This window comes from Psammomys obesus, unplaced genomic scaffold (genome assembly GCF_907164565.1).
Source record: "Psammomys obesus unplaced genomic scaffold, mPsaObe1.curated_primary_1811, whole genome shotgun sequence".
In the NCBI taxonomy this organism is placed as follows: domain Eukaryota; kingdom Metazoa; phylum Chordata; class Mammalia; order Rodentia; family Muridae; genus Psammomys; species Psammomys obesus.
Genome location: NW_026596057.1, coordinates 31344515 through 31583411, shown reverse-complemented (window position 1 = coordinate 31583411; position 238897 = coordinate 31344515). Strand labels below are relative to the sequence as shown.

Genomic DNA, 238897 nt, shown 5'->3' with positions numbered 1-238897 from the left:
TAGATAGATAGATAGATAGATAGATAGATAGATAGATAGATAGATAGATAGATACCACAAAGAAGCAAGACTTGCAATTAGGCTTTTAAGCAAAGTTAAGTATGTCCCAGATTTGTATTCTTGTTTAGTGCTTGATTTGGGGGAGGTGGTGGTCATCCACCTTCCTCAGTATGAAAGCCGGGAGTAGGAGCAACGTGCCATTTACATGAAGTTTGTAGGTAAAGTGCACAGATCTGCAGTGCAGTGGCAAGGGCGTTTTGTTCTCTCACACTGTACACAATTTATGTGAGTCATGTTGTATACCTCTTGGTCCATTGTCTGGCCGTCCTGTCACGGTCTTCTCTGTTGGCCAACTACCGAGTGGCTACGACTGCAAGCAGAGGATGTGTGCGATTAGAATCCGTCTGGAAGGAAGATAAACCTTGGAAATGGTCACCGCACAACTCCAGTTGGATTTTGACTGCTGACATGGTAGATCCTGGTGTAGGAAGTAACCTTTTGTGGTTCGAATGGTCAATGTGATGAAATTTGATATCCAAAAAGAAAAACCCTTAATATGCAGAGCCACCAAACAGAAGTTCAAAAATCTTATTTGCTTTAGGCCCAGCACTGTAGTTAGGAGAATCAGGGGTTATTTAAGCTATATTTTTCTGAATTTTATAGTGCAAGCACTATTTATTTGTGGCATAAGTTCTTACTTTGCAGCCTGGCCTGGCACTTACTAGATAGCTCAGACTGGCCTCCAATCTCTCGGCAGTTGGCCTACCTAAGCCTGCTGATTGCTGGAACTGCAGATGTAGTCACAACACTCTGCTTATGTTTATTTTAATTGAACTTATAAATAAATAAAATACCTCAAAGAACACATTCTTCAGTGCAATTTATATTCTCGTAACATCTGCTTTCTTCTCCAGCCTTATGAGTACATCATACCAGTGGTTAATTCAAGAAATCTCTGTGGGTTATTTTGTTGCACCGACTCTTTTGTTTCTATTTATTAGGTAGAACTTATGTAATTGTGTGTCTGTGGACTCAGGTCTCTCATGAGGGCTTTGATTTCTTTAATTTGCATTTATTTTTAAGCCTGTCATCTTGATTTTTTTTTATTTTACTGAAAGGTCACACTTTTTTTATATTATTTCACATAAACACAAATGATCAACTTGAATGATTTACAATGATTTGAAAAAAGCTACAAGCTGAGAAAGAGGTTTCAGCCACTGACTGATACTCAGTTACATGTGCTCTGCTCTATAAGTCCCCACTGCAGTGGCTCACAGTATCACACATATAAGGAAGAATATTGGCATTTCCACTTAAGTTCCACCCCAACATGGTAGAGTAAATGTTATTGGATTTGCTCATTCACCTATGTCTCCCTACAGAAAACAGCTGTGAAATTGAAGCAAATGCACAGTACTTCACTTAAGTGAAGTGGGTAACAAGAACCTGAACGCTATAGCCCTGCAAAGAAGGACGCACAGATTGAAGCCATGTGTGAGCCAGTTTTGCAGGGGTGACTGCAGACTGAGGAACAGAGAGGTGAAGCACAGAGGGAGGCAGTGGTCCAGCCTGGCAAGGATGACTAGGTCAGCATTTAGTCTGGTATTAAATCTAGAAGTCATGAGGAAGCTATCAGAAAGGGAGTGATGGTGTGCATAGGAGGGTACCGAGATCTACACAGAATTTCCTCTACTATTTGTCTGAGAGGTGCTCTGCCTGCCACATGCAGAACTTCGCCTCCTCCCCCGCAAGACACACCTGCCCAGAACAGATGCAGATATCAGCTGTTTCTTAGAACAGGAAGACTTGGCATATATTGTTCATCCAAGGCCAAGGAAGGCATGCTGGCCACCCCGGGCACTCATCTGAGGCTTGAAACAGATGACATTATAAACATGAAGGCCACTGTCTGGAGTCAAGGCTGACCTCTAAAGCCAAGATCCAAAACAATATTCAGGAGTCTGAGCACAGCCCATTGCCCACCTTTAATGTCTTTCAATTACTTTTTATGTCTAATTGTATGTGGTTAGCCTTGGATACAATTACATATAAGCAATGCTAAATAGACTCACAAAATTAATGCACATATGTGCACCCACACCTATATGCACATATGTGTATACATATAACAATCATTAAAGTCAAGACCATGAATTTGGTAGTGGAGACATTGGAAGTTTCAGTAGAGGAGGAATGAGGGCAATATAGATACCGAGTTTCCAAACACACAAAATGTATAAATATGTGTGTATGCATACCCATTTTGAATATTCATCCATTACTTTTATTTTATCTGATAAATCATTATTCACAAAGCTCCATTATGTGCACATGGCACCAGGGAAGATACTAGCCTGGCTTTGAACATGTTGAAAATACCTTTCTGGCATTTGCATTCCTCTTATTCTTTTATTAACCCATGGGATTACGAAGCCCGTGGTGATCTTCCTAAGCCATTGTAAATATAGTAAATTGGAAAGCACTGACTCAAACCTCACGCAACAGGGAAACCATTGCTATATCTAATAAGGAAGCAGCTAACATGCCTAAGTGAGCAGATTAGGAGTTCTGGAGATACATATAGTTACAGCCTGAATTTCTTTTTTATTTTCATTTTTATTTTTATTAATTACGCTTTATTCACTTTGTATCCCACCTGTAGCTCCCTCCCTCCTCCTCTCCCAACCCTCCCCTCCCTCCTCCTTCCCCACCCATGCCCCTTCCCCTGTCCACTGACAGGGGAGGTCCTCCTCCCCTTCCTTCTGATTCTAGTCTATCAGGTCTCATCAGGAGTCAGCCTGAATTTCATAATTATTCTCCCAACTGCACAAAATCAACTTTTTCTTTCCACTCTAAAGTTATAAACTGAGAAACATCAACCAATGTTTTAATGCCGAGTAAACTTTATAGTCATGTAAGTGTGTTGGTGTTTGATACACTAAACTGATTCAGACCCTTTTGATCACAGAAGCATGTTTATTAAGCAAGTCCACCAAGGGCTTTTAAATAAACTGGTCAGCAGCCCACAGAGCTACTTGGCACATCCCTACAGCGTGTCACGTGCACACAGATGGCCAGCACATCTCTCTGAAAGTGTGTCGAGCATAGTGCACACATTGTAATATCACATTAACCTTCCCAGATATTTCCAAGGGAAATATTTTTACCATTTCACAGATGGAAACACCAAGATTAATTTCGTGTGAAGCAATACAAGTCAGGTTTCTCAGAAATGCACTAGCTCCCAGCAAAGCACCTGGGTAAATTCAGATTTCCTAAAGAGCTGGCTTTCATCCAGAGCATTCTTATTGGGGGTTGCACAAAGCTCTCTGTGTGCAGCCATCTATATGTTCCGGTAAAATGTATCAAATGGAGTTTTTATGTGAGATGAAACTTGAGAAAAGTCTAAAAAGTTTATTAATTTCCTATTTGGTTATAATGGTAAGAATTGGAAACAGACACAGTTTACAGTGGTGAGAGATACGTGACATTTTAAGAGAAGAATCTTACAGCTAACACTGCATAATAAGCCCCTATCAATCATAAATATGTGTTCATTTAAAATATCCTTTTATGTCCAGGGTAAATTTATCAAGGTTCTATTAATTGTTGTCTTTAACAAAATTTGTAAAATATGAGGTCTATAATGTGAATACATATAAAATCATAAAAGTCTAACTTTTACAAACATTCATTACATTATCTTTGGGCCATAAAGTTAAATTTAGAAATAAAAATAAAACCAAAACATTCTGTTTTAAGCCTAGTAAGATAAAATCAGTCTATGGCCATGTTTGAAATATTCTGTCTCTGGAGTACTCAGAGATCATGACTTCTTGGTGACAGTGAAATTACAAGTGTTTGATTATTCCTGTTGGTAATTCACTCAGCCCTTAGAACTAGTAGTTCTGGAGGAATCTGCAGAGGTTGATACCAGCAGGCGGGTAGAGGAGCACCCCTGTAATCTCAGCTTCCCAAAGGCAGACTCAGGAAGCTCACCAAAAGTTCAAGGTCAGCAGGTTGATGAGAACATGAAATTGGAATTGGCTAGGCATTTTAGGAGCACGTACCCAGAAAACACTGCTATTAGGAATGTCCCAGGTTTTCTGGACAGGCATGTTGGAAGGGAGCTCTCTTTTTCTTCTCTTCTTCCTGCCTCGAGGGATGTGAGAGGGTGGCACTGAAATTCTAGGCCAGATACTAATTTCTTCTGACAAATAGCTTTATGTTTGGACCTCTAGATTTTCATGCCACGTTATATCTATACCCTGATTTCGATCCATCCCTTCAATGGTTTTATGGTTACTTTCTATCAAGGGAAAGCTATTTTTCTGGCCTGGGCAGAGACCTAACATTATAAGCTACAGAGCTAATGCACCTGGGCCTATTAATCACCTAGTTAAGAGATCACCCTTCGGGAAGGTAGACATACCGAAAGCTTTGCTACAGAGATGGAAGGTATAGTTACTCCCTTAATGAGATCAGGCATTTTCCTTCCCAGTGAGTTCATTCTGGCTGTATGTAATGGAAGTGTTGGTTTCTTTAAAAATTCAGTTATATCTATCATGTAACCTGGTTTTGGTTTTGTTTTTTTGTTTTATTTTTAATTTTTTATATTAATGATAGTTTATTCACTTTGTATCCAGCTGTAGCCCCCTCCCTCATTACCTTCCAGTCCTATCCTCCCTCCATCATCTCCGCCCATGCCCCTCTCCAAGTCCACTGATAAAGGGAGGTCCTCCTCTCCTTCCATCTGACCCTAGCTTATCAGGTCTCATCAGGACTGACTGCATTGTCTTCTTCTGTGGGCTGGTAAGGCTGCTCCCCCCTCAGGGGGAGGTGATCAAAGAGCTAGCCACTGAATTCATGTCAGAGTCCCTGTTCCCTTTATTAGGAAACCCATTGGACACTGAGCTGCCATGGGCTACATCTGTGTAGAGGTTCTAGGTTATCTCCACGCATGGTCCTTGGTTGAAGTATCAGTCTCAGAAAAGGCCCCTGGGACCAGATTTTTTGTTCTGTTGCTTCTTGTGGAGATCCTGTCCCTACCAGGTCTTTTATCTCCTCTTTCTTTCATAAGATTCCCTGCACTCTCCCCAGAGTTTGGCTATGAGCCTCAGCATCTGCTTTGATACACTGCTGGGTAGAGTCTTTCAGAGGTCCTCTGTGGTAGGCTCCTGTCCTGTTTCCTATTTTCTCCATCTTCTGATGTCCATCCCATTTGCCTTTCTGATTGAGGATTGATCATCTTACCCTGGGTCCTCCTTTGTGCTTAGCTTCTTTAGGTGTACAGATTTCAGAATGTTTATCCTATATTATATGTCTAATATCTACTTATAAGTGAATATATACTGTGGGTGTCTTTCTGCTTCTCGGATAACTCACTCAGGGTGATCTTTTCTAGATCCAACCATTTGCCTGCAAATTTCATGATTTCCTTGTTTTTAATTGCTAAGTAGTATTCCATTGTGTAAATGTACCACAATTTCTGTATCCATTCCTCAGCTGAGGGGCATATGGATTGTTTCCAGGTTTTGGTTATTACAAATAAAGCTGCTACGAACATGGTTTAGCAAATGTCTTTGTTGTGTACTTGAGTATATTTTGGATATATGCCTAGGAGCGGTATAGCTGGATCTTGAGAAAGCACTACTCCTAATTGTTTGAGAAAGCGCCAGATTGTTTTTCAAAGTGTTTGTACCAGGTTACATTTCCACCAGCAATGGAGGAGGGTTCCCCTTTCTCCACATCCTCTCCACATTGTTTTGTCACTTGAATTTTTGATCTTAGCCATTCTGATGTGTGTAAGGTGAAATCTTGGGTCATTTTTATTTGAAGTTCCCTGATGACTAAATTTGTTGAACATTTCTTTAAGTGTTTCTCTGCCATTCGATTTTCCTCTACAGAGATCTCTCTTTAGCTCTGTACCCCATTTTTAAATTGGATTACTTCATTTCTTGCTTTTTAACTTCTTGAGTTCCTTATATTCTGGATATGTTTCATTAACAAATGCTCTTGTATTTAGGGCATAGCTGTTCAGAATTGTGATGTCCTTCTGGTGGATTCTTCCTTTGATGAGAATATAGTGCCTCTCCTCATCTTTTCTGATTAATTTTGGTTGAAAATCTATTTTATTAGATATTAGGATAGCTATCCCAGCTTGTTTTCTGGGTCCATTTGCTAGAAAAACATTTTCTCAGCCCTTTACTCTGAGGCAGTGTCTATCTTCATTGCAGAGGTGTGTTTCTTCGATACAGCAAAATGTTGCATCCTATTTCTGCAACCATTCTGTTACTCTGTGTCTTGGGGAGTTGGGTCCATTGATGTTGATAGATAATAGTGACCAATGAATGTTAGACATAGATATTTTATTGTGGAGTTGGTGATATTACTGTATTTCAATGCTTGCTTTCTTTTAAGTTTTTGGTGTGAAGTTATCTATATCCTGTGTTCTATTGGGTGTAGTTGTTTTCCTTGGATTGGAATTTTTCTTCTAGTATCTTCTGTAGGGCTGGGTTGCTGTGTAGATATTGTTTAAGTTTAGTTTTGTCATAGAATATTTTTTTCCTCGATTTATGTTGAGTGAAAGCTTAGCTGGGTATAGTAGTCTGGCTTGGCCTGTGTGGTCCCTTAGAGTCTGCATGACATCTGCCCAGGCCCTTCTGGCTTCCATAGTTTCTGATGAAAAGTCTGATGTGATTCTGATAGTTCTGCATTTATATGTTACTTGGCCCTTTTCCCTTGCTGCCTTTAATATTTTTCTTCTGTAGATTTTGTGTTTTGACTATTATGTGATGTGGGGAGTTTCTTTTCTGATCTAGTCTATTTGCTGTTCTGTAGGCCTTTTTTATGTTTATGAACATCTCTCTAAGTTGGGAAAAATTTCTTCTATGATTTTTTTTGAAAATATTTTCTGGATGTTGGAGCCTGGAATCTTCTTCTTCATCTATTCCTATTATTCTTAGATTTTTGTCTTTTCATGGAGCGCTTCATTTCTTAGATGTTTTGTGTTTGGAACTTTTCCGATTTTACTTTTTCTTTGAGAGATATATAATTTCTGCAAGTGTATCTTTAGCTCCTGAGATTCTTCCATCTCTTGTATTCTATTGGTGATGCTTACCTTTATGGTTCCTGCTTTTTCTCTAAGTTCTCCAGCTCCAGGTTTTTCTCAGTTTGTGATTTCTTTATTGATTCTAATTCTGTTTTCATGCCTTGCACCATTTCCTTCATCTGTTTGAATGTGGATTCCTGTCTTTCTATAATGGCTTTTATTTTTTTGTTCGTTTCCTCTCTATATGTCACTAATTGTGCCTCTACTTGTGCCTCTATTTGTTTGGCTGTATTTGCCAGTATTTCTTTGAGAGCTTTGTTTGTTTCCTCTTTATGTGTCTCTACTATCTGGATACACCTAGAATTGAAATCATTTTCCTGTGTTTTGATGAATTAGCATGTCCATTGAATTTTGTTTCTGGTGAAGCCATGATGTCCTGATTTTTGTTTGATGTGTTCTTATGCCCACCTCTAGCCATCTGCTTATCTGTAACCTTCACTCTTTGTTCCTGGAGTCTGTACTTCAGACTGGGTCCATCTTTCTCTGGTGTCTGGAGTATTCTTCAGAAAGATGACAGAGGTCCATGAGTTTGAGAGTGGATGTTGGTGTTTCAGCTGTAGCTAAGTGAGAAAGGTTACAGGAGCAGGTTCCCAAGTATGGGTGAGCAAGTGTGGGCATATGCCTGGAAGTGTGCTTGAAGGACAGGGTGCTAGAGCATGTAGATGCCCTGAACGTGGGGCTTAAGCACAGGAGTATAGTGGGTGCTGGCATTGTTTGTGGGTGCAATGCACATGTACAGGTGCCCTGAATGCCTCAGGGGCCTGTACTCTTCCTGGTATTCAGATCTGTCTGGCCTCCAGGAATTGTTTGCCCATTCTCCATTGGTAGACCCACAGAACAGGGGCTTCAATGTTGAGAACACTGTCCCAAGAATACCTATGTTGCCCACAGTGGGTGGGAGGGACCTAATGTCTGGCTGTTAGCATAGTGGGACCCTAGATCTGAGGTTCTTCAAGCACTCACTTTGAGGCGCACTTAGTTGCTAGCAGGCCTAATCAGAAAGCTCAGGGGTTCCCCCTCTTCTCTACCCTTAGATATGGCACTGCAGGGGCAAATGAGTGTGTGGGAGTTCCATCCGCTGAGTGGTGTCCACTGTTTGTCCACTGGGCAGGGAGACCCTTATTTGGAGTAGCCACTTTTGTTCTCTCAGTCAGGGAGCATGGAGGCTCCTGTTAGAGCTAGCTGCCACAGACCTGGGAGGCTGGTACAGTTGCTTGCTGGGAGGCCCTGTGAAGCCTGTACAGCCATCCGCAGAACTAGGAGGCCAGTACAGTGGCCCACTGGGAAGCCCATAGAGCAGCCCGCCACAGTGGAACTCTGAGGAGCCTCTGCTGTCTCAGTTACTGAGCAGGGAGGTCTGTGCTTGGAGCACTGAGCACTGAGGGCTGTCTCCACTGAGGAGGGAGGCTGATCAAGGGGAAGTACAGGGGGGTTGAATATTCTCTACTCTCAATCCCCGGAGACATTCAAGGGTGACCTGAATCAAAATAGTCTCAGCTCAGGGACTGTCGTCCCCTGTTGCCCAGGAAACCTCAATGTCGATATTCTGGCTTCTGCTACCCCTCCACTCACCAATTTTGGATATTTGGATCCTGTGCCCCTCAGATATGGCACGTTCTGGTCGCCATCTTGGACCTGTCCTGTTTTATTGCTATATATATATATCCCAAGTGTGAGATATAGAGCCACTTTTAGTTTATCCACTGTGAATAATTGTCTCGTGAGGAGTGTGGTCTTTGCCAGCTGGAGATAGTTTAATTCTGAGGACTCTGAAGAGCCAAGAGAGAGGAAGAAGCTTCTAGAAGAGGGTCAAAGGAGGAGGAAGGCTACTGCTGGTTTGTTTGCTGGTTTGCTGTGTTTGCTGTTTGCTTGTTAGCTGAACTGCTGGATATTGTGGCTATGAATATTGAATTTGCCCCAAGGAACTAAGTATAAAGGGATCTATGTTACCTATCCCTCCTCTTCTCCCTAGGGTAACGGGGTTGAAAGGGAGGTAGAGGCTTACAGTCCCTCAAATAATGCAGAGTTTAAAAAAAATAGCACTTACAGACGTGCTCAGCATGGAGCTACCATGTGGCTCTGTTTCATCAGTCTGGACTTTTCTGAGTCCTCACTGAGAAAGGCTCTACTTCCCCTCTCCCATCCCCTCCCCATTGGTGGCTTTCTTTCCAGCAGGCACTGGCCAGAGTCTAAGTATTTTTTTTTCCCACACTTAGGTCTTTTTCATTCTTTCTCAGAAGCTGCTTCCCCTCTACCATGTGTCCTAGCTCAAAAAAGCATAGCTTTCTGTCTTGTCCCTGTCTCTTTCCTCTGGAAAGCTGCTAAAATTTATAGCCTGCTGACTCTGGCAATTTTATTTTAAACTTTGATAAGATTGTGCCTAAAGTTCCTTCTGAATCTGTTCTTAAATTCTTGTATTTATGATAAGAACCCAAGAAGGGACCTGGTTTTTCTGAGTTATGTATGGGGTACCCTCAGCACAGTTCCTCCACAATTCAAGTAACACTGGTCTATGAAGACAGTTTCAGGTCACTCAGGCAACACAGTTGACCTTGTCTCAAGTACAAACAAACAAACAAACAAACAACAAACACAACCTTACATACTGAACCAGTGGCATTCAGCCAATGGACGAATCTGCTCTAGAGATACCTTGGCAACACCTGGAGCCATTTTTCAACAACACATTTGGAAAATAAACCTCATGATTAGGGATAAGAACAGTGCTAAATAGCCTGCTATACACAGGGCAACCCAAAAGTTATCAAGCTCCAAGTGTCAATACAAAAGAGGTGGAGAAACTGAATTAAACTGTCTTTATAGTAACCATTATTTTAAAATTCTTTCAGGTAAACTATTAACATGTATATCAGTCTGTTATATAATGCTTTAACAGAACATCCAGGCTTGGATAACCCACAAATGCAGGAATTTAAGCTCACTTAAAACTTCAACAAAGCCCAGTGCTTTTGCACTTTAAGGAGGTCTTTCCAAGTAAATCAAAATTGATGCATCTAATTTTCTAAAGAAAATACTGAGGAAAGGCGTAATGTCACAATCCCATCAGGAAATGTTGCTAAATTGATATTCTGTAAGTAATCCTAAGAACAAAACACTCCTTGGAAATTAGTACAACAGGTTCTAAAGAGCTGGTTCTGCAGTGAAGAAGAACTCTTCCTCCTTCTCCTCAGGTTCAGTTGGCTAACAATGTCCTATAACACAGGCTTCCAGGGAATCAAATGCCTTCTCCTCATCTCCAAGGGCAATCACATCCACTCACCATGAACTTACATTAAAACACACACGAAAATAAATCTCCTTTCTAAAGTTTGCATTATGTTTTGGCAAAGTCTGGTCTCAGCTCAGATGCCACTCTGAGTATATTTTTTGACACCGTGCTCAGTGCAAAGTCCTCCACAGTCAGCGTTTGTGGGTGAACGTGGGGTGTCATTGATGAGCATAGCTTCTTACATCTTCAGAGCAACAATAAGCTATTAGTCTCAGACCAAATATTGTGCACATCAAAACAAAGCCCATGAATGTAAAACGGTGGTGGAGCTTCTGAAAGCAGCCCTAAATGCACACTGAATGAATACTGATTTTGAGGCTGGGGATAATAATAATGGCAGGAGCAGAGACATGAAATCCATGTGAATTACATACAGCTCATGAATGCTGATGAGGCGAGAGCAAGATGCATTTGTGTGTTTGCTCAGCCTGAGTATGTATGTCTTCCTGTTCCTTGGAGAGGTTATTTCTTAAGGACTGAGCTAAATGGATAACTTGTATTCCGGTGATATATTTTTATTCACAGAAAGCTTAGATTCTTCAGTCACTCTGATGAATTACTGTTTCACTCTTTCTGTGTGAAGTGGGAATTATATTTTGGCTGTCTCCAGTTAATTCTAGGGTTAAAGGTACTAAATAAATGCTTAGTATTTACCGAGAGACTGAGCCTTGCAGCTTACATTCTGATTTCACTGGGGCTCAGCTAATGGCTTTTCCATCCTTTCTGGGTAACTAGCAGAAGTGTAGATCCTTGAGGACCACCCAAACTGGAACAAGCCGAAAGGTTCCAACCGCAGGAGTAAATGTGCTAGCTGTGCCTGAATCCTTCAGAGGGCTTGTGGCTCCTGCTGATTAATTGCCTTTCAGTTTAGAGCCTTTACGCTGAATGGTGAGGGTCTTAAATGCTCTCTTTCTCTAGTGATTGACAGAGCCTTTGTGGTTCTAAAACACCACGATTCCCTTTAAGTTGTGCTGTTTCTCTTTTTTACAGCACAATCTTTTATTCCTTCTAGTAGATAGCACCAGATGAATCATTTTCTGAGACATCTTCCCCATCAACTCAGAAACTACTGTGTTATCACAAATTCAGGCCCCAGATTTTCACAACAGGATCTACTGGTCAGAGTTACAAAAAAGGAATGTGCACAAGGCGCTGAAATACAATGGTTTTGAGTGTTCAAAGAGAGTTCGACAGGACGCATGTTCTATGCGCTCTAAGACTTTCTCTAACATGAGAACACTTTGAGAAGTCACCTAACACTGAAAATCAGAACTAGTGGAAACTTTGGTTACTAATTAAAATATATGCTCTTTTAAAACAACTCTGGCCATCTGAAAACTTCTCAGCTCTGCTGAATTTTACTGTGTTTGTGTTTATCAGACAGAGCTGAAAGAAAATATCTTGATTTTAAAAGTAAAAGTTTACAAAACTTTTCACTAACAAACACGGAGTATTTCTCACCAGTTGTTCTGAAAAAATGTAGTGCACAAGGTAACTGTATAAAGTTTTAAATAAGCTGTTTTCTTTAAATTATATCTTGCTTAAGAGTAAAAAGAAGAGAAAAAAGAGACAGAGAAGGAGAAATAAGGAAAAGTGAAGTGGGAAAAACAGCAGCAGCCATTCAAAAATATTCATCTACGACAGAGAAATCCAAGTGCTCTGCTTTTAATAGTCAACATCTGTCTTTAAAAACATATCAATCACATGATCACTAACAGCTGTTGCATTAGACTTTTAATCAGCCATGATTTTCAAAAGGGAAAAAGAATGCTGTTGGATCAGTTGATGGAAAGTTATCGCTTAGAATGCACAGCTTGGTACTGCCAACCAATTCAAAATTTAAAGAGACAAAACTCGACCAAGTGCCGAGTAAACACTATTCATGTGTAAAGTGCTGTGCTATGAAAGCTTAAATGGTCCCACATGTTTGGAAGCCTGATGAAAACAACACAGGTTGTGACATGTATTCAAAGTGATACATTTAGTGTGATACGGGGTATATTAAAAATATTTTTAAAACTCTATATTCATGAAGGCAGGAAACGTGAATACACCAAATGATTTGGTCACAATAAATACTGCAGTTTTGAGGCCTTATGCTAAGCATCTACAGCTCCCACTGAGGCCAATTTGAAAATAATGATCTAAGTGGAATCAGGGTATCAGTGATTTGCCATCTTACAGATAGTAGGGAAGAGGCCATTCTTGTTTTAATTAGCTGCAAGTATTCTTGGGAAACACTTGACGAGTCTGTGTCATTTACCTTTCCACACTGAAATGTAATGGTGACACACTAAAAATTCTTGTACCAAAGTACAGTATGTTGTTCCAAACCCAAGGAGAAAAATGTATTTTCCTCCAGTGCAAGACCTTTCTTAAGTCATCAACCATTTACAGAGACTTGGACACAGAGAAACCACCAGTGTCAACCAAGAGTAAAAGAAAATGCAATTTGCAGATAAAATAGCATTCATTACAATCCCAGAGGAGATAGCAGAGTGTTTCTGCCAATGTCGTATTACTTGAGACTATGTCAGTGATGACTTTTCAAATAAATTCTATTTGATTTCCCTTTGAAGATGTGTATTTAAGAAAAAATTCTGTCCTAAAAAACACAACAACTGATTTATTGAACACAAATAAGAGGCATAAAAGAATTATGACATGATATTGCATGGTTATTGTCTTTATTATCATAAGAAATTGTTTTCTGTAATGACTATAAATTCTATCTTACAAGATTTATGAGGGAAATTGTGAATGTGAACCATCATATCCTGCTCTGGAGTATCATAAGCATCTATGGAAGGCCTATGTGTCGGTATTTATATTTAAATATCCAGCATTCAAAGTTATACAACAAAATATGCAAAGGCATAACCTTTGCTTTCTAAGACTTCGATCAAAGAGCAGCCATTGAGCAGTACCTCCTGGGGCGCAAAGGGAAATTAGAAAAAGAAGATGTAGTTGTGTATTCCTTAATGACGTGCATGTCTCGTAAGGAATGCATTGTCAGGAGACTCTGTCACTGTGTGGAACCATGCAATATACTTACAAAAAGCCAAATGGGGTAAGCCAGCCACTCCAGGTGCTCTCTTGATGCAGCAGAGACACAGGGAACATGAGGTATAACAGAGAACACTTTTCAGTAAACTGTTGTTTTATATACCTCTCTCACACATATGTGTGTATTATAATGTATATAAACATACTCTAAGGTAATATGAACAAAATGCAGTAAATACAAAAATTATGTATCTTACAAACTAAGATGTGCAGTTTTGTTAGCTGTCAGCAGCATTGGTTTGTCTGCATTAGCGCTCCACTAACAGTTCTTGCTGTATCGCTATGGCTATGTCATCACAATCACCAGTCTTCACGCTGCACAGCCAATGCCATGCATTCTACTCATCATTGCTCAAAGCATTGTTATGAGGCACATGCTTATATTCACTTCTGACTTGGAGCAGTAGAAAATGAGTATCTGAAAAATGCCTACTGAAGAGATATTGTGCACTGAGCTCAGCAGTGTGTGGAAGGCATTCTAAATAAAGGAACTCATAAGCAGGAGTAACTTAGATGATGATGGACAGGCTCTGGGACTCTATCATAGCATTCATATCCCTAAAATGAGAGTTGAAACAAAACCTAAACTATAACTGAGTTTCAAAGACCTCATTGAATCTCATTCTCTCTGTGTTTGTCTTTGTCTCTCTCTCTCTTTTTGTAAGCATCATAATGTCATGACAACACGTCGTTTTCAACCTGTAGAGGGTCTACTGTTTACCTGGGGGTTTCTCGGAGACTGCAGTGTTGAGAAGGAAGTCAAAGTCTGGAACTCCAGCTTCACTCCTGATTTCAGACAGGTACCCACCTTCATTAATGCCCAAGACACACCGTAGAAAGAGCTGTTTTGTTCAAGAAGAAATATATAAGGAAAATATATATGAAAAAAAAAACAAAGGAATAAGTTTAGACATCATAGCATATACCATTTTAAAACAGAAAAGCCATACATATTTGAGTTGGTTAGCATTTCATGTATTGGGCAATGAAAGCCAAAGTATATCAACTAAAAAAGAAAACAAGTGACCAGAATTTAGAACTAAATATAAAGAAGACTACTTAGCATGTGGTAGCAAGTAAAAGAGCAAAACAGATTTGAGACAGTGGCAAACAACGGGTTTCTCAAAGAGTGATTTATATCACCTGAGAATACTAGGTTCCACTGCAGACTTTGCGAAGCAGCCAGTGGGCAATCAAGTAAGGGATAAGTGGGGCCAGGAGACGCTCCACACTGTGAGAAATCCCCCAGGCTATTTCAGTAGGTGTAAAGTTGTAAAGGCAGTGGGGTGAGGGGTGGAGCAGAATTGATGGTGATTCAAAAGAAGAACTGCATCAGTCACATTGGCTACTTCTCAGTTAATGTGAAAAAAAAAGTCCTAACACAAAGCAACCTGTGGTAGAAAGAGTATATTTGCCTTGCAGTTCTGGAGATGTGGTGTCTGCAACGGTGGGGGAGCAGAGCAACAGGCAGGTGTCACTTGGCAACAGGAGTAAGAAGCGGATCATACTTTCACGGACACCTGGGAGGCAGGGAGAACAGAAAGTGGGGTGAGGTTACAGACTCTCACAGCACAATCCCCAGCAGCAGTCCCTCCTGCCACTCTCCCCTTCCAGAAGCTCCGAACTTTCCAAGCGGTGCCACCAGCTGACAGCTAAAAGTTCGAATACGTGAGCCTTTGGGGGACATTTCAACCACCAGAGACATGCTGGGGGATCAAGAGACCATTCAGATTTAAATACAGTATACTTGGCATAATTATAAAGTCCCCAAGTAGGTTTTGAGAAATGTGACTCTATATATCAAAACCCAAGTTATAGTTGCTTTGTGGCCAAAGTAATGCATGTTTTCTTTAAGATACAAACTTTTGAGGTTAACATAGGCATATATATTTATTTGCATAAAGTTCCAGACAAGTGTTCTCTCTCATTAATTGTCAACAATCTCACCATTACACACAGCAGTTCAGTAGCCTCAGGATGAGCATGAGGAAGGGGAAAGAGGGATATACATAAACAGCCCCTAAGCTGTGAATGTCACTTGCACAAAAATTAAAGGGGAAAACCCAGTTATATAGTCAAACATATAGTACAGTTGTGAATTCAGGAAGAGGAGGAAGGAGGGTTAACAAGAAATTAGCCAGTCTTAGCTACCAATAAAGAAAACAAAATGAGAATCAGAACACGAAAACCAATTTTTTTTTTAAATCATGTTAGAGGACCAGATTGCCCACGTGATATATAGTTCTCTAATAGAAAGCACAAATAGCTGTGAGAGGTTTTGATAAGTTGACCAAGCAATGAGACATGTCTCAAAAGCATGAAAATTTGGTTCACAACACTTTTCAGGAACAAATACAAAAACGTTTGGGAAATAAAAATAAGGACAGTAATGTTCAATTTTTGCTATGTTTGGGCAGACTGTTTAGCTAGAGATCTATTATCATAGTCTGTTGATTCTAAAGCAAGTGCATTTATTCCTCAAAGATAACTTTATGCTAAAACAGGACTATTATAAAAGAAATAGTCATTTCTTGATTAGGTATTACATCTGAGCAGTCCCTTCTTAGAATTATTGATGTTTTGAGTTTCATGAGACACACTCAAAGTTTTTCTTACATCACCTTGATTTTCATTTTCTTTCTTTATTTCTCTTTTTCAAATCACAGTCCTGTCACATATGATAGTGGATAATAGGATAGCTGTAAGAGCAGGACTTAGCTTGAAGAAGTTTTCATCTGAAGGCATAAGTACAAATCAGCCCTATTCAAAGAAGAAGGTTGAGATGTCTAGAGCTGACCTGATAGTTGAAGACCACCATCCATACAGAGTTCTGGGTGGGCTTTTCATCGAGAGATCATTAAGCTTAGTGAACAGAATTAAAGAACGCGAGCCCATTCCTTTCTGTTGTCTTGTAAGCACTGTCTTCGTTTCAGCTTCACCTGGCTTTGTAGATTTACCCGCTTTGGTAATTGCTGGCTCATTGGTTTCCTGTTGGCATTCTCTCATCTCCCTCCTGCACCCTCAGCAGTCTTTGAAAGGCCTTTAAGAATCTCGAAAGCTGTCTGTGCATATTGGAAAGCAGCTGAGAAGGAGAAGAAAAACAGAGAGATGCAGGCTCAATTCGGGAAATACTCGGGAATGTTTTCTGCATAGCTTTCTACAGCACTCTAGATGTCCAAAGAAGTTCAAACTATTTGCTTGAAATAGTCACCATGTAAAAGCTTCTCTTTCATTTGGGACAAGATTGCATGTGCCAGAAGTGTGTTCCTAGGTACAGAAGAGATAAGAACGGCATGAAAAGTGTGTTCAGTGACTTCCAATTTACAGTCATTAATTCCCGTGAAGAACTATAAGAGCCCCCCCCCCCAGAGGAAGGAGCTGGATTTGACTGGAGAACCAGTGCTGACTTTCTGCAGAGATCCACCAGCAGCTGACTGTGGGTTGCAGGTTGCTATGGTTACATGGGGGGGGGGGCTGCTGAGGAGGGTGGGAATTGTGACAGCTGTTGCAGTGTCAGGAGCCCTTAACCCCTGTAAACTTTTGTGAAAATGGTTTCCTTTGTGATGAGCTTGAGATGTTACACTGCTTCCTAGCGTGTGGCCAGTGTATATCATGAGGTCAATAAAGTTTCTGAAGATCTTGCAGCCAGACCAATGTTTGCCTTCAATACATCACCCTGGCAACGAGGGGGAAGCAACAGCTCCTGCAGGGGCTGAGGGCATCCCGAGTGACCTTTTGTCTCGTTCAGAGAAAATTCTAAATGTGCTCCAAAATGCTGCTTCTTCCTCGATTCCTGTGCTCTTCCTTTCCCTGCACGACCTCAGAAGAACTCTACTGCACACCCTCACTAAGCTTCACGCCAAGTTGCAAACAGGAAGCAATTCTATCAAACTTGATGGGGCTGCCAATGCAGTCTGCTCACACCTATGCCTCTCAGTCTCAGGTCCACATCAATTCTTCCTGAAAGGCTAGGACAAGGCAAAACCCATTTCAAATGAAGTGCAGCCTGCCCAGGGATCTGAGTAGTCAAAAGATGAACAACAGAGGCAGAAAAAAATGCAAATAGACCATGACAGTGTCAGTAAAAACTGGTGGCAGGCATTCAGCAGATTTACTTGAACAGAGTAATTCAGCCATGCGCAAAGAGCCAATACACTGGAAATAAGTGATTATTAAAAATGTCAAAATGAACATTTTTTTAATCTTATAAAAGACCTTAAAATAAGAAACTGGTTATAGTTCAGGTTAGTAGCAGTTCAGAAAATGCTGGAATCTTTTATGTTAAAGTAAGTAAATTAAATTAAATAATTAAAACAACCCTAAACCAGCAGAAGCACAGTATCTTTAGGCACAGGAGCAAGTTTGGGGTTTATTAGTTTTTGTTGTGTTATGCTCACTATGTTGCTTCACCAGTACCTCACAAGAAAAAGGCCTTAATGGATACTGTGTATCCAGTGTAGTGACAGGCCAAAGACCTTGTATCTAATAAGCTTGTAATATCTACTGAGCAAATGGCCAGGTGAGTTTGTAATATCAAAAAGAGTGGCATGTTAGTTTGAGCCTGGGTATCTTCAGTAATAGTTAATAATGTAAATAAAAAAGAATTGTGGATCATGATTATTTCCTGAATGAATGTCTGGTATGAGAATGGATCTGGTGTGTGCATGCATATACGTGTGCATGTGTGTATATAGACTTTTTCCTAGAGAAAATAACGCAATGATTTAAGAGTTGAAGAGAAAAGTACAAAAGTGGGAGAAATAAGTTTTTGAAACATTCCTGTTGACAGTATTTTTATTTACATGTGTAAACTCAAATTGGAGTGTCCTCAGCCTTCAAGAGTCTTCGAGTGGGAGTGCTATGCGCGCACATGGAGAAGCGACATAGACACCGGGAAAACACCAGTGCCCATAAGACAGAAACAAGTCTTTAAACTCTCTCTCTCTCTCTCTCTCTCTTTACTCCCACCTTCCCCAGTAATCTCTGAACATTGAGTGGGGAGGGGTAGCATTACCTTTGGGACACAGCAGAGAAGGTGACTGTATGTACTTACAGTGGTTGTAAGGACACAGAGAGGGCAATAGGGCACTCAATCCCACCCAAAGCCATGGAGTCACTGCGATTGTTAGCTGCTGGAAGAGGGGAGACAGTTCTAAGAGTGTAGTCCCTGGAAAGCCACTCTCCGGTGGAAGATCAGACATCTAAGAACACTGGATCAGCACGGACTGGTCTTGAAGAATTAGAAAAGTTAGGGAGACCAGTTGGGGTGAGTAGTAAAAGAATCAGGGAAGAGTTGGGGAAACAGGATATTATGATCAAAAGATATTTTATGAAATTCTCAAAGAGTTAATAAATAAATATATTAACATGTTTATATTAATATTAATATTGAGATTTTCATTAATGCTTGATGAGTTTGGAGTAATATCTTGGAACATGCACGCTTCTTCCTAGTGTTACTCTTCATAGCTGTGTCCCACAACTTTCTTTTGCTATTTTTCTTTGTTTGGATGAGTAATGTCTCTGTGTTAAAAGAAGGACTTTGAACGAATTAAATTCCATAGAATTTATTTGAACAAAGAGCAGTTTGGGACTAGGGAGGTGTAGAGTTCCACTGGGCAATGCCAAGAGGAGCACCTACAGCATGGAGGAGAAAATACAGAAACAGCCTTGATGGGTTATGGCTCTGCATTTCCTCAGAAGAACATGTCACCTCTGTTGGCTATGTGAGAGTGGCCAGAAGTTGGCCACTGATGTTTGCCTAAGCTCTACCCTGTTATCGAGTTCAAAGTTTTTGTTTTTGTTTTGTGTTTTTTAATGTACAAATCAGGCCATCATCAACTTTTGTAATAGAAGCATCAGGGTATCACAGAACTCATTTTGTCTTCAGCAGACCATTCATGCAGTTTTATTTCTATATATATGAAGGTTTATTAGGTAGATTTTACATTTATTTTCAACTGATACAAATCATATTTATTGTACTATTGCATATAATTATGAGTGAGCTGTATTTTATGCATCCCATATTCTGCACTCCATTCCTCAGTTGTGACATGGAGAGTACCCCTCTCTCTGCGTCAGATAGTGTCTCTCACCCCCTCTTCTCGCTTCCCTGCTCTTCTCCTCTGGCCACTCTTACAGAGAGCAAAATTTTCCACTGTTGTTCCAAGCGATATGTTAGTAATGTTGTTATCCATCATGACAGCATTATCTATGTTGTTCTGTTCCTTTTTTATTTTGTTTTACTGAGTCTATTTCATGTATCAATCATGACATGTCCTTTTATGGCTTTTATTGAAACAATTTTATTAAGACATAAAAATGTATGTTGGTATCTAGATATTAACTTTACATTGTTTTTTTATGTTACAAGTATGCATTCCAAATTTATATTTTTTATTCTTAACAGTCTATCTTCCAATAAGCACAAATTTGTGCTTTTTTAAAATTACACGTTATTCATTTTGTATCCCCCCATAAGCCCCTCCCTCCTCCCCTCCCGATCCCACCCTCCCTCCCCTTTCTGCATGCATGCCACTCCCCAAGTCCACTGATAGGGGAGGTTCTCCTCTCCTTTCTGATCTTAGTCAATCAGTTCTCATCAAAAGTGGCTGCATTGTCCTCTACTGTGGCCTGGTAAGGCTGCTCCCCCCTCAGGGGGAGGTGATCAAAGAGCAGGCTAATCAGATATGTCAGAGGCAGTCCCTCTTCCCATTACTATGGAACCCACTTGGACACTGAACTGCCATGGGCTACATCTGTGCAGGGGTTCTAGGTTATCTCCATGAATAGTCCTTGTTTGGAGTATGAGTCTCTGGGAAGTTCCCTGTGTTCATATTTTCTTGTTCTGTTGCTCTCCTTGTGGAGTTCCTATCCTCTCCAGCTCTTACTATTTCCCACTTCTTATATAAAATTCTATTCACTCTGCCCGACAGTTGGCCATCAGGATCAGCATCTGCTTTGATAGTCTGCAGGGCAGAGGTTTTCAGAGGCCCTCTGTCGCAGGTTCCTAGTTTGTTTCCTGTTTTCTTCTTCTGGCTTTCAGAGGCCCTCTGTAGCAGGTTCTGAGGTTGTTTCCTGTTTTCTTCTTCTTCTGATGTCCATCCTCATTGCCTTTCAGGATGGGGATTGAGCGTTTTAGTTAGGGTCCTCTCTCTTGCTTAGTTTCTTTAGATGCACAGATTTTAGTGGGTTTGTCCTATGTTGTATGTCTATATGAGAGAGTATATACCGTGTGTGTCTTTTTGCTTCTGGGACAACTCACTCAGGATGATCTTTTCCAGGTCCCACCATTTACCTGCAAATTTCATGATTTCCTTATTTTTCATTGCTGAGTAATATTCCATTGTATAGATGTACCACAATTTCTGCATCCATTCTTCAGTTGAGGGGCATCTGGGCTGTTTCCAGCTTCTGGCTATTACAAATAAAGCTGCTACAAACATGGTTGAGCAAATGTCCTTTTTGTGTACTTGACAAAAAGGACTGTACTTGAGCCTCTTTTGGATATATGCCTAGGAGTGGTATGGCTGGATCTTGATGAAGTGCTATTCCTAGTTGTCTGAGAAAGTGCCAGATTGATTTCCAGAGTGGTTGTACCAGTTTACATTCCCACCAGCAGTGGAGAAGTGTTCCCCTTTCTACACAACCTCTCCAGCATGTGCTGTCACTTGAGTTTTTGATCTTGGCCATTCTCATGGGTGTAAGGTGAAATCTCAGGGTTGTTTTGATTTGCATTTCCCTAATGGCTAATGAGGTTGAGCATTTCTTTAAGTGTTTCTCTGCCATTCGATATTCCTCTATTGAGAATTCTCTGTTTAGCTCTGTTCCCACGGAAGGATCTCCCATGCTCATGGCTTGGCAGGATTAACATAGTAAAAATGGCCATCTTACCAAAAGCAATCTACAGATTCAATGCAATTACTAACAAAATTCTTTACAGACCTGGAAAGAAAAATTCTCAACTTCATATGGAATAACAAGAAACCCAGAATTGCTAAAACAATCCTCTACAATAAAAGATCTTCTGGAGGTATCTCCATCCCTGATCTCAAGCTGTACTATAGAGCAACAGTTTTAAAAACTGCATGGTACTGACATAGAAACAGTATGGTGGATCAATGGAACCGAACAGAGGACCCAGAAATAAACCTACACACTTATGGACACCTGATCTTTGACAAAGACGCCAAAACCATACAATGGAAAAAAGATAGCATCTTCAACAAATGGTGCTGGTCCAACTGGATGTGTACATGTAGAAAAATGAAAATAGATCCATACTTATCACCCTGCACAAAACTGAAGTCCAAGTGGATCAAAGACCTCAACATAAAACCAGACACATTAAATCAGCTAGAAAAAAAGTGGAGAATACCCTAGAACTCATTGGTACAGGAAAAAACTTCCTGAACAGAACACCAACAGCACAGGCTCTAAGAGCAACAATCAATAAATGGGACCTCATGAAATTGAAAAGCTTCTGTAAAGCAAAGGACACTGTCATCAAAACAAAGCGACTGCCTAGAGATTGGGAAAGAATCTTCACCAGCCCTTTATCTGACAGAGGACTCATATCCAGTATATATAAAGAACTAAAGAAGCTGAAAAGCAGCAAACCAAGTAATCTACTTAAAAAATGGGGAACAGAGCTAAATTTGTGCTTTTAAAATAATGGAATGGATAAAAATATGTACCTTGTTAACTGTGTTAAATGTACATTATTTTCAAATTTCTCTTCCACCTTAAAAGAAGAAAGTCTAGTTAGCAAACGCTTAAATTTGTTCTTTTGCATTTGTATCAAAATATGAAATCAATACTTTCCCCACGTCATTTACCAGCTGTTCTAGTAGCCTTTCCTATTGATCTCTATTGTAAGGTCTATTGAGATCACCTTACACGTGTCCTGCTCCTTCCTCCAGGTTTACTGATACGCTGTGTCAAGTTTGTCCTTTCCTTTTTGCCCTCTTACTCCTGATGCATCTGTTCACCTCCCATTTCTTTCTCCGAAATTATTTTCAGAATCTCTACCCATAGAAGTTAAACACTAGGAAGTGCTTAACTCTCGAATAAACTGTAGGTGAGTGTGAGATAAACGAGTAAGATTTCAGCTAAGAAAAAATTTAACTCCAAAAAGGGAAAGATCCAAAGAGGAGGTGAACAGGGACCCTGCAATGATTCTTGGAAGAGATAGCATCTTCACTGGAACTTAAAAGAACAAGAAGAAATTAGAGAGACAAACTTCAAGGTCAAAGTCTTCCAGGTAGGAGGAAGACTTTGCTGTTAGGAATTCTAAGAACATAAAACCATAAATGCTTCTTAGTATGTAAACAGTTCAGTGGGTGCATAAAGCACCCATGGCAAAAAGCTTTCTTCAGCAAAGCTACGAGGCTTTCATGACTTTCCCTTCTGAGCCACTGGACAGTGGATGAAGATGTCCACTGTATGTAGAAGACATCAACATCCAAATGTTTTATGTGCCGTAGATGAAAACAGTTGAGTGCAGGGACCATGAAATGGTACTGATTCAGGTCAGAAGTAATTAGAACTTGTTCTGGAACTAAGATAGCAAGACTCAAAAATCAAAGTTCTTCTAGAACCTTTGTGAAAGGAAGATGAACTAGTCCCAGTGCCCACGCCAATGAGGGAGGGAAGGAGACCAAAGAAGACATGGATGGTCAATCTCAGAACACCAAGGGCTTACAAACTTCATTTACCGAGATGATATTAAAGTACCAAGCAATGACGTAAGTATGAGTTTGAGCCTTCAGGGGTAGAGCTGATAAAAACCAAAAACAAAACATTTCGATTTGGGAGCCATGTGTTTAAAAGAAATGACTATGTTATGAGTGTCCATGTAATATAAAAGAGAGAGAGCACTGAGAGAAAGGAGTGATTGTAATTAAGACATAATAATAGATAACCTAGTCCATACAGGCACAGAGAAGATGGGGAGGAGTTGAAAATACTTAAGTTCAGACACTGTGGTGTAAAGGAAGCTGGGGAGAGATTTACTTCATTCCTAGAGGCCATCACAATTGGAATCACCACTGTCACTGTGAAATCACTGGCTTTTTCTATGTTCAAAGCCCTCAGAAGGATCAGTGCCAAGCCAAGACTGTGAGGAAATAGCAGGAGGTTCAGACTAGTGAGAGCCTAGCAAGTGGAGGGTCTGTACTTTCAGTGTCAGATACTGCAGAAATAAGGCATTAATGGTTTTGAAAAGCCAGCACTTATTATGAAACTTGTGAAAATTAGTCACAGCAAAGGTTTAGGGCTTATGCCATAGATTTCAAAGACCTAACAAGCAAGTAATGCTTGAAGAAACATAGACAGCTGATTGACAGTATCACTTACAGGGAAATGTCAATAATTTGGAGTTGACAAGGAGCATGCTATGAAAGAATGAGAAGCTGGATGTGACTGTGACAGCGGTGAACATGGAAAGGGAAAATGGTCTGTAGTGTTCTGAGAGATCACAAGAAGGGACACAGTAGACAAAGGAGCGCTGGCAGCTTTGAGCAGTAGATCTGCTGCTGTGGAAGAAAAACACAATTAGAAAGGACACACTTGAAGCCAGAATGAGGTGTGACACTCAGTGGGGTGGTTTTCCTGAGAATGTTCCCCGTAGTCTCCAGCATTTGAACACCTGGCCCCCAGTTGGTGGCAGTGTTGGGCAGGTTTAGGAGTGATGGCCTTGCTAGAGGGTATATGACATCAGAGGTGGCTTTGGAGGGTTAAGGCCTTGTTCTACTTGGAGTTTTCTCCCTCGCTGCTTCCTACGTGCAGTTCAAGATGTGAGCTCTCAGCTTTCTGCCACCAAACCTGGTGCTTGCTGCATGCCTCCCTGCCATATCAGACTCTTACCCCTTTAGAACCATTAACCCAACTACTTTCTCTCTCTTCTGTAACATTCCCTGATCATAGCATTTTATCATAACAACAGCAAGGTAAGTGATACTTGGGGGCAAAGGAGAGAAATAGACCCAAGAAAACAAGATACAGAGGGATGTGGAAATAAGAAAAGGCCTGCCATAGGCCTACAGTGACACAGAAAGAATCTTTTACTGAGAGTGATAAGAGGATGAGACCTGAGGATGCAAATGTATTTGCAATATATGATCCAGGCTCGTTCACTGTTCCCTTTTCTGCCACCCATGAGTGAGTGGATCTGATTCATTGTTGCTGTAATTGTCATGGTCTTGTTTAATTTCATTCATATACATATATATGAATATTCATATATATCATTCGTATGTGTATATGAAAGGAATAGTTGAGGGGCAGATTTTTACTTTCTGACTTAGTATTTTGAAAATATTTTAACAGTCAAAAATAGAAATCAAAGCCGCCTCTTTATTTATGTGAAATTATAGTGTACACTATCAAAAGACAAGTTTCCCCTTCACTCTAAAGGCAGACCTAAATATTGAGGAATAAAAAGAAATGACCTCACATGGAAGCTGAACTTTCTGGCTAGCAAATGCAACTCTATTTTTGGTAATATCTCATGTATTTATGTAAAATAGAGGAGCATTTTAGGCCAATTAGTGGCTTGAAAACCATATACTTTTTCCAGCAGCGTTGAATCTTGACAGACTTGAGACGGTAACACAGAGAAGCATTGGCAGTGGATCATGGGGTTGGCTTGACCCAAGGCAATGAAGTTTTAGCATAAATTAGTTTTTACTTGTTAAAAGAAAAAACAAATTCTGTTTGTGTTTGTAATACAGTTTGTTGGTTCTTTTAATTTGGGGGAAATTCTGGGGAATTCCAGCTCTCAAAGAAGAGAGAAGCCAAGCACAGCTTGAGCCAGGCCCAAGCTCACTGGTCCTGTGTAAATATCCACATATGTCCTCTTCAGTGTGCTTGCTCTGAGACAGCAGGGTGGACCTGTTATGCCTGGACTTCAGCTAAACCAAGAGTGCCAGGCTGAGGCGGGAAGTCCACAGAAGATTATTCAGATCCCCCAAAAGGGATCCCAGCTTCCTGTCCTGGCTTGTGCGCAGTGGCTATGAAAAGCAAGACTTAAACAGAAGGACTGCTGCTGCATCGGTAGGATTCGCAGACGGTCTTGTCCTTCCTGTTAGTTCTGCAGTTGTGGGAAGTGAAGACTGGACAAAATTTGGCTTTGTCAAAGCAGATTAGTGTAATGCCTGACAGACAGAATCCTCCAATCCAAGGCCCTTTGATCTGCGTTATAATCTGCAGCCTACTTTGGTTGCTGTGCTGAGAGAAGCCCCGGTGCATAGGATGAGGTTTGTTGTTGTTGTTCTTCAGCTCCAGTATTTAGAAAGCTGAAAAACACAAAGACAAAACTAAATGACAGAACCGCTCGTGGCCGAATCTGTCAGTTTCATAACTTCTGAGATCGTGTTGTGGTTCGCTCAACAGCATACACCAGTGCCTCAGTTACAGCAGAGTTCCGTGCTCCCAGGGAGACTCAGTGTGCCTGTTGTGCTTGCTTGCTTTGCCTTGCAGAAGGCATTTCCACATGCTTCTAAAATATCCAGGCCTGTGTGATACGAGGGCTTCCTTAAAAATATGTCAAGAATGTTCAAAATTTATTTATAACATTCACAAAATCTTTTAAAATGTATTTGTTTTCTTTTTATTTATGTATGTGTGTACTTGTGTCTCTGTGTGTGTGTGGTCTATCCTGGTACCTTCTGAAGCTAGAAGAGGGCATCAGAATTACAGCTAGCTGTAAGTAATCTGAATTGATTGCTGGGAACTGAACTTGGTTCCTCTGCAAGAGGATTACACTTAACCACTGAGCCAGCTTTCTAACCCAAACTCACACATTTTTATTGTAATTAATATTCATGAAAACATCTTGAAGCACTGTGGTAAAAAGGGCTAATCCTGCATTTCTATTTTTGTCTTCTACAATAATGGAATCCTTGATATTTGTAGGAACACCACTGGCCCAGCCTTTCTTATAACCAAATGTGGCCATGTTTTAAGTTCTGACCAATGCTGCATGAAGTGAGGTAAGGAGTGTGTGAGTGTGTGTGTATTAACATGTGCAACTTCTATGTTTGAACATGAAAAGAAGGAAAGCAGGGTCTCTTCTCCTACTTCTCTCACTTTCTGGAACATTGCTGGGAAAGAGAGAGACTGTTGTAGTTGATTCAGACACCAATGAATAAGAAATGCAAAAGATGAGGATTATCATTATCAATGTTAAGTGTCTGTGCGATGTGGGGCACATTATGTAACTGTTCCAAATTTCCTTCCACAGTTTAAAGGCAAGATCCTACAAGATCTCGTGACAGAGATGATAATAAATGTCGGAGGGGTTGTGTATGACTTTTTGATCACCAGTGACCTCCCTTTAACAACAAGCAGTGCCTGTTTTTCCAAACTGCTGACTACAAAAGAGCAGAAAACAGAGGCAGAGGCAGGACCGAGGAAGAGGCCTGTAGATGCAATAGCCAGGATCAGCAGGCTCATCTCCTTCATGAGGCCACCGTGGGGGATTCCTTGTGAATAAGACAGGAGTCTGTGGTCAGTGCTGGGACTCTTTGTCCTGAGTTAACAGTAACAGGAAGAGTGACTCAATATCCTGCCCCTAAGGATGGAGAAGCTGAGTCTGCTTTGAAACTTCCTCTCTCAAGTGCAGATTGGCCTGGGAACCAGACAGTGAGAACTAAGACCTTGTCATACACCGAGTTCAAAGGGACTAGCTCAGGCCAGGTGGATGGGAAAAGAGACAAATAGAGCAAGTAGGTTGGGTTCTGACGACAAGAATGCTCATTAGACTTGAAGTTAAGCTGACTGCATAGGTAAGCACCTAATCCTGGGTCCATAGCCCAGTACTGCACAGCTCTTATTGGTTCCAAAGTCTACCACAGGGGTATGAGCTACTCTGTGAAGACAACTAACAGTAGGACTCATTCATGGGATTCCTATTGTACTCCATCATGCTTTTTCATTCCTGCTATTAGTGATGCTGTTGTTGTTGTTGCTGTGTGTACATATTCTCATAGAAGTGCATTTATATATGTGTGTGCATGTGTTTGTGGAGGTCAGAAGAACACTTCAGGCATCATACTTCAGGCATCTTCCAACTTTTATTTGTAAGAGAATCTCTCACTGCCTTAGAGCTTTACTCAAAAGGTGAGGTTACTTGACCAGGTAGCTACAGGGACTCCCTCTTGCTGACTCCCATCTCACCATGGCTAGGATTATAACATCCATCCCTAAGATCCATAAACTGGTCTGAATGTTTGTGGGGCAATCTTTCTTCCTGGCCTCATGAGTCGATAATTTTTGTAATAGACTTTGTACGTTATCCCAGACAGGTTTTATTCCAGCCCTGACAAGTAATGACCCTCATGATTTCTAAGTTACATAAGAGAATTGAGGCTTAGAAGGTCTTAAATTAAGGGTAGGCTTGGTGGCTCTGACTTTTAATCCCTGTGTTTGGGAAACAAAGGCAGGTGAATTTTTGTGAGTTCTAGGCCAGCCACAGCTACATAGTGAGACCCGGTCTCAAAAAGAAAAACATAAATAAATAAATAAAAATTAGGCACAAACTCAGCAGCTGAGCTGCCTTTGGATTGAGCAGTGAATGGGAAAGTGTGAAGGGGCAAGTCTGCTCTCAGTGACTGGTGACACTATCTCAGTTTCAGGGTGGGAAAAATGAAGCTAAGGGCAGCTAAGGACTTTTTCTCAAGCCGTGCAACTGTGTCAACAAGACAAGTCTCAAAAAGTTAATTCCATAAGGTTGATTCATACCCCCTTCCCTGTGCCTCTAGTCTGCCTTGTAAAACCGGGGTATCCAGCTCTTTGGGAGCCTTAGCCTCAGGCAAGCTGGGGCAACCGCCCACCCACCTTTCAAAGGGCCTGCCTGTGCTGTAAGGACAGAGCCTTCTCCTGCACAGGAGGTGTTTGCTGCGTGATGCTTCTTCAGCACAGCAGCCACAGCAGTCCCATCCTTCCTTCTCCATCCCTCCCCGCCCATCTTCCCACCCTTCCAAGGTCTAGTGCCTGAGCTTGGGTCACTGGAGTTCTCCCTGATTTCTGCTTGCTAAGTTCCTCAGCCAAGGGAAAACCATTAAGTGTCAAATTGCATGAACAGAGCATCCAAGTCGGTGCCTGTTCCAGCGCCAACCGGCTCCTGCCAAAGGACCTTAAATAAACTTGGTGGAGGGGAGCTGCTGCGACGAGCCCTGTGTGGTGTGTTTAGTTTGTTAAACGAACACACAGAGTGAGGCTTCATCTGATTAGCCCGTGTGAGTCACAAGAGCAGACAAAACAGCAGGCTTCTCCCCCTTCTGGTTTTCTTTTCTTTTTTTTTTTTCTTTCTTGTGTGGGTTTCTGTTGGGTAACAAGCCAGTCGATGCAGTAGTTAGGATAAAAGAAAAATCCATGAGAAGATGGGAGTAACTCTTTATTTATTTATATTTCTAGTCAAAGGGGAGAGGTAAAGTCAGACAGTTGCCCTGAATCAATGGCTGTATCTCCGTAATATAGATAGAAAAGTCTCATACATATAAGAGAGAAAAAATCAATAAACCTTTAAAATTATGGTTACACATGTAAAGTGCCTTACCTCCATTCCTTTAAAAACCCTTATTTCCATGCAATTCTTTTTGAAGGGAGCCGAATAGTTGTGCCCACTTAGAAAAATAATAACCTACATATAATCACCTTACATATTCTTTTGCTTAATAAATTTTATGCCACCTGACTGATTTTTCCATTAGAAGGTGCATTAATATAAATTACTCTTAATGAGTGCTCAGAGCTGGAGGCAGAAGCTCCTGTGTCCTCCAGAGTCCCTGTCACGGGGAAGAGATGAGCAAAGTGCAGGCAAGTCCTACTTGCTGACACCTCAAATGGGGGGCGTTATGGCCAGAGCCGAGAAGGAAACAAATGGAATCACTATTGTGCTGGATTTATATTTCATATGAAAACAGTAGAGAGGTCAAGAGCCAGAGTGCAGCACAGTCACTCCAGTGCCATGAGCATAATTTTTGGAAAAAAGGAGTTCCAGGTGGTTTGCTGAGGCTGGGGATCCAGGAAGTTAGTGAAAGATCAGCTATTCCATAATGAAAGCAATGTCAAAGAAGGCAACCTGGAAGACAAGACTGGGGGCTGGACGTGAGCACAAGGACTGGGCTCTGGGTTGCACAGGTTTTGCTTTGTTTGGGTATTTTGGTCTTTCCTTTCTTTGCATCTTTGTTTGTTTCTTTCTTTCTCATTTGTTTATTGTTCTAATTTTCATCTTGTCAGGGTTGAGATGGAGGGATGGAGGGGAAAGTGTGAGTCAGGTGAGTAGGGAGAGGGGAGCTAGGAGAAGGTGGAGGAGGGAAAAGAATATGATCAAAGTATATGGGATAAAATTTTTATGTGAAAGTTTTTTTTTTTTCTTTAAGCAAGTTGGACTTCTGACAGAAAGATGCAGTGCGCAGAGCAGAGGTGGAGAACTGTGTGAGGGGAGCAAACTGTGAAGCTAATCAGCTGAGCTAAGGGACGCGAATGTACAGACTCAGAGACTGGAAGAGATCCAATGTCAGCGCCAGTGGCACCGAAGCCTCAAGGGAAACCTAAAGTCCTGAGGCAGTTTCCAGTGCGCAGGACAGGACCACTCTGAAACCCAGAAAAGGTGTTTGTGTGGAAATGTGCAAAAACCCACGGCCCCTTTTCTATCTAGTCCTGAAGCTGAGGAGAGAGAGAGAGGGAGAGAGAGAGAGAGGGAGAGAAGCTAATAATGAGAGAACCGATCAGACCTCAGAGACAAGTCCACCTCTCTGGGCACACCCCTCTGGTGGCCGTAAGATGGTAGAATGAGTCTTCCGCATACCATCTGGAGACAAGAGGTTCTGTGTGCAGCCAGTGTGCTTCTGCGATCTATAACTCAGGCCAAGGGCACACAGTAGTGAGTCTGCAGCCAATACAGGTCACAAGGACAGACTGATTGATCCTGTTCCAATGCCTGCAGACCACAAACACTTGACCAAAGAGATAGCCGAAACCGTGGCCAAGGAGTCACAGCCCTTTGTCAGCGTCCCTCAAACTTCACATGGTGAGCATGAAGTAAATAAAAATACCTCCAATGCGTTCTGGAATCAAGGGCAAACTGGAGACTTCGGTCTTGTCTGTGGTTCCCTATTTGCATTTCCAGCCTGAAGGATACTGTGGCTTTCGAATGCTGTGGCGTCTGTGGAAATCAAAGCCTACACACACCGAGGAGTCCATCTCCTCCTGCCGGGAAGCTTTGCCTCAAGGAATACTTTGAGATCTTACGGGATAATTACCCTTAGACACGGGGAGTCAGACCGAAAGAGAAATTCACACGAGCAAAAGCCAAGGTTAAGTAGAAACTCTAGCCAAGTGTTACATCCAGAAAATGAGCCTCACGCATATTAAAGGGAGGTTGCAAGGCACAGAGTAGCAAAACCAAGCAGTTTCCTAGTGCCCTCCTCTCGCACAGGGGCAAAGAAACAGACAGAGAACAAGCCAGCAGCGTCCAGACGCCAGCAGGGTCACAAAAGACCACGAGAGCAACGCAGATGAGCAGGCTGCCATCCCGTTATGCAGGCCAGAGTTTTAAATAAGCGAATGTGAGCATTTTCAGTGCGGTATGTTCTCTGAATGTTTCTGGAGCTGTCACCAATTAGTATTTTATCACCTCCTTTCCACTCAGTTTTGTTCTTTTGTACACTGTAGAGATGTGTGAGCTGGTAAAATCTAATTTTTGAATACTTCTGGAAGGATTTATTTGCCAGCATATTGAGGCACAACTTCTATTGGTCATCAGAACGACAGAGTTAAACTGGAGGCTCCAGAGAAGCAGTGAACAATTCTAAGACAGCATGGGACAGAAACCAGTTCTCCTCAGGAAACGTGGTTACAGGGACCTCCCAGGTGTCACACCATGTTCATGACACTTCTAGATACATTCACAGGTTTCCAAACACACTTTTCTAAACCCTGCAGCAGCCTTGGCTCTTACTTACCACTGAACTTAGCTCCAAGTGATTCTTCTGTTTCTGAAATCATCCAGAGAGGATCCTCCACAGTGTTCCACCAACCTATCGTCCCGCAGATACCTAAACATCCTCACAGGAAAAGCTTGATCAGGGCCTGAGCAAGAGATGTGCTACACACCCAGACTGCTGCTGACGTACTTACTCCTAAGCCTCCTAGATAGACAAGGTCTTTACAGCATTGTAAGATTTTCATCAAGGAAGACAACTTAATGTGGGAATGTGGGAATCACACACAGCCTCACACACACAGACGCATACACTGACACACACACATACTTACACATACTTGCACTCAAACACTCACATACACTCGTACACATTCACATACACACTTTTACGCACACACACATAAACTCCCTCATATGCACTCACACACACACTCAAACACTCACAACCACGCACACACATTCATATACACAGTTATACACAGTTACACACACACACACACACACACACACACACACACACACACTTTGGGGGGGGGGTGAGGCTAATACTATGTGATGTAATGGCAGATCTCTGTGAAGAAACTCTGGCCGTAAGTGTCACTCACTCTTCGGGTGCTAGCGTCAAAGAACAATCTAAGGAGCTGATTCCCATGAGATTTAAGTGGGAATGCCAGGCTGATGCTCTTTGGGAAGACCGTGCAGAGCGTGAGAGAAAGTGTTTACTCACACAGGAATAATATTAATTTATTTTAGAGTGCCTTTCCTGGCAGCAGTACCAGCGACACAGAATAGACTGTACAGCGATCCACAAAGGAGCACCCAGAAGCCCCACCCACCTGCAGAAGGAAGCCATTGTAAAGGTTTTAGCGCACCCTGGTGGTCATTTAGCTTTCTGCGCAGTGAGAAACAACAAATACCTTCGAAAAACAAAACTGTTTCATTACAAGATTATCTCTGAGAAGATATATCTATATCTATATCTATATCTATATCTATATAGATATAGATATAGATATAGATAGATATATATTGTTACTGTGAAATTTACTGTTCCCGGTCACTTCACATTAAGTTAGACGTATATAGCAGGCGGAATAATTGTTAATTCTAATTTATATAATTATTCAGCCCTCATTTAGCAGGAAACAACCTGTTTCAAAAGAAAAAGTTGTTCTAGGCTTAAAATCCAAACTTATTGGACTCATTGTGGGCTTGAAAAGCTATTTTGATAGAATTCACCTGAAAGTATTTTGAAATGATAATAACTTTATTTCGAATGAGACGTGTTTAAAAGTAAGTTTGTGTAACAAGAATCTCAAAGACGGATTTTAAAACTAAATAATCATAATATTTTCTTTTCTTTGCACATAACCCATTTACAGCTGTACAAAGTCTGAAATAGCTACATAATATGCTCACTTTATGTCTATTGTCATGAACAGGCTGATTTGTTATTTGTTGCGTTAAATGTTTTTGAGCTTCTTTAATTCCCGTAATTCTCACAATGTGTTAGAATAGCTTGCCCTGCCTCTACCTCACTTGATATTGGAATCAGCTGCCAGCTCAGTAATGAATTGCTTCCCAGAGAACATTCAGAGATTTATTTTTTCTGATATTTTAGTTTATAATTTAGGGAGGTCAGACTTGTTTAAGATATTTTAATCTTCTTCCAAGATTTCTTTTTTATTTCCTGAAGCAATTTGTGAAGCAAGTATATAAACAGAGTTTCCTTATTACATATATCATGCCTCCTCAGCCATAATCCTGGTGATCTTTACATGTCCTTTAATAGAAGATTGTCAGAGATAAAACGATACTTTCACTTCTAATTAATAAATTAGTGCTTCTTTTTGAGTTCCTAATTCTAATTCGGATACATATCATCAAGGAAAACTTTCACTTTATGTTTTTTAATTGGAATGGGATTAGAACTGTATTTTGTGATGGGCCATCTTAACATGAAAGGACATTTCACATTGAGCAAAATGGTTCTCTTTAATCCCACAGAGAAATTTTACTTTGCTTGTCATCTCGCAGGTCTCACATGTTTTGAAGCTTATTCCTAATGAAATGACTGATTGATGACAGTGGGCATTTCTCGTGGCAAGAGACCCCTTCCTGAAGCAGAGCAGTTAGACTGAGCCTTACACAGTGTTTTCAGGAGGAAAAGTTCAAAGTCAGCTCCAACATCTCACTGCACCAGTCAATGGTAGAATTTAGTCGAATAATATGTGTAACATTCTTTGAGATAAAAAATGGAATTCCTCTATCTAATACTTCCTCCACACTGTCCTTCAACTGTCACAGCAGCTGTACAAATCCCAAGGACCCAACACACATGTGGCATGGAAAATATTCTCTGATGGATCCACTCTGGAATGAAATCCTGTTGCTTAGAGGTGAATGAAGTAAGGAATTCAGAAATGGCAGAGCCGCAGAGAGGACTCTAGATTCTGTTTCAAGAGCTCTCTCATTTGGCATGTTAGCGCTGAAAGTCCTAATACAGCAATATCGATAATAAAGGGAAGAAGAGGATGATGGAGAAAGTCTGGATGTGATATTTTGTCATCATCATGATTGTTTGCATTAAGTTCAGTGTAAAGTCAATATTTTAAAGTTGACTGCAATATAAAAAAGAAATTTTACTATTTTAAAGACTCATTACTATTTTATTTGTAAAACAAATTCACATGGCTTAAATGATCATTCTTTAAAAATTAAAGAAGCATTTGTATTATAATTTATGTTTTAGAAAGTATTGTAATTCTCAGTTTTTCTTCTTTGTCAAATCTAAAAAAAATTCTTTTTAATGTTTTATTTCCTTTATTCCTTCCTTGCTTTTGTCTGTCCTTTCTTATATGAGCTTATTGGTGTGTGTGTGTGTGTGTGTGTGTGTGTGTGTGTGTGTGTGAGAGAGAGAGAGAGAGAGAGAGACAGACAGACAGACAGACAGACAGAGACAGAGACAGAAATACAGAGAAAGGGGTAAGAAAAATATGCTCATCCAATTGTGATAATGTATATGAACTTCTGCTCACAAATTTAAAATGTATTTGTTTTAAAATAGAGAATAAATTCATTCACAGGTTAACATCTGAAAGAATATGTTTTAAATGCACATATTCCTCTCCATGTCACCATTTCTTCCAGTCTTAGTGAAGATATATTCCCCAGATGAGTACCTATGTGTTTGCCACCAAGAGCTTTTATATCAAGGCTGTTCCACTCTGCATCTCTCTCGTGTGAGTGGATGAAGCCTTCGCTTCACACAAGGGCTTTTCAAAACTGTGAACTTGAGCTTTCTTTGACTGCTTTTCAGGTTGATTTAGACTGGGCTTTAATTTTCTTACTGGCTCTTTTCTATATTATTTTATATAAAAAGGTATTCATTTCAAGGAATAGTACTTACAGGGCTGGAGTACTGCCTAGGCGGTTAAAAGCACTTGTTGCTCTTACGCAAGTCCTAGTTCTCTCCTCAGCACCCAGATGGAGGCTCATAACCACTCACAATTCTAGTTTCTTGGATGCTGTACCCACTTCTGACCTCTGTAAGTACCAGGCGCACATGTGGTGCATGTATATATGTGGAAGCAAGGCAGTCATACACATACATTTTTTTTTTTAATTTTAAGTAAAAGTCTAAAATAAACATTAAAAACATAGGTGAAGAGTTTGTCCAGGTCAGTTGTTCTCAACCTTCCTAATGCTGTGACCCTTTAATACAGTTCCTCATGTTGTGGTGACCCCAACCATAAAATTACTTACGTTGCTACTTCATCACTGCATTTTTCTACTGTTATAAATTGTAATTTAAATATCTGAGATGCAGGACACCTGACACATTACACCAAGAGGGTTGTGACCCACAGGTTGAGAACTTCTGGTTGAGGTAAATGTGTCAAGGAGTAAAGTCAAATGAATGCCTTTTTCATCTTTTCTGCTGTTCCCCTCCACCTCTTTTCCCTTCCTCTCCCAACTACTAAGAAAAAGAGTGGGTGGAATTTGATGAAACAGGCAGTAGTAGAAGAAGGAGAACATTCTAGGGAAAGATTTGAAATTCTGGAACTTGGAAGTTCTTTCATCTACATGAAAATTAACTCTAAAACATTTGTAGAATTATAATAACTTCAGGAAATTTCAAATGCATGTGTCACACATTTCTAAAAAGACGCCCTGTATGTAAATATTCACAAAGTTATATTAAATAAAAGATGCCCTAAAAAAGTGCATTATCTGTAATATTTATAAATGTTTCTTTTTCTTTAACATTAAATAGAATTGATTTTATTTTTGAAATCTGTGTTCTTTAAATGACTACTTTGGATTAAAATACACTATAAAAATTGTAGAGGGAGATTTCAAGGGTTTTTACAACTAAATTTTCTGAGTTGTAATTGATTTGGCCGATTTTGGCTTTTTAAAAAGTTGTCTTTTGAACAAATATTGTGAACAAATATCTTGCCAACTTGTTGTTGAAGTGATATAATTTATTTCTCAGCGAGTCTCATCAAAGAGAACCTCGACATCCATGATTGATGTGAAGAGGAACCTGCCAAAACATGTTTTATGTACAAAATTAAGTTGTTTTTCTTAAGTCATAAGACGTAAACTGACTGTAGGTCTAGATGAGAATAATTAGGCCATTGCGGAAGATACCTGAGGAATCTATAACATGGCTCAAGCAAACACTTAATTGGACTTCTCATCTAGTCACAGGACACACTTACTGAGCACCTATTGTTCCCTATTTGTGAAAATCACCCAGACCTCACTTCCTGGTCTTGTCCTTAAAAAAAAAAAAAAAAAAAAAAAAAACTTTTATTAACTACACTTTATTCACTTTGTATCCCCCTATAAGCCCCCCTCCTCCCCTCCTAGTCTCACCTTCCCTCCCCCTTCTTCACGCATGCCCTTCCCCAAGTCCACTGATAAGGGAGGTCCCCCTCTCCTTCCTTCTGATCTTAGTCTATCAGATCTCATCAGGAGTGGCTGCATTAAGACAGACAAGACCTCACTGGAGATTTCAAGCTGATGCAAGAGAGCTTGGGGATGAAAGTCAAGAATCAGCATGTGAGACAAAAGCCCAATGAATAGTCAAGAGTTGGAAAACATATCAGAACTCACACAGTGGAGAAAGTCTTTGGTGTCTGTAAAGAGGATGACTCAAAAGATGATTTCAACATGATCTGAGTCTCTTGACACAGATAACAGCACACAACACTGCTACAGTTTAAGAGGAGGCATCACAGGCATGGAAAATAGTGGGTGATAAAATGGCAAAGTGAACTCTAACTCAAAGCAGACACCAGATGGTCATTACAGAAGCTCAGCTTTTTCTTTGTTGATTATGACAAAAATATCAAATGTTTTTAGCTTTCAATCTTTTGCATTTTAATTTTCCTATCTCTAATTAATGAATGCAGTAAAAACAAGTAACTAATTATAAATGAAATTTCCTTTGTAAAACATGTCAATGTCTATAATAATCCATTTCCTTTTTTTTTTTTTTTTACTTACTGTGTAGAGCAAAATCCCTGAATTGCAATCTACAGTGAGTCTTATAACACAAACGGATGAAACATCTGAATTACCAGGCATCCCTTCAAGCTCTTGGCCTAACCACACCATGAGGATACACTGCTTTCAGACTGAATTAGTCTGGGAACAGGTGGCCAGACTCTGGGCAGGGGTTTATCTTCTCACTTTAGGTTGCATGAAAAATCATTAAGGTTATGCAACATCTAATTTACTTTTTAGGAGGTTCTTCTTGTGTTGTGCAGGCTGGTGAAAAGCGCAAGGGTCCTCAGCCTCCCACATTTAGAGGACACAAGAATGAGTCACCACATCTGACTATAACCTTAAAAAAAAAACCCAAGGCTATGTTTTGTTCTTTGGTAGGATACCGGGTCCTTTGGATCTGATTTGCCTCCTTCATAAGAGAAATGTTATTCAATGCACCAGTAAGTGTGCCTTTACCAGAATACGTAGGTATATTATACATCCTACTTTTAATATTGAAAAGGAGAGAACATAAATGAACCATGGAGGCACATTTTGTTGATCTATTTAATTAATTAGTTTGTTCTTGCAAAAAAACAGTGTGAGGGTGTACAATGCAGTGGTATGTGTGTGGAGGTCAAAGGACAAACCGTGCTGATTCTAAGGGTTAAACTCGGGTCTTTAGGCTCAGTAACAAGTGCTGTTACCCACTAAGCCATTTCACAAGCCCACATGTGTGGTTTCACACTGAATGTACATTCAGCTTCTCTGGCCTTGTACATTCAGACACCTAGGTCCTCAAGACTCCCTGTGGCACTTCAGGTAGAGTGAATGAGACTCACTTAATATAGGCCTGGTTTGTGTTTTATTGTGCCTCTAATCATTGGTGTTCAATGTTGCTTAATAAGTAGCTAAGAGAGTACCCGTCTCGGAGTCCCAGATTTGCACAGCGGCTGCACCATCCTCCCAGGGCCCGAGTCTGCTAGACACCATACTAGCTCCGTGGGATCGTGATCACTGATGCTGCAGCAAGACCTCATAACCTGGCAGTGACAGCAGCATGGAGCTGGCAGAGCACATCAAAGAAGCAGGGCCAAACCAGAGAGCAGAGAGCCTGAATACCCTGATTTCTGCCAAGTGACCTGCCTGTACAGCTAGTCCTTAGCACATGTTGAGGACAAGGGATCTCTCTCAGCTTCCTGAAGAACTCTCCAGATGCCAGAGAGAGACAGTACCAGTCTGATCTGCAGAATCCAAAAACAAACAGGAAAGGTTTCAGATAAGCCAGTGGCCAGGGGTAGGAGAAAGAACACTTCCAACATAAATCAGGACATCATGACTTCACCAGCAAACCCCAAAATTTATGGATACTCCAATTCATCAGAAGCACAGGAAAATGACTTTAAAGCTATGCTTACCCAATTATTTGAGGCTCATAAGGAGGAAATAAACAAATCTTTCAAAGAGTTGGCCAGTCAATTGGAGGTAAAGAAAGAAGAAATAGACAAAATCCTTAAAAAAAGACTTGGGAAAGGGCATGCATGCAGAAAGGGGAGGGAGGGTGGATCGGGAAGGGAGAAGGGACGGGCTTATGGGGGGATATAAAATGAATAAAGTGTAACTAATAAAAAATTTAAAAAAAGTTAAAAAAAAAAAACCACAGGCAAACATAGCCAAACAAATAGAGGCACAAGTAGAGATAAAATTAGTGGCATATAAAAAGGAAATGAAGAAAGAAATAGAGACCATCGTAGAGAGACAGGAATCCAAATTCAAACAGATGAAAGAAATGGTGCAAGGCATGAAAACAGAATTAGAATCAATAAAGAAAACACAAACTGAGAAAACCCTTGAGCTGGAGAACTTGGAGAAAAGATCAGGAACCACAAAAGTAAGCATCACCAACAGAATACAAGAGATGGAAGAGAGAATATCTGGAGCTGAAGACACACTTGCAGAAATTGATACTTCTCTCAGAGAAAAAGTAAAATCAGAAAAGTTCCAATCACAAAATATCCAAGAAATCAAGGATGCTATGAAAAGACAAAATCTAAGAATAATAGGAATTGATGAAAGAAGACTCCAGGCTCCAAGGTCCAGAGAATATTTTCAAGAAAATTATAGAAGAAAGTTTCCCAAATTAAAGAAAGAGATGTCAATAAATATACAAGAGGCCTACAGAACACCAAATAGACTAGACCAGAAAAGAAACACATCACATCACATCATAGTCAAAACACTAAATCTACAGAACAAAGAAAAGATATTAAAAGCAGCAAGGGAAAAAGGCCAAGTAACTTATGAAGGTAGACCCATCAGAATCACACCGGACTTCTCATCAGAAACTATGAAAGCCAGAAGGGCCTGGGCAAGTATCATGGAGACTCTAAGAGATCACAAATGTCAACCCAGACTACTATACCTTGCAAAGCTTTCAATCAAAATAAATGGAGAAAACAAAATGTTCCATGACAAAACTAAATTTACTCAATATCTGCACAGCAAACCAACACTACAGAAGATACTAGAAGGAAAACTCCAATCCAACAAAAACAACTTCACCCAAGAAAACAGGGCATACAGATAATATCCCAACAAAAATGAAAAGAAAACAAGCAATGAAACAGGGTAAGATCACCGACTTCATTACAAAAGGAACTAACATGCATTAGTCACTATCATCTATCAATATCAATGGACTCAACTCGCCAATAAAAAGACACAGGCTAACAGAATGGTTGCAGAAACAGGATCCAACATTCTGTTGCATCCAAGAAACACACCTCTGCAACAAAGATAAACACTACCTCAGAGTAAAGGGCTGGAAAAACGTTTTTCAAGCAAAAGGTTCCAGAAAACAAGCTGGAGTAACCATACTAATATCTGATAAAATAAACTTTCATCCAAAGTTAATCAAAAAAGATAAGGAGGGCCTTTATATTCTCATCAAAGGAAAAATCCACCAAGAAGACATCACAATCTTCAATATCTATGCCCCAAATAAAAGAGCACCTACATTCATAAATGAAACATTATTAAAGCTTAAATCATACATTGATCCTAATACCTTAATAGTGGGAGACTTCAACACCCCACTCTCATCAAGGGACAGAACAACTAGACAGACACCAAACAGGGAAATAAAAGCACTCACAGAATCCCTAAATCAAATGGACCTAATAGATGTCTACAGCTCTTTTCACCCAAACTCAAATGAGTACACCTTCTTTTCAGCACCTCATGGAACCTTCTCCAAAACAGACCATATAGTGGGTCACAAAGCAAGCCTCAACAGATACAAAAGGATTGAAATAATCCCTTGTATACTATCTGACCACCATGGACTAAAGCTGGACATCAACAACGACAGAAACAACAAAAAGCCAACAAGCACATGGAAACTGAACAACTTACTACTCAATGACAGCTGGGTTAAGGAAGAAATAAAGAAAGAAATTAAAGACTTCCTAGAATTCAATGAAAATGAAGGCACAATATACCCAAATTTATGGGACACAATGAAAGCAGTGCTCAGAGGAAAATGTATAGCACTAAGTGCCTGCAAGAAGAAATTCATAACATCACATACAAACAACTTAATGGCCCAAATGAAAACCATAGAAAAAAAAGAAGCAGATACACCCAAGAGAAGCAGACGGCTGGAAATAAACTCAGGTCTGAAATCAATCAATTAGAAACAAATAAAACTATTCAAAGAATCAATGAAACAAAAAGCTGGTTCTTGGAGAAAATCAACAAGATAGACAAACCCTTAGCCAAACTAACTAAAAAGCAGAGAGAAACTATCCAAATCAGCAAAATCAGAAATGAAAATCGGGACATAACTACAGACACTGAGAAAATCCAAACAATTATTAGGTCATAGTACAAAAGCCTATATGCCACAAAATTTGAAAATCTAAATGAAATGGGTAATTTTCTTGACAGATTCCATCTACCAAAATTAAGTCAAGTTCAGGTAGAAAGACTGAATAGCCCTATATCTCCCAAGGAAATAGAAGCAGTCGTAAACAGTCTCCCCTCCAAAAAAAGCCCTGGGCCAGATGGCTTCAGCACATAATTCTACAAAACCTTCAAAGAAGTGCAAACACCAATTCTCCTCAAAATATTCCACAAAATCGAAACAGAAGAAACATTACCAAACTCATTCTATGAAGCCACAGTCACCTTGATACCTAAACCACACAAAGATCCAACAAAAAAAGAGAACTTCAGACTTATCTCTCTTATAAACATTGATGCAAAAATACTCAATAAAATACTTGCAAACCAAATCCAAGAACATATCAAAGATATCATCCACCATGACCAAGTAGGCTTTATCCCAGGCATGCAAGGGTGGTTCAACATACAGAAATCCATCAATGTGATCCACCACATAAACAAAATGAAGGAGAAAAACCACATGATCATCTCCTTAGATGCTGAAAAAGCATTTGACAAAGTCCAACACATATTCATGTTTAAAGTCTTGGAGAGATCAGGGATACAAGGCACATACCTAAAGATAGTAAAGTCACTATACAGCAAACCTATAGCCAACATTAAATTCAATGAAGAGAAATTTAAATCAATCCCACTGAAATCAGGGACAAGACAAGGCTGCCCACTCTCTCCATATCTCTTCAACTTAGTACTTGAAGTCCTAGCCAGAGCAATAAGACAACTAAAGGAGATCAAGGGGATACAAACTGGGAAGGAAGAGGTCAAAGTGTCACTATTTGCAGATGATATGATAGTATACATGAGCGACCTCAAAAATTCAACCAGAGAACTCCTTCAGCTGATAAACACCTTCAGCAAAGTGGCAGGATACAAAATCAACTCAAAAAAATCAGAAGCCCTCCTGTATACCAAAGACAAAAAGGCTGAGAAAGAAATTAGGGAAACAACACCCTTCACAATAGCCACTAATAATATAAAGTACCTTGGTGTGACTCTAACCAAGCAAGTGAAAGACTTGTTTGAGAAAAACTTCAAGTCTCTGAAGAAAGAAATCAAAGAAGATCTCAGAAGATGGAAAGATCTCCCATGCTCATGGATTGGTAGGATTAATATTGTGAAAATGGCCATCCTGCCAAAAGCAATCTACAGATTCAATGCAATTCCCATCAAAATACCAACTCAATTCTTTACAGACCTTGAAAAAAAGATTCTCAGCTTCATATGGAGAAACAAAAACCCAGAATCTTCAAAATGATCCTGTACAACAACAGATCATCTGGAGGTATCTTCATTCCCGATCTCAAGCTGTACTACAGGGCAACAGTAATAAAAACTGCATGGTATTGGCATAGAAACAGAAAGGAGGATCAATGGAACTGCATAGAAGACCCAGAAATAAACCCACACACCTATGAATACTCGATTTTTGACAAAGAAGCCAAATCCATTCAATGAAAAAAAGACAGCATCTTCAACAAATGGTGCTGGACCAACTGGATGTCTACATACAGAAAAATGAAAATAGATCCATATTTATCACCCTGTACAAAACTAAAGTCCAAGTGGATCAAAGACCTCAACATAAAGCCAGATACTCTAAAGCAGTTGGGAAAAAAAGTGGGGAACAGCCTAGAACTCATTGGCACAGGAGACAACTTCCTGAACAGAATACCAACAGCACAGGCTCAAAGAGCAACAATCAATAAATGGGACCTCATGAAATTGAAAAGCTTCTGTAAAGCAAAGGACACCATCATCAAAACAAAACGACTGCCTACAGATTGGGAAAGAATCTTCACTAACCCTTTATCTGACAGAGGGCTAATATCCAGTATATATAAAGAACTAAAGAAGCAGAAAAGCAACAAACCAAGTAAACCAATTAAAAAATGGGGAAAGAAGCTAAACAGAGAATTCTCGATAGAAGAACATCGAATGGCAGAGAAACACTTAAAGAAATGCTCAACCTCATTAGCCATTAGGGAAATGCAAATCAAAACAACCCTGAGATGTCACCTTACATCCATCAGAATGGCCAAGATCAAAAACTCAAGTGACAACACACGCTGGAGAGGGGAACCCTCCTCCATTGCTGGTGGGAATGTAAACTGGTACAACCACTTTGGAAGTCAATCTGGTGCTTTCTCAGACAATGAGGAGTAGTGCTACCTGAAGACCCAGCTATACCACTGCTAGGTATATACCCAAAATTTGCTTAAGTATGCAACAAGGACATTTGTTCAACCATGTATGTAGCAGCTTTATTTGTAATAGCCAGAACCTGGAAACAACCCAGATGTCCATCAACGGAGGAATGGATACAGAAATTGTGGTATTTTTACACAATGGAATACTACTCAGCAATCAAAAAGGAGGAAATCATGAAATTTGCAGGCAAATGGTGGGAATTAGAAAAGATCATTCTGAGTGAAGTATCCCAGAAGGAGAAAGACAAACATGGTATATACTCGCTTATATAGACCTACAAGATATGATAAACATAATGAAATCTACACACCTAAAGAAGATAATCAAGAAAGCAGACATGGGTGAAGATGATCAATCCTCCTTTAGAAAGACAAATAGGATGTGAATTGAAGGTATGACAGGAGTCTACTGCAAAAGGCATCTGAAAGACTCTACCTAGCAGTGTTTCAAAGCAGACACTAAGACTCATAACCAAACCCTCGGCAGAGTGCAGGGAATCATATGAAAGAAGGGGAGTTAGTATGATATGGAAAGTATAGGAGCTCTACAAGGACCAAATATATCCGGGCACAGGGGTCTTTTCTGAGACTGACACTCAACCAAGGACCATCTATGGATATAATCTAGAACTTCTGCTCGAATGTGGCCCGTGGTAGCTCAGTAAACAAGTAGTTTTCCAAAGTAAGGAGAACAAGGACTATGTCTAACAGGATCTCAAGGGTAGGCTCTTTGACCTCCCCACCCCCCAAGGGAGGAGCAGTCCTGTTAGGCCACAGAGGAGGACTTTGCAGCCAGCCCTGAAGATACCTGATAAAACAGGGTCAAATGAAGAGGGAGGAGGTCCTCCCCTATCAGTGGCAGGGAGGAGACCAGGGAGGGAGTGTGGGGTTGGGGAGGGAATGAGGGAGCGGGATACAGCTGGGACACAGTTAACAAAATGTAACTAATAAGAAAAATAAAATTAAAAAAAAATAAGTAGCTAAGAAACAGAAAATATGATATAAACCAATGACTCTCAACCTGTGGATCCTGACCCCTGTGGGAGTTCAATAGCCTTTCCCAGCGTTGCCCAAGACCATTCTAAAACACATATATTTACATCATAATTCATAACAGTAGCAAAATTAGTTATGAGGTAGCAACAAAAGTAATTTTATGGTTGGGGTTCACCACAACATGAGGAGTTCTATTAAAGTGTTGTTGTACTAGGAAGGTTAGAAACCACTGTTCTAAACACTAAAAATAATATCTGATGTCCAAATGATGGGATGACGGAATGGTGACATTTGTGATTAATATTTGCTTTATCCCACCACACTCCCTTTAATGATAGCACGTTTGTTAGCATGCATTATGGCAACAAAATTTCCCATGGATGTCTAGTGTGTTTGTTTTTGTACAATAACTTCAGTTTTAAGGATGAGTTCAGCTAAGCTTACTGTCCTATGTAGCTTTGGGGAGGACACATGTTACACAGTTTTGTTTGGATAAGTAAATGAATAAAAGCAGGAAGAGTAAATGAAGTTGTCATTCTCCTCATTGGCGAGGCATTGGTACTCTGAAGAAGAGCAGGTTCCAACAGCTGGCTCAGATGGTGGCCAGGCCATTGGCTGGGTGTACTGCAGCATCACGGAGTGAACTTGCCAAAGTCTGGGTTCCCTTCTGGGGAATAGAGACAAAAATCATACATGCAATGCAAAATCTGTGTGTAGAAAATAATGCAGGGAAAATAATGTTTATATCTGAAATATCAGTTATAAAAATAATTTATTTAACTTATAAGTAAATAAGTTAAATAAGTTATTTACTTATAAGTAAATAAGTTAAATAAATATAGGATATATATGCTCTTTGGATCAGAACAGCTTGGTTTTTTAAGTTTTTGTTTGTTTGTTTGTTTTGTGAATCCAAGAGTTAATAGCAATTAGAGAATGTTTTTAGAAAAGAGCTTATAAAGGGACAAATCTACTGTTCATGTAATCACTTTCATTTTTTAATAATTTTTATTTTTTTATATTAATCAAAGGTTATTTACTTTGTATGCCAGCTGTATTCCCCTCCCTTATTCCCTCCCAATCCCACATTCCCTCCCTCATCTCCCTGTCCCATTCAAAGTTTACTGATAGGGGAGTTCCTACTCCCCTTCCATCTGACCCTAGCTTATCAGATATCTTCAGGACTGGCTGCAATGTCCTCCTCTGTGGCCTAGCAAGGCTGCTCTTCCCTCTGGGGACAGGGGAGGTCAAAGAGCCAGCCATTGAGTTCATGTCAGAAATAGTCCCTGTTCCCACTTGGATACTGGGCTACCATGGGCTACATCTGAGCAGGGGTTCTAGGTTATATTCATATATGGTCCTTGGTTGGAGAAACAGTCTCCTAGAAGACACCTGTGCCCTGATATACTTGGTCCTTGTGGAGCTCCTGTCCTCTCCAGGTCATACTAACTCTCCCTTCTTTCATATGATTCCCTGCACTCTGCCCAAGGTTTGGTTATGAGTCTCAGCATCTGCTATGATACACTGCTAGGTAGAGTCTTTTAGAGTCCCTCTGTGATAGGCTCCTGTCTTGTTACTTGTTTTCTCCTACTTCCAATGTCCATCCCAATTGTCTTTCTAAGTGAGGATTGATCATCTTACCCACTGTTCTCTTTCTTGTTTATCTTCTTTAGGTGTACCGATTTTAGAATGTTTATCCTATCTTATAGGTCTAGTATCAACTTATAAGTGAGAATATACTGTGTGTGTCTTTCTGTTTCTGGGATACCTCACTCAGGATAATCTTTTCTAGATCCAACCATTTGCCTGTGAATTTCATGATTTCCTTGTTTTTAACTGCTGAGTAGTATTCCACAGTGTAATAGTACCACAGTTTCTGTATCCATTCCTCAACTGAGGGACATCTGAGTTGTTTCCAGGTTCTAGCTATTACGAATAAAGCTGCTAAAAACATGGTTTAGCAAATGTCCTTGTTGTATACTTGAGCACCTTTTGGATATATGCCTAGGGGTAGTACAGCTGGATCTTGAGGAAGCACTATTCCTAGTTGTCTGAGAAAGTGCCAGATTGATTTCCAAAGTGGTTGTAACAGTTTACATTCCCACCAGCAATGGAGGAGGGTTTCTATTTCTCCACAACCTCTCCAGTATGTGTTGTCACTTGAGTTTTTGATCTTAGCTATTCTGATGGGTGTAAAGTGAAATATCAAGGTTGTTTTGATTTATATATCTCTGATGGCTAAGGACATTGAGTATCTCTTTAAGTGTTTCTCTGCCATTCAATATTCCTCTACAGAGAATTCTCTGTTTAGCTCCGTACCCAATTTATTAATTGGATTGCTTGATTTATTGCCTTTTAACTTCTTTAGTTTTTGTGTATTCTGAATGTCAGCCCTCTTTCAGATATAAGATTGGTTAAGATTCTTTTCTAGTCTGTAGGCTGTTGTTTTGTTCTGAAGACATTGTCCTTTGCTTTACCAAAGCTTTTCAGTTTCATGAGGTCTCATTTATTGATTGTTGCTCTTGGAGCCTGTGCTGTTGGCGTTCTGTTCAGAAAGTTGTCTCCTGTGCCAATGAGTTCTAGGCTCTTCCCCACTTTTTCTTCTAACCGATTTAGAGCAACTGGTTTTATGCTGAGGTCTTTGATCCACTTGGACTTTAGTTTTGTGCAGGGTGATAAATATGGATCTATTTTCATTTTTCTGCATGTAGACATCCAGTTGGTCCAGCACTATTTGTTGAAGATGCTGTCTTTTTTCCATTGAATGGTTTTGGCTTCTTTGTCGAAAATCAAGTATTCATAGGGGTGTGGGTTTATTTCTGGGCCTTCTATTCGGTTCCATTGATCCTCCTTTCTGCTTCCATGCCAATACGATGATATTTTTACTACTATTGCTCTGTAGTACAGCTTGAGATTAGGGATGGAGATACCTCCAGATGACCTGTTGTTGTACACGATCTGTTTTTGTACAAATTCTGTTTGTTTTTTCTCCATATGAAGTTGAGAATTGTTCTTTCAAGGTCTGAATAGAATTATGTTGGTATTTTGATGGGAATTACATTGAATCTGTAGATTGATTTTCGTAGCATGGCCATTTTTACTGTATTAATTCTACTGATCCATGAGCATGGGAGATCTTTCCATCTTCTGATATCTTCTTCAATATCTTTCTTCAGAGACTTGAAGTTTTTTTTTTTTTTTTTCAAACAGGTCTTTCATCTGCTTGGTTAGAGTCACCCCAAGGTACTTTATGTTATTAGTGGCTATTGTGAAGGGTGTTGTTTCCCTGATTTCTTTCTCGGGCTTTTGTCTTGCATATACAAGAGAGTTTCTGAATTTTTGAATTAATTTTGTATCCAACCACTTTGCTAAAAGTGTTTATCACCTAAAGGAATTCTCTGTTTGAATTTTTGGGGTCACTCAGGTATACTATCATATCATCTGCGAATAGTGAAACTTTGACCTCTTCCTTTCTGATTTGTATCCCCTTGATCTCCTTTAATTGTCTATTGCTCTAGCTAAGACGTCCAGTACTATGTTGAATAGATATGGAGAGAGTGGGCAGCCTTGTCTTGTCCCTGATTTCAGTAGGATTGATTTATGTTTATCTCCATTGAGTTTGATGTTGGCTATAGGCTTGCTGTATATTGATTGACTTTACTATCTTTAGGTATGTGCCTTGTATTCCTGATCTCTCCAAGACTTTAAACATGAATATGTGTTGGACTTTGTAAAATGCTTTTTCAGCATCTAAGGAGATGATCATGTGGTTTTTCTCCTTCAGTTTGTTTATATGGTGGATTACATTGATGGATTTCCATATATTGAACCACCCTTTCATGCCAGGGGTGAAGCCTATTTGGTCATGTTGTATGATATCTTTTACGTGCTCTTGGATTTGGTTTTCAAGTATTTTATTGAGTATTTTTGCATCAATGTTCATATGAGAGATAGGTCTGAAGTTCTCTTTTTTGGTTAGGTCTTTGTGTGGTTTAGTTATCAAGGTGACTGTGGCTTAATAGAATGAGTTTGGTAATGTTTCTTCTGTTTCTATTTTGTGGAATAGTTTGAAGAAACTTGGAGTTAGCACTTCTTTGAAGGTCTAGTAGATTTCTGCACTGAAACCATCTGGCCCTGGACTTCTTTTGGAAGGGATACTGTTGATGACTGCTTCAATTTCCTTGGGGGATATAGGGCTATTCAGTCTTTCTACCTGTTCTTGACTTAATGTTGGTAGATGGAATCTATCAAGAAAATTATTCATTTCTTTTAGATTTTCAAATTTTGTGGCATATAGGCTTTTGTACTATGACCTAATAATTGTTTGGATTTCCTCAGTGTCTGTAGTTAGGTCCCCCTTTTCATTTCTGATTTTACTGATTTGGATAGTTTCTCTCTGCCTTTTAGTTAGTTTGGCAAAGGGTTTGTCTATCTTGTTGATTTTCTCCAAGAACCAGCCTTGGTTTCTTTGATTCTTTGAATAGTTTTATTTGTTTCTAATTGATTGATTTAAGCCTTGAGTTTGATTATTTCTAACAGTCTACTCCTCTTGGGTGTATCTGCTTATTTTTTTTCTAGGGCTTTCATTTGGGCCATTAAGTTGCTTGTATGAGATGTTACAAAATTCTTCTTAAAGGTACTTTGTGCTTTGAATTTTTCTCTGAGCACTGCTTTCATTGTGTCCCATAAATTTGGGTATGTTGTGCCTTCATTTTCATACAATTCTAGGAAGTCTTTACTTTCTTTCTTTGTTTGTTCCTTAACCCAGCTGCCATTGAATAGCAAGTTGTTCAGTTTCCATGTACATGTAGGCTTTTTGCTATTTCCATTGTTGTTGAGGTCCAACTTTATTCCATGGTAGTCAGATAGTATACAGAAGATTATTTCAATTTTCTTGTATTTGTTGAGGCTTGCTTTGTGACCAACTATATGGTCTATTTTGGAGAAGGTTCCATGAGGTGCTGAAAAGAAGGTATACTCTTTTGAGTTTGGATGAAAAGTTCTGTAGACATCTATTAGGACCATTTGAATTAGGGCCTCTGTAAGTGCCTTTATTTCCTTATTTGGTTTCTGTCTAGATGATCTGTCCCTTGGTGAGAGTGGAGTGTTGAAGTCTTCCACTGTTAAGGTGTTGGGATCAATGTGTTATTTAAGCTTTAATAATGTTTCATTTACTAATGTAGGTGCTCTTGTATTTGGGGCATAGATGGCCAGAATTATGTCCTCTTGGTCAATTTTTCCTTTGATGAGAATGTAGTGCCTCTCCTCATCTTTTTGATTAATTTTGGTTAAAAGTCTATTTTATTAGATATTAGGATAGCTACTGCAGCTTGTTTTCTGGGTCCATTTGCTTAAAAAATATTTTTCCAGCCCTTTACTCTGAGGCATGTTTATCTTTGTTTCAGAGGTGTGTTTCTTGGATGCAACAGAATGTTGGATCCTGTTTCTGCACCTATTCTGTTATTCTGTGTCTTTTATTGGAAAGTTAAGTCCATTAATGTTGATAGATAATAGTAACCAATGAACATTAGTTCCTTTTATTGTGGAGTTGGTGGCCTTACTGTGATTCATTGCTTGTTTATTTTTAATTTTTTTGGGAAATTATCTGTATCCCATGTTTTCTTGGGTGTAGTTGTTTTGTTGGATTGGAGTTTTCCTTCTAGTATTTTCTGTAGGACTGGGTTGCTGTGTAGACATTGCTTAAATTTAGTTTTGTCATGGAATACTTTGTTTTCTCCATCTATGTTGATTGAAAGTTTTGCAGGGTATTGTAGTCTGGGTTGGCATCTGTGGTCCCTTAAAGTCTGCATGACATCTGCCCAGGCCCTTCTGACTTTCATAGTTTTTAATGAAAAATCTGGTGTGATTCTGATACGTCAATCTTTATGTGTTTCTTGGCCTTTTTGCCTTGCAGCTTTTAACATATTTTCTTTGGTCTATAGATTTAGTGTTTTGACTATGATGTGGTGTGAGGAGTTTCTATTCTGGTCTAGTCTATTTGGTGTTCTGGCCTCTTGTATGTTTATGGACATCTCTTTCTTTAGATTGGGAAAATTTTCTTCTATTATTTTCTTGAAAATATTTTCTGGACCTTGGAGCCTGGAATCTTCTTCTTTGTCAATTCCTATTATTCTTAGATTTTGCCTTTCCATGGCACCCTTGATTTCTTGAATGTTTTTTTTTGTTTGGGACCTTTTGGGTTTCACTTTTTCTTTGAGAGGAATATCAATTTCTGTGAGTGTATCTTTAGCACCAGAGAGTCTCTCTTCCATCTCTTGTATTCTATTGGTGATGCTTTCCTTTGTAGTTCCTTCTCTTTTCTCTAAGTTCTCCAGCTCCAGGGTTTTCTCAGTTTGCGTTTTCTTTATTGATTCTAATTCTGTTTTGGTGCCTTGTACCAATTCCGTCATCTGTTTGGATGTGTATTCCTGTGTCTCTATGATGGACTGTATTTTTTTGTTTGTTTCCTCTCTATATGCCACTAATTGTGCCTTTGTTTGGCTAAATTTGCCTTTTTTTTCTTTGAGAGCTTTGTTCATTTCCTCTTTCTTTGCCTAGACTTGGGTGGCCAATTCTTTGAGAGATTTGTTCATTTCCTCTTTAACTATCTGTATTTGTATGGCTATTTCTTTGAGAGATTTGTTTGTTTCCTCTTTATGTGCCTCTAATACCTAGATGAGCATAGCTTTAAAGTCATTTTCCTGTGTTTCCGATGAATAGAAGTATCCAATAATTTTGGGGGTTTTTTGCTGGTGAAGCCATGATGTACTGATTTTTGTTTGATGTGTTCTTTTGCTGACCCCTGGCCATTTGCTTATCTATAAACTTCACCGTTTGTTCCTGAATTCTGCAGATCAGAATGGTACCATCTTTCTCTGGTGTCTGGAGAATTCTTCAGGAAGATTGGAAAGGTCCAGTGGTTTCAGCGTGTGTGTTGATGTTTCAGCTGTACCTGTGGGAGGAAAGTCGTCGGACGCAGAAGGACAAATGTGTGCATGCGTGTACATGGAAGTGTGCGCTAAGGGACAAGGTGCTAAAGAATGTAGAGGCCTTCAGTGTGAGGGAGGGGCACCTTGCAGGCACCGAAGGGGTTGCGGGCGCTAAAGGTATCGCAAGCGCAGGTGATGATCGCAGGCACAATATCCCTGAGTACATCAGTGACCTACAGGCTACTGGTATTTGTCTCTGACTGAGCTCCAGGATTTATTTGCCTAAACTCCACTGGTAGATTCGCAGAGCAGGGGCTTCAACGTTCCAAGAAACTCTCTGTTTCCCACAGTGGATGAGTGGGTGGGAGGGGTCTGATGTCTGGCTGCTAGCTTAGAAGCACCCTGGATCTCATGCTCTGTAGGCACTTGAGGGCACACTCACCCACTCAAAACCTAAAGCGCAGGGGTTCTCCTGTTCTCTACTGGCAGGTTCAGTCAACTGCAGCTGAGGAACTGGAGTGTCCAGGTACCTACTGGGAAGTCCTGGGGAACCCCAACAGTGGTCCACAGACCTAGGTGGCCCGGCGCCTGGTGTACCTGGGTGGTTTTGCAGGTCTGCTGGGCTTTGCTGGCTGTACAGCTGGCTATCTGTCACTGAGGGATTGGGCGGCCCATACAGTCACTGGCTGGGAAGCCCCGCAGAGTCGGTAAGGCTACTCGCAGACATGGGACCTGGGAAGGATTGTACAGAGGAACTGGGACTAGGCAGGCAGGTACTCAGTGGGTGGGTACAGCTGGCAGCTGAGGCTGAGGAGCTAGGAGCCCTGCCTCTGCTGTCTCGGTGGTCCCCAGGCAGTGAGTTCTGTGCTCAGCATCACTGTTGCTGTGGGTCGGCTCCCCTGAGGAGGAGGAAGGCCCAAACAAGGGAAGTGCCCCTCTCCATTCCCAGAGAAGTCTGCACCTGACCTGAATCTAAATGTTCTGTGCTCCTGTGATGTCCCCTCTCTTTCAGGAAGCAAAAACGTTCATTTTCTGGCTTCAGTTGCCCCTCCGCTCACTGATTTTGGAGTTTTAAATCCTCTGCCTCTCATAAAAGGTGCATGCTGGTCGCTGCCATCTTAGATCTCCCTGGTTTTGAAGTTTTCAATTTCACATATTTATTCATTTATTTTCAATTAGTGCTTTCATCTTAGGCTATTCCTCTGAAGATGATAAACATTTTTTTCTAAAGCTAAAAATTGGAGTTAACTGCACGTTTCTTTTAAGTGAAACAGGCATGTTGTTCTTTCAGGTAAGGGTTGTAAGGTGTGTATTTATAGCCACTTAAACCTGGGAATTACATAGCTTATATTTGAATGTTTCCCTCTGAAATAATGTCACCACTCAAGTTGTAAACTATGAACAAGAGAATGAAAGGTACAATCATGAGACTTGTCACTGATACTCTTGTCTATTGAAGTTGCCTGTTTCAAGGACTTCACAGCAGAAAATGACAGCTTGCTTATTTACAGTTATCATGTCAAAATGAGGCATTTTATAACAAATCTCTATGATAAATAAAAAAATTAAAATTAAGATGTATGCCAGTTAACTTTCAGACATAATAAAATTTTTAACATTATAGGAGAATTAGGGGAAATGAATAAGAAATTTCATCAATCATGTATTATCATCTCAACCATAAGCTTGAACATTTTTCTTGTGGTGTGTTTGGAGTGTGTGTGTGTGTGTGTATGTGTGTGTACATACAGAAACAATAGTGAACTCACTAATAAGGACACATGAGATGGCCAGAGGTTGGTGTCAGGGACAGCTTCTTCAGTTACTTCTCTACTTTACTTTGCTGAATTAGAGCCTCTCCGCCATTTTTGGCCAGACTGTCTGGCCCTCTGGTTTCTGGGAACCACATGTCTCTAGCCGGCAGCCCTGGGCATAGACCTGCATGCTGCCACCTACCCAGTAGGCTCTGTGTGTGTGTGTTTGAGATTTGACTTGGATCTTTAGCTTGTGAATAGGCACCTTACTGACTCAGCATCTACCCAACCCCAGAAGATTACGTTTTTGAAATAACCTTGCAAAGACGTTTTTTGCAACTGTTGGGATGATGACTCCCAACAGTTTAACTTTTGCAAGAAGATATGAAAATGCGTATCTCCTTTCTATAGCTACTAATGTGTCACCTTCAGACAAAATTATGAAGTGTTGAATTTTAAGGTGGCTAAATGAATCATTTACTTCCAATGAAGTCTGATGCCAGAAATAAACAGTGAGGCAAAATTCTCCTTCTGCCCAGCAAAAATATAACAAGACTCTCAGTACTGTAGCTCAGAAATGGACTAGGCCTTTTTAAAGTAGGAGGTCTTCACCTGTTGTTGTTTTCCTGGCAAGGTCTGAGAATTAGCTTCTGTAAAACCGTTTCCCTGTTCCCTAATGAATATAACCAATAGCAAAAACATAACTTTGAGGTTCACATACAAATTTCTTTCTTTCGCTAATAAAGCAAACCTTGGATTGCACACTCGTACACGAGCCTCCGTTCACTTGGTGCACAGTCTCACAGAACACCTGGCTGCTGAGCCTCTGTCTTCCTCTTCCTTAATCATGTCACCCCATTTGCAAAAGAACATTACCCCTAGCTTGCTTTTTATATCACTTACAAGTTACCATGGCCCTATTTTCTAAGTATTCATTTTGCATATTCAAAAGAATAACCTCAAGAGGGAAATACACAATTTAGCACAATATCCACATTTGGAGGATACTTCATGCAGCTGAATTCTCTGAAGAAACACTTTACTCATAAATAATTTTGAATAATTTTATACTTTATTAAAGTCCTAAATATATTTTCTAAGCAGAAGAGCTTCACATTTTTATGAGTTATCCATATTCTTGCTAGAAAGCTTAACACAGACACTATTCTTCATTTTTCTCAACAATGAACAAAATGGGAAAACTAATCTCAGATTGAAGAAATAATTGTTTCACTGTCGATTATGAAAGGGCAAAACACTTCATATAAGCAAGGAAGTAAAAACTGAAATTTTGTTATGATTATCAACCTTATGTCTTGGTAAGAGTAAAGTAAATATTTAAGAAATTTAAGATAAAGGCCCTTTCATGAAAGTCAAGAATGGTCTTAAACATAGGAAATACACATGTTCAACTTTATGTTTCTCGTGGATTCTGAATTCCATAAGATACATATATGAAGTCTCATGTGTAAATATTCAGTACAAATTAATTTTCATGTCCCTGCATTTATTCTAGTTTTTTTAACCATACATTGGACTTAATTAAGGATATTTATTTAGGTTCAGTCATAAGATGTATTAAGTATGATCAAGAGCATCCAGAAGCAATTTTCATTTTTTTGTGTAGACAACCACCCACTTGCAAAGTTCTGTTGCCCACAGAGGTACAAGAAGAGGCTCCCTTGGGATTTTTATATTTGATTAAATATGCATTAAGAGATAGTGATGAAATGACAGTATGTGGAGTCTAAATTCTCAAATGTTAATTTAGTTAAGTGTTCTGCAGCAGCTATACTCACTGATGGCACTCCTATGTACTTTTATGTATTTCCAGAAATAGCATACTAAACTACAAGAGCATAAGTAGAGCAAGGAGGACATCTTGAGGTCACTCCAGAAATGTACACATTGATATTTTTACAACTGAGTCTACACTCAGTCGGTGTTTTAAAAAAATGGAATCTTCAAACAATTTGACAGTTTACATATAAAATGAATAATTTCTTTAGAGGGTAAAACGGAAATATTTCTCAAAAGCATTTAGAATGGCTTGAAGGCATTCTCTTTCCAAACTTATGTGGCTGTCACTCACACAGTCACTCACAACTCACACACACACAGACACATTCACATACATAGTCACATATATTGACACATGCAGACACACTCTTTCACACACACACACAGTCACATACAGACACACATATCACACAGAGACAATCTCACACACATCTTGCTGAATGATATAGACACATTTTTAAAATAAGCATAAAACTGTACAAAATATTTTGACAAAATTTAAATATTTTCATACAGTGGCAAAAGGTGAATGCAGATTCTATAAACCACTGCACAGCCATTTTCTTTCATTATGTCTAGAAAAATAGAAACAACTAATTTGAAGTTTTGAGTTGTCCTGCTTAAGTCCTATGAACTCTGAGTTAGGGCTGGGCCTGCAGGACCATTGGCAGAATGTTCTGGCTCCTCAGTAGTACTGGCAAGCTCTGAAGCTCCACCATCTCTCTTGTCTTCCTGGGTTTTGTCCAGGGCACCAGCTGGATGGACACAGTTAGCATCCTGCTTGGCTACATCCACTTCATTATGGAATTCAATTTGGTCTTGGCTGTGCGTTGTCTTCACGTGTCCATTCTGGGTGGGAAAGATGCTGGCAATGACGTCATAGAGGAACTGGTATTGTTCCTGGTGAAAGAAAACAGCACAAACTTGCATGCAGAAAGTTCTAACGCCCAGAAAAGACATCCCAGAACTAACCATCTCCTGCTACAAGTCTAGAACAGGTTTGCTGACATATTCTCCTTAGGAGCTTTCTAACTGACTTACATTCCTTGGGATCAGAGTTAGGGTAGCTATGAGCAACACCAAACAGGTAACTCCCTGCCACCTATCATGTGACTACTGAGCCCAGACTTCTGCCAAAATGTCATTTTTGTGCCTCTGTTCCTAGCTAACGTGCACACATCATTTATGAATGTGAGCAGGAACCACCTCATTCAAGAAGCTTGCTCAAATCCCCATAAACTAAAGCGACGAGCCCCCATTCTTCTTACACTCTCTATGTCATTTTAATTATTTGTATATTTTATGCTTTTCTGTCTTTGAGTCTCTGTACAGCCAATGTATTCATTAGATCATTCAAATACTTTCTAAAATTCAGACATGTAAGTTCAATTCATGTGTACATAAAAGTTTCATGTGTTTCAATGAGAAATTATATTGAGAATAATTTCTTAATCACTGATGTTCAACTATGCTGCTGTTGCAGAAAGAGGATACACTGATTGCATAAATGTAATATATGCTGTTTTCTGCTGTCCACACTACTCTTTGCACTGCATGCCTCTAGATTTTGAACTAGGCTCAGGATTGGTTTGGTTGGAAGCCATATTGTATCAGTTCTGGGCCTGGACTTCAAGAGGTGGCACATCTCTTTCTACCCGTGCTTTTGATGCTCTGTCATTTTATAAGCTTGGATTAGCCTTTTGGAGAAGCCACATGGCCACTGGCTACTCATCCTGCTGCCAGAGGTGAGTGACAGCCACTTGCTAATTTACTGGCATCAGAGATTATTTTAGGCCAGCCATGCATAAGTAGATACATCAGCTGACAGCAGACAACATATGAAAAATGAGCCTCATCGGCTAAGCCTGGGGAGCTCAGTAGATCAATAGAATATCAATAGAAATATAATAATGTTATCAAAGTCACTAGATTTGGGGCTGGTCAGTTATACTGTAAGACTGGCTGATAAATGATTAAAGAAATGCCTGCGTAACCTGTCACACATCGATGACAAACTCTTTTAAAGTCTTATTTACATTGATCATGGAATGTTTAGAATGAAAAGCAAGAAAACAAGGAGGAGGAGAAAGGGAAGGAAGTGAGGAGAGGAGAGGAGAAAGGGAAGGAAGTGAGGAGAAGGTGAAGCACCTCAGGGAAACACAAACAACTGGAAAGTGCCATCCAGACACACTTACATAGGAGCCCACCATCCCTGGCCGTGCTTTGCGTAGAGATTTGACCACTTGAAACACGTCAATCACATCTTCTGTCTCCGCACTTTCCAAGAGATTTAACAAAGCACAAAACAACCCTGTCTGCTGGGACCCATCTCTGCCAAAAGAACAAGAGAATTTTTTTTTTTAAATTAGAAAATGAAATAAGTTAGATTTTGTAGGGGGGAGAGAGAGGGAAAGGGCTATTGACATAAACACAGAGAGATGGGATATGGTTTTGTATTTCCCATCTACTACAGTTATCTTGCTTGTGGGCATTAGAAGAAAAATTAGTTTCTGTGAATGAATTGGAGGACAGAATTTTCTAATATGTGACTGTGACTTGCAAAATAGATGCAGATTCAGCGTTAGAAATATGTTCTCTTTTGCTTAGTGTTTCATGTTTTTAAATGCATGTTTACTAACGTTCTGAGTTGTTAAGACTAATCTAACAAGGTCAGTTTGGTAGATGAGGAAACCTAGAGGTAGGTAACATCAGAGCAGGTTCAGAAACAGATAAAGCCCAAGTACTAGCCCCACGTTGCTCCCTGCTCTCCTGCTCTGCTTCTTCGACCACTTAACAGTGCTCTCCTTTCATGTCGGTAGGAAAACATCGCTTGACAGATTTAGTCACTAAAGCATGTGCAACTGAATAATTTAGAGACCACAGGAGAAAAGAATAAGGGTAAAAAGTGTAACACAGCTTCATTTTAAACCTCATGTAGTCAGCAGGTACTCTGCAGTAGAGTCATGTCATTGAGAAACATACAGTTACACCCTAAGCAACAAACTCAAGCCTAAATTTCTGTTCTTTGCTTTTTTTTTTAATGTAAATTTCACCTTTAAAAATGCAAATAGTCCTGGAAAAAACCTACCCAGGAGGGCTTGTTCCTGTATCTGTGGTGATAATAAAGAGGACTTTTACAACTTCTAAAAGCATTTCATCAGGTTTACAGTGCTCATTTTACATTTTTTTCCAACTTGTTATTTATTCTAATATTCTTTTTCTATAAAATTTTCATGTTATGCAGCTTTGCCAGTATGGCTTGAGGAGGTTCTGTAGGTTTCTGCAACAGGTGACACATTTCTGCACAGCAAAGACTAATAAAATTAAATAGCATTATTTGTGTGAGTGCTTTTGAAATGGGTTGAAAGCCAAGTTGTCAAGCAATGAAACTGCAGTTCATGCTACAAGTTAAGGGCAGTTGGGATGGCTCAGCAGATAGGGGTGCTTGCACTCAGTCCTGGTGACTTGAGGTGATCCTTGAATCCCACAGTTGACAAGAAGGACAAAGTCTGATCACTGTCCTCTGAATTCCTCATGCACGACACTGGCTGTTCACACACACAAATACGCACACACACAATTTCATAAACCTTTATAAATAAAAAGCTTAAAGTATGTCTACTGGAAGTGAAACATTCATCTCTCAGGTCCTGTAATGTCCAGTAGAGTGAATGCAATGCACATAAATCTATCCATAATGAAATTTACCAACCAATTCATTCATATATATATATATATATATATATATATATATATATATATATATATAGTTTTTTGTTTTTGTTTTTTTGTTTTTTGGTTTTTTTTTCACCCATTCATTTACCACATATAACATCCCAGGTCTAATGCTAGGCTATTCAGAGTCAAAGATGACACGAATTGATATTAAGTAACTACCAGCCTAAAATCATTGTTTTATAACTTTCATTGTTTGTATTATTATGGTAGTTGTGGTAGTTGTGGTTCATATGAATTACATAAGAGTAAGTTGCTTCGTGAGAATTTTCACTGGGTCACATGTTTTGCATAGCAGAATAAAATACTGAATTCAACAGAAATGAAGCAGCCTCCCAACTTTAGAGTGCATCCCGTCAGCCCCAACCTGCAGTGGACTAGGATTGGTGCATGCTTGTGGTACTTCATCCCTTCAGAGCAACTCCTGGGAAGCTTCTGTTTGAGGTTCTGAATCATAGACACCAGTTCTTTGGGCTCTGCAGGAAGTTCTCCACGCCATGTGGTATACTGGTACTGGTACACAGTTCTGGGCTCCTTCCTCTGCAATCAGAGGTAAAGGGAACATTAAATCACATAAAGTTTAATAAGCATTATCATAACTTTGATAGTTGCATTTCCTTCACAGTTGCTTTCACATAGCTTACAATTTTTATTCAAGATAAATATAAAGACAATGGTCTTGATTTAATTTATATTAACTGACATGAAATGGTTTATCTTTATTTGCTGTCAGATTAATCACATCATTAAAAAGACATTTTCAAAAACGTTTACCTACCTTGGAGTATCTCAGTTCAAACACACGGAGAGTGTAGGCTGAGGATTTGTTTGTGTCTTTCAGTACCACTTCCGTGTCTCCGTATGTCTGCTTTTCTTCTCCCCAGTATTGAGCATAGACTTCCTAGGTAAAAAAATAACACAACCTACCAGGTTATGCCCAGGTGTTGCATTTGTTCTTTAACATATTCAGAACCCCTTCTCTCTTTCCATGTCTTGCTTTTTATTCTAAAACTGACACACTTACAAAAATCTACAATCTACTTAATATACAGTGAAGATCCTTCCACTGCATGATGGCTGCTTGGGAATGACCAAGGTAATCCAGGAGTAGTTTTATCATCTCTCGATATCATCTTTGGGATTTGTTCCTCTTTTTAAACCCTGATTACCTAAACGTTTCAGAATCTACAGAAAGAGATGACACCATCCATGACTCTTACAATGACTTGGGCTCCACTATTTCTCCACTGGTCCTTGAGAACAGAATTTGTGTTGCATCAAGATTTCTCCCAGCATCTTGATGGCCTACTCTAAGAGAAGCTATAAGGAGGCAGCGTGTAAGTAAAAAGTCAGACTGGAGAGCAAGTGAACCACAGGTCTCTACAAACTGGCATCCTATAACTGCTGACAATGCACAGGGCCACCAACAGGAGAAAAGAGATAGAAGGAGAAAGGTAGAGATGGAAGTGGAGAGGGAGAGAGATGAAAAGCAGAGAAGGAGAAGAAAGAAAGAAGGGGACTGATCCAAGAGGATCTGTAGAAGAGAGAGGTAGGAAGAGAAAAGGGAGAGGAAGACAGAGACAGTAATGGACCGTGGGGCCTGTTTATGAGGATTTCACTAGATAAGCCTTACCATATGTCAGAGCTAAAATTCTATTAAATTTTAAATTTTAAATGATCTACCCCTGGGAACTTTTAATAGTATCTCAAGGCACTGAGGAAAATATCAAACATATGTCACAACGATTAAGTAAAAAGTAAAAGTACCTCTTAAGTTTACCTCCAATTACAGAAGTTTATGGCAATAATATCACATGGGAATGAAGAAGAATACAGCTGAAGATTTCAAACAGTTTTGGTTTTCTATAAGAATGGATGGAACCTCCCCCTGACGGGGGAGCAACCTTACCAGGCCACGGTAGAGGACAATGCAGCCACTTTTGATGAGAACTGATAGACTAAGATCAGAAAGGAGAGGAGAACCTCCCCTATCAGTGGACTTGGGGAGTGGCATGCATGCAGAAAGGGGAGGGAGGGTGGGATCGGGAGGGGAGGAAGGAAGGGCTTAAGGGGAGATACAAAATGAATAAAGTGTAATTAATAAAAAATTAAAAAAAAAAAGTGAAGAGACCTACCAAAAAAAAAAAATGAATGAATGGAGTTAGGAGGGACTGAGAGAATCATTTAGGTACAAGGGATATTTGCGTACTGAGAATGCCAGGTGGGGTGCCAAGGCTCTGTATATAAACACACTTGTTCAGAGTGGAAAGTGTATCCTAACATATCATATAGGAGGAAAGTGAAAAGGCATAATATTCCACCATGTACTTCTCCCACTTCTAAGCACCCAGGAATTGGGAGACTGTCAGAACCCAGATAGAAGGATAATAGGGTCAACCTGGCGAAGGCCCCAGGAGCAGTAACAGGGTGGACTGTGTCACAAAGGAGTAAAAAACCTGGAGAGTAGAGCAATAAACAAGAAATAGAAGACTGCAGAACAGCACTGCATGGTGGAGAGTTTTCTCACACAGTGTACTCCAAAGCACAAACCTGGTCTCCGTTTGTTAACTCTGTCAACATCACAATAACTTTGACTTTTCTCTGGAATACCATCTGCCAGAAGTCACCAACGGTCTCTTTGAGTGGACTCTGAGCAGCAATCATCATTTCTGGTTTCCAATAACTCTAAAAACCACAAAGGTGGAAATTTGTTAGTGCTGTCAAAGAGAGAACAAAAAACTCCTAAACATTTAGAAAAATGCTTGATTTGGTGTCATTGCCATTAATAGAGAAAGTTAAGATTCTCAAGTCCAAGAAAAATGCAGTGTCTATTCATAAAATATTTAATTCTCAGCTAATACTGCTAAATTACAGTTATAATATGCAATGCTACTTAGGAAAATTATTTTTTCTAAAAGTCTTTTTTTTTGTAGCAGTTGTTTTAATTGTGAAAAAGAATTAATATAAGCATTTAAAATATTCCTTATCATCCATTTACCTTAACTTGTGTCTAGATTTTCTCCTGACAGCATAATTAAGCTAAAATTCACTGACATGTGAAGGAAGATCTGGAGAAGAGGCGAATATCACTGAATACATAAGTCTTGACAGACATAATCTCAAAGGGTCAGACTCTGGTTTTGGAGTTGTGGGTACCTACCATCACAAAAGATGCATTGATGTATTTGCTGGTTTCTTCAGAGTCACTGTCGTCATCCGAAGACTCATCTGAGTCAGGCTCACTCTCTTTGCTCATCTCCAGTTCATGCTTAAGTGGCACTCTGTTAAAGTCATCTATGGACAAAGAAACAGTAGCAAGTCTTCCTAGAGAAGTACTCAGGGCTGAGGACTGAGCTAGCCTACAGAGAATTCTCTCAGAATTCTCGCATTCCAGGACCCAAACAAAAACTCAAATGTAAACGAATCAAATGTCCAACTGACAGACACATGGAAATAAAGAGGAAATTCAGAATTGAATGTGCTGACCTAACTACAATGAGAGTCTAGCTAAAATTCAGCACTTAATGATTAAAATCAGTTTTGAAAGTCTGGAAAATAAGAAAGTACCCAAAAGATTACAGTAATAAGAAACACAATTCACAAAAGTAGTGTCATTATGCTCCAACTGACTGTTCAATACTTGCTACACACAACTTTGTTGTTCATGGACTATGACTGTTCTTGTTAATATAGCTTAAAAATTCACAGCTTAGACTTTTGTTTTCAATGTTATACAATTAACGTTAAAGTGATTTCTATTAAGTACTTTCTTCAGATTAATTCTAATTTTTTTTTTTTTAGTGGTAAAGCCTTCATAGTTTTCTCAATATCTTATATTAGTAATAACTTGGCTGATGATGTATTTAGTACTCCATTACCACAAAATCCATATTTTAACAGAATTACCAAGTACTTCTGCAGAAATTAAGTAGGTCGGCCATGTACTGATTTGATTTATCTGGTTGTTTTGTTTATTAGCTTGGCTTATATTTTACCCATGCTAATTTTGGGATATACAGCTGGATGCAATCAAAGCATTACCAGGTGTGATCCCATCAATATGCTTAAATAGAATTAAAGCTTAAAAACATTGTTGTATTTTCAATGTGGCATATTTAGTGATTGACAATTTTTTGAACATTTTCAGCTTTTTTCAAGCTCGTAGCTACCAGTGATAAAAAGAACAAAGGTGTCTATCTTGTGTGCCTCATTCAAAAAGGCACACAGGATAGACATCAGAATTGGGAGAAGACAAAGAACAGGATAGGAGCCTTCCACAGAGGGCCTCTGAAAGACTCTACACAGCAGGGTATCAAAGCAGATGCTGAGACTCATAGCCAAACTTTGGGCTGAGTGCAGGGAATCTTATAAAAGAAGAGGGAAATAGAAAGACCTGGAGGGGACAGGACCTCCACAAGGAGAGCAATAGAACCAAAAAATCTGGGCCCAGAGCAGGGTGCAGAGACTGATGAATCAAGCAAGGACCATACATGGAGAGGACCTAGACCCCTTGCTCAGATGGGCAGCTCAGTCTCCATGGGGATTCCCTAGTAAAAGGAGCAGGGGCAGTGTCTGGCATGAACATGGTTGCCTTTGATCACCTCCTCTTCTCAAAGTGGCTTTACCAGGTCACCGAGGAAGAGGATCCAGACACTCCTGATGAGATCTGATAGGCTAGGGTCAGATAGTAGGGGAGGAGAACCTCCTCTATCAGTGGGCTAGGGAAGGGTTATGGGGGGGGGGAAGACGGCAGGAAGGTGGAACCAGGAGGAGATGAGGGAAGGAACTATAGCCAAGATACAAAGTGAATGAATTGTAAATAATAATAATAATAATTAAAAATTACATTCTGCTTAAAAACAGAGAGAACAAATGACTGTTAAAACCCCTGCTCTTTGATGCTTACCTTGATATATACTAAGGATAAGATAAGATTAGCAAGAAAGACTAAGCCTTTCTTTGCCTCATCTCAGAGGTTTCATCTTCTATAACCCATTTCATTTTTGTTTTCTCAAATGTGTCTGTGTAGGGGTGGGGTGCGGACACACTAAATACGGTCCATTTCCTACAGGTCGTTGAAATACTTGGGCTCTAAACAATATGCTAAAATTAAATTTTAGGTGGCCCACAAACTTCATATCAATTGTCAATCAGGTGTTCCTTCAAACTCCATGTCTTACATTAAATAAATCCAAAAATAGCTTAACTGTATCTGATAAATTACATACATGGAACAACATTAGAATTCCTGTTTTTCTTTTTGTTTTCTTCTTGGTTTCCAATGTGCTGTGTTCTCCAGCTCCTGTATGAAGGAAGTCTCTAAGAAAAAGAAACGCAAAACATTTTTAAAAATATAATATTTCCTTAATTATTGCAGACTGAGATATCACTTAAAGACAAGTACATCATCAATGCCAGTGAAATTTGTGTGACACCTCATGGGTGACAGGTTTCTTGTTTGTTTGTTTGTTTGTTTGTTTATAAGTTTTTTTTTATTTCCCCCACAACATAATATTTTTCTTATTCAGAAATTTCATCAGAGTTCAATTTGAGCAACCAGCAAGTTTACCGGGATTACTTGGCGAGTACAGGTAAAGGGATATTTACAATAGTATAGATGTCTCCAACCAGATCGATTGATGGCAAATTCTAGACCATCCTGGATAATGACCTCAAGAAATCTATATCTTGGAGCCCCCTTCAGTGAACCTTCCATTTCTTATATACTCTAACATTACCCATTTGTGCATTTGGCCCTGGCTCCCTGCTCTCGATTATTCTGCTAAGAAGTGTCAGCAGCCTCAAAAGCAGGGACCTCGCTGTTACTGCACTGCCGTGTACGGTGTCAACCTCACTGGGAAGCTGAGACTTGCGGTACTTGAAAGAAGCAGGGATGGAAGACCAGATAATTCTCCATATCCCACTAATGGAAGTTGGTCTGCCAGTTCCAGTTAGAATATTAGGTTCTTGCTTCTTGAGGACAGAGGTTGTTGGGTGGCTTCTGGCAACAATCTGTGTGGTGTTTTCCAAGGTAGCTCGTTTTCTATATTCCTTACAGTTTTCATTGCTGTGACCAGGTACCAATAAAAAGACCACTTACTGGTGAGAAAAATCAGGAGGGAATAAAGAAGGAAAGGTTTGCTTTGTGTCATGGTTTGATGGTTTAGTCCATTATGGAGGAGAAAGCATGGAGCAAAAGGTTGTTCTCAGACTTGATGCACAGACGCCAAGTCAGGCCATACTCCTCTCCTTGCAGTCTGTTCTCTAGAAAGAACTGATAGTCCCTGCTGTGAGAAGTAAGGCCAGGGCTGCAAGAATAGAAAAAGCAAGCCGAGTTCCTACCCCTTGCAACAAGGTCGTTTATGGTGTTAAACAATGCTTGCTTCCTTAGTATACAGACTAAGCCAGATTAAATAGCTATTTAACAGCCAGATTAAATATAATTTCTTCCCACATCCAAAAAACCTGTAAATGTAAGAAATGTCCTTTGCTTCTTATGAACAGAAAGGCCTGTCTTCACTTTAGGAAACTGCTGCATGTTAGATGTGGTGTCTATCTCTCCTATTGATGACCTTTTCTGGGTTTAAAGCAAAGCTCCCAAGTCCTATCATGCTGTGTCTAGTACAATATTATTTTCCTATGAATTGCTCTCCCACCTCAAGGCCCAATGAGTGCACTGCCCACCATGGTTTCAAGTATCTCTCTCCTAATAAAGCTCATTCTGCAGGGTAATTTTCCTTCGGCTCCTTTACCAGACCAATCTGCTGTAATTTATGATTGGGCTGTAATGCTGCTACACATTTTCTTACCAAATAGACCATGTTTCTGGCTTCTTCAATGCTCTTAGGTCTTCACTGCAACTCAGGTTTCCCATCACAGCCTCACACCCATTCACTCCAGAGCTCCATGAAGGGCATCTAGCTCTGCTACACATTGACTAGCCTCAGTGACATTTTGGAACCTTATTGTAAAATTCTGTAACCTCCACACTCTTGGACCTTTCATGTCTAAAAACACAGCTTCACATGGACAGCACCTGGTCCCTTTGCCAGCTAGAGATGAAGCCTGGAACTCTTGGATTACAGCTGCAGTGCCCCATCTGGAAAGAGCAGAAGTCTGTTCATGTCTCCACAAGAAAAGGTACTGCAGCACTGTGTTATTTCAGCAAATAGCTTTTTTCCAACCTTCTGATGTCCATGGTCTGTCCTCAGCAAAAAATTCATCCTGATCCTCTTCTCCCCACAATTTCTTTCCTTTCCTTTCCCTTTTACACCAGCTTGGTATGAGTTGATACCACCAAGAAGCTTAACCATTGTCAATCTGGCATTCCTGTGCCTCATAGTTTGAATAAGAATTACATATTCTCTTTGCTCTCATCCTCTATCTTTTACACTAGTTTCTTACTCATAAAACCCAATGAATTTCATTTTCTTTTTTTTTCCCTCACATTATTCATTTCATTATTCAGTGTCATCCACTCAGAGGCATCCAATCTTAAGATCACCTGATCTCATTATTTTTAGACTTGGCTAATAATGGGCTCTTTCCTACAAGATGATCATCTCCTTGGTTACACCAACAATGATGAAATAGTCTACACAGCCTTATTGCTTGATTCCTTTCTCACCTCCTGAGATTATTCTTTCTACTCCTCACCCAGCTGGACTCACTATTCCACCTTTATTCATTTTATTACAAATGTGACATGTGTAACTAATGACTTGAATCACCTATGTTACTAAAAATTACCCCTTTTCCTAGTCATTTATTCTAGAAGCTTTCTCCTAGAATTTTTTTTTTATCAAAGTCCCCTTGCCAGCTAGAGATGCAGCCTGGACCTCTTGGATCACAGCTTCTGTGTCCTATCTGGAAGAACAGTATCTTTTCAGAACAAATACTCTCTCTCTCTCTCCATCGTTATCTATGGGACTCCATCATATGCAATCATTCACTGCTATAAACATTCACTTTCAAATACCCCCATTCTTTCCAGAACAACATACTGTTCTTATGTCTTTCTTTCTTTCTTTCTTTCTTTCTTTCTTTCTTTCTTTCTTTCTTTCTTTCTTTCTTTCTTTCTCTTCCTTCCTTCCTTCCTTCCTTCCTTCCCTCTTTCCTTCCTTTCTTTCTTATTATCTATGTGAGTTCTTCTTATGTCATCAACCACTGCTATAAACATTCATTTGCAAAGATCTTCACGGGTTTATATACTCTCTACCCCAGAGAGCTCAATCAAAACCACGGAAGACTATTTTTCCAGTTCATGGCCATAAGCACCAGGTGATCATTCAATAATCTCTTGCCATCTTAGTATCTTTGAATTAACCATTTCCTACTCTTTCTTCCTCCTCAAGCATTGAGATTTGTTTTGCCTCCTCCCACTCCAGTTTCCTTCAGTTCTTCACTGATGATTTTACTTTATAATTCCTCTATAAATTAAGGGCAATTGGGGTTGAAGTAATGTAAGAACAATTACTTTGATCTGATTATCATGTATCATAAACATGTTTCAGAGCATCCCACTCTTCCCCCAAAATATGTACAATTATGTGTCTGTTAAACATTTAAAATATATCATTAGCAAAGGCAAGGCAGCCTTAAGAGAGCTGCTTGCACGTTCTGACATACCATCACCACATTCTCGGCCACTCAGCATCTCTAGCTTATTCTCTTTCTCTCTGCTTAGATAGAATGACAGCTGGCGAGTGCTGGATGACACTCTCTCAGACTCATTCCATGTCCACTCGCAAAACACTTTGACTCTTGTGCCTAAACATGTCCTTGGCACCAGCAAACCTCCAAACATGCTGCCTCAGTGGAAAAATAAGTCTCCTTTTCTTTTAATGAGTATGCATACAATGTTTACCTTAAACATACTAGCATTACCAAACAAGTATTCATGTGTGACTTGGTGTGCTATGGTAAGTTTATCAGCTCAAAGGGCAAGGAAATAGTGCTGAAGCTCCCTGATAGTCAGTCTTGTGCTGGGTCTGATAGTCACTCACAATAGGTCATGTCTTTGGAAGATAGTGGAAGCTGGGATCATTCCATGCTGCTTGCTAGCTGTCCTCCAAGCTCAAGTGGCCTGCATCTGATTTTTAAAAAGCACATTCCATTTATGAAACGGAAAGTCTCTATAATCTGAAAATTACCTATGGAAGGAAAATATTCACACCACTTTTGACAATGAGGTTGTTTGAGAATGGCTATGGAAACACACTCCAATCACAGCAAACTTTATTCCCAGTTGGCTTTCAGAATAATCACTCAGTAAAGAGGTGGAGACACAAATACTTATCCTCCATGTGCTGTCTACCAGTTCCAGCCAGCTCAGGTTCCTAATCAGTCATAAATCCTTCTAATTATTTCCTTTGAAACCAAAACCAGATGCAGTAGTTAAAGGTGAAATGTTATATTGCCTGTGGCAGACCATTCTGTGGCTATTGTGACTGTTTTGATGCTTTTCATATAAACTTAGTGAAGTAGGAGTGTTCGCTGTAGACTCATAATTCAGGATTTAAACAAACCTCTTACATAACTGCTGCATAAATGCAAGCATAGAAAAAGCTCTCAAAGTCGTAGCTTTCTTATCTGCATGCCACTGTTTTGTAGACAAGTAACTGGCAAGGACCTGAAAAAATGAGCCACATTCCTCAAAGTTATGCGTAACCATTGATGTTGCTGTGACAATTGCTACCTGGTATTCAGCCTCCAGAGGAGAGGGGTCACTGGGTGGATCTCTCTTCTTCATGTTCTGTAGACACAAGTGTAACTCAGACAAGTTCACTTCTGTTTCCCCAAACTGATTGTATTCCACTAAAGCCTGATGAATCAGGATGTACTGTGCCTGCAAAAACCAAAGAATAACACACATAATGAACACATACTCTACAACCCTATATGCTAGATTTAACTAAAATACACATACATACAAATTTTCATACTTTGGGAAGTTGTGTGATAAAAAAATGATATCTGTAGCATAAAAATATTCTGGAAATTGAGTCACAATTTTCTAGAATGTGAACAAATTGTATTTCAGACTATAATTCCCAGAAAATAAAAGTATTTTATCAAATAAAGTATCCATTTTATGTGGCTTTTATTTTATGCCTGGATATTTTAATTAAAGCATGGCCTGTTGCTTCCCTCAGTGATTAATATTGGAGTTAAAATTAGTATTTATTTAAAACCATAATAAACTTAAAGTATGTCAGAAAAACAAGTTAATATCCTATAGAACATATATTGTTCAGTTTTGTAGCATTTTTAGACAATGGAGAAAACTATTTAAAATATAGTATGCCAACCAACTTGAAAATTTCCAAATGTTTTTGTTATCTCATTTAAGTCTATTTAATTTTTCTTTTTAAGGAAGGTGCATATTTTTGAAAGCCTTTTAAAATTCTCATCTCTAGTTTGGCATCTCTTTTGATTCTGATGATTTTCTGGATATATTCTATAAAGCTGCTCTCATGTCTGTTTCTGTACACACACACACACACACACACACACACATATATATATATATACATTTCACTGATATTGATTCTCTGTGTTTTCCATCTCTATATCTGCCCACATAGAGAAAAACACACTAGTTTGTTCTCTTCAACACTGCAAGTAATTTGTTATGAATTTTCCATTCCCCATCATTAGGTATTTAGAGCATTTCCAATATTTTGTTATTCTAACTATGCTAAATCCAAGGAGCATTCCTGAAGCTGTTTCTGGTTATGGCTATTTGCACAGACAAACATGTACTCTTGCTACACAGACATTTTCTATGTTAACTATTGTTTCCAATTAGCAAATTACCTCAGTGCATTTGGTAATTGATGTCACAGTTGATGTCTAAGTGCTTCAACTTACATTTTCTTTTTACTCAGTTTTTATTGTTGTTATATGAGATAAATACTGACTTTGTCTCAGTAATATTTGCAAATTATGGATGCTTGATCTGAGGCATAGAAAGTTTAAAAAATATCCAACAATGTATAAAACGAGCAATTCAGGTCCTGTATTTGAACTTTTGAACTCTAGTCCAAAGAGCCAGGTTCTTGGGGTATGGTGTTTCCTGTCTGTTAGCCTAGCACTTGGGAGGCCGAGGCAGGAGTTCTGCTGCAAAGTCAAGGCCAGGTAGGTCACATACTGAGACCCTGTCTGGAAAAAACAAACAAAACAAAAGATACACTTAACCTCTATTCTATGCTACCTGCTCAACGTTATGAAAAGTCGCTAACACTGCTTTTTCTTTCTTTTTAGGCTCAGGCTTGCAAAGGACTTCAATGTTTGGGAAATATCTTTCCAAGTGTGTTTCAACACCCTTTCAGAGTGCTTCTGATGAAGATTAGCTTGTTTTAGCTCTCAGAAATTAAGACAACATCATCTTCTTCCACCATTTGAAGATGTACATAATATGTATTTCTTTTAAGCTCCTCCCTCACTACTGTCCCCAAACAACAGGAAGTATACTCATGGAAACCTAGACTGTACCTCTACTTGCACCATCAGACACCTCTGTCTCCTCAGCTTGACGACATAACCATAGACATCCACTTTGCCCTCTGCTTCAAGGCCTTCCAGCATAGCATCAATTCCAATGTAGGTGCCTGTGCGCCCAACACCAGCACTGAGGGAACAAACAGAAAAGTGAGGTGTGAGGTATACCAGATGGCTCAGTGGGTGAAGTAGCCTGCTGACAAAATTGTTGACCTGTACTTGATCTCTGAATTCCACTTAAAGGTAGAAGGAGAGAACTGAATCCATAAAGCTGCCCAAAGCTCTTTTCTGTCTTAGCACCACCATTACCACCACACACATGCACACAGATATTTTTTTAAAAGGAAGAAGTTTATCGGTAGAGCTATTTACATATTTACTTCCAGGTGTTTGCTATTTAATTCACAAATCACAACAATGGTTTATCCCCCCACAAATGTATGCAACTATAAACTGTCAACTTACAACGACAACTGTTTGAGAAATTGAATATAAGTTTATCTTAGCAGATTGTTGACAAAAAAAAAAATCACTAACCAATAAGGATGTCCTTAACTGCCCTGCAGAAGAGTTGTGCAGATGCACAGGTGTTCTTGCCCTGCAGTCCTTACCTGCAGTGCACCACAATGGGACCGCTGAAGAAGTTGCTAAAAGCATTAACCCTCCTTCGAAGTTTGAGGAGCAGATGGGGGTCTTCAGGAACCCCGTGGTCTGGCCAGCTGGTAAATTGAATATGAGTCACTTCTCTTCCAGTTGCTTTTTCTTTTTTCTACTCAAGAGATAATGCATTTTTGAGACATTATTTTAAAGCAAACTCGGTGAGATAAATATATAAAACAGAGGATGTGTTACAGTAGGCTCCTCATTTATCCCCAAACCTTTGCCTCAGACACTGTCTTCCTTGATTTTTCAGGACTGAGTTTCCTGTCCCATTACTAAATGTTCATGAGAAATCACACTAAGACTCATGTACTACCCAGTAAATCAGTGATGAGGAGATCAAGGAAGGGTAGGGATAGTGGCGACGCCTCAGACCTTCTGTGCTATGAAGTCAAAGTTAAAGGAAAAAAAATAAACAAACTAAAAATGAGACACTAAAAAGGGGACCTGAGAGTTGTAGATAGAGGTTTGGATACTGAGAAAATAGCATCTTCACAGCTTTTTAGAATTCATCTGTTGTTTTACCAGCAAGCAGGATTATTTCCTACATGGATAAAGTATGATTAATTATCTGATTTGCATTCTTTCCTATAAATTGTCACACAGAGAATTATTATCATCTTTCAAAAGGTAAATATAAAAATAATGTTTTGTTTATAAGTTTCCAATAGAAACATAAATTCATTAAGATAGATAATTCAGAATAATTTCAGTGAGCAGATAGGCATTGGCCTCTATACAGTTCTCATATATGCGCAATAGGTCCTTTGACAAGCATACATTTTTCTAATGGCCATAAATAGGATTGTTCAGCCCCCAAAACAGATCAGGGAATGATGTTGTCAGAACAAAGAAGGCTTGAGGAGAAATATCCAACAATCTGTTTTGTTTTTGTTTTTTTGTTTGTTTGTTTTATTTTCTTGCAGAAAATGTACCTGAGCTTTGTACTAATAAAATTCAGATCACCAATCCCCCAAAAGAGGAATAAAAGGAAAACTTAAATCAGATAAGATGTATGAGTTTAAATTGCTCCATTAAGATATACATGGTAAATCAAAGAGTCCACATATTTAAAGTGTGTTTGTTATAGCAAGAGTAGTGCAGCATCATTATCTAATGGTAAACATTTTTGTCACTGTAAAGTGAAAGCCTGAACCCATCTGACTCCCCATTCTGACATTCTCAGCCTAAGGCAACCACTAATCTAGTTTTCGCATTCATAGGCTTCTCTATCTCAAATTTTTCTGAAAGTGGAATTGCATAATAAGAGATGACCTCTGTTTCAAATCTTACCAAGGCCATGCTGACCTCTTTTTTTTGTTGAACTAATAAATAATAATCTCTCAGCTGTATAGCTATAACTTAGTACTTTTTAAATACTCATGCAATGTGCCATTTTCTGAAATATGCCTTTCATAATGCAGAGAGACTCCTGACAACCAGGGTTGTTTGTTTTTCCACTTAATAACCACATCACCGACTCAGTACATCCTGTGGAATTGCTTGTTACTACTTCAAAGGTCCAGAATAAAAGGTACTTGTGATTGGTGTAGACAAACAGTGCATCAATCAGTAATTTAAACTTTATCCCATCAGCTTTCAAGGTTGTCTTAACGTGGTTCTTTCTGCTAAAGATCATTAAAAATAATTTTTTCCAGATGTGTTTTAGTACCTCACATTTAACATTCCTTGGTTGCACTTTATAAAAAGCCATACAAATCTGAAAGTTCCATAACGAGATAAACTCACATGTGTAATGTTCAGCTTCTGAATGATGTAATCAGGACATCGTTTGTGTTCATTAATTGTTACAACAACATCTCTGAAGGCCCGAGTGTGTTCCTCCATGCATGGCCAGTATTCTGCACACTTGTTCTACAGTTAAAAAAAAAATTATTAATGACTCCAGTCTGTCCTAAAACAGTTTCTGCTTACTCCTAAAACATCAACAATCAAAAATGTGTTCAACTGATATTTCTCAAACACTTGCATATTCTTTTTCAATAATGTGCACCTCAAGCTGAAATGTGTCCTACTTCTCACTGATGTCTCTGGATGGGTTTCTCTTAACAAATCACAGAAGGATGAACTGCCCAGCCTTGGCCAACTATCACAAGAAGACTGCAAAAGTATTTAGCATAAGTGGCATGCTTGCAAGTGGTTACTCTCAGGCTTGGGAACCCACAGGCTTTTACTTTCCCAATATTAAATCACATAAGGTTCCACTGACTCCCCAACATCAAGTTTTGCTGTGACCATTTACAAATACTCTTCAAGTGGACACATCACAATGTATGGAACTTATAACAGTGCCAAATAAGAGCCTCAAAATCAATTCAATTGAATTATGTACACACACACATACACTGTATAAATTTAGGTTTTAAACATGTATGAAAATGTAAATAACATACCAACAATGTTAAAACAGAATTGTTTGTATGAATCGTGCCAGTTGTTACTCAGCATTTCTTTTCCCCAGCTCTGGCCTCCAGCCTTCTGAAGTCTTACCCTGTTTCCTTCTTCACAGCGTGTGACCATCACAATAACCGTGGCCTTTTGTTCCCAGATCATTCTCCAGAAGTCATCAACCGTTTCATCCCGGGGTCCTAGGAGTTAAGTACAAGTTATGAAATGCTTTCTCAAAAGCACTCTAAAAGAAGTTTCCAAGAGAAACTCCAAGATTTAAAACAAATTACCTTGTGCAGCAATATATTTCCTGGGTTCTTTGAAGCCCTGATCAAAACACACAAAAAGGACAGTCACTTACGGAACACTTGTTCATTAGTGTGAAAAACCGTGAATCAGAAGAAGTTGACGTAGCTGTCATGACTGTAAAGATGTCTGACCATTTTCAGGTCATTGCCACAAGGCCTTCAATGGTGCTAAACAGGTTAGGTACCATCTGCAAACAGTATTCATGACCTGCATGCATTTTTGCTATGCAGAATTCCAAACAGCTTTTATAATTAGACTCCATCTCACCTGAGATGGTGAAGCAATTAACAAGGCAAATCCAGACTTTCCTTGTTTATAAACTGTCTGCCCCACAGTACCTCCTGCTATTCAAACCTCTTTTTTTTTTTTTTCACCAGCCATGGAGTTCCTTTGCAGAGTTTTACTCAATTTTTGCAATAAATTCCTTTATGAACACACCTACATTTCCCCATATTTACTGTTGCTGGAACATACTGTGGATTCCCTAAAGTCCTTTTATGTCATTTCAGATATGAAAAATAAAAACATTCATTATCTGTAATGACTGCTTTCTCAGCAACATGGACTAAGATAAGGAAACAGTGCACATGCAGATAAAATATGCTAATTCCTTATAAAACTCTCTCAAACACCTTAAATTTACCTTAGCAGTGAGGAAAATTCTACAGGTAAAGGTAGCTTTGCCATTGATTGAAACTTTGCACATTAGCTATATGAATCCTTGTTAATGTAAGTCTTATGATGGCATCTGTCATATGAATGCATCTATTCACTGAGTACCTGCTGAGCAGCTACAGTATGTCAAGAACATATCTAGGAGCTGAGGCGACTTGCTTTCCAGGGGGTTGAGGCTCAGCTGGAGAAACATAATCATAACTTGTTCTTATAATTATCAAAAATATTTGAACAGAATACATAGAATATTTACTTCTAGGGTCCACCTAAATCCTTACAAAATCTCTGTCATTGCCATGTCTGCTCTCAATTACATAACTTTGAAAGACAAGACATTTGGAAAATAAACTGGTGGACTATTCTAAAGCAAAACTTGATCACCACTAATTGTTCTGGCCTGCAGAGATCACTTGCCAAAATTAGTTAAAATGGAGGTGAAAATTATTAGCAACTACTAAGTTATTTTGGGGCACCAAAATATGTGAATAATTATGTGAATAATTTGGCTCTGGAAAACCAAAAGATAGCTCAAAAAGTAACTTTGTTAATGATTAACATACAAAGGTTAAAGGTATATGTTTCATGAGTTATTCAATTAGAACATATTTCTAAATTAGTTTATGCTTTTGGATAGACTGTGTGTAGGAGACTGAATTCTTGTCTTCAAATTTTATATTTACCTGGAATGTGCCTTTAAATGAAAATGGTGTTTAGCGAGTCTGAGAGTTAACATGTCATAAGTACAATGACCAATGTCCACATATGTGAAAGAGGCTGCGTATAAAAAATACAGGGGTTAAAGGGAAGAAGGCCAAGAGCTGAAGGAAGAGACTAGGGAAAGGCAGCTATTAACCAGCAAAAGAGAAAATGGAAGCCTCTAAACTCCAGAAGGTAACAAAATAGGAATTTTCCAATGAGACCTCAAGAGAACAAGGCTATGCTGACATCTTGTTTTAAGATTTCTGGCTCCAGATTGCTTTTCAGAGTGGTTGTACAAGTTTACATTCCCATCAGCAGTGGAGGAGGGTTCCCTTTTCTCCACAACCTCTCCAGCATGTGTTGTTTCTTGAGTTTTTTATCTTAGCCAACTAGGAATAGTGCTTCCTCAAGATCCAGCTATACCACTCCTAGGCATATACCCAAAAGAGGCTCAAGTACACAATAAGGACATTTGCTCAAACATGTAGCAGCCTTATTTGTAATAGCCAGAAGCTGGAAACAGCCCAGATGCCCCTCAGTAGAGGAATGGATGCACAAATTGTGGTATATCTACACAATGGAATATTACTCAGCAATAAAAAAAAAAAAAACAAGGAAATCATGAAATTTGCAGGTAAATGGTGGGATCTGGAAAAGATCATCCTGAGTGAGCTATCCCAGAAGCAGAAAGATGCACATGGTATATACTCACTCATATAGACATATAATACTAAAATCTAATACTAAATATTAAACATACTAAATATATAAAAATACTAAACTTACTAAAATCTGTACACCTAAAGAAACTAATCAAGAGGGAGCACTCTTGCTAAAATGCTCAATTCCTATCCAGAAAGGCAAAGAGGCTGGACATCAGAAGAAGGAGAAAAAAGGGAACAAGTCAGGAGCCTGACGCAGAGGACCTCTGAAAGGCTCTGCCTTGTAGACTATCAATGCAGATGCTGAGACTTATGGGCAACTTTTGGGCAGAGTGCAGGGAATCTTATGAAAGAAGTGGGAAACAGTAAGATCTGGAGAAGACAGGAACTCCACAAGGAGAGCAACAGAACCAAAAATTCTGAGCATAGGGGTCTTTCCTGTGACTGATACTCCAACCAAGGACTATGCATGGAGATAACCTAAAACCCCTGCACAGATGTAGCCCATGGCAGTTCAATATCCAAGTGGGTTCTATTGTAAAAGGAACAGGGACTGTCTCTGACATGAACTGATTGGCCTGCTCTTTAATTAGCTCCCCCTGAGGGGGAAGCAGCATTACCAGGCCACAGAAGAAGACAATGCAGCCACTCCTGATGAGACCTAATTGAGTAGGATCAGAAGGAAGGAAAAGAAGACCTCCCCTATCAGTGGACTTGGGAAGGGGCATGCATGCAGAGGGTGGAGGAAGGAAGAGATTGGGATGGGAGGAGGGAGGGAACCACAGGGGGGATAGAAAGTGAATAAAGTGTAATTAATAAAGAATTTTAAAAAAAAGATTTCTAGCTCAAGAACTCACAAAATAGATTCATGTTATTTTCATAGCACTAGTTTGTGATATTTTATTATGCCAGATCTCAGAAACTAACACCGATAAATTAGATATAAATTATGATAAGGTGAGATTTGACTTTCTACTTCAATAAAATTTTACACATTCACGTAAGCACAACAAAAAAGAATCTCAATTTCAACTTCTCACCCTTTAGGAAAAGCTTGAGAATTATACATAAATCAGCATATACCATATCATAACATATGTTTTGTTATATATTTGATAATCATGTTAGGTTTTAATAGTACATTTCAAAAATTAATGGAAAAACACTTTCATATGTTATAGATGGATTATAAATTGGAGCAACTGTCATATGGAAATTTTAAAAATTATAATTACATAGATTCCTTAGACCTAAAATTCTTCTTTTAGAAATTTACTGTATAGATATAGTAAAACCCACAGTGTAATAATATGAATCAAGTTGGCACATTGCCTCTTTCTTTGTAGTAGTAGAAGTTTATAATTAATGTTAATTAATTATACCACGAATAACCATAAAACTAAAATGATGCAAAAATTCTCTGGCTATGGCACAATCTACAGCTTGTGATGTTTACTTTTTAAGCTTTGTGTATTTTGGATGTGTGTGTCTCCGTGTGTGCACAAGCACCATCTATGCGCAGGTGCCTATAGAGACCATAACAGGGTATCCGTTCCCCTGTAACTGGTGCTAAGAGTTGTTGTGAGCTGCCTGGTGTGGTGGTAGGAACCAAACCTAGGTCCTCTGTAAGAGCAGCCAGTTCTCTTAACTGCTGAGCCAGCTCTCCAGCATCCCTCACTCTGTAGCCGGGTGTTTAATTATGATTGGCAATGTAAGGAAATTTTTAAGATCACCTAGGCGACAAACTTCAGCATGTGTTTGTGGAGGCGCATCCAATAAGGTAGAAAGAGCCATCCTGATTGTAGGTGACACTTCATTCCCGTGTCAGAGGTCCTACCTTGAATGAAGAGGAGAACACCAGGAGTACTGGCATGACATCTAGCTCTCTCTCTCTGCACCCATACCAGGCCACAGAGGAAGACAATGCAGCCAGTCCTGATGAGACCTGATGTCAGATGGAAGGAAGGAAGACCTCCCTATCAGTAGACTGGGGGGAAGGAAGACCTCCCTATCAGTAGACTGGGGGAGGGGCATGGGAGGAGAAAATAGAGGCAGAATGGGATTGAGAGGGGCTGAGGGAGGGGGCTACAGCTGGGATAAAATGTGAATAAATTGTAACAATAAAAATTAATTAATTAATTGAAAAATAAAAATTATATATGCTAAATGTTTAAATGTCAGCAAGTTTTATCTAGGTATTTTCAGTTCAGGTAACTACAAGGGAGAGGTGAACAGCGTCAATGAAAGAAGCTACTGCAGTGCACTGTGTAAGAGAAGCGCAACAGTTTGGAGTCAGGCGGACTTGAACTGTATCTCGGTCTCAAGCTTTACTATTTTCATTAGTTTCATAATAACTAAAGAACCCAAGCCTCCCATCTCTAATGTCCATAGTGGGCATGGTGCGCTCAGCTGGAGCAAATGAGGGTTCTTATGAGAAATGCATACAGTAGTCCCTCAGTTTAACGTACCACACAGAGCAGGCTTCAGTTTTCACGGAGAAGAAAGCCGTATTTTACACTTAGAACCAGCAAGAATACACACATTTTGTAAATGTTAATGATTTTGTTGGTGATGTCAGTGATATTATGGGCTTAACTTAAATTTTTACAGAAACAGTGAAGGGACTAAATTAGAACAGGTAGATAGAAAGAAAATGAACGCTTCCAACAATCAAACAAAGCTGTAAGATAACTCAGCGTGTTTACTCACATCGATGTAGCTGGCGTTTATGTAAGTGGACCCGGCATCTCCATTTACTTCAGAGAGTTCAACACGGTTGTAGTCATCTGTAAAGAAATGAAAGCTTTCATGCTGAACTAAAGGCAGTCACACAGTGCCAATATACAGAAACTCGTTCTCAATATGCACTCACAGGGAAGGATGTCAACATAGCGGTTTTTATTCTGGTTATGGGGCTTTCGGGCATCTTTGATAGGAAACTTGCTGAATACCCGTGGGATGCTCTGGAAGATACAAATATTCTTTGAGTTACAAAAGGTTCTAAAAATAAGGAGGAAGAATGTCATGAGGGAAGGGGGGGGGAGAAGAAAGAAGAAAGAAAGAAACAAAAGAAGAAAAAGAAAGAAACGAATAATTTCTTTTATCAGTCACCATTGAGAGTAAATGAGGTAACTTATAAATACGTCCTTTATACTGACAAACACAGTGCATTATGAACACAAATACAAAATGAGCCAGATTTGTTTGTGACAGGTCTTCATAATCAGATACAATGTAGTAAAGCATTATTCTACAATGTTTACCAGCTTCATAATGTGAATGACCTGGTCAATCTTTATAAATCTGCCATCTATAAGTATTGCTGTAACGTATGCCTGGATTATATTGCTGTAGAAAAATTATCAAGGCAAATGATTATGCAAATATACATAACATGGAATCATCTTGATGACTATGTGGAATTTCTTATCTTATATCAAGGATGACACATACCTGAAATTCAGCCAGAAAAAGTCGACCCTCATCAGCAATCTTTCTTTTATATGTTTCCAACAAAATGTCAGCATGAATTGGCTCCACATCCATCAGTTGCTTTTCATCATCTGTAAACAAGTGAGAGTCAAGACCAGTGTTGTCTGTCTGTCCGTCAGATAGGCATGCCTTACTAGAGCCCACACCTCAGCTGTTTTCCTTCTCCCTATCTGTGTGGGAAACTTTATTCATATATAACTGTTTGCCTATATATTAATGACTTCTAAATCTTGTACTTTTTTGGCTTTGTACTATTCCCTCTACTGGAATGTGCTTCTCTTTAATGAAAAGTCCTTGAACAAATATTTTCATTGTTAGACATCATGTTTTTGCTTGATTACATGCATTTTATAGTAATCAACAGATTTCTATATGCCATGATTATTATTTTCTTTTCATTCCTCCTCCCCTTGTTCTCTCTTTTTCTCACTAACAGCTTCATATGTTCTAGACAATTTTCCACCCAGGAGCTCTATTGCAGCCTTCATTTTTGACTTTTGTTAAAATTGTACTTGTATGACGTACTTGGATGATAAAACAAAACGACTTATACTGTTCTACACACCATTCATCTTAATTTGGTTCCACTATACTGGATCTTAGCGTGAGCTACCAAGTGGGTGCTAGCAACTAACACATGTCCTCTTCAAGAGAAGCCAGTGCTCTTAACCTCTGAGCTGTCTCTCCAGCCCCACAAACCACAGTTTTAAAAGGCTAAGGAAATCTGTGCCATCACACATGCTACTGTTTCTCCTACTCTCTCTTCTCCTGTTTCTGATACTTGCTCTGGGTGTCATGGTCACGGTCCCCACTGTCAAATCAAGAAACAACTTGTTCATGAATGTGATATAGTTATCATGTTATTTACAAAACTTTGTTTTTCAAACACCGTTATGACTTTGGCTAGGTGCAGTAGTCCCCTTGGAGAGCAAGAGATGCCTAGACTTCATCCACACCAAATTGAGGGCTGTGTTTACAGTGGGCAAGTTCTAGAGTATTCCTTGTAGCAACTGGTACTAATTACAATATAAACCACCTGATGCTTTCAATCTGCCTTAACTCTGGAATATGTATTCTACCCACTGGCCAGGCGTGGTCACCCTTTGTTCCTCCTTCTGCCCTTAGCCTAACAGAACTATCCTTCTAAACATGTGATCTTTTTGACTTGATCTATTCATTGATAGGCACTAAATTCCATGTTCTCACCCAGGCAATGGGGAGACAACATGAAATAAAAAGGAGCCTTCCTGACTTCGCAAAGTCTGCACCTTATGGGAGGCTAATGACAAATACAAGAATCAGGTTGTGATACAGTCTCTAAAGGAGTCTAAAATTAAGGCTCTCCAAAGAACTGCTACACACACACTTGGTACCTCCTGTTTTCAGAAGGAAACCTTTCACATAGGACAGAAAAACGTTTTGAGATTCAGTGTCTTAAATAAGAGAAATTAAACTACTTTAAATATTGCAAGCACAGTTTAAATATCTTTAATGATTTTTTTAAAAAAAAATTGGGTCCTGGCTTTAAAAGCTAAGGAAATTATATAACAATTGGAAGAAGGTGTATCTTTTCATTATATAGTGTCATCACAGTGCCTCAATGGAAGGATGCACCATTGCACCCTGGCAAAATTTGAGACACTCCATCCCATCACCTCAGCACCATGGAATACCTTCTGTTCCTCCGTCTTCCTTCACCCCTAGCCAGTCTGTTGTTTCCTGGCAGTCTTAGCCAGGTAAATTCTTGCACTCTCCACAGACAATTTCCTATCTCTTACCCTTATACAGACCTATGCAAACTGCACAGCTATAAAATTAACCAAATTGTACTAACTCGTCGATTCACCTGGCTTCTTCTATTAGCTTCCCTACCCTGGAAGGGCAGAGGCCACAGCCTGTCACTCTGTCACTCTCAGTGCCTTGGGCAATATTTGTGACACACCACAAACTTCATATAAATGGTTACTATTCAAATAAATAAACTTATTTCATTGTGTATGTCGATGGACCTTGGTCCCAGGTTTAATTAAAAATGCATAGCCCTTATTTTAAAACAAGTGGACTCAGATTAAGGTTAATATTCATCAGTAAAAATTATTCATACTCACCCCTTTCGACAAGTTCCTGCTGTTCATCTAAATTGCTGTGAAAATTTAAAAGACAAACAAACATGAGTTTCTATAGATGAAATGAGCATGGAATTCAGTTGGCATTCAACTAAACTGAGCAAACATCATTTTATTAATGTACTAAAGTGAGGGAGAAATAGAGGTAAGGAGAACAGAAGAAGGGGTGGGGGGAAATGAGAAGAAGTGAAGTGAAGAGATGGAAAATGAAAGAGTAAAACAGGATCTTGGGGAAGAAAGCAAAGGAGCTTCCTGCAAATTTCAGAAGAGTTAAGTGGATCCTCCCATTCTTTTCATAAATATTTATCTTCTTAGGCAAAGAAATGAACATGCTTTCCAGAACTTCCTCCCTTTGCATTTGCTGTCCCAAGATTGATTTCATCCACTGAGGATTAAAAGAGAAGGCACACACTCTTTACACTGATTATTATTAAAACAAGGCTACAATATTATTAGCAAAGACAGAGAATAGACGTACGTACAGCAAACGACCAATTCCATGTTAAGTCTTTGACCCCATGTGCAGTTGGGAAGTGATGTTCATATTGTCTTTTCTAGTCTACTGCTTTGGACACCAGTTAGCAACATTATTACAACTATTGCCTCCTAATTTATCATTAATTGTCTCTCACCTGGATCTTTTCTTACGCAGCTCATAGATTTTATACAAAACAATAAGCAGGGCTATTGATGTCACAATAATCAGGAACACCAGGAATATAATCAGTGCTTTAGCATTATCTGGAAATAAAAAGTAAAACACGAGAGCTTATTATTTCAAATACTTTGCTAGGTAATACAAGTAGCCTTCATGAACAAGAATTTCAATATTTTTCATTTATTGTGAAGATTCAAAGGTAAAATTTTATAATAAGATGAAATACATTAAAAATCTTGATTTTTGCAATTTTGGGCTCTGTTATTTCAAAATTCCCAAGGCATTTATATTTAAAGAGACTAATTAGAATATAGATGAGTACTTCCATTTCTTTTCATTAAATAATGTACTTTTGTAGAAAACTATCATTTAGATTTAATTCCCTTTCAGAGACTCATTTTAAAGGGATCAATGAAGTAATGTAGTTATTACAGTTTTCAGAAGGAAACTCATAGTTTACCACTGAGTACAGAAGTGGGTAACCTCCTAAGGGATTCATAAAAGCTCTACCTCACAGAGATAAATCTCTTACATGTTCACTGGGGAATAAAACCAATTAACCAAGAGACAAAATTTATTTCACTTGACAGCAAGGATTAACACTTTCCCCAGCTTGAGTTTTCACTAAGAATCAATGTGAATCACACTCATAGGAAAAGCCAAGTTAAGCAGTGTTGGCAATATCTTTATCCCGGGTTACATGCTATCATTTTTGTGCACAGGATGGAAATGCAATAAACCTATGCAATGATATCAAGATTTGAGCCTCATAGCTACACTGTTGAGATTCTAACCTTAGTTCTGATTTCCTGGAAGGGAATTTGGTCAGAAAACTATTACATTTGCACCTTAATTTCTTAATTCCTAAATGAGGCTAGATTGTTTGATTCCAGTAAATGATAGAGAGAAAAGTAGCTTTTTGTGCTTTATTGTCAATAATAATGCCCTAGACACTTAAGGTATCTGAAGTGAAATCAGAACATAATCGACACACACAGCAGTAGCACAGATATATGTCAACCATCATGGCCAAGAAAACAGTCCCATTTAAAAGAGATCCCAAAAATATTTACACAAGTAAATACTCTTAAAATCTGTAATGAAGGTGATATTTGCTTAGTGAGAAAATGGTCAAATGTATTATTTTATTTTGTATGGTACTGTATTCTGATATATTTTTACTCAGAAATTTTCGAAACAATCAGGTACTTATTAAATACATATAAAAACAAACGAATCAGTCTATGGATGCTAAATAACACCATTTTGTTCAAACAAATGCATGCATACAGAGGTATTAAAAATGGGCTGGGGCGACTTACAAGATGTCGAGTGCTTTTGCTCAACTGACTCTCCCAAATACTCTCCATTGTAAAAAGAGACCTAAGTTTCAAGTTAAAAAAATAAGAGGAAAAAGAAAATATTTTAGTTCTCCACTATGAACATGTCTGCATGTTATAAAATGCACATTATTTCTCATAAAATGCTGCTTGTGTTCATTAAAAACTTCTGATTTAAAGCTGAAACTTTAATGTTATTTTACTGTATGTAGTAAAAAAATACAAAAAGGCTTATGTATTTTAGGAATGACATGAATAACAAATAGAAATGGAAGAACAAATAAAAATTTTCATGAAATGAAACCCATGATTAATAATTTTAAGGTGTAGTAAATAAGCAAAAAAAGCTATGTATTAATATGCTAGTATGCTCATTTTTATTTTTGATGTAAATCAGCTGTTTACAAGAGTTGAGTGTAGAATGCCCATATTTTTAAGGATAAAAAATTTAAGGATGAAAAGTTGCAGTGTAGAAAAAATTATCATAAACACCAAGGACTCATAAAATTTGATACAAATAAAAAAAATCAACTTGCTATAAAAAGAAACTGAGAGGGGTGCAGAAACAAGAACCCTGATACCACATTAACTGTGTAAAAAATAGATGTGGACAGTACCGTTGCAAGGTGATAACAAACATGCATAAAAGCCTTATTCTCAATATAGGTTAATATAGGATTTCCTAATATTCAGAAACAAAATTGTGTCAGTGACCTCTTATAAAGCAACACAGTTCACAATAATTAAATATCAAACTCCACAAAAATAGACATATTACGTTATAAAACATACTATCATAGGCTCTTGAGAAGTTATCAAAGTATAAATCATCAGTACTAACAATATACTTCAAGAATTCACTAAATTCTGTGTGCAGGCTTTTAGATATGACAGACTATGGAGGGACAGGACACAATTTTTCAAAACCATAGTAATAACGATCCTAATTCTTTTCATAAGAGAAGATACAGTGAGAAAACACATCAAAACAAATCACTAGAAATAAATTATTTTTAACAAAACAAGTACAAATGTCTTTAGTGAAGGTGGTGATGCTGAATAAAGATGAGGTGGTTATAGCCTCACAAGAGTGTGTCTTTTGTCTTAGGGACAAAAATGCTTGTGGAAAGAAGTTATGGTGACTGAAATGAAGATAACGAGAGAGCTGTTTATACAGTGTGAGAAGGAATAGCTAAGTGAAAATTTTCGCCTAATTTGAATCTTATGTTTATAATGTTCACCCATATATCCCAGAATAATTTATAATGTTTGAAGAGTGGAAGAAGAGAAAAGCTATGGAATAAAGTGGTCCACAAGATGAACTCTCAGTGTGTGGAGGAATGTATGAAACACAGTGCCGAGAGCTTTGTGGCCACTGGGGAAGCAGCACACAGAGGGAGGGAAGGCAGGATGGCTTAGTAACAGCACACTGTTGCTCCACAGGAAACACTGTTCAGGAAGAAATGGCACGCTCACTCAAAAAGATATCTGCAAGAGCCAAAAACTGTGAAAGATGATGTAAATGACTATCAAAGAATACCTCTGGGTCAAAGGGATTTCTAGGGCATACTAGAAATCTTTATACTATTGAAAAAGTTATTCAACATTAAAAAATAGTGAACTATTTCCAAAATGCAACAAAAGCTATGCATACCACACAGATGTCAAAGGCATCTCTGCCTATTTATTGAATAATATGTAGATTATTCAATGGAATTAATATAACATTAAGATATTTATTCAATAATACATTGAAAGAATAATGCATTGTGAAAAATAGAGATATTTTGCCTCTTGGAATACGAAGAATATTTTGCATTAGAGAAATCAACTAGTGTTGTTCATGATATGAGCAAGTTAGACTATGTAAACACCACTGTAGCACCATTTAAAACAGCACATTAAAAAAAAAAATCCAAACTACTTGTGTGACTATTCGTGGTTATCAACTTGACTAAATCTGGAATTAACTAAAACCAAGCTGATAGGTACACTTGTGAGGGATTTTTTTTCCTGTTTTTTTTTTCTTTTTTTAATTTTTATTTTTTTTATACTAATTACAGTTTATTCACTTTGTATCCCAATTGTAGCCCCTCCCTCGGGATTTTTTTTCCTTGATTGAATTATTTGAAGTGGAATATCATATATATTGTATGGATGCAATACCTGTCAATAAAAAAATCTGATGGCCTACAGCTTAGCCAGGAAATAGGAGGTGGTACATCTGGCAGGCAGAAAGGATTCTGGGATAGTGCCAGGCACAGAAGATTCACTCAGCAAGATGTGAGGAGGACTGCCGTATGGTACTTGAGCAGTGGTAAAATATCACATGGAAGAACATAGATTAGTATAAATGGGTTATTTTATGTTATGAGCTAGTCAGAGAAGAGCCTAGCTATAAAGCCTAGGTATTTGCAAAAATATTTTTCAGCTTGGGCCTGGGAGGAAAAAAATACCCTCCACAAAAGACTCACCTTAGATGCAGATTTTTGGAGGTGGTAAATTCCACCTAAAATCTGGGCCATACTTTTTTGTGGAAGCTTACAGAAAGAACACAGAAGAAAAAAGCATTTGCTTTTTTGCCTGCTTGCCCTCCCTCTTGCTGGCAAGTCATTCTGTCACTAACATTAGAGCTAGTTTCTTCAGGATTCTGGCTGAGTCCTGAAGGCCACCTGAGATGCCCAACCTCATGGACTGAACAACTGATGGATTCTTGGGCTTTCTGTTGGTAGACAGCCGTTTCTGGACTAGATGGACCCCACCCAGTAAGGCACCATAATAAATCCCATTTGGTTCCAGAGAACCATAACTAATACACTACTTTTCTTGTTAAAAATTATAATCCAAAAAGATGATATAAAAAAACACTTAGAGTGACAAAAAGCCAATGAAGTCAACTATCAGGATCATATTGTGATGGTTAATGTTGAGTGTTAAATTGACAGGATCTATAATTTCCTATGACAAAACTCAGGACATATCTGTGAAGGAGTTTCAAGACAGAGTTAATTGTGGTGTAGGACCCATCCTCCATACAGGTAGCACCACGCCATGCTAGACTAAATAATGGATAACATTTATTATTTATTAGTAGTTAATAAAGAGTCTAAGTAATAACGCGAAAGCAAGCTTAACTTTACTTTTGCCATCATCCTGCCATAATCCCTTTCCACCACAATGGACTGTAACTCTTCCAGCTGTGAGCAAAAATAAGTTCTTTCTTCGTTAAGTTAATTTGGCAGGTATTTCAACAACAAGACAAGTTGTATTTAGCAGCAAGACGAGTTGCTAATATAGAAATACTAACAGAAATATTAGTTATTTAGCTAATATGGAAAAACAGCAGTGAAAGAAATGGCTCAGCAGCTAAAACTGCTTGCTATGCAAGCCTGGTAACCTGAACTCAATTCCTTGAATTCATGGAAGAAGGAAAAAAAAATACTTCCTAGAGATTTCATCTAGCTTCCAAGTACATGCACTATAACACACATATACCTATTTTGCATACATATATGCCTTCGTAAGTAAAGTAAAAATTACAAAGAAAATTGCCTCCAAGAAATGGGACCATTGTGATACACCTGAGCACATGACTTTTATTCCTTTGGAACTGGTATGTGCAAAGAAGGTGGAAGAGCTTGTAGCTTCATTTTAGAGAAAGGCCTAGAGTGCTTGTAAGTAAAGCCTAATGTATTATTCTGGTAAGAATCTAAAGACCAGAATGTCAAGAGAATGGCAAACAGTGAAAGCTCAGCTCAAGGGGCCTCAGGGGTTGGAGAGAATCTAGGGCTGAAACGTATTAGCTGCCTGATACACATTGGTGAATAACCTTGCTAGATCCTGTTCGTGGCTGAGGAATTGAGTAGCAGCGAAAAGAAAGGAAATAGATTAATTTCTTTGGTGAAGGAAATCTCAAGGCAGCACAGAGTTCAGGCTACAGCATGGCTATGACTTACTGCTCTTACTCAGATCTACACTAAGAGAGAAGAGAAACACAAAAATGTTAAGTTTGGCAGAGAAAGTTTAAAGGTCAAGACAAGATGTACCATATAGGTGGAAGAATATGGCTTAGGGCTTCAAAGTCACATGCAAGTAGACTGATGATGGTTAACACTGATTGTCACCTTCAAAGATCTATAATCACCTAAGAAAAGTTCTAGGCATGCGTGTGAAGGAACAGGGTTAACAGCATAGGAAAAACCAACCCCAAATGCAACACCTGATTCAATGGTCTAGGGTCCTAGGTGGAATAGTAATGAGTGTGAGTGGGGCACTAACATCCATCTCTCTGTTTTCTGAATAGAGATGCAATGTATCCAGTCATATCAGGCTCCTGCCATGATGCTTTCTCTCAAACTAGAAGTCCAAACAAAATTTTTCTTCCTTAAGTGGACTTTATCATGTGTTGAGCAGAAATTATTAAAGACATTAAGAAAAGTTGCTATTTATTAATAAACATGTTTACCAAATGCTGTTTATATTAGAATTCAGTATAGTAGAATACAATGAAAATTGAAGCTGGGTGCACGGGTGTACATTTGTAATCTCAGCACTCTGGGAGGCAGAGGAAGGCAGATCTCTCTAAGTTGAGGCCAGGATTGTCTACAAAGTGAATTCAGGACAGCCAGGGCTAAACAGAGAAACCCTGTCACAAAGAAAGAAAGAAAAAGAAAAAGAAAGAAAGAAAGAAAGAAAGAAAGAAAGAAAGAAAGAAAGGAAGGAAGGAAGGAAGGAAGGAAGGAAGGAAGGAAGGAAGGAAGAAGGAAGGAAGGAAATAAAGAGAGACAGAAAGAAAAAAAGAAAGAGCAAGAAAAATAAAAATCCTAAAAATAAAAAAATAAAATTGTATGATAGAACATCCATGTAACTATTGAAAATTAAATAAAAAAAAAGTTAATGTGGAAAGGTTACTTAGGAAAAATTGCTAAACTGTCTTTAAAATGGTTATGTTTTTCATAAATAACAGAAATATCTACATAATACACAATCCACAGTGAAATTATGGGTATTTTAAGATTCTTTGTGTTCACTTCATGTTTAAATATTTTCTTAAATTTATTTTAGTATTTAAATTTTGTAGTTGAAAACTTTAAAAACTTAATGAAAATAAATATTTGCCAAAGCAAAGATCTGCTGCTCACAAATTGTCTCCTATCACAAGCAGTAATTTCCCCACAGTTAAGTCATTTTGAAGTTGCAAACATTCTAACAAAAATTTGCTATAAAATATTACTTTTCATCCCAGAGATAAAATGCTTGGCATCAACTGCTGAATGTTCCAAAGTACTACTGATCTGAGTAGTCCTCAGAGATCCAAAGTCCGTGTGGGCGCTGACATTACTACCATGCAGGTTTTAAGTATTAAACACTGTAATATGTCTTGCGAAAGCAGTGACTATGGAAAAAAATGACCTTACCAGAAATGTGTAGTCAGTTGAATAATAGAGATTCTCTACATTAAATATGCAGTCAGTCTCGTTGAAACTTTTAAATAAAGAGTTTGCACTTCTGACTTCCAAAATGTAAAATGTTTTAGGGCCATTAATTTCATTAGGCTGTTCACATGTGACAGTTACAGCATTTTCCGACTTTCGGGCGACTGTCATTTTTTTGACCTTGCTTGGACCTATCAAAACGAAGAAAGATTTGTTATCTTAGTCTTTTGACATGTGAATGTAAAGCACTGGTATCATGAGTACACTGTAAAGCATTTTCGGTATTTGTCTGCACACGAGAAAATGGACTCAAAATCTACTTTAAAACGTTTAAGAATAAATCATCTATTCATTATTAACAAATAAGACATTCTTGAAGCCCTAACCACAGTCCCCGATGAGGATGCTGCGGAACTAAATAACAGTGAAAAGTGAGAAGGAGGAAGGCTGGGGAGGGTGCTTGAGAAACATAAAGGTTCCTCTTTAGCACAGGTCCTCCTCTCATGTACCTGTGGGTCCTACTCAACACCAGGTGAGGGACTTCAAGCAACAAGTCACTTCCATTTTTTATGATATCCCAGAAAACTGGGAAGGCAACAAAAGCAAATAACTGTAGGACTTGGAAAATTTTTTCAATACTCTTATTAGTTCTTTGAGTAGGCCATTATATATACATATATATATATATATATGTACATACATACATATATATATACAATATATATGTATGTATGTACATATATATGTATGTATGTACATATATATGTATGTATGTACATATATATATATACACACATTATATATATATCCCTTTCTTCTCCTTGCCCTATCAAGCTAGTTCTTGGGCTTGGGGCCCACCCTAGTGTGTTGTCAGCCTATCAAGGGACCCGTCATTAAAGGAAATTGACTCTTCTCATGGAGTTACCAAATGCCAAATGTTCCAGAGATAATTGTGGGATTACTTGTACATTTCCCACCTCTATACTTTGTGATTTGCACATTTAAAACTTAAGCCTAGATGATGTGGAGAATGTTTTAACACTGAAGACATCTTCTCTCCAGGAACCCGGCACCCGTTAGGTCCAATAGTCATAGCTACATTCCCCCCAGACTCTTTCTTCTTTCCTTCCCTCATTGAGATTAGCAGTTAGCTTGGTCACCAATCTAGTTGCTACAATAAATTGCGTAGACCATTGAAATTTCCAGTGAAAAACATGACATAAAATAAGTACCGAAACTGTGGTATATTATGAAATGTTTTTATCAGCTGTTCTGTAGGACATCATTAAGTGTATAACTGCAGTTAGTTTTTCTAGATAGTAAAGTGAGAATTTTTAGTTTAAGTTGCTGAGGTGCTTAATTGCTTGAAGCATAGTGGCTGATGATGCCTCCAGCCGTGTTCATTCAACCCTGTGACTATATCTAATAAACACAGTGAACCTTGATTAGCAGTTGTTAAATAATTGTTTAAAGTTATGTAAAATTTTAGATGTTAGCAAATATGCCAAGCCAATTTCTTTTCCAAATGAAAACATCAATTCATCGTACATGAAAACAGAATTTGTTGCTCCTTGTCATTCATGAAAGAAACATTAAAGTAAAGAACTTACGAGCTGCTTTTGTTTGAAAGTAGCATGCCTGAGCAGTCCCATTACGTTGTACCTTCCCTTTGACATAAGCGAAAACAGACACAACATAATTTGTATAGGGCTTCAGGTCTTCCACTGTAACACTGTTCTTATTTTTATCTGCCTCCTGGCATTTTTCTAAATTAAAAAGAAAAACTAATTTAGTAAGTTTTTAGAGTCAGGATCCCTATGCAGATTACTTTATATCTACATTATATGATTACAGGTAGACTACAAATATTGAAAGACAAACACAGCATCTTGTCTCTCATCCATGATCCTAGCTTCAGATCTTCATATGTGAGTATACGACCTGGAGTAACTGCAGAAACCAAGGCAACAAAAAGGGACAGGGGAGGGGGTTTCTAGAGAGGGGAGAGGCAATATGAACAGGTAGCATGACGGCAATATGAAGAGGGAGATGAGAAATGTGGAGGGGTTTTAATTGGGGTTAGGGAGGACAACAAGTAGGAGGGAGGGAAGAGAGACATATAACACTAAGGATGCTTGGAGAAGAAACAGGCAATGATTATATTTACTCACAAGATGAAGGTAAGTGTCTATTCCTAAACACGCCATAGGCTATGGACATAGGAGTCAGAGGCCTTCAATGGACTCAGAAGCCTCCTCCCTGAGGACTAGCTTTCATAAGTGTGAGAAGGTGTTATGCAAGCTGCTAAGGAAGGGAAACACTCAATAGTTCTACACAGCTATGACACCTAGGAGCCACAACAGTGACCAGTGCAGCAAGGCATCCCTACAGGTACAATAATAACCCACATCTTGGCAGTAAGCAATGCTGTCTAATTAGACTGAAGGCCCGCCTAACAGGAGAGAAATTACACGTGGTATCGTAGACATAGCTAACTACAGGTGGTTATGTTGGTCATAGAGTCTAGAGGAATACTGGCCCTGGCAGCTCCCTAAATCAGTATAGTGCCTAACTGAATTCTGAATATGTACCGTTATAAAGGAGGCTCGCCACTCATCAAAGAAACTTCTCTTTGTGGCAGATGGAGAAGATCAGGAAAGCCACCACTGGTCAAAATGCAGAAAACAACTGACAGTGGAGAGTCCGGCTCCAGTTGAAGCTACTGCACCGTAGGCTCAGGGACAAGCAAGGAAGAGGGGGGAACAGAAAGAGTCTAAAAGCCAGAGGACCAAGAGGTTGGCTGTACAATTTTTGTCTTTCAGCTTTGAAAGGAAACCTACACTCATAAAACCTCAATAACATGACCACCTAATGAGACTTGAACAATTCCAGCAACAGTTGATGTCCCAACCTGGATGGGAGAGACCTCATTGGGCCTAACCTTAAACAAAGAGCTACAAACTATTAACAACTGCTGACATCAGGGTAATCCATCTTTCCTGGAGATCATCTTTTTGATTGGTTATCTGATATCAAATGACCCACCCTAAAGCATATATGCAGGCAGCACTAAATGAACTCAGCAGGTGGCATTTTTATGTTTATATATTTTTGTGTATATGTAACAACAATTAAGGAAGAGGTGGCTGTGAATCTTGGAGAGGGGATAAGAGAAGTACAGGAGGAAGGAGAGGGGAATGAAAGTATAGAAGAAAAGAGAGGGACATAGGAGTATAGGAGAGAGGAAAGGGAGAGGGAAATGGGAAATGATCTAATGTGTTTTAATTATATGTGAGAAAACAGTAAAAACTATTATTCGAAAGTCCTTGAATAAAAGGAACCTGCCACAGAGGGCCTCTGAAAGGCTCTGCCCTGCAGACTATAAAAGCAGATGCTGAGACTTATGGCCAACTGTTGGGCAGAGTGCATGGAATGGAATCTTTTGTAAGAAGTGGGAAATAGTAAGAGCTGGAGAGGACAGGAACCCCACAAGGAGAGCAACAGAACCAAAAAATCTGAAAACAGGGGTCTTCCCAGAGACTCATACTCCAATCAAGTACCAGGCATGGAGATAACCTAGAACCCCTGCACAGATGTAGCCCATGGCAGTTTAGTGTCCAAGTGGGTTCCATAGTAATGGGAAGAGGGAGAGTCATATGCCTCTGACATAATCCGATTGGCCTGCTCTTTGATCACCTCTCCCTGAGGAGGGAGCATCCTTACCAGGCCACAGAAAATGACAATGCAGCCACTCCTGATGTGATCTGATAGACTAAGATCAGAAAGAAGGAGAGGAGGACCTCCCCTATCAGTGGACTGGGGGAGGGGCATTCATGAAGAAGGGGAAGGGAGGGTGGGTTTGGGAGGGGAGGGGAGAGGGCCTTATGGGGGGATACAAAGTGAATAAAGTGTAATTAATAAAATTTAAAGAAGTTATGAATTCATATCCTGATGCAACACAGAGCCCAGAGAATACTACAAAATATTAAATTGTAATACTTTAGAATGGTTGTTTTCAACACACCCTTCCCCATGCTTAACTCTGATCTTACAGCATCAATATGAGCTACTGCTCCAGGCTTTCAGGGAAGTTGCCATCAGGCCACCGATAACGACATTTGCCATTCACTCTGTTTTAAGGCTGTAGTAATTCATGCAGCCATGAGGACGAGGGAAGACTTTATTGTGATAGTGAAATCTAGGCTTCACATGAAAAGATGAGTGAAATTAATTGGACTGAAAGAAAAAGCTTTATATATTTTTGTGATATTAATACCTCATCCATGAACTTCTACAATGCTATAAAAGTATGTTACTGTTGAGCTGCATTGCCACAAAACATTAAAAATGAAAGAAGGGATGTTTTGAACTTATGGATAAACATGCCTACCATAGCAGGTGCTGGCAATATAAATGAGGATGTGAAGGGAAAACATCGATGTTCCTTAATATCTGATTACTATTACTATATGATTATTATTCCAGCACGTGTTAATTGGGAAATCATTAGGCACATTGACATTTGAGTAGGAAAATAGAACACAGAACTCTTAAGCAGTGTGCCATTAGAGAGAAGTTATAATCACAGCAACACCACCAAAAAGGGCTCAGTGGCTCTGCATGTGGCAGTCACCATTTCATGCGGTGCATGAGTGAACTGATTTAACCATCACCATTGATAGAAATTTGGTATTTGTCATATCATGTGATTTTGTGGAAAACTGAGCCCTATAGCAGTCAAACCGCTTGTCCATGACCACAGGCAAGGAATATGAAGCCAGGATGGAGCTTAGGCATTGGGATCTGGAACTTGAGTGCCATCTGTACAATTTCACCTGCTCTCTTGAGAAGAGCAGAAGATAAATACCCACAACAGGCTGAACCTGACCTTTGTTTTGAGACCACACTTCTCTAGTGCTATTGGGGGTGCCTTTGGGCCTTCGGGAACAGTATCAGAAAAGATTCAAACATACTTATTATTAAATTTCTACAGCAGAATATCACAATGAAAGAAGTCTCAATAGTAAGTAAGGGAAAGTAGTTTCTTTAATGGTATCTTTTTCTCAGGATTTCCAAAGTTGGGGTACACTGATGTTACTTTCTAGCTCAGATCTCTTTATACCTAACTAGAAGTTTCTCTCTGAGAGGATTGAGTACAAAAAAAGCTCAGATGACATCCTCATACCCATACTCCTGCTACATTTTTACATGGTGTCTGCTTTTTAGGATAATACCTTCATCACTGAGATGAGATCCAGGGGTTAAGCATACTGATCCTCAGATCAGCCTGGCTTTTATTTAGTGACCTAAATCCATGTGCTTGTATATGCAATCTCACAAGCATTCTGCATCAAAACACAGCTTCATAATGTAGTTCAATGAAGCTTGAATTTTTACCTAATGTACCCAAGGTGAAATTGTTCATTTTAGTCTTGAATAATAAATCTGAAGGTTTTTTCCAAGTAACTAATGGAGATTCTAAATACTTACAATGTCTGGAACTCTTGCTTCAAATTACTAAGGGATTTCAAGTCCTGGATGAAATGCTTCATCATGGTTAATCTTGAATGTCAATTTGATTGAATTAAGAGAGACTTTAAAAATTGGTGAGTCACATTTGTATGTCTGAGAGGTGTTGTGAGATGTGCCTGGCACAGGTTTCTGTGAAATGAGTGAGAAAGATTTCTCCTGGATATAGAGAGCATAGTCTGAAAAAATGGGGCCTAAATGAATGGAATTGAGACTCTTCTTGAATGAGCATGCTTTCCCCAAGGTGTGGGTGTTTTCATCACCCACCTAACAAATATTTGAATACAGCTACAATAGTGACTCTTCAGGGAGCTTTTAGGCCTCCATCCTTAGAATTTGGTCCTGCTCTTCTGAGGTTCCAAACCTCTTGGACCAAACAGCTATGTGCATCTGGCAGATAGACATTGACGAACAACCCAGTCTCAGACTGTAAACTAGTCTAATAATTATTACACACATTCTCTTGATTCTTTCCCAGTGAAAAACCACCACTAACACACTCCATGAACACCCTTGGCTCCTTTATGAACTCAGTTACTTTGAGGTCTTGGATAAACAAACAATATATAACAAATGAGCATCTTATTTCATTAAATGCTTCGATTTATTTTTTTCCATAAAGCAATAGCAGTATTTCCACCATTAAAGTCATGTCTTCTGAAAGCACTTAGAAAAAGTGATTTTGCCACCAATGCTTTGAGGAGGGTGAGGGGGGGAGAGAGAGAGAGACAGAGAGCCAGTCAGAGAGATACAGAGAGATTATCACAAGAAATGCACTGATAATTTCCAGACATGATCTCCTCTAAAGAGTCTTCATGGACACTATTTCATGCTTATCCCAATAAAATTACTGAAAACATGCTAGTATCAAAGGGATTTTGCAATGTCAAAATAGATAAATAAAGGATCATATTTAAAAGATATACAGAATGATTCCTAAAACCGTCACAGTCTCAAAATGTGCACATTGCTTTTTAATAGCTTTTAAAACTCAGTCCTTTGAATGCACAAAGCTGAAAATGTCTCTTGTGCAGTGACAGGGGAAGGAGGCTCTTCTGTCACTTGGTATCATTAAGTGATGACACCAAAGCTGCAGCTCCTCAAGATAAAATATATGGTGAAATATGAATGTAACAATAGCAGTAAGCTAACCTGAAGGTGTTGGAAAATCATCTTAAGTCTATTAATTTGATTTTCATCATAGGAACAGCTCTCTTGAGATACTAGACCATATAAAAAAAATCTTATAAAACATTACAAAATCCCCTGACAACCCAAGAGAAGAAAATACTGAATATATTTCCCTCCTCTTATTTTCTAACTTTTGGAGATGCTAAAACAGTTAAAATGTGAACTGATGAGATGAAATGTAAAGTTTGATTTAAAAGCATTCATTTAAAGGACTTTAGACATGTGCATTCTGAATAGGGCTTTTCACCTGGAGTTGTGTGCGTAGTTTAGAGAACTTGCTGATGCTATGATCCTGCCATAGCTCCTTGGTAGACAAACTGGATCTCACTGCAGTACACCTTAGACCTCAGTGAGAAAACAAAGGCTGATCAGCCTTCGATTGGGGGCAACTCATTTTGATTGATGTCAGAGGTCATGGACCGGGGCTGGCTTCTCCTGGTCTTTAAAGCAGTCTCAATACACTTCAGAGTGGGGGCTCAATCCAGTGACCAGCTCACAGTTTGGGGGAATAGAAGATACATGATATCACAAAAGTTCCCATTTGTTCCCCTTAAACCACGTGCAACAATTATGTTTGGACAGTTGTATATTTAAGTGATAATAAGAAGGACCTTATACTAGCTGCAGACATGCAAAACTCTTCAAATTGTTAATAACTCATCCCATCCTTACCTTAGCTATGCAATTCAGTACAAATTTAGATTTTTTAGACTACATAGAATTAAAATAAACATTATATACACTTAATTTTACCAAATACTCTGACATAAAAACAGTGCCGTAGAGAATATATCAAAACAGAAATGCAGCAAAATGGAATAGTAGAAGGTTCTTTAAAACAGAAAAACAGTGTATTCCTGGAGAAAGCATGCAAAAAGATCCATAAAACACACACCCCATGAAGCAGACATAGTTGCCCTTTGATTTATTTTAGAATTTCCATTTCTCCTGTCTTATCAATCTAACTTTTGACTTCTCTCAAATACACTATTTAAAATTCTTCTCCATAGGGGCTGGAGAGATGGCTCAGCGGTTAAGAGAACTGGCTGCTCTTCCAGAGTTCCTGAGTTCAATTCCCAGCAACCACATGGTGGCTCACAACCATCTATAATGGGATCTGGTGCTCTGTTCTGTCATGCACGTGAACATGTAGATAAAGCTCTCATATACATACATAAATAAATATATTAAAAAATTCTTCTCCATAACAATTGGGCTAAAAAAACAACATTCTTCTTAACTTTCTTTTAGTCATTTGATTGTTAGGATTTTAAGAATTAAGAAAAAAATATTGCTGTTGTAATGTAAGACACTTTACAAAAATAGTTCCTTAGATTCTAAATATTGTGATTTATGCCTGGTTCCTTCTGGGCAAACACAGTGAGGATTCTGTGAGTATTCATTCATTCTGACTTTAAACCAGAGGTAAAGGGCAGGCAGCTCCAAGAGTCTAGTCCTGCCCACTATGTTCTATAAATGTTCTAGTTATTTGATCTTCTCCAGGAAATGTTTGTTCATCTAAGCAGACTGATTTAAAGCTAGTCTTTGCACATTTTAGGGCCTACACTGATTTCTGAAGCAGACTATTAATGAACTAAAATTACCCAAGTTTCCATCTGAAGTGGCTAAATGGGATTGCACTCTTTTATTCACATAGTATGTGTCTGCTTGTTTATCTGGGTTCCTGAGTTACGAGTTCAAAATAGTACAGACCAATTACATAGTATTTGCAGGATGGGAACATGCATTATTTGTAAGAAATTTTTCTTTCATTGGGGTTTCAAATGTAAAGATAAAATTTAAAACAGATTAAGAAAAGTAAGCAAGTATTAGTAATATTCTTGCTTTTTACTACATCCGAGGCTGGAAAGTCTGTGGTGGATGACACTTCTGAAACTGAGATGAACAGGAGTTTCTCAAAACCTCCATAAAAGCCTCATAGCTCCCTGGCTAAAACAGTAATTACAGCATTTAAAAATTCTTGGTGTTGCTCTCCAGTGGGAATTGCCTTTTACAGAATTACCTGATTCGGTCTCATGTTCTTTGTTCTTAGAACATAGAACATATCCATGGACTTCAGATGAAGGGTGGGTCCAGGTAACCGATGTTGTGTTTTCAGTTGCATGCTCACACTTAACACTCCTGAGTTTTTCTGGGACTGTTAAGAGCAAACAAACAAACAGAAAAAGATACTGAAAAATACTATTTACATACCAAGCTTGAATCACTAACTGCCACCTTTTGATTGATTTTGAACTAATGAAATCTCAGTGAAGTTCTTAGACCTATGCTCTTTCCTTTAGATCACTTCCTTTACTGAATATATTTTGCTTCCATACAGCAATAGGAAATCGAGACATCCCATTGATTTGAAGAATACTTGAGAATATTCTCTTCTCATACATACTATTCTTCAGATATTTTGGCATTTTGAAATATTGCTGTGCCAAACGTTTAAATAAAATTATGAGAAAGATTATATTCACAGGCATTTTCTTAAGGTATAGCTTGATGAGCAACGAGTTATACATTCATGTGTTACCATCACAATCAATATAGAACATTTCTATTATCCTTTTTTGCCACTTGTCTGTCAAAATAAACCCTCTTGAGACACACCACATATTCTCTGATCTACATTCTATTGCTGTAGTTTGAATGTAACTTTATATTCATCACATATTAAACAGAAGTATTTTGAAAAAAATGATATTGCATTTAATATAGCACCTGGATTTTGTTTTTACACATCGTAAGTATGTCTTTTTAGTCATCAGTAATGCTATGGCCTGATGTTGACTGTCACAATACGTCTTGGTGGGATGTTGGGGAGGTAAGGCCTAGTCTTCTGGTCATTACAAGAACACTCAAATGGAATCAATGGCCCCCATTCTTCTCTTTTCTTTTTCCTTCATGACACAAATGATGATACACACTTCATGATACACACTTACAATTATCATCTGGTGTCCCTATCAGAGACCCTATGCTCCTGGGACAACCAGTCTTAGACTGAAACTTCCAAACGTATAGTCTAAAAGAATATTTTATCTTTATACGGTAATTGTCTCATTAGGGCAAAGAAAGATAAGTAGTGTTCTTCATTAGCTTACGTTATATTTTATCTATTATGAAGGACCATGCATGGAGAGGACCTAGAACCCCTGCACAGATGTAGCCCATGGCAGCTCAGTCTACAAGTGGGTTCCCTAATAAGGGGGTGGGGAGGCAAGAGTTATATCTTTATATCTGACATGGACTCAGCTGCTGGCTCTTGAATCACCTCCCGCTGGGAAAGGCAGGGGTGGGGTGGGGGACTGAACCAGCCTTACCAGGCCAAAGAGAAAGACAATGCAGCCAGTCCTGATAAGACCTGATAGGCTAGGGTCAGACGGAAGGGGAGGAGGATCTCCCTTTTCAGTGGACTAAGGGAGGGCCATGGGAGGAGAAGAGCGGGGCAGGGGGTGATTAGGAGGAGATGAAGGATGGGGCTACAGCTGGGTTAGAAATTGAGTACTTTCCACTACTGGATGCATCTCTGTGGACCCACTCTGCCTTGAAGATACAACCTTCCTTCTTTCTCGGGTGGATTGCTACCTCTCCATCAATAATATTGTCAGTCTTTTGCTAGTGGATATGTATACAGTCTTCATTTTATTCTCACTTTCAATTCTCAGGTGGCTAAAGAGGTTGAGCATTTTCCATGGGCTTGGCCACCATTTGTATATCGTTTGTGAAATGCACAGTGGAAATGCTTTCCTATATTTAAATTGGAATATCTGGTGTCCTGTTTTGTAGCTGAAAGGGCTTTTTGATATATTTTGAGAAATTTCTCATATCAAATAAATAAACAAATCATGGATACTTTCCTACAGTATACAATTTATATGCTTTTTTTTCAACAACTTAAGAAAAGGAGTATTTAGCCATGAAGTCAAATTTATGGATCTTTTTATGATTTTTGTGTTTTTTTTTTTTCTTTTCTTATTTCTTAGAAAAACTTCTACTCTAAAGATAGAAAACGAGCATCCCACATTGTTTTGATTGGGTCCTTCATAACTTTAGCTTTTAGAGCAATGGAAATTTGTGTGTAATGAGCCACAATGTCTGATGTCCATTCGATATCCTTTTCTATAAAGATGTTAAAACAATTAACTGAAATGACTTGTATTTTATCAAATATAGACATTGGTTTTCTAAGAGTTTCATTATGTTACATTGTTTTTTTTAAAGGCTGTGCTAATCTTTGTTATTTATTTGTATGCCTCTGTATTTGTGCACATTCGTATGCTCGCGTGTGTGCGTGCATGTGTGTGCGTGTGTGTCCGTTGAAAAAATAGGTTCTTTCTTTCTACCATGTGTAACTTGTGAACACGATCAGGTCTTCAGCTCGGCAGCAAATGCTTTTATCTACCCAACAATCTTGCTGGCCTTACTGAAAGTTTTTAATGCCTGCATGAAATTTTATCTGTTTATCCTGTAACTTAAACGTCATTTTGGAAGGATAAGGATAGACTTGGGTTTGGGTATCTTTTTTTTCTTCAGCTATGAAACAAATTACAGTCATGCTAGTGTTTTGTTTTGTTTTGTTTTGTTTTCAGAACTTTTATGATAAAAACAATGCCAAACAAGTTTGATAAAAATGGCAGATTGCAAAAATCAATACAGAAAAGTCACTTGGATTTTTATACCCTAATAATATGTGAAACAATATGAATATGAAATTTAGGAAAAAATATTATTAGAAGCAAAAATAAACCTAAACCAGGAGTAAATTCAACAACAAAACATAGAGGAATAGAAAATCATAATGTTGGGTTTTTGTTGCTGTTGTTATTGTGCTGGTTGTTTTCAAAGACAGGACTGCATGTAGCTCAGGCTAGCCTTCACACACTGTGTAGGTTTTACTAGGTCGCCCAGGCAGGCCTTCAATTTGTGATCACCGTGCCTCAGCCTCCCAAGCAGCTAGGCTAACAGGTGTCTACCATTTTATCCAGCTTTTAGTGTCTTTTTTATTTTCTGGTGGGTTTTTTTTATTTTTATTTTTATTTTGTCTTCTCTGTCTCTCTTTTCTCCCTCTGCCCTTCTCTGTCTCCCTCCCTCTTCACTTCTGTCTCTCTCTCTCTCTCTCTGTGTCTCTGCCTCTCTTCCTTCCCCCATCCTTCCATCCCTTCCTCCCTTCTTTCCTATTCCCCTTTTCCTACTGCTTTTCTTCTCTTCCTTTTGCTCCTAATATATAAGAATTTTTATTCTAAAAGTGTCTTTACTCTTTGTAAGCAATGACATTTTTGTCCTCTTCATAGTTGATATATTCATTAATCATAATTTTAAAAAATTAACATTTACCAGCAAATTTTAATTTTATTTGGAATTTTTTACTTCTTTCTTCCAAAATTCTGTTAATTTCTAGAATCTCTTTCCATTTATTCAGACTTACCTTGTTACCAATTGTATTGTCAGAAATTTGACAACTACAGTCCCTACTTTATATTCAAACATTTAGATTTGCCTGGGTTTTATCAATTTCTTTGCTTCCTTTAGTTCTATCAGGATCAGGGCATAATTTGGGGAAGAAGTGTAAGAATACAAAGCAAATTGTGCTATAAAAGGAATGGAAGAGAAAATGAGGAAAATAGGAATAATCTATGTCAACCATTTTAACTGTTTCCAGTAGTCTTGAAAGAGATTCATTTTGAACAACAGAACATGAACTTTATTTAAGTTTGTATTACTTATTTTTTAAATTTGCCTTAAAATTCATTTAAATTTTTTCTATAATTCTATACCATTATTTTCTGTTGTTCTCAAAAAAAGACTAGCCCATAAGAAAAACAGATATTTTATTTATTTTTAAATATAAGCAATGTACTTACTCCCCAAATCCGTCTTCTCATCTTTTTTTTCTGTTAAAAATACTACATCGTTGTAGAGGATTTCCATATCACATTTGTAAGTCTTGTTGGGAGTAAGGTTGGGTAGCTCAACTTTTGGTTCAGGAGCCTGATAGTTGACTTCCAGAGAGAATTGTTGACTGCCTGAAAGAAGTAGAATTGCACGTGAGTATAGGAAATGATACATAGTGTAAGGACTACTTTTCTGGTGCCACGTGTTTAAGGTTTAATGTTTAGAGTGAAGCCTCTTCAAACGGTGAAATAATAAGCCCAAGATTCTACAAATAACTTTCAATATTCAACTTTGAGAAGAAACCAGTATCATGTCTTATTTTTAAAAATTGATAACACATTATAAATATTTTCCAGTTTTGGAACAAGCTTGCAGCATAGCCTAGCATCTTCCTGTTAACATGTTGATGACAGACAGTAAGAGTAACACTTCTGCCTCTGTGTGTGTGCACAAAGGTGCACGAACCTCTGTCATTCCAACTGTGTTCTGGCAAGTGGTTTGCTGTCATAAGGTACAAGAGTCCACCTCACCGAATTCAATTAAAAAAAAAAAAAACTGCCTCAGTAGAAACCCAAGTTCATTCCTAGAACTGCTTGTTTTTTTATCGATGGAAGTCTGAGAAAATAACCTCCGGATGTGCATAAGATTGTGCTTCCTTTCTGAAGACTATGGATACCATCTTTTTTTTTTTTTTCCTTTCAGCAATGCCTGGTATATAACAGTACTCAAGAAAATTATTTAATTCTGTTTTTCTGGCAATATTTACCATCCATAGATTGTTCTTTCCAGTTATCTATTTCGTGAATTTGTCTCTGCGGCAGAGGTACTGGGCTTATTTTCTTCTAATTTACCACAGACTACCGAGGGTGGGAGGAGGAGAGCAAATGTACAGAAAGAACGTTCAAGCCAAGTCTGGAATAACTTCTGATGATCGAATTTCTCTGCCCAGTACGTACCTGAACTACAGTGGAATTTGTATAAAATTTTTGTTCTGTCGCAGAAAAAGTTCTCTGTTTTCCACTCTAGACAAATTGAAGTGTGAGCTTTTTCTGCTATTGTGCAGACATTCAGCTTAAAATTCTCAAGCCCTGGGAAGAAAACATTGAAGTGCGGTTAGGTTCCTGATGTGAAGGCGTGCAATCTCTAGAAGCCCAATCTTGCAAGCATGGGATGGCACTTGGGGAAGTCTAAGAACTCCCAGGGTTTGGTGCTTCTTGATTATATAGTTCACAATCTTTAAAAAAACCTTATTATTATCATTTATTACAATTTATTCAATTTGTATCCCGGTTGTGGCGCCCTCTCTCATCTCCTCCCAATTCCACCCTCCTTCTCCTATGCCCCTCCCCTAGTCCACTGATAGGGGAGGGTCTCCTCCTCTTCTAGCCAATCAGGTCTCATCAGGGCTGGTTGCACTGTCTTCCTCTGGGGCATGGCAAGGCTGCACCCACCAGAGGGCTGTGATCAGAGAGGCTGGCACTGAGTTCATGCCAGAGAAAGTCCCTGCACCCCTTGGAGACTGAGTTTATGGGCTACATCTGAGCTGGGGTTTTAGGTCCTCTCTATGCATTGTCCTTTGTTGGTCAGGGCCCCCAGGACTCAGTTTTTATGGCTCTGTTGCTCTCCTTTTGGAGCTCCTGAACTCTCCGGGTCTTTCTGTCTCCCCCTTCTTTCCTAAGATTTCCTGCAATCTGCCCCTATGAGTCTCAGCCTCTGCTTTGATATTTCAATCAGTAGAGTATTTCAGAAGTCTTTCATAATCTTAATTCTTTGTTTCAGTTGACACATAATTATGCTAATTTGTGTACAATATAGTGCTTAGATATGTCTCCATAAAGTGTGGTCACCATTTATAGTTTGTCTGTTACCTCAGACATTTGCCATCCTTAGGGGAGACAACATATCTCCATACCGCATATTTTAGTAGAGATGTCTTCTTTTCAATAGATTCCATGCCACTTTTATAAATCAAACACAAAGAAGCATCTAGATAAAATTACCGACTATCACATTTGAAAAAGAAAACCTTTGTGGTTTTGATCCTTGTTTGTTGAGCTGTTTGGGGTTTTGGAGACAAGCTTTCATCTCACAATGTAGCTCAGGCTGGCAGGAAACTCACGCTGTAGCTTAGGCTGACTTTGAATACCTATAAATGCCCCTGCCTTGGCCTTCCATAGCCTGGGATTACAATTTTTATATTGACATAACTAGAACTCTCCTTTTGATTTTTTTCAAAAACATTACATGTGTGACTTTGTTCTTTTCTCTAATAAACATGAAAACTTCTGCAAAAGAAAATAAAAATAAAAAGACAAAAGAAAACACTTTTAATTTAAAAAGAAGACCCAGAAATCTCGTCTATACTTCACAAGATAGGCTGTTTCTAATCCATTGGAACCACTTTTTAAAAAAAAAAAAAATTTTTTTCTGAGACTGGGTTTTTATGTGTAACCCTGAAAATCTTAGAATTCGCTCTGTAGACCAGGCTGGCCTCAAATACAGAGCTCCACCTGCTTCTGCCTTTGGAGTGCTGGGATTAAAGGTGTGTGCTGCCACAACCTCCATGCCTGGAAGACACTTGGTAAAAGAAACAAGAGAAGCAGGTGGTAAGTGTGTATTTCTTCATGCTTGCTGGGGTTCTCTTTATCAAAGCTGACTTCCTTTCTTCTCCAGCCACAGTAGCTCCAAAGGGCCCTAGAACACACAGGGAATCACACTGTTGTTCTGAGTACACAGACAGAAAGACATTGGCATTCACCTGGTGGTACATCTAAGTCGACAGTTTTGGGTGGACTACATGAGCCGTTAGACACGTTGACTTTTTTCTGTGAGCACTGTGTGAGACGTTCACAACCCTTATCTTCACATAGAGGGTTTTCTTTGTCTTCCAGCTTTGCTTTAAAAAACTTAGTTGTACTGTCATAGATGTAATTCACAGTAATGTTCTTAAATATTGTATCTGGAAAAAAAAAAGAAAATTAGTATTGTCATTCAGAATGAGTGAGACTGCATTGGATATGAATGCCTTAACGTACTCTTTGGTCTTAAAGGACTGAATTTATTAAGTATTCAGCAAGCAGAAGTGAAAGAATAATTAGCATACAGCCTATGAAAGTGGAAGATAAGACACCAAAATATCGCCAAGTCAGAGTATAGATTATAACACAATATCCCTAAGAATATGAAAAATAAAAATGTATCTTGTATCTCTATGTCATTATTTCATAACTCCCCTTTCATATGAAGAATCCCAGTTCATGCTCAGATGATTATTAGGTTGTTATCTATGTTTCCTACTAAACTGTAAAGTCCATAAGAATCAAAACTACTATATTTTGATCATCATATTTAATTAAAGTTCATGATATAACTGTCTGCTACTAGCAAGAATTCAGTAATACTGGTGAACTCATATTCAAAAATTCTCTTGCTTTATAACTTCTCTTGTTTTTGAAAATCTTTATAAATCATTTAATTCTCTCATTATTAATTATTCAGAGACCATAAGGTCCAACTCAGTCCATTACATATATATCATTTCATATGATAATAAATTCTTCATAAACCCTTTTGGTTAGTGTTAATAATTTCTACTGGCTTGTGAAATTTTCTTTTAATCAACTGTTAATATACACTCCCATTTTAAAATTGTTTTCAGTGTGTGCGTGCGCTTGTGTATGGGCATGCATGTATACATCGTCATCTGTGCATGTATGTGAGGGAGTGCACGTGAGAATACGTGCGTGGGTTTGGAGATCACAGACTGACATTGGCATCTTCCTCTCTTTCTCTGGATCTGTCGTTATGAGACAGGATCTTTCTGTCATCTGACAGTAGCATCAAGCCAGCACCTCCAAGGATCCTCTCACCTCCATCCCATCAATAGGATTACAAACAGCTGCTACCAAGTTCCTCTTTCCACATGGATGTTAGGGACCAGACTCATGTCCCATGCTTGTGTGACAAGCACTTTACTCCCATCTATTTACTTGTTCTTATTTTACAAAACAAATAGAAGCTGACATTGACTCTGAGCAAACGGGAACCCACCTCCAGTGCTGAGACTCAAAAGAACACAGAAGAATAACACTGACCCTGAAGAAGAACATGGCTTCTATCACAGGGCAAGAAGAAAACAAAAAAGATAGTGACTCTTAAGATTTAGAACTGGTCATGGGAAATAGAAACAATGGATAAAGGTTGAAATCTTGGAAGGAAGAGAGAAATAATCAAAATGCTGTTCCCAAGTGACAGAGGCTGGCTTGGGGTCAACAGACTTACCACATGGTATCTTTGGTTCAGTGGTAGCTGCAATAAAAGATAAAAAAAAATCACTGAAATATTCTTTTTTTTTTTTTTTAGAATGTGTCTGCTGTGTTCAACTTTGGGAATCTGCTTCATAGACTTTCTATACACTGGAAAGTCTACCTACTTAGATTTATCACATAACGCAGCTTGCTTAATATCTTATTTTCATCTCACGCTTACAAATGATATAGACTAACCAGCTAAATCACTAAAGTATACAATAAAAGCAACTGTGACTAGCAATATGTAGACTTTTGGGTACAGATCTGATGTCAGGATGGTGAAAGGAACAAATTCCTGCGTTGCCAAAATATTAAAAATCTTCATTTACTTTGTGAGTCTCAAACTAGATTTTCATAATTAAAACCCCCATAAAGCAGCACTGTGCTTTTGTTTTTATTTTTATCAGATGTCATTCATAAGTTAAGGGCTACTTTGCTCCCTGGTTTAACCTCTGTATGCTTCCCACACACAAGATACAGGGTCTCTAACTGATTTCACAGTAGTCGTCTTGTATTAATAAAGGCATCAACTCAATGTTTCTCAACCTTCCTAATGCTCTAATATAGTTTTTCCTGTTGCAGTGACCCCCCCAACCATAAAATTTTTTTTGTTGCTACTTCATAACTGTATTTTGCTACTGTTAGGAATCATAAATATCTGTGCTTTCTGATGTCTTAGGCGACTCCTGTGAAAGGATAATTCGCCTCCCAGGTTGAGAACCACTGATTTAACTGAAAAGGTGGGGGGACTCTGGAGCAGCTAATCCTCTCAGAGTTGGAAGAATCTGGAAAAAATGGTTGGCTTGGCAATACTGGCTTCATGACCATAGACAACATCACTGCCACAGCTCTTCCAAAAGGTACCTCACCTCCATCTTCTTGCCCCTTTGATAAACTTACTCTATCACACACCGCATCTGCTCTTCAAAGAAATGAGTTCTAACAGACTTGGCTATTGCCTATGTGAGCCTTAATAAACACTCCACCATAAACTGGGACCCTTCATAGGAAAAGTGAATTGTTAAATAATGACATAGGGGCACATAATACATGTTTTCATAGTCTTGGGGAAGTTGTGTTATAATCTATAATCTGATCTTGGTAGGCATGGCAGTGACATTATAACCTAGTGGTCTCAACTTGGACTGTGCTGCATCAGTGTCTAGATTCTGCTTTACTACCATTAGGATTATGCCTCTAGATTTCACAGAGAAAAAAACCCTTGTGGTAGAGAAAGCCAGGAAGTCTGTGAGATGTCCCAGGCAGTGACAGCAGTGTGCCTACATGACTGAGGGTAAGATTGTCACCTATTGTTGTGCTTGGAGGAACAGTGCTTGTAGAGCCCAGAGTGGATGGTGCAGGCGTGGTAAGGCTGGAACCTGCAAGGAAATGAACAAAAAGATAAAGGTGAATGATTTTTATCATCTTGAGGCTTGAGGAAAAACTCCTCAGGCAAGATCATTTGCTAAGTGATTCTTTCTTAGTTTGAATTGATATGTTTCCAAAATAACAAAGTGGGCCAAAAACTTAAGTAAAAATCCATTCAGGTAACACACACTTCAAGAAATTTTAAATATTATATCACCACTTAAATGGGAAGTTATTCATTCCTTAGTTTGTTTCTTATCTGAAAAAAAGAATTATCCTCAAACTATCACTTTCTGTTGAATTACAGTTCTCCTTATTTTGGATATTAATTAGACCGATGGTCGCTTTTCTTCCACACATTATGCCAAACCTTTTGCGTGTACAGTCTCGTATAAATTTTATGAAATGAGTATTATTAGGAACACTTTTACAAAAGGGAAACTACATATGTCCTACATTGTCTAGGAAATTCAGGCAGTAGGATTCAATCCTAGAGCTACAAGTGTTAATGTGTATCATCCTCTTCTTTTTCATGAGCTTCACAAGATTAATAATAAAATCACACTATTCCCCCCACCCAAAGTTTTCTCATATGTTTCTTTTGCCTAATTTCTTATCAAGATAAAAAAAAGATTGTGGAAAATTTGAAAATAGTGCCTGGAGTGACATAAGAAACTCAAGTTTGGAGCCTCCATAAGCTTAAACATGCGTCACATAATGGTCACACCTGAGGAGGCTTCTGTGGTGCTGATGTTGGAGGTGTGTGCAGGTGAGGCAGCAGAGCTGTTGTGTGCAAGGCTGGGGGTGTCTTCAGGAAAGACTGTGCTTGCAGAAAAGGTGTCCAATGTAGTCCTCTCCCCTGCTAAACCTGCAATCAGAGGGGTCGTTATGCCACGTGCTGACATGGATGTGGTTTCTGAACTAAGGAAAAGCAATGAGCTATCTGATATACCTACTACAGTATAATATATAGTCAGACTCTAACCCTAACCCATCCCATAATCTCAATTCCATAGAAAGGGCTGTCAACATGAGAACTCCCAGAAAGATGAACTCAGAAGCAGACATGTGAAAACTGTACAGCTTGGGTTCTAGTTGACAGGAAAACAACAGCAACAAACATTTTTGCCTTTGGGAAATAGCTTGGATAGTCCAAAGGGGTCAAACATCCCAGGAAAGTGCTGCCTTAGGTAGTCTTAAAAATCTTTCAAAGAGAAGGATTCTGTATTGGAGATGCTAAGGACATACAGAGTAAACGCAACTCTGAGTGTAAAAGGATTGGTTGCTAAGGTTGCCCAGGAGGAAGTGGGGCCTGGCACCCGCTGAGAATCTTAGGTGGGTGTGCCTCTTTGGGTGGAGAAGCCCTGTGTACAAGTGCTCAGCATCGATTTTCCTAAAATCGAGCTGAATGCTCACTTGTATCTGAGCCCCTGGTGTTTCCTTCCTTACTGGCTGATGGTCACAGTACTACATTTACTAAGAAGGCTCCCACGCAGACACCAACTTAGTTTTATATCAACACACTGGCCGTTATGCCGATAAAATCCCCTTATTTCCCAGTTGTTGGCAAGAGTGTTGAGTGATACACTAAAAGAGCTACATGTCTGGCTTAGAATTTCACTCTCAGGCTTCAGAGCACTTCCTGCCTGCTGTGTGCTACCCCCACACATCACGGCCGGAACACAGGCACAGGCAATCAATGTATGCTCATGAATTACCCATCAAGATGACTGGCACAACACCAGCTGCCGTGGAGAAAGCAAAAGAAATCTGAGCTAGCTCCTATTGTTCGATGGTTTCACTGTCACGATCTCTAGGTTCAGCGACGTGAACCTAGGCTTGCGCATGCTGCGGCGCAGTGTTCTGTCTTGTCAATGGCTCTTGGCTGGTCTCTAAACCTCTTTGTTAAAGAGTACGCAAGCATCTCCCAATCGCAAAGGGGTTGAATCCCTAAGTCTTTGTGAGCATATCGTTTGAGAAAGGGAAATGAATCTCTGCCAATGGAATTTGTTCCCGGCCCACTCTCCAAAAGCTGCTGAACTCCATGGTTTAAGGAAACCATGGGGTAGAACGAAAACAGGAAGCATCCATTCAGTAGTTCCAGACACAGTGGAGGCTCCACAAGATAAGAGAGTAGGAGGGTTACGAATGCAGCCTGTTACAGTGTCATTTACACAGAAACTAGCCACCTGTGAAATCTCCAAAGCAGCCAATTCTGCTGCTAGCCTTCCTCCACCATCTCTACTGCTTTCCTCTTTCCTACTCTTCTCCCGCCCAACCCCCTCTTGTGTCTCTGAAGTCGAGGCTTCCACTATCACCCTTTTCAGAATCCCTAGCTTCCCTCCTCATTGAAAAATATTCTCCTTATTAAGTAAGTCATCTCTGCCCCCCCCCACTTAAAGATGGCATTTACCATTTTAATTATGTGTTTTACACTGAATGGATCTCTTAATTAGCAAAATTATCCAATATTCCAAGAAGTATTCTTTGTTCCTGGCAGAACGGCTTGTTTGTGTGACAGGAAGCCCTCAGAGTATGCTTCTTGTTCATGGCTTCTCTCTGTCCCTAACTTCTGAGTCTGGATTTGCTAAAGATCCATTTTTAGCAAATGCAAAACTCTGCTGGAGTGATGGGAGCAGATGAGACCACTCTTTGTCTGTGGTAGTTTTTAGGCCAAAGGAGCAGTATTATTGTTTCAAAATAATCCTCTGTGCTAACTTGGCCTCCTAAAGCAAGACTTTCCTGTCAGTCAGCAGGCCGCTGTTACATTTCTAACTCACTCCAAGCATTCAGGCCACTGAACGTACAAGGATTATGGAATTACGGCCTAAGAAAGGACATAGTTATATTTCTTCCATGTAAATGGCACTAAGACATTATTTAGACTCTGGTTTGGAAAAAGTAATGAAAGGATATGTTGCATTGTTATAAGAACAGATAATGAAAAGGAATCTTGATGTCCGCATGGGATACATGAGCATCTGCCTCGGTTGTTCTCACTCCCTAACGACAAGGCCGCGTGGTAAAGAGTCACCCCTTCATTGGTAGAAAACCTTTCATTCTTGACAGCTGTTTGTTGCTCAAGGTCTTAAGGACTCACTACATTGTTCTTTATTACTAAAGAACAGAGTCTTCCCTAAACAGTAGCTACATCTAAGAAACATAGAACACTGCTGGAGCCTCAGCCCCTGAGTATTATTTTGTCTCTGTTAGAATGACCTTTGTCACTTTATTTTGCATCTTAAGGGTAACTGTAAAGTTACTAATTCATCAAGCAGCCAGTGCTCCATATTGAACAAGTGGCCACAGCTCCTCACACCATTCTTAAAGGGAGGCGACTCTCAGCACTCTTCATATTTGCACATGTCTAAAGAGCCCCCAAACCTGGTGAGTCAATCCCGCCGGGAGCAGGCATGAGTGTGGTGAGGTCAGCGTTGCTGCTGAGTGTCTGGGTGTCAGCTCCTCTGGCAGAGGGAGTCTGCAAGTCGGGCTGCGGGGGCATCAGCGTGGATGAAAAACCTGAGGTTGGAAAGTGAGATGGTTATGTCAACCTCTGCTGCTGTTGGCAACTTGAACTCTAAGACAACGAAGTGGAGCAGAGTTGCCCCAGTGTGACATGACCTGGTTTATTAATATCTTGAAGTTTCCTAGGCAGGAAGGAGGCTCCTGAGCTCTGCTTACACATTTTTTCCCAAGAGCACATACCTGTCCAGGTTACTTCTTTGACTTCCAAATCCCTGAAAGTTTATTGGATTCACCAACAACTCTACAGACTGATACTGGAAGCAAACCCACCTTACAGACAGAATAGTATGAAACTCTACAATTCTAAAACATATCAAAGTGCTCATTACAAAACTCAATGGCAGGCTCTTTGACCTCCCCACCCCCCCAAGCGAGGAGCAGTCCTGCAAGGCCACAGAGGAGGACTTTGCAGCCAGCCCTGAAGATACCTGATAAAACAGGGTCAGATGAAAGGGGAGGAGGTCCTCCCCAATCTGTGGACTTGGAAAGGGGCAGGGAAGAGATGAGGGAGGGAGGATGGGATTAGGAGGGAATAAGGGAGTGGGATACAGCTGGGATACGGAGTTAATAAAATGTAACTAATAATAATAAACAATAAAAAAAACCACAAAGGAAGAATAGAAGGACACACAAAATATGTATGTCAGCATATATATATTTCACAGCGTTTCACTGTGAGACACTGAAGACATGTAAAGTCAACACAAAGCTTTTGAAATTGCCTTACTGGCAGTTTTAATAGATTGGTAACACCCAGCATTGGAAAAATTCTGCAGATAGTTATACATGCATGCTTACACACACATGCTTACAGCAAATTGGGTGCCAGGGACTGAGAGCTTGTAAAATAATCATCAAAATTTTTATTTAAAAAAAAAGATTTGAGATGGTAGAATTTTTATGGTGTAGAACATCTTAAGTATTGGTGCTTATCAATATATAAAAATCATCCTATATTTAGTTACAAAATTCATACACTGTCTTATAAAATAATATTTGATACTCTATTGTTATTTAAGCATGTGGATATTTATTGTAAAGATTTTCTAAACAGGACAATTTTGAATAGTTTACGTCATTAGAAAAATGAATTAAAAGACTTACACTAAGTATATCAGAAAATAAGAAAAATGTAATTGCATTCAAAACTATTAATTAATCATAAACATAAATTACATCGTTTTCCCCAGCACACTATTAAAATATCATTAGGTAGCAGTACTATTCTAAAATAGAAAATATGTTCTTTTATTGGAATACATAAGAAAATTTTCTAGGAATATTTCACCATCAAATTGTACCAAAAAGTATTTTGATATTACTCACCTGGATTTCCAATCCATTCCACCTTAAGCCTTTTCCTGAGAGGGTCTATCTGAAACTCTTTGGTTTTAATGTGCTCAAATAAAAGACATGAGTTAAGTGGGATGTTGTGTGTGTGTGTTGTATACGTGAAATAAGATTAAAATCGGAAGTGAGCGGCCCCACCACATGCTCTATGCAACGCCAGCATCCTTCACCCTTACCTTTTATAAGCATCAGACATTATGTGCTGAGGCTTACGCGGGTCCTAAGTGCCTGCTCTGCTGGTGGAAGGGATAAAGATGAACTATGAAGCCCAGCGTGTGCTAAAAGAAGAGCTACCCCCTTGTTGAACTGCTGACTGTCAGACAGTCCCTAGCAGCCTTGTACTCGACACACTGCCATTTCTGTGGGATGCTGTACATACCCGTTGCTTATTTAGACCAAGATAAATGGTTCTGTTAAGCCGTTGAATTTCTAAGAAAACTGTAACACAGATGTTATTTCAGAAATGTGTGCACAACCTCATATTGGCAGATGAATGTTCTGACTATGCTAAAAGTGTAAAATTGAACAAAAGAAGAGCTAAAATCTCTAATATGTTCATGTTGGAGAGAATGCCACTGGCTCCCTGGGAAAACAGCTCCCCTTTGTTCTGCTATTTGCCATAAATGTGGCTGTATTATCTTATATTCCCCTACCAGATTTCATAATTTGTTTTGTTTGGTTGTTTTAAGAATAAAAATAGTACAAATTTCTCTGGGAAAACTGCACATCTCAAAACTGAATCTTCAATTCAGAATAGGCTGTTAAAATAGTTGCCTATCTTTAGTATTTCTGATAATTTGAACCTATAATGGAACGAAGAAATGATAATATCCCACTTCAGGGTAGCTGCAAGAAAGTTCAGAAGTTATCAAACCCCGCAAGGAAGAAATCTGTCCTGTCTAGTGCAGCAGGAGGCTACAAGTGGTCCTCGAGCAGCTGGCACAGATGTGGAGATCCAAGGACAGTAGAGGAACTTCTGGTTATAGAGACAGGCTCTTCCCTCCAACACTTTCCATGTTCTGAGCACCATGTCTGCATTATTTTCACTAAGGAGCCTTTACAGACACCTGCTATCATCTCCAATCTATTGATTGAAGAAAAATCAAATGCTTGGAAACTGCATATGTATATTACTTTAGAAAGCTTTTAAAAGTCAGATTCACCCCCAATAGCATTTGGTTAGGAACCTCTGTGTGGCAACCTGTCATAGTAAGAATACCAGCATTACCCACGTTTCTGGCAAGACCTGGCTTGAATGGTCACCTGGAATGCGTGTGGCCTCTGAGGAGTCATTTCCTCTTTCAGAGATGCTTGGGAGTGAGAATGCAGTGCTGTGAGCAGGCAAAGGGCCACTTTGAGGCAGGGGAGCGGCCTTCTCTGTTGTGCTCAGTCCTGTAGTGTTAATGAGTGATGGAGGAAAACAAATTTGTAAATCATGTTCTAAAACGTCCATTCATAAACATGTACTCACTTCCCAACCCCATTCACAGACATCAAACTTAGGTGATCTATAGCGCACATGTATACTTGCACGCGCACAGGCATGTGCACAGGCGTACACGCATATATATATATATATATATATATATATATATATATATGGTTATGGTTATGGTTATGGTTATATTTAATTATTTATATATGGTTATATTTAATTATTTGGTTATGGTTATATTTAATTATTTATACATTTGTAGATATGAATTATATACATATATAGACAGATACCAATTATGTAATAAGAGTTAAAAATAAAGATGGGGAAAATGGTTCAAAAGCAACTTCCCTTGACCTTCTCTCTCATTTCATTGTTGTTCATTTCATTTACAAACAGAAGTGTGAATGATCTGTTTTTATGAAAATATGTTTGACTTTTTAATCAGAGACATATGGTACTGAAATGACATTGTTCTACTTCACTGCTTTAAATGAGTGATGTGGTGGGCAGGGCTGAAGACAATCCTGTTCAGTGGATGTGCGTATGTATGGAGAGCCTTGTCTGCAGGGAATTAGCACAGTGGGGAAAATCAAACAGCTCACTGTTTTTCTTTATTTAAAGTGTATTTTGTGTGTGAAAAAGAGAAATACATCAAATTAAGTTTTTTGAAACATCATGTTCTCTCTGGAATTACAGCAGTGTGATTTTTTTTCTAAATATTCCATGCTTAATATGCATTAATTTCTTTGAGTATTAAAATAGCAGTATTTGAATATTCACTTAATCAAAACTAGGTGTGTTTTATCAAACAAAGGTTAAAACAATCTTCACAAATTGAACCAGTGGTAAGATATAACTCAAGTCTCCAGGGTCACAATTCCAGACTAATTGTCTCTTGTCCACTATGCATGGACTAAAAAGAATAGAGAATTAGATAAAAAGAGGAAGTGGAGAGCAGAAAATCATGAAAGGAGAGAAGAAAGGTGGAAGGAGGGATTTTAAATCCTGTCCACTCATTGTTAACTCACTGTCATCTTTACTGGTGACTATTTTTAGATTAAACAAACTGTGGTATTGGGAGGGTTGCAATGGTCTCTCGCCCTGAGAGAATGTTGCAGTGAGTTCTCTCTCACACAGGGCAAACTCCCATTTAGTAGAGTAACTACAAGAAGCTTGAGAAGCATAACTTTGAACACTCAACGTAAGAAATCTATGCTACTTTGAAGAGTGCAATTACTCAAGACTTTCCATCAAAGCAAACTCAGTGTTCAGTGTATGAAGAAGGGTATTCAGAGAAGTCTCTCTCGTGTAGAAGCATTAATAGCTTTGCACACACTTAAGTTCAAGTTTCACAAGTAAAATTTATGATCGTAAATCTGCCAATTCCAGATTGTCCCCGAATCCTTGCTTTAAACATTCTACATTTTGCGCTGATTACCTTCCCGTTGGTGCTATTTGAGGACACCACTCTCTTAGCATCATGGGTCACACTTCTAACTTAACCCTCAACAAGGTAAGGCGTGACTGCCATTCTACCCCACAGCCATCCCCATTCTGCAGCAACGTCTCATCTACACGCGCTGAGGATAACTTTCTATGTCCTAAAGGAAAATGCCATATTCCACCTAAAAAGTGGTCATGACCAATCACAACGTCCTGTAGAGCAAGCACTACAGGCCTCCATGCCATACAGTAAAACCATAAAATTCTATGCTTAGACACTGGAAAATAAAAGACCATGCTTTTTTTTTTTCTTTTAAGTTTGAGAATGGGATTTGTTAGTATTTGTGTAGTGTTTTAGAATTCAGGGTAAACTTTTATTTAATGACAAATAATTCTTACAATAATCCAATTTTAAAATGTCATATTTGCTCCATTTGAAATGCACATTTAAATTATTAAAACAGTTGTATTTTATGCTTTCACTTACCTTCTTAAGGATACTGTCAATCACATGATTAGGAAACAAACATTTACAGCAACAACTTATAAGGGATTCAATTTCTCGTTAATCACCTGCAGGTCAATTCCTCTATGATTTGGGGTTTGAATTTTAAAGTACTGACAACTTCATAATTATTTAAATTTGTTTTTCTCAAAATTCAGAAGCTTTTAGAGAAAATTACGTGAATTTTAGTAGGAAACTTTATAAAATTTTATGATACAAAATGTATTAATGTCAGATCTCTAAGCATAACATGAAAAAGGTAAATTGTTCTTTGAAAACCATTATAAAATTAAATTTTAACTAAAAAAATAAAATATATTTAATCCTAAATATAAGCAAATTCTAGCTCCAATAGTTTATAAAATGCATTAGTCCTTAAACAAATGTGAGATTTTTTTTGGGGGGGGGTTGTGTGTGTGAGATTGTTCTTAGACTTCTCAATTTTTAACATTAGTCTTTTTATTGAAAATACCTGTTTCATATCAATATATTTTGATCATGATTTCTTCTCTATATTCAAATATTAACCCATGTTGATTTATACATATTTTCTTAATTCTTTTTTTTCTTCACAATTTATTTATTATATATTCTGATTGAATCCCCCTCCCTCAACTCCCCCAGTTCCACCCTCCTTCCTTCTTCCCCTCATTCCCTTTCTCTAGTCCACTGAAAGGGAGAGTTCTCCACTATTGTCATCTACCCGTAGCTTGTTAAGTCTCAACGGGACTTCTTGAATCTTCTTCTGTGGCCTGGGAAGGCCACATCATCAGGAGCGAGTGATCAGAGAGCAGTCAGTTGATAGAGGCAGCTTCTGCTCCCCTTCCTCAGGGATCCACATGGAGACTGAGCTGCCAATCAGCTACAACTGAGCAGGGTTCTAGACCTTCTTTATGCATGGTCCTCCATTGGTGCATCAATCTCTACAGCAACCCCTAGGCTCAGATCTGTTAGTTTTTTTGTCTCCTTGTGGGGCTCCTGTCCCCCTCCATGCCCCATCCCTTTCTTCCTCCCTAAGATTCCCTGTGCTCTGCTCAAAGTTTGGCCTTGAGTCTCAGCATCTGCTTTGATCCCCTGTTGAGTGAATCCTTTCAGAGGACCCTCTATAATAAACTCCCATCCGGTTTCCTCTCTGCCACCACTTCTGGTGTCTATCTTGTTTGACATTCTGAGTGAGATTTAAGCATCCTCTCTAGGGTCCTCCTGAGTGTTTGGCTTCTTTAGGTCTGTAGATGGCTGTCCTATATTACAAGGCTAATATCTGCTTATTAGTGAGTGTATACCATGCCTGTTTTTCTGTTTCTGGGTTACCTCACTCAGAATGATCTCTTCTAGTTCCATCCATTTGCCTGAAAATTTCATGATTTCCTTGTTTTTAATAGCTGAGTAGTATCCCGTTGTTTAGGTGTACCACAATTTCTGTATCCATTCCTCTGTTGAGGGACATTTAGGTTGTTTCCAGATTCTGGGTATTATAAAAGAAGTTGCTATCAACATAGTTGAGCAAATATACTTATTGAATGGTGGGGCATCTTTTGGGTATATGCCCAGGAGTAGTATAGCTGGATCTTGAGGTAGAGCTATTCCCAATTTTCTGAGAAAGTGACAGATTGATTTGCAAAGTGGTTGTACAAGTTTGCACTCCCACCAGCAATGGAGGAGAGTTCCCCTTTCTCTACATCTTCTCTAGCATATGTTTTCACTTGAGCTTTTTATCTTAGCCATTCTGATAGGTGTAAGATGAAATCTCAGTTGTTTTGATGTGCATTTCCCTGGTGACTAAGGATGTTGAACATTTCTTTAAGTGTTTCTCTGCCATTCTAGATTCTTCTGTTGAGAATTCTTTGCTTAGCTCTGCACCCCGTTTTTTATTCTATTATTTGGTTTGTTGGTGTCTAATTTCTTGAGTTCTTTATATATTTTGGATATTAGTCCTCTATCAAATGTACGGTTGATGAAGATCTGTCTTTTTGTTCTGCTCATAGTGTCCTTTGCTTTACTAAAGCTTTCCCATTTCATGAGATCCCATTTATTAATTTTAGATCTTAGAACTTGAGCTGTTGGTGTTCTTTTCAGGAAATTGTCTCCTGTGCCAATGAGTCTGAGGCTCTTCCCCACTTTTTATTCCAACAAATTTAATGTGTCTGGTTTTATGTTGAGACCTTTGATCCACTTGTACTTTAATTTTGTAAAGGTGATCGACACGGGTCTATTTACATATTTCTACGTGTGGACTTCCAGTTAGTTGAGTACCATTTGTTGAAGATGCTGTCTTTTTTTCCATTGTATACTTTTGGCATCTTTGTAAAAAATCAAGTGTCCATAAGTGTGTGGGATTAAGCAATAAGATAATTAAAGTAGATGAAGGAGATTCAAATCAGAAAGGAAGAAGTTAAAGTATCACTATTTGAAGATGATATGATAGTATACATAAGCGACCCCAACATTTTAGCAGGGAACTCCTTCAGCTGGTAAACACCTTCAGCAAAGTGGCTGGATACAAAATTAATTCAAAAAAATCAGTAGCCCTCCTATATATAAAAGACAAATGGACTGAAAAAGAAATTAGGGAAGCAACACCCTTCACAATAGCCACAAAGGACATAAAGTACCTTGGTGTCACCCTAACTAACCAAGTCAAAGACTTGTATGAAAAAAACTTCAAGTCTCTGAAGAAAGAAATAGAAGATATCAGAAGATTAAAAGATCTCCCTTGCTTATGGCTCAGCAAGATTAATATAGTAAGAACGGCCATCGTGCCAATAGCAATCTACAGATTCAATGCAATTCTCATCAAATTATCAACTCAATTCTTTACAGACCTTGAAAGAAAAATTCTCAAATTCATATGGAACAAGAAACCCAGAATAGCTAAAACAATCCTCTACAATAAAAGAGGTATCTCCAACCCTTATCTCAAGCTGTACTATAGAACAACAGTAACAAAAACTGCATGTTACTGGCATAGAAACAGACAGGTGGAGCAATGAAATCGATTTATATATATATTTTTAAGGGGATTAGAAACTTGCTATGTCATTTATTGTCAATTTTAAGAAATGTTAAAGCTTAATTAAACATAATAATATTTATATCATTGAAAAGTATGTTCAAGTAGTCACCAAACCTTATATTAGAAAGAGTTTTAAGAACAAGTTAAAGTCAGAAACCACATAGACTTATAAGCTTACCTCTTTGAACCTTCTTTCTTTGCCAAATAAATATAAAATTATGTCTATATTAAATACATGATTGTGATAAAACTAAAACATTAAAAGCAAAATATAAATTCTTACCAGTGTTGGATATAGTTGTTTCTTCTCCTGAAAAATAATAAAATTAAACAAAATTTTAGAAAGTTTCAGATTTAAAGCATACATGTAATTTTACCTCAAAGATGCATGTTTATTTTCAGAACATTCAGTTGCAATGAAACTATGTTCCCATTAATTGATTGATTGATTGATTTCTGATAGTATTTTGTTATTTTGAAGACACCTTCAGGCTGACCTACTGGAATTAATGTGCTGTCCTAAAGAAATGAGAAGGTGGGGGATTTGTCACAGTACGGAGGCAGCCAGAAGAGTGACATCTTTAAAGAGAGGGCTACGGAAAGGTTTTTGAACTTTGAATCTATTTTTTGTACAACAGAAAATGATCACAACGTAAAGCTGAGCTAGAGGCTGGAAAATTCAAAGACTGAGGGAAGTACAAAAGATGATGATGATGCTCAAAATATAAACATGACATTGGAAGAATAAGTGGGAGAAAAAAAGCATCCATGATCCTCTCAGAGGTCAGCCCCAGGACAGCATGTCTTTGGCAGAAAAGAGGAAGCGTTCAGTAAAGGAAAGGGTCACATGGATGTTTCTACATATTACTAAGTTGCTGAAGGGAGAGTGCAGTCATTCTCATTCAATGAAAAAAGGAAAAAACCCAAGTGAAGAAGAAGAGTTTGAATTGCTGGTGATTTCACATAAATCCTTCAGAAGCATTTGTTTGGAGAGGTGAGAGTTCGTGGTGATCATGGCTGAAGCACAGGGATGGACACTAGCTGAAACAAAATCCAAGGGAGATGGTGGGGGTTAAATGAGTGTCCAAGGAGAAGGCTGGCAAAGCTGATGAAGTATTTCCTGTGAGAGGAAAAGATGTGAAAGGAAACTGCTTCGAGATAGGTTTCTCTGAAATAATGTGCAAATGACATGGATCAGATGGGTCTGTCAGGAGTTCTTACACTTGATACAGGGAAGCTATGTGAGTTTGTTGGAAACGAATCCAGCCCACAGTGAAATGACAGGCTTCGTCACCTTTCTTACTAAACAAAAACAGTAGGAAGTTATTTTCAAAGAGACAGACCCATGCTCTGAAACAATAGTCTTCAAAAGGAAGAAGAGATTGGCAAGGAATTAAGGTAGCTTCCTGTAAAGATTTTTTTTAAGTAAGACAAATCTGAAAAATTCTTCTCCCCTGAGAAGTGTCATCAAAGGCACTTGGATGTATATATATATATATATATATATATATATATATATATATATATATATATATATATATATATATACTTATTTATTAATATTTATTAACAAATAATTTGATAGATGAAACTAATGTTTTTGTCTTTAATTCTTGATCATTCATACTCAAGTACTAAGCGTGCATTGTGCATTCCTTATCAATGTGCATATCTTTTGAGCCAAGCACAATGAGGTGATTTTGCTATTATGCTAATATCAGAGTATATTTTCATAATTAAAAATAGCTTTAATGTCACTGAAGTGACAGAATTAAGGTCCATTCATGACTGTGACATTGCTATGTTACTTATGACTCTGTTGTTTTGAAAACACATATTTTGAAAGACTGTACCATTTTTTTTTTTTTGTCTAGTCAGCTTGTACTTTTCTATTCCACCTATTTTTATTTTCTTCTTTAGAGGATTCCTGTCCCCTAATCTATTCTCATTTACTTTCAAATTAATGTCTAAGAATCATTTTGGTTTTCAAAAAAGATAATAAGAAGAAACAAAATATTACTATATTAGTAATTAGTAGATCACATTTAAATAAGATGAAAAATAACTTGTAGCTATTTTGGTGAATATAGTGTATGACAAGTTTAAAATATTCAAGTTGCTCTGAATATATGAAACCATAGCAAACAATATCCTTTTCTTTACTTGTGAGAGATACGTAAATTTTTCAACATCTAAAAATAGTTTGACATGCCTTTTCTCAATATCGTCATGTGGTTCCTAGGAGTTTCACACCATATTATTCACTTATGATTAGGGTGTAATTATTGTTTTGTTGGTCTGCTGTTAGAAGTGAGAGAAAAGCCTGATAAAGGCATTCTGAAAAGTCAACAATGCAAAAGACAAATGCATCCGGTAATCTGCAAAGACATTTCAATAATCCATGTACCCTACTTTAACGAAGAAGAGAAGAATGAGAAGCTACTGTAGCCGGTAGCCGCATGTGTATTATCTAGTATGTAATCAGCAGTAGAGAAATCCTTGCATGACTTTGAACACGGAGAAAAGAGGAATTGTACTAGCTGCACCATTCATTGGGTGGACCAGTGCTGCTTTAGTTCTAATTTATTAGCTTGTTTTCACCCAAATGTGTAACATAAAGCCAAAGTATGTGACAAAAAAACTATAACCTTAAAACTTATCATATGTTCATAATAAAAAATTACCAGGTGCAGTATATGAAGGCACCTCTCTATGTACGGGGGAGTGATGCATGTGTGCTTATGTGTGCACAGGCCCAGATGTGTGTATGCATGGGAGGAGGCCAGTGGACAACGCCAGGAGTTCTCTCTATCACTCTCCACCACCTAATGTTTAGAGACAGTGTCTTCCACTGAACCTAGTGTTCATTGTTTCAGCTAATTTGGTGTGAGCAATCCCAAGGAGCTCTGCTGTCTCTGTCTTCCTGACACTGGTTTAAAGGAGCATGCCACTGCGTTCAACTTGCTTATTTGTTTAAGATGGATGTTAGGAATGGGGACTTGGGTCTCCATGCTTGCAGGGCAAGTGCTTTCATGACTGAGCACTTTCATGACTTTTATTTATAAAGTATCTCATACAGACACAGAAATAGACAGACAGAGAGACAGAAAACACACACACACACACACAGAGAGACACACACAGACACACCTTAACCTTATTTGAAAGAAAATTCCAGCACTACAAAACTGTTTTAGAGCCACTGTAAGACAAGAGTTACTTGTTTTGGTTACAAAATCCTTCCATGAATATTTTCAGCACCAGTAGCAAGGTTATACAAAATTATACACTGCATGAAAAGTATTAGCCTGTCAAAAAATCTAGAATAACTCCAGATAAAGTTTTTGTTAAAAAAGAAATCATCCAAAGTATAAAATCATTTTAAGAAACTATGAATTCTCCTCAGCAGTACAGATTCAAAGTACACATAAATGTCCCTAAGGTATTTCCATGTCAGAGGAAAAACACGAAAAAACCACTGCAGTCTTAAAGTAGGAATGCCATAAAGTTTCCCTACAGAAGTAGCCCAGTTATAAAGCCACTATCAGAAGGACATTCACCCCCATGTTACTTAAGATCTTTTGCATATACTAACAGCTACCTCTGTGGATACTTTACATACCAAATAAGCTGGAAGGTGGAGGACGTCACATAAACATTTATAGCACAACTAAATATCTGCAACACTTTCTGTCATGTTTCTGGAATTCTTTCTAAATTACCTGAATCGATTCTCACCAAAATCAAAAGCCTTTCATCACCCTTATTGTTGCACAGAAAGAGCTGAAATGATTGGGTTTGTGGGGTGTTTAAGTTAGCATGTGGCCTTCTCATTAACCTGCTCGGGCCATGCCGGGCAATTGAGTCACGGTATCATCAGGTATTATTCTGATATGTTCCCTGGATATTGACAGTACTAACCACCATAGTCTCTTTAAGTTAACAGCAACCATCTATTGTCAGTACACCTGGTACTAAGAAATAAAACCTTTGCAAAGTGCCTCATGACCAGTGCAACTAGGATAATGTGTTAATAAAAGTAGCATTATATATATACATATATATATAATATATATGTGTGTGTATGCATATGTATGTATATATATGCATATATATGTATATACATGTGTATTCATATATATACACAATACATGTACATATGTGTGTGTATAAACAGAATTTGGACAAAATAAAAATAGCTGAAGAGCAACTTCCCTAAAGTCCTCCTTCTTGCTTAGCTTGTTTAGGAGTATAGATTTTAATACAGTTATCCTGTATTATATGTCTAATATCCACTTATAAGTGAGTATATAAAATGTGTGTCTTTCTGCTTCTGGGATACCTCACTCAGAATGATCTTTTCTAGTTGCATCCATTTGCCTGCAAATTTCATGATTTTCTTGTTTTTAATTGCTGAGTAGTATTCCATTGTGTAAATGTACCACAATTTCTGTATCCATTCCTCCGCTGAAGGACAGCTAGGTTCAGGAGGGCAAATGGGCTAGACATCTGAAGTGGGAGAAGACAGAGCACAGGACAGGAGCCTACCACAAAGGGCCTCTAAAGACTACTGATTGGAGTATAAAAGCAGATGCTGAGACTCATAGCCAAACTTTGGGCAGGGTGCAGGGAATCTTATGAAAGAAAGGGAAGATAGAAAGACCTGGAGGGGACAGGAGCTCCACAAGGAGACCAACAGAGCCAAAAAATCTGGGCCTATTAGGCCCTGCAGAGACCTCCAACCAAGAACAATGCATGGAGAGGACCTAGTCCCCCTTCTCAGATGTAGCCGTAGACTCAGTCTCTATGTGGGTTCCCTAGTAAGGGGAACAGGGGTTGCTCTAGCATGAACTCAGTGGCTGGCTCTCTGATCATTGACCCCTGTGTGGTGAAGCCTTATCAGGTCACAGAGGAAGATGATGCAACCAGTCCTGATGAGATCTGATAAGTGAGGCTCAGATAGAAGGCCTCCTCTGTCAGGGGACAAGGGAATGAGCATAGGGAAGATGAGAGAGGGAGGGGGGATTGGGAGGAGAGAAGAGAGGAGACTACAGCTTGGGTACAAAATTAATAAATTTTAATAAATAAATGAATAAGATAAATAAATAAATAATGAAAGATAGCTGAATAAAAATAAAAAATCATTGTAAATTAAAAACAGTAAGTATATAGCTAGGTGACAGTAAAAAGAAAAAAAAATCACTCTTCTAAAACTACGAATTTTATAGTCTTTTTCTAAAATCTGTAAACACAAGTACATAGATACACACACACAAACAAATCCGAACACTCTACTCAGTGTTTCTATTCATTAAATGCTCTACTGTTCTGGTTAAACAATTGTCATGCATTTTCCCCTTAGCAATATTCCAGTAGATGGCACCAGAGTACCAGAAATCTGTAGATCATTCACCGGGTGAGCATTTCCCCATTATAGTCCTGTTGTGAATTACCAGCGGAATTGACTAGCTGCATTAAACACGTGAACATGGAGATAACAGAGCCCTTGATCTTCAAAGCTGTGTTATTCTAACACGTGTATTGTTAACTGAATTTACCTTTCCCAATATGCTTCTTTTACAACTGGAAATGTTTAAATGATTGCAAATCAAAGTTACCTTGAAGTCACACCCTTCAGTCTGCCACCAGAGATTTAAGAAAAAGTAGGAATCAATTTGACTGAAAATGACATTTCAAAGAATATGCTTGAGCTTTAAATATCATCCATTCCTTCACCAACCTTCCTTCCAAAACAAAAAGGAAAGAAAAAGAACCCCATGGAATACCATGTCAGAGGGATTTAAGCCTGTCTGCTTTGCAAGGACAGAAGAACGAAGCAGAAAAGATGAAATAAATATTTAATCTGAGTACTAGTCTAAAAGGACTATGGAGTGTTTTTAAGATTTGGAATGTGTGTCTGCGTCACCCCGTCCATGAACCCAAAGGCTGCATGAAAGTGAGACCAGTAGATAAACGCAAAAGCAAAGAGGTAGTTTTATGCTTTGTCTTCTTAGAATGGCATGGCCACACCAGTGGACATAAATGAATGAGCGACTATATCCAGTATACCCGCTCTATAAAGGAGGTACATGACCCACCATGTACTGATGACAAAGTTAGGATCAGCATACAGAAACGGTGCATAGCAGCATAGGCATGTAATCGCAGTTACTCCTGAGGCTGGCGCAGGAGTCACGATGTCAAAGCCAGGCTGCGGTGTGAACCGAATCCAGGCCCAGCCTGGGGAACTTGTTAAGGCTGTTTTAGGGGAAAAAATAGTACAAAGTGGGTGTTCTAAAGATATACCTCAGTGGAGAGAGTATTCGCTTAGCATGTGAGAACTTCTGGATCCCATCTCCAGTATCACCAAAAACAGAGAGAGAGAGATTTTAGAGAGCTATAAGAAGGAGGCTTTCCTACTTCCACCCACTCCTCAGTAAGTAGCACTGACAGTGAAAAGCTCAACTGAAATCCTGCTACAAACAGTGCCAATGTACTTTACCAACAGTTGTTTTTAATTTAGCCATCCCAACAAGCCATCCAAGTCAGCAATTCTTTTCTGTATTTTATAGGGAATTAAACAGAGAACAAAAGTGGCCTGCACATGGTCATATGAGGGCATATTCGATTTGAAGTACTGTGTGTTTAAAAACGCTTGCCCTCATTCTTTTTATCAGCTTTCTTCTAAAACATTGGCTGTGCTTCCATTGCACCTTGAGTCTGTAGAATAAAAGAATGGCTGCCTACCTCTAGAAAATAACCCAGAGACTTATAGTCACAGGCCAGCACATTAGACTCTACATGTCTGTTGAGATGGAGTCCAGTTGGAGGGAAAGGAAACTAAGATCTAGAGAGCATATGACTTTCTGACATCGTTCAATCCCATGAGGCCTATGAACTTACAAGCTACACCAAGGCTTGGACAATTTCAACATACATTGGTTTGTTCAGGCTTCACTCATTAATGAAAATGGACATCAAAGGAATACAAGACAGACAGCAGGATGAGCCAAAGAGCAGCTCGGTGCAGCCAGAAGAAACACAAAGAGTAAGCAAGAGAAACTGGAACCATTTCTAACTCAGAACCTCAGAGCTGCAATGCTTTTTGTCTGAAGACAAAGAGCAGGAGATGAAATAAGCAGGCATTTGAAATAAATTAAAAAAAAAAAACAAGGGTTTAGGAGACACTGTCCAAATCTTTTCGTAAACCATGTATAATAATTCACATACCATTCACAAATGGCAAAATAACATGCTCAAATGATTACAGACATATAGTAGTTAAGGTTGGGAAATAAGATGGGGACAAAGGAGAAATAATCTTGCTAGTTTTAGCCTGTATAGTGCAATTAAACATTCATTCCCTAGCTTTCACACTATTCAAAAATCAATTACAAATAAGGAAAGCGTTAGTATACAAAATACAATTAAGGACAAAAACAGAGCATGTTTAATGAATGAAGGTGCTTTAAAGTCAGATGATACGATATTTTCAGTACAGGAATCATGTCTGCCTTTCTTCTGAATCCAGAGAACTGTCACTCACATTTTCAAGCACTGCTTCTGTTTGTCCTTATGTATGACTATGAATAACACAGTGCACCCCTTTAAAAAGATCATGTGCTTTTCAATCTTTATATTTGACTAAAACTATCATGTAAGCAATTTCAATTATGTTAATTAGCTAAGTGAGGAACAGAAAGTTAGTAAAGACTGGAAAGTTGGGCGTAGTGGCACACAGTGAAACCCTCACAATTGGGAGAGTAAATTTGGGTGATCCTGAGTTCAAGACCATTTTTAGATCAAAGCTGACTCCAGACAAGCCTGGACTGCATGGGACTCCATGAACAAAAATGAAAATAAATAAATCCAGGTGGTCAAAATATGATGTTTCTCTTTTTTATTTTCTTGTCTTAAAACACACACACACACACGTATATACACAATTTAAGGGAAACCATGTAGATAGGCACTTCCTATGTAATAGAGGCAACATCAGAATCTTTGAACTGGATATACATGCTTTAAAATGGTCCATGGTCAAAGCGTTAAGAATTGGGGCAGGAGAATTGTGAGTTTGAGGCCATCTTGGGCTATGGTGAGACCCTTTTTTGAAAATCATCATCTCAGTGCCCTATTTAGCCATCATCAGAGAAGCTTTCTGCTGGTAAGATGGGAACAAACACAGAGACCCCAACCCCAGCCAGACGTTACACAAAGAGAGCCTAGAACACACAGCTCTAAATGGATGTCTTTACCAATTCCCTCCCCTCAGAGCTCAGGGAACTCCACAGAAGAGGGGGTGGAAATAATGAATATAAGAGCCAGAGCAAATGGGGGGCTCCAGAAGAACAAGGCCTTCTAAATCCAGTGGGCAATGCTCTTGTATAAGCTTACGGAGACGGAAGCAGCAAGCACAGCCGCCTGCACAGGTCTGCACCGGCTCCTCTGTGGACATGGTTTAGCTTTCAGTTTAGTATTTTTATGGAACTCCTGAGTGTGTGAAAGGGTGTGCTTTGAATCTTGTACATTCTCTCGGAGCCGTTTTCCCTCTGTTGAGTTGCCTTCTCCAACTTTGGTGAGATGACTTCTGTTAGACCTTAACTATATTTTATTTCGTTATGTTTTATTCTTATCTCTTAGAAGCCTGTTCTTTTCTAATGAAAGACAGAAAAGGAGTGGATCCAGATGGGATGGAGAAGTTGGGAGGAACTAGGAGGAGTAAAAGGAGAGAAAACTTTAAGATATATTGTAAAAGAAAAGATTTTGCTTTTAATGAAAGGGGGACTTTTAAAAATCATCATCATCGCAGCAGCAGCAGCAGCAACAGGATCTCCTCCTCAAAGTGTTCATCATTCTCCAGAATACCCCCGAGGATGAACACAACAGAACTGGTGGAGACCAGAGGTTAAGACATTCTAGATCTTATTGCTTTCTTCATATGTGTATACACCTCAGCATAATAGTATCAGAATCCTGACTGGTGTAAAACACTAGTCCAGAAGTTGTGTTATTAGCTGACTGAGGACGCTACAGATTCTATACAGAAGCACTGACGTGGGAGGCTGTGGGAGGGGGGGGGTTGTACGCTTGTTATTTTCATGAGCTGCAGTAAAGACCCTGTTGAGAAGGAAGAAGTGCTGGTGGCAATATTCCCCACCCACTCACTTATCTAAAACAGTTCCCATGATAGACCTATTCTCAGACTTAGAATATCTATTTTAGTCTTATGTAGTTATCTAGTTTCCATTATTTAAATCCAAGAGTGTTTATCTGACATAGAGAATACATGCCGGGCAGCAAAAATTATCTAACTATACTAATTAATATTTTACTATGTATGGTTTTGTAACCCTTTGCTTCCTCTGAAATGGACTAAGATCATAGTAAAATAATTGTGCAGAGTTTCTAAAATGTGCTGGCACCTGTGATTATAATTTTTTTATTGTTTTCAGTGCCAGGAATAATAGTCACTATTTTTATTAACTACTAGGTGTATGCCACTGGGCTTAATTGTGTTTTATTAAATACTAGGTGTATGGCACTGGACTGAATAATGTCAAATTATACTTTATATGACATTACAGGAATTCTTTAAAGTAGTGAGCTTCATTTTCTATCTTAGATAGAGATTTAAAAAAACATAAATAAATATATGCAAAGCTAAATCACTAAAGTTGGTAAATTTTAAACTTAACTGAAGGTCTGTCTGATATAAAAAAGCTAAGGCTTATTTGACTACCCTGTGATAAAAGAAAAAAAATATTTACTATTAATTCAGTATGTGTGCCGAACAGCAATATTCAACAAGTGATATTGAGATATTCAACAAGTGATCAAATACCTTGTATTAATCATCAAAATGGGATCCAGAGTATGACATATTAAAATGTCTTAGTGTTTTCTGTCATTTTGTTTTATGTTTTATGAGACAAAGCTCACTCACACTTTGAACTAGCTCTGTAGCCTAAGCTGCTATCCAATTTATAATCCCCCTCTTAACACAATCTCCCCAATTCTAAGGTTATAATCATGTACCCTCACACCCAAAACCAATTATCATTAAAAATGAAACTGCTAGGCAAGCTCTGTACATAAAACATATACATGCAATGAAATTATATTCAGCTGTATGAAAGAGTAAGTCCCAGCATTGACAGAAAAGTAGATCAAGTTAGAAATTATGTTCAGTGAAATAAGCTAACCTTGGGAAGAAAAACATCACATTTTCTTATGTGGAGCTACATCTATCTATATGTGTACTTGTGCATGTCTGTCTGTCTGTGTAACATATAAATAGCGTAAAAATAAGTGGGCAGAGAGATGAAAAATTCTAAGAGGAGAGGGAAAGAGAATATAAAGGCTAACCGGCTCTATAAGGCATGAAAGCAGAAGGAAAGGTTGTTAGAGGAGGACGATCAGGAAGAGCGGGTAAGGGGGCCAAAGGAGAGAGTACAGTGATGCATACCGATAAAAATGCCTCCAGTGACACCATCACTGTGAATGCTAACTAAAAAAAAGAAATTCAACAAAACTGCAATTTGTTGGATGATGGTAGTAAAAATGGAAATTTTTCATTGTTTAGGAAAAACAAAACAACCAAAAACAAACAAACAAACAATAAACAACAACAAAAACACAAAATGACAAAATGAGCATCCAGAAACAAGCCAGAGAGAGAACAGCAGCTTGTATGCTCTTTTACCCAAATCCTAAAAGTGAAAAATAGAAGAAAAAAAAAAGCTTGAAGATATCTTATTAGTATTTGTGAGATTTTAAAACAAAACATAACAGACAAGACAACAAAAGATTGCGCCAGATCTTCAGCAGCTTGTAAGCCATGGGTCAAAGTACTGCATGGGGAGGAGGGTGAGCTTGCCTGAATCTCTTCACAGTAGAATCTATGAATCTTTCTGAACACCATGAGGGTGTGTGTATGTGTGTGTTCAAATAAGAAATAAACAGAAAATGAGTGCTGCATTGTGGGAAGTCTACCAAACTGTTCTTCATCTCATGAACAGCATCAAATGTCTCCCAAGGCTGTACCAAGTCTCCCAACCTCTGCAAAGCTGTGGATAATCAAAGCCAAGGTTGATAAATGCACGACTAATTTCTTCTCATCTCTCAGTCGTGAAAATGCTCAACAGAAACACTTGGCTTACTTTCAAAATCATTAAAGAACAAGAATAATGGGAAAAGCAAGACAGCGGCAGCTCTCAAACAGAAGAGGATTTTGGTGTGCTGTTCTCGGCACTCTGCTGTTTGCAAAAGCTAAAGGCTCGCAGCAGTGTCTCTGCTGCTCTTGTGGTTTCTCCTCCTCGCACACTTCTGTTTTTCTCATTCTAAGGCTTTATAGGAAAGGAAGAGGCGCAGCTCATGCGGTTAAGCACACAAGAGCTTCCAAATGGTGCAACCGGTTGCCATAGCACCAGCATAATCAGCCCTATCTCGGGGTAAAACCGCAACTTCTCTAGTTCATGTTGAAGCTGCCTTGCTGTCCATTTTAACTGCTACAAAACACTGAATTTCAGGTTGACTTGGCTGTGCTTTAGTGAAATCGTATTTCAACGGCAAGGCTAAGTTTGTGTAAGGACTGGTTGGATTTCAGAAGCGCTTCACTTTGCAAGGCACTTACAAATGAGACTTTAACGTCAATACATTAAATCCCATCTTATATTTAAAAACAAAAACAGCTGCCCTTTCTTCACTCAGCATTTACATTTCATTGAGGAATTGTGTAATGAAACTTGGAGTGAACAGATTACAATAGGAAAAGTTTCATAGAAAATAGAGCACTTTCCTTTCCATTCAAGATTATGAAATAATAAAAGATTACAAGGCAAGGATTTTTTTCATTTTTGTGAAGAATGATTACCATGCATAAAAATCATACCTGCCATTAGGAAATACCATACCACAGTCTTTGGAAGTCAATGAACCTGAGCTACTTAAGTTGGGTAACTTCCTTAATGTTACACCTGATGGCATCATAAAAGCAAGGCCTGAAAGACATATGTGTGCTAGAGCATTTCTCGGCCTGGCCACATTTTTGCCCTGTGTGGAAACATTTTTCCATGGTGAGGATTTTTACCAGTGATTTTATATGTTGACTACATCATTGTTCCATGATATAGAAAAATATTAAAATACTTCATAAATAATATTGGGATTGTGGGATGCTTTCTAATTAGTTGCTTAAGAAAAACTCATATTGGGCCAGTTCTTCAGTGCTGATTGTGCCAGCTTCTTTCAGAGACACATTTGGTGAAGTGAGAAGAGGCATAGTCTTTTTGCCTTACTTTCAATCTTTTTTGTCTGTCTAGGGTAAAATAAGTAACATACTTCAGGCTTTTTGTCTGTCTAGGGTAAAATAAGTAACATAATGAACTCTGCCATCTGGTCTTCATGATAGCTCTATTTCAGTGGTTCTCAACCTGTGGGTTGAGACCCCTGGAGGAGTCTCATATCATATTCTACATATCAAATAGTTCCATTATAATTCATAAAAGGTAGCAAATTATAGTTATGAAGCAACAAAATAATTTTATGGTTGGGGTTGCCACAACATGAGGAACTATATTGAAGGGCTGAAGCCTTAGGAAGTTTGAGAACCACTGATCTAGTGTTAGAGGAATCATCCTTTATCTAGGAAGCTTTTTCAAGTTTCTTTCCTGGGGCTAGGGCTGCAGTTCAGTTGGAGAGCCTTTGCTTAACAGTAAGGGGACCCTGAGATGAAGCTGCAGCACTGCCGTACAAGTGTGGCAGCTTCTGCCTGTAACCGCAATAATCAGGAAGCAGAAACAAGAGACTCAGAAGTTAAAGGTCATCCTCATACTTGGCTACACAGAGAACTCAAGGCTAGCCTGGTCTAAGGAGACCCTGTAAAGGTCAAAAAACCTTCAGATACTTACCTGGTTCTGGTTTTCCTTCTCTGGCCTCCTAGTTCCACTCCTAGACTTCCAGTTCTCAGGAGCTCACACACATTCTTTTTGTTTATGCATTTGAGATAGGGTCACATGTAGCCCAAGCTGCCCTCCAACTCTTTGCTTAGCCAAGGACGACCTTTGATTCATTGTCCTCCTTCCTTTACTTCTCTAGGGCTGACCTTACTGGAATGCCTGGCTGCATGGGATGCTGGGAATCAGTCCCAGGACTTTACACATGCTATGCAAGCACTCTGCCAACTGAGTTACATTCTCAGCCCCAGAAAGAGTTCTTGACGGTTGAGAAACTTTCTCTTTCATTGGGTCCATCAGCTACTTAAAGATAGGCTCTAGATCAGCAGTTCTCACCCTTTGGGTGGCAACCCGCTGGGGGTAGATCAACCCCTTCACAGGGGTTGCCTAAGCCCATCAGGTAACACAGACATTTACAACTCACAACAGTAGCAAAATTACAGTTACAAAGTAGCAACGAGTGATTTTATGGGTTGGGGGGTCACCACAAAATGAGGGACTGTATTAAAGGGTCACAGTGTTAGGAAGGTTGAGAAGCACTGTCCTGATTGATGAATCTTGGTTTATTAAATAAGAAAGGAAGACACAGATGGCTTAAGTAAGCTCCTTCTTAGTAGAGCAAGCAACAGTACTGAATCTAAATCCCAGGTCAGCCAGAATCCGAAGAACCTGATCTCCTCAAAGCTCCAAAATGCTTCACTGAGTAGTAGAGGATTCTGAGAATCCATTCCCCACCATTTTCCTCAAGTTTGGAACAAAGTCCTTGAACACCTTATGCCTGAGGCCTGCCACTTGCGTGTCCTTTTCTGTCTTTTCCCTAGGTCAGGCACCATCCCTCCAACCCCCCAGCCTTTGTGCACATTCCTTATCATCAACTTCCCCAGCATTCCCTAAGCACACTACAACTTCAACCAGACTCCAAGGAGCCCTGACTTTTGTCTTTCCTTTAAAATATTCTCAGTAGCAATTTCTGTGCTCCTCGCTACTTACTTTGCATTAGCTGACCTTCAGTTACACAAAGGCTATAGTGTCTACTTCCTGAGGGCCTCAACAAATTAGCAATTGCTGTCTTGCAGCATTCTGACTTCACCAAATGTGTCTCTGAAAGAAGCTGGTAGAATCAGCATTCTTTGTGCCCCACAGAGTGCCTGGGTTATGAAAAGAAAACAGTAAGTATTTTTGGTGTACACTCATGTTCGCACCTTTGGTCCTGTGGCACTGACGTTGCAGCAATGGTGTGTTGAAACACACTGTGAGAAAGGCGTCTGTGGGTTTCCTTTTCATCAGATACTGCTGTGCTCCCTCTTGACATTTTCACGCGCTTCTGAATTTCCAGACATATCTGCACTTTTATTCATGTAATGGAGAACAAAATGCAAACTGATACCCCAAAACATCAATACCTGTGTTCAGGAATGAACTGGACTTTGTACTATGTGGAAGTAATCTGGTTTTGAACCCCGAGACAGTTAGGATCTTGTGTATGTTTAACACCCAGCAATCTCACTCTTGGGCTTCTGGTAACGTATACAGAGGAAATGAAGTCATTACGCTCTGTAGGCAGGCATCTGAGCATCCCTGTTCATTGCAGCTCTGCTGACGGTAGCCAGGAAATGGAAACCTAAGTGTCCATCAGCATATGTAACAAGACAGAAAATGAGTTCTACTGTGGAAGAATACTATTTAGCCACAAAAAATACAAAAGGAATCTTGCTTTGTGAAAGCATGGATGAAGTCAGAGGATATGGTTAACTGAAATTATCTAGGCAAAAATGGGCAAATACTCCATATCTTCAGCATATGTGGAATCTAAAAAGCTTTAGACATAAGACACAGTGAGGAATATAGTTATCAGATACCAGTGAGGAGATGGGAGAGGCAGAATGGAGGCACTTCATAATTACAGAGAACCATGGTTAAACAGGACAACTGCGTGATTAGAGTTTGAAATGGTACATATTTCAAGTGAACTAAAAAGAGTTTTGAGTGTCTAAGTGATTGCAGAAATAAATACATTAATTGCCCTGATTGGATCAATGTTATATAATGCACATATCAAATTTTCCATCACATTGTACCCACAAATTTGCACAAATATTATTAATTAAAAATAAAATGAGTAATAATTGAGATTTTGTTCACAGATCTAAAATCATAATATCTAGTACAGATGTGGGATATTATTATTATTTAAAGCAACACAAGAAGAGGATTTTAGATTACAGAGGGGGACTAATACTCTTCTGTTATGGTTCATTTCTTCAAGCATCCCACAAAACTCCATGTTACCATTACGAACGAGGCATCTAAACGCTTACTGCCTTGAATAAGATTTCTACAAAACTCTTCTTCTAATTCTTTCAATACTATTTCCTTTGGCTGAACAAAAACACAGTCTGAGTGATATTCCCAGATCTCAGCACACGACATGGCCTGCAGCCTGAACATGCTTATCACATTTGCTGCAGTATGCCTTTTGTGTGTCCCCATTCCATAGAAGGCTTTAAAGAAATGTTATCAAACTGACACTGATGAGTGACAATGAAGACTTCAGCCCAGCAAGGCACCAGATTTTCAAGTGGCCAGTCACACTCAAGTCTATCTCTGTGCAGTAAGACCTGCTACCCTCAGAGAGGCTCTTATGATCCCAGGTCCCTGGATATCCTCAGAACAATGCCAGGCCAGGAAGGCTCTGGAACTGCCTCCTGTAGGTCATCAGGGAACCTTCCCTCACTTACTGACACTCATCAGCCACTGGTTTCTCATGTTGCATAACTGTCCAAAAATGTTTTCACAACTGAGTGAAACAAGTAAAGGGTTCTTTGTTGGTTCCTGTTTATTTGACTCCTCTGATCCACTGAAGAATATTCAAACGTCAAAGAATACTTTAGGTTGAGCCTATCATAAGAGAGCTACACTAAAACCTCAGAGCATAACTCCTTTATGCTTTCTGGCACCCAGGGATCAACCCTCCCCATCAAAACCAGTGTGGGCTGGATTGAGCAAATGAAATAGCTGTGGCAATTGCTTGTCCATCAGAGTCAATTGGAGGATAAACTGGGCAAAATTGCTCATAATCTGTCTCTTTTGATTCACGTCTCTCTTTCACTGATTGTTTACCACAGCATTCACATATGAATCACGAATCACATCCGCAGCCATGCTCTGATTGCCACCAAGGGAGAAGTGCTGTTCTTCTTACTGTGACTTTCTGGAACAGTTCTCCTGGCCTTCTCCACTTGCCCTTTCAATGAAGCCAGCAGTTTCCACAGAAATTCCACCACCCATTGCAGTAGTTTGGCCACTGGTTTAATGAAGAGGTACATTAAGAAAAAGGATCTTACCTTCCTTTGGAAATAATTGAATCTATTGGGGGAGGCGGGGGAAGACATGTGGAATGCTCCTGTGCTGAAGCACAGCAGAGGCTGAGTGAGGAAGATGAGGAGTGTGAGTTGGCCTGTCTCAAAAATTAACTGAAAGGTGGGGGGGGGTGATGAGGAGAAGGAGGGGAAGATGCAAGGAAGGAAAGAAAGGAGGGGAAAGGAAGAAACTGGTGCTCTGTGCAAATTACAATTTTGCCAATGTACTGCCATTCGTGTAACTTACTGACAAGTGTGTGGTGTGTGACAACAGCTACCCAGCTCTTGGCACAGTCTGTCAGGTTAGGGAAAGCATTTTTATCGAGATTCTTATAAAGGACTCACGGATTTGTTTTTCTTTTTCTCACCATTTTATTTCATAATAATCTAACGAGATTATTCCATGTGAGGAGGGAATCAGGTTGAAACTAGTTAGATTATTCTTATTAACGTGATTTGATGAATGACATATGCTTTTCAAAAGAGTAAAAGCTGTATTTGGTCACGAAGTAAAGGCAGGCTTATACGGCAAAACTAGTTTACGGTTTAAGGTGTCTGAGACTGAGAAATACTTTAGAAATATCAAGGATGATGCTGAAATATTACATTTAATCTTTAATCATTAAAATTGGGGCTTCTAATCACAGAAATTTTTCTGTTATAACAGATGAAATTCATGTTATTTGACTGCTCATCACGTTTTTGATTAAGTAATACCAATCCCCAAAATGTAGTCTAGCAGCTAAGCTTATGACAATGACATAGGATGAATTTTGTGAGTTAAAAACAGAAATTTCAGTGTAACCACCTAGAGAACACACATCATTCTTATATCAACATTAACTGGTATCTATTGCTAATTAGGGTCATCCATTGAACTCATGTACTTCTATTTATTTAAATTGGTATAATAAATATCATTTGAATTACGAGTTAATGTTGATTGTTTCTCAAATAAATATATTTGAAGGCATATTTTAGCTGTGTGTCTTTTCATGAAGTACTTCATTCATATTGGAACTGAAAAACAGTCATCTTATATTTTGCCTTTAGAGCAAAAATTGTAGACAATATCCGTAGCTTGAAGATGCTTACATAACAAGTGGACACATTTTAGTGCAGCGAAATGGCTGTTCTACTGGATGTGTTAACATTGCAGAGACTGGTGACGCCTTCGCCTTCAAAAATACCTATGGTGCAATGTCAGAATTAAGTAAGTGAGCGGGCTCTGGCAATAGTATACATGGTGGCAGTGAGTGATGAGAACTTGAAAAGATGTAGTGTCTACGGATTTGTCTAACCCTGTGTTAGTAATCTGCTGAAGTATATAGCATTGTATTCAGATGAATACATTCTTTTATGTATCGTCACACCATTCTCGGCAGGTTCTGTTACTAAATTACAAAGCTTTTAGTATTCCTCCTATCCCCCAATGCCAGTCTGTTACTATTTCCAGCTTACTGTTTCAGTAAGGTGTCCTGTCAGACTATGGGCTGTTTCAATGACAGAGAGCTGAGACACTGAAGCTTTAGTCCAGACTGTCTCTTAGCACTGCTTGGACTAGAGCCTAACAGTTTGTTTTTCTTTTTATCTGAGCACTGGAGAGATGAAGAAAGCCTGTCTTGCCGTGGAGTGGTGAGCCCCAGATAGAGTCCATAGAGAATCGGCCCCCACGTAGCCCCTCCAGGATGCTAGTTTGCGACTGTCAAGGGCAGGAAGGCAAACTGAACACGGGCAGGAAATGACCACTTACAGAAAGGGTGTCGCGCACATCAGGTAAAACATTGTTTCACAAGGAATTGAATACTCACTAATGTTTGTGAGGGCAGATTGTGCACTCACCTCCCTTTAGGGCACGGTGTGGGGAGCGGAGGCTCCCTGTGCTCCCGCAAGCTGTAACACACGGTCAGCTATATTCATTGCAAGGTGTGGGGTGTGGCGACTCACTGCTCACGGGGTGGCAGTGCAGAAACCATAAATGCCTGAGCTTCAGGGCGGTGGACATTCAGCAACATGCTGTTAATGGAAAATTATGTAATCCTAAAAGGTATGTTAGTTTTAATAACAAAATTATCCTGAACTTTATTTGCAATTGGCATTCATGTTCGGGAAAGAACTTAAACATTCAAATTACACAGCATAAAACCTAGATGCTAGAATACTCTGCACATCTACTAGCAACTGAAAGGTTCAAGGTTATAGAAAGTGAAGACAGAACCTGTATTACAGGAGGAGCCCAGAGGGGGTGTCATTATCACATCCAACATGGAGTCCTGTGCTGGATGCTATTGTAAAAAAAAGGGGGGGGGGCATTCAGTTAAAACAAATCCATGGGATTCAAGCAGAGGCTATAATTTAGCTAGCAGTATTGTACCACTGATTGTTACTGTTAGTAAATGTACATTTTGACAAATATTACTATCAGCACGTTCCGAGCTGACAGTGCATGGGAATCCATATGTTCTCTGGAGTGTATCTATAATCTAAAGCTGTTTCCAAATGACAGGGTTTTGGGAGAGAGTGTGTGCTCACGCGCACGTGCACACTCTGTTACTTCCTTCCTTCCTTCCTTATGTTATATTTGAATTGCAGCCCACTTCTCTCCTCCTAGTCCCCCTTATGCACTCCTTCTCCTATTTCCCCTCTTCTCCTGAGAGAAGGGAGAGGTCCACCATGGGTACCAGCCGACCCTGGCACATTAGTCGAAGCAGGTCTAGGTACATCCTCTCCCACTGAGGCCAGACCAGGCAACCCAGCTAAGGGAAACAGGATCCAAAGGTAGGCCTCGGAGTCAGAGAGCGCCTCTGCTCCAGTTGTTGTGGGAGTCCTATGAAGACCAAGCTGCACGTCTGCTACATGCGTGCAAGGGGCCTAGGACTACTCTGCATATGATCTGATTGGCGGTTCAGTCTCTCTGAGCCCCATGGGCCCAGGTTAGTTGACTCTGTAGGTCTTCTTTGTTAACACTTTAAGGAAATCTAAAGCAACTTGTCTCCATCTTTTGAACTAACTGCTTTGAAATTGGGAATTTTCGTGGAACACCGGGAAAGGTCTTGTAACCTTGGCCCATCATTACAACAGCCGTGAACATGGCAGGGATCAAGACGGCAGAAGACACCATGTCACATACCAGGACTTAAGGAATAAGGAAACTTCTTGATTAAAGCCCAGCAATGCTGCCTCTTCTATCCTCCATACTCAAGACTGCTTTACAAAACCCCCATTCACTATTTGTGAGTTTATCCAATGGTGGTAGTAGAAGCTCTGGCATCCCCTTCGTGGCTAGTCTGCACTGATTGCTTGACTGAGGGGACGGCCTTGAGGCTCTGGGCTGGGTCCTAAACAAGGGAAGTGGTTTGAGGTCAAAGGGTCCTAGTCAAATTTTAGGAAAGAAAATTATATTCTGGTGACTAAAGGCCTCTGAGCACAGCTGAAATGTCTGCGCCTGAGCCGTGGGCTGCTGGGAAGTAGGTGAACATCTGGATTTTGAGTAAAGAGGAAGTTAGGAGTAGAAGGTTAGACATGAGGCTGTGGATGAAGAGGCTGTAAAATGGTTTGAAATGTAATGTTCTTGCTGCATTTAGCAGATGAAATAAGAAAACTCCTGGATTAAACCCTAAGGATTTATTATCTAACAAATCTGGGTTAATTATATCCTAACACATATTATCCAACCTAATATTTTACACTTATTTTAGTTATGACACCTACAAGGCAATGGTCTAGCCACTTGCTTGACCTTAAAATGACTGAGTGTTAAATTCTCCAAAAATAGCACCAGCAACAGGACATCGGTCTAGCCCAAGGATTTGTCTGTTTTTAAGATGAAGGAGCAGTTTCCCTGAAATGTTTTTATCTCTCATTGGTCTAAGTAGCAGCACTGCCAAAACAAATGACCTCACCAGGATGAACTCTGGCTAATCAGGATCTAAGCTCAGGCTCCGAAAAAATGGCAGGCCCCCCTAGAATTTCATAACAGGAAAGACACAAGTAGTTATCCTTTGTTATTGGATGTTTCCTTAACAAGGAAAAGAGAGCTGTGGAGTATGACAATCCTAGAGACTACTGTTGAAATACAAATGGCCCAAGTCAGAGTTGTGGCAATCCAAGCAGAAGTGGGCATGTTCAAAGAAATAAAAATTCTAATACTTTACACCTGAAAACAGCATTATGGAAGATGACCTAAATTTTCAGCTGGAGTGAGTGGGTAGAATCCTTAGACAGAACGCCAGAGCAAGGCAGCTTAACACAAGTTTTGAGTTCAATTTTGATAAAGAGGAACTCATGGTATCAATGGGACATTTGTCAGAGGTGTCGAGTATACCACTGGCAAAACAGGTCTTTACTATAGAAGAGCAGAGCCAGAGACAGAGAGAGAAATCAGCTTAGAAAACAAATGAAGCAGTGGAATATGCGATGTCCTTTAGATAGTGTGGAGGGAAAGGAGGGAGTCCTTAGAATGGTTAAACATAGCAGCACAAGGTCCAAGAGCTAGATATAAGTAAAACTAAGAGTTCCAGGTAGAACCTGGGAGAGCCCAGACTTTCAGAAAGGAAGTTATCAGTAAGGTCAAGCCACTTTGAAAGGTGATGTCAAGTAAATATTTAAGCTTAGTCCACTGGATTTAATTTATTAAAGAAAGGATCTAGGTGGATACTATAGCTGTGTGTACAGCCCTTTCAGGGTTCTGCTAGAAGGAGCTGCAGAGCAGGCAAGTGAGCGGAAGATAACAGAGTATAGCTATTGAGCCAGCATACAGTCTCACTAAGAATACGTCACTGGCCTGGCACTCTGTGTAGACCACATTGCCATTGGCCTATCTGAAGGATATTCTCATTTCTGCCTCTCAGCTGCTAGCGTGATAGGATTGTGCCACCATGCCCAACTGAACGAATGGTCTTTTAAAATCCTGTCAAGCACAAGAATGAGCTCAAGGATAGCAATTAAAGTCCCATTCTGGTTTGGTTTTATTTTCTCTTATTATTATTTTTTTATGCTTATTTGTATCCTAAGGAGAGAGAGAAAGAAAGGGTGTGGACTTGGGTCAGAGGAAGTGAAGAAAGAAAATTCTAATTGGAATATATTATATAAAATCTATTTATTAAAATAAATAAATAATAGGGTTGATACTATAATGCATTAAGAAAATGTGATAAATAATAATGTAACAAGTAGTCCGCCTCATGTGATATTTCACCTTCTCTAATTCCAGTTACCCCCAGTTAACACTGTACCAAAACTAATGAAAAATGAAAATAAAAAAGATTATAAAAGATTTATAAATTGCCCAAAAAAAAAAAGAAATAAAAGGAGATAGGGTATACAAAGAACAATTACTTGTGCTATTTATATCTCCATTAAAATTGCTTCTCACCAAATCAGATCTTATTTTTAAAATTTATTTATTTTTTATTAATTACAGTTTATTAACTTTGTATCCCCACTTTAGCCCCCACCCGTGTTCCTTCCCAATCTCACCTTCTCTCCCTCATCTCCTCCCATGACCCTCCCCAAGTCCAGTAATAAGTGAGGTCCTCCTCACCTTTCATCTGACCCTAGTCTATCAGGTCTCATAAGGACTGGCTACATTGTCTTCCTCTGTGGCCTGGAAAGGCTGCTCCCCAACCCAGGGGGAAGTGATCAAAGAGCAGGCCAATCAGTTCACGTTAGAGACAGTCTCTGTTCCCATTACTAAGGTACCTACTTGGAGACTGAGCTGCCATGGGCTACATGTGTGCAGGGGTTCTAGGTTATCTTCATGCATGGTCCTTAGTTGGAGTTTCAGTCTTAGAAAAGACCCCTGTGCCCAGATTTTTAGGTTCTGTTGCTCTTCTTGTGGAGCTCCTGTCTTGTCCAGGTCTTTCTATCTCCCTCTTCTTTCATAAAATTCTCTGCACTCTGCCCAAAGTTTGGCTATGAGTCTCAGCATCTGCTTTGATACATTGTTGGGTAGAGTCTTTCAGAGGCCCTCTGTGGTTGGACCCTAGGCATATATCCAAAATATGCTCAAGTACACAACAAGGACATTTGGTCAACCATGTTCATAGCAGCTTTATTCATAATAGCCAGAACCTGGAAACAACCCAGATGTCCCTCAATGGAGGAATGGATACAGAAATTGTGGTATATTTACACAATGGAATACTACTCAGCAATTAAAAACAAGGAAATCATGAAATTTGCAGGCAAATGGTGGGATCTAGAAAAGATCATCCTGAGTGAGGTATCCCAGAAGCAGAAAGACACACATGGTATATACTTACTTATAAGTGGATATTAGACATATAGTATAGGGTAAACATACTAAAATCTATACTCCTTAAGAAGCTAAACAAGAAGGTGGACCCTAGGTAAGATGATCAATCCTCACTAAAAGGCAAATGGGTTGGACATCAGAAGAGGGAGAAAACAGAGCACAGGACAGACTTTAATATATAATAATATGATACTGTGTGTTTTTCAGTCTCCTCTCCAGTTAGCTTTGTTTTTAAGACCCGTGGGTTTCAATACTCTTTTACATTCCTCCCTCACATATTTCAGTGGGTTGTTGTTTAATTACTAATCCTTAGGCCTGGAACCATGCAGTTTTATAACTAGGAAAATGAGCATATTTTTATACCTACTAAAACCATAAGATGATGGTCAGTGATTATAAATATTCCTTCAAGGAGATCTGTGCTGACAATGTTGATTCTTTAAAAAGAAAAGCTAAGAAAATCAACAGGAACATCTTGATATTTCAGACCACATCCGCTGTGTACTCTGAGCTCTATCAGGGTTTCTTTCTCTCCAGACCTACCTTGCGTATGTCCACACCTCTATAAAAGCTCCTAAGTTAAATCCAAACACTAACTCAAATTGGAAGCCTATGATTTTTAACATGGAAAAATCAGCTCTAAATCAGAACTCTTACAGCAGAAAAACTAAACCCTATTAGTTATTTTTATTGAGAACTTCATAACTGCATGCTAACTGTTTGATCAAATCTGCTCCTTTTCCTTTCCTTTCCAATTCTTCTACTTCCTCCAATTTCATGTGTTATTTGTTTTGTTTTAAAAACCCACCCAGTCCACTTCGTGCTCACAGTGTGTGGCTGGATGTAGGGTCATCACTGGAGTATGGCTAGCATCCTTTTACTAAAGTCTAGAAGAAAGTCTAAGTGCATACCTGATTTAAATGCACTATCTGTACCAATAAGTCTCTTGGATAATGAGCATAAGAAGTGAGGAGGAAAAGGTGGTACTTCAGGTAAAGTGGCATAGTCATTTAGTAGGCTGTAAGAGTCAAGGACAATGAAGACTCCAGGTTTCATTGAAAACAAACACTGACCTTTTCAGATCTCTAGGTTGTGCCTTTTTGCACACATACAAATCATTTGCTTTGTGGAGAAAAATCCTGTATTATAAATGGGTTCTGCTTCAAATGCCGTTGTTGCAATAGCATCTCAAACTGGCATACTAGGCAGATGTTACAAAGAAATATGCAAATGGTTACATAGTAACCCCAAAAATGAAGAGGCTCATTATCAAGGTTCAAAGCTTGGTAGATTTGAGAGTTTGTTTTGCAAGTGACTAATTAGAGCTGATGCTGAAGTTTTGTGCTCTGTTGCCCACCCACCTACTCCCGTCGCTTCCTTTCACGCTCTCTGCCCTCCTTTCTCGTAAAGTGTGCTCTGCCACATGGCTGGACCTGCAATTCATCAAACTACTTAATTTATTTTTTAAGAGGTATTTAAGAATGTAAAAAATCATGCTCGCTTCGGCAGCACATATACTAAAATTGGAACGATACAGAGCAGATTAGCATGGCCCCTGCGCAAGGATGACACGCAAATTCATGAAGCGGTCCATATTTTTATCTGAATCTGTTATAGCATCCTTTACACTTGTAATTAAAGCCATCAGTAAATAATTTCCAATCTTATTAATATATTTAAGCAACATAATTTTACAAATTTGCTCGTCAAAATTTCATCACGAAGCCCTTTTTCTCCTAGGTGAAGCTGGCAATTTCGCAGGACATATTTGCCATATTTGACAGGTAATAGTAAGCCTAGAGGTTGGACGCTGCAGGTATCATGTACCATAAGTTGTGTTCTCGTGAACGAGAGACTACCCAGGATATGACTGACACAGCAAACATTTCCATAATTGTGTAGATATTTTTGTTAATTAAATGGATTTTACATCAGAAAAAAAGAGAATGTAAAAAATCACCTTCTTTGGTTATCTTCTTAAACATTTCGTAAATGGTGAAACCACTTTACCCAGAAAGTACCACCTTTTCCTCCCCCACTTCTTGTCTTATGCTCAGATGTCTGAAGAGAAAGTTGGAGGTGGATTCAGAAAACAGATCTTTCTGTTAAAGGCTACTGACCAAGCGGTCATGTTCTTCACCTTGTATGCTACATGTTGTCTACTGTATACATGAAAACAGCTCCTAGTGAGATGTGCCCAAGCTCCCTGGTGAACTTACTGCTGTTCTTTTCACAGATGGCTAGTTTCCTCTCTGTTGTCTTAGTTTCCCTTTGGAAAATTCTTAATTTTTTCATAAAAAAAATATAGTCCTAGATAGTCTGGGCTTCTGAACCACCTGTGGTCTTTCCTTTCTTTCTTCCCATAGAGCTTTCCATACTTTGCTTTTCTCTGGCCCACAAGTTTCACTCTCAGCCAAGTACACTTGACACCTAACTTGAAAAGTATTTGAATTTTCTGGAAATACTCCTCGTCCTCCTCCTTCTCCTCCTCTTCCTCCTCTTCTTTTTCCTCCTCCTCTTTCTACTTCTACTCCTCTTCCTCCTCCTCCAACTCTTTCTACTGCTCCTTCTCCTCTTCTTCCTCTTCCACCTCTCCCCCCCATCCTCTACCCCTTCTCCCAGTACAAGCCTTCCCAATTCCTTATGCTTTATCCTCTCTTTAACATTGATTATGTGTTCCTTCTCCCAAATCAATGAAGAGATTCATTGTTCACTACCTCCCAAGTGCAGCGGCATTTTTAAAGGACCCAGTCCTTCTCACGGTCTCTGTCTAAAAGCCTCTGAATCACAGCACTCTGTATGAAATTCCACACTTGTGATGTGTAAGTACTTTTGCTTTTCTGTATTCTAGACCCTTTCTTTCCACATGAAACAAACTACTACACAGTCTTCAAAGCTCTGCTACATGTCAATAATTTTAGCCACCATGAAACTTTGTCCATATACATTTATAAATGTCCATATATTCACAAAAATATGTATCAGTCAGTTTTTGCTGAATGCTTCTTTTCATAAAGTCATCCCTGACCAGCTTAACACTAAATGGTAAAGTGTTAGGGCATGTTAACAAGCACTTCTGCATGAAGGATCAGCAACACGATAATTCCTGTGCAGCATTCAAACACCCTGTCCCTTATTCTGCACACAGATGTAGGCCCTATAACTTCACTTCTCTAACATCAATTTTATTTCTAGATTCTTTCATACTGGCCAATGTCTAAAATGCCTGCGGCATAATAATCCTTGCAAGTCTTAGGAATTAAGTTACATTACTCCTCTGGATATTGTACTTTTTTCAATATTTTTATACATTTTATGGTATGCTATGCATCATGGTTTGTATTCATGTGCAGTAGTCTTAATAAAGAGACACATTTTCAAGACAGGAACCAGGAATTTTCTTGTCTGTGATCTTTCTGGATCTGACTCTTGTTTCTAGTTACCTGCCATCCTGTAGCATAGCTACGTGACAGAGAAATGAATGGCCACTCCTCCCCTAGTCCATTGGCCATGCAGCTAAAACAAAACACTGGATTTTAAGACTCATGTGGCTGGGGGTCGGCATGCCTTAGTCAATAATTACTCCCATTTGAGATAATACCATTCTTCTTTTTTTCTTTGTCATTGTACATTAGGAAACCCAATATATAAAGTAACCTTATGGCGATGTTGTCATGAGTGTCTTTGGCAACTAGCAGACACAGTGCATATGTCAAACCTATTCAGAGCCTAATGCCTCCACATTTAACTCTAAAATGGAATCTTTAAAATGGATATATTTTATTCCTCAATATCTCTCTCAGTATTCCTAACAATGATTGGTCATGGGATACACCTATAGTCTAATAAATGTTTGGGGAAGACTTCCATCTTTAAGTGAAAGGACAAGGCCTTACAGGTAAAAATGACTGCCATTTTGTCCTTGTTCTCCTTCTGTAGGAGGTTGAGGAGGGGTATAGGTTTTGTAGCAGCCTTGAAAGACAGGAGACGGCAGGCAAAAAGGCAAGAACATAGGGAATACAGTGACAGGGCAGTGAGCTGTGCTTGGGTGGCACATGGCACTGCTCTGGCCCCATCTGGAGCTCCGGGTCTAGTGCTCCATTTGTACTTTACTTTATATGATGTCTGGATACAAAGGTAACGGATACGGTAATACGTAGAACTTTTCCAAGAGGTCAGGCAACTTTTAGGAATAAAATTACTTAGCTAATAATGACGGAAGAAAATAAACCTAGCATTTTTCAAAGCCTATGTATGGTGGACATATGTGGAAAACACCATATCAGGATCACCCTGCCGGTGGGATGCGTGTGCCTGGAGGTCTGGTTCTGGTCTTACTACTGAGGAATCAAGCCTGTTCAGTATATTCTCATTTATTCTCCCTGCACACTAAAATGCTGCCCTTGTGTCACATTTAACATAAATGTTGTCCTCACCTTAACATAAATTCTTGTTGTTTTACATTTACTACATTACCTACATAAGATTATTAAATGACTTTGTTATTTTTATTTTCATCATAAAATGCACCATTTTTACAAATAATCGGTAAAACCCTTAGCCCAGTAAAGATGTATTAAGAGTAAGAAATCTGCTCAGGACCTACTATGCTCATCATAAGTCCCTCTCCATTTTTCCTATTCTGTATTTCTTACATGAGTGTAATACACGCATGCACACAAACAATTTTACACACATACTTCACTCTCACACACACTTCACACATACATGTGTTTTGCTTCTGTTAGTTAGGTCTGTGTAAACAGATGCCCCGTCTCTTTAAATGTGAGGATTTGAGAAGATTGAATAGTAATTTATTCTTTGTGGATAAACTGCACATGTTTCTCTAGGCAAGGGAAGATTCATCCATATTTCCATCTATATTTTCCTCTTTTATAATTTTATCTTATTTTAAAGACAAGAGGTCTTATATTATTCCAGACTGGCCTCAAACTCTTGATCCTGTCTGTGTCTTTGGCCATTTTATCCTCAATAATTATCAGTAAGAACTTATTCGGCACACATTGCCAAATATACGTAACCATGCGTGCTGTCGTGTTTAATACTGTGCCATGCTCACCCCGGAACGTTTCTGTTGTGTTTAGCAGTCAGGAAGCCAGGAATCAAGGAAAGGGTTTATAGCTGCTTGGTAGATGGTTCATCTGTTCTTGGAGACACAATATTTTCTGGAGAGACGTGGACTGTGATTACATAGTGTATCTGTAGGTGGGTGTGGCTTCAGGGTGCTGCCATCTCCAGGGGAATCTAGTGCCTTGGTGGAACTGCCAACTCACTGCTTAGTCCTCCCTCTGTCCTACCTACCCGACCCTTAGAGTACGCACGATGTCAAAAGACATTCATTAAAATTATGAATAACAAAATGCATTTCTCTAGAAAAAAAAATATCTCCTTGGTACTGTCTCTAAGCCCCTCAGATCTGAAATATATTTTCCAAATGAGAGGCCTAAGTCAGCGTTGCACAAAGTTGAAAGAACCTTTCCATAACGCGGTAGATTCTAGGAGGAGTTCAAGGGCCAGAAAGGGAAAGATTGGGGTGTTGATTCTCAAGCTAAGAATCAGGGCTGAAGGTAACCAGAGAGAGTTCATTATATTTGCAAGCAGCCCCTAGACAGCTTCACACAGGCAAGGCTGAACGAGAGGCCTAGGGGGAAGGCGAGGGCAGCTCTGCACGTGCAGCTGAGACCCTCCTGGACTCTCAGAACGCGCACAAGCATCACTCAAGACTGACTGCATCAAGTCATGTGATGATTTTTCAGCATGTCCACTTCGTAACCGCTATTAAAGACACTACTTGACAAACAGGGAGAAGCAGTTCTGTTTTCTACTGAGAACTGAATGGTAGGGCCTGCCTGCTGCTCTCAATCTTACAAGGGCACAAACTTACAAGGGCACAGACTTTATCTCTCAAGGGCACTTAGAGACTTAATTTTTCTCACGCACAGCCTCTTTGGATCTATTCTTCTTGCTAAAACAAGTGTTATTGCTGTAAACATACCTCACCATGATGACGGAGTTAATCTTTTGTATATTAATTATTTCATTGATTCACTTGGCAGAGTTAATTTCAAGCCCGTATTTCAGACAAATGCAGAATTTTCATCTCCATACAGTTCCTTTTAAATGTGGGAAGACGGTCTGTTCCTTATTTCCCACAGCTGCCCACAGACATACATAATCGACTGTATTCCCTCCATGACCCACAGACTAATCTTCTGAGTGTATCTGTGTGTGTTTTTATACATGCCTTTACTTTCTTACAAGCATATAAAACCTGGAGTGGAAAATATCTTAAGCAATTTTATTCCACTTTTTGGTCACACTCATGTATTGTTGTTCTTACACAAACATTTTTCTTAGATGACATGTGCAATATAAAAAAATGTGTGTTTTGGAAATATTTAATTGTTTACTGTAATTAGTAAAATAGAAAAATTTTCTTTTTCTTGTGCTCCCGTGCTCTCAAACATGTGAAACTGTCACTGGTCAGGTAACATGATGAACACTTAAAGGAATAATTGAAAAATAATGGCAGCTATGATAATTTATATCCTTTCAATAGTTTTGATAGCCAATCAATTTACTTCTTAGCACGTGAGAAGTAGATACTCAAATAGCTATCCTTTACAGCTAGAGAAACATGGGCTCAAAGCATTTAGCTACCTTCCCCCAAAGAAATGAAGAGACAGAGCTGACATCTGATTCAAGAGTTCTGGTTGTTTCTGCCTGGTGTGCTGGAACACGCCTGAAGTCCCCACACTCTGAGAGGCAGAGACAGAGGCAGGCAGATCTCTGTAAGTTCAAGGCCAGCCTGGTCTAGAAAGTAAGTCAACTACAGCCAGAACTACACAGATAAACCCTGTCACAGACAGACAGACAGACAGACAGACAGACAGACAGACAGACAGACAGATAGATAGATAGATAGATAGATAGATAGATAGATAGATAGATAGATAAAATAAAAACCAACAAGTAAGTAAGTAAGTAAATAAATAAATAAATAAAGTCTGCTGTTTCAATGGCCACAAACTAGTTTGCATAGCAAAATTATGTGCTATAGTCATCACACCAGATCTGGGTTGAGAGTAGCTGCATGACACCAATGCTCCTAATGGTCATTAGACCAAGCTTCTAACTTGATTGACTTCTTCAGCTCTTCGCAGACACTTGCTGGCTCCTGGAATTACTCAGACTGAGGACTCAGAGAGTCTATTTCAACAAACCCATCTGTGCCCTTTTATATTTTGAGCGCTTTAAAGCTTATTTAATTAGATAATGGAATCCGTATTGCTAAGGTTCTCCTGACAGTCTACATTAAAAAAAAAAAAAAAAAAAAAAAAAAAAAAACACAGAAAAAGTTAAAGACCATTATTATTCAAATTGTAACCACTTGCAGCTTGCTTTGGCTTTGCTGATAGCCTGAAAAGAAGAGAATTTATTTAACTAGGTTTGGAAAGGAACAGGTATACTCAGCAGGGTCCAGGCACAGGTACTACAGAACTACACAAAAGAAACAGGCTAGGTTCCACTTTGCCTGCAGAGCCATTGTGGTGGCAGAGTGTCCTCATTCATGGGTATGGTGGTCCTTGGCACACTTCCTAAGTGCAGAGACTTGAGAAGAAGGACACAGGTGTTCTCTCCCCCCTCCCTTGGCAAGCAGCTCTTGCTCTGGCCCAAGGCCAGGCTCATTCAAACTATCCTCCATAAATGTGCACAATGATTACTCTGCCCTGTGACACCAGAGGCACAATAGGAGGAGTTGGCCGAGAATGAGGGTTTGAAAAATCAAGAGAGAAACCTTACATTTCAGACTTTCCTAATGAAATATTTTGATGCCGTATTTCCACAGGCAGAAGTTTAAAAGAATAGAAACATAACTGACAAATGGCTGGAGGTGCCTGCTGTAGCTGTATTGTCCTGAAAGGAGAGAGGAAAACTGGTCTGTGATACATCATCTGGGATGAACGCTGAAAACCAGACATATACAAGGAGGCAACTATACTTTACGCATTTCAGTGGCCATAATGAATTTCTCCTTTCTTCTCTGTCTTTCCATTTTCCTCCATGTTTCTTATTTTTATCAAAAAATCCATGAAATCCATTCACTTTGATAAAATTATAAAATATTTTATAAAATTATACAAGTACTCACTTTTATACTTACGTATGTACATACACATGTATCAAAACCCAATCCTATAAAGCTATTCAAACTGATGATTCTTAAATCAAAGTCTTTTAGGTTCAAATCTTCATTAGTAATGCAGTCTCCATTGTCTCACTTTTATGACCTACATCTTATATAACATGGGAATTAAAAATGCATATTCATCATAGAGTTACTGTAAGATTAGGTGAATGAGTTAATATATTCGTTAAAGTAACATCTTCTAGCACAGTAACTAGTTATTATTGTCAAATATTTTGACAATTATTTTTATGCTATCACTATTATTAAAGTGGTCAACATACCACGAAAACATATTGCTTCAATATGTATAAGCTGATCATGACTTCACCTGTTTGTCATATAAATATAGTAAAGGGTTGACTTATGGGAGAATAAGCCAGGCACAGAAATAACACATGGTCTCATTCATATACAGAAAAAGTTGCCCCCATGAACCAATGGAGTAGAATATTGATTATCAGATTATGGGGAGAGAAGAGAGGTTGATTGACAGGCACGAAGTTACAAGTATATGGGACCAGACTAAGTATCGGTGTTCTGTTACACATGAAGTGATTATAATTAATGGTAATGTGTTATGCATTTCAAAATAAGCAGAAGAGAAGTTTGTAAGTGTTCTTCTCACAAAACAAGATAGTTGTATAAGGTGATGTGTGTGCTAACTACTCTTATTTGATAACTATATGACTTACGTGTGATTCAAACCATCACATTGCATTCCATAAATATGTCTCAAAATTACATGTGTACAATGAATAGCTAACCAGAGTGGACATGCTAACTTCTCAATAGCCAGTTTGGGGAAGATTCATATTTGTCGTTTGTTTCTGGAGTCAAATTAGCAGGTCCTAAAAGTGTAGAGTGCCATCACTAACAATGGTTCTGAAATTTAGTGTAGAGAAGGACCTGAATGGGGAAGGTAGTGAAGGATTAATACAGAATGAGTAGAAAATAAGAGCAAACTTGTGATGTTTTGTTCTCAGAAAGGGTAACATTGGTGAGGATGTCATAAGGATGTTCAAATGCTTGCAGTATTGTCATAAGAAGAAGGAGCTATGTTCCAATGTTCCATGCTGCTCTAAGGAGAAAATCCTACGGTGCTGTTTTCAGAACGTGTTCTGGAAATTTAGATTTATTATTATTATTATTATTATTATTATTATTATTAAAATGCATTATTATTATGAAAATGCATGTTTTAACTGTTGTCTTTATGGTGAAAACACACACAATGGACATGGCAACTGTGGCGTTCACAGCTGTGTTTGAGGATGAAACTATTTGGAAGACTGTTCAAGGAGTCCTGACTAAATGACCTGAGAATCCTCAGCTTTAGTTAATAGTGTTAGATTTTGAGAACACAAACGTCAGTTCATTTGAGTGGTTGAAGGATCATAACTGGACCTTTTTAAACAGCCTCTAGAAGATGTTGAAGCGCTGAGGCTGGATGGGAGAACATTTGCAGACAGTGCCTCTGATGGCTGGCCTCTAAGGTTTCTTTTTTCTCCATCATGAAAGAAATCAAGAAAGCAGGAGATTTTACCGAATGTGCTGTTCTCACCCACCTAGTGTGAGAGTTGGCGAATAGGCATGTGGTTAGAGGTGCAAGTTTGAGGGTAGAGAAGCAGGTGCAAGCTGCAGCGCAGCAGAGCACCATGTTCTGGGTCACTCTACTAGAGGAAAATTCAAGATGGACAACATTTTCAATGCTCCAGGGCAAAAGCCATCTAGGTGTTACAGTGGGCTCAGTTCTTCTGAAGGGCAGCGAAGTCTAGGCTACCCTCAGGACTTTCTCTGAGCATTCCAGAAACTACGTTAACATTCTCTCTGGAAGGAAAAAGAACGCCAGCACCAGCAGAGGAGGGCTTTCCCACAGCAGAAAGCCTTCTATTTTCCCTGGTCCTCAGACGCAGGTTCATTTTTCACAAAGCTTCATATAAAAGTTTTACCATAACAGGTACTACCTTCACAGAACAGGAAATGTAAATGATAATGACAGTACACGGTTTAAAAACACATCTGCAGCTGGAGAAACGGCTCCAACAAGAGTGTATGTGTAGTCAGCACGAGGCCTTGAGCTCAGTCAAAATACCCTCCGAGGAGGAGGCACACAAAACACAGTAAGATTCAACAAAAATTCAAGTAAAATTACATGAAAAAGAATTTAGTAAACAAATTGCAGTAGTTTTACCTATGAAAGAGATGATGAAATGGAATTTGGGTTTATGCTAGGAGTACTGAGAGAAATCGTTTTTTGTTTTTTTTTTTTAAAGCCATCTGCCACACCATGCATGAAGAAGTCTCATTTTTTTTCTAGTTTTTAACACAAATTTTCCATATCTAAAACCCGGTTTTAGAAATTGGACACACAGATACATGCACATGTGTGCATACACACACCCTGCTAGTTCATAGAGTTTAAATTCAATTAAACACATTCTTGAAGCACCAACATTAGTGGGACTGTGACTGTCTAATTATGAAAGAGAGGCTACCAGACACATTTAATCGATATACAAGAGCCAGTGGCCTGGGGAAGCTGGGGGCAGCTGTGTCCACTCAGGAAGAGGGCCAGGCTGAGGACGATCTGGCGGGCAGCCGTTGGAAGTGTCCAGAGGCTCCCTGTGAGGCTGCGGCTGGAGATCTGGAGCACAGCAGAAGGCTAAGGGCCAGAACTCAGCAAGAATGGACATCTACAGACTTCTCTTATTTCCATTTTGGTGGGAATTGAGAAAAAATACGAGCAAAAGGATTTCTCATAAAATTTCGTAACTTCTGCTTCTGGTCTCAGTCACAATCCAGAAGCAACAAGAGAGTGTGAAGTGAGAACACTATTTATTGAAATTATAAATGATTTTGCCCGGTAAATGGGATATACACACAAGTACTTCATCTCAGGTATGCGTGTGGTTTTAGGGCAATATCTACAAGGACTTTATTTTTAGTTAAGTGAGAATAATTGATTAACAAGGACACTTGGGTAATTTTCACTGTTACAGTAACTATATGTTTCAGATTAGAGCATAAAGTTTGCTCTGTGGAAAAAAAAAAGTAAACCAAAGCATTTAATATGGACATGAATACACATACATGCAATCTGAGTATATGTTCTTATTTCATCCATGGTGGACTTTACATATCCTATAACCACAAACCACTAAACTTCCATTTTAAGCCAAATCACCTTTTTTCCTTTTTCTGGTTTCATCTCTTTGTCTAGTGTTCTTTTCTGTTGTTCTGAGATACATGTCTCCTCCCTTTAACAAGTCTTAGTCACAGGATGTGGTGCCTCAGATCTGATGTCCATCTGGAAGACTGTGAACTATATCTGAGCTCTCAACTCCCACCTCATAGAAATTAAACTTCCCTTATGTACCCACTCCCCAGCCGCCTCCACGACGTGACGTTCTTGCAAAACACAGTCAGTTAACTTCCTCAGGGAAGGTGGAACAACACATGAGAAGTTAGTCGGTGTAACAGAGTTCAGCAGACTGGCTCTTTGGCCCGGCGTTAACTGCTAGTGGGGTATCTAACATGCCTCAGGAGCCCCTTTTTAGTCCACTGTCTCTCTACTAGGCCCTCATCTTCTAGCAACAGGTTCCAGGACCAGGAAGAAGCAAGGAGTAGGAAAGGCAGAGGTAGGAAAGAAAGAAAATCAACATCTTTTAATTTAAAAACTGAAACTAACAGATCCCTTCTTCTTCCATTTGCAAAGAGTAGAAACACATCTGTAACCCTTCATGTTTACTCTCCCTAACAAGTATTATCTGAAATTATTAGCTACATGGTTTCAGGGGTCTCTTTTAAAGGAGAACACAGCCTAATGGATGCCTATGACTTGGAGTTTCTATGAAACAATGAGCAAAATGTCTTTAGCACATACAGCTGTGGGTATGTGTATAATTTTCACTGACAGTGAACATATATCAATACTGTATAGTTAACCCTCCTTTTACTTTTAGTTCATATATCATTGCAACTGACAAGATTTCTCACCTGTAAATGTTTTTGAGCTCTTAAAGTTTTTATAAATGATATGATGTCCCCATTGAACATTGCATACAGTACCCAACAAACTTTATGTAAATGTGTCATTTTAAAATAATGATACCCATGAATGATATTTCCATTTCTTCCTATCCCATTATATTTTGTACAAATATTATTTTGACTACATCCGTGCAATATAAACTCCGTGAAAATAAGAGAGAAATAGGTCATGAAAACAAAAGACTACTGCACTGGATTAACTGAATTGTTTTGAGAGATCCAGTCCATTGCAAATTTTTTATATAAATTTTTTCCAGTATGCATGCATACATCACCTTCTGTAACTAATAATAACTTTAACCTAGAAATAATAAAGTATTTAATTCTTTTATGTCACTACTCATTATTTTGTATACAAATACAATTTTATTTTTATTAAAATACTACTGTTAGACATGCATTCATGTGAACCTTGTGAGACCTTCTTTCACCTGGTTTTCTCAGGTTACAGAGCATGTTATTTATTCTCTGATAACCAAGGAAGCATGGTTAAAATGAGGTAAGAGAAAATTAAAATAGCTCTGGAGGGACTGAAAATAATACTGTATTTTATCGATTGAAGATACATTCATAAAGTATCACCAACATGACAGCCTCAACATGAGATGAACACGACAACAGACAGGCCAGAGTAGATGGGGTCAAGGGCACAAGGCCTCAGCCCTACACAAGAAAATACAGGCAACTAAGAGATACTGAGAACAGGAGAAATAGTCTTCCTCGGGGAACAGCACACCAAAATGTTATGCAATACCAAATGGTCAACCCTGAAAATATACATGCAAGTAACACTACATAGAGAAAGCAGGATTTATTTCGGATTTTATGTGTACATGTACTTACATTCAGATAATAGCAATTCATGAAAAAAAAAAGGCCATGAATTTGGAAAAGAGCAAGGACAGATATATGGGAAGTTTGGAGGAAGGAAGGTGAGGAGGGAAATGATGTAATTATATTATCATCTCAAAATTAAAGGAAATAATAAAAAGGTTACCAAATGGCACAGTTCTAAGGTACAACATTACAACAGAAAATGTATAGCTGTGTGTCTTCACAAACCAAAACTTGTACTAAGAATCTGTATTAGTTTATGGTATATTATACAGTGTCTTATATCTCTTTTATTTATTATAAATTAAAAGAATAATTAAGACTAAAAACTTAACTATGACTTGACTGTTGTAATCTACTCACTAAATTTATTTGAAAAGAGAAGAATAAACTATTTTTTCGTTGTTTGTTTGTTTTTCTGCATAAAAAGAATTTTAATCCAATCCACTTGTCATCATTATTGTGAACTTCTGGACATTTTAACAACATTTTGATGGACCTTAAATCAATTAACACAATAAAGAAAAACATCTGTAGCCCTAATGTCTTTAAGGGTAAATATCAATATTGTTTTTTTTAATGAATTTAAAAGGAGACCTACAGAGCCAAAAATCCTAGGCCCAGGGGCCCCTGAAGAGGATGATACTCTAACCAAGGACCATGCATGGAAAGGACCTAGAACCCTTGCCCATAGGCAGCTCAGTCTCCAAGTGGGTTCCCTAGTCAGAGGATTAGGGACTGTCTTTGACATGAACTCGGGGGCTGGCTCTTTGATCATCTTCCCCTGGGAGGGGGGGTGCAACCTTTCCAGGGTACAGAGGAAGACAATGCAACCAGTCCTGATGAAACCTGATAGGCTAGGATCAGATAGTAGGAGAGCATGTTCCCCCTTATCAGTGGACTAAGGGAGGGCAAAGGGGAAGAAGAAGGAAGGAGGGTAGGACTGGGAGGAAGGAGGAAAGGGGCTACAGCCAAGATAAAAAGTGAATAAATTGTAATAAATAATAAATATTTCTTGAAAAGAAACTAAAATGTATTTGATTTGAATATAGCACAATTAATTGTATGTTATAATGAAAGATATTAAACTGTGTCCACTTTCTTAACAAGCATGAAGCACACATATCTGTAAGCAAGAATTATTTGTTGAATCATTCATTTATGTTCTATAATTTTTTTCTCAGTGTGTGATTTCATAGTTATAAAATTTTACAAGGTGAATAAGAGCACTAAGGTGAAATGGGCAATTTGAAGTGGCTTATCTGTGTCATTTTATCCTTACCCCACAGAGCAGGAACACTCTCCAGCATGCTGCTAGGATTTTGAAAGCAAATCAGCATTTATCCATATATGCAACTGGTGAAGAAGAAATATGGATGGAACCTTAAAACATTGTGTCGAATGGAGTGAGCCATGCTCAGAAAGCAAGCTGTGTATTGGCCTTCAAATTCAGATTCTAGTTTCTAATTTATACAAATGTGTGTTTATGTACAAGTGAGGGTTGGTAGAGGCCATAAAAGTAGAAAAGGGCTTATGAAATGGTGGAAGAGGCTTTGAAGGAGGGTGAAGTAAATCAGAAGACTTGGGAGAGAAAAGTACGGGAAGGAAGGGTCAACCAAAATTAAATATTATGAAAATACAGTAAGAACACCTGATACTTTGTATGTTAGTTTTTTTTTTAAATGTGAACTTGTAAAGCAGCAAAATTAATTAAATACCTGTAGTCACTATGTGGATTGACAAAACCAAATAGACACTTCACTAACAAGTTAGTTTAAATGAAAGTATAAGCAATACCAAACAAACTAAACAGAGAAAGGAGAAAGCAAGCTAGATAACAGGGTGTGGTGGTGCCATTGCTGTCCTCCCGAGATTTACCAACTTCTTCAGAACAATTGTGTCATGCATTTAAACATTGTTTGTATTAGAAGAAACTGTACTGCCTTTTACCAGCAAACCAAGGGGAGGAAGATATTCTTTATCCCTGTTCTCTGATCCCAAAGCATCTAAGTGTTTGCCACAGGCTCTTTCCGTTGGTTGCTTTTGCCTATGAGTCATAAACTGGTTCAAAGCCTCAAGCAAGACAGAGAATACTGATGGCATTGGAGTGCCAGGCCTGCATCCTGGGGAGATGGTCCCCACAGCATGATTTTGGTAATGCACTTGGCTACTTACCTTCTTAATCCCTGCTCCTCTATGAGGCCATTTCTAGTCTTCTCACTGGTTCAATAGAGGTCAACCTTGTTCATTGAAATACAGTTTGAAATCTTAGGAATTCACCTCTGTGGCAAAGTGGTTGCCTTTGTGCAAGGCCTTTGGTTCAATTCCCAACACTGGGAGTAAAAAATCCGTTCCAAGTTTCATGAAACTTCACTGTTTTTGTTTCTGTTTTTTTTCATTACCCAAAATAGCTCCAAAGCTGTGAATTTGCTCAAAATGTCAGAAAGAGATGGGACAGAGTGATTCTACAGACCACTTATGAAGGTGATCCTCACATTATATAGACTAGTCAACAAACTAGCTCTCAAAGAAGAGAAACAAGAAGCTCCTTGACAATGGCCCTCAAGCTTTTTGTGTTGATAACACATATTTGAATACAAAACTTTATCAGTAACATATATAAAGTATCTAAGACAGTAAGCAACATCAAACAAGTCACTGATAGTTCAAACAGTATCCATTACACATCACAGTTACAAAGTCTCCGGGATCCCTCCCGATTCACCCCATCACCTCTGCCCTGCAGCTGCCATGCTCCCACTGGTTCTTTGCTCATTTGCTGATATTCTTACAAGGTTCTAGGAAACAAATGTTGTATCTTTGCCATTGATTTGTTGCTACAATTAAAGTTTCCTTTTTTCCTACACACACACAAAAAAAAAAGAAGAAAAAAGAAAAAAAAAAGAAAAAAGAAAAACTGGGGTGGAGGAGAAGTGCCCTATTCTTAGCAGATCCAGGTGTTCAGTCTATAAAATAGTGGCCTAGAATAACAAGCAAATCCTGGTGCCTGATAACCCTGGAAATGTGACAGTCTGAGGAAATTCACCCCCAAAAGAGATTTTTTTAAATGAAACATGTCTTACTTTTGTTTTAAAATTACTAAAACTTTCTGTTTCAATTTAATCATATGGGATAGAGTAATAGCTGAATACGTCCATGTGTTGGAGGGTTTTTTTGCCACAAATAAATTTATATAAACAATTTCTTCCAAATTATAGCAATTAGTCTTTAAATAAACAATACATCTATAAAAAGTTTCTTTTTTGTAAACACTGACCAAATATAAACTATAGCCAAGTTTGCACAAAACTGTGTTTTGTGAGTTGTGTTCATTTTTTCTTACATGTTGTTTATTAGCAAATATAAATGATTTTAAAACAGATTAATTTCAGGATAAGAATCTACATTAAAATAGCTGGGCATTCCATTTTTTTCTATTTTGATTTAAAGAATATCATATCAACTATTGTTTTTAATTAAAATTTTATTTTTATATTAATTACAGTTTATTTACTTTGTATCCCAGCTGTAGCCCCCTCCTTCATTCCCTCCCAATCTGACCCTCCTTCCCTCTTCTTCCTCTATGCTCCTCTTCAAGTCCACTGATAGGGGAGGGCCTCCTCCCCTTACATCTGACCCTAGCTTATCAGGTCTCATCAGGACTGGCTGCAATGTCCTCCTCTGTGGCCTAGCAAAGCTGTTCCTCCCTCGCGGGGGTGGAGGGGGGAAGGACAAAGAGCCAGGCACTGAGTTCATGTCAGAGACAGTCCCTGTTCCCCTTACTAGGACACCCGCTTAGATACTGAGCTGCCATGGGCTATGTATGAGCAGGGGTTCTAGGTTATATCCATGAATGGTTCTCAGTTGGATAATTAGTCTCATAAAAGACCCCTGTGCCCAGATATATTTGGTTCTTGTGGAGCTCCTGTCCTCTCCAGGTCTTACTAACTCCCCGTTCTTTCGTATGATTCCCTGCAGTCTGCCCAAGTTTTGGTTATGAATCTCAGCATCTGTTTTGATACACTGCTAGGTAGAGTCTTTCGGGGGCCCTCTGTGGTAGGTTCCAGTCCTATTCCTTGTTTTCTCCTACTTTCAATGTCCATCCCTTTCACCCATATTTGTAGCAGCTTTTTTTGTAATAGCCAGAACCTGGAAACAACCCAGATGTCCCTCAATGGAGGAATGGATACAGAAATTGTAGTACATTTACACGATTGAATACTACTCAGCAATTAAAAACAAGACAATTATAAGATTTGCAGGTAAATGGTGGGAACTAGAAAAGATCATCCTGAGTGAGGTATCCCTCACTGTATATACTCACTTATAAGTGGATACTAGACATATAATATAGTATAAATATACTAAAATCTGTACAACTAAAGAAGCTAAACAAGAAGGAGGACCCGGGGTAAGATGATCAATCCTCACTTAGAAAGACAAACTATTGCTTTTTTATTAAATTTTTATTTTTATATTAATTACAGTTTATTCATTTTTTTTATCCCAGCTACAGCCCCTTCCCTCATTCCTTCCCAATCCCACCCTCCCTCCTGCATCTCCTCCCATGCACCTCTCCAACTCCACTGATAGGGGAGGTCCTCCTCCCCTTCCATCTGACCCCAGCTTATCAGGTCTCATCAGGACTGGCTGCATTGTCCGCCTCTATGGTCTGGCAAGGCTGTTTCCCCCTCAGAGGGAGGAGATCAAAGACCCAGACACTTGAGTTCATGTCAGAGTTAGTCCCTGTTCCCCTTACTAGGTAACCCAATTGGAGACCGATCTGCCATGGGCTACATTTGAGCAGGTGTTGTAGGTTATATCCATGAATAGTCCTTGGTTGCAGTAACAGTCTGAGAAAATACATATTTTTTTAAATCAAGATTCCAACTTATGCCATGACTCTGAAGAACCAAATGGAACCTGCATATATATTAGTAAGTACAGAATTTCTAATCCCTTTATAAATTGCCACATACATAAATACTGTACTGTCCCTGATTTTGTGCCACTCATTACACTTATGAAGTGCTTTCACAGTGATTTTCTGCACTCATCTCTTATTTTAAAATATAATTGATGAAATTGATGCTAAGTGAATGTTTTCTATTGAAAGAATAAGAACAGGGATTTTTGTTCACGCATGGTACATACCTTTTTTTCTTATAAATTAGTTGAGATTCATGGAAGATATGTATAATTAAATTGACATGAATAAAAAGTATCTTCCATCTTACAGCACTCCCGGAAACAGAATGTGACAAAACTGGCACACATCTTAGACTTGACAACTCAAACTATTTTTATGATCTTGTTCCCCATCTTTGAAGTCCTCCTCATGTTGTATCCGATTTGTTTCACTTCCAGAGCTTTGAGGCTCCACTTGGCTTTGATCTCTCGCTGGCCATCCTCCATGTAGGTTTTTCCATCCCTTCTAGTTGCCCTCACAAACCACTGTCCATGCTCAGAAAAGACAAAATCTGCTGTTTCAAAGGCTTTGGTGATTTCCTCTAATACGTCAACCTGGAAGAATCTTTCATCTTCTCCAGTACGAGAACCACCCTCCTCCAGAGCCTCTGGATGGTCTGTTGGGTTCCATCTGTGCTAGGATGGCCACCCAGCAAGGGCCAGTCACAGCTGTTCACATTTATAAAGAATGCATTCCTCTATCATTTCAACAGAATGATATCTATGCCTCACACTTTTATCCCTGAAACAAAAACTTGTGCATGTAATTGAGCTAAAACTTTTGAGAACACATTACTTAGAATTCCTAAGCTTACACATACTTTATGCTATGCAGTGTAGCTTTTTCTACATTGTAGTCACCATACTTTTTGGTTAAACAGTTGGCAGAGACTACCTGTGTAATGATTTCTCAAACACTGTGGTATTTGACTCCCTCTATCCCTCCTTCATTTGCTCTCCTGATTATTCTTTCAAATGGGATTTAAGCAGATGTGCCCAAGTTGCTCCTTTATAGCTACATGAAAATCAAATAGGGGTAAGAAAACTGCATTATTTTCTCTCTCGAGTGTCATTTTGTGATTCTTATTACAGACAATCTAAAAAAAAAAAAAAATGCCAAAGCATTTAGTGTCTGTTTTCAATGTAAGAAAAACACAATAAATAAAATAAGTGCCAAAAACTTTTAGATCACTCTTTCTTTAAGTTTAAATATGTGGCTTTCCTAATTGAATTAATGGCCAAGGGCCTAGGAACTTAGCTCAGTGGTAGAGCACTTGCCAAGAGTGAATACGGACCTGGGTTTGACGCCCAGCAATCCCAGACTGCAAATGCACACGAAGCAGTTTGTACAGACCAGGCATACAGACACTCCGTCCTCCTTCACTTCCCTTTCCCTATTTATTCTTCCTTTATTTTAGTATTTAATATTAGAACAAGGAAAATTAAATATAGCTATTTCATTTTAGAATATGCTACTGGTACATTGCATACATATCTGGAAACATAAGTAGAAGAATTTTTTCTATAAAGGCAATGAGGCAGCACTGGAGAATGTTGAGCTAGGAACTGCTCTTTCTTCCCCCCCCCCCCCAAAGTTAGCTTATTATTAATTAACCAATGAGGACAAAAACAAGTTGTAGTAAAATCAAAACTCCAAACCAAACCAAATCAAACCAAACCAACTAACCAAACAAAGAACCCCTACCATGCCTGAAGTCAAAATGATACATGTATTACATTAGTCACCTGTTAAAAGATTTATTCCCATGAGCATGATTTATAATTATCAAGGGTGTCAGTTTCTACCTAACACCTGCCAACTTGATAGCCAATTGACTTTCAATTTTTTCAACAAAATGGATTTAATATTTGTTTTAAACAACTTTTAAACAATAACAAAAGCAAAACAAATACAACAAGGCTCTAAGCCAGCTGCATGTTTAGGAAAAGGTATTTTGAAGTATTTTCATCTGAGTGCTTGAAGACAAAATACATTCTACAGAGGGTGTCACAATTACTCCTCTGTCACACCTTTTAAGAAGAGGCAGGATTTTAGATTTTTATGAGCACTTAAATGCTATGCTATTCATTGCACACCGATGAGTGTGTTAAGTCCTTCACGCTCATGTAAGGCAAACACATTTTTTCTCTTCACTGCTTGTCTCATCTCCCCATCATTCCTCTTTGGGATCATTTTCTGTGATGCTTGTGTACCTTTTGCAAAGCTGCTTTCCTTGATTCTATGTAAATGTCTACGTCCCCGATGCCCAGCGCCACCCCCTCCACACCTTCCTGTTCTAGGATTGATTTAAATACAACCTGTTTTTCATTACAGCATCCAGGGTAGTGTATTTAACCCAGAAATATAGATGGTCCTCTTCCTAAAGACTCCAAATAGTATTTTCTCATATTTCTGGTTAATTCTTTTTGTTGTTGTTGTTGTTGTTGTTGTTGTTGTTGTTTTGTTTTGAAACAGGGTCTCATTTTATAGCCCTGACTGTCCTGGTACTCACTATGTTGACCAGGCTGGACTCAGACTCACAGAGCTCTGCCTGCCTCTGCCTTAAAGTCCTGGCCCGACTTATGGTGAGATATAGACTTGTCTCCTCCTCATCTTTCTGCTCATGCTTGACCTTTCTTTGCCTAAAGCACAGTACTTCGTATAATACAGGACCCTGCTTACTCTAACACAGACACTTGAAAAACTCTTTTCACACCATATTCCCCTCCATGCCAGTCAACAGGTGGCTCAGTCACTGACTTGTCCTCTAGAGGCTCCTCCTCGCTTACTCCATTTAAAGCAGCAGGCACCGTTGGCCTTATACTACACTGTTTAACTTTCTCTATGGTACTTATTAATGTGTGACTATTTCTCAGTCATTTCTTCTTGCTCACATAAGGGCACCTTTTGTATAGCAGGGAGTGCCTTTTCTTCTCTAGAACAATTTCTAATCCATAGGGAGGACTCTGCAAGCAACTGGCTCGGGGAATAGATTTTCTCACTTAGTGTTTCCTGTTATTATTCCCATTCAGATCTGAAGGAATTGAGATTGCCATGTGTAATTTCCACGGTATTCACGGCAGCAGACCCAGAGTGGAATCTACCTTATTTCTTCTATTTTAAGACGGGCTTTGCCAGCACATGACTGAACCTGACATTACTGACATCTATCCTGTGTTACCATGCTCAGCTCCCAGACTCTTGCTTGTCTACTTTCTTGTGTGTGTCGCAGCCTCACCCAACCAAGACTCTGAGCCAATAGCATGGGCATGGCTAAATGTTTACTTTTAACCCTTTTATGTTTAGATCATATCTAAAGTAGACACAGAAAAATTCAGAGTATACCAGCCCAGGCCATTGAAAAGTAGACATAGTGAAGATTTACAGGGCAGAAGTTAGCATGTGACCTTACAGGTTAGAAGGGTATTTTGAAATTCATCTCTAAGAAGCCAACATAGGTGACTTAGATTGTTCTGTTTGACCATCTGTATTTATTGCATTAAGCCTTCGGTTAATACACTGTTGGGCTGGAAATGTGGGCAGTGCCACTGTGGGATAAATCTGCTTTGCTCTGGGCTGACTGGAAAAATGAGCTGGTGCCTGTACTTCCTGGAGCAAGAAGAGAGCATCGTGCGTTTTCTGCGATCAAAGTATTTAACAAAGGTCAAATTACTTCCCTTGTACTTAAAAAAAAAAAAAAATCAGACGCCTGAGCAAATTACTCAATCTCTTTCACTTTGTGTAATATCAAAGGCAAGCCAAACAGGGAGGTGTCCATATTTTCCTCATATCACTCACCTTATGACAGACTCAGTTCTGTGCATCTTCACCCTCTAAGTTCTCATCATAATACTCCTCTATCAGTTGGGTGTCATTGGCATTTGTGGCAAACACATATTAACCAAAGATGGTTTTTTGTTTGCTTACTTGTTTTTGGTTTTGTTTTTTGTGTTTTTATCAGAGAAACACAATCTTGGATGAGCTAGATTTTGGCAAAAATGTGCAAGCCTCAGTGATCAATATGCATGGAAGGAGTTGAACCAATTTGGTGGGCCAGTGGTGAATAATGCAGACCGAGGACCTCTGAGATGGCCAGCTACCACTTCTTCCTGCTGGTTTACATATGAACATTGTCGTGCCTTTAAGTCGCTGGTTACCGAGCTGGAGCACAACAAAACTGAGTTAACACTAAATAAATATGCTGAAGATCAGATAAACCAAGGTTAAAATGGGAGCCTTCCCAGGACCCAGTCCTCACTTGTGACTTTGAAACATCACTCTGGAATCAAACTAGGCCAGGAGCTGTTTAGGTGGTAGAATGGACGGATGCCTATTTTAAGACTTCTCCATGTAATTTTTTTCTCAGAACAAATCATATGACAAGGAAAGCAAATTACAGTGTCTGCCTGGTTCCTTTTAGTGTCCACCAGTTTTTTTTTTTCTTAAATATCTAATCATCTGCACAATTTATTGGAAGTTCTAAACATCTTCCACTGAAATGTCTACAGGAAAAACAAAACAAAACAGTTTTACTGGTGACCCGAAGACAGTTCACAAAAACAGAACTTTTCTTTGGTTTTTTAGTATTGTGTCTTAAAATAGTGATTTAAGAATAAATTGTATTTATAAAAGTTATCACCACCAATAATTATCTGCAGCAAAACGTATTACTACTTTGAGGTTGAACCATTGGGTCTGGGGTAGGAAACAGGAAAGACTTAAATTTTCCCCTTAGCCAGCATACTGCAGATAACAAACTTTATGGATCAGTGGAAGGTATGACTTTCCTGGATGCTATGTGGAAAAATCACTCATCAAATACTTGATCATATTCACAAATTATATGCATGAATGAATTCAATTGACATGGTTACTTGAGATACAGGGAATATTTCAGGTCTTGAGTGCCAATAATCTACAACTTCTCTTTGTTCTGAAAATCTCACCTTTATTCTACTCGTGTTTGTTGATTTATTTCTGCATTCCTCAATTTGTCTCAAACAATAACAGTTTACTTAGGGAGAAAAACAGAGTATTTTTGTCATAGCATGTGATCAAAAGAGGGGGAATCATAATTTTTAGAGTCTACATTTTCTTTTATTTCTTGACATTCCTATTGACTCGAAGCAGAAAATCTCACTTTGAGTAATTTACACAAACAATAATAAATGGACAGGGTCTACATTAATTGTTAAGTGCTTTATATGTATAGGGCAGGAACACACTCATAGACTACCCACCCCTTTGCAAAGCAAGCCCTGGGGACCAGTTGAGGCTGGTAAATAAGATAACACCCAGTGATAGATACAGGCCTCAGTGAGGATGGAGAGAAAGAGGTAGTAATGTGGACACAGGGATCAATGGGGAGAAGGAGAGGGAGGAAGGAAGGGCACCCCTACAGACCCTTCAGGACAGAATGCTCATAGCATGGACTGTAACAGAGAGCTGAAACAGCTCCAGGAATATGACTTTTGAGCTAAATTTTGAAAAGCTACTATAATTTGCTCACTTGGGAAAAAATACACACAGATGAAAAGGGAGTGTGGCCAACCTTTGAGAGGCAGGGAAAATTTTCTTCTGAAAATCCAGCTTACAACAACAGTGTGGGTACGGATAGTGGTGCAGATGTGCGGAAGGACCAACAGGATGCTAACGGCTTTCGATTTTACTAACCGCCTGGAGCCACAGCGGAAAGCTTTGATGCTTCCTACCGTCATAGTCACTGCTCCACCGCGGAGTAAGAAACTAGTCTAAGGAGCATCATCAGAATACAGTGCAAACGGGCGGTCCTTGATCAGACTAATCCTAGCTGAGAGAAGTCTTACAAATGACGTTCCGTTCTCATTAGCTACCCTAATAAAAATTCTTTCTTAAAAAAAAAAAAAAAAACCTCAAGATGAATCAAGGAGCCCTCGCCTCACAGTATGACCAGGAATGAACAACCGATGCTTCAGAATGCTCACACTGCCCCAGAGAAGCTTGAGAAAACATGAAAAAAATGGATTTTGAGTATTCTCTGTGACAGTGAAACTCAAAAATAAAATTAAAAATCTAACAGTGGCTGATTCAACCCTTAGAAAGTTTTTCTTGTTAAAAAAAAAAAGAATTAAAACATTTTAAAAATTATGTTTATTGCTTGCTTAGCAAAATTATATTTAGAAAAATAAGGGCCGCCAAGTAAAATCCCCAGAGGTACAAGCAGCAATTGGCACAATTTGAGGTGAATAAAATTGATTCAAGCATGTAATGGTACAGGCGATTGCAACGTTTAAATGAAAGTTATGCTGTTGAACATTGATTCAGAAAAATAAAAATGGAAAAGATGATTATTGTGAACACAGGCTATTTAAAAAATGCCCTGGGAATTAAACTGACTTAATGAGAACTTCATCTGAAGTTTAAAGAAAACTCAGATGTGCTGTTATTGTCTAAAGGAATATTTCTTTTATTAAAAAAATCAAGCTATAACATCCTTACTACCAAGGTTATATGGTCTTAATATTTTCTGCCACCTTGGAACCTACTGAATGGGAATGGGTCAAAGAGATATGCACTGAGATTTCACTGGACAGCATGGATAAAATGGAAAAGTTTAGAAAATATTGCATAGTTTTCAAAGTGTGTTCATGAATAGTACATTTTTAATGCTTATATGATACTTTACAGATGAGGAAATTGTCAAAAAATGGAAAATCATATATACTCATGTTATAGAATCTATATAGTTAGCTTTTTAAAAATGTTTCTTTCTCCAAGTGTGATGGAATTTCCCAGTGTGGAATTGCTTCTGTTTCACACCTTATCATATTCAGAAGATAAGTACTCTGGATTTTCTCTGTGAGAACACTTAAAATACAATGAGCATGTTTTATCACCAGAACTTTGATGATATCTCTTGGCATAACCGTTATTTAATTAGGATTCACTGAACTGAATAGGAAGACAAATGTGTTAGGTGCAGAGAGCTGTATCTGCCTCGGTGACCGCCAGTGCACCCCCTAACCAACTAATCCCTGTGAGGATGAAGAACTAGTTACCCTCCGCTCTTGTCTTCAGTCCAGTGGGAGTGATCACTGCTGTTAAGGACTGATTTGAGTGGATTTTTTAATTTTGCAGTTGCTTCAGTTTTAGTGGGGAAATAGGGTTTTTTTCCATATGGATGTTAATCATTTTTCACTTGGATATTATTGCTTTTTTATTACAATTTTTATCACTACTATGATACACATAAGATCAATTTAATTAGAGAAATGTCTTTTTCACTTTAAATTTTTGAATTATCTTTTCCACTTTATATGTTTTACACATATAGAGTTAAGTGCTAGAAAACACATTCCAATTTGTTCGAGCGTGGGCCCGTAATGAAGAATTAAAAAAAAAAAAATGAAAATGGTGTTCATTTTCTTTCACAAATGACTCAATTGAAGTAACTCAGATTAGACACTGAAAGATTCTTATTTCTTCTTCAAGCATCAGTTTTATACACATTTGTATTAATCCCAGAAAGGAGAAAAGGAGACATATTGCCTCTATTTATTCTTTTTCTATTTTGTGTGGTGCCCATGTAGTTTTCTGCTTACAATTATCATCTCTAAGGCTGTGTTGGGAGATAGAATTCAAAGTAAATCATCAATATTTAAGTATGAATGCATTAAAATCCTTCAACAATAATTAGATATTTTAGAATCTAAATATTGGCTAAGGCTGAGAACACAGAATTCAATGACCACTGTAAATTTTATTTTTATATATTGGATGTGCCATGCCAACATATAGCGTATCATGTCGCTAAGTGAATAGTCTGAAAAGTTTAATTTTTATTTTGTTTCATCTCTAAACAGTTCCATCTCTGTGTGATCAGAAGCCAAGCCTAATTCTTAAGTGACAGGCAACTGCTACGGGGTTGGTGTCTAGCACTGAAAAAGATATGTAATGTAAGTCTGGACAGAAAGGGAATTCATCATAGTTTCTTTATAAATAATTGTATAGTATGGTGACTAAACAGATTAATGTCTGAGGTGATGGAAAGTCTCCTCCTGTTTTACCATCCTGAGCTCACTTTGCATGGCCTGAATATGAAGCTTTGTTTTCATTAATGTTGCATTCATCAACAGAAAGAATCATGCTGGTTATGAGGATGTACTGTTTGTCTGCCCTGGTTAGTGTTCAGTGTCCCACCAAATGGGGAGAGATGACTCCCAGGTTCTTTGATATTTTGTGTGTCCAGTATGTTCCATCTGCCTTTGAGGGAAACCTATGAACAGCAATACGAGCACGGAAACAAGTGTTTGCAAAGACCACATTTCCCTCTTCCATCCTGACTTCCCTTCCCAAGGGCATCTGTGTCTGAAGGATGAATCCCATCCACCGAGACATTAGCAAAAACCCTTCAAGGAAGAAATAAAAATATTCTCAAGCCATGAATTCTTATGTAATTGGGAATATACTTCCTGACAAGAAATGAGATGGATATGAAAGGGGTAAATTACAAAAAAGGTCAAACTTTAAAGATATTAATTAAAATTAATTTTATGCAATCATGACAAATTGCTGTCTCCACTCTCTTAGTTTGCCTCTTGACAGTTTTTATTTGTTCATTTTCTCTTTCTGGCCTTGCTTTCTGAGAGTTTTCCCCCTCCCCATCTTTCTCTCTTTCCTCTCATTCCTTCCTCTTCTTCTTCCTCTACAGTTATTCTCAATACTTTTATTAAGGAATTCCATTAGATACTCATAAACTAACCAGAACTCTGACCTAAATCCAGACACAGAATTTCAGAAAGGCACAATACATAGTTTCTTTCCTAATATGGAGCACAGACAGTAAAAACACAACTTCATTTATTTTCATCATCACCACCATTATCCTCACCATCATAACTGCCAGATTCAAGGGAAAGGAGGGAGAAAGTGTCAAGGAGGACAGGATTTTCATGGAAAACCTTAAAGGCCTGGAGGATGTAGAGGAACTAGAAGTAGAAACCAGATCCCACTTGTTCTCTTTGAATCAGTCATGGAAAAAAGGAAGAGAAAGAGGAGAGGAGAGAAGAGGAGAGGAGAGAAGAGGAGAGGAGAGGAGGGGAGGGGACGGGAGGGAAGGGGAGAGGAGGGGAGTGAAGGGGAATAGAGAAAAGCTGTTCAGGAAGAGGAATGTGGGAAGAGGAGAGGAGAACAGAAACAACGCTACTATTTGCACGCATGGCAGAATGATGGTCATGATGGTATACGGTGAATGCTGGCTTTAAAGCAGACACTACAGCTGTTAAGGGAAATCTCAGAAGGGCTCCCCATTTTAATACTTTAAAATGTAAGGAAAGAATGAGGTTCAGACTGGTCAAAAAATACTGTAATAATGTTACATACAAAAGAAAAACTGAAGCCTAGAATTGAGGTACTCTCAACAGAGATGTGGGGACACATAGGTTTTGTTTTTGTTTTTTGTTCTTTTTTTTTTTTAAAGTCATTTGTGGAGCATGTGAATGACTACACTTAGAAAAAGAGCTTTTCCATTTCTGAAGGATTAGTATGGAAGTGGGAAATAAACTCACAAGCACAGAGGATATAATCAATCTAGACCAACAATAAAATAAAATAAAATAAAATAAAATAAAATAAAATAAAATAAAATAAAATAAAATAAACCCGCTGAAGGCTTGTGTTCATAAAACCTCAGTATTGAACAGGTAATTGTGTGTATGTAGATATCTAGTAAAGACAGACATGATAGATGATAACAACATATAAACAAAGCACTATGTATATATGTTATGCCTGCTAGTCTATAGGTCAGTATATATGTCAGTATGTATGTGAATGGAATCAGTGTAGAAATATCTGCATGCCACACTCATTGACAGTGTTGGAAAGATATCCAAGTGAAGAGAAGGCAGCTGCCTGAGGTTTACCACTCCAACCCTGTGCTCAGAGTGTCAGTCAAGACAGAGTAACTCCTCCTTTCTAATCCATCTTTCTTTCCTCTAACAAAGTACTTTTCAAAATCTAGCAATGACAAGGGTCATGAAAAACTTGTTAACTATAAAAAAAAATTTAAAAAAAGAAAAGAAAAAAATTAAGTAGTAAGTCGCCATTCCCATAGCCTAGGCTCCCCTGTTATTTTTAGAACTTAACAGGAGTGCTTATCAAATTCATTAAATAATTTGCATCAAATGCTTATGGTGTGCGAGGTCAAGTACATACTTGTTGCATGAGATATTTTGATATTGATGGAGAATTAAGAATTGTGATCAGGAAATGAGTTCTCACTGTTATGACTCATAACATAACTCAATGCCCACTGTTCACAGCACAGACGAAGACACCTTCAGCCGTTAGGTGACGGGAAGGGGCTAGACAGACCTAGCATTAGGACTTTACGAGGGGTAGAAAACATGCACTCTACCTGCACTCTCTACTCCATCACTGTGCCTTAGAATCACAAGTTATAAACAAGCATTCAGTGTCTAGCTGTCATGGCAAAGAGGCACCGAACAAAGAGATTAGAGACATTTTGTAAATGTGAACACAGCATCACTGTTGCCCAGAAGTTCAAATTTGATATTGTTCTCGTGTGGATTTCAGAAACTAAATGCAATGCTGGAGTTGTGTGTCTTTTCCATTGATATCACATTTATATTTTGCTGTTTTTCTTTACTTTTCTGGGGCATATAATAAAAAGGAGCTGCCTGAAAGTTTATTTCCTATAGATACTGACTTAATGCATGAAAATAAAATGTAGGACTAAGTCATTTGTTGCTTAAAAAAGAAAAGTATATAATCTAAAGCTTTAATAAATTCTCAACATTAAATCAAAAATGTGTCTTGAAATGCTAAACACCATTTTTTATTACAAATGATTATGTAAGTGTATGTATTTTCAACACTAAAAATACATGTTAAGGAGGACTATCAGTGTCCTGTAGAAAAATATTTACCCTCTGTATTATTGGAGCAATTGTGGTAAACTTGGTCTCCCAAAACTGTCATCTATCTATCAACTATCTACTATCTATATATTGATTAATGACCTTTCTATTTATTGAATAAAATATTTAGCAAAGTGAATTTAAAGGTTTCTAGATCCCTTCATACACATTTTGAAAATGAATTCAAAGATGCTTCTTGGGCAAAAAAAAAAATGTTAAATAGCCTGATTTATAATTCAGGGGTGATTTGCTCTGCTACCTGAAGGATTCTTTTACACTCATTTAAAAAGAATTGTCAACTTTCCCTGAGAGAATACTTACAGTGGAAATATGCTGATTTATGACAAAATTCATATACACAACCTTAAATTCTTCTTCATAATTTTCTTTAGGTTTAAAAAAAATCATAGAGGGATGACTGCATGAGAAATAGTTTGTGAATTGTGACAAATTTCTGTGGCTTTGTGTATCTTTTAAAATCATCTTTATGCAGGAAACCTGAACCAAGAAAATTCACAGTTTACCTAAATGGATTTTTAATAATCCAATTCAAACGCAAAACAAGCTTGTTGTGATGACATCAACAAGAAAGTTATCTCAGGCTGTATTTCTTTTCCAGGCTCATAAATGACCCAAAACATACATTAATCATGTTAGTGCTATGTGTTTCAGAAGAAAATCAGAGGAGTAAAACATAAGAAAATTTTTAAATTGAATTCTGATAAGATTATTTTTTCTATTTAAAATTATCTTAGATTAAACATTATAAGGAGAAACGCTATCAACAAAACTCACATCCCAAAATAACACTACTCAAGAAATATTTATTGACCAGACCAGAAGTGTGGAAAGATCTTGAACTTAAGCAAGTAAGCAGCATCCTCTTGTTTATACTGTCCTGAAGGACACAGTGTTGTGTGAATCTTGGGAATTTTAACATTTTTGCTTCTTCAAGGCTGTGCTACCTACCCATCACCCAGGAAGGGCGGTGGCTCTACCAGAATTTCCACAGCAAAATTCATAAAAGCCATTATCGAGTAACTAAATTTATTAATTCAAAACTCATTCTGGATAAGATAACATGAAAAGTTAACTTTTAAAAAGCACCTAACATTTTTGAGCCTTTCTGGAGCCAAGCATTTGAGACCCTATTTTAATAATCATCAACATTTGAGGAAGCAACTTCTTGTCTCAAGAGACTGGCTTGCACACAACCAAATCTGTCTCATGATTTTAAACCATTCATATTTTTATCAAAATCATAAAAACTGACGTACTTAACAATTCCTTTAACTGTGGCAGACGTGGATTCAAGTTTATTGCTTTAGTAACATCCTTGAACAGTTTGCAAATAAAAACAGAGACAGCTTTCCTATTAAGTTGTATCATCTTCCCCCAAACACTTATGTCTTTTGAGCAGAAACAATGTTGCTGCCCTTTGGTAGGTCTTGTTTCTCTGAGCTATTAGAAGCTTGACTACGGAGTAGCAGCGGACGTTCTTACTATCTATCCCACACAACTTTTAAAAATATTCACCTCACACCAGCCTTCCCTGAAAAAGGAATGAAATATGAGGCAGTAAAAACAAATATGGATGTGCTTACCTGTGACAAATACTTCTGTGTCCAAAAAGGCAAAGCCAAAGGCCAGAAGCTTGAGCCACAAATACATGGCCATATCTGGAGATCAGCAGTGTCCCTAAGAAATAGCGTCCCCCTGAAAGGCAAAATAATGATTATCTCCCTAGAAGTTTGTCTCTGCAAAGCTAAGTCAAAAAATAAAAGAAACGAATGCCTACTTTGTTCTCTGTCTTATCAGATGGGGAGCAGGTTTCCTTCTCTGTTACCCTAAGAACAAACCACTTGCTAGCTACATGCACTGCTAAATGGTGATGTCAGATTCGGTTTTACTAACTTCTCCAAAAATACTGTAAAGGGTCCTCTTTGCAGGAAGTTAAAAAAAAAAGTTGTTCAAAGTCAGTGCAATGGCTTCTTACTTCCTTAATTCAAGTAATTACGCTGTTAGTACTTCTCAATTTTCCTCTAAAGGAAAACAGCCTTAAACTACACAAATGTTGCTCCCTTATAATCTTCTTTTGAGAAAGATTTTTTCAAAAATAACACATCCCTCCCAAGTCATCGATAAATTTCTTACCCAAGATATGACAAAACAGATTCCGCATGGCTATAACAACATAGGGGTTGGCAGATAACACAGTGACTAAGCTGGTCGAGGCTCTGAAGATAGTTCGAGATGACCAAGTGAACCAGACTGGCTAGCTGTCTTTTTCCTTATGTCTGCCAGCTCCTGCTATTTACGTAAGGAGTTCGGACTCAAATGATATGCCAGTTTCCTTAGTTTTGTGGCTTTCCTATGCAAAACTACCCTCACTGGGCTTAAAGAGCCTCCCAATGTTTTTTTTTTTTTTTTTTTTGGGGGGGGGGGGGAGGGGTGGTGGTGGTTTCATTTGGTTGTATTCGGGTATTACTGAGCAGTGCAGTGAGAATCTCCCTTCTGCCTCAGTGAATTCTGCTTCTAGATAGGAATACCTCTACATTTGGGGTTGCTCTGTGCTGTTCACCAGAGCAATGAAAATCAAGTGTTATCTTTTACAGAATTAACTTGTTCTTTCTTATCATGATTCTTTCCCACCCTGCCACACACACTCCTGTATTTACATTATAATACTGTACATACTGTATAATCTATATTTACATTATAATGCATTTACATTATTTCCCCCATTGCTTCTTTTTCCTGAACCCCTCCTATGTCCAATACACTGCTCCATCTCAAACTCATGACCTTTTCCTTTGTTATTATCATTACACACACACACACATGAACTCATATACACACATACGTACAACCAACTGAGTTTTTATAGTGTTGTGTATGTAAGTGTCTGTGTCCGTGTCTGAGTCTATGTTTGTCTATCTGTGCTTAGGGCTGACCACTTGGTATCATATAATTAATTAGGGAGCTCACCCTGGGGAAGATTAATTCTCACTCTCAACAGTCCTTAACTACCTTTCGTGTTTCATCTGGGGTAGGGGCCTCTGAGATTTCCCCATGTCAGCTGACCTTGTCATTGTTCAGGTCTTGTGAAGGCAGCAAGCCATTGTTGAGGTTTCGTGAGTGCACCTTTCTTGTATACCTATAAAAGACACTATTTTCCTTGTCCTCTCCCTTTTACATTCTTTCTGTTCCCTCATCTGTTTCCTGAGCGTGAGTATAGGGGTTGTGTTACAGATATATTTATTAGGCCCAGGCACCTCAAGGTCAGCCATTTTCTACGTTTGACCAGCTGTGGCCTCCTATACAGGCCTTGGTCTACTGCAAAAAGAAGCATCTTTGATGAGGACTGAATGTTCCACTTATCTGTGGGTATAAGGATGAGTATGTAGAATGAAATTAGAAATTTAATATTTAATACTTTTCATTTTTTGATAGTAGTCTTAGTAAATGTGCCAATAAGAAAATGCCTGCAGCTTAAAAAAAAGTCTCTATGATTTCAACAGTACAATTGAATAGATCTAATACAATTATGCTATCTACTTGAACTTAAAAATAAAAGAACATACTATAATTTATAGTTTAAAATATATCGATAATGTATGGGAGACAGGTAGGCAGTTGGAACCCCAAAGTTACTATAATCCCTGATTAGGAAATACTGTAGGGGTTTGTATTTTTGTAAATTGTGGGTGTGTGTATGTGTGTGTGTGTGTACAGGGTAGTGTACATGTGAAGGAAAGAAGTTAATGTTGAGAGTCTTCCTCTTATTACTCACCACATATGTTTTTGAGTTGGGGTCTCTCACTGAGCCTGAGCTCACCATTTAGGGTAGGCTGCATAGCCAATGAGCCCCTGTCTCTGAGCCCCCAGCACTGGGTTATACACATGCATAGTTACTTTTACATGTGTTCTGGGGATCCAAACTTTGGTGGTCCTCATGTGTGCACAAGCAAGCCACTGAGCCAACTCCCCAACACCCTACAGATAAGATTTTTGATAGTTAAAACTTACCTGTTTTCCTCACTTTGATTACAAGGAGCTGCAGGGTCAGCCTTGCATTTCCTTGTGTACATAGAAATAACCTTACAGCTTAAACTCTTGATAATAAAATTTTAAACCTTAAGGAATCGTACTATTTTCTGTTTACCCCAAATTATATATAATACATATAAGCTACGCCACTTGGGCTGACAATTCTCTTCACGAGGTCCATATGCTATCTGACAGAACAGCCAATACAGGACAGGAGAGCTCTCCATTTGGGTTGGTCAAGGTAGTCCATGAGACTCTCAGAACATTACAGGCTTTTGCTGATACCTGCTGGAATCCCAAAGGCTGAAGGGAAGCCCCTATTGCTGAAGGTACCACACTCTGGACACAGGGCTCAGATCTAATCAGAAAAGCTAGATCCAATCTGAAAGCTTCCTTCCTGTGGGCTGGTTTTCATTGTACCATCTGCCTGGGGAGGGAAGCAATGAATAGTCCTACACAGCCATCTGTGGAACCTATGAACCACAATAATGAACAACACGGCAATATATTCCTAAAGTGCGATAGGGGCACTCATATGTGAATACCAGCAGCCTTTCAACACGAGGGAAATTACGCCTCACACCGGGAACATTGCCAACTACCTGAGCTAAGTGAGACCATAGCCCTTTGAGGAAAACCTACTCCTACCACTTTACTAGAACAAAATAATTCTTAGCTCCTGCATTGGAAAACGTATCCTTATAACTATACATAAGTGTAGCCCTTACTGCATCAAAGAAGCTTCTTTTTGTAAGAAATCGAAACTGTTTTAGAGTATCAATTGGTCATGATACAGAGAACAATTGACTGAGGGAACCTCTGTCACTATCAATTCTTTGTGGACAGGCATACATTACACGTAGTTGGGTGGGACCCTTAGTGATGGCTTCCCTGTTACTTGTATGCAGCTGCTTTGTTGGTCCCCTATGACCAGACTTACTGGGACCCAGTGGGCAGCTTCCAAGGGTACCTGAGAGAAAATATCCTATATCTTAATAAGGGTATCTGCTTCCTGATTTCCAGGGCTGTGGGCTCTCAAACAGAAAACTACCAGAGATTCTGATTTCTGTTGAGCTCTGTTAAATATTTCTTTCCACATTTGTTGCCTCTACAGTAGCCAGCACCTGCCAGTCTCCCTTTCTGCAGTGGGACATCCATAAAGTGAGGCCTCTATAAAGCCCAACTGTCAGCACAGATTGTCAGAGAACATGTCTCCCAAGTCTGAGGAGCTATTATTATTCATACTGCTCTTAACTTACCTCACGACTGCTTTGCCTTCTCTTTCTTCCTGCCACATAGTGTCTGCATTCATATGTGTTGCTATAGTTACCCACTCCTGTTTCATGTGTTTACTAGTGCCATCTATATACCAGGAAGCAGCTACAGGGATGCATTTTATCCCTTCCAGTACTTTAATGGTTTAGCTGTTGGTTCAATTACTGGGGCATTCTCAGTGGCTTTTAAAGGACGTTGGTCCTAGGAGAGCCTGGATGGCTTTAAGAATGGGGCTTGTAGACGGCATCCTAGTTGTTATAAGTATCATGCCACTTTTGCAAAGTTTCATTTTGTGCCATAGCAAAAATGGGTTTAGCAAGGAGAACTTCAGTTCAGCCCTTGACTGGGTAAGCTGCTTTTCAGTCACTGGAGTGGAACTAGTTAGAGAGTCCACCTGTTGCAATGCATTCTATACCACTAGCAGCTGTGGTCCTAGTGATGTATGTGGAGTCTGTTCCTTTACATGGCTGAGGCCAAAACCTTACTGAACTCAGGTTGCTATTGCCACAGCTCCCAGCTCCAGCCTTCTGAACTTCCGGTGAGTTCTAACAGGAAGGGACACTGGGGTGGTGGGGTAGCTGTTTAGCCTGTCCTACAAAGCTTGTCCTTATTCCTTTAAGAGTACCTAGATACCCCTTAGATGTTCTTCTAGATCTGCAAAACCCTCAGAGCCTATCACAGGTAAGAAGTGCACAAGTGACGATGTGAACCCAAACCTCATCTTACTTTCTTTACTAGTCTCTCATTTTTCCTCTTTCTCCAATTGCTTGATTTGTGTAGTTTTATAACTTTCTATCCCTAAAAGATAGGACATTAAAACAGTAATGCCCCATTCTTTCTCTCTTTTTTTTCCTTAATTTTTGAGTAATCTATATAGTATATTTTGATCATATTCCCCTTCCTACCAACTACTCACAGATCTACCCACTTCTTCCCTATCCAGTTTTGTAGCCTTCATTTTTTTTTGTTGTTGTTGTTGTTTGTTTGTTTGTTTGGGTTTTAAACCCATGGAGTCTAATTTTTGCTGCTCACAATTCCTGAATGCATGACCATCCATTGGAACGTATTTGACTCACCACAGCCTACACTGACTTTCTTTTCCCCAGTAGTTAATAATTGCCAATATCTCCTCAGATAAGAGTGGAGCTTCTGCTCTCTCCCTTCCCCAAACTAGGATTCCTCTCCTGCTTCCTAGGCCTGTCTGAGATTTCCTAAGTCTTATGAATGTTGTCAAAACCATTTTGAGTTCACATATGAAGTGGCTCAGATGTGTTAAGAACATATTTTTCCCTTGTATTCATCTACTATTATGTCTCTCAGAACTTTTCCACTTTTTTTAACAATAATCTTTGATAAGATTTCCTGTCTTTTGCCCAAAGCTTGGCTATGAGTCTCAGCATCTGCTTTGATATCGTGCTGAGTAGAGTCTTTCAGAAGTTCTCTGTTGTAGGCTCCTGTTTTCTCCTTCTTTTGACATCTATCTTATTTGCCTTTCTCAATGAGGATTGATTGTCTTACCCTGGGTCCTCCTTCTTGCTTAGCTTCTTTAGGTGTACAGATTTTAGTACTTATGAAAGAAAGGGGGGAGATAGAAAGACCTAAAGGAGTTCCACAAGAAGAGCAACAGAACCAAAAAATGTAGGTACAGGGGTCTTTTTTTGAGACTGATACTCCAACCAAAGACCATGCATGGAGATAACCAAAAACCCCTTCTCAGATGTAGCCCATGACAGCTCAGTCTCCAAGTAGATTCCCTAATAAGGGAAACAGGGGTTGTCTCTGAAGTGAACACAGTGGCTGGGTCTTTGATCACCTTCCCCTGTGGGGGGGGGGGGGGTGCAGCCTTACCAGGCCACAGAGGAAGACAATGTAGCCAGTGCTGGTGAGACCTGATAGCCTAGGGTCAGATGGAAGAGGAAGCTCCCCTATCAGTGGACTGGAGGAAGAGAGGGAGGGAGGTTGAGATTGGGAGAGGATGAGGGAGGGGGCTACAGCTGGGATTCAAAGTGAATAAACTGTAATACATAAAAATAAATTAATTAAAAAAATAAAAACACTAATCTTTGAGCCTTGGAGTTACAGGTTATGATATATATGTCATATTTAGGACTGAACATTATACAGTCTCTTATTCTTTGCATTATGTTCAGGGTGGGCCTATGTGTTAATTGCCATCTTCAAAAAGCAAAGTCTTTGATAAGGGTTGAGAGATGTACTAATCTATAATGATAAGACATTAAGATGCAATTTAACATTATGTCCATTTTTATAGAATAACAGTAGTAGCTTCTCCCATAAGACTTGTGGTCCACCTCACTTCAGGTTCTTGAATCCAATGATTCTAAGTATTGATTTAATCTTATGGAGGAACCTTAGATCCAATCAGAAAGTGGTTGGTTATTCTTGTGACACTGGCGCCACTATTGCACCAATGGGCCTATCTTTATAGTCAGTTAACCTCTGTAGCTTGCTTGGTTCACAGATAAGTAAAACTGATGATTATTTTTCTCTTCTAGTATTGAGTATTGAACTTTCTAGCATCATGAATCTGACCAATAGGGATAAAGCTCCCAGGTTAGTACCAGCTTTATTTATCCATGATCTATGACTCATGTATGTGTTGTCTTCAGCAGTAGTGTCTTACCATCAACTTTTGGAAGATAACAAAGAGTTCAAGAAATATTTTTGGGTCTATGTGACCATTCCCAGCATTGAGCATTTTTATTTGCTACCCCGTGGTGTCAAGTAAAACATCATCACTCTGCTACTGGGTAATTTCATTTAAACTCTTTTTATAACTGTAGATGTATATATTTTAAGACATTTTCTACAGATCACTAGTGTTAGTTATTTCTGTCCTCTAGCTCACCTTTTTGTTCCTCACTCCACTTAGTCCTTCCTTCTCTGTTCTCCTCTTCACCCCATAGTACCACTGCATTATATCTCCCCTCTTTTTAAAACCTCCCTTTCCCATGGTCCATCACATGTTTTCTTTCATTTGTGGTTGTTAATTTCCTTTTCTTTTACATTTCTCCTTTACAACTTTCATATATGTATATCTGCCTCTTCTTCCTCCTGTTCCCTGACCTTGGTTATTGGGTTTTTGGGAGCTAATTGTTAAAGAAGTCTCATTTAGGGTTGAACACCCAATCTCTTAATGTTAATACTTTGACGAGTAATGGTTATCTATTAACCACTGACCACTTGGAAAGAAACAGTCTCTGGCCAATATTGAGAACAGTCCAGGTCTATGGGTATAAACATAAATATTCAGAAGAGAATTTGAAAATGATCATTTAGCAAAATACAAATAATAGGCTCCACTCCAGGGACTAAAATCTTCCCAGCCATGGGCTTTAAATCAGTTTTACCATATCAGGTATGAAATCCTTCCTGTGGAGTAGATTTCAGACACAGTCAGAAAGTGGTGGTTATACAAAAACTGTTATGTCACTATTACATCAATGATCACAATTTACATGATAGTTTAATATTATACCATGCAGGGTAAGACTACTTCCCTACAACCTGCACAGCACTTTGTCACCATAAGAGCTAGCAAGGAGGAAAGAAGCGTCCTAGGCAGTTTCAAATTTCTGTAGGTCTTATAAGCAAAGTATGTTGTGTCTTCAGCAATAGGGCTATACTACATATTTATATTGGTAAACAAAGCAATGGAAATGTACAGTGTTGACTTCTGAAGCCTCCCTGACCAATAGTCGGTACCCTGTGCTGGATTTTGCCATTTTTTTCTTATTTAAAAATTAAAATAGTCTGTAAACTGCATTGTACAGCCACGTAGGGCACCTCCATTTAAGCACCTTTTTATTTGTAATTGTATTTTGAAATTAGCTTAGTAATCATTTGCTTTCCATAAGGCTTTTTTAATGGACCCTTAGTTTTAATTACTCTACTCTCTCCATCTTTCTCTACCCCCGTTTCTACAACAGTATGGCTTAAACCTTTAGCCCCCGTGTCCTTCCACCTCCTGTCATATCACATGTGACTCTCAGTTATATTTTTAAATGGCTGGCAAGATAGTAGGTTTTCCGAAGGCTACTTAATAGACCTTTCCTTTAACCTAGCCTTCTCCCCACACTCCCTTCTTTTATCCCATATTCCTATAGCCTTTCCTGTCCAAGTCTTTTTATCATAAGGATTTTACTTCTTTGATTTCCCTTTACTTGTTATCTAGTTTATCACCCTCTTTAATATACCTGTGCCCCCAAATGCCCAGATTGCTAGCTTCCTCTTATGGTCCAAGGTAAAAACACACAGAAAGATTTAAAACCAAGATCTACATATTAGAGTGGGTATGCAAATTTTGTTTTCTCAGTCTGAAATAATGTATTCAGTCTAATTTTTTTCTAGTTCTATCCACTTCTCTGAAAATTTCCTGATTCCCTTTGTCTTTAGAGCTGATCAGTGTGTAATACCCAGCTGTGTATATGTACAGCAGCTTACTTATCATGCATCTCATGAGGGATTTTGAAGCTAATTCCATTTTCTAGCTTTTGTAAATACAGCGGCAGTGAGCATGGATGTTCACTGAATTTCAGCATTTTTGCTTCCTGCGGGTGCATGCCCTAAGTGGCAGAGCTGGGTCTCATTCCTTCAGGGGCATGCCCAAAAGTGGCATAGCCTGATCTCGTGGTGGCTCTGGTTCCAGCTTGATGTCTTAGTCACTGTCTATTGCTGTGTAGAGACACTATGACCATGGCAACTTACAGAAGGAATCATTTAATTGGGGGCTTGCTTATAGTTTCTGTTATAGAGGTTTTGTCTATCATCATCATGGCGGTGAGTACGGCAGCGTGCAGGCAGGCACTGGAGCAGCAGCTGAGAGGCACATTCTGATTTATATGTCGACAGAGAAAAAGGCTGGGTCCACATGGGCTTTGGAAGCCTCCAAGCTCATCCCCAGTGACAGTCATTCTTCAACAAGTGCAGACTTACTCCAACAAGGCCACACCTAATCCGTATGATCTTTTCAAACAGTTCCACTCTCTGGTGACTAAGCGTTCAACTATATGAATCTGTGGGGGCATTCTTATTCAAACCACCACACTTGGTTAGAGACATGAAGACTTAGTTCAACAATAATTGCACTGGTTTAACAGCATATCAACTGTGAAACAAAACTCCATCTTTGCTCATACAAGCCTATTGAAATTCATTTGTAGTGAACAACTCTATCATTGCCCATGCCTTTCTTCAAGAAAACAGTTGTGTTCCATTAACTTGCTCTTATTCAAAGTATTTGATAAAACAGAGGCCCAATGAAAACTGTATGACATGTAATCATATTAAAATGGAGAATGTATACATACAATAGTAATGCCATTTTATCAACCTTAGAAAGGTATCTGGATTTCAGAGAGTAAACACATTGGTTTATTCCAGAATACATCTGAAACAATTCCAAAGCTTGATCAATAAAAATTTAAAACAAGTACAACTGACTGACAATATAGTTAAGTAAAATATCACTCAAATTACTCAAAGCATTTTCAATAGTTTTCATTACACAACTTATATAAAAACACATTATATGAGGTTACTACAGAAGTGGACATTAATATTTTTTCATTCAACAAATGAGCTTCTGATAGAAGACAATTATTTGCCTGTCATGCGGGGAACAATGATCATCAAAACTAAGCATGTTCCATGCCATATCTTTCTATAGTGGAAAATACAGTCATTAATTAATCATCAAGGACAAATTCCTTACACAAGGAAGTACTTGAAGCTCTGATTTGAACACATGATATTACAATTGGTCTAATCTTGATGTAGAAAAGTCTGCCTGAAATAAAAAGGTTGAAAGTATATCTGAGACAATAGTAGATGTTAAGTGAGTCTTGGGAGAAGAAAGAATATTCCAGACAGAAAATAAAATAAAGTTAAAGAAGGAATCTGTGTGCAAAGAATGAAAACAACTGTATGTGCCATTGTGAAGAACAGAAAAGTGTGGGAAATGATGAAGCTTCACAGGGAGAAAACAAGAACCAAAGTTTGCCAGAACTTCCGGGCTCCAAGAATTTAACTTTATCCAAAAGTAATAAGGTCTTACAGGATCCCTGTAAGCGCTAGTGCTGATATGCCAGCAAGTCCGCGTTGGAAGAGTTTGCACTGTCACTGTTTTCTGTCTCATGTGAATTCCCAGCAGTGTTATGTTAGTCTTCACTTTTCTAACCATTGTCTTTTGTCAGCTTCTGAAACATCCTCTGCACATTGTCTTTGGCCTGCTTGGCTCTGTCATAGCAATTTCCGTGTTGGGTCTTCTTTACCCAACTAACTTTCAAGGATTGCTATGACATGCTAAGAGCTCAGTATTGACCCCTTTCTGCCTTCCCGAGTGACTCACAAATTTGCAGCTTGAGCCAAGGCTTTCATGCTGAAACACAGATTTACATTATGAACCAGATCTTGTTCTTGACCTCTCAAAGTTTCTCAAAGTTACTGCATATTGCTTTGGCTAGTGTTTATCTGCTCTAGTGTGTCTAAACATTTCAGTATATAGCTTTTCCTGTTGCAGTAGTTTAAATGCAACACTTTCCATCTCTGGGCTGATTCATGCAGGTTCTCTCATGCTTTACTCTTAGAAACATCAGCTAGTGTGAAGTCTCTAGATTTAAATATGTTGCTACAGTCTTAATAACACTGTCTACTCCTTTTTGGTGTGTCTGCTTCTTCTTTTTCCAGGGTTTTTAAGTGGACCATTAAGTTGCTTGAATGAGCTGTCTCGAATTTCTTCTTGAAGGCACTTAGTGCTATGAACTTTCCTCTTAGCACTGCTTTCATTGTGTCCCACAAGTTTGGGTATGTTGTGTCTTCATTTTCATTGATTTCTAGAAATACTTTAATTTCTTTCTTTATTTCTTCCCTGACCCAGCTGTCATTTAGTAACAAGTTGTTCAGTTTCCATGTGCGTGTAGGCTTTTTGCTATTTCTGTTGAAGTCCAGCTTTATTCCATGGTGATCAGCCAAGATACAGGGGATTATTTCAATCTTCTTGTATCTGTTGAGGCTTGCTTTGTGACCAACTATATGGTTTATTTTGGAGAAGGTTCCATGAGGTGCTGAGAAGAAGGTAAATTCTTTTGTGTTTGGGTGTAAAGTTCTGTAAATGTCTGTTAGGTCCATTTGATTCATGACCTCTGTCAGAGACATTGTTTCTTTGTTTAATTTCTGTTTTGTTGACCTGTCCTTTGTTGAGAGTGGGGTGTTGAAGTCTCCCACTATTAATGTGTGGGGATCTATATGTGGTTTAAATTTTATCAATGTTTCTTTAACAAATGTGGGTGCTCTTGTATTGGGGGCATAGATGTTCAGGATTGTGATGTCTTCCTATTGGAATTTTCCTTTGATGAGTATGAAGTGTCCTTCCCCATCTCTTTTTATTAATTTTGGTTGAAAGTCTATTTTATCAGATATTAGAATGGCTTCTCCTGCTTGCTTCTTGGGTCTGTTTGCTTGGAAAGTCGTCTTCCAACCCTTTACCCTAAGGTAATGTCTATCTTTGTGTCTTAGGTGTGTTTCTTGTATGCAACAGATTGCTGGGTTTTGTTTACGTATCCATTCTGTTAATCTGTGTCTTTTTATTGGAGAGTTGAGTCCATTGATGTTGAGAGAGATTAATGACCAGTGGCTGTTAGATCCTTTGATTTTGATGTTGGCTGTGGTCATAAGGTTGTGTGTTTGGTTGCTTTTTGTTTTACTGTAGTAAGGTTAATTTTTTTCCTGTGTTTTCTTGACAGAAGCTAATTTTCTTGGGTTGTATTTTCCCTTCCAGTGTCTTCTGTAATGCTGGATTTGTTTGTAGGTATTGTTGAAATTTGTTTTTGTCATTGAATATCTTGTTTTCTCCGTCTATGAGGACTGAGAGTTTTGCGGGGTATACTAGCCTGGGCTGACATCTGTGTTCTCTTAGGGTCCGCATGATATCCGTCCAGGCCCTTTTGGCTTTCATAGTCTCTGTTGAAAAGTCAGGTGTGATTCTAATGGATTTGCCATTATATGTTACTTGGCTTTTTCCCGTGCAGCTTTTAGTATTTTTTCTTTGTTCTGTATACTTACTGTTTTGATTATTATGTGGCAGGAGGATTTTGCTTTCTGGTCTAATTTATTAGTTGTTCTGTAGGCCTCTTGTATTCTTATAGGCCTCTCCTTTAAGTTGGGGAAATTTTCTTCTATGATTTTGTTGAAAATATTTTCTGGGCCTTGGAGGAGGGAATCTTTTTTTTTTTCCTCTATTCCTATTATTCTTAGGTTTTGTCTTTTCATGTTTCTTGGATGGTTTGTGTCAGGAATTTTTTAGTTTTATTATTTTCTTTGACAGATACATCGGGTTCTTCCATTGTATCTTCCACACCTGAGATTCTTTTTTCCATCTCTTGTAGTCTGTTGGTTACGCTTACCTTTGTAGTTCCTGTTTTCTTTCCTAAGTTCTCCCTCTCCATGATTTCCTGTTTGTGGTTTCTTTAATTTTTCCAATTTTATTTTCAGATCTTGAGCCGTTTTATTGATTTCCCTCACCCGTCTGACTGTATTTTCCTGTTTTCCCTTCAATTCCTTCAGCTGTTTGTTTTAACATTCCTCTGTTTCTTTTATTTCTTTCAGTGATTTATTTCCTCTCTGAAAGCCACAAACTGTTTGGCTGCATCCTATCTATAAATCTACCAACATACTCACAGCAACTTTTTCCAAAAGAGTTTGCATTTTATTTCTCCCCTTTCTCTCTCTTTTTCTTTTATTTTCTATTTTTTAAATTTTTTATTTTTTATTAATTACAGTTTCTTCACTTTGTATCCTAACTGTAGACCCTCCCTCATCCCTTCCCAATCCCACCCTCCATCTCTCTACCTATGCCCCCCCCATTCCACTGATAGGAAAGTTCCTCCTCCCCTTCTATCTGATCCTAGTCTTATCAGGTCTCATCAGGACTGGCTGCATTTTCTTCCTCTGTGGCCTGGTAAGGCTACACCCCCAACTCAGGGGGAGGTGAACAAAGAGCAGGCCACTGAGTGCATGTCCTATTGGCATGGGTCACTAGGAACCCACTTGGACACTGAGCTGCTATGGGATACATCTGTGCAGGGGTTCTAGGTTATCTCCATGAATGGTCCTTGGTTGGAGTATCACAATACAGACTCTAAGATCAACAATCAATAAATGGGACCTCATGAAACTGATAAGATTCTGTAAAGCAAAGGACATTGTCTTCAGAACAAAACAATAGCCTACAGATTGGGAAAGGATCTTCACTAACCCTATATCTGACAGAGGGCCAATATCCAGAATATATGAAGAACTCAAGAAGTTAAACAGCAACAAATCAAGTAATCCAATATAAAACTGGAATACAGAGTTAAACAGAATTCTGTGTAGAAGAATATTGAATGGCAGAGAAACACTTAAAGAAATGTTCAACCTCCTTAGCTATCAGGGAAATGCAAATCAAAATGACACTGAGATTTCAGCTCACACCCATCAGAATGGCTAAGATCAAAAACTCAAGTGACAACACATGCTCCTCAACTGGGTTGTTTCCAGCTTCTGGTTATTACAAATAAAGCTGCTACAAACATGGTTGAGCAAACGTCCTTGTTGTATAGTGGAGCATACTTTGGATATATGCCTAGGAGTGTTATAGCTGGATCTTGAGGAAGCGCTATTCCTAACTGAGAAAGCGCCAGATTGATTTCCAAAGTGGTTGTACAAGTTTACATTCCCACCAGCAATGTAGAAGGGTTCCCATTTCTCCACAACCTCTCCAGCATGTGTTGTCACTTGAGCTTAACTCAACAGGGGCTGAGGAGATGGGTTTAGATCACTATTCCTTGCAGAAAACCTGGAGTCATTTCCTAGAACCCCAATGACAGTTCACAACTGTCTGTAACTCCAATCCTAAGGAATACAGCACTCTTTTCGGGCCTCTGTGGATCCTGCAAACACATATTTATGTAACACGTAAAAATAAATAAATAAATATTTTAAAAAGAAATGTTAAAAAAAAACAGCTATTGAACAACAACAACAACAAAAAAGTAGTCTGCCTGACAGGATAAATCCACTCTCCTTTCTTTGTGTTTAGTGGAAGTCGGTCTACCTGGGGCCAGAGAGATGGGGCGTAGGGTAAGAGCACTGAATGGTCTTCTAGAGGGTCAGGGTTAAATTCTAGGTACCCACATGGTAGCTCACGACCAACTGTAACTCCGGGGATCTGACACCTTTTTATGGTTTTTGGTACACTAGGCACACATGATGCACATTAAATACATCAAATGTTGAAATTCAGTCTACCCATCGCCAAGCTATACAATAAGGAAACTGATGCTCCTTTTATGGTCTTTCCAGCTCTGAACAGTATAACTCTATATCTTACATATACCTGTTTTCTGCTTTGCTGTACATCTTTAAAATTAGGATTAAAGAAAGATTGTGTCTGGTGCTCAACAGAGTTAAACTGATTAAAACTGATTCAATCCACATAACTTGGAGCTAGTGAAAGCATCTTAATTTGCTTAAGTGCCAAATATATTAATTAAACAGGCATTCAGTGAACAAAGAAGACAAAACATAACATACCATGACTTCTAGAAAGGGCCTAACAATGGAGGAAAGATATGTCCCCTAAGACCTCATTCTACCCTCTCCTTTCTGCAAATTGAACAAGGGCCTTGTACAAGGGAGGGGTGAGGTGACAAAGTAAAGACAGGCATGAGGTTGAAGTGTAAAACTGCGGTGGAAGGAAGCAACAGAACTAAATTGTGATAATGGCTTTCTGTGCAATGAGATGTAAACAGGAGGGTTGGTGCTCTTTTCTCATCAGCGTGAAGAGACTGTTGACTACAAGATGCACCCTGATTAGCAATGTCCAAATGTGCCTTATAAGGCAGATAATTCTCTTAGATGAATGAGGTACAGTGACACAGTATATAGAATGCAGGAAAACAAAACAGTTGTTTTAGATTTGCTCAGAGCAAAAGCTCCTTCCAACATGCTACTAGCAAATTTTAAAGTTCCAAAAGTACAGACACACTGATGCTCCAGGTTGAAATACAGAATCCTGAAGGCAGAACTCATGCATAAACTTTGGCTTGGATTCACTATGGTAAAATAGATGCAACTGAATGAAAGAAGACATGTGCTACAGGCATGTGAGACCACGCACAGTTCAAATCATGTGTTTTCAGAATTTAAATTTACTGTGTGTTTCAACAAACCTGCTTTTGGCATCAAAACATCATCACTTACTGCTTTGACTCACATCTATGATACATTTGAGACTCACAGCTGCTGTTCTAATCTATCTGAACTTTGTCGCACATGAGCTCTGGCTTCACTAGATTTAGAATCTATCCCCGAGGCTGACAAAATGGGATTTTAAATGCAGGTTATCCACTCCTTGTTCTTATTAATAGAAAACGTTGCTAGAATACTTATTACAGTGGATTGAAATTTGGGGCTATAACAACTCTTTTCTAATAGTGTGTACCATTCTTAAAATTAAGTTGTTGGTTTTTTTGTTGTTGTTGTTGCTGTTGTTGTTGTTTTTAACCCATCATTAATACCTTTCCAATGTCATTTTCTAAATGTACCTTGGGCTTATCAGTTTCTGAATACATCAGTTTTTTACTTTGTTTCTCAAATGTGTTTAATTTTTTATTCTTATTTTTATCATTTTTGTTTTACCTACATGTATATTTGTAAAGACATCAGATCCCCAGGAGGTGAAGTTATAGGCCACTGAAGCTGCCATATAGGTGGTAGAAAATGAACTTCGGGTCTCTGGAAAAGAATCAATGCTTTTAACCATTGAGTCATCTCTCCAGCCCATTTCTCACATGGCCTCCCAGCAAGCTTGTCTATGCTTGATTTAGCTAACATTAATTATTCTCACTTTGCAGTGTATACCCGTGACTTTCTAATAAAATTCCACTATCTCCGATCTTCTTTTGGAACTCACCTTTTTGTGGGTTTAGCATCTCTGTTCCCCTCTTCCTGAGGCTCACTCTCCCAGTCCCTGCAGTCTTTCATCCCAGTCTCATAGACATTGGCTCAACCTAGTTTTTACCACAGTCTTCTCAAGATAAGAGAGTTCACAGATGATGTCTGTTTGCCTCAAAAATCCTGCTATCATCCTCATATCCACTTATCATCTTCCAGTCCCTCTATTCTTACCTAAGTTCTTTAAAGAAATCAAAGATCCTACCAGTGTTTGTTCAGAGAAATTTTGGTCTTCATGATACTTGTTATATTGCTTAGTAATTATCTAAATAATTGTATATTTTTTATTTTTACTTTTCTTTATTTTTTAATTTCAGTTTATTCTCTTATATCCCAAGGGTGTCCCTTCCCTCCTCTCCTCCCAGTACCCCCAATCCCCTCCTTTCCCCTTTCCTTCTCCCTTTCTCTCCAGAAAAGGAGAGTCCCCCTCCCCATGTATTAACTTTCCCCAGCACATCAAGGCACATCAGGACTGAGCCTATCCTCATCTCCTGAGGCCAGAAAAGGCAGTGCTACCAGAGGGAAGTGATCCAAAAGCAGGCAACAGAGTCCATGTTAGAAACAGCCCCCCCGACCCCTTCACTTGTCAGGTGCCCCATAGGAAGACCAAGCCTCCCAGAACCAATCATTCCATAATGATAGCTCACATTCTGCACTGAATTACCATCATTTCTGTTGAAGTTAATGGGGCTGTATCATGATGCTTCTGCAGAACCTAAAGCTCTTGTCACTACTTGCAACCACAATATAGAGAACAAATTTCCTAGGAATAAAGTTTGATTTAATTTGAATTACAGAAAAGAAAAGAAAAGAATGTTTTGAACATTTTGAACACCTATCTCGAGATGAAAAACCACTCCCACACTTGTTTAATGTGGCACCATTCTTCTTCCTGTTTACAAAGATAAATTCATTTTCCACAGTGTGTCCAGGAAGAAGTGACCATGTGAAACCTAAATTATCCTTGATAGATATAGTTTTGTTTCAATGAAAGACCTTTTCACTCCTAACACTGTCAATATTATCCTCTGGGACAATAAGGTTTATTTTATACGGACTCAGACGTGGTAGAAGCTTGTTTCTCTCTTACAAAACAATGTAATGTGGTGTCCTAGGGTTGACAGCAAATGTCTACACGCTCAAGGATTTTGTTCCCTCCATCCTGAGCTATCTTATTCCCTGGGGATTTCATCCTCTGCATTTCATCACAGAAGAAGGTACATGGACACATATCTCTTTGCCACATAGTCTGCTGGCAATAACAACAAACATTGTCAGACCCAAGGTTGTTTCTCCAGCTTGGTGTAGGTACCCTCCGATGACACCATCATTCAGTCCAATCATGAAGTCCTCTTAGAGTACCTATTTTATCATTCCCAATCCATATTTTAGAGAGCTCAAGCTAACCCAGAAACCAGCTCTCTTAACCCCACCTCTAAAGTATCTATCAGTTTTGTCTGCTTCTTCCCTTCCCACTGCCACCAGGTCTAACCCACATTGCTCCTCTGCTGGACTCTCTCTAGCACCTCTCTCTGTGGTCACCCTTGCTCTTGTCTTCATGATTCCCAACACTGTACAATTGAAAATTTCTCAAATGTATGAAAGTCTGCTGTTTCCTGGCATTACATCTGTTTAAGTTTGGGCTTGAAAGTGGAATAAAACTAACCTCTTTATCAGAAACCACAGGGTCCTGTCAGCTCCAGTCTCATCCCGGTCTTACCTATGGTTTTACAAGACTCTTGACAGTAGCTTTTATGTGTCCATCTTGAGTTCTCTTGATCTATTTCATATGCTGAATTCAGATAGGTCTCTGTTCTCCCTACTTTGTGCCACCATGTCTTTTTCACAAAGTTCTTTCTTGACCTTCCTTTCTGAGTAAATCCTCAATTCTCATTCTCAACTTCATTTTAACTTCTGCTTCTTTCATACTATTTTGCAGGACTTACAGATATACTATATATATATATATATATATATATATATATATATATATATATATATATATATAATATGTATACACATAAAATATATATACACATATTTACATATTTTAGTCCATTTGTGTGTTCACTCAGCATCTGATGCACCTTTAACATATTCCTCCAAAGGGTGAAGTCTTACTTATCTTGTTCTCTTTTGGATATCTGATGTGAGGAAAAGTACCTATTCTCTGGAAGCTGCCTGATAAATATCTGTTAGTAAAGGAAATAAAGGGATTAGGATATACAAAATATATGAATAAGAAAATGAATGAATGCTGTCTATTTGTTTTTTGCATGTGAGGAATCTTGGTTGTAAATACAGCTTTCAGAGGTGTTAAAACAACTTTATACTCCATAGACAACTCACATGTGGTCATTTTTCATCAGGAAATAATATTTTCTCTTTTGTCTTCATGTTGTAATGTTTTATGAATGTGTTTGTTGGTGTACCTATTCTCATTTATATTTTCCCTCTCTTTCTCCCACCCCCAGGTCTTTTTTTCCTCCTGTCTTTTGTCCACGTGCTCAAAATGTGTGTGGTGGCACTGTATTTGAGGGCTAAAGAAAGCTGCCCTTCACATTTTCTAATCACCGCACCACCCATTCATTATACTGGACACCATTCTCCAGTCTGGATGCTTCAAAGTGAGATGAAGACCACAGAACAACTCAGAGCAGACACAGTGGTCAGAATCTACTTTCACTTTCATTTTCTCCATGATTCTGTACCAACTTTTATTATTCATTTTTAAAATATTTTAAAATTCTTTTACTAATTTAATTTAAAATTTTCTTAATAGCCCATATTTATCAAGAATTTTGGCTGTTTTTTTTTTCCCCACCAACAATTAGGTTTCTTGGTCTGATATAATTCAGTAATCAAAATGGGTAAAGTTCCCCATTTTTAAATTACATTTACAAGTATACAGTATACTAAAATCAAACAGCAGATGAGACTTTTTAATTTCACTGAAATTGGATGACAAGTGAAGTTCTTTGTCTCTAACTATAAATCTCAAAGAATAAAGCTTGACTCTATCTGGCCTCTGCATCACCTGGGTATTTATGACAGCAGGTTACTCTTTGGTTAAATAATCCCATGCCTCTCTCAGCTTCTCTGGAGTGTGTCACTGAGATCTAAACCCATCAGAAGGCTCCTCCTGTCCGGAAACATTGGTTCTGCAGCACACCAATCTCCATAAAGAGCTGTGTACTCAGTATTCCTAAGAAAGAGGCTCTTCCCACCCATCCTCTTTTTTCTGGACTATACATTGTAAAGTTAAGAAAGGCTGCACCTGGGCTTTCTCTGGCCACTACATGAATTTTTAGTCTTAAACTAAAACATTTTAAGTTCAAGCCAAGAAGAACGGAAAATTATGGCAGCACTTTGTACCTACTCACATCTACTTGTGTCTGTAATGTCCTGAAAGAATTTATATTTAAAAACTCAATTGTATGTTTTCTTGAGTTAGAGCAGCACAGATTTTGTGATTGCTATAATATATGAGAAAATACTTTCTCCCACTAGAATATTCATGTATTTACTCTTCGAGGGATGTTTTTGGCATTGGTCATAGGATCTCAGAGCACAAAACTAAGTAAGCCAGGAAAAGGTCCACCCTGACCAGTGTCTCACTCTCTAGAAGTGAAAACAGACTTACCAGCAAACAGTTAAAAGATGGTGTGATTGACGTGTGAGGGTGCTGTGGCTTGAAGGAGGAAGTGATCAGGGATGCTTGAGTGAGTGGGTAGGGTGAGTGAAAGGCACAAAGAACAGGGAAGCAGATGTGATCGGCAATTACGGTCCAAGTGTGGTGGGTGGGGCAGCAGAAAGAAAAGGCCAGGAGAGTGTGTAGGAAGCAGAAGCAAAAGATAAAGTTCCTAAGCATGACCCATCCACATTTGCAGGTTAGGAGGAGAAAATGCAAAACCTCTCAGGCTCTTCCTGGAACTTACATGGAGATTTGTAAGAAAGGGTAGTTGGGGATGAAGAAAAACAATTTCTGATTTTTCATTAATTCCAGATCCTTTGTATCTTTTAATTGCTTCTGGTTTTCCATCTCTGCTACCAGCTTGTTTCTGTTTTCTATCTGTGAAAAAAAATAGCTGTATAGCTTGGTGACTTTTCATCAAGAAATAGTATTTTCTTTCTTCTGTCTTCATGTTGTGATGCTTTAAGAAAATCTTGGTCCATGTATTCATTCTCATTCCTTTTCTCTATCTTCCTCTCCTCTTCTTCCGCCCTCTCTCTTCTTCCCCAACCCATTTACTCTCTCTCCCATCACTGACTTTCATTATCTCTTCCTTTGGGGCATGCACTCAAAATGTGTGTAGTGCCATAAAATCCCAAGAAGAATTGGGAATTGGAGCTGAGATGTGTTGAACGGAATTGTTGGGAAGCAAGGGTAAGGAAAGAATTCTTTTGCCTAAACCCATGCATTTTTTAACGCCAGCTCCCACCACAGCACTCTGGCCATGTGGTCTCCCATCAATGCACAGTGTAGAATGAGACAACTTGGCCCAGAAGATGTAAAGCAGTTGGTGGAGGGCTCCTTGCAGCTCTCCGCAAACTTCTCTCTGCCTTCTGATGTGGCCGGAAATGATCTCAGCCTGCCATGCTCCCATGGTTTCACCCTCTAGCTGGGTGGTGCAGCTGCAAAGCATGTGCTGTGAACCTTGCGAGCTCACAGTGAGAAGCATGGATCTTTAACTGTGGCAGCAGATGAGGGACATGTGAACGCAGAAACTTGGTGGCCCTGGCAGTAGGAACGTGGGGTCTTCCGTGTTACTAGAGAGAGCCTTCCTGACCCCTGACCTTGAAGCTGCATGTTCAGAGGCATGTAGGTGAATCCTCTAAGATGAAGTCAGTGGCCTCCACAGTGAAGCAGGCCAGGGTGAGAAGAACCCACGCTCGCAGGAAGTCAGTGGTTCCCTTTTTAACAATACAAACCCCAAATTCAGCCTTCTTAACCACCCTTCATAGTTCTTTGTGTTAAACAGGGAAGCTGAACTGCTCTCTGCTATCCTGTCCCTTTTCTGGGACTTTTTTTCAGGAACCTGGAGGAGGTGGGGCGGCTGGGAGCAGACTGGCTTGTGCAGCACCCAGTGAGGTTGAGTATCAAGTTCACACTGTAGGGGCTTAGTTCAATGCCTAGGTTAGAGTTCCCCTGGGCTGGGCATTGTGGTGGAAGTGAGTTGCAGAAGTGTAATTCCTTCCGCATGGCAACAGCTCAAAGGTCACATGCATATTACAAGAACATTAGGGCCAGCAGCTCCTCCTGAACAGGGGAGGCCTCCTCCCTTATCCTGCTGCCACAAGTATGCCATACAAGCCTATACCCTGCCCCTGACTGATCATTCCAACACCGTGTAGGGATGATTGGGTGTGTTCAGGGTGATACAGAAATAAATCCAACGCCATACAAGATCATATTCATTTAAATGTACAGGGTGGTATTTGAGAGCAGCTGGAATGGGTTGGATATCTGTGTGGTATCAGGAGATATGTGAGAAAGGAAAGAGTTTTAACCTCATCACAGGAAGTTAATTGTTTCTGTAATGTCAGCAACTGATTTGAAAGAAAGAAAGAAAAAAATGCGTTTGGAACACATGCTTTGGAAAGCACATTTTCATCCTGGCCACCAAGCTAACACTACTGTCCTGTTAGCTGTGCCCTTGTGTCCCCGCTGATCCATATGAATGAGCTCTCTGAAGCCAAAGCACAAAACCCAGTCCAGTGGCTGGAGAGATTTTACTGCCCTTGGAGAAGACCAGGGGTTCAAGTCCCAGCACCTATATGACAACTCAGAAACGCTTGAAAAACTGATGCCCACTTTAACCTCAGCAGGCGCCAGGCATGCTCATGATGCACTTACATAAATGCAGACATAACACAGGACATAAAAATAAACAAATCTTCAAGGGAGAGTGACAGACAGACAGACAGAGACACAGAGAGAAAAACAGAGAGTGAAACAGAGAGAGAAACTGTTTGCTCTGCTGCAAAACAGTGGTGCTCAGGCTGGTAGTCCCTGATAGCACCTTTAAAAAGCTAAATGGGAATCTGCCTTTCATGAAGGAACACACTCAGACCTGTAACTCGTCGATGCTGCCTCAGACCCTGGGAAAAGGGGCTGTAGAGCCTATTTAACGTATGAAAGCAGACCTGGCCCCCAGGTTCTCCCAGCATCCCCCAGTCCCTACCTGTTACAGGTTATGATAGACCCCTCACAATAAATTTCTCCAATCCAGGGCCTGGGCTGCCCTCCCCCAAGTTGTCCTTCTTGTATAATCCAGTCATTTTGGCTATGTTACTCTCTCAGTCAGTCTTTTGACCCAGGCTGCCCTTCTGGTTAGGTGTTCCTCTTTCCTTTCATGGCTCAGGGTCCTGTTCATTCTGGACTCTCCCAGGTATGCTCTGGATATGCTCTTCTTTTTATCCACAATATATGTTCTCCTCTACCTTACGGAAGAACAGTCACATCCTTTCCTCTTTATTTCTTTTTTCATGCACTCCTGAAATCTAGAGAGAAATAGCTTATTTAGCTTCAAGTTTGCAAGCAGTGGCATATTTTCAAGAGTGTATGAACAAAATTAAAAAGAGATGTGACTTGAAATCAAAGTAATTTAAAGACTATATGAATTTGTATCAAAGTAATTGAGCTGTCCCCTTGTAGTTAAAGGAATTTTTTCCCTAGTTTTTGCAAGTTGGCTTTCTGGATAACTCACCTACCTGTAAAATAATACTGAAGTGTTTGTGGGATTTAATTTAGATAGGTGTCACAGGTTGTGTACTCTTTATCTGAAATGCGTGGAGTCTGAGGTGTTTCAGATTTTCTGGAGACTGAGTTATGTGTCTATACATAATGAGGTTCTGATGCTAGAAAGAGGATTCATATATAAAGATAAGATTCGTTTATGTCTCATGTCGTTTTACAAAGAGACTGTGGTGATCTGATACAGTATTCTAGGGACTCTTTGTTCTGACAGTGTCTTATCACTGAGCTCAGGTGTGGACTGTTCCATTTTTAGAATTATATCAATACTCAAAAAAGTTTAGATTTTGGAACATTACACATCTCAAATTTTCAGATGCTCAACCTGGACTCATGTGAATATAGAAGAATAGAGATTGGAAAATTTGGGGGCTAGAGTGGCAAGCATTGTCATCACTGTGACCAAAATACTGGATAGAAACAACTTAACTGGAAGAAGGATTTGTCTTGCTTATAGTTTCGGAGGATTTGGTTCAACATGGTAGAGACTCGCTGCCACAGAAGGTCAGGTGCCAGGGTAGGGTGCTGCTGCCTAGTTTCCCGCCCCTCCCTTTTAAGTGTTCTCAACTCATGCAATGATGACACCAACATTTGAGGTGGGTCTCACACAGAGGCTCATCTTCTCTGTAAATACCCTCATGCCTCCAAAACACATCCCCAGGGGTATGCTTCAGTAGTTTCCCAAGCAATTTTAAATACTGTCATATTGACAGTGAAGATTAACCACACAGGAAAGGTGATTGTCTTTTTATAGGGCGTGTCATAATTTTATATTAAAATATTTAATGTAAGACATAATTTGAATTTTAACTTGAATCCTGCCCAGTTTGAGAAACTCACAAAGTTGATGCTGACTAGAAACAGTAAACATAACTGAAAATCTCTCAAGGAAAATGCGATGACACTGGCTGTTCATCCATAGATTTTGGCAGCCATGACAAGAGATGAATAGTACTCACACATCAGAGCAGGAAAGAAGGAAGGCCAAGGATGGTGAGTGGTGGCCTGTGGAGAGAAATTCATTTCTACACGTGTGGCATTACTCTCTCTTCGTGCAGGGCACCAAGAACTGTTCAGGAGCTTGGAGTTCACAGACAGCAGAAAGGTGATTGAGAAACTAAGTTCACCCTTTCTGGGTACAACAGGAAAGACATTTTATATATGTTCTAATATCACAATTTTGTTCTAACACTAACTGTCTGGAGATAACTTAGGGCTAGTCCAAATCATTCTTGGTAGGACTGCAAAATGGCCATGATTTCTAAACTATTAACACATTGTATGTTATAATACATGAAATTGAAATAATTTCCACTAGAATGACATATATAAGATATCATTAATTGATTGATGCACATATGCTTAAGCTGTAAATTTGTATTTATATCTACTCTGTTAATTTACTGCGATAGTCTTTTAATAGTTACTCAGCAAAATATACAATATTCATTAACATTAAAGATGATTAAGATACATATCAAGGAAAACATAAAACACCAATAATAATAGCATGAGCACTTCCTCCCTTCTCCCCCACCTTGAAAAGGAGTAATTTAGAAGAATAAGGTTGCCCTGGCCTCTTACAATAAGAAGTGTCACCCCTTAGCTGTTCTAGGCACAAGTTCATTACCTCTCACAATAAGGGTGGGAAGACGTGCTGCATTTACCTCTCCCTTTGCAATGAATGTGGCTCCATGATTCTATAACAAAGAACAGATAAACAAAAGAAAACAGCAATGTACGGAACTGAAGTTTTACAATTCGTGAGAGCCTTCGCCCAGGGAAAACTGTGGTGTTTGTTGTTCTTGTTTTTTGGCTACCTATCATGGAAAGCATAGTTTAAATGTGAATCAATGTGATCAAACAAAGGAATTGGGCCTGTTAGAGATGGAGTGGAGGTGAGCACCCAGAGGTGTGTCTTTGGATGCTCCCTGGATTCTCTGTTAACAGGCCTTTCCTCTTGGTACAAGGCACAGCATTTGTCACATGAGGGTCTTATGACCTACTTTCAGGAGAAGTAGGTCAGGTAGTGATTTTTTTTTTCTAGTTTTTATGGCTGGTTTGGAGAGAGAAAGACAGACAAGAGGTAGAAGGGCGGAGAAGGTCAGAAACATCTTGATTCCTAGGCTCTCTTGTCTCCTTTAGCTCAAAAAAATGCTCCATGTGCCCAGACACCATACTTTGATGTATTGTGTCCTGAGCACTGACAACAGAAACTATCTGTGTCTAAAGTATACTTAAGAGAAGAAGAGAGTAATAACTTGCCATAAAGGAATCAATGTGCAGATTTTTTTAAAAGTTTCTGGATTTTTAAATTCATCTTGAGACAGTTTACTATTCTATTCTATAATAACAACAATAATAATAATGAGAAGTAGGATAAAAAAATTTAATCCAGATTGATGTATATTAACATAGTTACTATTATTGTTCTGCCATTTTTTAAAGTATATACTACTTATATCGATATTAATTTTCAAAATTGATAGTGAGTTTTATAGTTTTTCTCTGGTGTGTAACAGATTCATTAATCATTTTAAGGAATCCTTTTTGGGGTCTTTCTCATTTCCTCACATATATTTAGTTTTCTAGCTTCTGAAACACAAAGGTTTTATTTGTATTCTACCTGTATATTCTTGAGGTAGAAGTTTAGACGCTGATTTAAACATGTTTTCTGCCACCAGCTTTATGCATCCTTAGTGTATCTTTATCCCTAAGGTGATTTTGCCTCGCTTATCTTCTATATGTCCATTAAACTTTTTAAGATAAGCATTCTATGTTCATAAGTTAATATGAAATAAACAATGAACCATCCAAATCCAAGTCTGTCTTGTTTGGCAGAGAAGAGAGAGTTAAGAGAGAGAGAGTAGGGAAGAGTGACAATCCTCTTAGTCCCCCATGATGACAGGAAATTAAAAGAAGAGAGCATTGAGTGATCCCTGCTTTTTCCAAGTGGGGAGCATCTGCAAGTGCAGACCAGAAAGGGAGGGAGTAATACAGCTGTGCCCTGGTGAGCTTGGGTAACTGATTTCCAAAGCCAGTCTTTCCTCATCTGAAGAAGAGCAGACATGGGTAATTCTTTCTAGATTTCCTCTCTACTGTAATAAAAGTTTCAGAGAACAAATCATATGCAATACAATAAATACTGGTGATGTGGAAAAGCAGTCTGTTGACAAAGAGATGAATTTAGTAAACTGCTTCATCATTGTAATAGCGACAATGGAATACAAAGAGGTTTTAATGTTTCTCTCAGGAAGGAAGGGGATTCTGTGGGCAAGACACTCACAACAGTATTTTACAGTCAAGAAAAGGAATCAAGCGTAAATCTGGATCAACCAGGAAATGACCCTCAGTTTTCAGAGTCCTCTTTTTCACAACTACAGAGTTCTTTTGGTTTTGAATATAGGATAGGGTCAATCAAGAAAAATCACCAAGTAGAGCAAAAAGGAAAGGCAATTCAATTGGGGTAAGCATCAGAACATCACCTATTTTCACTGGTGACAGAAAAAATATAAAAAAAGAAACATCACATCTACAGAAAACAAATTTCAATAAGGTAAGCTAGAACACAAAACACAATTACTGTTCATGAAATAGTTACGATAAATTGACATGTTAACCTAGGATGATCATATGGTAAGAACAAATACAGACTATAAATAAAGTTTAATTCTGCCTTTGCTACTAAGAGATTTTCCTTTCCCATATTCTTAGAGCACTTGCATTTGAAAACTTTTGACTGTAATGCTTTCTCTTATTAATGTGAACACATACACATTTTGAAAACTCAGCAGGCCAGTCCAGTGATATTCTGAGCTTTGTCTTTTTCAAAGACCTGGGAGGCATCTCTTTGAAATGTACACGTGGCATTCCTATCTCCTAGTTTTTATGAGAGGATAGGAGCTTAACTTTGCTTCAGGTTGCACAGTTACCTTCTGCCAAAATCATTTGAGACATGTCTCTGTTCTGAATAAGGGCCGTCATTTAGCTGATACTGTGACTTTGATTATCATTTTAAACTATGTGTGACTCCCTCTTCCCTGAGAACTGTTTACTATTTGCCTTGAAAACACATGAAACAGTTGTAGATATTTGACTATGAAAAGAGTCAGTTGTTTTTTGTTTTTTTTTTTTTTTTTGGTTTTTTTTTTTTCTGTTTTCAAATTCTTAGCAAATGTCTGTGATGTTCATCACAATTTGGTTCAGTGCTTATTCATAACCAAAGTGCATTCTTTTTTGTTAACTTTGCAGTGAGGAGTTCTGGGCTGAGATGTGATTTTGTTTTTAAATGTTATTTGCTTGGAACTTCTGAATCCAATCCAATCCAGGATTGGATTCAGAACAATATGAGACTTCCAAGCACATTTCCCAATAAAGATCTCTGACCCATCCAGACTCCTATGACGTCGATCCTAACACTCCAGCTCCATCACATAGCCAGAGGTACATTGATTTGTGTAGGAGAGGAAAAAAGGGGAAGGGAGAATTGAGTTTAAACCTCCATTTGTCTTCACCTTTTGTATGTGTGTTTATTCCCCTCTTAATTACAGAGCTGACTAGTACAGAGCTGATCCTAGGATGGCTCTTCTCATGGCATGACTGAGGGCAAACGCTAGATTGCATTGTTCATGAATTCAAAACTGAAGCAGAGATTCAAAACCTGGAAGCTTTTCAAGTATGTCAGGCCTCTTCGCTGAGAGGGGCCTCTTTCAAGATGCTTGGAAGAGGTTTATGTGGTCTTGTTGTTATAAAATTTGCAAAAGTAATGTCCTCCTGTATTTCTTTTGATAAAGAGGACTAATGAAACCATGAAAGAGTTAGGCTCTTGCTGTGAAGAAAAGCAAGAAACAGCAACAGAGCAAGCCAACACGCAAGTGCAAGTCACACCCTCAGTTTAGGTGTCTTCTAAAGGCAGACTCTGTTGGCACTTTACCTGAGACAGTGACAGTGGTTTCAAAGAAAAAGAAAACAAACTTTTTTTTTCCTTCAAAATTATTTTGAACCAATTGGAAAATAAGTTGCTCAAATGAATTCTTGATGTCCAGCCAAAATCTTGTTGCAAATACCTTCTGACTGCATCTATTTTTCTTTCATACAGCTTATTTCACACAATCAAACCCGGCAGCTAAAATAAACTAATGGGACTGTCACAATAGTCTGAAAAATTTAAAAACAGAATGTTTTTATAATAGCAGCATCTAGTAACTAAGCATATGAATTGTAAGCAGACAGAGTAAATATTCTCTTGCTGTAATTTATGAAAGGCATTTCACAAAAATGTATAAATCGCTGTCCATGTGCCACTTATTTGTGTAAACACATTATGCTGTGTGGCAGGAGGAAATGACAACCAGTCCCAACATCTTCATTTTGAAAGGCTTAGAGTTAAAATCACAGTACCCGTTAAGCAACAGATAGGCTCAGGAACGGAATGCAAAGAAAAAGACAATAAAACATTTGGAGTGTGTGTATACCTCTCAGGTAAAAAGCAAGATAAAGGCTATCCGCTAACTGGTATAGTCCGCAATTGTGCTGGGAATAAGCTGTCCCTTGGTGATGGTTTACTTTTAGCAAAGGTAGAAGAGAGATTAGAATTCAGATTCAGACTGGCAAGGTGTGGCATGCTCAGATTTAAATGGAAGGGAAGAAACATGGCTGGCTTTCCAAGTCCCCATGTCTCTCTTCCAGAGACCTTTATCTGTGTAAGAACCTGAGGCTATCATCAGTGGCTTTCTGCAGTTGGCTAGAACTTTGCCCTCTTTCTTTCCTCCATCATGTTTCTCTCTAATGTTTCCCTCCCTGTTTCACAAATGTATGTCAAACAGGAGCTGAATAAAAAAGTAACATGTGAAGAGAAAGGAGTTTTCTTTTTCCCCCATTATTTTTAGACTCCAATAAGGAGGAACTTCAGCCTACGCATACGTGGCCTGCATCTCTCATTCCATCTAGATGAAGATGCTGGCCAGATCCTGTGGGGCAAGATTTCTTTTTCTTTTCTTTTTTTTTTATTATAATTTATTACAATTTATTCAACTTGTATCCAAGCTATGGTTTCCTCCCTTTTTTCAGCCCAATCCCACCCTCTCTCCCTCTTCTCCCTCTATACCCTTCCTAGTCCACTGATAGGGGAGGTCCTTCTCCCCTTCTATTTGATCCCAGCCTATCAGGTGTTATCAGGACTGCTGCATTGTCTTCCTCTGGGCCATGGCAAAGCTGCACCTTCTCCTCCACACACACTGAAGGGAAGGTGATCAGAGAGCCTGTTGTTGAGCTCCTGCCAGAGAAAGCTCCTGCTCCACATACTAGGGACCCCACTTAGAGAATGAGTCTATGGGCTACATCTGAGCAGGGGGTTTAGGTCCTCCTTGTCCTTGGTTGGGGTATGTCTCTGCAGGGTCCCCAGGTTTCAGGTTTTTGGCTGTGTTAGTCTCCTTTTGGAGCTCCTGTCTTTCTATCTCCCCCTTCTTTCATAAAATTCCATGTCTTCTGTCCAAAGTTTGGCTATGAGTCTCAGCCTCTGCTTGGATACCTCATCAGTAGAGTCTTTCAGACACTGTCTGTGGTAGGCTCCTGTCCTGTTCCCTGTCTTCTCCTGCTTCTAATGTCTATTGCATTTGTCCTTCTGAATGAGGATTGCTCATCTTCCCTAAGGTCTTCCTTGTTGTTTAGTTTCTTTAGGAGTATAGATTTTTAGACTCCAAGATTTCTTTATTTATATCTAGATGTGAGACATGTCTACAGTCAGTAACGCCTATTCAGGTTAACTGCCCATTCCTGTTAAGCAAGTGGTGACGAAGAAGCAGGGGCTTGGTAATTGGGATGGAAGAAAAAACTTCAGTGAACTCTGCCCTACTATCATTAACTTTGTTCCTTTCTGTAATAAAAATGTTTAACTATTTTTAAAGATATATTTATTTGTGTGTGTGTATGTGTATGTGTGTGCACATACATGCATTTGGGTGCATGTGGAGACCAGAGGAGGGCATCAGATTCTCTAGAACTGGAGTTACAGATGGCTGTGAGTTGCCTGATCTGGGTGCTGGGAACTGAACCCCGGTTCTCTATAAGACCAGTGAGCACTTTTTAATTAGCTGGGCCTTTTGTCTAGCATTGGCTTTCAAATTTTCAAATTTTCAAAGCAGGTGCCATCAATGTATTTCACAGGGTATAGCTCGTATCTGTGTGATACATCTGAGGACTTCAAACATGCCATTGAGCAGTGTGGCCCTCCCTGTGGAAAGCTGACAGTTGCTGTGTGTACATCCCCAACTGACACAAAGCCTTTGTGTTACAGCACATATGGGAAGCTGTCATATGAGAGCTTGTTAAATTTGGCAAAAAAAGAGTAAGCCCTGTTAATTTTAACACTTCTAAATATAAAAGAAAAATATAAGTATTAAAGGTAAGAGCATGACAAAAGTTAAATGCATCATATAATGTTGGGGTGTCCACAACATAAGCAATCATGATGGGAACCTACATTATTAACCCGAGCCCTCTAGCTACATTTCAAATATTAGGACAAAGCCCCTCGATTTAGCCCAAGGAAACAATCAGGGAACGGTTAGTTAAAATGATATGGAATATATATTTTCTTAGGTGATTTTTAAATCAAGCCTTTTGCTTTCTTATATGAACTCCTAAATCTTGAAAACACAGGCAGATAATTAAAAAGGAAAACAACTAGAAAACAAAATATTCTACCATGATTTCACTTCAGCTTTATATTACTATTTTCATAAGACTAATTTAGTTTCATAAACATGTAGAGCACTGGAAACTCTGAAATTGAACATGATGATGATGATGAAGTGATGAGGCTTCACATGGCATTGCTGATGATGTAGCTAAAATCTCCGTATCTGGTTTAAAATTACTCATGTGTGAGCTCCTGCGATGACTTTGCCTTTAGGTAGTCTTCGCCTTTGCTTAACAAGCATGTCCAAGTTTGTGTATATTGCAAAGTACTCCCAATGGATTTCTATTTAAGATCTACACCATCGTCAACTCCAGAAGCCTAGAATCTAAAGAAAGCCTGTGAACTCTCAGGTTTTTACTTTGTTTTGTTGTTGTTGTTGTTTTTATGTCAACACAGCAATTATTTCCTGTATCAGTAACTTAAAAACCATGAGTCTGGACTCTTTCCTTAGTCAGCACTACTTCCATTTTTGTGGTGGGGCCTGTCTTGGATGTTACAAGATCCTAAGCAGCACCCCTGATCCTTGACCTTGACACGTCTCCAAATACTGACCATGCCATCCTGGCAGGAAAACTATCCCCTGTTGGAACTCCCATGATGGGCAATAGAACTTCTTAAAAGTAAACAGCTGTGAGTTAATTCAGTTCAGCATGCCTAGTGTGGATGAGGCCTGGGTTCTATCCACAGTGCCAAAGAAAAATAGACAGGCCTGATCAGTATCCTTTACCAACGTTGATTCCCGGGCACAGTGATTTCCGCAGAACACAACTGGCATTTCCATTCTTTTTCCTTAGCTATGAAAGTTGTGAAATCAGCAAAGAAAGTGGTAAGCTATCCGGGTGGGGGCTGGGTGAGTAACTAAGCTTTATCATCTCATCAGTACAGAAAAGGTACACACAGGAATCCTCAGTGGCTTATTCTGGGGTCCTTCAAAAAATCTCCATCTCTTACACATATGAATGCAAAGATCAGCAGCTTTTCAAGTGAGAAAGAATAGGCTTTGTGTCTTCCAAAGTGATTTTCAATGAGACAGGACATTTACATTTGTCCTTGCTGCTTTCCTGGGGTGTGCCATGGCAGAATCCTCACCCAGGGTGAGCCTCCCACCGCAGCCCCATCACACTGGCCCGCCTGTCGTCATGTTTGATGTGGGCTCACAGAGTCCCGCTCTGAGCTGACTTAGCTGGGTTGCTCCTTACAGAAATGTTAACAAGCACAGGCACCGAGGAAATGGTGCTCCTGCGGGGATCCTGACCCGAGGCCACAGTCTCGGGAGTGAGTTTATAGCTTCAGAGCATGTTTTTAATTTAGTCACCTCAAAGATTTGTATTTCTCAGACTTGCAAACTGCCCACCCGCTCCTATCCCTTGAGGGTCTTCTACCCCCATTCCAACCCCAGAGGAAGTTTCTCTTGTAAAGAACAGAGTCCAGTTGGGGAACTAATGAGCTGCACGCGCGGCTTGCTGCACACTTTCTCCCTCTTCAAAGGCGCTGGCAGGGGGCTTTGTGTTTGCGCACTGCCAAAAGTCGCCACAAATCACCCTCTATGTTGCCACCTCCCCCAAATTATTTTCTATTTATCAGACTTGTTCGTTCGAAGTGGTTTTTACACCGGAGGTTGACAACTGAAATTTTCAATACGCTTGAAAAACAAAATATTTATTCACAAGCTTTACTTTTTACACAGAAATTCACATTCTGATGACTTGGCATGTTGAATTATGTTCAATTTAACATTAGTCTTCTTATTGTCAATGCACTCAGTTGGGAAATTGTTTGTTGTGAAGTTTGTCCTGGACATCGCAATATGTTATCAAGCTCTCAGCAGGGACTGAGGCCTTCTTACACCAATGTGGAAACAAATATTTGTCCACTAATTGCCAGTGTCTCTTGAAGGCTAAAACTGTACCTGATTAAAAAATATTGGAGGAATATAGCCCTGAGTGTTTGCCATTTGGTTATGTGCTGGACATAGGGATGGAATTACACATTTCCGGTTAGGTAGGAGTGAAGCTACAACATCAGAAGATGCAACCTCTTCCCCATAGAAGAACTCTCTGTGACTCAAACTAAATTTTCATCAAAGTTATTAACAGTTATGACATGCAGAGGAAATCAGTTGATAGGAAAACACAGTGTCTTTATGCCCCATGAGAAGTTTAAGTAATAAGAAACGCTCTATCTAGAGAGATAGTTTAGAGGTTGAGAGCATGCATCTTTCAGAGGCCTCATATTCAGTTCCCAACATCCACACAAATACCTGTAACTCCAGTTCCAGAGTAATCAATGCCCTCTTCTGGCCTCCATCAGCACCAGGCACACATACAATGCACATACACATGTGCAGGCAAAAACTTAGACACATAAAAAGAGAAGTTTTGGTTTGGTTTCATACAGCTTTCTGCCTTGCCCCTGGTGATTATCCAGACCTCTCTGCAGAGTGCTGAGGGAGAAGCTGGGCCTTGAAATAAAGAGAAGCTGCTGGTGATCATTACCTGTAATTAGATAATAGAGGCCAATTACGAAGTTTTCAGAGCTTCATCTGACAGAAGATATCACATGGAGTTCTTTCAAATCAAATCAATAAGATCCTTACATTACTAAAGCATATGGTACATTTGTTGCTAATTCTTTTACTTTATGTATTTTGATTTTATGAAATGGTATGTTTGAAAAATGCTACTAATTTCTTATTGAAGTCAAGTGAGTGAAGCTCGGCCATCGAACCTGCCACATGATGCCACCAACTTTTTCAATGTGCAGAATGAAGTCTAATAATTTTACTTTAGTCATTTGAATTTTTATCTCTGCACATTTGTTTTTGTGTCACTTATATTTTAATAGATGGTGTGTATTTATGATAATTCTTGGAAATATTTCCTACTTGTTAATTCTGCCATCTGTACGAGTTCTGGAAATTTCCAGTTGAGCCACCTATTGATTTTTCTCACTGTGTACCATTATTTTTTTTTCTTCTTTGTCTATGTGATTGAACTTTTCTTGAGCCTAGACTAAATTTACATTTCTGGATGCTGAATGCCTGGGTACTCCTGCAAATTTTTGTGCTTTATTCTAGAATGTAGTTTCTTAAAATCAATTATATATTCTTGAGTGTGTTTGAAGATTTGTCAGGTCAGACCAAATCAGTGCTTAAGCCAGGAATAACTAACCTAGCTACCCAAGGAAACATTCTGAGTACTTTACCCATCGCTTGGAGTTGTAAGTTTGTCCCTTTTTCCCAGGTGGGAACTGGCAGTGTTCCCATTTCTGTGGGACTGCCAGGAGCTGTTTCCTGTCCTCTTTGAATGGTTCTTTCCCTGGATTTAATGTGAATAGTTTCCTCATGTACCAGTAAGTATTATGATGTGTACTTTAAAAGACATGGGTTTTATGATTCCTCTTCCTCCCCCTCCTCTTCCTTCTTCTTTTCTTTCTCTTCCCTCCTACTTTTTATCAGTCTTCCTTCCCCTCCTCTTCATGCTCATTCTTTCCTTCTCCTTCTTCTCTTTCATGCATATAGAAGTACACATTAAGTTGTAGATTTCAGATAAAAGAATAGAGACATTTTAGAGTAACCAGAACACATGGGGTGATGCGTAAAAATCCATGGGAAATGTGAAAGTAAGGAAGTCCAAAAACTAGTTCTAGTGCCTATTAAACTTTAGAGACTAGAGATTTGAAATTGAATCATCGAGAACCTAAGAATGAGTAGGCAGTGAAAATCCGAAATGTCTAACATTCTAAAAACCAAATACATAAGCAAATAAGGATAATCAACCATAACATATGTTGCTAAGATTTAAAAAATATATATGCAAAGTGAGATTTAACATTAAATTATTTTGTGAGCAGGCCTTCAGTCATTTTCATTTTATTAACCATTATGGTCTAAAATGTTGTAAAAATTATACCCACTGAATTAAATTTTAGTAAGCATAATGGTCAATAATGAGCTCATACCCTTTCTTTCCTTCTTTCTTCCTCTTTCTTTCTTTCTGTGTTTAATCTGGAGATAAACTCATGTTTTCTGCTTTTCTTTGTCTCTAGTGTTAAACCTCAATATGGAAGCCAGCGCAGTGTCATCTGAGGGATGGCAGACATGCTGAGATGGTCTGCCACTCCCATGAGGACAGGGAGAAGACACTGTGCTGGGTAGGCTCATTTTCTTAAGGAAGAGTGACACTTTCTAATGTAAGAAATTGGAAGGACACCTCAAGTTTGATTCCATGTTTGTTTGTTTGTTTGTTTATTATTTATTCACTTTCCTTGTTGAGGGTTTCTCTGTATAGCCCTGGCTGTCCTAGAACTCACTCTGTAGACCAGACTGGTCTGGAACTCAGAGCAACACCTTCCTCAACCTCCTGAGCACTAGGATTAAAGGTGTGCACCACAACACCTGGATCTGAGTTTATTTTTTAACAGTTTTTAACCATGTTAACACCTTAAATAGTACAGCAAATTCTTAAGAATCCAAAAGAATAACTTGCTAGAGACCACAATCTGATTTACCACACTACTCCATGGCAGTTCAGTGTCCATGTGGGTTCCATAGTAATGGGAACAGGGACTGTCTCTGATGTGAACTGATTGGCCTGCTCTTTGATCACCTCATCCTGATGGGGGAGCAGCCTTACCATGCCACAAAGGAAGACAATGCAACCACTCCTGATGAGACCTAATTGATTAGGATCAGAAAGAAGGAGAGGAAGACCTCCCCTATCAGTGAACTTGGGGAAGGCATTCGAGGAGAAGGGAGAGGAAGGGAGGGATTGGGAGGGGAGGAAGGAGGGAGCTACAGGGAGAATACAAAGTGAATAAAGTATAATTAATAAAAAATTTTAAAAAACCAAATACTTCACTTCATCTGTGACTCAAAGTCAGTAGACAAAAATTCAAAATGAATGTATTAGTTACCATTTTATTGCTGTGAAGAGACATCATAACCAAGGAAACTCTTATAAAGAATGCATTTAATTGGGCTAGCTTACATTTTTAAAGGTTTAGTCCATTATCATCATGGTGGAAGGCAGGGAGACATGGTACTGGAGAAGGAGCTGAGATTTCCACATCCAGATCAACAGGCAACAGAAGGAGACTGTCATCACTGGAGATAGGAGACCTCAAAACCCACCCCACAGTGGCACACTTCCTTCAACAAAGCACATCTACTCCAATAAGGCCACACCTCTTAAGAATGCCACTCCAATGGGCCAGGCATTTGAATACATGAGTCCATGGGGGCCATACCTATTCAAACCACCACAGTGGGTTATTCACCATAAAGTTTCCTGTTTCTGATTTTTGCTTTAGGCAATTACTGCTTAGTGACACTGAAATAGAATTTTAAATGTAATGAGATTTAAAAAGCTTATGATCATAGCCAATAATTTGCATACAGACTTCAACATGTTGGTTTAATTTCTGTTTTACAAATGTCTCACATTCTTTCTTAAATAGGCTGACTCCACTTTGCACAGTTAATGACTGGATATCATTGTTAGGGACTTGGAATTCTTCAGTAAAATAATTTATTCATGAGACACAGTAAAGAGACTCACTTGAGTGACTTGGAGAGACTTGCTGAGAACATCCTCAGGGGCTATGATGAAGTGCCAATGAGCACTTGGCAATGTGGTCTGTCCCCACTCTCTGCTCCCATTCCCACAGGACTAACCAGATCCTGGTGGAACAGCCTGTGTTTCTCCTTCCACTGGCAAGGCCCAGGCTCTGGGATCCTTTCAGCCACGCTCCACTGTTTGCTACTTTCCAATCCTAATGAGCAGCTCCCAACACCTGGAAACACATCGTGCCAAGAACCCCAGTGGCCAGTTCTAGCAGGGTTCCAGCCTTCACCCCTACTGACCAGTGTTCTTGACACTGGACAGTATTCTGCAAGCTACCAAAGGAAATGTAAACACGGGCCACCTATAAGCCCTTCGGTCTACAGTGATGTCCTGCCTGCAAGACAGGGGATTCAGGACAGCAAGATAATAAGGCCTTCCAAACACAGCATGGCTGACTTCTCACAAGTGAACTCTCAGAGAGTGAAGCAGCACAGGGCCTTCACTCTGTGAGCCAGATGAGGTCCTGGGCTGAAAGGAGAAATGGATACACACCCTCATCCCTAGCAAAGAAGCTATTTCCAATTGATGACCAGTTGCAAATGAAAAAAAAATTCTACATGGCAGTCTCAATGAAAAAAAAAATACTTTTAAGTGTTGGACTCATGCCCAGCAATAGATGGTCCACAGAAACAAACTCATGGGCATTTTTGGAGGTTTCTTATCTAATGTTGTATCAAGTCTCTTTTTTCTTTTCTTTTTTTTTTTTTAGATTTTTTTTATTTCTGTTTTATTTGTTCATTTATTAATTAGTTATTTGTTTGTTTTTACCTTAAAGATCCTTTGTGTCTATATATCGCTTCCAGTTTAGTCTATTTATGGGGTTCCTAAGAGTATGAATGAACGGGTGTCTGATTCTATATGTTTCTTGTGCTTTTGGGGAGGCTCTTTTCCTTCTGTTTGCTTTACTCTATTAATGTGGGGTTTTTGTTACGGTTGTTGTTTCCTTATATTACATTTTATTATTATCTCTTAGAATCCCATTTGTTTTTTAATAAGAGACAAAAAGTGGGTGAACTCTGATGACAGGATGATCTTTGCTTGGATTTAAAACACATATGTTGTTACTGATATGTAGAGTTCAAGTAGCGTGCCTTACTGAGTAGCCTCTGAAGGGCAAGTTTGGTTGTGTAACTTCCTTAAATGAAGAAAAGAGGGTGAGGTCACCCTGTGACATGGGTTGAGTCAAGATTAGAAAGCTTGTGAAAATATCATCATCTTAGATAAAATATCATCATTTTAGAGATTTAGGGAGCAAAACTTAGTTTCTTACTTGCACCAATTGTCATTGGCAGAAACTTTTTGTCTCTTGACATATTGTAATTCCTCGAAGGTCAGCTACTGATCTGCCTTCCAAACTGAGTGGAAGACAAAAGTGCAGCTTGGAGAATGCTGCCACCCCAGGTTTTTCAAGCTTGCTCTCACAGTCATGACCCCTTGATCTCAGATTTCATTGACTAACAACTGTGATGTGAGAACTATTCAGGCTTTAATAGCACAAGTTTGGGTTCACAAACCTTACAATTATTCACAGAGTTTGTGTTTGGATTACTTTACCAGGATTAGAAACACAGCTGCTAATATCTACAACTATAAAAGCTACTAAATGTCCAACACTGTGCAGGTTAAGAATGTGTCCAAAGAATGAGAGAATCCAGTTGACTTTAGCTACACTTAACACAGCAAACTAGCAAAAGGGATGGATGCCTGGGCTCAGAAGTTAGAAGACTTGCTGCTCTCCAGAGGACACAGGTTTAGTTGCCAGCACTCACATAAAGAGGCCCACACTGCCTGTAACTCGAGTTCCACAGAATAAATTGCCTTATTCTGACCTCTGCAGGCACATACACATGTGCACGTAAGTTTTTAAAAATCCCAAAAAAGAAAAAGCAGACTAGAAGATAGCAGACCATTTCTCTGGTATGGAGGGCATCTGAAGCTTCTTTGTTGCTAGTTGCACCTGGCATTTATTCAAATTCTTATGCAAATAATAAAACTTCTTTACTAACTCTTGACATTGAGGTACAATTCTTAACTTCAAAACTAAGGAATAGACTGATGTTTTTCAGATTATTTCAGGAACTGTTAGAGTGGGCATTTTATTTGACTGCAAATGTTATATTATGGAATAGCATATAAATTAACATGTTATTTCTACTTAAATATCAAAATATGTTCAAAAGATGTTGATTGGACATACAATTTTACCATTTTAAGATCCTACTTGAAGTTACTATTTTCGTATTAATATACGTAAAACTAATAATATTGCTTGTCAGAAAAGGGTGCCTTTATATAAAATAATATATAAATTTGCTAAACAATTTGTATAAATATAAAAATACACCTACTGTCTTTTAAAGATAATACATAATTTTAACAGTCACATTTTCTGTATCACTTTCCATTTATTTTTAAGAGGTTATTAACAAAAGTTGTAGTCTACAACAATTAATTGGATTTTTCCATGCTGGCCCTGCAGGAGGCTTTTCTTTAAACATTTTCCTATTCATCCTTTGTATCATCGTCTGATCTCTAAATTTTACTCATGGTAAACCAGAATAATCCATGCATATGTAATTGTCTTCAGAACTAATTCACTAATTGGAGATAATACCTTGTCACTACACTTACTCCAAGGTCATTTGTTCAAGTACAATGTCTTAATTAACCTCGACCTTTGTTGTGAGGTTTTTGCTATTTCTGTCTATGATTGGCACTCTGAGGTTGAGACAATATCATCTCCCTCAGCTGCATTTGCTAGTTATAAAATGTCAACAAGCAAGCCTTCCTTTCTTTAAAAATCTGCACATCACAAGATATCTTTACAGAGATTATCAAATACTCTTTATGTTATAGAGAATATTTTAAAAATAAGTAAAAGGCCATGTATCCTACAGTGTCTTGCCTACTGCATGAAAAACTCCATGTCACACCTAACATTCACTCATAGTAACAGGCACATAAATAAAACCTAGTTGCTTTTTGTTTAAAAGGTTCTTATTACTATCTCATTTTTATACTCTCTTCCTTTCTAACAGGTATGCCCTCTAAACTGCAAAGTAATATGTAAAAAAAAATGTTTTTAAGCCCTGCTATCTATTTTATATATTTATGTTTTCATGTTTCCAATTATTCCATTGACATATTTCAATGTCTTTGTTGTTTATCTAAGGAATATATGAAATTATCCTTTTTTATTAAAGTTCATGTGTCAAGAGTGGTGCTTATAACCTGGGCTACATAGTGAGACTATGTCTCTTTGTTGAAAAGAGTAAAAGCATAGAGCTATGACTAATATAAAAACCAGCCCAAATAAAAACTAAAATTAAATGTAACTTTTTAAAAGATTCTTAGCCTAATGGCCATTAATTAGTGAACTTACACCTACAGAAATTAAAATTTTAAAAATAAAACACAAAGAAAAAGACTTTGGAAATTTGTATGTCATTGATTGTGTGTGAAAAAAGTTTAGGTAATAAAAATGCATTTAATTCTCAGAATGGGCAGTCGGGAAAACACATGAAGAAATAGTGGATGAAAAACTTCACATGTGATAAGTGATATGAAGCAGATGTATATAAGAAGTTAAATGAAACCCCCCACACAGAAAAGCCTGAGAAGTATGCATACATCACATACACAAATAAGACTTGCTAAAAGATGAAAATGGCTTAAAAGTAACAGACTGAAGTAAGATCATAGTAATATCAATTAAAAGAAAACATTGTGAGCATCAGAATTTTATTTCAGAACATGAAATTATGCTGTGAAGAAAATGAAGATTCTTCAATGACAAAGAACTAAAGAAGTTAAAAAGCAATAAATCAAGTAATCCAATTAAAAAATGGGGTACGGAGCTAAACAGAGAACTCTCTGTAGAAGAATATAGAATGGCAGAGAACACTTAAAAAGATGCTCAACATCCTTAGCCATCAGAGAGATGTAAATCAAAACGACCCTGTGATTTCACCTCACACCTATCAAAATGGCTAAAATCAAAAACTTAAATGACAACAACATGCTGCAGAGGTTGTGGAGAAAGGGGAACCCTCCTCCATTGCTGGTGGGAATGTAAACTGGTACAATCACTTTGGAAATCAATCCAGCGCTTTCTCAGACAATTAGGAATAGTGCTTCCTCAAGACCCAGCTATACCACTCCTAGGCATATATCCAAAATATGGTCAGGTACACAACAGGGACATTTGCTCAACTGTGTTTGTAGCAGCTTTATTTGTAATAGCCAGAACCTGGAAACAACCCAGATGTCCATCAACAGAGGAATGGCTACAGAAATTGTGGTACTTTTACACAATGGAATACTACTCAGCAATTAAAAACAAGGAAATCATGAAATCTACAGGCAAATGGTGGGATCTAGAAAAGATCATTCTGAGTGAGGTTACCCAGAAGGAGAAAGACACACATGGTATATACTCACTTATATAGACCTATAAGATATGATAAACATAATGAAATGTATACATGTAAAGAAGATAAATAAGAAAGAAGACCCAGGGTAAGATGATCAATCCTCATTTAGAAAGACAAATGGGAGGTGCATTGCATGTAGGAGAAAACAAGTAACAGAACAGGAGACTACCACAGAGGGCCTCCAAAAGACTCTACCTAGCAGTGTATCAAAGCAGATACTAAGACCCATAACCAAACCTTTGGCAGAGTGCAGGGAATCATATGAAATAAGGGGAGTTAGTATGACATGGAGAGGATAGGAGCTCCACAAACACCAAATCTGTCTGGGTCCAGGGGTCTTTTCTGAGACTGATACTCCACCAAGGACCATGTGTGGATATAACCTAGAACCTCTGCTCGGATGTAGCCCGTGGTAGCTTCGTAACCAAGTGGGTTACCCTAGTAAGGGGAACAGGGACTATTTCTGACATGAACTCAATGGCTGGATCTTTGACCTCCCCAACCCCAAGGGCAGAGCAGCCCTGCTAGGCCACAGAGGAGGACTGTGCAGCCAGTCCAGAAGATACCTGATAAACCAGAGTCAGATGAAAGGGGAGGAGGTCTTCCCCTATCAGTGGACTTGGAAAGGATTCTCTGAAGGAGCCACAGAGGTCAACAACATCACAAGAAAACCCACATAATCAATTAACCTGGACCAACAGGGACCACAGAGCCTGAATCAGCAAATGAAAAGCATGCTTGGGATGGAACTAGGGCACTACACATTATGTCGCTGTTGTACATATGGGACTCCTAAGAGCAGGAGCAGGAGCTGTCTCTGACTCTGTTGCCTATCTGTGGATCTCTTTCTCCTAACTGGGCTGCCTTCTCTATCCATAGAGAAGATGTGCCCAGCCATACTGCAACCTGATAGGCCAAGGCCGGTTAATATTCATGGGAGGCCTCCTCTTTTCTGAGGAGAAAGGAAGGACAGGAGGACTAGTGGGGAGGGAAGGTATGAAGGAAGGACAGGGAAGAGGAGAAAGGGAAAGTTGTAAATGGGATGTAAAGTTTACCAATTAATTAAAAAGAAAAATGAAATCAACAATAACAAATTTAATAAAAAAGACAAGCAAAGTATCATCTCCAATCATAAGATGAAGTTGCTAATCACAAAAGGAAAACTGGAAAGTTGAAAGTTTTGTTTAAGTTAAATAATTTATTAATTTAATTATAATTTGTAGTTAATTTAATATACTTTTAAACAATGTGTTAAAATAGAAATAACATGAGAGATGAGAAAATATTTAGAGAGAAGTAAAAAAATTATCATATTACTTGCATGTGGTGATGATACATAACTTTAATCCCAGCACTCAGGAGGCAGAGGAGGCAGATCTGTGAACTCAAGATAAGTGTGGCTTACAGAACAAGATCAAAGTCGGCCACAAAAAGCAAATGTAAGTCAAACCAAAATAACAACAAAATCCCCAAAAGACAGAAATAAAAGCAGGCCAGAGCAAGAAATGACACCTTTTATAACTATATTAATATATACAGAGTTTTCAAAGATCTACATAAATTAAACATCAATTTTATTTTATTAATATTTAACACTTTTCCATTTAAAAGCCACTGTTAAGATAATGAAGTTAAACTAAAAGGAAGTTATTTTCAAATGATGTATAGCTGTGGTTGTGCTTCGGAACACAAAAATGCTTAAAGCTGAAAAATAAGAATTTTAGATATTAAAATGCAAAATATATGTGAACAGACTGTTGGACAAACTTTTGCAAATTGTAGAGAAACACATAATACAGGTTCAGCTTACTTTATCACTTTGAAATGCACACTAGAAAAGACAGGTTAATAGTCTATTCCTGTTATGATACTTGAAATTAAAAATACTCACCATTCTAGCTGTAGGTAAGGATGTAGAGTCACTGGAATTCCCATACACTAAAGAAGTTGCAGCTACATTGCAAAATTGCCTGGAAACTTTTCAAAATATAAATTGCTAATAAATCAGCTTTTGGTTACAATTTGAATTGTTATAATTCAAACCAAGCCTCTACAGCAAGGTTATTTATAATAACACCAAATGGAAACAACCCGGACATCCATCATCCATCCAGAGATATGGAAACATGTTGGCCCACCACATCATGAAATACTACTTAGGAAAAATAACAATCAGTGCCTATTAATCATAACATGAGTCGATCTCAAAATAACTCGCCTGACTAATGAGACCCAATAAATAGAAGTTGGAGAGATGTCTCCTCAGCTAAAGGCACTGATTCTTTTGCAGAAGACCTGGGTTTGAGTCCTAACATTCACATGGGAGCTCTCAACTGTGTGACTTCAGTCCCGGGGCGTCAGCATTCTCTTTTAGCCTCTGTAGGCACTATCCAGGCATTGTGGACATAAATATATGCAGGCCAAACGCATACAATATGCATTCATGAATGCATGAATGAGAAATGAGAAATGGAGACATACTTACCCTTCCATCAGTATAAAACTCAGGAAGACTGCTATCTTCAGTCATGGGAAGGAGATCAGTGGCCGACACCGGGTGAAATGAGTTGGTATCACATAGGGCTGTCATGGATGAGAGAAAACTGGATATGGTCGACAAGTGTGCTAATGGTTTCGCAGGTATATACATATACCAAAACCTATTAAATTGTACACTGTGGTATGTACAATACATTACACGGCATTTTTACCTCTGTAAAAATCTGCTCTCAGCCAGGGTTCTATGGAATACAGATTGTAGTGAGAAAGAGAAATGTTATTTATAACCACCACTTTCATGGTGAAAGTTCAGGGGTTCCTAAAACAGGATTCAAGTAGCCAAATTTCCCAAAACAATGTAGAGATTGAGGACCATGGAATATTTATAGTCATCTGTCGGCATTTTAATCTTTGGGAGTATATTAATCAGCTTCATGTTACTATACAAAAATATATGAGGCAATTAAATTAGAGAGAGAAAAAGTTTGTGCTGTTCACAATTTTAAAGTTCAAATCCAAGATCAGGCAGCTCCCTGGTGTTTCTCTGAGTACATTATTTATTTTGAATTTATTTTGAAGTGAGTGTTTACTACATCCTGAGCCATGAGGCTGAGTGGGAGGGAGACAGGAAGACTGCCAGGGATCGATCAAAGGCCCAAGATTCTCATGATGGCCTGCACTAATGTCAGTGTATTTTCACAAGGCCTCAGTTTGTAAGGGTTCACTATACTTAGCACCACAGCCTGGGGACCGAGACTGTATGGAGTTTTGAGAGCAGGGGTTCTCGCCTAAAACACAATAGGGAGTATGAAACACTGGCATCCTTCCTAACCAATCTCATGGAATTGTTGAAAAGAGGTAATAGATCCCATATCAATAACGGATAGCTGACATGTTCTTAAATAAGTGTGTAATGGGGTCAAAATAGATTTGACTGTCCAGTCAAAGAGTCAGACAACCAAGAACTATTTTGATAACTGAAGCTATAGAAGATTACAAATTGACTCAAATGTAGAATTTACAAGCAGAGAAAATGAAGACAGAACATTTACATGTGCTCAATAAGAAAGATATGGAAGAGGAACCAGATATGAAAATCGAGAAGTAATACAGAGGTGGGAGGACACCAGGAAATGACAGGGTCAAAGAGTATAAAAGAAGAAGCATTTTTAAGAAAACAATTTCAAACGTTGAGGTTATGGGAACGTAGGCACAGTATAGGGTTAGACTATAGCAAATGTGGGTTTTCTTTTGAGAGAACACTTTTCCCACTAGGTAAGGCAGCTAGACACACAGGCCTAAAGGGAGCGGCTCAGAAGAGCTGGCAGTCATGTCAGTTAACCTGCCAAGACTTAGAAATGCATAGAAAAAGAACCATGATGTTAATAACTCTAGCCAGAGCAAAGAGGGTTTTTCAGTATTGGGAAACCCTGGGGCATGTGCTATGGGGCGGGGGACAGTGACTCTCAGATGATTCTGAGCAACAGAACAACACACGGACGGCACAAATCCATGGTCTTTATCACTTTCTGTGCCTTAGTATCTTTTCAAATACAGAGAGACCGCATACAGTAACTGCTTCTATGGACCCAAGGTCCCAGTAATAATGTGACCTTGGACAAGGTCCTTTGCCTTGTGGAGCCTTGGCGTCTGCTGCAAAATTCCAGGCCTAACATGATATAAGGTAACCATTCTCATCATATACCTGATTTGCTTGCATGTTGACTGGCTGAAATTCTTTTCATCCTTAACTTGCTGAGGACGGAAAAGTTACTGTTTTATTGTTGTAAACCAAGAAAAAACTTTTTACTCTCATCAATGGATGAGAAAAATAATTAAGAACATTCAAAGTTCAAACATCACGTTCCCTCTTTTTGCATGTGTATGTATTTTTGGTATGCACGTATGCATATTCACGTGCATAGCGGTTCAGGTGTGTATGTGAGAGCAGGCAAACGTGTGTGTGGAGGCCAACTACTGACAGCAAGCATCTTCCTCGATGTCACTCCTCACTCTAGTTTCTGAGTCTGGGAACCTTCCTTTCTTGCTGACCCCAGAGCCTGCAGATTGGGCTGGGGTAGGTAGCCAGCTTGTGTCGGGGTGCCATGGTTTCCATTTGCCTAGCCCTGGATTACAGTTGATCTGCCCTTTGAACCAGCATCGCATGGTAGCTGAACTCCAGTCCTTAGTCTTGCACAGCAAACACTTAGGAATCCGTAGGAATTCAAACTTACTGTAAATTACCAACATGTAAGAGGAGTATAAAGGCCACTCAGCCGACTCTATGTGCCTCTGGAGTTGCAGCAGCAAGTATTGCTTTGGCTTTCTGTGCCATTACAAACATCAGGCAGAGCTTTCTCTTAAAAATAAAATTCTAGCCAGGTGGGGTGGCACACACCTTTAATCCCAGCACTCAGTAGGCAGAAGCAGGTGGATCTCTGAGTTCGAGGCCAGCCTGGTCTACAGAGAGCATTCCTGGACAGCCAGAGCTGTACACAGGGACACCTTATCTTGAGAAACCAAAATAGGTAAATTTAAATCAAGTTTTATAGTTCTTAAATTCATGGTATTTTTCAGAGATCTTGACCCTCATCAAGAAAATTGGTGCTTTTCACAAGAACAACTGGAGTATGGTAATGGCACGTGGAGGTTCTGGAAACAGTCTGAGTTTGGCTTCTAGAAACCACTGCCTATGACACACAGCCTAATCCCCCCAAGCCACCAGATAAAATGGAGGTTTTTCAAATATATTTTCAAATGTCTAGTACGTATGTATACCGAATATGCGTTGTTTTGAATTTGTGTGAGATTTGAATTTGAATGAGTGCCTTGTTTGTGTGTGTGTTTAATTTGCTTAGACTGGCAGCCTTATGCTGGTGTTAACCAGGGGTCTGAGAGATGTGATTTATAGACTCCTCATTAGCCATGAAATAATCTGTGTGTGACTTTTTTTTTTTTTTTTTATAAATCAAATTATTAAGCAAAGAGGGCTGGCAGGATGCCCTAGAAAAGAAAAGCAAGCACTGACTGTTCTTCCATAGGGTCTAGGTTTGATTCCAGCACCTCCATGGTGGCTTCCAAACATGCGCAACTTCTGTTCCAGGGAACTTTTTCTGGCCTCGGAGGGCACAGCACACACATTGTGGACATTCAGCAGAACATGTATACACACAAAATAATAAATGAATATAAACAAAAGTAAGTAAAGATAGCATTTTGAGAAGAATGGTAATTTGTTTCAAGAAATTCGACAGTCACGCAGAAGGGTGAATTGCATATTCCGCTGCCATCTGTTTACATGCTCTCCATCAAGAAACCGGCAGACACAACTGCGTCACACCTGGACTAGTGGTCTACAAGGCAGAGCACAGCCCACACAGGGAATCAATGTGACAGAATTGAAAGTGACATCAAGTAATAAATAAGTGACGAGAAAGAGCCAATAGCCAACTATGAATCAATCTGAGGCAATAAGTATGACCTTCCATCTGTCAGGAGGCATAACCTGTCAGGAGGGGGGACCTCTGCAGTTCCCCGATACCCAGAGTTTGCAGAGAAGTGTGTGCATTCATTCTCTTCACTTCTAAAGAGGAAGAATAAACACATTTCTTTATGTATTTTTTGGGATTAAAATAAACTGGAAAGTTAGTTTTTGTAAAGGAAGAAAAGTTGAAGAGGCCATTTACCAGACTGGAGAAAATAATGTTAACTTTGCATCTGAAAAAGACTTAATATCCAGAATATGTGAGGAATTTGAAGAACTTAATAGACAATCATAATCCAATTTAAAATTAACATTGGTTATTTGATATAATTTCCCAAAAGAAGACTCATTAATGGTCATTAGATAAATGAAGATGACATTTAACATGATCAATGATCTGGACAAGGCAGTTCACAGCTGTAATGATGTCACTTCACCCTAGAGAGAACTACCATCCAAAACACAAAAATGAAAAGTTTTGATGAAAAAATTTAAAAGGGAAGCTATTATGGGATGAGATATGAAAAAACAGTAAAAGTCTAGGTAAGTTACTAACCATCAACTGATGAATGTATAAATAAAATGTGGCGCATACATAATAAAATAATGTTGAGGAATAAAAAGAGAATTTTATTTTTGCAAGATGTCATCTTTGTGTTTATAGTGATTATTACTAAGTGAAATGCTCCATGCACAGAAAGAGAAACTTGACTTCTCTCATGGAATCTAAACAAACTGATCTTACTGGGAGGAGAGTGGTCATTATCAGACGCTTATGCATGTATTGAAATGCACATGACGGCTGGAACTGGAAGCTCAGTGGTTAAGATTGTAGAGTACCAACATTTAGTCCCCAAAACCCACATCTAACTGCTCAGAAACACTATAACTCTAGCTCCAGGGACATTTGTGGCTTCTGTGGTCAACTCCTCTCATACCCTCCACAGAGACACATACAGACGTATGTAGGATTTAAAATAAGAAACCAATCATTTTAAAATGGTGTGATACTTCGCTAATGTATAAAACTCTGTGTCTTAATGTATCAGACTAAAACTAAACTTAACAAATTAAAACATAAGGTTGAAGAGTAAAGAATGGATGAGTAGATGTTATAATGAGTGAGACACTCATCAGTTTGATCACTTGGTCTCCAGGTGGTGGCATGATTTGGAAAAGTTGTGGGAACTCTAGGACGTGGAGACTTGCTAGAGAAATGCTGGTTTGAACAGGAGATAGAGACTAGCCATGTAGGATCAGGACCCCAGAACAGCAGTTCTGAGAATGGATTTGCTGGTGGTCAGAAATGCCAGAAGGAAATAGCTCTGCTTCCCATTATCTTTAATGTCTTCCAAATGAACCCTCTGCACAAAGTCTATGCATGTCAAGGCATGGAGAGCAGAGAGCACAATGCCTAGGTGTGCGAAGCGGACTGAACAGCTGACCCTCCCCATACCTCAACCCAATTTCTGGCATAAGCAGCTTTTAAAGGTCTCAGATTAGCAGTTTCATGGCTCCTTGTGCCCTAAGTGCATGCATCTATCTATCTATCTATCATCTATCTATCTATCTATCTATCTATCTATCTATCTATCTATCATCTATCTATCATCTATCTATCTATCATCTATCTATCCATCTACCTATCTACCTATCATCTATCTATCTATCTATCTATCTATCTATCTATCATCTATATATCTATCATCTATCTATTCATCTATCTATCTATCTATCTATCCATCTACCTATCTACCTATCATCTATCTATCTATCTATCTATCTATCTATCATCTATATATCTATCATCTATCTATTCATCTATCTATCTATCTATCTATCTATCTATCTATCTATCATCTATCTATCTATCTACCTAGCTACCTATCTATCTACTCTGTACATCTCTGTATCTGTCTTCTCTTCTCCTCCTTAAGCTCTCACCTTCCTGCCTATAAATCTATAATGAACTTCCCTCTAAAACCCACCCTCTGTGGTCTGTAAATTTTATTCTTTGAGTTCACAAGATAAGAAACAAAAGTCACTGGCTGGTTCAGGGCAGCTTTGGTGGACATTGAGTTTCCAGATTCCTCAAAGACACCCCAATACTCCCTTTTCAGTAAGTTACTGGTTGCAGACACTGTGGTTTTATAGTTTAACCCCACGTCCTTTTGTCTCCCTGTTCCTGACTACTAATGCAGTGGTGCTGGTTGGCCTCCTGTACTGTGCCTTTTCTCTCATGATGGATGGTCCTCATGGAACTGTAAGCCAGAATAAACCACTTCTCCTGTAAGACATCTTGGATGTCAGAAACACAACAAATGAATGTAAACAGAAACACACACTTAGTTAGCGGAGGTTGTTGGTGCTATTCTTTACCAAGTAAAGTCACAGATGCATTCCTTCCTTTAGATCTACATACTCATGTACCCGAGTAGTCAGACAAGTATCCCTGCCTTACAAGGGCTTCTTGGGACTTCAGTCTTGACTCTGGACTTCCACATTGCCCTGCACTTGATGAGTGACTGACAAGTCGTCACCGGCCCTGTGGTCAGCAAACCACTCTGAGAAGTGTGAAAAAGAAAAGGAGAGAGAGAGTAAGAAAGTAGGGGTCCACACGAAAGGCACAAGAATGCTGTTTCCTGTGGTCCTTTTGCACCATACCTCCTGTTCTAGGGTCCTCAAAGTTACATTACCTCAGACAGACATCGTTTCATTTTGAAGTAAACTGCAGACATCAGTGTTCTAAGCTAAGAGTCCCTCTACACCTGTGTGAAGGCTCTGATTTTGTCCCTTCAAGCACAGCATCTGCAATAGGGCTGTAACGCTTTTTGTAATGCCAACACATACCAATACACTGATGATCCTTTCCTCTCTACTGGGATCTGAACTCTACAAAGCCATGTACTCTCTTCATGTCCATATCCCTTAGTGCTCGGAACATACCATTTCAATATTTTCACTTATCTGACAAAAGAGGAGAGAAAGAAAGAAAGGAAGAAGTATACACCAAAAAAGAAAGAAAGAAAGAAAGAAAGAAAGAAAGAAAGAAAGAAAGAAAGAAAGAAAGAAAGAAAGAAAGTTACAGGTGAAAGAGTATGAGTGCACTTAGGGGTCATCGAATATGCTACACAGCTTTAGGGAAGAGCTCTGAACCCTTTTCACTAACCACCTTTCCATAGGGAAGTAACAGGCTGAACCCTGAGCCTTAGATGAAGTGATACCCCAAGAGCAGCTACATCCTGGAAGTATAGAAAGCACAGTAAATAAAGAAGGGGGAGAGAGAAAGACCTGGAGGGGACAGGACCTCCACAAGGAGAGCAACAGAACCAAAAAATCTGGGCCCACGGGTCTTTTCTGAGACTGATACTCCAATCAAGGACCATGCATGGAGATAACCTATAACTCCTGCACAGATGTAGACCATGGCAGCTCAGTATCCAAATGGCTTCCTAGTTAGGGGAACAGCGACTGTCTCTGACATGAACCCAGTGGCTGTCTCTTGGGTCACCAACCCCTGATGGGGGAGCTGCCTTACCAGGCCACAGAGGAAGACTATAAAAGAGAGTCCTGATGAGACCTGATAGGCTAGGGTCAGATGGAAGGGGAGGAGAACCTCCCCTATCAGTGGACTGGGGAAGGGGCATGGGAGGAGAAGAGGAAGGGAAGGTGGGATTGGGAGGGGGTCAGGTTGGGGGCTACAGCTGGGATACAAAGTGAATAAATTGTAATAAATAAGAATTATATTTAAAAAGGTTTGTGCTAACTCAAAACTAGGAAGATGATTTAAACAGAGCTGTCCCTTGAAAGAGTCCATGAAAAAAATTTAGAATCTGAGTCAGAGCAAAGGCATGAAACAAGGAAACCAGGCAAACAAAAGAAACATTAGAGTAGTAAAGAGAGTCCTGAACTCAGGGATCTGTGGGTCTCACTGAGACGCTGAGTTCGAATCTTGGTTCTGGTGCTTACCAGATCTCCTACTTTGACCACGACACTTTCTTCATTTGTAGACTGAGAAAGGAATCACACCTTCCTTATAGTATTATTTTGAGAATCAGATTAATGTGGCTGTGACACAGTGAGCAAAATTCCTATTGGAATAATGGATCAGCAAACTGGTAACAAAGAAATATGATAAATAAAGCAGATAGTGAGATGAATAAAAAGAGAAAGATGAAGAGGAATAGAACTACTAAAGAAAACAGAAAAAGAGCTGTATGCACTTAAGAGGGTGTTAAGATTGAGTATGTCCTTTGTTTATGATGCCAGTGAATATCAACAACAAAATAGTAATTATATTTCTGAATACATGGATCAAATAAAGAAGCAAACTGGCAAAGGCAATGGGAATTTCCCAACACTGGGCAACATCAAAATTCATGTTTTGAGGAAGTTATATAATGTTAGCAAATACATCAAAAAATAAGAAAGCGTGGAAACTAAGAAAGACTTTATTAACCTAAAATTCCATTGAAAAAGAACAAGTTAACACAAAGGAGGTTGAACAAAGTTAATAATAAGAGTAAAAGCAGGGGAAGGCATGATGGCACAGGCCTGTAATCCCAACACTCAGGGAGGCTGAGGCAGGTAGATCTCTGTGAGTTCAAAGCCAGCCTGATCTACACAGTGAGTCTATGACAGCCACGGCTACACTGATAAACCCTGTCTTAAAAAAAAAAAGAATAAAAGCAGAATGAAAATAAATATTTGATAAATGAGCACGCGTAAATATTTCTTTAAGAAAAAAAAAAAAACTTCATACCAGATACACCCATGACAACTAAAAAAACATTTTAAAGGAAAAGCTAATGATGCTTAGATCTAAAAAAAAAAATCACTGCTAGAGATGTTCCCAGAAAGAACTTTGTAGGCAAAGAGCAAAACAATTTACCTCATTAATACAATAGAGAAAAATATGTGAGCACTTCAAGAGACAGGAATACACAGTCATTAAAATTCGACATCTGCTCTTACTATGCTAGAGCTACAAGGAAATCCTAACTTAATTTTAAATCTAAACATAGATTAAAATTAAGAGCTATGCAGGTACAGTCCACATTGTAGAATGTTCACGCAGTATGCACAAAGCCCTGGCTTCAACCCCCAGAACCAGTTCTCAGGAGACGGAGGCAGGACGATTAGAGGTCAGAAGTTTAAGGTCATCCTGGCCTACACATTCTGCATGTATACTGTGTATACATAAAATGACACAATTCAAATATCATGTGCATTTGTTATACAGGATGTTAGGCCGTTTTTTTTTTGTTGTTTTTTTTTTCAAATTAGAATAATGTACTTCTTAGTTTTTGTCAACTTGACAGAAGTTTGAGTTATCTGGGAAAAAGGAACCGCAACTAAGACAGTGCCTTCGTAAGATTGGCGTAGAGGTTGGTCAGCCTTTGGGGATTTTCTTGGTTAACGATTTATATGGGAGGGTCCAGCACACTGGGCATCATGCTATCCCTGAGCAGGAGGTCCTGGTTTGCATGAGAAATGTAGCTAAACAAGGTGGGAGGAACAGGCCAGTAAGCAACGTTCCCCATGGTCTCTGCTTCAGTTTCCTGAATCCAGGTTCCTTCCTTGAGTTCCTGCTCTGATTTCCCTTCATGATGGACCGTAACTGTGAGATGAAACAAGGCTTTTCTGCCCCAAATTGCTTTGGGCCATAGTGTTTATCTTAGCATCAGAAAGCAAGCCAACACAAGCCGAAAAGCCAGAATCACACTTGTGTGAGTTCCCGCACCACATGTCAATCTTAAGTGTCTGAACTTGTCTTTTCCAAGGAGGAAAGATGAGTAGTGGAAGAAAAGAAAAGAGGAGAAAAAGTAATGTAATCACACCTATCCCAACCTTCCTTATTATCATTTATTTCATTATGAAAAGGTATTTAAAAGACAGATTAGGTATCAGCAGTGTTGAAACATACATGCTGCTGATGTGAAAGAAAGAAAGGGAACATGGCATAAAGCCAGGTCGCTTGGGTGATTTGAAGGAAGAAAAGCAGGCTGGAGCCTGGGAAATGAAACACTTGCAGACTGAGGACATGGGTTGTGGAACGCCCTGTGTTTTAACTTCTGCTTCATTTTTTATTGTGCTGCAGTAAATGTTTCCGAATCCTCATACAAATTAGATTATTTGCTTTTTACTCACTCAGAAATGATCTCTTTTGACTAGTGAGGGGAAAGTTATCAAAATAAGTAAATAAAATAGCGTCAGAAGATCTCAATTGCTTTTAAAGCTCTCATGAAATAAAACCTAACTTTCCTTTCTATTATGCTCCCCAAAGAGAGTCTGAAGTACCTCAAATTTAATAGAGGTCCATGCCAGTAATTACAAAGTACACCAGTAGAAAAGGCTAACTATCCAATGACAAGTTGTAAAGTCCTATTTTCAACCACAACAACCCTTATTATAACAAGCATTAATGAAACACTTATTCTGTATAAACTCAATACTCTGGTTTCAAATCAGGAAGATGAATATTTTCCCGAGTGTTTCTTACAATTAATTGTTCCTTAAGTAGGATCCACACACTGTACAGTTATCATCTGTGTTCAGACTCTGGGATAAATCAATAGATTTGCTTTTAGAATGAATTTTTCAGACAGACAAAATGGCAAGTGTATTATATGTTCACTGAGACACGTTATTATCATATGGACATGACTAGATAAGCTTAGTCAGCTCCCTGAGTTACAAAAGACACCAGTAGTCTGTGACTCTGAAATTCTATACTCAGTCACAAATTCTATACTCAGTCATTAAAGGCTTGCTTTATAAAATTAAATAAATAGTAAATAAAACCACCAAATATGTTTTCTGAGTATTCCCAGGGCATGAACTGCACCACACAATTCTGATCAGGATTGTTAACTGCCTGCTGTTGAATTGTTTTTCCTCTGGTAAGCAAACAAAGATACATTGAAGCCAGGCAGGTAGCCACATTAGCTCCTGATTCATTTTGCAGACTTTGTGGAGCCCGATTGCATGCTGCCAATCAATATGGAGCCACACAGTTGTTTTTAAATGTCTTGCCATGGAATTGGCTGGCAGCCACGCAGCAGGGTGGTATGAGGAAGCTGATAGGGAGGTAGAGCAAATGAATTTTCCTTTCTGGAATATGTGCATTTGTAAATTTTTCTATGCAATCATTTGTTTTTTTTTTAAAGAACGCTATAAATTTGGAGCCCTTAAGGTTGGGATGCCAGAATACCAATTTATCCTCCAAGGCAATCCCAAGAAATCCTTTCTTACCACCCATGTGTACGTCATAAGTGTGAAAGACCTGTAGCCCCCACTGTGACTCTTTAGATTTTGAACATTTGGTTTCTAAACTTTAATTTTTTATTGTATTCTATAATTTTGAATTCACTGAATTTTAGCTGCTTTCCAGTACGTAAAATAAGGATAGCCAAGAAGGACAAGGTGTTAGATATAAAAATCCATTAAAATGAAAAAAAAAGAAGATAATGCAACTGAGATGATAATGAAAAAAATCCAGTCTGTAGCCTCTGAAGGAGCCTTCTGAGTTCATTTACTCATCTTACACGTGCTCTTCGCATTCTCACAAGAATGCTCTCATTATTTTACAATGATGTTTTCAATAAATAAGTTCAACTGTGTTACACAGATATTTTTGGTAATGGGAAAGTAGTTTTATCCAGAAGGCCATTCTGAGTAGCAGTAGGAAGTAGAATATTTACATATGATAATTGCATTTGGAGATAAGTTCATAAGACAGAAAGCCATGTCTTGAGACCTCTATCTCCTATAAATAATCTGCCATAAATAATACATTTCCTGCCTGGCTCTTGCTGTATGTAATGGAAACCCCTCAGCTGTGCAATCTAATATGCACTGATAGTTCCCATTGCATTTTTATCCCTTTGTTATGACTCCACTCCGGCTGCTGCAAGGTTGGGCAGGTGTATCTAGGAGTCAAGTAACATGAAGCTTGGTCTTCCTCCCTTACTTTTTCTCATCCCAGTCATGCAAGCACTTATTAGTTTCCACCCTCTAGGGAATATTATGTTTTCCAAGTATTTTCCATAAATTTTATAGCCTTACACAGGAGGTCCATAGTTGCCAAGAAGAGGGGAGAGTCGATCGTGGTTCCATCAGCAGTTGCATCAGGAGAAGGTGCCTCCCCTCTAAGCTGTAAAGTGTCTTTCAAAGCATACATATCAAGACATTGTGTGTCTTTGATTACCCAGGAGCTGTAGTGCTGATCAGTGCAATGGAAATAGACAATGCTCGGGGGAGCTTGAGCTTCTCACTTCCCTCACTGATATGCGATAAGTGTCATTGTCATATCCTCCCTTCTGGAAATGGCTGAGTGCTCCAGCAGGTCATGCTCCTGTAGAGAGTGTTCAATGGCATCATCCCACACTCTGCAGGGTGGCGATTTCTCACCTCTGCATGACCTCACACACACATTGTACACCAGCCACCCACACACATGCACGCGTGCGCGCGCGCACACACACACACACACACACACACACACTATAGTAATGTAAATAAGTCTCCTTTGTCAATTGTAAAAGAAAGAAAAGCACATATTTTAATTTATTCTTCTATTTAGCTGACAGCTATTGAAGACTTAGGATGTACAAGGCTATGTTATATAAGATTTCTCTATTCAAAGATAAAGATGTAAGTGGTTCACTGGTTCCAAACAATGCACTGAACCCAATGAGATGTTTGCACTAAGTCTAGTGAAGACCTCTGAGAAAACAGAACAGAAGGATCAGCAAAAAACAGCTCTAGAAAGATTGCAGGGCCAATGAGCACTGAACATACAGAGATCAGAATGTATGTCCTCATCTGGGAAATACCAGGATTGAGGGCCATCATCCTGAGCAGTCAGCACAGTAAAATTTTGTTTTTCTCTGGCAGGGTTTCCCATATAATGGAACAGTAGCTAAGCATTTAGAAGGATCATAAAGGGGGATTGGTATGTAGATGTAAACAAGATTTTATGGAAGGATCTTGGACGACCCCAGGAGAAAACTGAGCAAGAGTGAGTGAGGTGGTGGCGGAAGGATGGAGAAGAATGGAGCACTGCTGAGGAGATGCTGAAGAGTGAGGAGAGTTGGATGCGGGGAGACAGACAGAAAGGATCTGAGGAGAGCACAAAGCATCGTACACGGCATCATCCTGGTTTTGTAAAACCAAACACAGCAAAACGTTAATGTGGTTACTGCAGGATGACAGAGTTATGAGCCTATTTTATTTTATTGTCCTGTCTTCTGCATTTCCTAAATTTTCTTCATGGAATATATATTGCTCTAGTAATTGACAGAAAATTAAAAACAGATGTGGTAGTCCAGAAATATGGGGGTAAAACGAAACAGGTAATTAAAGGCAATCCTTCCCAGACCTGGAGAATGGAGAGCGATATCCGGCTCCCTGGAAGCATCAACAACAGCTTCCAAGGAGGGCTGACTTACCACATCACACCTCCCTCCCCTGACTTCCTCCCACATAGAAACACATATGAAAATTCACACGCACATGCACACACACAGACTTCCGCACTTCCTTGTTTATGAGGAAGCGCTCAGTACCACATACATCGGCAGCCACACCCCTGTGTCTCTCAGCTTCGGTTTGGCTCTGGGTAGCTTTGCCTCTGACTATTGCTGTCTTGTAGTGGGCACTGGCATGGGCTGATTTATTGGGAAGAATGCTGGAAGCCAAGCACATTCCCTGTTAGGGGAATTTCAGGGTCCTTCTGCTTCTATCTTCCATTCCAACTTTTGTTTACAATAAAACACTGAGGAGAGAGACATTCATTCCCGGTCTTATGTTTGAAATGTGGCTGGGCAAAAGTATAACAGGTGCTCCCTTAATTTAAAAAAAAAAAAATAGTATGTTTTTCCAAGTAATTGATGAATGTTGTGTGACAAAATTTTCCTGAGGAGATGCTACACACACACACACACACACACACACACACACCCCTACTCATCCCAGATAGGGAGTCTACAATGGATCAAATTACAACTTCATGAACCCATAAGATTTATTGGTATTATTTACAGAAGTAGAAATGATAGACAGTCATTTCTTGAGAGCCCACCCTAGCACAGGTGACAGGTCACAAAAGCTGGGCACACGGAGCACACTGCACAGTTTGCAGACAGCTCAGCCAGTTGGAGAGGTTCTTTCAAAGAGACTCATTTGTCTAAACCTGTTCTGGGCAGCTCTGCCGGTTTTTGCTCCCTCCAGGCAGCGGGTCTGCCTGGTCTCAAAATCTTCTTTGCAGCTTGGATTGTCTCATCAGCTTGGCATGTTTACCTCGGGAAGGAGGGGTTTAGAGAATCTGGTCAGCTCCAGGGACTTCCTGAAGTCATTTTGAGTTGTTTGCCTTTCTTCCTCGAGGAGTTTTCCTGTAGGATATTCTTTCCAATATAGGAGGGGACTGTGAATGCAATACCAGGCAACCGGAAGTTTCCCTGCTAAAAACCACCTTCTCAAAATTCATAAGCTCTCCTTTTACACCCCTCCATAATCCAGAAATAGTCACTAAGTTCAGAAGAGTCCAATGTATAGTTCACTCCATCTTATATGACCTACTTTCATGCTCATTCACCTGTGGTTCATAGATCTTGGTTTCATTCCACTAGAGAAGGTTGATTCTAACAAATCTCTGGGCACTTTCTTTTTTGTTTAGTTATGTGTTGGTCCCTAGAAAGGGAAAATGATTTGTTTGAGATACAGATCCTAATTTTAGGTACATCATGGATAGTATGCCTTAACGAGAGTGGAGGGGATCTCTAACCCCAGTTTTGGTTATGCTGTGTTAAATTGCTCTGAATTACATTGCTTCTTACAAGATTCCATCTGGAAAATGCAACTCAAAAAAGTTCAAAGAGCATGAAATGTTTAGAAAACTAAGAGGATGACAGGAAAGGTGCTAGCAACAACATAAGCAATAGAATTCACTTTGGATCAAAAACCCTGAAGTCAAGTGATTGTGTGTGTGTGTGTGTGTGTGTGTGTGTGTGTGTGTGTGTATGTGTGTGTGTGTGTGTGTATGGCATTCGCATGTGTATGTGCAAGTATGTACACCATGTACACATATGTAGAAGCCAGAGGATGTCCCATGTCCTGTCACTCTCTACTTATTCTCTTGAGAGCCAGGACAGAACTCACCGTCTTGGCTAGACTGGCTGCTCAGCAACACACAGCAATCCTCCTATCTCCGCAGAGCACTGGGGTTATAGGTGTGCACACAGCTGTAGCAGGCTGCTGCGTGGGTGCTGGGGATCTGAACTCAGCACATCTTAGCACTTTAGCCACTAAGCCATCTCTTCACCCCTGCCAGTAATACGTTTTTAATTAATTAAAATGTATTCACTTTTTATCCCAGCTCTAGTCCCCTCCCTTGTGCCCTCCCAATCCCACCCTTCCTCCTTCTTCTCCTCCATTGCCCCTTCCCAAGTCCACTGATAGGGGAGGTCCTCCTCCTCTTCCATCAGACCCCAGCCTATCAGGTCTCATCAGGACTGGTTGCGTTGTCCTCCTCTGTGGCCTGGTAAGACTGTTCCCCCCTCCAGGGGGAGGTGATCAAAGAGCCAGGCCCTGAGTTCATGTCAGAGACAGTCTCTGTTCCCCTTGCTAGGAAACCCACTTGGACACTCAACTGCCATGGGCTTAATCTGTGCAGAGGTTCTAGGTTATCTCCAAGAATGGTCCTTGGTTGGAGTATCAGTCTCAGAAAAGACCCCTGGGCCCAGATTTTTTTGGTTCTGTTGCTCTCCTTGCAGAGCTCCTGTCCTCTCCAGGTCTTTCTATCTCCCCTGTCTTTTATAAGATTCCCTGCACTCTGTCCAAAATTTGGCTATGAGTCTCAGCATCTGCTTTGATACACTGCTGGTTAGAGTCTTTCAAAGGCCCTCTGTGGTAGACTCCTGTCCTGTTCCCTGTTTCTCCCACTTCTGATATCTATCACAATTGCTTTTCTGAATGAGGATCAATCTGGCACTGTCTCAGATAATTAGCAATATTAGCAATAACCTCAAGATCCAGCTATCCCACTCCAGGCATATATCCAAAATATGTTCAAGTATACAACAATGGCATTTGTTCAACCATGTTCATATCAGCTTTATTCATAACAGCCAGAATCTGGAAACAACCCAGATGTGCCTCAACAAAGGAATAGATACAGTAATTGTGGTACATTTACACAATGGAATACTACTCAGCAATCAAAAACAAGGAATCATGAAATTTGCAGGCAAATGGTGGAAAAAGATCATCCTGAGTAAAGTAACTCAGAAGCAGAAAGACACACATGGTATATACTCACTTATAAGTGAATTAGACATGTAATATAGGATAAACATACTAAAGTCTGTACACCTAAAGAAGCTAAGCAAGGAGGAGAACCCTGGGTAAGATGACCAGTAACACTTTTAAACAAGTATAATCTTTGGTAAATTAAGCACTGTCTTCCACTAAAAATGAGTTGTTTTGAAAGGTTAAGGACTCAGAGTGGACACAATTCCCAGCATAGTAGCTGGCAAGGACCAGGAAACAACTTTCTCCCTTCCCCTGTGCCTTCAATTTACACATATTTTACATAATTCAGGTTAGCCAATGCATATCAGCAAACTATGCTCACACAATTCCCAAAGCAAACATTACTGAGGGAGAAATATGGTTCTGCTTCCTTGAGTTCAGATAAAGGCTATCTTGGAATAATCACGTTTCTTATAATAATCTAAAACCAACTTGATAGCTGATCCAGAAAACCAACTGGTCCTAAAATCAGCCCAATGTTATTCAGTAGAGAACTTCCTGAACCACGCTTCATTCCCAGCCAATAATCCTGGAACTGAACTGGAAGTGGGAGAGTAGAAATTAAGGTAGAGATGGCAGACATAGAGGTAATTCTTAGAGGTAGAGGACAAGCGATAGACATGGACAGAACTGATAGACGTGGACGTAGACAGAATTCATGAAGATGGAGAGAGAGGAGAGAAAGGAAGTTGCTTACCTGAATCAAAATGCTTCCTTTTCTCCTGTCTTATGAGATCATTAATCTACAAAGACACAAATCCTGTTACAAAAGAGTATTTTCTCCTGTGTAATTTTAAAATTCATTAGCCTTGCAACGTTATCAACATAAAACATTTTCTAATTAAAGTAAATAGAAAAAAATGCCTCTGGAAAAAAAATGTTTCAGGTTTAGCTGCTCTACTCTCAGTGGCCATATCTATCTATAGCTCTCATTCTCGATTGGTTAAGAGAGCAGAATTTCTGCTAGAAGAAAGTAATTTCAGAAATAGTCTCTGAGATGGACTTCTGAATAAGACATGAAGGAGGGATATTTAAAAAGATAAAGGTGTAGGCTTGGAGCCTTTTTATTTGCTAGTTTAGAAGAGCTCTGAGTTTTGTTTTTGTTGTTGTTGTTGTTGTTTTGTTTGTTTGTTTTTGAGGTCTTAGGTTTTGAACTTAGATACATTGAATCTTCCAGATTGAGTGATGAGGGGTGACCCGTGCTTCAGTCTATCTCCTAGTCCTTGCCAGGACTGAGGCAAAAGAACCTGAAAATAAATTAAAATCCAAAGGAAGTCGCAAAGGAAGCGAGGACATGAAACCCTGATATATATACCATGGTAAAGTTTGTTTTTCTTTTAGTAAAAACTTATCTTTCTTTAATGAATCTAACTTCAAAATAAATAGAAGACTGTAGAAATGGCTACTTTTTTTTTTTTGAGTTTTTCTCTAGGAACCTATGCTAGAACATCAGGATGCAAGTAGAAACTGTCTGCAGTCAGGAGGTGGACTGTGTTCTCACCAGTCCTTCACACGCAGTGGCTGGATAGAACAGAGCTCTAGGGGAGGGCTGTCCTGAACGTGGGAGATGGTGTCACAGGCTCATTGTTGTGCCTAAAGTTTGAGACTATTAGAATAATGTCAACGACCTGTCCAATAGTATAGTCCTTTAAAAATTACTTCACTTATTTAGTATTTCTTTCTTTCTTTATTTGCGTGTGCACATGGCATGCATGTGAAGGTCACGTGACAACCTGCAAGAACTTGATCTCCTTCCATTGTGGGGATCTCTGAGGTGGAATTCAGGCTCTCAGGCTTGCTGACAAGTGCTCTCACCCACCAGCCATCTTACCAGCCCCACTATTATATTCTTTCCTTTTTTCTTTTATCAAAACAATGGATTTTTAAATATAATATATTCTGATTACTGTTTCACCTTCCCTGCCCCTGCCAGTTCCTCCCCACTCCCTTCCCATCTGGATCCATGTCATATCTAGTTCTTATTAAAAAATGAAGACTCGTCTAAGGAGTAACAAAAAAGTAAAATAAGATAAAACAATAATAAACATGTCAGAATAGGATAAAACAGAAAACCAAGAGGCAAAAAAAAAAAAAAAAAAGCATGAGAAACACACATAGGAATTACATCAGAACACTGTGTCCTAAATTATTCGTTTCCAATATTTCCTCAGTTTGGATTTTCCTTATTCTATTTCCACTTTTATATTTTGAACAATTTTCTTCAGTTTATTCCATTTTCTGTGTTTTCATAGATTTCATTAATGGATTTATTCATATCATCTTTAAGGGCATTTTACATTCATAAAGGATATTTTAAGGTCATTTTGTGCTTCAGCTACGTTGCATTTTTCATTGACTTACTGTAGGTGGGGTTGCTGGATTCTGGTGGAGACAGACTGTCCTGACTGTTATTGACTGTGTTCTTAGACTGCTGCCTAGGTATCTAGATTCTGATTTATTCTTATTCCAGGTGCTGACATCTGGTCTTGCCTTTCTTGGGTGGGTATTCGCTCCTTGGTTTCTATGGCTCAACAGAAGTTGTGTGTAGCTGTGGGTTGTCTGGTAGGGAATGCTTCTGAGATCCTGCCAGGTGTGGCCACTGAGAATTGTGTGTAGAATGTGTTGCTGGGTTTTGAGAGCTGACACTTAAGAATAGGGATGGATCTCATCAGGGCTGGCTGCATCATCTTCCTCTGTGGCCTGGCGAGCCTGTACCCCCAGGAGGAGGTGGTCAGAGAGCCAGACACTGAATTCATGTCAGAAACAGCCCCTGCTCCCCTTCCTATAGAAGAGGAGAAGGTCCTCCCCTAGCAGGGGACTAGGAAACAAATAAAATATGTAAAGAAGTAGAGGAAGATAAAGTCAAAGAGATTATGGCCATCTGTAAAAAAATATAGGAAGGTAAAGACAAATAGATTATGGCCAAAGGTAAAGAATTATGGGAAGATGCAGCCAAACAGATTGTGGCCTTTAGAGAGAAAGAACTTAAATCACTGAAAGAAATAAAAGAAACAGAAGAATGTTCAAACAAACAGCTGAAGGAATTGAAGGAAAAACAAGAAAATACAGTCAGACAAGTGAAGGAGATCAACGAAATGGCTCAAGATCTGAAGATAGAATTGAAAAAAATTAAAGAAACCACAAGCAGAGGAAATCATGGAGAGGGAGAACTTAGGGAAGAAAACCTGATCTACAGAGGTAAGCATGACCAATAGAATACAAGAGATGGAAGAAAGAATCTCAGGTGTGGAAGATACAGTGGAAGAAATTGATGTATCCATCAAAGAAAATATTAAATCTAAAAAATTCATCACACAGACCATCCAAGAAATTCAAAACAACATGATAAGACAAAAACTAAGAATAATAGAAATAGAGGAAAAAGAAGATTCCCTCCTCTAAGGCCCAGAAAATATTTTCTACAAAATCATAAAAGAAAATTTTCCTAACTTAAAGAAGAGGCCTATAAGAATACAAGAGATCTACAGAACACCTAATGAATTAGATCAGAAAAGAAAATCCTCCTGCCACATAATAATCAAAACAGTAAGAATACAGAACAAAGAAAAAATACTAAAAGCTGCAAGGGAAATAGGGCAAGTAACATATAATGCCAAACCCATCAGAATCATACCTGACTTCTCAACAGAGACTATGAAAGCCAGAAGAGCCTCGACGGACATCATGCAGACTCTGAGAGAACCCAGATGTCACCCCAGGCTACTATACCCAGCAAAATTCTCAGTCATCATAGATGGAGAAAACAAGATAGTCAACAATAAAAACAAATTCAAGCAATACCTACCCACAAATCCAGTGTTATAGAAGATACTAGAAAGAAAAATATAACCCAGGAAAGCTAACTACAGTCAGAAAAACACAGGAAATAAATAACCTCACTACAGCAAAACTAAAAGTAGCCAAGCACACAAACACACTACTACAACCACCATCAAAATCAAAGCATCTAACAACCACTGGTAATTAATCTCCCTCAACATCAACAGACTCAACTCTCCAATAAAAAGACACAGACTAACAGAATGGATACATGAACAAGACCCAACAATCTGTTGCATACAAGAAACACACCTAAGTCACAAAGATAGACATTACCTGAGAGCAAAGGGCTGGAAGATGGTTTTCCAAGCAAATGGATCCAAAGAAGCAAGTAGGAGTAGTTATTTTAACATCTAATAATATAGATTTTCCACCAAAATTAATCAAAAGAGATAGGGAAGATCATTTCATACTCATCAAAGGAAAATTCCAACAAGAAGACATGACAATTCTGAACATCTATGCCCTAAATACAAGGGCACATACATTTGTAAAAGAAACTTTAATAAAACTGAAACCACACATTAATAGTGGGAGACTTCAACACCTTACTTTCAACAATGGACAGGTCAACAAAACAGAAATTAAACGAAGAAAAAAAATGACCCTGAGAGAGGTCATGAATCAAATGGACCTAACAGACATCAACAGAACCTTTCACCCAAACAGTAAAGAACTTACCTTCTTCTCAGTATTTCATGGAATCTTCTCCAAAATAGACCATCTAGTTGGTCACAAAGCAAGCCTCAACAAACACAAGAAGATTGAAATAATCCCTTGTATCCTATCTGACCATCATGGACTAAAGCTGGACCTCAACAAAATAAGAAATAGCAAAATACCTACACACACATGGAAACTGAACACAAAAGATTTAAAGAAATAGATATAAAAAAGAAATTAAAGACTCCTTAGAATTCAATAAAAATGAAGGCACAACATAGCCAAACTTATGGGACACAAGGAAAGTAGTGCCCAGAGGAAAATTCATAGCACTAAGTGCCTTCAAGAAGAAATTAGAAACATCTAATACAAGTAACTTAAAGGCTCACCTGAAAGCCTTAGGAAAAAAGAAGCAGAAATACCCAAGAGGAGTAGATAGCTGGAAATAATCAAACTCAGGGCTAAAATCAATAAATTAGAAATGAATAAAACAATTCAAAGAATCAATGAAACCAAGAGCTGGTTCTTTGAGAAAATCAACAAGATAGACAAACTTTTAGCCAAACTAACTAAAAAGCAGAGAGAAACTATTCAAATCAGCAAAATCAGAAATGAAAAGGAGGACATAACGACAGAAACTGAGGAAATCCAAACAATTATTAGGTCATACTACAAAAGTCTTTATGTCACAAAATTTGAAAATCTAAATGAAATGGACAATTTTCATGATCGATTCCACTTGCCAAAGCTGAATTAAGAACAGGTAAATCAATTAAATAGTCCTATATCCCTTAAGGAAATAGAAGCAGTCATCAAAAGTCTCCCATCCAAAAAAAAAAAAAAAAGCCCAGGGCCAGATAAATGTTGATACAATACACAGGTTAGAGCATTATTTAGAGACTTACACAGAGAATCGTGGACACACATGGAAAGATCTACAAATGCTGCAGATGATAGTGGTGTGAGGAAGAGAGTGTCCTGGTGGTTTCTCAGGTCAAGGTTAAAAATGAGATCATTGGGAGATAATGTATTTAGGTGATACTTATTGCTTCCATCTCATCTGTTATTTACAGTTTTTGTGAGCTGTCATATAACCCTCTTTGGGTTAAACATTGTGTGGTTCTAGTTCAGGATACAAGTTTCTCACTAAACTCCCCTGTGCTGAACTATCAAATTTTCCAGTCCTGCAATCATCTTCATATCCATCACATCTGCCTAAAATGTGAATCTGGTCATTAAAAGCCTTTCTAGCAAGCTTTGAAATAATGACAGCTGCCTCATTAAGAAAAACCTCCCCATAAGCCTGTTCCTGTGTCTGTCTCCAGTTACATGTGGCTGAGTTTTCATTTCTACAAACAGTCCTTGAATCACACACAAAATACTTTAAAATTTTTAATTATTCACCACTTCTATATATGTATGTGTGGTGTATCTCTCTGCCTCTGTCTGTCTGTCTATCTATCTATCTCTCCCTTTCCCTCTCCCTCTCTCTCTCCCTCTCTCTCTCCTCTCTCTCTCTCTCTTTTTCTGTGTGTGTGTGTGTGTGTGTGTGTGTGAGAGAGAGAGAGAGAGAGAAAGAGAGAGAGAGAGAGAGAACGACAGAGGCTGCAATGTCCAACTTTGGTGTGGGTTCCAGGGATCTGACTCAGTCTCTGATGCTTGTTAGGCAAGCACATTGCTGACTGTGCTATCTCTCCAGCTGACATAAAATTCTTGGTGTTTTAAGTCAATAATATAATTTTATTTTTTATTAACTACAGTTTATTCACTTTGTATCCCAGCTGTAGCCCCTGCCTTGTCCCCTCCCAATCCCACCCTCCCTCTCTCATCTCCTCTCATAGCCCACCCTAAGTCCACTGATAGGGGAGGTCATTTTACCCTTCCCTCTGACCCTAGCCTATCAGGTCTCATCAGGACTGGCTGCAATATCTTCCTCTGTGGCTTGGTAAGGCTGATTCACTCTCAGGGGGAAGTGACCAAAGAGCTAGGCACTGAGTTCATGTGAGAGACAGCCCCTGTTCCCCTTACTAGGTTACCCACTTAGAGACAGAGCTGCAATAGGCTACATCTGTGCAGGGGTTCTAGGTTATCTCCATGCATGGTCCTTGTTTGGAGTATCAGTCTCAGAAAAGACCCCTGGGCCTAGATTTTTGGTTCTGTGCTCTCCTTATAGAGCTCCTGTCCCTCCAGGTCTTTCTATTTCCCCCTTCTTTCATAAGATTCCCTGCACTCTGCCCAAAGTTTGGCTATGAGTCTCAGCATCTGCTTTGATACCCTTCTGGGTAGAGGCTTTCAGAGGTCCTCTGTGATGGGCTCCTGTCCTGTTCCCTGTTTTCTCCCTCTTCCCATGTCAATCTCATTTGCCTTTCTGAATGAGGATTGATCATCTTACCCAGGGTCCTCCTTCTTGCTTAGCTTCTTTAGATATACAGATTTTAGTATGTTTATCTTATATGTCTAATATCCACTTATAAGTGAGTAAATACCATGTGTGTATTTCTGCTTCTAGGATACCTCACTCAGGATGATATTTTCTAGTTCCCACCAATTAATTGGCTGCCAATTTCATGATTTCCTTGTTTTTAACTGCTGAGCATTATTCCGTTGTGTAAATGTACCACAATTTCTGTATCCATTCCTCCGTTGAGGGATATCTGGGTTGTTTCCAGATTCTTGCTATTACAATTAAAGCTGCGACAAACATGGTTAAGCAAATGTCCTTCTTGTATACTTGAGCATCTTTTGGATATATGCCAGGAGTGCTATAGCTGGATCTTGAGGAAGCACTATTCCTAATTGTCTGAGAAAGCACCAGATTGATTTCCAAAGTGGTTGTACAAGTTTAGATTCCCACCAGCAATGGAGGAGGGTTCTCCTTTCTCCACACCTCCCCAGCATGTGTTGTCACTTGAGTTTTTTGTTTTAGCCATTCTGATGGCTGGAAGGTGAAATCTCAGGGTTGTTTTGATTTTCATTTCCCTGATGACTAAGGATGGTGAACATTTCTTTAAATGTTTCTCTGTCATTTGATATTCCTCTACACAGAATTCTCTGTTTAACTCTGTACTCCATTTTTTAATTGGATTACTTGATTTGTTGCTGTTTAATTTCTTAAATTCTTCATATATTCTGGATATTAGCCCTCTACCCAATAAAGGTTTGGTGAAGATCCTTTCCTTATCTGTAGTCAGTTGTTTTGTTCTGATGACAGTGTCCTTTGCTTTACAGAAGCTTTTCAGTTTCATGATTGTTGATCTCGGATCCTATGTTGTTGGTGTTCTCTTCAGGAAGTTGTCTTCTGTGACAATCAGTTCAGCCTCTTCCCCACTCTTTCTTCTAACAGATTTAGTGTGTCTGGTTTTATGTTGAGATCTTTGATTCTTTGCTGATGATATAGTATACATGAGTGACCCCAAAAATTCAACCAGAGAACTCCTGCCATACAGCTTCAGCAAAGTAGCTGGATACAAAATCAACCTTAAAAAATCAGAAGCCCTCCTGTATACAAAAGACAAAAGGGCTGAGAAATAAATTAGGGAAACTACACACTTCACAATAGCCACTAATAACAAACATGAAGTACTTTGGTGTGGCTCTCTCCAAGCAAGTGAAAGACCTGTTTGAAAAAAAAATATGTCTCTGAAGAAAGAAATTGAAGAATATATCAGAAGATGGAAAGATTTCCTGTGCTCATGAATCAGTAGGATTAACATAATGAAAATGACCATCCTGACAAAAGCAATCTATAGATTCAATGCAATTCCCATAAAAATACCAACACAATTCATTACAGAACTTGAAAGAATAATTCTCAATTTCATATGGAAAAACAAAAAACCGCTAATTGCTAAAACAATTATGCACAACAATGGATCATCTGGAGGTACCTCCATCCCTGATCTCAAGCTGTACTACAGAGCAATAGTAATAAAAACTGCATGGTAGTGGCATAGAAACAGAACGGTGGATCAGTGGAATGTAATAGAAGACCCAGAAATAAACCCACACACCTATGGATCCTTGATTTTTGACAAAGGAGCCAAAACCATACAATAGAAAAATGACAGTATCTTCAACAAATGATGCTTATCTAACTGGATGTCTATATGTAGAAAACTGCAAATAGATCTATATTTATCACCCTACACAAAACTAAAGTCCAAGCAATTTTTAAATTTTTTTCTCTTTTTAATGACTGCCATCAATTCCATGACACATTTTCCATTTATCCCATTTTATGAGAGTCTATGTGTTTATAGACTTAGGTTCACTTCTAATATCATTAAATGAAGTTTAGCAGAAAAATGAAAACACACAAATAAGCTGCAGAATCTAATTAATTAAGCTGCTCACATCAGTGCATCTTCTTATTTACAGGAAATAAGAGATGTTTGCCTGTTAGATGGTGCCTGCCTATCCGCAGGGTCTTGAGTTGTTCCTTTCCTGTCACAAGCGTTACGAAGTAAAAATGTTTTAAAGGAACCTAGACTTATAAGTGACTGTGAGGCTCGCTTGAAAATAATTGGATTATTATTCCAAATGATCGGCAAACCCTTGGCAGCTGTAGAAGTTGTCTGGGGACTCTGAAAGATCCTTGGTTCATGCTGTATTTACAATCTCCTGTATTATAGGTCATCAAAGTAAGACGATTTGTGACAATCAGTGTTTTTCTGTGACACTTTGTTGCTTTGTAGCATATTTGTATTTGTCACAGTGATAGCTTGCACAGTTACGATCAGTAATGTGAATCAATACATAAGTAGATGATAGATATGAGATAGATAGATAGATAGATAGATAGATAGATAGATAGATAGATAGATAGATAGATAGATAGATA

The 238897-nt window shown here is 38.9% G+C and overlaps 1 protein-coding gene and 1 non-coding gene across 4 annotated transcripts; one reads left to right on the top strand and one right to left on the bottom strand.

The window, feature by feature from the left end:
• Positions 1 to 53823: 53823 nt before the first annotated feature.
• Ptprc (protein tyrosine phosphatase receptor type C) lies at positions 53824 to 171274 on the bottom strand. Of its 3 annotated transcripts, XM_055624670.1 has the most exons (33): positions 171205 to 171274; positions 171011 to 171122; positions 118135 to 118161; positions 112716 to 112844; positions 109962 to 110096; positions 107305 to 107445; positions 106517 to 106588; positions 105181 to 105207; positions 103658 to 103858; positions 101856 to 101987; positions 100869 to 101030; positions 97019 to 97153; positions 89886 to 90041; positions 88258 to 88466; positions 82823 to 82883; positions 81475 to 81583; positions 80825 to 80859; positions 78678 to 78787; positions 78097 to 78187; positions 77934 to 78010; positions 73170 to 73206; positions 72982 to 73079; positions 72220 to 72345; positions 70422 to 70579; positions 69805 to 69940; positions 68006 to 68155; positions 63537 to 63627; positions 61469 to 61602; positions 60859 to 60993; positions 59087 to 59209; positions 58676 to 58848; positions 56769 to 56904; positions 53824 to 55473 (listed from the first exon to the last, which is right to left on the bottom strand). In XM_055624670.1, the coding sequence occupies exons 2-33, from the start codon at positions 171081 to 171083 to the stop codon at positions 55201 to 55203; spliced, it is 3852 nt and encodes a 1283-aa protein (XP_055480645.1). In that variant the 5' UTR covers positions 171084 to 171122; positions 171205 to 171274; the 3' UTR covers positions 53824 to 55200. The 3 variants fall into 3 exon arrangements, with proteins under 3 accessions (XP_055480645.1, XP_055480646.1, XP_055480647.1); XM_055624671.1 differs by lacking the exon at positions 107305 to 107445; XM_055624672.1 differs by lacking the exons at positions 107305 to 107445; positions 109962 to 110096; positions 112716 to 112844.
• On the top strand, positions 141916 to 142022 carry LOC129689537 (U6 spliceosomal RNA). The gene has a single exon (XR_008722138.1). It is a non-coding gene; the product is annotated as a U6 spliceosomal RNA (small nuclear RNA).
• Positions 171275 to 238897: the final 67623 nt, after the last annotated feature.

What these genes read in the sequence shown, in the direction of transcription:
- Ptprc (XM_055624670.1), bottom strand. Translation starts at nt 171,083, where the DNA reads ATGGCCATGTATTTGTGGCTCAAGCTTCTGGCCTTTGGCTTTGCCTTT. An exon ending in AGAACATGAGACCGAATCAG is followed by an intron (nt 90,042 to 97,018) that starts GTAATTCTGTAA and finishes TTTTTAATTTAG; the next exon opens with AAAAATGCCAGGAGGCAGAT. An exon ending in AGAAGCTGAACATTACACAT is followed by an intron (nt 70,580 to 72,219) that starts GTGAGTTTATCT and finishes TCTCTTGAGTAG; the next exon opens with AAAAAAGAAAAAGCAACTGG.